This window comes from Polyodon spathula, chromosome 6, assembly GCF_017654505.1.
Source record: "Polyodon spathula isolate WHYD16114869_AA chromosome 6, ASM1765450v1, whole genome shotgun sequence".
NCBI lineage: Eukaryota > Metazoa > Chordata > Actinopteri > Acipenseriformes > Polyodontidae > Polyodon > Polyodon spathula.
Window position 1 is genome coordinate 39,526,478 of NC_054539.1, and position 288,358 is coordinate 39,814,835.

The window sequence follows — 288,358 nt, forward strand, 5'->3', positions numbered from 1 at the left end:
ATTGAGCAGTTCAATTGGAACAAAAAAATAAATAAAACAGCAAACACAGTCGGTCTCCAGGACCAGGGTTGGGAAACACTGTAGATTGATTATATCAATGGTTCCCAACCCTGATTCCGAAGTATCCCTGTCCTTCAGGTTTCTTGTTCCAACTGAAATGCTCAATTACTTAATTAAACACCCTCAACTGAACTAACAATTTGTCTAATCAGAGCTTTTAATTGTTTAATATATTGGAATTTTCAAGTATAAACCTTTTGATAAGCTACACAACTTAAAAAGTTCAATTGAGCCAATCAGAAGTTCAGTTAAGTAACTGAGAGCTTGGTTGAAACCCATAACAACAGCCCTTTGAAATTTGTCAGCAATGCACACACAGTCCAGAGCTGATTAGCAGATCCTGCTAGAGTAAGGGGGATGGTGTTACCAAATATATGATATTCTTTTACTCTCCTTATGGCGCTTTCCACATGAATTCTGAGCCGAGCAATTTCATGAGTTTGTTTCACTTCTTCACTAGTAAATTCTCCACATGGTCCTAGAAAAGGTGGCATTGCCAAAGTAGCATTTATTTTTGTAAAACAATCTTGAATAGTGAACCCTTTATTCCTATACCATAACGTCATCTCCTTCCTCTAAAAGATCTAAAACACCAGACCTTCTGGTAATCTCTTTATCAGAAATGGACCCTGTATACAAAGAACTAACAAAAGTAACATCTCCAAATGGACTGACACCTATTAAGCTCTTAAATGTTGTAATACTTTTGTAATTTGAGGAGGTTTCAGAATTTAACACTTTAGAACTTGGAGTCTGGACATGAATCTCAGTGCAGTCCAAATGAACCAGCTAGAAGCTAGAATCTGTACTCCAAGCCTCGTTTTGAGTCTGGCGTGAATAAGGTGTATGGGAAAGTAAAAGATTTGCCCTGGTTTTGCAGCTGTCCAATCATTAGTGAGCGAAGGAGGGACATGCATGCTAGGGTGTACTGTGTAATAATAGCAATATTGCTAATATTATAGAGACCATTACTGAGAACTTCAAACTGATATTTAGAATGTTTTTTTATATAAATAAAAAAAAAAATAAATCATCATTCAATGGAGACATCGTAGTCGATTTGGTTACAAATCAATTTTCAAGAAAACTTTCTCAGAAATATGGAGATTTTTAAAACGCTAGAGTGATTCTGTTGCTTACCTTGGCAAGCAAGAACTGTCACTCAGAGGCCATGACGAAGGCACCAATTCCTCAAATAGAGGTAATTATGTGGAATTAGTTTCTCTGATTTCTGACTATGGCACATGTTAAGCAATCATGTGTCAGTAGCCACAGTGTTCTCAGGTACCTCTAACAAGATTCAGAAGAACAGGAAGCAAAGTACATAGCTGTAATGGTAGATTAAACAGCCGATGATGGAAACGCAGCTCAGCTGTCTTGTGTTTTCAGGTATATGACCGACAATGGCCCAAAAGAGTGGTTGTGTGAAAATGTGTTACATTTACTTAGATAAAAATAATAATAAAAATGCTTTTAAATAGTCTAAATTCACACTGAGCTTATTTTTTTCAATTATTATTATTATTTTAGATTGTTGTTTTATTTTTTTTAGTATTACTATGCAGGACAGCCACTATAAGATTGTTACTGTTATTAAAAATGTGCACGGATTAATCTACCGATTAATCAACTGCCCATAAATTAACCGATCAAAATTTGTAATCGAGTGACATATATATATATATATATATATATATATATATATATATATATATATATATATATATATATATATATATATATATAAAACACGGCTTGGAAAAATGTGTGTGTGTGTGTGTATATATATATATATATATATATATATATATATATATATATATATATATATATATATATATATATATATATATATATAGCACGGTTTGCATGCTAATGAGCCGCTTCACACTAAATAAATCACGACGCACCTCTATATTCTAAATTACATGATAAACTGCCTTTTTTTTTATTAGTTTCAAAACCACTGCCAAAAATGAGTGGCATAGTTATTCCCTTTAATATATTTGGGGACGAAACTCCACATAAATGGTACAACACCAACTTTGAGTGAAGACAGCTGTCCATCTGAAAAAAATTAATAAATAAAATAAGTGCACGAGTAAGAGTAGACACGTAACAGTAGATGAGGAACAGCTAAATGAAACAGAAGAAAACAAAGATTGAAAAAAACAAACAAATAAATAAATAAATAAATAAACTACAGCATAGGCTGGTTAGTGTATTTAAAGAAAAAAATATGGACATTCATTTTATGGAAATAAATCCAAAAAAACTCAACGACATAAGGGAATTTTATGCCAGTGCAATAAGTTCTTCTGAGAACCAGTATTCAGTCTCCAGTTTTATAATGCTGAGCTGGACCAAATACATATTTTAACAGTAAAAGTTTTAACATCTCTGTTGACAGCGAGTTTAAAACTAGCAATAATGTATTCCTGTCAGTCAGGAAAACTCTTAGAAAAGCAGGTGACGACAAGGCTAGACACCACCCCTCGAATTACCGGCCTGGATTTTAAATGTCTGCGGGAAACTGAGGTACTGTCCCCTGACACCGCGGTCGGATTGGTGTGTAAAGTCTGGTTTGATCGTCAACTTAATCTGGCACGACTTGAACGCGGAGGTGTTCTACGACTAACAAAAACATATTTTGAGATCCAAAAGGATGAAAACTTGTGTGCCTTGCATACAACAAGTTCACAAACTCACTTCAAAATCCGGCTTCATTCTCCATCGCAGCTGCTCTCCTTATTTCCTTAGTGTCATTTGAAACTCTGCACACAGCTTGTATTAAGCTCATCACAGCTTGTATTACGTCCTCCAGTTTCTAGTGAGATGGCACTTTCGATGCAGAAATTCACAATAAACTAACATGTGCAATTTTTTTTTTTAATACGCAAATAATAAATTAAATTTAATTAAATTTGGGACCATGTTACACTGCGGAAGAATACACAATCAAAGTTTCTGGTTTTGTCTTAATTATTTTTATTATTTTTATTCCCACAAATGACATGTAGCTGTGTTATAAGTGGTATAAACCAGGCATGGTATTTATCATGGGAACCGCACAGCCCGTCGTGGTTTATACCTTACATATATACAGTGCTCACCCTTTGTAATGCTATAGTGGGGAGCCATAGTTACAGGACCGTGCTATTTGTGTTCCGCCTTACAACGAGTATAAAAGGGCTACTGTAATGGCATTATGGAGCAATTGGGAGTCACGATTCTACACTATAACGAGGTGTGTTATAACTGGTGGCACGTTTCATATGGCAAGACATCCTGTGCCATACAAGCATATACCCCCGCTAGGATTGCCTCATGTTAGACTTCTTGTGGTCTATTGTTGCCAGCCATAATGGATGTATTATTCTGGACCCCAGTGTGACTGTGTGGTTCACATATATACAATAAGAGACATTTGTTTCACATGTTCTTGCTCCTATAATGTAGATGTGTGAACAGTCAGAGGTGATGCACCAATGTGTCGTTTGTTCAAAGCCTTAAGTGGTTAAGTGGAAACAGCAGTGAGGAGAAAGAGTGCTATAGTCAGCAGGTAAGTATATATACATTACAACATCATTATATTGTGTTCGGCAATCAAGGCTGACAAAGTACAATTTCCTACCCACCCCACATTTTACAAAGTATATTCATGGTTACCTTCTTGTTGTCCCAATTGTTGAATGGCTTTTACCTCCGCAGGTACCCAAGAGGTTCTTGAGGGTATTCAAATTTGATAGGTAATATTAGTAGTAAGATACAGGGTCCAATGTGGGCGGGTGAGGATGGTGTCCCATACATCAGCAGCCCATTTGATACCTAAACCACACCCCTTAACATGTTGGAGGGATTTTCTATGCGACACTGGTAAACTTCCAAAGAGATAATTTATGTTTCGGACAAAATGGTTCACCATGGCCATTCCTATATGGTAACACCTTTCTTCATGTTGTGTTACATTAACATCATCCCTAATAGCCTGTTTGATAGACTTTACCATTAATTGTATTGCATTAGCTGCATGGTGCACCCCGGTGGCAGAATGCATCATGCCTTTTGCATTCCATGTATTTGTTACATTGTTATCATGTTGGAATTCAGCATTTATTCCATTCGTGGTAGATTGGGCTTCCCCAAACCACCCCACTAATTCAGACAGTATGCCACGTCGTTTACTTGTTCTACTTATTGAAGCAGTTGTACTTTGTTGTACGTATTTTTCAAGGTTACATGGGTTTCGTTTTTCTCTCTTGCTCTATTTTTGTATAATTTTCATTTGAGGGGCTATTCCCTTATCATAACAAGCCATTGTGAGATTGGCTCTTCTTCGAGTTCTTCGCAAGGGCCCGTTTTGGTCACTGCGCTGTGAACACAAAATAGGTTAGGGTACATTTTGGAGTTCCTGTAATACAAACAAACTCAATTAGTATGTATTCCTGTGGAGCCATAAACACTGGCTCCATGTGCCATGTCATCAACAGTGTCTCGCTCCTGGCATAATACCATCCTGGTGGTAGTCTAATTGTAAGTCAGTCCGTACCACGACTTTGTCCATTGCCAGTATTACAGGCACTATATAAGTCATACTCTAGTTGGGGTCGTAGCATGTTCAGTTATTTTTACAAGTTCCAATATCAAAGGTAGTCTTTTGTTTTTGTCAGAGGAGCTGCACCAAAACCTCTGCTTTGTTGGTTTTGTATAGTTTGGTTTGGTTTGTGTCTTGTGTACCCATTGTCCTTGGTTGTTTCCTTGAACACACACACTGGTAGGGCCAATGTGTCATGCAACAACTTCTGTGCCTCTGCAAAAGAAGAACTACATAACAACAAGTCATCGACATATTGTAACACAGTTCCATGTTGGTCGTTGTCTAGGTACCTGTCACAAAGACGGCCGGAGTGAGTGACATCAGTCCAGAAACAGGAAGTAAACAACAGAGAGAGGTGGAGTTTGGTGGAGCTGAGCGAATGGTTTCGCTCAGCATTTAATAAATGAACAGACAGCCAGCCAGAAAATAAATGGCTGCAACAAACACAGAAACACAGGACACGGCACATTCGCCAAAACAAAAGAGACAAACAAAATGGACTAACACTACACAAAACATGGTGAGCAGATATTGTAACTTTACATTATTATTTTATTATTTATTACCTCCATCTCCAATCCCGTTCTCCACTCATCGAATACCCAACCCCGAGTGGGTGAAAACATGCAGCTTTTATGCTGCTGTACCGTGACTCGATTGCTAATCAATCATGCAATTGAAGTCGTGGTACAACTGCACGTGAATTAATAAAGTGCAATTCCCCGTGCTGACATATTATTACGTTTTACTTGCATGTGAAGTGCTGTGCAATCCTCGTGCCTAAATACAAATATACATTTTAAACACTCATGTTACACAGGCTGCTACTGGCCATGCTGTCAGCAGACGTGCTGACAGTGGGGCGACTCTCTTCTCCCGCTGTACCACTGGCAGCAGAAATGCTGCCAATGGTGCGGCTGTCAGCAGACGTGCTGACAGCTCCCAGACTGACTCCTTCAGCCGGGACAAATCCAGCAGCAGAAAAGCTGCTGGGGTTGGTGGTCTCCAGACCTCCCCCCAAGATCTCCATCAGCGAAACTGCTGAGGTGGAAGGTGGTCTCTTGACCTCTCCCCCCTTTATAGCCAGCAGCTCCCTCTGGGGGGACTCCAGCCCCCAGAACTCCTGCGGTGAAATTGCTGCGGGGAAAGGTGGCCTCCTGACCTTTCCCCCCTTTTTCATAGTGCCTATGAGTCAAGTGCCTCCTATTTTCTGTTCTGAATGCCCCTTTGTCTAATCTCCATTTGTGACCCCTGGTCCTTGTTTCTTTTTTCAGGTCGAAAAAGTCCCTTGGGTCGAAATTGTCAATACCTTTTAGAATTTTGAATGCTTGAATTAGGTCGCCACGTAGTCTTCTTTGTTCGAGACTGAACAGATTAAATTATTTTAGCCTGTCTGCATATGACATGCCTTTTAAGCCCGGAATAATTCTGGTCGCTCTTCTTTGCACTCTTTCTAGAGCAGCAATATCTTTTTTATAGCGAGGTGACCAGAACTGCACACAATATTCAAGATGAGGTCTTACAAGTGCATTGTACAGTTTTAACATTACTTCCCTTGATTTAAATTCAACACTTTTCACAATGTATCAGAGTATCTTGTTAGCCTTTTTTATAGCTTCCCCACATTGCCTAGATGAAGACATTTCTGAGTCAACAAAAACTCCTAGGTCTTTTTCATAGATTCCTTCTCTAATTTCAATATCTCCCATATGATATTTATAATGTACATTTTTATTTCCTGCGTGCAGTACCTTACACTTTTCTCTATTAAATGTAATTTACCATGTGTCTGCCCAGTTCTGAATCTTGTCTAGATCATTTTGAATGACCTTTGCTGTTTGCCATTTGTATCTCTTAAACATTTAACCTCCTCTTTGCTGTTGTAATATTGGAAAAACATTTTGGAATTGGTTTTAGCTCCCTTAGCAATGTTCATTTCTATTTCTCTCTTGGCCTTTCTAACTTCCTTTTTGACTTGCGTTTGCAGTTCCGTGTACTCTTTCTGCGTACTTTCTTTTTGGTCCCTTTTTAATGCTCTGTAAAGTGCCTTTTTTCCCTGAATATTTTTTTTAATTGATCTATTAAACCATTTTGGCAATTTAGTTTTACATTTAGATTTGTCTACTTTAGGGATGTAATTGTTTTGCGCCTCTAGTACTACATTTTTGAAGAACAACCATCCTTTTTTCTGTGGATGTTTTCTCTATTTTACTCCAATCTACTTCTGTTAGTCTCTGTTTCATACCTTCATAGTTTGCTTTTCTAAAATTGTAAACCTTAGCTTTAGTCATTACTTTTGGGGTTTTAAAAAACACTTCAAATGAGACCATGTTGTGGTCTGAGTTTGCTAGTGGTTCTCTGACCTCTGTTTTAGTTATTCTGTTTTCGTTATTTGAAAAGACTAAATCAAGGCATGCCTCCCCTCTAGTCGGTGCCTTGACAAATTGTGTTAGGAAGCAGTCATTTGTCATTTCCACCATTTCAATTTCATCCGTCGTGCTCCCCACCGGGTTTTCCCATTTTATATGGGGGAAGTTGAAATCCCCCATTAGTATGGCTTCTCCTTTGCTACACGCATTTCTAATGTCATTGTATAACAGATTATTTTGCTCACCATCTGAATCTGGCAGTCTATAGCATGCTCCTATTATTATGCCCTTTGAATTTTTGTCCGTTATTCTGACCCATATTGATTCGGCTTTGTTTTCTTTGTCCAGGTTTAACACCTGGGCTTCAAGACTGTTTCTTATGTATAGCGCTACCCCTCCTCCTCTTCTGTCCTGCCTGTCTTTCCTATACAGTGTATACCCACAAATATTATATTCGTCCCCATCACTCTCAGACAACCAAGTTTCTGTAACACCTATCACATCATAGTTACTTGTTAGTGCAGTAGCTTCAAGTTCTAAAATTTTGTTTCTGATACTTCTAGCATTTAGATAAATACATTTAATGGTTGTCTTACCTGAGTTGTTGTCCTTGTTTTGATGTGGTCTCCCTTCTGTTTTTTTGTTGATTTCTCCCCCCTTCCTTTCTAGTTTAAATGCTTCTGAACCTGCTCGAGGATCTTTTCTCCAAGTAGACTGGTTCCCTTGTTATTTAAGTGCAGTCCATCCCGTCTATACAGATAGTCCTCGTTGTAGAATGTGGTCCAATGATCAAGATAAGTGAAGCCTTCCCGTGTGCACCACGTCTTCAGCCATGCGTTTAGATTAATTATTTCCAGCTGTCCATATGGTCCTTTGCAAGGTGCCGGTAGTATACCAGAAAATACCACAGTTTTGGTTTTGTCTTTTAATTTCCTTCCTAGCTCTCTGAATTTGTTTTGCAGGGATTTTGGTCTGTCTCTTCCAATGTTGTTTGTACCGATGTGGACGACTACTACCGGGTCGTCTCCTGTTCGTTCTAGGAGCCTGTCCACGTTCTCAGTGATGTGCTTGACCGAGGCTCCTGGAAGGCAGCACACTGTTGTAGTAAGGGGGTCCAAACTGCGAATTGAACTTGCTGTGTTTCTCAATATGGAGTCCCCAACAATCATGACCTCCCTTCTTTTTGCTGTCTGGTCACCACTGTCAATAGGGTCCTGGATGTTGTTCCTTTCATTCTCTTGTTGTTGGTTTTGCTCATCAAAATTTTGAAGTGACTCAAATTTGTTGGTTGTTTTGATTTCTGGTGGTTGTGTTTGACGAAGTTTCTTTTTTTCCCTGCTTCTGCTTACCTGAACCCAGCTGTTCTGACCTTCTATCTCCCTGGTGGCTTTCATTCTGTTAGGGGTGATGCAGACTTCCATGAATTGTGGGTGTGCCAGCTCCTCAAGATCCTGTTGCTGTCTCATTTCTTCCAGCTTCATTTCTAGCATACTTACTAGTTTATGCAAGTCCTGGATCGCGCGGCACTTTACGCACACTTGGTTTAGCTCTACTGGGTTTTCTCGGCTTTCCCACATCATGCAGGTGTCACAGATTACTGGCTTGAAGACCATGTTGATGTTTTTTTTTTTTTTAAGTTTAGTTTCTTCTGCAGCTGTCAACCTGCTTTCAATCTGCTTCTAAACTGCTCTGCACTTTTCCATGCTTGTACTTCTCCCACGCTGTCGCTTCCACTCGCTGTCGCTAGGAAGACTGCCTTGTTTAAAGCTGCATTGTTCTGCTGTGCTGTTGGCTCCTCCCATCGCCTGTTTCTCAGAACGGCGCTGAATTTGAATCAGCTGCTCCGAGTTTCAGCTTGTTTGTTATCAGAAAAACACACACGGCTGTTTGACTTTGAGCTGCAGTGTTTCCCCAATGTTCTGTGTTTTCTGATTAAAGCAATTAAAGATGCAATTTCTCCTTACTGCTTCTAAACTGCTCTGCACTTTTGCACGCCTGTACTTCTCCCACGCTGTCGCTTCCACTCGCGTGACCCCAGGTGATGCGGAGCAACAGGCAACCCCAGGCGATGCGGAACGGCTGGCAACCTTGGGCAAAGCGAAGCAGGCATCCTTAGGTGAAGCGAGGCAGGGAGTCAGGACAAGCTGGGGTGCGGGTGTTGGCCCTCTTCTCGGCCACTGCGGTCGGGCAGTTCTTCCCCGTGTTTCCCTCAGCAGCCTATGCAAGGGCTGCTGAGGACCACCAACATCTAGCCCTGGTCCTTCTGGTGCAGGCAGAGGCAGCTCCTGCTCCTCTCCCCCTGATGGTCATGGAGGCAGAGGCAGCTCCAGCTACTCTCCTTGTGATGGTGGGGGAAGTGATACCAGCAAGCATTCATCCTCTGCTGGTGGGGGAAGTGATACCAGCAGGCATTCACCTCGGGTCGTAACAGAACCTAGGTCATCCAGTCCCTCAGCCTGAAGTGTCTTCAGTCTGTACAAAAAAAACAATTTTTGTCTTTTTTTTTTTTTTAAACAAGAAATTGCGGTTCCTGCTCTGGTCTGTGTCTAGGAGGTGCTGGTAATCCCATCATGACACCACGTGTCACAAAGACGGCCAGAGTGGGGGACATCACACCAGAAACAGGAAATAAACGACAGAGAGAGGTGGAGTTTGGTGGAGCTGAGCGAATGGTTTCGCTCCGCATTTAATAAATGAACAGACAGCCAGAAAATAAACGCTTGTAACAAACACAAAAACACGGGACATGGCACATTCGCCAAAACAAGAGACAAACAAAACAGACTAACACTACACAAAACATGATGAGCAGATATTTTAACTATACGTTATTATTTTATTATTTATTACCTCCGTCTCCAATCTCGTTCCCCACTCACCGAAACAGGAAATAAACGACAGAGAGAGGTGGAGTTTGGTGGAGCTGAGCGAATGGTTTCGCTCCGCATTTAATAAATGAACAGACAGCCAGAAAATAAACGCTTGTAACAAACACAAAAACACGGGACATGGCACATTTGTCAAAACAAGAGACAAACAAAACAGACTAACACTACACAAAACATGATGAGCAGATATTTTAACTATACGTTATTATTTTATTATTTATTACCTCCGTCTCCAATCTCGTTCCCCACTCACCGAACACCCAACCCCGAGTGGGTGAAAACATGTAGCTTTTATGCAGCTGTACCATGACTCGATTGCTAATCAATAATGCAATTGGAGTTGCGGTACAACTGCACGTGAATTAATAAAGTGCAATTCCCCGTGCTCACATATTATTACGGTTTACTTGCACGTGAAGTGCTGTGCAATCCTTGTGCCTAAATACATATATACATTTTAAACACTCGTGTTACACAGACCCGTTTATATCCCGTGTACCAATGACTATACACCAACATTAACACACAACACAAAATACACACAGGGTGGGCACTTTGCCACAGGACTGTATTGCCTTTGCCACACATTAATGGAATATCACTGGTAAATTGTGATACCCTTGTGTACACCTTTCACGGTGAATGTGAACTTCCATTGGTCTTCCAGTCTAATAGGTAAACTCCAAAAACCATTACTGACATCAATCACTGAAAACCAGCTTTCATCAGTAGGTACTTCAGTGAGGATCGTGTTTATGCTAAAATTTGTGCCATTTAAGGCAATACTTGATTCAATCTTTGGTAATCAGTAGTCAGCCTCCATTTCCCTTCCCTTTTGGGCAATGGTAAAATGGGACTGTTCATGGGTGAGTTACATTCAACTACTATAACCTGCTGTAACAGGTCTGTAATAATACCCTTTACTGCTTCAGTTGCTTCAGGATTAATTGGGTACTGCTTCTATGGAGGATGGGCATCTCCTTCAATTGTGATAAGCACGCCCACTGCCTTACTGCAGTCATTGCTGTGCTGAGCCTACAGTTCTGGGTACTGCTCAGTCAAGTCTTGGAGTATGAGAGGGAAAGATGAGACATCATTACATCTAACCCTAAAATGTTTGCTCATGCGTTTTTTGCATGATACATTTCTACTGTTACAGTGATATCTCCAATTTTTATTTCTATCGGCTGTGTTTTGAAGGCAATTTGCCTCCATCAACACTATCAGTCATTACATATTGTTTTGTTAAAGGGACATCACATCCAAATCGGTGATTGTCACACACACCCCTGTATGAACTAACATTTTACATGGGTGGCCTCCTACCTCTGTGTCAACATTCTTTCATCCCCATCATTACCTCCCCCCTTTGCTCCGACCGAGGCCACTGCACATCACTCCCCTATCTGTGCCTGCAGCCGTCGAAACATTCTTAAGTATTCATTATAATCTCCTTGCGATTCTTCTGCCGTTTCAGACTTTCCAGCAGCCCACTACCACGTTCCCAACAAGTTAAATTTAAGTATTAATACGGCCACAATCAGAGCATTGTTTAAAATTTCATTCATTCTAAAACTCATTGTGAGTTTGCAGCTGTGAGCTCTGCCTTCAATATCTACTATTAACACTTCTCTGCTGCTGGACAACTACCCAGGCACCTTATCTTCATATTGCCTGTTCTCTGGCAACATGCCCAGAATCTTATCTTTCAAGGCTTCTTTAAGCTAAACTTCTAGCTTCCAGTCTTATTGCATCGCCGTTGCGATCCATATTTTATTTTAATCCACTCCTTTATCAATTCCTGAACTGAAGCTGGCTGGCTGAACTGAAACTGTGACAGATCCTGTCCTTTTTCACGATGAGCTGCACTCTGCTATTTCATGAACACAGTTTAAGCGTTCCCACTCATACTTATGTAAAGGTCACAGCCGTTCCGTTAAACACCTGCCTGTTCTCAAATGTTGCCTTATCTTTTGCTTAAGCAAAACCAATCTAACCAAAGCAATTATTAACAAAATTATCATTCTGAACTGACTTTTTATCAATGTAATTTCCCAATATGACACAGAGAAAATGGAGCATTACTCTACTTTGTGGGTTTTATTAATGTTTTTTTTTCCTTTGCACCTTAAATTTACACGTTGTTTTGGTGCGCTCATGGACTTTAACTAGGGTTTTATGCCAATACCCTTATCCACCCCACTTTTGTGACGTTTTGTGTAACAGGTTTTTCCTATTAACAGGTTATCCTAACTCACAAATAGGTCAACATGTAATAGACAACAGACAAACATATATTATTGTGGCAGGAAATGGAGTTGCGGTGACGTCAGACCAGAAGATGGAAGAACAACAAACGTATTTGCAGTTCAAAAAGACGCGGCGTGCGCGTTTTATTTTAAATACAAAAATAAATACAATATCTAAACAAAAAGACACTGCTCACAGAACAAAACAAAAGATGCAAACAAAAACAAATAACGAACCTAAAATAAACCACAGGTCAGTCTGGGCAATTCCCTTCACTGTTCCTATATGTTTTAGTTTTTAAATTAATCTCGCTCCTCGCTCTCTCGCTCTCCACTTCAGAACAGACAACCCTGAACATGGAGAGTTGCTTTTTACACAGGTGACCATCTCCCGATTAGCAACAAATTAATCCCTTTTCGGGAGATGGCCACCTTGTGCACGAGGTTGAAATTAGCAGCTGGCAGAGGACGGGCTGCCAATCTCGTCTCTGCCAGAACAAAATATAAACAAAACAAACGCACAGCTACGCCATCAAAACAATAACCAAACGCACAGCTATATATATATATATATATATATATATATATATATATATATATATATATATATATATATATATATATATATATATATATATATATATATATATATATATATATATATATATAAAAAAAAACAATACAATAAACAAATACAAAATAACAGGGTCCGAGGGGGAGACCCCGTTTTAAAAATAAATACTGTACAGGGCTACGCGCCCTGTTACAATTACATACATATGTAACACCCAGTTCAGAGACTCCATATTATTCTCAACTGAATAATGACATAGTCTTACAGGTATGGTATAATCTTCACAACCATACAGCTTGCTAGCATGGCCGGCCACAAACACAATACAACATAAACACAATACAACTGTACTTTACAAGACACACAAGTAGCTCAGTCACGAAAATATTTTTAATATTCTCGTCTAGATCCCTTAGTTTGTTTCAGGTTTAGTCCCTGATTTATACAACAATTGCAATACCTGCAGTTCACCACTGCACCATCAATAATCACATGCCATTCATGATTTATTAATGTCTCACTTACCACATGAATCTAGTTATCATCACCTCTCCTGCTAGAAGCTTTAAACATTAACTGTGACCAACATAAACAAAACATATCGTATATGTGCAAATAAAACCAGTTAATACTAGTAACTTCTGAGCTTTATTAAACCAAATGTTTTTCATTCAAAGAAAATGCTATCTCCCTGTTTAATTACACAACTAAACAAGCATTAATATGCAGACTCTTGAAAATAAAACATTGATTTAATTCTGCAGTTTTAGAAACCAAATATTACACCTGCCATCTATTCTGTGTCAATTACTTTACTGCTCAGTCGAATCTTCATACTCAACAGACAATTACTTACAGTTTACCTTTGTAAAATCATATCATGTTTGTAACTCCTCAACAGTCTGTCTCGTCGTACTTATATTCAGTTCCCAGCACACTTAACTGAACTTACACTTACCTTCTTCACATCCCCTTTCCTTCTTTATTCTCCGGTTCCCAACCGTACCTCCCCATGCCAGCACCGCATCGTACGAATTCCCAGGATTAACTCCCAGTTCAATCGACTTTTGCAGGTGTGGTCTGAGGCCACTTATTAACACTTGCCCAAACCCTTGATCCTGTTCATTGGGGTCATCTGTCCCTGAACAATCTCTATACACTTCCCACTTCCTTAATACATAGTCCTGCACTAACTCACCTTCTTGCCTTAGTCATAGAACATTGCATAAACTTCAATTGCCTTTTCAATAGAGCATTTTCTTGTTGACACAGCTTCACTTTCTCCAATGCAGTAGTCAGTGCTCCCTGCACCTGGGGCAACACACTACAGGCAATTACAATTCCATTATCAGTGCGATGTTTATCCTGTTTCAGCCACCATTCTAGGTGCAGCCCTTAGGTCCTAGAACATTTTGAGTAATAGCAAAGCATTCAAAACAGTAGCAAAAGCTAACATCTTGCATTAGAACGTTCTGCCTCAAACATCACACGATCCTCCTTAACCCTGCAAGTGCCGACCTGAGTATTGGCTGCCTCTTCAGAAATAAATAAATCATAATATAAAACACAAAATAAAGTGCAAAGTGGCGGAGGTAGAAACCCTGTTCTAAAAATGAATACTGTACAGGGCTGCTCGTCCTGTTACATATCCCCCTGGCTTTCTGGCTGAAAACTCCTTCTCCCGGGGCTCCAACCGGACTGTAGCAGGGGTAACTGGTCTCCTGACCTTCCCCCTCTCCGTGGCTGGCAGCTTCCTCTGATGGGTGTCCGGCCACACTGCAATAGGAGAGCTGGTCTCCTGACCTCTCCCTCCTTCTTTGTAGCCAGCAGCCCCCTTTATTGAGGCACAGGCCCCAGTGCTTCCAGCTGTCCTGCAGGACTAGCAGCGACCCCGGATGAAGCAGAGCCCTCAGCAACCCCGAGCGAAGCAGAGCCCTCAGCGACCCCAGGTGAAGCAAAGCCCTCAGCAACCCTGGGCGAAGAAAAGCCCTCAGCGACCCCGGGTGAAGCAGAGCCCTTAGCGAACCTAGGAGAAGCAAAGGAGACACATGCAGCCACAGGCGAAGCGGGACCCTCGGCAACCCCAGGCGAAGCAGGAACCTTGGCAACCCTAGGGGATATAAAAGAGACACAGTCAGCTCTGGGCGATGCGGAGCAGCAGGCAACCCCGAGCGATGGCAGCAGCGGATCCTCAGGTGACAACTGCAGGAGGGAAGCCAGGACTAGCGGTGTTGCTGGGGTTGGCCCTCTTTGCAGCCACTGCAGCCAGGCGGTTTTCCCCTGTGTTCTCCTCAGCAACCTATGCTGAGGTCTGGCAGCATCCTGCCCTGGTCCTTTTATGGGTGTAGGGAGAGGCAGCTCCTGCTTCTCTCCCTCTGGCGCTGTTGGAGACAGAGGCAGCTCCTGCTGCTCTGCTCCAGGTGATGAATGCAGCAGGGGCTCCTCCCTTTCTGGCGACCAAGGCAACAAGAGCTCCTCCCTTTCTGGTGGCGAAGGCGGCAGGAGCTCCTCCCTTTCTGGTGGCGAAGGCGGCAGGGACTTCTTGCCTTCTAGCTGCAGTGGGGGAACCAGCAGGCATGCTCCCTCTGCTGGTGGAGGTGGGAGTGGCAACTAGTCCTCCCACGGAGGTGGAGGTGGAACCAGCAGACATTCTCCCTCTGCTGGTGGGTACCTGGGCTGTGGACGCACCGACTCCCCTCTCAGACTCAAGATGGTCGGGCTCCTCCCACTCAGGCGCAGGATGGTCGGGCTCCTCCCACTCAGGCGAGGGACGGTCGGGCTACTCCCACTCCAGGTCTGTATCCAGGAAGACCTCTAGGCAGTGGTGCTCCTCATGCCTGTACCGCATGCAGTTGGTGCACCACTCCTCTTCCTCCAGTGCCTTCCTTCCTCTGCCTCCTCCTCACTTCTGTTTGGGTCTTCTGGGTCATTTCTTCCTCCTGCCATATGGAGAAGGTTCCATGGGATACGTGCCAGGGCTCCCCACAGCTAAAGCACCACTCCTCCCCCCATAGGCAGGTATGGCAGACTTGCTGCGGCTGCTCCAGCGGCTGCTGTCTCATTCCTATCCTCCTTTTTACTCCCATCCTTAAGTAAAAAACAAAGTTGCATTATCCTTTCCGGCCTAAGTGAAGGAGGCGCTGCGATACCACGCAGGACACCAAGTTACAGGACGGCGTTGCAGTGACGTCAGGCCAGATGCAGAAACAGAAAACAAACAAAAGGTACTGCAGTTCAAAGACGTGCTGCGTGACGTTTATTTGAATACAAAAAATAAATGAAAGGTTTTAACAAAAATAAGCACTTGCTCACAGAGCAAAATAAATTATTTAAACAAAACAAAGTCACAAACACAAACAATAACAAAACCTTGTAGTTTTTATCAAATTTATACCTGGTATCTTTTCTTATGAAAGCTTTTTTTATGCATTGGCCTGTGTTAATAATAAACTTTCTTTCAGTTAAAACAAACAATTGGGCTATTTTTGAAGTGACTTTGGACTATAAACTCTGCAGAAATCTGTCAATCCTGCCCACCCAGAGCAGGGAGAGCTGCAGGTTTATATACACCGTGGCCGAGGGGTTTAAATAGCTAGTTATTATTCTATTACCCCTCGGGCACAATCTGCACAAGTTTATTAATTATTAATGCAGATGGGCTTCCCATCCACGCTGCAACAAATGCAAAAACAAAACATACGGCCATGCCGTCAAAACAATAACATGGCTCTTGCGGTCATTTTGACACATAATAAACAATAACTAAATCATAATATAAAACACAAAATAAACTGCACAGGGGCGCTGGTGGAAACCCCATTCTAAAAATAAATACTGTACAGGGCTGCTTACACACACACATACACACACAAAAATACAATCTAACCTGAAGCAATATGTTCAGTAAAAGGTTAATTTTCCATTACAGGAAGTTCGGGATAGGTAATTCTCGCTCTCTCAGTGTAACAAGGGGGAGTATACAGCTCTAGCACAGTATAAAGGCAGTAGCTAGAGCAGTGAAAGGAGACAAGGTATTATAAAACTTGAGTAAATTTAACATGTTGCAGAGAGCATTACCCAAAGAAATGGAAGAGAAGATTCTAAAGGCAAAAGATATGAAACCAGAAGACATGCTGTTTACATACAAGGGAGTCCTGTATCCTTCAATCATGTGTAAACCAGAGAACTTCAAGGCAATGGAGAAATTTGAAGCCAGGGGGGATGACATATTGCTGGTAGCTTATCCAAAATGTGGTGAGTATATTATTTATTATTTCAATTTGTTGGTTATAATAATTTATGTAGTTGAAAATCTGAGCTGCAAGTTTGCATGCAGCCTGATGGGATTATATGTTTATATACCAAGGGTTTGGCTTGTTTTGGTGAAGTTGTGCACACAGTAGCTACTGTCAGTAGTTTTTGTCACAGAAAATCATGGAGCATTCAGGGTAAATGGTCTGTGAAGTCAAGGAGTTCATTTTTCATCCATGTCTTTTTAAATACAATATACCTACATAAAATATTAGTCTGTCTCTAAAAGAAAAAAAAGAAAATGTATCTAAATATTTTTTTGATTTGTTACATTTTTCACAACATCAATGGCAAACCATGCTAAATGTGCAGTATAACCAAAGCATGAGAACTGCAAAATTAGACCTGTGTAATTTTGCATTTTTGTCCTACAGTCCTTTTTGCTACCCTCAAATCCTTCTTTATACTGACAGTTATGTGTAACAACTCTAATTTGCAAACAACATGGCAATATTTCTGATTATGTTCATTGTAAATGCCTCCTACCAGGGTTTAATTGGATGATTCATGTCCTAAAGAAAATTTCTGATGCTGCTGATGTCAAGAGAGGTGATACAGCCCACGTTACTTTACTGGAGTTTGCAGACCCAGAAAAATTGCAGGTTTGTGTACAAAGATTTAAACACTATGAATCAATTTCTGTATTCAAAGTTCTTTATTGGACAGGGATGCTACAAAGAAATAGGAACATCGGCTAATTCAATGTCTCTGTGTGCTTCTGCTGTGGTACAGTTTGCAGTTATTTTACTTTTATGTTTGTATATCATAACTTGCTTTATGACTGTAATCTAGTGATACATTGCACATTGAACAAAACAATATACCTCTGCTTTCATGAAATAGATTTCTGGGTTATTGTACAGATCTAGCGTTTGCGCGTATTTTAGGTGTCATTGACTATAATGCAAAGTAAGGTAGCCAAGCTAGTTCAATGCCATTTGCGCAATTGAAGCGTGGAAACATGTCAAAAAGCCGTTGTTCTACATAAGTGGATCACAATATTGTTCAGTTCCATGTTGAACTAGTTTAAATTGCTCAATTGCGCATTACTGTAAGCTCTTTGATGATTATTATTAGCACCATGCAGAATTTGAGGTCCAAGTTTAACTAAAAAGTGTGTTTTTTCAATAATCTAATTGTTTTGTATGTATTAAACAAGGATTTGATCTGTTTTTTGTTTTGTTTTGTTTTGTAAGACCATTTCAGCTTAAAATGTGTTAGTGTCTCATTTGAACGTGTGTGGCCCAGCCTCATGAAACTACATTTTAAACCATTGTTTCTAAAGTGACTTTATTCTACTTTATGTGTGATACTTGTTACTGCTGCATCATGAGCAGTATACACAAGGGCTTTGGGGGAAGCTTTGTTTAGCTTGAGAGTGAATTATTGATTGGCCAGCAGGCCTTGGCAGCAATGTGGTGGCCTAGAAACCTTTGCTAGTTTGTAGTTTTCTCACTTAGACTTCTTATTTACTAAATAAACTAGTATCCCTAAGAAGATAATATTCTGCTCTTCAGATATATGCAAATATGTTGTATTAAAATTGTCTCGTGATATATCTTGGTATCACTGAATTTATAACACGGCTTGGAAAAATAACCACCTCTGATTGGTTAAACAGCATCACATGACTGTGCTAATATATAGCGTATACCATGGCTTGCATACTAATGAGCCGCTTCACACTAAATAAATCACTATGCACCATTAAATTCTAAATTCCATGACAAACTGCCATTTTATTTGTTATTAGTTACAAAACCACTGCCAAAAATGAGTGGCATTTCAGCTATTTCCTTTAATATATTTGGAGATGAAAATCCACATAACTGGTACAACACCAACTTTCTGAGAGAAGACAGCAGTCCATCTGAAATAAATAAATAAAATAAGTGGACCAGCAAGAACAGACACAACAGTAGATGAGGAAAAGCTAAATGAAATAGAAAAAAACAAAGATTGAAAAAAACACAAATAAAAAAAATACAGCATGAGCTGGTTAACAAAGTTGTGTAAGTTGCCTGCAGTGTCTTGTCTTTTCATGCTGCAGTCTCTTCTTGGCATCACAGACGGCTTGCACAAGCTCCTCCAAAAAGAAAATCTTAATTTGGCCCAAGCAGTAGATTTTAAAGAAGCAGTATACAGCACTCTGAAGAACATGAGAACAAACGAAATGGCAAAAGCACTATATGATAAAGCAAAGGTCTTTTGCACCTACAATAATATTGACATTCAGGAAACTGCCCTCCAAAGGAAGAAACACAAATGTAGGGATGATTTTCTGGTTGAATCAACATGTGGTTATGCATGAGGAAATCAGTGGACTCCATGTTTAGTTTGGATGCTAGCTGAGTCTTTGGCGTCCATGCAGACCTAATGAAGAGCATTCAGGGGTGCAGCCCGTCCTACGAACATCTTCTCTCTCTAGCTGACTTAACTGCACTTGCAAACCACTACAAGACAGAACTCCAACAAGAGGTAGCACGTGCCAAGGGCGCTTGCCACTACCTCTCAAATGAAAAAATAAATAAAAAAAACTTACGGCAAAAGTTTCCTGTATGCCCGCCGGTTATTTCCGCCGGTGTCAGTCAGCACTAGCACATGTGATCTACAACCCATTAGTAAACTTGCTCAGCGTCAACTGGCCCATTCTGTCACAATTCAATTTAATTCTGTCTAATCTCGTCCTGCGAGAAAATGGCCCATTATCATAATGTATTACTGTCGCCATTCTGTTTACTGTGCACCTCCCAGCGCTAAGCCACGAGAAAGAAGTACTGTATCTTTGGTTAATGAAGGGCAAACAGAGAGGGACCCTGTTAGACTGAGCTCAATATGACCACGCTTCAAGTCACTGTGATTATTCCGTCTGTGAGCACCATGTTATCAAACATTTAAAAAGAATGACAGAAGAAGAGCTGTAAAGCGGCAGCGAAGTGTTCTAACGTTTAACTAATGTTCAGGTAAGCAATGTAAGCAATTCGTTCCCTACAATAATAACATTATTAAGATTAATTTTCCTGAAATCACGGTGAAGTAGTCATTTAATAAATAAAAAATGTGAGACTGTGATCAGTTTATTTGAAACCAAGTTAACAGATAAAGGCAATTCCATATTCTTGTCCATTAAAAAAAATGGACATTTGTACTTTTACGGGTTTGTAGAAGGGTGTATTATTATTATTATTATTATTATTATTATTATTATTATTGCATCTAGCTTTCTTGATTTAATTTATGTTTGCAACACTACATAAATTGTATTTGTTGGTCCGAACCTGTGCTCTCGTCCTGTGAAAATTGAGCGCATTTTCACTAAACTCTTAGGTAGACACAAGCCAGAGAAAAGCATTACTTTTTAGTTTTGCTTTTTAAAATAATCTGCTTGTTGTACAAAATGTTTACAATTGACTTTAAAAATATAACTTGCTGTAAAACATTTTAAAATACAGTGCCTCTAACTCATTGTACGTTTAAGTGATGCAGCCAGTCAACAAACTGATTACTTTTCTACGTGTGTACAAGTGCATTTCTTTTAAAAATCAAGTCACCCATTTTGGATTATTGACTTAATTTAGTTAAAACAAATAAGGGATAGGCCTAATCACAGATTACTGGTGTATTTTACTTTATTATCTTATGTAACTATAACATATTACAGTGCAATTTGAGTAGTCAGCTAGTGATGCCCCTGTTTCAAATAGTTCTGCTAATTTCTTTTTTCAACAGGATTTGTCCAAATTGCCCTCTCAAAGAATCATTGGAACTCATGTGCATCCAAAAGATATCCCAGCGTCATTCTTTGAGAAGAAGACTAAGGTTAGTAAATGATTTATACATGAGGTATATCATTATATGGACTTATACTTGAAGGAAGTTAGTTTGGGCTATCATTGTACTAATCCGTTTACTAGTTGCTTAAATGATTAATTGCATAAATAATGGTGATTTGAACTTCTATATCTTCTATTTTCTGAAGGTTAAAAAAAGAAGTGCTGGTGAAAGACCTTTCAGATGCTCACCTTGTAAAAACACTGTTGTTTTGAAATGCAACTTAGTTATCATTATTATTTAGAATTATACCACTCTCTGCTGTATTGTAACAAAAAGCTCTATAATAAAAATATATTATGTCCAATGACAAATTAGCCACAGTGTTTATATCACATTTATTGATTCACTGTGTTAATTGTTCACCTAAAACTCAAATATTGAACTTTATACTTTTACATATAAAGTATGTGTTCTAGCAAACATGTTTTTTCTTCTCACTTTAAAAAAAAAGATATCTGGTACTACACTACAACAGCTCATGAAAGCTTTGTTTGCAGTCTGTTGCATTTACTCTTCCAGTCATGTGACCACAACAGTGTCATTTTCAAAGCATATTGGTCATTAGGGGATGTAGCCGGTTATTTAATGACAAGGTGCATTTGAAGGAGTATGGACAATTTCACTCCCCAGGTTAAATTACCTGAGTGCAAGGCTACATGAAAAAAAAGACAAGCAGACAGTTTTACTTACCCTTATATGTTTTTATTTAAGAAGTTTTTTAATGTAAATATACTTGCACTTGTGAGAGCTGCATAGTAAATTGAAGTTCACAACAGGTAAGATTTATAACCCCTTTAATTGGGTTAAAAACAAATGGCTCCTTCATTAGATGTTTAGAGCTTTGAGTTCAAGCAGATAAACACTTTAACTTGCCTCTTTGTAAGACTGTATGTATCCAGAAATGTATTTTTCCCCCATGTAGGGATCCAGAAGAAATCAAAACCAGCCTCAAAGTGTGTAGATATAACAGCGAACTTTATTCTACAGCATTCTGGAGAGAAGAAATACAGGTGATCTGCAGTTAGTTCTCTGACACTAATCACAAGATAATACCTTTTATACCAGTGCACAGACAAGATAATGACCAGTGCACAGAAAGATGATGATCAAAGAAGCAGACTTGTTTTGTGTACATACAAGATAACGATCAAAGGAGTATAATGATCAAAGAAGCAGACCTGTTATCTTGATCGTGCAGTAAAACATTTACTCGTGTTCCTAGGGAACCATACATCACAAGCTGATTTGTGGGGGAAGGTATGGTATTGTCTCTGTTACATTTAGGGAGACAGATGTTACATTTAACAAAATGCTGACTCATGTATAGTTCCACCCTGTGTTAAACGCACATATTCTTAGAGAAAGATTTAATTATAATTTATTCAATCCCTTCTCCCAGGTTCTTGTGATTTTCCGCAACCCTAAAGACACGGCTGTCTCGTACTTCCATTTTTACAACAAAAACCCTGTTCTGCCGACGTTTGACTCCTGGGACAAGTTCTTCTCACAGTACATGAGTGGAGAAGGTAAAGGGGAGGCTTGATATTTGATTAACTGGAGTAAATACTGCCTTAGAGAAAGTAGTGGGGTTCCAAAAAATATAGCTACACGTCCCTACAAACATCCCCACATGTTGCTACAACTGTTTAAATAATGTACCTGTCATTGTTCTTTTCATTGTTAACATTAGCTTAATAACTTTAAAGTCTGTTTCAAAGCTCTTTTCAAAATGTCCACTCTGCACTGATAGTGCAAGGATTTTTGCCTACATTGTCAAACAGGTAACACAGCAATAACGATCCATGATGAGGTACGGAACAGAAAAGCCGAGCCCTTGTTATGTTTTTTTTTTTTTTTAATTTATCGCTTTTCCTGCAGTGATTTAGAGGACAGATCTCAAACCTCCACGGACATTTTGAAAAGAGCTTTGAAACAGACTTTAAAGGTGTAATTATAAAAAGTTGTCAGGATGTTAACAATGAAAAGATAAATTACAGGTGCGTTATTTAATCAGTTGTATCAACACTTGGGGACGTATAACGCTATATTTTTTGGAACCCTGCTACTTACTCTTTAGGGTAGCTTGTTAGTAATCCAAATAATGCCTGGGTTTGAATCCTGCTCAAAATAGGACATTAATGCACATCAGAAAACCACCACACAAGTTGGCTAAACTGTTGGTGTGTACTTGTATTTTGTTGGCCTGTCATCTCAGTCAGTAGCCTCTTATGCCAAATATTGGTGAAAATATAAAAAGGGCCAAATTAAACAAATCAATACCCTCTATGTTGGTAAATGAATATGTACTACTGTCTCTTGTGATATAGTGTACGACTGACTTTCGAATACTTTGAGTGTGCAAGAGGATTGCTAAGATGTTCTGTCACCCAAAGAGTCTGTGAAGATGGTCTTGTACAAGGCGGGATCTATTCAATTCATCCAAACATAAGTGGCTCTAAATACCACCACTTTTTAGATAGTTAAAATAGGGTTTACAGAAATAAGAAATGTTCCTGGCTAAGAGGAACAAGATTCTCAGAGCTGTTTACTTCAAATCATCCATGCATTTTTTTTTATTATTCAGATAGTTTTTTCAGATAGTTAAACACAGCCAATAAAGAAATAAACAACTAAGACATTAAAATTGTGGGTTTGTTATTAGCGGGGCTGTATTTTATTCATGGCACCTCATGGTCTAAAAATAAATATTTCACAATTAAACATAATATTTATTAAAGCCGGAAAAAAATTGCATTGGCATCATCAAAATTATACTGATTAGAAAGAAATAATGAAATCTGTGATAACCATGACACAAATACAGCCTTAGTTGTTAGTCTAAAGTTGTTTTGAGTTTGTTTTAGAATTGTATTTGGTGTTTTTTTCCTTTGAGATAAAAATTGCACAAATGACAAAGTTAGACAATTTTTATAACAACATTGGGTAGGGCGATTTTTTTATTAAGGGCTCTGAAAAGGTCACTTAAAAAAAAAAAAAAAAACTGTACAATTTACAGGACAATTTAATACACAATTTGTTCTTTGTGGCAGTTATGCTGGGCTCCTATTTTGATCATGCAGTTGCTTGGGAGAAGTACATTGACAGTGATACTGTAAAGATTATAACTTTTGAAGACATGATAGAAGTAAGTCTGACGGTTTAAATTCTTCAGTTCTTTAGTCATTTAAGGTTGTACGGTCACACAATTTTGTTAAATTGTGCACTAAGATATGACCCCATGATTTACTATGTTTCACAAGTTATTTTTTACAATAAATAATTAAAACTAAATACTATGTAATATAGTCTATGTAACTGGATGAAATAAATTGCTTGTGTTTTCTTTCTGTATACTGGAATTATTATCTACTGTGTTGGGATTAATTCAAGTGTTTACATTTTACTGTTTGGCTGTACTAATTTATTCCCAGGAATTATAAGAATATATCTTAATGTAAACTGAACTAACATAACCCAACAACATCTTACATAAACAGAGCTGATCTATTCATAATGGGCTTATACAGTAACACATGTCTTAAACTAGTTTTTAAATAGGGGCACTTTCATTAACCTTGTTGTTAGAAACACTTTTAAAATGACACTATATCTCTGTTTTTTTCCCCAAACAGAACTTGGCTGAAGGAATACAGCAGATTGCCAAATTCTTCAGTCTCACACTGAGTGATGAACAGGTCCAGGCTATTGCTCAAGAAAGTACTTTTGAAGCCATGAAGAACAAATCAAAAGAAACACATGGTCAATTGGGCAATGTTATATTCAGGAAAGGTATGTGGGAGTACTTTGTTGTATGGTTTTGTGTGATATACATAAGTATAATTAACATAATAATAAACATAAATGCCTCCTACAGCAGTTACATGCAAGACTGATTTTGAGTTTAATTTGAATCTGAAGGGCCCCTACCTCTAATCCAAAGGCATACCACCAATTAAACCTGGTTACATTCATGAGAGACTCCAAATTGTACACCCCTACACAACCGTTCAGTCTTCTGTGAGACATTCATGCTTCTGGAGCCTCCCTGTGTGTTTGAAGCTGAATGAAATGAAACAAAAAGTAAACCCTTTTCCTTTAGTTTTGGTGTCTTGTCTTGGACTAGATGACACGTTGATAATATTAATATATAAATAAAGATATATCTGACTGGCTTTTTTGAATTAGCAAATTTAATTAACACTTCCTTAGGTTTCTCTCATTATTCTAAATGAATGAATAAATAATGCAATAAATTGTATTTATCTGCCTCATTTCCATTGGCAACAGGCTAAGGTAATAAAACAGTTTGAATTGGAACTGTTATAGCTGGATTCACAGACCCCAATTAGTTCTAAACTTGGTGTACAACATGCTACCTCGGATAAGGTAGTCCAACATTAGAGGTAGGGTCTGTGAATCCAATAGTCACAGTCAGGGAAATATATCAGGGTGGTGGGTAAGTGAAGGAGTTATGAAAAATGGGAATAAAAAAAAAGGTCCCTTTTTATTTAAATACACTTGTTTTATTAATTGTTAACATGTTTAATAAAATGTAACAAGTGTTTATATATATATATATATATATATATATATATATATATATATATATATATATATATATATATATATAATAGTAAAATACTTTAGAAAATATTTAAACCCATTTGAGTCATATGATCATCTCGGGTTATAGGGGACGAACCCATTAAGACAGTGTTGTTATTTCAGTGTGCTGTTGTTGCTTGTTGTGAGAATACACATTTATAATTGTCTGTCAAGGAGTTTCCAATAAATTTGACATTTCAAATTCAGGTGGAGCTATGTTCCCTTTTTATGCTGCTGTACCATAAATCTAGCAACATATTCTATTATAAGTAGGGAATGAATAATAATAATAATAATAATAATAATAATAATAATAATAATAATAATAATAATAAAATAAAAATAAAACTCTTAGGACAATTTTAAGAATCATCACCTCACTGAGACAGATAGAGTACACTTCCTGATCTTCTATAATAGTGTTGCAAGTTTTTGGTTAAGAAATTCCTATCACACAACATTAAAACAAATCACACTAGGGCCAATAAAACTGAGTATAAAACCAGAGGAAAGGGCTCAGAGCTGTATCAGGGTCAAAAGTAGATTATCAGGCATTTCACAACAGGATTCCCCAAGTAATCTCAAAACATGTTAATCTGTTTACGTTTATTCAGAAATAAAAACTTCAAATACATTGTTATATAGTTGGATGTACTCAAAAAAACCCCAAAACACTAAAATCTCACCTGAAAGCATAACTCTCCATTTAACTCAACCAATAAAAGGCCTCATACACTATCAGTGGTGCCGTGTTTTACGTGCAATAACCCCTTTAGTGTGTACTTTGTACATCTGCTGTATTGACTAAGGATTGGCAGGCGGCCTTCATAATGAATCGCGTGGAAAAGGTACAGCATGAGAGTGATTCAGATACAATGAATAATGTTAATGCTTGGGAATGTATTTAAATTGTTTCCTCTTAGGCCGCGGAGGAGGTGTTTGTTATATTAACCATATTCACTTATGCATGGTACCTTTAGTAAATGTCTCAAGGTGCGCTAACAGTACCACGTTTGGAAACAAGACATGTCCGCAACACGCACGCACGCACGCACGCACGCACGCACGCATTTTATTACCTTGTGTTTACGCTCCAAACCGCTTTGTGTGTCCCTCTTCATTGAGATTATTTTATCCCCAAACTGCTTCGATTCTACATTGTGAACATGTGGTTTGGAATTTATGCAAAGCTCACTTTTGACCACTTCAGCACCTAGGAGATTTGTTTCGTCAGTCCAAAGGTTTAACATTAAACTGAAAACTCGCTCCTCGAATGCCTTACTGCATGGCACAGAAAAATGCTGAACAGTTCTCAAGATATTTGGTCTTCTACTGTCCTGAAAAATGCTGGCGGGTGTCATCTTCCATTATACCAGGGGCAGCAGTCGAGATAGAACTCCCTGTACACGCAGTCAGCTTTATTGCAGTTCTTTAGTTTTGTTGATAGCCTACTGTATAGAAGGCTTTTAGGCTAGCATTGTGATGGCTACTACATGAGTAGGGAGCTCATAGGAGGAGCGCGCAACAGCAAAAAACAGACAGCGCAAGAGAAAGAGAAAAGAGAAAGAACAGTAATGAACTTTTCATTGAGACAGGAACTGTGTTTAAAAACTACACGGTAGCCTATTTATGATTGGTACGTCAGAAATTATTTCAGTTGAAATGTATATATTTTGTGACGAAAAAAATAAGCACATCCGCTAAGAAATAATAATAATAATAATAATAATAATAATAATAATAATAATAATAATAATAATAATAATAGTTCAATTAAATCAGGTTAACATTCCTGGATGGCAGGCATTACTGTAGATTAATTATGGTTTCTGAACCATTTAACTATTGGAAGTAAAAAATATTGTGGGAAAGTATATCGGTCATCAATACCAAATTAATATTATTCATTCATTCATTCATTCATTCATTCATTCATGTGCTGCTTTGAAATAAATGTGTTTTAATCTAATTGATTGATTTGTTTTTACATGGAACGTCTTGCATTTATATTCGTTTAAGTGTATAAATGGAGAACAGGATTCTGTTTTATTTCGAATTGGATATCTCATATAGAGGCACCATAACGTTATGAATTGGCACTCCATTTAGCCCATACTGCGTGGTATATACGGTGTGTTAAAAGGTGTATGCTAATTAGAAGGTTACTTCACCGTATTTTTGCATCTGTTAAGTTTAGTGAATAAGGTGTTTATCAATGGATGAAACCACGCAAAGTGATCTTCCTTTTTCACACAGTATAATGTCCAAAACACTGCCGTTTAGCGATGCCCAGAGCCTTTATATGTGGTCTCTAAGATGAGAGCTTAAAACCCTGCTGTTAAAAAGTATCTTAATACAAAAGCACTGCTCTTCAAAGAAGTATATTAATGGAGTTTGATTGGTTTGGCCTCATCTCAACAAGGGTGGTTCTCTGAGGGGAACAGCTACTTTGTTGTTAAAGTCACAAGCACTTAGTCTCTTTTTTCCCATAATCCCTTTATGAAGGCCTGCCTCGTGAAATTCATGTTATTGTAAAATAGGGCAGGGTCAGGCAGATTACTATTTCATTAACAATAGTACAAGTATCATAGCGTACTACCTCTATTTTTGTTGTAAGCATAGCCGTTGTCAATGCAATTTTGGTTTCTTGTGTGCTGTCAAGTTAAGTTAAACCAGGGATTTTCAACTGGGGGTATGCATACCCCTGGGTGTACTTCTAAGGGTCAGAGGGGGTACGCAGAATGACTCAGAAATGCAAAAATGAAAATGAAAGTAGAAGAAAATAATGATCTTAATTTTTTTATGGTATTATATATTAGCTCTAAACCACCGTGCATAATTATTTCATTTTTGTTTAACAATTCGAAAATTAATATAGTTTCAAAATTATCATACACCTGTACGCATCATTGTGCTGTCAGTTTTAAAAAATAATAGTATTTTTCCTCAGGGGGTGTTGGAGACTGGAAGAACCATTTCAGTGACGAGCAGAGCAAGGAGGTGGATGCAAAATTTGAGCAATGCCTCGCAGGAACTAAGCTTGGGGCAAAGTTGAAGTATGAAGTGCACTGCAAATAATGAAGTATGCTGTAGCAACGTGTGAACTACATCATCATAGCTAGTTACAAGAAATGACAATTGATTCAGTGGATAAATTAAGATTTTACACTGACTAACCTGCAATAAGAGAAATTCTACATGTTTGTAACCATAACATATAAATGATGCAATACTATAATTAAAATAATAAAAATAAGATACTTTCAAATTATTTAATTTGTAATTTTTTTTTCTTTTTGTTTTAAATTGTTCTCTCTTTTCTTATTTTCCATTGCTTTATCTTCTTGTTTTGTTTTCCTTTTACTTTCTCCCTTTATTTACTTTTAGTTTATGTCACCTGTTTCTCTGTTCCTTTGATGTAGCTTATTTTTGCTTTAAGTTTTTTTTTTATTTTCATGTGTGTCATCTCCCCATGTTTTTGTTATTCTTTATTTACCTTTATTATTTTATTAGGGGTGTGAGGAAGAGATAAAAAGCAAAGGAATGTAGAGAAAAGGGAGATAAAAAGGAAATGGAAAATAAAGAAAGAGGGAAATAAACAAAAAAAAATCACAAAGGGATATAAATAGTAGGGGTGTGCTGATACTCATAATTGCTTTAAGAAGTATTTATTGGGAAGTGTTAAATAAATCCATTCATTAATGTGTTAATTTCAAAACAAGAAAAGCTGTTGTTCCCTTACCTTTACAACGGAGTACCAAGCAATTCCTGTGATCGAACAACCTTAAGTCAGCTACTTGTGTTCTAGAAAATAAAATATTGTATTTGTAATGAAAATTGTATACAATTAACAGTAATTGAGTTGTTACTGTTTTGTGTGAGAATGTGTTTCTTGTGTGCATTCTGTTTTTTTATACAGAAATATGAATGCAGCTTAGCAGTTCTGCATTTGACTGAGCGCCCACTTCAGGGTGAATTGCTTGCAGCTTTTCCCACAGTGTCTTGTTGCCACATTAATTTTGCTTGCAGAATTATTGTGAAGGCTGTTAGGCTAACAGTAGGCTTTACTCAGTTTATGGACTGTTGGGTTAGCCAAAAGCGCAATAGGTGGGCATCCCTATGGATCGCTCCCATGGTAACTGTAGGTCCAGACCTGCTCCTGTTCCCGCCAGTACTTTGTACAACAAATGAGGTTACCATCCTGGTTCACTACCAGTTGCTGAACTCAGCTCTGCTTTGGGTCTGGTTGTTCGCAGTCCATCCCACAGTTTTTTGCTGCACTGGTCTCTGCTGCAGTTGCATTGCGAAGACTGTCAGGACTCTGACAGTAGGCTTCCCTCAGTCTAAGGATTGTGTCAGTTTGACAGAAGCACTATAGACGGGCATCCCTATAGACTGCTTATGCGGTAACTGTAGGTCCAGGTCTGCTCCCATTCCTACCGGTACAAGTACTTTCCAACGAACAAGGTTACCTTTCTGATTCACTATGCAGTTGCTGGGCTCAACTCTGCGTTGGGGTTGATTGCTTGCAATCCTTCCCAGTGTCTCGTTACCACTTTGGTCCCTGCTTGCAGTACCACTGTGAAAGCTTAAGGCTGTTGGTTTGCCCGAAGCTATATAGTTGGCTCCCTATACAAGCCTATAGAAAGTCTACACCCCCTTGAACTTGTTTCCCAGTTTGTTGTGTCAGTGCCTCAGAGTTTCATGCATTTAAATGAGGATTGTTTTCCACTTATCTACACGCCATATTCCACACTGATAAAAAATATATATAAAAATACAAAACTGAAAGATCATAATTGGCTAAGTCTCCAATACTTAATACTTGGTGGAAGCACCTTTGGCAGCAATTACAGCTGTGAGTCTGCTAGGATAGGTCTCTACCAACTTTGCACACCTAGATTTGGCAATATTTGACCATTCTTCTTTACAAAGCTGTTCAAGCACTGTCAAGTTCCTTGGGGAGCGCTGATGGACAGCAATTTTTAAGTCATGCCACAAATTTTCGATTGATTTAGGTCAGGGCTCTGACTGGGCCACTCAAGGACATTTACCTTTTTGTTCCTTAGCCACTCCAGTGTAGCTTTTGTCAAGGAAATTCATGGTTAAATTAATTTTAATATAAGCATTTTCCAGATATTTAATTCAGTGGTGATTGGGTTGTTAATATCGATTCCAGAACATTCTTAACCAGATCTACTTCAAAGCTTGTTGTTTAAACCAAAGGCACAGGACACAAACTGTTAACTCTTTGAAGAGCGCCTTCTAAAATGCTATCTGATTGTCTGGACTACTAAGTGTCATAAAACTTACCAAGCAAGTTGTAGTGACTATGTAGTTCTATCATTATTGTGTTAAAAGTTAGTTAAAATGTTTTAAGAATCATTTTTAATTACACAAGTGTTTATTGTGTTTTAAATGAATATTATAAACTAATAACTATTTTTACATATTATCCTTTGATTGTATTATGATCTGTTTTATATGCTTGAAATCGTAATTTTGTATAGGTAATGAAAATGAAATTCATGTGCTTCTCTAATGAATGTAACTAAAGTTAAATGGAATAGGGTCAATCAATTTAAATGATAAATGTAAAATCTTTTAATGAAATAGGTGAATACTCTTACTCTGGATATGTTTGCTGGATTTGCTTGCTGGATTCACTCTTCAAAACATCTCATCGCTCTCAACTCATCAAACTCCGAAGTTCTTCAATGAAGACGCAATGATGTAATCTTCAAAGCTGTCCCGGAGAAGATGGGCTCCCTCCGGAACAACAAAAGCTTTTACCTACAGCCTTCATGGAGATACTGCACTGCTGCTGTTGTGGAAGTTTTCACTTTAACTTCTGTAAGATAGAGACTCAGTAGAACAGACAAGTTTGAGCAAATAAGTTTAATAGTTAAAGTTTGCAAACCTGAGAACAATCTCAACACATGTAGGTGTTAGGAAACCGAGCAAAGTTCTGAGCTCCGCAGAGCTAGTAAGCATAATATATACCTTGTAACCTACAGTTATTGCGAGCCAATCACAAAAGCTTAACTCAATATTAGCAGATAGCAACAGCTCGGAAGATTAAGATGAGACCAATCATAACAACTTATTTAAATTACAAACCCCCCTGAAAATAAAAAAAAGGTTGGTGACATTTCTTTTGAAGTGCCACAGAAAGCACCTGCTACATCTTATTCTATTAAAATTTCTTTGAAATGTCACGGTTGCGGTTTGCGGTTGCCAACGGTTTCAGCTCATAGTATCTTTCCAACTGGCGTATGAGCCACCTGCTTTTCAGCAGACGAAAAGAAGTAATAGGTTAGAAATAAAAGCATAATCAAATACTAATCATATAAGCATAAACAAATACAAACATCATATAAGCATAATCGAATACAACTACTATATTGTTACTTATTATGGTTCTAGCAAGCATTTCTGATACCATGACCATCTCTGTCTTGTCACGTAGGTTTCTTGCGGTTACAGAAAGAGAAGAAAAGCATGACTATATTTGGGCATTCCTGTCCTAACTTAGCAATAAGAGGATGCAGGTGAAAAGTAAAAGAGAGGGAGATGTCTAGACTTATATTGAACAAACTTTAGAAAAATATAAGCTTCAAACGCCTTATTACATTAATATAATCTCTTTAAGTCACACAGGTGACACAACTCTATGACCAGAGAGCACATCAAGGATTCATTATGAGCATTTCACTGTCCAGATACCGACTCGAGCTGTAGTACGGTCTTACTCCTTGTTGTTGTCTGTCCGTTCATGACGTCAAGTTTCCTATGTCACACACGACAAATAAATTTCTGTTTTTGGTAATTAAAGTTATAAATTGTTTTTTTGTGACGAGTGTCTCGTTTTTCTTTTAAAAATCAAAAAGTTTTGTTTAGAACGTGGTGTCTTGCACACAAAATTTTTAAAGTTTCTCTCTCGAACGCTCGATCCTAGCAACGGGAGGGAGACTTGAAACTAACACACACCCACCCAGAGTGCATCGTCGCGACAGCGTGGGTTTATATACAGGTGCACAAGGTTTTTAATTACGTGTGACTGCTGGCTAGTTTAACAACGCACTAGCTGACAGGTTTTAAAAACAAACGCGGCTCAACGCTGACTCAACGAACTCGCCGACTCTCAGAGCTGCTGAGCTGCTCAGCGGAAAGATGGCGACACCCACAACCACGATTAATCTGCTGTATAAAAATTATGAAGTGATTTAAATGTAGATACTGATACCGTTGTCCTTTTCAAAACAGTAATTGTTAATATACACACATGATTTATTTTAAATTATACCGTTTAATTTAGGAATGCAACGAAGCGTTCCTAAATAACCAGAAGTGTTGTGACAACGCTCAACAGTACTGTTAAATTTAGGTACGCACACAATGCATTAATTTTCCTTGAATGTTTTTTTTTCTTTATACATGTTTTTTTTAACTATGAAGCCTAACCTTTATTATTATTCCTTTGAGAATATGAATAAACGTAGTAATAATTTGGATTGTTATTTTTCTTTTTGTCTTATAACAAATACACATATGATTGATCTGAAATACTTAAATATACATAATATTAATTGTTAATCTCTTTTCATCATGAATCAAGGGATAATTATGCCAGAATCACTAGTTCTTATTGAGGTTATTTATTATGGTTAATAATTACATTATAGGCAATAAAGGGTATTTTCTTTAATGGTAATTGGCGAGGACACAGTTGTGACATAAATTCTAGATATACAACATAAATATTCACAACACTTTGGCTGAGTGCTTTGGGTCGTTGTCATGCTGAAAGGTGAATTTCTGTCCCAGTTTCAGCTTTCTTGCGGAGGGGAGCAAGTTTTCCTCAAGGACTCTGTACTTTGCTCCATTCATTTTCCCTTCTATCCTGACATGTGTCCCAGTCCCTGCCGATGAGAAACATCCCCATAACATGATGCTGCCACCACCATGCTTCACAGTAGGGATGGTGTTCTTTGGGTGATGCACTGTGTTGGGTTTGCACCAAACATAACACTTTGCATTTAGGCCAAAAAGTTCCATTTTAGTTTCGTCAGACCATAAAACCTTTTGCCACATGGCTACAGAATCTCCTGAGTGTTGTTTTGCATACTTCAAACAGGATTCAAGGTGGGCTTTCTTGAGTAATGGCTTCCTTCTTGCCACCGTACCATACAGGTCAGATTTGTGGAGTGCTTGCGATATTGTTGGCACATGCACACTTTGACCAGTCTTGGCCATAAAAGCCTGTAGCTCTTGCAAAGTTGCCATTGGCCTCTTGGTAGCCTCTCTGATCAGTCTCCTTCTTGCTCGGTCATCCAGTTTAGAGAGACAGCCTGATCTTGGCAGTGTCTTGGTGGTGCCATACATCTTCCATTTCTTAATAATCGTCTTGACCATGCTCCAAGGGATAATCAAGGCCTTTGATATTTTTTTATACCCATCCCCTGATCTGTACCTTTCAACAACTTTGTCCCAGAGCTCTTCTGAAATGCACTACCCAGCAAAGGAAATTACAGGAACTGTTGAATTTATCCTGAAATCATGCGAATCACTGCAATTTAACAGGTGGAGGCCACTTAACTTGGTGTGTGATTTTGAAAGCGATTGGTTACAACTGAGCTAATTTAGGATTGCTATTACAAGGGTGTGGACACTTATCCAACCAAGCTATTTCAGTTTTTATTTTTAATAAATTTTCTACAAATTTCTAGAATATTTTTGATCAATTGGACGTTGTGGGGTAGGATGTGCAGATATATATATATATATATATATATATATATATATATATATATATATATATATATATATATATATATATATATATATATGTGTGTGTGTATTTTTTTTTTTCTGGAAAATGCCATAAGGTGATGTTCTGAACCATAAGTAGGATGACTTTTATAAAAATATACATTTGTATCATTGGATGCTGCTATAGAATGCAAGAGTGCAATTGGATAATTCCCCCATATTTGTTTGAGTTTGAATTCTTAAATTGACTTGTATGTATATTATTTACACTGGAAGAAACTGAACAGTTATACTTCATAATTCTTACAAATAACTTTTTTTTTTTTTTTTATGAACCAGAGGTTTGCATTAAATACTGTCTATGCAGTAAGGGATACAACGTTACAAATACATACTTCTGTATTTTTTTAATTGCTGCAAAATAATTCAACAGTAACGTTACATGCCATTAATAGCAGACTACACAAACTGGTAGCATGCTTGATAGAACACGTGTATTCAATCATTTTGTATTAAAGCATTTATAGTGCATAGGCTTTATAAAGGAATAGAAACAATTTTCAATACAGAAGAGCAAATGTTACAGCGGTACTATTTCCATGCATACGTCAACCATGAGGTTGCAGCTATTAACCTTCCAAAGCATTTCTGATCTAGCTCATCTTTAAGTAAGATGAGCCAGTGTGTGTACACTTCTCCAAATATTATTTACATTTTAATGCTGCAGGTATTAATTCATGAATAATTGTTCGAAAACTACAGAGTAAATATCAAGTTAGTATACTGTTATTAGGTAATTATGGTGTTTTATGTTCTGTAAGTTAACTTTGTTATTCCTTAATTACATGGTAATGTCAGTTCCTAAGTACAGTAGAACCACAAAGTTATGAACTGTAAAAGACTACCAATCTGACGCTGTGCTTTCTACTAGTTAAACATAGTAAACACACATTACATTCTTGAAAAATATTCAGATTTACAGACATTTAAGTTTTATAAACTTTATCTATTCCCTATGTGTTTGTAAGTGTGGAGTTCTACTGTAGTGATGATGATAAAACAATTGCATAAGTTACATGGATCACATTGTAGTTTCCATATAATTACTTATTACAATGTAATTATTGTCACAAAGATGGGCTCCCCATATTTTGAACAAAGTTCACAATGTTTCTATGGGAACAATGTGTATTACAACAAAAGCTTTTACATCTATACAGTTTTACATAAAGAATGATCAACACACCTTAAAATCCCCTCAACGGAGTAACAGTACAGCTGTATGTACTTTTAAAATTATAACAAAACAAAATAGATATAAAGCTAATATTGTATTTAATTGGACATGTATATCTGCATCTAGGAAGCAAAAAATAAGTGAATGATTTAGGATTGTTACTATGGTACACGTCAACATGATAATTAGAATTATTACTGTCTTTCCATCTTGTTCTTCAGACTGAATATAAACAGCAGAAACATGCCTTTCAATCGAAGCTGGTTCTTCAATAAATGGTTCCTCTGTTTGTATAAATTGATAAGTAATCAAACCCAAGGGACTGGAATTGCTCTCCCATTATCAAAAGGGTCAGTATTAATACACGTCCTACTATTAGGATACACAAGTGTGCAAAACAATTTGTTTGTAGTCATTATGTACATGATAGGATATATTGTATAATGTTAGTAAACCAAAATTTGAGAAAACAAAAGAGTGAATAAGAAGACAATGCATATGTATATCTTTCCCTTTGGAAGTATCTGCAACTATTGTTATCCCCTGGTACCCTGTCATGGATTCTTATGCATGCACAAATCAGTTGGTGTAGATCTTCAAAGATGTGGCCAAACATTCAACATTCAAAGTGCTTTTCATACTGTGCTCATGCAATTCATCCATTAGAAAACATGTCATAATGTGTTCAATTACAAAAAAACAGTGTATTGTACTTGTCTGTATACAGTATATTTAAAAAATAACAATAAAATACCTTTGTGCAGTGTTTGGCTTTGGACACTTCCTAGTTTGTAATGATAAAAACATCTTGTGTCAGATAAGAAAAGTTATACAAAGACTACTCTTTTTGCACCTCAGACAATTGATACAGGATAAACTTTACCGTATTACAAAGTTTATTTGTACATCGCATGTAATGTCTGAGAACACTGTAGTTTTCATATGTGTCCCACTAAAAGGACAGCCAACTCCTTTTACAGCATTAAATTAAAGGCTGTGTTCTGTATGACTCAGCAATGGAGTTTCAAAATGTATGTTGGGGAGGAGGAGTTACCCCGAGAACATAGCACAGTTATTTTTTATGTTAAAAAGTAACCTATTAATAAAAACCAGTGGCCTATCTTTCATTGTGTTGATGTTCAATTGCAGCCCACTGCCTCTCTCCACCCCAAAAAGTAAGTCTCCTGCACCCACTGACACATACTTTTATTTATAAAAAAGTATTTATAGGCAAATGTAAGAAAAAAATAATAATAATAATGAGATCATAATGGTGAAGGCATTTTTTTTTTATACAAGGTCTGCTAAAACTTGGAGGAGTCTATGTGAATTATCAGTACAAACTGGAAAGTTTAATAAATATGTTAAACTTGCACTGAAGCATATCATTTGGTAATACAAAATGATTTTAAGAAACCTGGTACTTTAATATTAAACTCCATAAAATTTGTATTTTTTTATTTTTTAACATTCACAAAAAAAATGTCATTTAAAAATCAAAAGGAGTAAAAAAAAAAAAATACAAAAAATGCAATCATTTATGGGGTCTAAACGTGGTTTTCCGTTAATTGCTGGTGTAACTGCAATTAAGACCACATGACGTTAATTCAGGGACTGCAATATATATTATATATAGATATATTATATATATATATATTATATATATATATATATATATATAATATGAATGCATAAAGCCAAGAATCCAAGAGGCAAGCGAGTTGTTTAACTAGGTTCATTAAACCAAGAGAACTATTAAGAAGGGCTTCGATACATGCCATTTCAAAGCAAGGGTGTGAGAAAGGAGCAACTGGCACTGTTAAGAGGATGTGTAATTTTTTAACAAAGAATACAAAAAGAATTATTCATGATCTAAATAGCACTGTAGTTTACATTCTTAAAATAGGACTTTCTCTGACATGTTTATAGAAATACACTATAATGAGACTTATATGAAACGCTCTTTAATTCAATTAGATCAGTTGATCAGACCACATAACCATCCCATTAGGCATCTTTAATAACAATTGTGCAAAGGATGTAATGAAATATAGATTTGTTTATATAGTTCATAAAAGATCGATAAAACATTGATTAATTTTAAAAAAATCTACTATTAAATTGTTTTTATAACATGTATTATATTTCCATGTGATGAAATAGTTACAAAAGTAATCAATTGGTTTCTTGTCATGAGACATGCAAATCTTGTAATGATGCCTTTTTATATGCTGCATTTGATAACTTTGTTAGTTAAGTAATTGGTTTTGACAAATCAACGTACCCTGTGTTCTTTTTTATGAAAACATCAATAAGTATGCTTTTATCCCCTTCTAATTAAGGTTATGTAGACTGGATTAAGGCAGTCTATATGAAATTACAAGCTATCACTGCACAATGGAATACAATTCCATCTTCCTTTTGGGGAGGGGGTGGGGTCATGACTTTCTGTGGTGGTCACAGATTCAGTAAACTTCAAAATAATATATAGCTTACGTACTGTACTTCATTAAAAAAGAAGCAAGTGCTTAAATTGAAACTTTTTTTCCGTTGCAACACCACAGATAAGATATAAAACAGACTTTGCATAGTAAGAAAACTTTGCAGTGTCAAGGCCAAAATTCCATATCTCTCCAGAATATAAAGAACCGAACTGCACTGCACAATCACACCTATGTTCTCTGCAGAATATGCAGTAGTACCAAAACTGGAAGGATCTATTTCCTACACTCCATTCTGGCAGGCCACGGATATCCTGGGGTCCATTCTATGGTTGATGTTGACAGGAAAACAAAGAAACAGCATGATTGTCTGTCTTCTACAGCACATGTAGAGTTCCGTTCTTATGTGGCAATACCATAAATTAAAACATATTTTAAATAATGGATGCCAAAAGTGAAAATGCAAAACTCACTATGAAAAAAGACACGTTAAAAATAGCTTTCTTTTCTTTTCCTTTTTTTTCTGGTAATAGAAGTGAAATCCAGTCAATGCAAGTTTTAATTTTTGTAAAATGTCTTTCCACTCCCCATTGTTTTAAGGGACCTTAAGACCTGCTGGGTGTTTCATTTTTTGCTTAATGCATTCAGGGATCTTATTTGCTTGTAAACTTTTGGCATGCCGGGAGTACCAGTCCCGTTCAAACACAGCCTTTAGTTGCTCAACAATTGTGGAGTTTGACGGTGCCTCTGCTTGACTGATGACAAGACCTACACCTGTGTTGTAAGTGAAGTCATTTCCAATCCAGTCGTTGTTTCCTAAAATACAAAACAATTAGGTTTTCTTAAGGAAAGAGATGAGATTTGTTGAAAATGCTTTTCTCATTATTTTCTCTCTAGTCTTAGTATCATGAAAAGTCAACATGTTCCTTATAAATTTTGTAGAAAAAAAAAAAAAAAAAAAAACTTATAACCAGCAAAAGGGGCTCTAGCATATTTACTGTTTTTTACATACTTTACAATTTCTGCTGTGGCCTACTAGGGGGCACTGTTTTCAGCTGACCACAGAATCATCACCGTGAGGGAATTCCTGTGCATCATTATTCTTCTTGTTGGCATATCTAAGTTGTTCCAAACTCAGCATGTTGTTCATGCTGCCAGAACTAACATAATAGTACAGACACTAGATGCAACTTCATGGGCTGCACACGACCCTCTGGAGCATGTGGCAATTCTACCCTCAAGCATTCAGTACTCTGTGGTAGTAGTTTTTATCCACTGTGAATATACAGTTGTATGCATACGTTTGGGCACTGTAACATACATTTATTCCAGGGGTGCCCAAACTTTTGCATACAACTGTATACTGTATCCAATGTTATTTGAACAAAGTTAGTTACCAAATACTATATTAAATGAAGAAAATATTTTAACTTTGACCCGTATAACCACAACACAGTCAAACAGACAATTGCCTCTATATATTACTGTTTACAAGTAATATAACAGAACTAGAAAGAAAAACACTAGGGTGGAAAAACCTCTAGCATATTTAAAGTAACCTCCTGAGTTATATATCACTAGCTTTATAATATGCTTTCCACAACTTGGCATACGTTAATACTGTGATAATGTTACTTACCAATATAAACTGCTCGGTCAGTCACCATGAATTTGTTTCGATTAATTTCAGGAAAAGTAGCATTCTTCTGTTCTGTCAGGCAGAAAAATTTCTACATGGAAAATATGGAAAACAATAAAGGTCAGACAGACTGTCAAGTATACATTGTTGGATTCTTTTTTATTATGACAAACCCACAGTACTGAAATCTAAAACCATTTAACTATATAAATAAATACATACATGGTTGCTTTTTAATAAAAGATACTCTTAAGACATTAAAAGATGTAAAATGTGCAGTCTTCTCTGGCTGCATACACTTTCAGAAAATTACAATTGCACTAGGGTACCATTTTAACAGTGCTGTATTAACCACATGATTTCAAATAAAGGAAAAACAATGGATTTAGAATAAATATTGCACGGTGGTTCTCAAAATGGAACTGCAATGGATGATCAATGTGTATTGATATATAGCATTGTAATACCATTGGTTTGTGAAAATATGAAAAGTTACCAATGTGGTACCATTCTACCAATGACCTAGACAAGGACAGCTGCTCTTGGCCTATCATTCCCCCTTAATACAGAACCATTGGATTGCCATTGTAGTGTCACTGTACGATCTAGGAGATGAATGACATTTTCTACTTATTGTTATTTTTTCCTGTTTTCGGAAAGCTTTAATTTATGGATCATGTTTTATATGTCATGTATACATCTGTAGCATAGTTAACCATCATTGCTGTAAACCAATTATAATACAAGTTAAAGACAATGAGCCATATTCATACCAATTTAACTTGTGAGCGATCTGCAGAAGATTTTACATATATTGTACATTATATGACAAATGGAATCTATTTACTGTCTACTTTTTATTGTGTTTCCAAATCTTGTTAACAAGATATGGTATAGTTTGGATAAACCAATGTCACAGGGTAGTGACAGCAGTCTAACACCAAGCCGAATGAAGCCAGACTCAGAGCAGAAGTGGAACTTCTCGTTGTCAAAGACTGAACCTATAAACAACTAAAGGCCTAAGCATTTGTCATATAATAGCTGTAACTAGAGGATCCATCTAGTGTACTAGGAGACAACAGTCCGCCTCACTAATATAATATTAGCCATGCAGAAAACTGTCCATATGCATGGTATACCCCGTCTTAAGTATTAAACAGTTTCATGAATATTAAAATTCATAATAAAAACTTTGAGAATATGGCCCAATATTACTGACACTACTTCTGTCATCATAAAGTGTCCTATCACCCTAAATATGTTTTGCAATATCCACCTTCACATTATTTTACTACACACTGTTGAAGTAATTTTTGTATTATTTTTGCAGAACTTTACTGGGAAAAGTATTAATGACTATAAAATGTATACTTAGTTTAGAAAGCTGCAACATACAGTATGTTTTTTAAAACTTCTCCTTTGACCATTATAAAAAAAAGAGTAACATTTGTATCATGAAAACAAAATGAGGTAAAACATTTTGATTGCTATCGGGTATATATATATATTATATATATATACTATATATATATATATTATATATTACACACACACACACACACACACACACACACATATACACTACCAGTCCAAAGTTTTAGAACACCTCCATTTTTCCAGTTTTTATTGAAATTTATGCAGTTTAATGTCTCAATGTACTCTGAAATTAAAGCATAGAACAAATAAACAATTGGAGATAAAAAATAAATAATGGAGTCGTTTTGTTTAACAAAATTTAGTCTAAATTTTTGACTCATCAAAGTAGCCACCTTTTGCAGATATAACAGCCAAACACACTCGTGGCATTTTTTCTACAATGAAAATCAAATATTGTTCGGAAAGTTCTTCCCAACACTGTTGCAGAAGTTCCCACAAATGTGTTGAACTTGTAGATTGCTTTACTTTCACCCTTCTGTCCAGTTCATCCCAAACCAGCTCGATGGGGTTTAAATCTGGAGACTGTGCTGGCCATTCCATGATTTGAAGCCTACCATCTTGTTCTTTTCTTATAAGGTAGTTCTGACATAGCCTGGAGGTATGTTTTGGGTCATTATCTTGCTGTAGGATGAACCCCTGACCAACTAGACGTATACCAGAGGGTATTGCATGGTGCTGCAAAATGCTGTGGTAGTCATTTTAGTTCAGGGTGCCACTCACTCTGTGCAAGTTGCCAATTCTGGATCCAGCAAAAGAGCCCCAGAACATCATGCTTCCTCCTCCATGTTTGACAGTTGGTATCACACACCGAGGAACCATCCTTTCGCCTACTCGACAGTGTACAAAAACCCTGCTTGATGAACCGAAGATTTCAAATTTTGATTCATCGGTCCATAAGACTTCTTCCAGTCTTCAGTAGTCCACTGGCAGTGCTTCATGGCCCAGGCAAGCCTCTTTTTCTTATTTTGCCATCTTAGCAATGGCTTTCTTACTGCCACTCGACCTGTCAAACCTGCAGCTCGAAGTCTTCTCTTCACAGTTGAAACTGAGACTTGCTTACTTCGACCAGTGTTAAGCTGTGCTTGAAGCTGTTGTCCCGTGAGCCGCCTATCACGCAAGCTGTTGACTCTCAGAAACTTGTCTTCTGATTCTGTTGTGGCTTTGGGTCTGCCAGACCTCTTCCTGTCAGTTTCCTCCAGTTTCCAAGTGCCTTTTGATGGTGTAGGAAACTGTACTCACTGACACCTTGGCTTTCTTTGCAATTTCTCTAAAGGAAAGACCTACACTTTTAAGGGTTGTAATGGTCTGTCTGTCTTCCATTGTTAATTGCCTTTTTCTTGCCATTATGATAGCAATATACTACTTCCTGCAGTACAATACTGTTCAAATAATGCTTAAGAGAGTGTAGTAACACAGTCTGTTCCAACACTGCTTTTATACAGACAGAGGATTTGTAAGTAATCAGCAAAAGTTGGGACACCTGTAGGAATTGTTAGCATCAACTTTCAAGGCTTAATTTACTTCCGTTGCTGCAGAACAGCTGTAAGTTGTTAACCCATTCCCTGAAAAAGGCTTTTATGTATAACTCTGAAATGTACATTATTTTTCAGTTTTTGGTAACCTAAACTTTTTTTTTTAACCTCTGGCAGTTTACCGCTTACCTTTGTACCATTTCAGGTTATTCACTGGACTTGAACTGCTTAAATTTCAATAAAAACTGGAAAAATGGGGGTGTTCTAAAACGTTTGACCGGTAGTGTGTATATGCTCAGTTTGACATATGTCCTGCAGGATAGGTTTTAAATGTTGAATTGGTAATTTGCTACCAGTGCCAGAAAACTTCTCACTAAGGTACTGTATGTGCACTGCCTTGTTCCAGTGAATAATACTGCAAAAGGCATCAATTAGAAGGAGAGGAATCTTCTAAAACTCACATTAAAATTTTAGCTCATTCTGTTACATTATATAATTTGAATATTTCGATAAAGCTATATTCATTATAAATTGGAATAATATATTTGGCTTCCGGCTCAGACAACCCTTTGATTTAATCAAAACTCTCCAATAATGTGCTCTTATATTTGCAATAAATAAAACTGAAATATCTTTTTAATGTTTTCTACTTTTTACTCCCCTCTCCAGATTTTGAGCACCTATCCTAAAGGAGATGTTTTGAACACCACTTTCATTATCAATATACAATTGATATTATGCATATGCAGTTATTATAAAAACCACCATGAACATTTTATTTATTGTAATTCAGACCCAGTTAACTGACAATTAAGGCTCATAGGGAAATTTAGAATAGCTTACACTACTACTGGGAGCTATAAATGATTCCCTAAACGTTTTTTTTTCAGTGTATTTCTAAGTATATTGGACATAATTATGAATTGGGTTTATCTTTATAATTGTAAATAATATTTAAAAAATTGTAGATGTAAACAACATCTACAAAACAAGCACTTTTCATATGTGTGTGTTTGAAAGCTAGATAACAGCAATGCTTCATTTCTTAATCTATACCACTGTCAGGTCAGCAGTGTTCAGGAGAAAGTAGAGCTAGTGAAATCAACTGGCTGGTAAACAGAACTGTAGAGATGCTGTAATATAAAAAAGGAACAGATGTCTGTTTGCCCTGTTTATACAATAAATGACAGCAAGGCATGTTGAGAACTTTCTTAATATATTTTGTGTGCGACTTGGCCAGCCAGTCATAGTATAGGGAGTGTACAGTACTTAAGTTTATAATGCTGCTTTGTTACAGTATTTCACAATTTAATAATTTACAAATTCTCTTTATTCACAATTAGGCCATGTTGCAGTAAACGTTCCAGACAGTACAGCTATTATAATGAGATAATAAGTGAATGGCCATGACATTTAAAATGCCAAAGTTATACTGTTTACCATTCAACCCATGTATTTCGAAGACATTAGTATTGAGCCAGGGTGTGTGTCAAACAGCAACTGGGCTGGCCCTGCTGCTCCCAGCAGGAGGAGCTGTCATGCAGCAGTTAGAGAGGAGTCTTACAGTGACAAGTTGGGGGAAATTCCCATGATCAAGAACAGCCAGCCTGCATTATTAAATTTGTTAACAAATTGCTCTATTGAAATAACTGAAAATGCATAAGTAATAGGAAAACAATTGTAATGATAATGCTATGAGGATACACTTCAAGTATATAATAAGCAATGTTTCAATAACCTACATAAAAGGTTATGTAGTGTATTTGCTTGAATTATTTATTTATTTACCCCAAAAATTGAAATTGGTTTACTTTTAATTGGCAAGTCATCATGAAATATAGGCATTAGGATTTACAGCAAAATAATAACAAAAATGAATGTATTTCACGTACCACTTCTAAACTGCAATCCGGTATCTCGGCACAGAGGGTCTTCAAAGACCAAACAAAGTTAAAAGTTAAGGGATGTGTTTGTTTCCAGCAGCTTATAAGCAGACGTACTTTGATGTTATGCAATAACAGAGCCTCTCTGAGCATTTCATCAATACGGGACCAATATCTGTGAAAAAGAAAATATTGATACATGGTCATGTATTAAGTAACATGGTAATTTATTAGATTCATGCCTTTCACCCTGGCAGGGTATGAATCCAAATCAAGTAGGCCAGGGGTTTCCAAACTTTCTTGGCTCACTGTCACCCATGACATTACATATTCCGACTGAGGACCCCACTTGAAATTTAGATTTTGATACCTTTAGTGAGAGAGGTTGTTCGTTTGTGCTGGTAGAAGTGTAACAGCTTACATTGTGTTTAGTGTCCTTTCTCAGATGTGCCTTGTCTGACTGCAAATGCAACATGTGGTTTATCATATTTATTTAGGGGGAAGAAAATATATCAGGAACTTATACCAAAAAAAAAAAAATGAAATACAAAAAAATGTTGTTATAATTGTAAAGTGCATTACTGTATAATGGTACATACTGCTGACTTCAATGGCCGGGTTTCCACACAGTTTAGAAACTCCAAATTCTCTCTCCACTTATGTGATGTAGCACGTACATACCATGCTCATTACCCCACGCTATAGGAAGGGTGTGTTTGAAAGGGGTGTGGGAAAACACAAGGCCGACACAAAGTTCAATGATGAAATGCCAGCACAGGCGCCCAGATTTATTAGCCTGCGCTCAGTTGGCAGGTGCATCTGTGATAGTTAGGGGCACTCTACCAGCAATGCTATTGTGCCCCATCTTCATATAACACACAGGCAGGTGTGGCAACCAAAAAAAAATAAGGAGAAGGTGAAAGCAAAAAGGAAACCAAAGGACTTTAATGAAAAACTACAAAATAAAGTGTGCAGGATTTTAACCGCGGCTCGTTGCTCCCTCTAGCGGTGGAAGCCCTGAGAACCTCTCTTGTGTATTGTGGGATGGCCGCTACGCTAACTATCCAACACATACCGGACCGTGTTAGTCGAATTATCCTGCTGTTCCTCCCACATTTCTCTGACGATATCAAGCACACCCCTGGGTCTCCGCCCATACAGCCGCTCGAACGGGGAGCACCCTCTGGAAGCCTGCAGTACCTCTCTAATTGCAAAGAGCAGAGGAGGAATCAGCTTATTCCAGTTGCGCACATCACTTTCAATAAAACTCTAAAAAGCATGATGCAGATATTTATTAAAGAGTTCCATCAGATTGAGGGTAATAAACTGATGTTCTGATAGTTTTATTCCCCAAAAGTCTGCATAACTCGCGGACCAGCCGTGACATAAATTCGGTTCCTTGGTCGGTCAGCATTGATCAGGGAATCCTCACGCGGGAGAAAACAAGTTCGTCGGCGACGGATTTAGCCGAAGCAGAGTGAAGTGGCATGGCCTCTGGATAACACGTAGCGTAATCCAAAATAACCACTTCGCCCCAGCTGCCCGACTATGTCCATCTGAAAACGCTCGAACGGAGCTTCCACAAGTGGCAATGGCACAAGGGGGGTTCGCGGCACGGATCTGGGACTGGCACATTGGCACTCTGGGCACTGGTCACAAAATCGCCTCACGTCGTCATCCAGCCCCAGCCAATTGAACCGTGCCTCAAGCCTCACTTTAGTTTTGTCCCTACAAAAGTGACCAGACAGGGGAACAGTGTGAGCAAGATGCAACAAATCATCCCTAAAGGTTTTAAGGACAAATAGCTGGCGATGCGGGTTGCTGGTGCTGAGGTGGTAGACTTGTAGGGTGCAGTGCTGGGAGTGGGCTCAGCCACCTGGTACTTCTTTGCCATGGTGACCGCCTCGTTCAGGGTTCCTGGTCCCTGTCTCCATACCCACAGTCCCAGGACTGGTCCCAAAGCCTCCAAAAACTGCTCCAACACTACCAACTCCATGACCCGGTCCTTGGAGTTGGTTCCGGGATCCAGCCATCCCACGTCGTAATCACGGAGATGGTGAGCCAGGGTGCGGGGATGTTTGTTTTGCCTAACCTCCCCGCCCGGAGTATCCTTCAGGTGTGGCTCCAACCCGGTTGAGGATAGCCATCTTAAGAGTGGTGTAGACCCTCATCTCCTCTGCGGAAGTAGCTTGCGGCAAAAGGTAGGTTGCCTACCAATCCTGGGTCCACTGATTAGCTTCCACCAAAGCCTCAAATAGTTGGAGGTATGCCTCTGGGCAATCCTCAGCCGTCATTTTAGTAGGCTGCTGCCACCTGGAAGCAGCCCCAGTCCCTCCCTGCACCGTCGCTGTCAGTGTCTGGCGCAGAAAGGCCATCGTCTCGGCAAACTGCATCACATCCATTATGTTTTTTTTTGGGGGGTTTTTTTCCAATGGGCACTGCTGTATCTTGGCAATGCCAGTGATCCCACCACTGTCACCATGTGTGAAAGGGGTGTGGGAATACACAAGGCAGACACAATTACAAGGATGGAACGCTGGCACTGGATTTATTAGCCTGCGTTCAGTTGGCAGGTGCTTCTGTGATAGTTCGTGGCGCTCTACCAGCAATGATATTGTGCCCCATCTTTATGTAACACACAGGCAGGTGTGGCAACCAAAACAAATAAGGAGAAGGCGAAAGGAAAAACTACAAAATAAAGTGTGCAGGTTTTTAACTGTGGATCGTTGCTCCCTTTAGCGGTTGAAGACCCGAGAATCAGGCACTACTTTATAACCTTTCTTGTGTACTGTGGGACGGCTCTGTCCTGCTACGCTAACTATCTCAGATAGTCAAAAAGTAAATAACTGGTGCGTGGCTTGCTTGCACAATTGGTCTTTAGGGCTCATGCTGGAACTGCCGTGCTGACTCTTCGACTCGCTGCTCCAGAGTTTCTAATTTCACTTTTAGGGTCAGGATTCTGCTGTGAAGTCACGCTCCACTGTACGTCTTGCATGAGCCAGAAAGGATACAAAATAGTGCCTTTTTATTTAATCATACACCCCGTACAGTCCCACCCCCCAGCCAATGACAGAAAACAGCCAAATTCCTCATAGCTGATTCCTGTCAACTGGATATTTCCTGACAACGTGAGAACATACTGGGTATCCGAACCCCCTACAAACTCACGCATGCGCCCAACGGCCAGTCCAGATCCCTTCCGTCTCACAGTGTGTCTAAAACATTGTACGACTACGGAAATCAGGATTTTTGCATGGAATCATGTCTGAAAGCTGGACCTTATGCTCACGAGATGTCAGCATGTAAAAATTGCGTTTGTGACATAACCTTGCACAGCTTATTGCCATAATTAAAGGCCATACCAAGCAATCTTTTATTATCTGAAATCTGTTGGAAGTAGCCCTGGCAAGCTTCCTTGACCAAATAGGAAAAAATAAGCACATAGTACGAGGGGTTTAGAGACCTCTTCATTCAGTATTTTATTTACATGACACCATTTCAAAAATTCAAAATATTGCCATTTGACTCATAAAATGATAGTGCTTTATAGTTTAGTTGTTTTATAAGCAAGGTTACAAAAATACTGAAGCTACTACAACTTTAAAAAATGCAACCCTTTGCAATAAACAAATAAATAATAACAAAGCCCTTTGCAAAGCACAGACTTTTTTTCATCTGTTACAGTTTTGTTATCTTCGTGTTTGGAGCTTAGACTTTTCTGTCCCTTAGCAAGAAGATGCAATACACTGTACACTAGACTTAAGAAGCATCTATCATGGGTACCTACCAAGGAAAAAAAAGTCAAGTATGTACCCGAAAAATGTATTAAATTAGCATAGTTGGGAATTTGTTGCCAGTGGCTTTATTATTGCTGCAGGCCACAGACAGCACTTGGCTTTAATGAATTCCTTGGCACGAGTTAAAGTAAAATCTCTTAAACCCAATTCAGTGAGCACAATTTGTTTCAGAAGAGTGAAAAAAAAAGCTGTTGGTTCCACAATTTTGTTCAAAAAGACAAATACAGGGCTGAACATCAGCTTGCTGCAAGACTTACATAACAATGACCCAGAAAGTCCTGGGTGGATAAGCATCTACTGACAAATGTGTTGAACTTGCATGGACAACTACTGGATCCCCATTAAGAATATATACTGTATATAGGTCAGCACGGGTACCTGAAAACCCAGGTACCTGTTGGATTACAAATTACACCACCGGACCCGGGTCTCTGTTTGCTACGGTGGGTACCCGGTTCTGGATTTTCTAACCGTGCCGACATCTCTCTCTCTCTCTCTCTCTCTCTCTCTCTCTCTCTCTCTCTCTCTCTCTCTCTCTCTCTCTCTCTCTCTCTATCTATATATATATATATATATATATATATATATATATATATATATATATATAATTAGAACTCAGACAGAAACATTTAAATACACCTTCCTGTATTTTAATATGAATTAGGTTATTTGCATTTGGAATTTCTTTGTCAAAAAGAAAACTACATGGAGACACACACTACCCCAAAGGTAATACCAAAATAGTGTGAGAAAAAGGTGAGACTTATTTTTCTTTTTTCATGGAAAATGGGCCAATGTTACATTTGAAATAAAACAAACACTTAACAGCAGTGTTCATGATTTCCATTACATGAGAGTAGATGTTAAAATTTCATGCTGGTTTGAACTTGGCTCTCGCCAAGATAAGCACCAATTAAGACATAACTTTAAGCTACACTAATGTGATCCATCTGCATCTCTATCCATTTGCGTTGATTTCCATCTGTTGATGTTGATATCCTTCTGTCTGGTGTTGATGGCTGAAGTGTAATGCTGGCTCCAGGGATCAGCTTATTTTGCCTCCCCAGCTCCTCAGCACACACAACGGCTGCGATGCTGGCTCCGAGGATCAGCCACAGTGCAGGCTCCCCAGCACATCAACATGACAATCGTTTGGATTGAGTGAAGTAGGGAACATCTCTGGGGACTTCAAGTGGGGACCTCCCATCCTCTGTGTTTCGTCGACTAGCCCATAACACCTGAAGAGGGCTCGACAGTGATTCTGGCATTCCAGCATCACCCCCCTCCGTCCCGCACTCAATTCAGCCCAGCTTACTTACCTGTGTACCAGCATTGCTTTCTTTCAATTGTGCTTGAGCTCCCCAGCCAGAATCTTTCTGTCTTAACTACAGCCAGTTGCTGCTTCCTTCTGCTGCTTCAGATAAGTTCTTCACTGTGCAACATAAATTAATTGATCACCCAGTCTGGGGAACATTGCTTTGTCTGGGTCATATTGGACAGAGAATTTTTTATGTTCTATGGTCCCCTTAAAACCAGATCCCCCTGTTTGGGAACCTAGGAAGTAGACAAACAATTTGGTTCTGGCTGTATTACTATAATTGATTGAGCGGTTATGGAGTTTGGTCAGCCACTGCTTGAGAAAGGCCCAGTGTGCATTGGCAGGGGGAGTTCAGTAGGACTAAGATGCATTCACTCGCAGAGCTATGAGAGGAAGGTTTCATGTCACCTGCAGACACCATGCTTAACTGTAGCCTGGGACAATGTTCCTCACTTTTCATGCGCAGCTGTTTTCTAAAATAAGGTTTATGAGCCATTTCTAAGAAACTACAGTATAAAATTACATTTTCTTAATAGTAGTATTTTTCTTTTTTTAATGTTTTTAGTTAGACTGACATTCGTGTCCCTATGACAATTCAACGGGTCTACCAAAGGGTAATAATAGCATCTTTATTACCATCTACTTCTGTTGTGTTAATTAATGAGGTTTCAGTAAATTGCAGTCTGACTCAAATTAAAATAACTTAGTGTGGCAGGACGGCGTATGTGGTGATGTCAGGCCAGAATGCAGGAAGCAAAACACAACAAGGTACTGCAGCACAAAGGCACGTGATGCTCCGTTTATTTAAATAATGTAATAATTCTATTACCCCTCTGCCACAATCTGCACGAGTTTATTAATTACTCCTGGCAGAGGACGAGCTGCTAACCTCGCCTCTGCCAGAACACGTTTTAAATAAAAACAATAACAAACAATGCGGCTACACCGTTTTATATATATATATATATATATATATATATACATACACACACACACACACACACACACACACACACACACACACACACACACACACCATAAAAACAAACACATAGAAAACAATAAATTGTACAGGGGCGGAGGGAGACACCCCATTCTAAAAATAAATAACAAATAAATGTACACATAGCAAAAACAAATAACCCCTGGCAGAATTGGCTTATGTCTTAGACCAGATCTATGAATTGTGTCATCAGTATCAACTACTTTCAACTTTGGAAGTCGCTTTTTATTTAGGTTGATTTAGGAATCAACCAGAAACATAAAGGATATAGATACAGTGTACATGCTTTCAGCAAGAATTGATTTTCATTTGAATGTGTTTTCCAGAGGAATGTGAATCTTCATATGAGCACGGTTTTAAATGGCACTCCTGCAGATCTATACCGCGAAAATAAATAACATAAAAGTAACATGGCAGTTAATACGTTTAGCCTCCTGTCTCAAATAGAATCCCTGTCCAATATATAATTCATATTATATAATTCATACTTTACCTGTTTGGTTGTGTGCTTCCTGAACTGTGAGAACTTATGTTGACTAGAGGTAGGTAGTCCATTATGGACACATAGATAAACCTCTTGGCACCAGAAATAACTCTGTTGATGGCATCAATATTTTTGGTTCTGTCATTAGGGCAAAAGATGCTTGGAGAACTCTGAAAAAAGCACAATATTACTGTTAGTTGTACAATAATGTTACATTTTATGCTACATCCTTATAAATATAATTTAACTCTTGAGGCTCAAATATACCATGTTTTGCTCATACTAAACATGCAGTTACAGTCAAACCTGCTTAATATCACTTTAGGGGATGGGCTAAAATGATGACAATAAGTGGAGTTGACATTATCAGGAATACACTAATAGCCTGGAAAAGAAGCATTTCCGGCAACTATTAATAAATAAAAAATGGGTACCAATGATGGAGGTTTTATTTATTTTTCTCATCGTCACACAGCGTAGTTTACACAAAACAAAAGTACAGGTAAGGAGCATATCTTACTGATGCTTCTCTCTCTTGCTTTTCCTATGTATCTCTTTTTTCACATCCGTCTCTATGGCAAACACAATAATCCAAAACGTAACTTGAAGGTGCAGTCCTCCAAATCCTAACCGATAAATATTTCAGTCTTACATATGCCCCCTTCCTAAGAAACATCCCAGTTTCTACATTATATAAACAAACAGTTATGTGAACGATGTGAAATTACATTATGTAACGAATGTGAAATTACATTTTACGTTATGTTACGTTATGTAACGAATGTGAAATTACATTTTTTATCAAGAGAACAGTTGCAATAAAGTATTTGAAAATGACCTCACATTACTTTAGCTCAACAATGTAAATGTTTGCTTCATGTTGTACCATATAGAGGCAATACAAACAAAACAAGAAGACAGGCAAGTGCATGTCCAATTTGGTTTGTGCTTGTGCATTCCACACATCTATAAAGTCCAAACTATGTCAGTTTGTTATCTTTGAGATGGGTAGGTTTAGTAACCCTTAGGCCACTACATGTAGTTCCCAAATACACTGGCAGTGGTGGTAAATCACTGGTTTGTTCAATTAGACCTGGTGCAGGTAGAACTTGGATGGGTCATGAAGAACTGGTAGGTGTTGAGGTGTATGCAGGTGAAACAGGTAATGCAGATCCTTCGACAAAATGATAGGAAGCGAGAGGTGCCAATGCTCCTGACAATGCTGTCAGTGAATGCTAAAGTCCAAGGGGGTCCTGATAGGTTTGCCCAGACAACAAAGCTGATCTCCCACTGGCAGTGTAGGATTTCAGTCTGTTGTGGTGTATAACTTGGGGTTTGGCTTTTTAATTTGTGGTGTCCTGTGGCAAAGTGGTTGATAGTGTGCAGGTGCAGGTGATTAAAGAACAGACAGACAATTGTAATCCAGATGAAAAGGTTTTTTTATGTCCAGTGCCTGACGGCAAAACAAACAGTAAATAATAATGGAGCAGTGTCTATTACTTAATTTATAATCCCTGGGTTGCCCCGCAAATAATAATCCTGCTTTTATTATACACCCACACAAAACACATACACAAGTCTATTAGTGTGTGAATTAGTGCTAGTGGTGCAAATGCAGTTGCTGTGATACAAGTGCAGTGTTGTTCTGGGTTTGTGCTGGCCTCTGGCGACAGCTCCGGAATGTAATAGCTGACTGATGATAACACATCACAAATAGACAGAACAAAACAAACACTCACGATTATCAACAAAAATACAGGTCCTTCCAGGTCACTTGATAACAACCAAAACAAAGGAACAGATTACAATTCTCCGACCCCTTTTTATGCTGTCACACATGACTCCTTGGTAAACCACCTCTCCAATCTACAGCTGACATATCGTTTCACTTCCAGGTCAATGCATTCTTGCAATAGAGTTTTGCCTTCTTCCAGACTTCCAGACCCTGGAAAAGAACTGTCAGACCAGCCTGTCCAAATAACTCTGTTCTCACTGCTTAGTGCCCTCACAGGTCAGGAGGGAGATTTATAACCAAGAATCATTATATTTTATGTCCACAAACTTGTACAGAACTGCAGGAGTTGTGTCAGTGGCTAGGAGTCATTTTAGCACATAAAAGAATCCCTAGCAACATGGTGCAAGCTTGTTTCGAGAGCTGGCAGGGTCGTTAAGCCAAACTAAATCACCTTTGTTGTAAACTTGGTACCAGGTACCAGCTGCCAGCATCATAGTAGAATTTTTGTTGCAGATGTGCATGTTGGCTATGCATAGCAGAAGTGGAGTCTTCTGAACAAGACAGAGGCATATTCAACAGGTGTAACAGAAGTTGCAGTTGAAAGAGTAGAGTCTTTAAGCAAACAATGTATGGGTAGCCATGCTTTGCGGCCATGTGCTAGAAAATAAGGCACAATGCCTGTACTAGCATGAACACTTGTGTTGAATTTGAGAAAGAAGTGTGTTCCATTCGAGTTTTGAATCATAAGCTAGCTTTACTGGCTGGTCTTTCATGGTGCGGTTGAATGTTTCAACCATACCATCACTTTGAGGATGATATGGTGAAGTGTGTGTTTTCGTGACACCCAGAAGTTGGCAGTTGCTTGAGGAGATGTGAATCAAACTGTTATCCTTAATCAAACTGAATCAAAATATCATACTTTCAAACAGGCATTTTGCAACTATAGTAGCTTGTTGATCTGGAACAGGATACAGATTGACATACTTTGTGAAATAATCAATCATAGCAAGTACATAACAGTGACCACAGGCAGTGAGCAGCAGTTCTGTAAGGTGAAAAGCATTGGAAGCTGTTATAATTTGCATTGGAGCTTTGTGATATGGAATGGGTGATGTCAGAGCTTGGCAGGCTTTGCAAGTTTTGGAGAAATCTTCAATCTCTGTAGACATAAGGGGTCAATAACAGAGGCTGTTGGCTCATACAAGAGTCTTGCAAAAACTTAAATGCTCTACAGAATTGTGACCATGCAGGAAATTGAGGACAGGTGGCACTAAAGCTGTGGTCACAACTGGTAAATGGGGTTATCACCATTTACTGCTGGTTTCACTTTGCACAACAGTCCATTCTGAAGGACGAGGATGGAATATTGTTGCCACAGTTTGTTAAGTACTGGAGTGGCATTTTTAAGTTTCCAGTGTGTTGGGTGACATCCATTCTGCATCCATTGTAAAACTATTTGAATTTTGTAGTCCTGCAACAGGACAGATATTTAACCTCTGCTCCCTCTTTCCCTACTACCTGTTTTAGATGCCACCAACCAGGACATCAGGCCAAGTCATGCCCATCTGCAATTGAGTGTGAAGTGGCGGCTTGTAATTGGGCATCAGAAGTGGGTAAGCGAGGGGAAAATGGTCGGCAGGGTCCTTGTATTGTTGATGTGGTTTTAGGGAATGTGAAAACCCACGCATTAGTGGACACAGGGTCCACTAGTACCTCACATTAAAAGTATATTTATTGGTAGGACTGATAAAACACCACCTAGTAGTTGGGATGGCAGAAAGGCTACCACACCCAGTAATTCTGGGCTGAGACTGGCCAAACTATAAATAATTGTTTAAATTAATGGCAGTCTTGATCACACATGTAAATGTTGCAGAAAAGAAAGGGAAATGATTGGTGATGTTTTTCCCTTTCAAACTGGAACATTTTTCCTCCTTTTTTATTCAAGAAAAACAAAGAGAGACAGATCAGAAAATGGGTTGGAGCATTAGTGAGACTGGGGTGTGGTGGGAGAATGCTCGGATGGTAACAAACATCAAAGGGAGTTGGTACGCAGTGTGACCGAAAGGGCAATGTTACTGGGCCATACAGTTCAGCGGCTACTCCAGCCCCTCTCAATATACTGGACAGGTGGGTCTCAAGCATGGACCTAGTGTGGGGCCAAAGCAACGACCCCATACTGCCATGGGCACAGGACAGCCAGTAACACAACTGATGGTTCCAGGTCATGAGGCTGGCACATGATATCCCTTTTGCGGGGCACCTTGGAGCTGACAAAATAAGGGAATGGATATTGGCTCAATTTTATTGGGTAGGGCTATATAAGGATATGTCCAAATATGTAGCCACATGCCCAGACTGCCATAGAGTAGTGCTGGGTCAAGTGTGCCCCTCCCCTTTGGTCCCACTGCCAATTATGTGTGTAAAATAAACAGTGTGTATGAAAATAAACTGCACCTGATGCACCTGACAAGTGCTGAATAAATTGACTGCAAAGGGCTAAATGGGCTATTTACTTTTTATGATACTACCTGCTGGGGAATTCATTTGATCTCGTCACAGACCATGCCTCACTCAAGTGGTTAAGCACAATGAAGGACAGCAATGCCCAGATAACTTATCAGGCATTGCAGCCCTTCAAGTATCATATGATCCACCGTGCAGGGAAAGAACACCACAATGTGGATTATTTTTCCCTGGGAGTAATGGGAAAGGTAAATTTAGCCGAGTGTTCATTCAGCTCTGCTGTAAGTGGTGGGATAGCGTGCCCTGGACTGGGTGGCCAGACAATTAATTCCCAGTGGTAGACGGAAGTCGGCCATTTATAAAGGGAGTGGAGCTATGGTACATTAAATCATTGACCAGGAAGGGAAACGATGTGACAGTCGCGGATAGGAGGAGGGAACATGATTGACGGTATATAAGGGACATAGCAAGGGGATCTGTTCCTTTGTTACGGTTAATGCTAAAGCAGAAGGAGACTCTTATTGTAATCATGAGTGTTTTGTTTGTTTTTTTGTGTCAAAATACTATTTGTTGTATAGCACTCACTGTGGACTTGTGATCATGTTTGTGTTAACTATGGGTGTTTAAATACTGGGACTATTATTTCGGGACCAACTCGTTGATTAAACAGAACAATATGCAAATGCTGTGCATTGCCTATATCATTATTGTTTACTGTTTGTCATCAGACTTTGGATTACAAAATAAACCTCCATTTCACCAGTACTTTGTTGTTTGTCCTTGTCTTGAGCACTGCATCACCCATACCCCTGCGCACTGCAAACCACTTTGCCACTTGATCCACTTGCTTCTCAATCTCTGTTCTAATAGTGGGTGAAGCAGAGTACGCAGGCTGTCTAATGGGATTGGTATTTCCTGTCCTGATGGAATCTTTGATGGCTTTTGTCCTGCCATAGTCATTTGGAGCGCTGCTTGAGTCTGTCATAACGAGAATCCTCACAGTGGGATCCAGGGCTCCCTGTGTGTCTCTGATAAGGTGAAGTTTTGCGTTGAGCACGATGTCTGGACCAGGCTTGTGGAGATGTCTCATGTTGTCTTTCTCTGAAGCGCCTCTCACTGTTATATCCAGCTGTGGTGCTGAACTATCACTCTAGAGTGGGTGAGCACTGCCACCTGTAATCCCTATGTGGTCTATTTGATTCCTCACACTGCCTTTCGGTTATTAATTTGTTCACATCAACACTGTAAATGCTTCACTTGAGTTACAAGACCATCAGAGATTTTATGCAGACCTTTATCTTTTTGACTGTCCAAAGCAGAAACTTGAGTTGTACTGGTGCTGGGCCAGTTTGCATTGGAAATAGCTGGAAATGGCTGAGGGGCTGTTAAATGCAGAGCCTGTTGCACCTTTTCACATTGGCAGGCTATTTATTATTAATGCTGATTCAAGCTCTTGTGCTTCAAATTCATTAATTCTTGATTGTAAATGTGGATCAAGCCCAGCAACAAATCTTCTGAATTTTTCCCTTTTTAATGTAAGGACTCCATAATTGGAAAATGCCGGCTAGACTAACCTTGAAATTTCAGCCGCATACACTTCAAGCTGCGTCTACTGTGCAAAGCTTTCTGGCCCATCACCAAGAAAAAAAAGACAGTAGCTTGCATTTAAATCATAGCTTATTCACCCTTGCTTCTTCTCTTGGACTAGCTTCCTCATCAGACGTGTCTGTATACTTATTGTATATTGAGCAATTTATGAATGCAGCAAAAACAGAGTTTATAAACTCACCAGCTATCATGGTCCCGTGCACAACACTGCAACCTTTGTTGTGGGTCTTTTTTCTCTTCTTTTTTTCGCACCCCTGTGCTGACTCACCATCCAATTAAATGAAAGAGCAGATACACTGTCACTGCTGCCACCAGTGTAATGTTGTACTTGTATTGATTCAGAGTGATGCGTGGGTTCCAATAATGGAGGTTTTATTTTCTCAAATTGGAACACAGCGTAGTTTAGACAAAACAGAAATATAGGCAAAAGCATATCTTACTGCTTCTCTCTCGCTTTTTTTTGTGTATCTCTTTTTTCACATCCATCTCTATGGCAAACACAATAGTCAAAAACTAAACTTAAAGATGCAGGCCTCCAAATCTGAACTGATAAATAAACGTAAACAGTTTAGCCTTACAATAGTTTTGCTAATTAGGGTTCCAAGCAGAATGGCTCGAAGCCTATTGTTCTTAAAAATATTATTATTATTATTATTATTATTATTATTATTATTATTATTATTATTATTATTATTATTATTTCCTTCTGCCGCAATGGTAAATCTTTAACAGCCCATAAAATGAAAACCGTTGCACACAGAGACTCGCCGTTTGGAAAGTTGGTAGATACCTATGGGAAGTTGACCTTGGTACAAAATGGAACACGTATATCACAGGGTTTGGCAGCCATGTTGGATTTTGGCAAAATTTTGCTCATTTTCAAAACTCTTCTCCTCCGAAACCGCTTAAGCTAGAGCTCTGAAACTTGAAGAATATGTTTCTGAATGGTCACTCTTCAAAGTTATTCAAAGAACAAGTTTTTGTTAATGGCGGCCATGTTTATGACATCAGATGTCAAAAGTGAAAGTAGTCGATAACTCCTTATAGAATGCAGATAAGGCCACTGTTACAATGGAACACATATAGGAACCCATATGTGTTCTATAAAAAACAGTCATTGCCCGTGACCTTTGACCTGTCTTATGATACGATTATCACTGCTGTGATTTCTTATTGTCTGCCAAGGACTTTAACAGCCCCTAAAATGAAAACCGTTGCTCAAAATGGCTTGCAGTTTGGTATGGTGGTACATGGCTATTACTAGTTAACCCTGAAAAAAAATGGAGCCAATAGGCAGCCATATTGGATTTTGTATTTTTAGTAACTAATTTTGAAGACACTAAAACAACAAAGACCACTGCTGCTATTGCCCTCACACTTCTGACATATGTTGAGGAGGGGTGTGCAATTACACAGATCACGTGACGTGACACGTAGCCGCTATTTTAGAATTCAACATTTTAGCTTTATAATGCAACTCCTCCAGAACCGCTGGACCGATTGAGCTGAAATTTTCCAGGGACCTTATTAACCATGAGAGCTTCAAAAGTTTTTCAAATGGTCAGTTTTCGTCAATCCAAGATGGCAGACGCCGACCAATGTTGCTTGTAACTCCTTAGAGAGTGCAGATAGGGTCATGGTTACTATGTAAGACATAGAGTAAGCCCTACATGGTCTATCAAAATATGTCCATGCCAGTGACCTCTGACCTCTCCTAAAGTTCAAATGCAAAACTTGATCATAACTCCTTATAGAGTGCAGATAGGGCCATAGTTACTATGGAACACTTATGGCAACCCATGTTTGCTCTATAAAATAATGTTAGCCTGTGACCTCTGGCCTTTCCTAACGGTCAGATGGCTTGTTACTCAATAGATAGCGCAGAAAGGGCCATGTTTACTATGAAACACATATCCCAACGCTTCACTGGTGCCTTGGAAGCCTTATAGTTGCTGGCAACTCTAGTTTCTTTTTATTCACACATCATAAGTAAATAAATTAGATAATTACTTTTTTTCAACTTTTACTCTGGAACTTTTGCCAAGAGGAAGATTTTTTTCTTTAAAACATTGCAGTGTTTTCAGCTCATGCTCCCTCGTTCATATTATTGGAACAGAAAACCAGCATTGTTGCAGGAGGGAGTGTAATCTGGACTGCACTGCGATCCTTAAAAGACTTTTTTTTTTCTCCCAGTGATCGTTCCCCAGTAAATGTTGAGAAATATATTGCCCAGCTGGTTTATGACCTACAATGTGTGATTAAGAATTTGTTTCTAAATAAAACACTGTGATACAGACCACATAGGACACTGCAAAGGTAAAATAATGCTTGTCTGATAAAGTTAAATTTTATTAAGTACCTCTATTTTATTAAATATCCTTTATTTTAATGTACATATACTGTAACTCGTTACATTAACATCAAAATGCTTGTAAAAATTGCATTTATATTCCAGGATGTCAGATTTACAAAACAACCTTAAGCAGCAATTGCCTGTACTTACATATAAACTGCTTTGTCTTGCTGCTTTATTTCCCTATGTGATTTTCTTTCTTTGAATAGAGTTACTTTACAATTCAAAAAAACAAAACACAAAGGCTGTAACAGGAACTACTGACACTTAAAGGTAAACTGTCAAATCTTCATGTTAAAATTGTGTAATAAAAATGTTAAAAATAGGGAATGTTCAAAAATCCTTCATAGCAACATATTTACATGTAGGGCCTATAACCTCCATTTGTTCTCTTCTTTTTCTGATAGAGCCACTACTTTAGTCTTTGTGGATATTCCAACTTTTCCATTTTAATTTGAATGCTTACAAAACTAAATACTGAAGTGGCGGCTGAGTTGACCACCAAATTAATGTCAGTAATATATACTAACTTGTCAGGCCTCCAAGGTTGAAAGATTATTTTGTCTTACTAGAAACTCAACACAATCCATATTCAAGCATTGTGCCAAGGGTATGAATAACATATTTCAGAAAATGTCAAATTCTGTCCCTCTGGAGGGCTCACTGGAATTGATATTCAACCCTAACCAGTCCCTTGCATCCAGTAGAGTATACAAATACTTAATACAAAACTTAGATGCTTGATTGACTGAAGCTTTATCCACATTGATATATCCCACAGAATTAATATTTGCTTGTATCCTTGTTATAAGGGATGTGGGTTATAGGCTGACAAGCAGAGAAACACAGGAAGTTGTGGTTGAAAATGGCACACAGGCATTTAGGATTTATTTACATGGCAACAGAAATAGCCACGGGACAATACCAACAATGATAAGGGCCAGGCCACAATACACTGCAGTGTAAAATAAACAGGAGACACAAATGTGAAATAAAGTACTGTGAAAATAAACTAAAATAAAAAGGTGCCTTTTTATTTTAGTTTAAAAAATACTGTCATACTGTCATACTCCTCATTATACATTTCCGTGAAAAAGTAATTGTCTCCTGTCTGATTTTCTGCAATTTTGCAAATTTTTCACACTGAATTTGGTCAGATCTTTTTGTGGGTTGTAGTAATATATAGAGGGAGTCTAAGAGAAAAAAATGACACCAAAGTTTGGTGCTTATTTCATTTGTTTGGTGTGCAAGGTAATCAAACATGCAATCTTCAGGTGTGAAAAAGTTGTTGATGCCTATCAGTCTGAAAAAAAAGGGTTACAAAGCCATTTCTAAGGCTCTGGGGCTCCACCAAACCACAGTCAGAGCCATATTGTCCAAATGCAGAAAGTCTGGGACAGTAGTGAATCTTCCCACGAGTGGCCATCCCGCCAAAATCTCTCCAAGAGCAAAGCGTAAAATCATCCAGGAAGTCACAAAGAACCCTAGAGCAGCATCCAGGGATCTGCAGGCCTCTCTCACCTCGGCTAAGGTCAGTGTTCATGACTCCATCATCAGAAAGACACTGGGCAAAAAATGGGATTCATGGCAGAGTAGCAAGGCAGAAACCACTGCTCACTAAGAAGAACATGTAGTGCTGGTCTCAAGTTTGTCAAAAAGCACCTGGATGATCCTCAAGAGTTCTGGAACAATGTTATATGGACAAATGAGTCAAAGTGGAACTTTTTGGCCAACATGGGCCCCGTTATGTCTGGCGAAAACCAAACACTCCATTCCACAGTAGGAACCTCATACCAGTGGTCAAGCATGGTGGTGGAAGTGTCATGATTTGGGGATGATTTGCTGCATCAGGATCTGGATGATTTTCTTTCATTGAAGGAACCATGAATTCTGCTCTGTATTAGAGAATTCTACAGGAGAATGTCAGGCCATCCATCTGTGAGCTGAAGCTGAACAGCAGCTGGGTCATGCAGCAAGACAACGATCCAAAAGACATAAGCAAGTCTACATTAGAATGGTTAAAGAACAAGAAATTTAAAGTTTTGGAATGGCCTAGTCAAAGTCCAGACCTAATACCGAATGAGATGTTGTGGCAGGACTGAAATGTGCAGTTTATGCTCAAAAATCCACAAATGTTACTGAGCATTTCTGCTGAAGGAGTGCACCAAAATTCCTCCACTGCGCTGTGAGAGACTGATCAATAACTACAGGAAGCGTTTGGTTGCAGTTATTGCTGCTAAAGGTGGAGTAACCAATTATTGAGTCTAAGGGGATGATTACTTTTTCACACAGGGGCATTGGGTGTTGCATAACTTTCTTTAATAAATAAATGAAATAAGTATCAAAATGTTTTGTTATTTGTTCACTCTGTCCCTTTTATCTAATACTAGATTTTGGTTGAAGATCTGATAACATTCAGTGTCAAAAATATGCAAAAATGCAGAAAATCAGGCAGGGTGCAAATACTTTTTCACGCTACTGCACTTTGGGAATTTCAGAATCCAAACTAATCCCTACTCTGAATTCAGTAGTTCAGGACAAATCACACAACATAGAAATTTGAGTTTAAGGAAATGTTTTATTAATGACTGTCCACCACCTGGCCATCTGGATGAGGCAGGAAACTCCCAAAAGATCCAAGTAGGTCCCAATGCTGCAGAGTAGATTTTAATTACTGAGCAGAGAAAAGGCATTTTTAAGGACATTGAAGTCACTTCTGATGTATGACTGGCATACTCCAGATGACCAGTGACCAAGTCGTTTGACGAGGTGAATGGGAATTCCACGACAAGAGGTTTTGAAAGCTGCTCCTATTCTAAAAAAGTGATCTGAATATTTTTTCTGCTGGAAACCCAGGCATGAACAGGATCTGGTGGAGGTGATAAATAAACCAGTGACAGGTGACAATGGTTCTGTTTTCATTTAGAAACAGGGGATCTGAATTGGGTGCGCCCTGTGATTGCCAAAGTTGTGAAAAGAAAGAAGAGATTTGTATGGACTTAATCTGAAGTAATATATCAAAGAGCCTTTTCTTTCTTGGTCAGCTTTGCTCTTCAAGTGGAAAGTTTCATTTAAGAGAATAGAGAGGTCATAAATTCATGGGTGAAAGACAGTGTTGAAATGGCAAGAAGCAGTAAATTCCAAACATCTCAAAAACCCAAAGTAGTTCAAGAGAAAAAAAGCTTCAAGAATTTAATCTTAAACATTAGCTTGGCAACCAGACCAAAGGGTGGTGTGAATACTAACCAAAAGCAGGGTTAGATGAACCGTAGATCAATCTGTGAAAAAACTGAATGCCTGATATGACCACTTTAAATGGAAGAGGCATTAATGTAAGCATTTTTTAAGGTAGGTTAAGTTACTCTAACAGTAAATGAAGGAAAAGGACTATTGAAGTTGAACAGTAGGTTTTAAAAGATGATCAGTATATTTGAAGGGACAGAGGCAAGATGCTAGAAGGGCTGTTTTCTGTGCTTGTAGAATAAGATTTTTTTTTAAATTGCAAACAAGAAAGAGAGTAAGCAATATGCTTAATATAAATTGATGGCAAACTGATAACCAGGTGATCTTTCTGAAAATGTTCATAATATGTAATGAGGAAGAATGACATTTGTTAATGATTGTTGCTAAATTACCTGAGTTGATGAGAATTTATTTTTTAGCCCAGGAAGATCCCTAAAGGAATACAGCTACAGCAACTGGATACATTTTGTGCAATACAAAGGACTGATCAGAATGGGGTTGTGGAAGGGGTGTGGGTAATTCACTGACTAGGAGTACAGACAGGTGTAATTGAAAATACCACACAGGTGCCCAGTTTTATTTTAGACCAGTTCTTACTTTTTCCGGCAGAGGGCACTGTTGACCGTGGGCTGCCTATCAACGACGATAGACAGGACCACGGAAATACCACAGCTGGTAAGCGAACAGCAAGTGCACTCGCAGGTGCTCAAAGAAATAATAATGAAAACAGAAGGCGAAAAGAACAAGGGAAAATAAAACAGTAATAAAACTACAAATAAAAGGTGCTGCACTCGGCAGCGTTATCCCTTTCTCCCCTACCCGCACGACCCAGATCACTGTCCTACTCTGTCGGCTAACTAGCCTGCTCTTTTACAAAACGCCGGGGTCTGCCCAAGGGTTCCTCGCTCTCTCTGTCTCGCTGTGAAACTCTTTCTTTTCTCCCGGCTGATTCCCAGTCCTGAATCAGAGCTTCCGCACTCTCGGCACATCTAAGTGGGCAGACCTGAGGAAACAGCAGAGCATTTTTTTATAGGGCTAGCAATCTGCCAAGACTCGCCTCTCAGCCATTCAGAGAGGGGGAAAGTCCACACACCTACCTTCCAACCTCCCCGTGTCACTGCCATGACTCAAAGGCGGTTGTTGGAAGACTGCCGCCCTCTTCCTGCAGTACTGTGAACACGCCAGCAGAGTCAGCACAGATCTTTCCCTGTTACAGGGGTATAGATTCAAATTACTTAGGCCAAGCTGCAAAACATTTTCCTTTGAAATGCCTTCAATAATCATGAGAAGAAGCATCTGTAAAACTGTAAATCTTCAGGTAGAAGGATGTCGTCATAAATGAAAGTAATTCCATTCCAATGCCTTCCAGTTTCTATAGGTGTAATTCTTGAGGGCAAGAGATATCAATAGAAATAATATGAGAGGGAGTCAACAGAGGAAACAAGCTGAAGAAGATAGGAAATGAATGCATGACCCTGCAAAGTCAGAAATGGCATACCTCACAAATTATGTTTCTTTAATGACTGAAAACGAGAATGAATTCTGAAATAGTAAGCATTTTGAACAACCGAGGATCTGAGAACTTGAGTTTAATGGAGAGTTCTCCACAATTAACTGTTCTGCTGCTAACACTATCTAGGGAACTCATAAGCAAACCCTACATAAAGTATTTGATGGTGTAAAGAAAGAGAGACAGGCTTTGAAGGTGGATAACGAACAGCAAGAATTCAAGAATGAGAAAAGGCCATTTTGCCTGCAAATGCTCGCTTGCTTTGGTGCCAGTGTGGTCTATTAGCACTCAGGAGAGGAAAACAAACTGCCCTAACCAGGTTAGTAGGGGAAACAAAACCTCTGGGAATCCATGGCTAGATGGACCACCCTTCTCCCAGACGGCTTACTAAAGGTCTTATTGTGGTCATTCAAAGAGTGTAACTGAATACCTGAATTACCCGGAGGTAGGACACCTGGTAGATGAGGGGCTCTGGCTGGGAGTGCAGACCTGGAGATGCGATCTGCAAGGGCCTGCTGGATGCCTGCAGAATTTACAGATATGTGATCTGCAGGTGCCAGCTGGAGGCCCACAGTAGACTGATGAGTCTGCTGGACGTTTGAGAAACACAGCTGGGAGGACAGGACATCTGGCAGAACATGGGCAGATGAGTTTCGCCAACTGGGGTCCACAGGGGCTTGGGGTCTACCAGACCCCAGCAGAATTCCGTCTTGTTGTAAGTCTAGTACTAAAGATGCTAAATTAGACAAGGCAGTTGGAATATTAACAGTACTGGAAGTGGTGTTTGTTCATGAGAATCAGGGAGGGGTACTCACAGTCATAGTAGCCTTACATATATATAATTACACTATACATCAAATGTTTTCTTTACAGTGATACAAAATATATATCGTAAAGACCTCACAAGAAAGGTGATCAAATATTACCTAGGTGTATTGCAATGCAATAAATGTGTTTCTGTGTTACGTTCTCAAAAGGCATTTTGTAATAGTTAGTAGCAGTAGTATTTGCAGTGGCGACGATATTTAAAAGGACTCATGTGTCCTGTAGCGCCGGAGGATTCAAAACGGGAATTGCATGCTTCAAGATTGCTGCATCCATGACGACGATCAGCTGAGGAGGCGATCTGAAGTGACGTCGTTGCGGGAGCGACTGTAACTTGGGTGCTTTTGCCTGGACTGCAGAGAGACAAAGAAAACAATTCTTCCTTGCAAGCCAATGAGCCAAATGAAATGATTCCATCAAGGAGAAAATGGAACAGACGACTCCCAACGTCAAGAGCTGCTGATCTACCCAGAGAGACAAGAGCCACGGTGAACTGGAGTAGGAGATGCCCAATGAGCCAGCTAATAAGTACAGGCCCATGCAGAGCTGAGGTGCTGGGATGAATACCGATCTGAAAACAATGCTGCAGCCACAGAGAGAAATGCCAAGAACAATGGAGTTTGCACCACAACAGAGCGCAGCTGAGTGCAAGGAGAAGCCAGAGAGTGACAGATTGAAAGGGAGAAGGGCACTGCCGCTCAGGTGACAGAGCAAACAAACCACCACTCGAAGAACAGTCAAGGATTCCTTCCATGACAAAAAGTGAATGGACCAAATGCAAGAGAGGGGTGAGTTACATGACTATTTATATGTTTTTGATAGGTTACATTGAGATGACAAAATGTGTACCTGATGGAGGTGTGTCATCTAACCTCTTTTATCATGAAATGCTCTGCCGAGATACGCCTGCCATCCAGTCAAACAACCGCAGCAAATCAATCATTGGGTGAAATTCCCTGTAAACAAACTCGGCTGGCAGAGTGTCTGGCTCTCAAATTATTTACAATAATTTACAAAACATAAAATAAACCTGAAAGAAAAATAAGCAAAATATAAAAACACACTGTGACAGGGGAGATCTGTGCTGGCTGTCTCCTGTGTATTAGTGAATCACCCACACCCTCTCACACATGGTGTCAGAAAGTGGGATTCACTGGACCTGCCAAAACACAGCATTGCTAACCCAGGAGCAGAATGGACACTACCCAGTTTGCCGCGATGATGGACCCCCTGCGCCAAACTCTGATGGTGGCAGTGCAGGGAGGGGCAGGGGCTGCTGGCCCTAACAAGAGAATGCAGCGTCCAACGAAAATAATGGAGGAGGACTGTCAAGATGCCTACCTGGATGTGTTCAAAGCCATAGCTGTCTCGGGCCAATGGTCCCAGGCACAGTAGGCTAGCTGCCTCCTGCCACAGTTAACAAGGGAGGCACCGGCTGCAGCAAAAACTCTGGGACTAAGCAATGGGCTGGCTGAACCCAGAGGCAACATTCAAGGACAGGATGGCGGAATGGTTACTGGAATGTCTGGCTCCAGGACCTCGTCTGTGGACAGGCTCCAATTGGCGGAAAGGTACAGAGCAGCAGAACCAGTGCCCACCAAGCTGCCTGGAAAACCTGGTACTCCAGCATCACTCTCGTGAGTTGCCCAAGGGAGGGCGAAGAGGGGGAATGGGAAACCATGTATTTGCATGGAGTGTGGCGGCGGGAGCTTCCGACTCGAGCAAGGGCATGTCGATGTACTGTGCAGGCTCTTTGACCAAGCAGCTGTAGTGAATTGTTGGGTGGTCAAGCCCAGACATGCCACCACGTACCTGCAATTTGAGATTGATCGAGATCTACTGTATCAAGTTGATAAATTACCCCATACGGGGGAAATGCGTCATCATTTGCTCATTCCAAAGCCTTTTAGGGAAGACACTATAATTCTACACTTTATCCACAGGCCATCCCACTCCGCTCTGTGTCTGCTAAGTCTGTTGCCATCAAGCTTGTGAAGGTTTTCTCCGGGGTGGGTATTCTCAGGGAAATGCTGATCGACCAAGGTACCAACTTTATGTCATGGCTGGTCAGCGAAACATGTAAGCTTTTGGGGATTAAGACCATCAGGACACCAGTTTATCAGACTCAAGGACCGGTGGAGCGTTTTAATAAAACCCTAAAAAGTATGTTGAACCAATTTATTGATAGTGACGTGGGCAATTGGGACCAGCTGATTTCTCCTACTCTATTTCATATCAGAGAAGTCCCCTAGACTTCCACTGAGTTTTCTCCATTTGAGCTGCTGTATTGGTGGAGACCCCGGGATGTTCTAGATCTGGTCAGAGAGATGTGGGAGGAACAGAAGGATAATTCGACCAATACAGAACAGTATGTGTTGGATATGTGCAAACGTCTGGAGTCTATTGGTCGATGAGCACATCACATTTTGCAGCATGCACAACACATGCAGGAGACCCAGTATAACTGAGGGGACAGGGAATATCTGTGCTGGCTGTTGGGTGCATGTGTGAGCTTGCAAGGGGGCATCAGAAAACCCTGTTGGGCTCCACTTGTCAATCATGGTGTTGACACAGAGGCCAGCTGGAGATGCGTTGGCTGGTGCTATGTGATTGGCTGGGAAGTGGAACCGCGGATTGAGAGCCAATAAAAGAGTCACTGTTCTGTATCCTTCATTCTCGTTAGGAACTGTACTAACAGGAGTGTGCCCGAGGACTGCTGAAGTCTGATGGCATGCAGCTGAGCTTTGTACACTGGGCAGAACAAGCCGACGCAAGAGCTAGAAGGAAGAAATAAATAATTTGTTTATCTGGACTCCGGCCAGTACCGTCCAAGCCGGCAACAGGTTGATAATTAAGTGTAAATAGAGGGAACTAAGCAGTCCCACACTGAGTTAGAACAGGACTCTTATTCAGGGCTTCCAGCATTAGGGGAAGCACTGATCCGTGGTTTATTTCCGCACCTTTATTTTGTAGTTTTGTTTAAAGTGTTTAATTTTTTTTTTTTCACCTTGTAGCACCTCTGCATGCTGCATGAACTGAGTAGGTGTTACTACCATTGTTGGTACCCACCCTGGGACTGCCTGTCACCAAGTACAGTTGTCGGTATAGCAGCCATGGCACAAGGGCGCCCTCTCGTGCTTAAAAAAAAAAAGTGTGCTGAAGTGGCATTTTCAAATAAAACGTCTGACTCCTGTGTATTAGTGAATCACCCACACCCTCTCACACACACTTGCATGTGCAGGCCCTGCCACAGTCCTGTATTTTTTCGTGTTTCTCTTTAAAACAAGCATTTTCTAGTGTGTCCCAGAAATTAATAGAAAAAGACAGGGTTAGGTGGCACAGCAAGACAATTCAATGACTTATAATGCTTCTGAAGGCCATGGCTTGAATCTGACAGAAATAAGGATGTTGGACATTGTTGTTTAAAAATAATTAAGAAGGTATCATTTGTATACTATTGTAACTTGGTTATTAAATGTAGCATGTGGTTACAGGAAATCCCAGGATATATATATATATATATATATATATATATATATATATATATATATATATAATATATATATATATAATTAGACTTAGTTGTTGGCCTTATTTGTGTTGGTCACACTATTTCTGCAAAAAATCATCTGAAAACATATTTTGTGAGGTGCCAAAACATTAGTCCTGTGACCTGATGAGTATTCGAAAAATTCACATTCGTCATTTGATGAGATCAGTACCTAAGGACTGACATACTTACTGATAAAAAAACCTCAGCCTTTGAGTCATTGAGGTGCAGTTTGAGGGGCTCCACTTTACTGGATAAAGCAAACACCCTCTTGGACCACTTTGTTGGCACAAAGTCTTTGTATTCCAGTTGCCAATAAAGGGTAAATATTCTATGCAAATCCAGCACCAAGCAGCTGCAGTTGTAGATAATAACACCAAGCTCTTTCATCTGTAAAAAAAACCAAAAAAAATTATCAGACAAAAAGCAGGGGCCTCCCAAAACGGGAGCCCAAAGAGCCAATCAATATTTTCCTCTCAGACTTCCAAGAATATACAGTGGATCTCAAAAGTATTATATATATATATATATATATATATATATATATATATATATATATATATATATATATATATATATATATATATATATATAAGTATTATGGACTTTTTTTGTGTTGATCAGTGGCAAAAACTCCTAATTAAATCTATTTTGATTCCATGCTGTAACACAATAAAATGTGGAAAAGTTCAAGGGGGGTGAGTACTTTTATGAACCACTGTACAAACTAACAATGTAGCCTATATAACAATATTCTGGGACACAAAAGATGGCTATTAATAGATAATCAACATGTTTGATTTCTTTTTTCTTTTTTTTTTCAAGGAAATAAAGAGTCAGCACATAGATAACGTAATCTATGTATCTTTATTAAATTGAAGAAAAACTGATACGATATTTTAAACATCATGTTTTTTCCTGTCAGTTCGATAAATAACTATCATTTCAATGCTTAACAATGTAAATCTTTAAGGTTGGCAACATTGGAACAAACGGATAGAAAAGCATGAATAAATATCAGCGACCCTCACATTTTGCATACACAAATAATCAATGATGCTCGAATGTCAAAAAGAGAAACAATTGTGACTGAAAATTGAAAGTATAATAAGATTGCTTAGAAAAGTGGTTTAAATATTATGTTTCCTGTACGTCGGATGCATTATGTGTACTTTAAGCTTACCTTTCATAACAAATTAACATCAATAGACTGTTCTAGTCTTACAGTAAATATTTTATTTACCATTGACTAAATTAATATACAAATTTTCTTGCTTGTATTACTGATCTTTGTCTTGATTGTATCGGATCCAACTCATGACATACAATGAAAACGATTAAGAAATTTGAAAAGCGAATTTATACCACTGAGACTAACTGGTATGAAATCTTATAGGCAACACTATTATTTGTACGCATCATTGAATGTATTGTCTAAGTTTTAACAAGCTACCGTAAGATGCTGTTACTTTTATGTTGTTAGAATGATTGAGCTTAGCTTTGATAAAGGTTGGAGTCTTCTCCCAAAAATTCTGCCATACCTTTATCTCTAATTAGTCTTTTTATTTTCTGATTCATAGTGTATAATATCAACAATGGAAACTTAATTTGAAAGCTACTGGACTTGTCGTACTGTATTTATTAAAAATGAAGGAAGAATATTTTTTCATATTAGATATACATCCTATGTCATCACAGTCTTCAGTGACTATGAGCCTTAAAGCGAACAATAATAGGCTACATTCAAAACAGAGCTAAGGACAACTTGAAAAAAAATGAGGTTCACACAAATAACAGAAGAATATAACAAATGTTTTTAAAAGAGCAAGAAAATAAAAATCCAATAAGAAAAACACTTAACCTCACAATCACATTTGCGTTCAGTGGGAGAAATGAGAGAATTTCACCACATAACTGAAAAAGACAAGAAGTAAATACACCACCCACTTGAAATATTGCGGGTTTTGGGGTCCAATATAAAGCTGCTGTATATCAAGGACTGCGATATAGCGAGAGACCCATAGAAAAACAAATAGGCTAACAAATACTGTACAACCACTCCCTCCTTTTATCGGGTTCCAGTATAAATCCTACACGTAACCTGCTTTTTCTCATTTTTTGTATAAAAAGCAGCACACCATTTTAATTCGTACAGCGAAGGGTAATTGCTTCTCATCAACTTCAGTCTCCAATTAATTTCATGAGACTTCCACTCCTTTCTCAAATGCAAAACCTTGCTGCATTGAAAGAATCCATTCCCAACATAGGAGGCTTGTTGCTAGGGAGCTGAAGTCACTGCCTTGTGACTTTTGCTAGTGCACTGCTGCCACATGTGAACACCTTGTTGGCTAAAATAAAAAATGCTTCAGTAAGTAGATATTTAATTTGCTTTGTGCTACTGTGCAATAAATGTGTGTATATGATAGCAGTATGATATTAATGTTTGATATTAATGATTGTTGTTTGTGATATGCAGTACGAAATAAAACAAACAGTAATTCTAAGTGCCTATATACACTGAGTGTACAAAACATTAGGAACACCTGCTCTTTCCATGAAATAGACTGACAAGGTGAATCCAAGTGAAAGCTATGATCCCTTATTGATGTATCCTATTAAGTCCACTTCAATCAGTGTAGATGAAGGGGAGGTTAAAGAAGGATTTTTAAGCTTTGACACAACTGAGACATGGATTGTGTATGTGTGCCATTCAGAGGGTAACTGGGCAAGACAAAAGATTTAAATGCCTTTGAACTGGGTATGGTAGTAGGTGCCAGGCTTGCTGGTTTGAGTGTGTTAAGAACTGCAACGCTGTTGGGTTTTTCACGCTCAACAGTTTCCCGTGTGTGTGTCAAGGATGGTCCACCACCCAAAGGACATACAGCCAATGGCAGGCCAGTGGTCGAAAATGGCTCATTGATGAAAGAGGCCAAAGGAGGCTGACACGAATTGTGAAGAGCAACAGAAGGGCTACAGTTAGTCAACTGACAGTCCAGTACAACATTGGTGCCGAAAGACCCATAAAAGAATGCACAACTTGTCGTACCTTGACACAAATTGGGCATGGCAGTCGACGACCTAACAGAGTTCCACTTCTTGGTTACACCTGAGCTAATTCAGGACTGCTATTACAAGGGCGGTGGACACTTATCCAACCAAGCTATTTAAGTTTTTATTTTTAATAAATTTTCTACAAATTTCTAGAATATTTTTTTCACTTGGAAGTTGTGGTGTGTAGATGAAAAAAAACAACTATTTTAATGCATTTTAATTCCAGGCTATAAGGCAACAATAGGCACTGTATATGTATATTGTATATGTATATATTTAACTTTGTCTCTGTTGCTGTGTGACCCTAGCCTGCACGCGGGGACATGTTCTGTGTCTCCCCTATTGATTGGTCCCGCTTGATTGGACAAGCATGTCTGTCTCTCCTGTCTTCGGGCTGCCCTGTGAAATGCTACACTGGTGTCAGAACGGGATCAAGAACAAAACCTCCACGTCAGGCAGGAGCAGTTAGGAGAGATGGACCAGTGGATCGGCTGTAACCCCGACCCATCCCAGACCCAGTGGGATAGCAACCAGGAAGACCCCTTTTGTGGGCGTGAGGAACAAGGCTGGGCGCAGGAGAGCGCAGGCCGTGTGAATGAGAAGGAGAAGTGGAGCAGCTGGAGCCCCTACCATTCCCGGTTCCGGTGGGATGGCGGATGGGAGGACCTAGAGGACTGGGATTGGTGCTTCATCTGCGGGGAATTCGGGCACGAAGTGGGGTGCTGTCAAGAGGGAAAAGAACTGCCTGCCCAAAAGCAAAAGCGGAAGAGGCGCAAGCAGGGAGCAGGAGCAATGACGGCCGACAGTGCAACCCCCAGTCCCCCAGCAAGTGCCAGTCCTTTGAAGGGCTTCTGCAAAGGGCATGAGGCGAAAGCAGGAGTGGGGATGGCCAACAGTGCAACCCCCCGTCCCACAGCAAAGCGCCAGCAGCCCTGCCATGCCCAGAGCCTCCGCCTGACTACCCAGGGCTTTCTGACTGAACAGAGCTGTCTGACTGCCCAGAACCGGCGCCTGACTACCCAGATCCACCGCCTGACTGCCCAGACCACCTCCCGACTTTCCAACACCGCTGCCTGACTACCCAGAACCTCTTCCTGACTGCCCAGAACTGCCGCCTGACTGCCCAGAACCGCCGCCTGACTGTCCAGCGCCGCCGCCTGACTATCCACAGCCATCGGCTGACTTCCCAGACCACCGCCCGACTTTCCAGCACCGCTGCCTGACTTCCCAGAGCTGCTGCCTGACCGCCGTCTGAGGATCCCGCACCACCGCAGCCGAGCTGCTCGCTGCAAGCTCCGTAGGGTCCCGTGCCAGCGCTGCTACTGCCGGCATTGTCCCTGCAGGAGTGCACCGTGCCACCAACAGCATTGCCACAGCTTGTAAAGGAGTACCGACAGGGCAAAAGTCACTCAGATTTTGAGACAGAAGCCCAGGGCTTAGCAGAGGGGTTAAACGGGTGCTCCTGACCGAAGACCTAGTCTGGCAGAAGGAGGAGAGGAGACCTGCTCCAAAACACCGCTGCTCGCTAACCTACTTGCAAAGATCCGGAGGGAAATAAACGGACATGAGGAGAGTGTGTGGGGAAAAAGGGACTGAATAAAGCTTTTAGTACTAAGAACAAGCCTGTCTGTGTCTCCTGTTCTCTGGCTGCCCTGTGAAATGCTACTATATATTAACAGTACTGTGCAAAAGTTTAGGGCAGGTGTGAAAAAATGTTGTAAAGTAAGAGTGCTTTCAAAAATAGACATGTTAATAGTTTATATTTATCAATTAACAAAATGCAAAGTGAGTGAACAGAAGAAAAATCTAAATCAAATCCATATTTGGCGTGACCACCCTTTGCCTTCAAAAGAGCATCAATTCTTCTAGGTATACTTGCACAAAGTCAGGGATTTTGTAGGCATATTAAACAATTATACCAAACAGGTGCTAATGATCAGCAATTCAATATGTAGGTTGAAAGACAATCATTAACTGAAACAGAAACAGCTGTGTAGGAGGAATAAAACTGGGTGAGGAACAGCCAAACTCAGCTAACAAGGTGAGGTTGCTGAAGACAGTTTACTGTCAAAAGTCATACACCATGTCAAGACTGAGCACAGCAACAAGACATGAGGTAGTTATACTGCATCAGCAAGGTCTCTCCCAGGCAGAAATTTCAAGGCAGACAGGGGTTTCCAGATGTGCTGTCCGAGCTCTTTTGAAGAAGCACAAAGAAACAGGCAACGTTGATGACCGTAGACGCAGTGGTTGGCCAAGGAAACTTACTGCAGCAGATGAAAGACACATCATGCTTACTTCCCTTTGCAATCGGAAGATGTCCAGCAATGCCATCAGCTCAGAACCTGCAGAAAACAGTGGGACCCTGGTGCACCCATCTACTGTCCAGAGAAGTCTGGTCAGAAGTGGCCTTCATGGAAGACTTGCGGCCAAAAAGCCATACCTCCGACGTGGAAACAAGGACAAGCGACTCAACTATGCACGAAAACACAGGAACTGAGGTGCAGAAAAATGGCAGCAGGTGCTCTGGACTGATTAGGCACTTTGTTCGCTGAAGGGCTGGAGAGCGGTACATGAATGAATGTCTGCAGGCAACAGTGAAGTACGGTGGAGGTTCCTTGCAAGTTTGGGGTTGCATTTCTGCAATTGGAGTTGGGGATTTGGTCAGAATTAATGGTCTCCTCAATGCTGAGAAGTACAGGCAGATACTTATCCATCATGCAGTACCATCAGGGAGGCACCTGATTGACCCCAAATTTATTTTGCAGCATGACAAATACCTCAAACATGCAGCGAAAGTCATTAAGAACTATCTTCAGCGTAAAGAAGAACAAGGAGTCCTGGAAGTGATGGTATGGCCTCCACAGAGCCCTGATCTCAACATCATCGAGTCTGTCTGGGATTACATGAAGAGAGAAAAGCAACTAAGGCTGCCTAAATCCACAGTAGAACTGTGTTTAGTTCTCTAAGATGTTTGGGCCAGCCTACCTGCCAAGTTCCTTCAAAAGCTGTGTGCAAGTGTTGATGTAGATTTTTCTTCTGTTCACTCACTTTGCATTTTGTTAATTGATAAATATACACTATTAACATGTCTATTTTTGAAAGCATTCTTACTTTACAGCATTTTTTCACACGTGCCTAAAACTTTTGCACAGTACTGTATATTTATCTATCTATCTATCTATCTATCTATCTATCTATATATATATATATATATATATATATATATATATATATATATATATATATATATATATATATATACAGTGCCTTGCAAAAGTATTCAGACCCCTGACCAATTCTCTCATATTACCTTATTACAAATGGTACACTGAAATTTCGTTCTGTTTGATATTTTATTTTTAAACACTGAAACTCAGAATCAGTTATTGTAAGGTGACACTGGTTTTATGTTGGGAAATATTTTTAAGAAAAATAAAAAACTGAAATATCTTGCTTGCATAAGTATTCAACCCCTGTGCTGTGGAAGCCTCCCAGTTTGCACCGATGAAAGAAATTGCAGTAACGAGGACACAATTACCTTATCATTGGCCTCCACCTGTGAACCATTAAAGTTGCTGTCACATTTTCTGGATAAAAATGCCACTGTTGAAGGATCATTGGTTGGATCAGCACAATTGGATCAATAATCAGGAAGTGGAAGCTGCATCACACCACCCAAGCACTGCCAAGAAAAGGCGATCCCTCAAAACTCAGCGCTCAGACAAGAAGGAGACTTGTGATAGAAGCCACAGAGAGGCCAACAATCACTTTGAAGAGCTACAGAGTTTAGTGGCTGGGAGTAGAGTAATGGTACACCAGTCAACCATATCAGGAGCTCTGCATAACACTGCCCTGTATTGGAGGGTGGCAAGAAAGAAGCCGTTACTCAAAAAGTACCATCTGAAAGCACGTCTGGAGTTTGCCAGAAAGAATGAGAGTGACCCAGCTGCGATGTGGGAAAAGGTTTTGTGGTCAGATGAGACCAATACAGAGCTTTTTGGCCAAAACTCAAAGCGCTATGTGTGGTGCAAACCTAACACTGCCCATGCCTCAAGACACACCATCCCTACAGTGAAGTATGGTGGTGGCATACTGTGGGGATGCTTCTCATCACCAGGGACTGGGCATCATGTTACAATTGAAGGAAGAATGGATGGAGCAAAATACAGGAAAATACTGCAAGAGAATCTGCTTCAGTCCACTAACAAACTGAAGCTTGGGAGGAAATTCACCTTTCAGCAGGACAATGATCTCAAGCACAAGGCCAAAGCAACATTGGAGTGGCTCAAGAACAAAAAGGTGAATGTCCTACAGTGGCCCAGTCAAAGTCCTGATCTCAATCCCATTGAGAATCTGTGGCACTATTTGAAAATTGCAGTCCATAAGCGTCGTCCAACCAACCTGAACAACCTGGAGCAAATCTGCCAAGAAGAATGGGCCAAAATCACTCCGACACTGTGTGCAAAGCTGGTACATACTTAAGAACGCCCCTTAATGTGAGTATGAAATACCCTCTCTTCTCATCCTACAAATCACTCGTTCTTGCTGAAGACGATGTATCTTGCTGAAGACAATGTTCTTGTTGCAATCACCATGGCCATGGTTAGGTGATAGTGTTTTTCATACTGCCTTTTAAAGGTTTGCTAATTGCGACTGTTTAAAACATGCTTTCAAAAGTTTTTAACACATTGAAAGTGTCGCAATTGCGGGCAGCTTTAGTACATCTCATTATAATATTTGAGAACACTGATCTCAGGCCATTTTTTTTTTTACAAATTTAAGAAGGAACGCCCATAATTACATATTCATCTAAGCCTGTACCGCAAAAAAAAACTGCTGCTCCATAGCATTCCCTAAAAGTCTCAAATACCATTGTGCTTGTCTAGTACATTTCACCCTAGACTTCAGACTTGTTTGCGACAGGCACAACACTTTAGTACATCTACCCCAGAGTGCAGAGAAATGGAGCACTGGTAATGGTCTTGGTGTCAAACCGGACCAAACCAGGTCACTGGTACCAGTTCTGGTATGAACCAGATCACTGGTACCAACCATGGGGCCAATAAAGGTGACTGGAAAAAAAAAACAGACAGTTATGCAATATACTGTCTGTGTACAGAGACGGTCTCTTGTACAGGGATACAGCCTAAGAGCACACTGGGTTTTAATAATGACTTCCGAAGAGCTGAGCAGCAAGGTAAAGTGCATGAACTTAGCCACAATGTACTGAATCCCATGGAAAGGGCGTGGTGGGGACTCAATCAGAATCGTTTGAAAATATGAAATGAGAAAAAGTGAATTAAATCAATTTATCTCCGTAGTTATGACTTGAAGTCAGAGCTCACTGCTTCCTCAGGCAAAGGCTGAAAGACAACATGGCGCTGAGCCTTATGTGTGACTTGTGTTTATCTCCTGGGGGCAGAAGCGACGTCTGACGGGGCTCTTAAGGAGCAGCTTTGGTATAAGTGCTCAGGTCATTCGGGCTATATGAGATTATATTATATACATTTTGTACTTGAAAGGTTACTAAAGATCTGCCAAAAATATTACTGTTTTTCTGTTTATTTTTTATTTAAAATAATGGTACCAGTAATTAACTTTTATCTATTAGTGGCGTGCTGTTTTTATTCCGATGAAGAGACTCCCTCAGCCTATTTCTTGCAAACAGATGTAGTAGCGTAGTTCCCAGCAATTCTCCAAATAAAGTCCACACAGGTTTTTTTTGTTTTGTGTTTGGAGTTTTTTTTATAATAATAGGGATGCAGTACAGTATATACATTTTAATATTCTGTACCTTTTTCATTTTTCAGTAATATCATCACTATAATTATTACAATAATTCTCACAACTGATACTGTCTTTGTCTTTATGGTGTATATTATGAATGTGTGTAATGGAAATATTGTATAGGTGTTTTCATAGTGTTTTGGTATTTTGGACTGTAGTGAAGTTCAACAGGTGGTCAACACGTTGATTAGGCTTCATAAAATGAAGGATCCTGAAAAGGTCAAGAAGGAGGGTAATTTTTTGGTGTCAAATTTCGATGACTCGCTTCACATTTATGACATAATCTCATGAAAGGGGAGTCAGGAAATATACCCACTAGACTTCCCTGATGAAAAACAAATGGCTCTTTGTCGCACTAAATGACACTCTTATACCATTAGAGCCAGGATCAACTGTACCTATTAACATTGCTTACTGGTAACAATCCTATATATGAAGAGGTAAAGAGGTGAAGAGGTAAACTACAAACACTATTGTATCTCCAAACTGTGTGTTTTGATATTTCCTTTTATTATAACAATAAGAACAACAAGTGGCTCACTGCTCATAACATTGACTAACATGCTATGAGCAGTGAGCCACAATATTATTAATATTAGTTTATTTAGCAGATGCCATTATCAAAGGTGACTTATAGAGACTAGGGTGTGTGTGAACTTATGCATCAGCTGCAGAATCACTTGCAATGTCTTGCCCGAAAGACAGAGCACAAGGCGGTTAAGTGACTTGCTCAAGGTCACACAATGAGTCAGTGAATGAGCCAGGATTTGAACTGGGGTCCTCCTGGTTACAAGCCCTTTTCTTTAACCACTGTACCACACAGTTCCCTATATACATAACCTATATTTCATAGTGTACATGTTATATTTATATTATTAGCAAACATATAGTCAAATGTGCACATGTATAATATTACATCAGATTTTTTAAAAATTATTACTCACTGTGGGTTAGAACATTTTAATGCGAGTTGTGCAACTAATGCTTGGACTTGAGTATATCTGTAATATCTAGCAGGAGATTTGTGGCTGCAAGTTATGGTATGTCTCGGGGATGGGCATCGGTTAGTCTAGATCTCTGGCTATTCTTGTTTATCTTCACTGTAGAAAATGATTGTTCACAAATATATATGTTGAACCAAACAAACTCATCATTTTTCCCTGTGTCTTCTCAATTGAAGAAAACTGGTCTTTTGAGGCTCTTGTAAAATTTCTGCCCAAGGCAGCTCTTCAAGGCGGCTGCGACGTGTGTCATCACATTGCAGTTAATTGAGTTTTCGGAAGTCTGAGCGATAGTGACTGTGAAAGGGTACGAGAAACTGTGAATGTCCTAGTCAATCAATGAAAATTCTTCAAGCCGCTTATCAAACTGCAATTAAGGCTGATATAATTGAAACATAATTTTCCACTGATTCAGGTATACTTTTACTGTTGCTAGCAGCTTTTAATGATGGAAAGTAAGCTCTTCAGTGATAATGAAATTGTCATCAACCCCTCTGTAAAAATATAAGCAGCTGTGTCTGTGCTCTCATCGCAAGCAACTGAATAAAAGTCAAAGCTATGCCCCTTTTCACACAACTGCTTCTGTATGCTACTTGCCAAATCTTCGACCCTCCTAGCTACTTCATTCCCTGCTAGACTGACATTCAGAAACTCTTTTCCGGACATACAATATTCACTATTTTGCAAACACATTCCTTTATGAAATAATCTTCAATGAAAGGTTTTCCTCGCTGGGCAATCCGTCGTGCCACTTCCTAGTAGCTTGTTCTTTAGTTTAAGAAATTTGAAAAAATGTTGCTGGGTCAACAAATTTGCCTCTAGTAACCTCTTTGTTCCAGTATACAGTAATCCGTCACGAATCCGACTGCGGTGAGGCCAGAGTAAGGGCGGATATGTAAAAAGGGGGATAAATGAATACTGTTTTAAATAACTTTACGCACAGCTGTAACAATTACTATATTAACACAATTATTGATTTGTGATTCAGCTTTTATTAGGGAGCTCCCCTAAATCCCTTGTTTAGAAAGATATTTAGGGTATTCATGCTTGTTACAGAGTAGCCGTGTTGAGTGCGTGCATTCACTGCTGAGTGACAGGCAGGATACTGAGACGAAGTTTGAAGTTGATACATCCCGCAGATGAACAGGATTTAGTTACATATCAACACACTGAACAGCTCACATGACACTATCAGCAATGGCAGCACACGGAGCACACAGAACACAACGAAAACTTTGGTGGGATCTACAATCTCTGAACTAATCTTCTCTGTTCAGTAATAAACGAACGTTGCTGGAGAGGTTGATTATGGCGGATAAATGGTTAAGGCGGATATGTGACGGGCAGGTATGCAACAGATCACTGCACTTCTTTATACGGCTTCATGCTTGTTTCGTAGTTTCTTTTCACATTAAACTCCTTCATAACACCGACTGTTTCTTGGCAAATTGACCACACACATTTTTTGTGAAAAAACATATTCACCTAGGCAACGGTCTCAAAACTGATGACATTCACTTTTCTCTTCTTTTTGCGCCCGAGATTGTGAAATTAACAAATGGCCTTCTTGTTTTGTAAAGCTCAAACACGTGAACCGGACAGTGCCACTCGGAGCAGTAGTTGCTGCAGATTCTTTTCCTTATTGGTTGTTTTAACGACAAACCAATAGTAATGCATATATTTACTGTGATACACGCACCACGACAAATCATTGAACTCAAACAATTCCCATTGTGATTGGCTTATTGTATCCAATATTATAAGTTGTCGCTCTTGATAGTTTTGTAATGTTTACGGGGTGGCGGAGGATATTGTAAATAGTGTTTCTGTTGCTTGATTTGCTGTTTTTTTAGGGGAGGAAGTGGGAACTTGGTTTCATCTTGCAGCAGAGTGCCATTTTTAGTTGCAGATTTATATCATGTCACAGGTTGGATTAAGAGAGCTTTTGGGCTGTGTTTGGACAGCCCTGATCTAAATAGTGTTCAATTTACTAACCTTCAGGGCCACTCCTCAGCTTCTGCTAATAATAATAATAATAATAATAATAATAATAATAATAATAATAATAATAATAATAAAAAATGAATAAAAAGTAAAGCAAAAATAATTTAGTTTCATTTAAAATAATCTTTTATTTGCATTGTACACCAATGTGTAAAATGCAGCAGCATGATTTATTTTGTGTTATTGGTAGGCTAAAGTAAAAAAAAAAAAGTGTGCTAGGTATTCATTTGATTTTACTATGTATGGGCCTACTGTAGATTTATATTTTTACATAATATAACGTGTCTCCTACCCAAAATACATTAGTGTTCTATCAGCGTAATAATTTACATTTAAAATGCATTGAGCACTATAAATGTATGTGTGATTGCACTGTACAGATGATGTTTACATTAAAAAAAAACAATGTTATTTTGATTATTTCTTATCCTTTGAACACTCTCTGCTGCAGCAAAGCACAACTCAACTCCAGCTATTTATTTAAACAGTGTTGCACGACTCTCGCAACGTACAATACTAGAGATCTCGCCAACAAGATGCAACAAAAATTTTGTTGATTAAGGTCAAATCAAAAGGTTGATTAAGAGAGGAGTACTGCTGTGGCCGCATTTGAGAAACACTGACCTAGAGGACTACGAACTCCAAAAGGACCGGACTAGAGAAGAGAGTATGAGTTTACAGCAAGAAATTTGCATGAAGCTTCATTCAAAACTAGCTCAGAGAAATGGAAGAAAAATGCAATGCCCTGCTCACTACTTACTAATCTGAGAAACAGCAAGTAAAATTAAATATAAAATGGAACTCAATGGATTATAGATAGGATCAAGTTGATCCCTGGCTACAATTCCTCTTCATGCCTCTTTTGGGACAAGGCAGTCCTATGTTATGGAAAGGACCTGTGTGGTGACAAAGGAGGTGGAAAAGCATATTAGCATTGTGTTGTCTACTGAAGCCCAAGCATTGTACCTGAAGACTGATATACTGCCCCACCTCAATTACCCACAACCAGTCTTGATTGAAGCAATATTGTGGCTGGAATAGTTAGTAAGCTTGACACAGCAGAAACTACAAAAGATAACACTATGTAACACAATTTTGTTCCTGGGTAGTAAGTGTTAATTCCTAATTGCTTATGCCTCAAAAGTATAGAAAGTGGCTATTATTCCCCACAAACTTTGCTTTTGTGACCAGGACAGTGATATTTTGAAATTTACCTATTTCCAATGAGAAAACGGGCGAATTTGTGTCTTTTCGTTCACATAAAGTCAGAAAAAAACAACATATGAATCCAAATTAACATGTATTTATACTAAAGTAATACAAAAATGACTACAAAAGATTTAGAAGTGAGTAGTTTCTCGAGATTTACGATTATACTGTAAATCACTTTCATGAATCAGCCCCCATATGTAGTGTCCCATCATATTCTCGTTATACTGTCCTTGGTAGCGATGTTCAAAGTCCAGTATATCCTGGTGGAAACGCTCGCCTTGCTCCTCCGAGTACGCTCCCATGTTCTCCTTGAATTTATCAAGATGAGCATCAAGGATATGGATTCTGATGGACATCCTACAGCCCATTGTGCCGTAGTTCTTCACCAGAGTCTCAACCAGCTCCACATAGTTTTCGGCCTTGTGATTGCCCAGGAAGCCCCGAACCACTGCGACAAAGCTGTTCCAAGCTGCTTTCTCCTTACTAGTGAGCTTCTTGGGGAATTCATTGCACTCCAGGATCTTCTTTATCTGTGGTCCAACGAAGACACCGGCTTTGACCTTTGCCTCAGACAGCTTAGTCTTGAAGGTACTTGAAAGCTGCCAACTCCTTATCTAGAGCTCTGACAAATTGTTTCATAAGGCCCAATTTGATGTGCAGTGGTGGCATCAGCACCTTCCGGGGGTATACCAGTGGCTCCCACTTGACGCTGTTCCTCCACACAGAGAACTCGGTCCGCTGTGGCCAGTCCCGCCTGTGGTAGTGCGCCTTGGTGTCCCTGCTGTCCCAAAGGCAAAGATAGCAGTGAAACTTGGTAAAACCACCTTGGAGACCCATCAGGAATGCCACCATTTTGAAGTCCCCTATGACCTCCCAGAAAAATGCAGATATGTATCCACTTAGGCAGCTGCAACTAAACTGAACTGGTGGGCTTAAGGCCCCTGTATTTATACTACTATTTACATTACTGGAAAGTTCTAGAAGTTACTCCAAGTTTACTCAGCACTGAATCTATCTGGAATGTTCTGGAAAATAGTTAAATTTCAAAATACCACTGTCCTGGTCACAAAAGCAAGGTTTGTGGGGAATAACAGCCATTTTCTATACTTTTGAGGCATAAGCAATTAGGAAATAACACTTACTACCCAGGAACCAAAAAAAAATAAAAACAATTGTTACACGGTGTAATCATACGTAACACACAATATCATTTTAAACAGGTAAGGAACACAATTTTAGGAAAATGAAACAAAAAAGTCTGAACAATTACCTCAAAACAGAAGGTAAACTAAAATAAGATCTCATTAACATATTACAAATTATTAAAAGTTGGAACAAGAAAGACGTTGCACAGCTCAGTGATGGTGTGTAATATTTTTCATTTTTATGATGAGTGTTTGCCCAGCAGCCATAGATCGTGGTTGAGGGCTGCAAAAAAAATCTGGAAAACAAAGATCTCTGTAAATGACAAAGGCACTGTTGGCATGCTAATGAGAGATAAGAAAACAGAATTTGAAATCTTGGTTCTCTTTCCTTTGAGTTTCAACTTTTCATTTTATGGCAGTGATGACAGTTGTGGTGGATTTGGTTACATTGTTCTTAGAAATCCTGATTTATTTGGCAAACAAGATGGCATACTAGACTTATATGTTCAGATATGTACTTGATGGCTTACTATGTAGACTGAAAATGTTTTTACCGGACTGCACGTCAGACTTTATAAAGTTTCCTTCAGTGTGCTTATTTGTTTTGTTGTTTTTCTTTTCTTGAAAGTTGAATGTTGTTATTTTGTTGTTTTTGGTCTTTGCTAATTTGTTAATTAGGTCCTTTCGCTACCTGTCTCTTTTTATAGATAACTTTTATGCTAAGATTAAATAAACTACTATATTTGGTATGCATCTTGTTCAGCTGTGCTTCAGGTTCAATGCAAAGTCTAGCAATCAACAACAGGGTCTAACAGTCTTAAATAATCTACGCAGCAATTAGTCCTGGTCAGTGGTCCTGCGGGCAAGTTGTATGTTATTTAAGTTATAATTCGGTAGGTTAAGATACCTGCCTGCCCCGAAATGGCCGTCGCAAACTTTTTGTCAATGTACATTTACTTTTTTTTTTTTTTCAAATTTGTAAGATTGACTGTTCTATAGCTATGGTTGAAATCCTCACTGAAAAAATAAATAAAACAAAGCAAAACTTGCAGATTTGGGAATCCATGAAACCAACATTTCATCAAATGATACTGTAGCTGCACAGCTGGCAGCTAATGGGCTGTGCAGTATAGTGCAGTCAACACTTGGATGCACGTCTGTCATGTTTTACAGTCCATGTATTAAGAAACAAATCAATCCCATTATGTATATGTAACAAATTAACGCACTTACCCGTCACAGGCGATTTGCGACTCTGTCACCAGTTTTCTGATACAAAGTCCATCTCTTCAATGTTATAATTTATTTGATTATCTGTCACTGCCCATGTTTTTTGTTTTGTTTGTTTTTTCTCGCATGCACAAATCAGTCTGACTTTATTGTGCAGTTACACAGCGCTTCCTCCAGTTTCATCTGACGAAAATGCAGCCAAAACAGAGCGAATGAGACAAGCTAGGGTAATTTAACAGTTAATCATTAAACAGTTTTAGATACTGTAGTGTATATATATATATATATATATATATATATATATATATATATATATATATATATATATATAAAAACTGATCTTTAGTTTTTGTGCATTTTCATTTTGCAAATGAACAGTGACATTATGGCCTTATCGAGCACTATATACTTCAATGTATAATACTGACTTTGGATACTGTTAATTCTGGAAAAGTTAATTTATTTTATTTTTTTATCTTTTGCCAAATTGCATTACCTTTTATGTTTTATGCAGTTTTGTGCAGGTGTAAAATTTTGCTGTGGTTCGTTAATGGGGAGTTTTACATGCTGCTACAATACGTACTGTATTTAAGTATGTACTGTATTACAATCCATGTGTCGTCTCTTTTGGCAAGTGATATTTTTAGAATTATAAAACGATTGAGTGCGAACAGCCAATCAGCTTCCAGATCTAGCGAACTTCTATTTTGCATTGACGTCTGCTGGAACGTTGAAGTGCTTACAAATACCATCTTTTTCCCTTAACATTTTGATCAACTAATCTGATAACATAAAAAAGCTACTTTGACAGTGCTCTAGAGACAAGGAAAATCATGTCTGTGACAGCACATCTTAAAGAATGCTCAATTCGCAGTTACTGGACAGCAAATCACCAGGAAAGACACGATTGGTCCACAATTCTGTCATCAGCTGTATCCAAACAGCCCCCTGCCTCAAAACCAGCCAGTCAAACTGCCAACCCTGTTATAGTTCTTTCCACATCAGCCAGTCCACTGCTTGCCAGCTTGAATGATGCCCCACCTCCAACAGTTTCAAGTCTGACGCAATACTACACGGACTATTCAACAATTGTACAGTTAATTTATTTGGCAATGTCCAGATAAATTATAATAAGAAAGAGTAAGACCCCAATAAATAAATAAGTTAGCAAAGTAATAACAATAAAAACCATTTTTATCTATGTGTATGTCATTTTTCTATTCTAATTATGTCAGGGACTATTTTCCTCAGTGGAAGGTTACCTGGCAAAATATCAGAAGTTCCAGGTAAATATAGGTTTTAAAGTTTTTAGTTTTTTTTTTTTTTTTTAAGAGAAAATAAATAAATTGTTTTCTAATAGCATTAGAGCCCTCTCAATGCAGGCTCTACCATGCGGTAGATGACCTTGACTTTCGTTAGCGCCCTCGCCTACAGCTCAAGATGCATAAATCCAGCCACGGTCATGTACCACACAGTAGAGCCTGCATCGACAGGCTCTATCGCTTAATCATATCATTCTAAATTAAAATACTTCTGTTGAAAATATAGCACTTGTAACAGGGCAAGGTCTGTGCTGGCTATCTGTCGCATAAATGATCCTGCAGGAGGAGGTCGTGAGCCATGGAGAGGTTGGGTGAGGGTGTGTGTGTGTGTCTCTCTCTCTCTCTCTCTCTCTCTCTCTCTCTCTCCCTCTCTCTCTCTCTCTGAGTGGTTGGGAGGCGGGCCTTGGGGGAGGGGGGGGGGGGGGGGGGGGGGGTGGGGGTTGATCGACCTATAAAAATAACGTTTTGCTATAGGGTAGTGAGAACGCCTCCCTCTATGAAATACAAAATGCAGGAATGTTTTTTACAAAAAGATGGAGTACACAACCTAAACACAGATAGACAGTGTCTGCTACGGGAAAAGGGAGACAAGCCTTGCTGAGGAAGGCAGCCGCTGCTGAGCAAACCCGTAATTAAAACTGAGGGGATAGCAAAGCATAGCTGAAGACCCGAGCAGCTTCAGATAGCGACGGTTGTGTGAAGCTGCAGGAACAGCAACTTTTATTTGTAGTTTGTTTTATTTTCCTGTTTTTCTTGCTCCTTCTGTTTTGGTTACTATTTTGGGCACATACGTGTGAGCCAAGAGTGGACGGAAACCCTTCACCATTACTGGTATTGGGTTTGCCCGTGCAACACTGCCACCTTGTGGCAAAAATAAATCAGTGCATCCAAGTGGTGTTTCAAACTCCAACCTTCTTTCTTCTGTGTCAGTGAACTTCCCACACCCTTCCACAGTACTGTACCAACAAAACCAATACAGTACATCTAAATGGAAGCCTACTTAATTTAAAACACAGTCCTTTCAGCTATGTATTTTTGATATTGTATTTTTTTGTGTTCCCAGTAAAACTGACAAGGGTTGGAACAGGCCAAAATTAAACATTCGGGTATGCGTCACACGCGTTTAACCATCACTGAAGTCAAAATTGTATAGTGTTGGATATGTAAGTGTTGACTATATTACACTTTCCTCAAAGCAGCAGTTTCTCCTACTGAAATACACATGCTTACACAAAGTGAAACAAGCATTAGGCCACTTTGTGGTTGAATTTAAGTCCATGACAATGTGAACTTCAATTCACTTCCTGTTGCCAGGTCTCATCATGTTCAAGCTGTATTAGGTCACTCTGTTTGCCACTGTTTAAAGTCATTTAAGCAGACCCATTGATTTGACCTTTCTATGTTATATATACCCAGCCATTTTTTCTGCATCCTTCTCAAAATCAATGTATTATTCTTTTTTTTTGCTGAGCTAGTCACTTTGAGTTTTCATCTTGCACTGTTACTTGTATTCATAACTAAGTTTAGAGCACAGTAGACATATGTTAACATTATTTTACAGTAGACTTTTGCAATTACAAAGCTGGGTAGTAGATTTGTAATCCGAACCATGCTATCATAAAGAAATGTATAAAAAAATGTATGCAAAAGCAGCTGCAGAAACCAAACATGAATATCACAATTCTACAGAAAGTATGTAAAATGTAAAACAGAGTGTCTGTGTATTTTTAATTCAATTACTGATCTTTTATTCAATTTTGGTATCAAAAACATGAAAAAGTATAGTCTACGTATTTTAGTATGGTACAGATTGTGATTAGTACTGCAAAGAAATCACTTGAGTCCACTTCCATCTGAGCCTACTGTACTTGAAATTCTCCTTTCTAGCAACATATATGTAATCTTTAAAACAATGTTTTACTGGCTTAAAATCAACCTACACACTGTCAAACATTTAGTTAAGTACTATTTGTGAAATAAATATTAACTGACATTAGTAAACTTTTTACTTTGCAGTCATTACCCTTTAGATGTGGCTGGGTAGCACAATAGATCCACCTGGTAAGAAATGAAATGCTTTTGATCCCAGCAATCCAGAATTTGAAAAAGCTGTTAATGAGACTGGCACTTGTATACACTGTCAGGCCCAAATTTATAAAGGGGAAAAACCCGACTGCAAAAAGCCAGTATGGCCACACTCATCGTCAAAATAACAACCCATTTTATTAAACTAAATAGGTAAAGCAGGAGATTCTGCAACCAACCAATTTAATTACCCCTCGCCACAATCAGCGATGGAGAATTACACACCTCTCACAATAACTAACGGGTTTGGGTCAACCCTGCATGTGTAGGCTACACATTCAAAAAGAAAATGAAATACATCACAATGAGAAATGAATAAAATAAGGAATGTGTGGTGGCTTCTTAATAAACAAATGTACCACTTCAGAGTTTGTAGTAGGTTGCTTATACATTGCGACACATCATCCAGTTACTGTGCTTCGCATATTAGTTCAACTTCTTATTTCGTAAAGAATAATTCCAGGCATATAGACTTTTCAAACTTCAGAAACAATACGTTTTATTTACTTTCATCCATGGCAGTCAAACGGGTGGAAAATCCTTCCATTGCTGCCTCATATGTCACTCTGTCCTTTTTTTCACCATTTTCTTTCCAACTCGAATTTAACAATACTGCCTGAACCAGTATTGTTAAATACCAGAATGCCATATTACAAAAAATACATTCTGTAGGCATTACTAAAATAACGGTGGAGGATGAGCCCTCATTGCATATGAGACTTTTTCTTTCGTGTGCTTCGGAATATCGTTCCATCTTTTCTTTATCTCCTCCACTGTTCTTTTAATAATGCCTACACTCTAACGAGTAAAGGCTCTCGTTTGAACCTTGCTTTGCTACTGTGGGGAGACCTTTTTAGATGCTTCTAAGAACCTTTTATACATGGATTCTATATTCTCTATTTACAGAATTTCTGTTTCGAAGCTATGAAACATGTATTTACAAAACAATACGGTACCAGTATTACAAACCATAATTTACAAACTGACTTGATCAGAAGGGTTAAAAAATTAACTCTTTGCAAAATATTACTAAATGTTTCTTTGTCCTTAAAAACAATGTCTCCTTCTTTCTGCAGACAAGTCTCCCACATCACCTTGCCTTTTATATAGCCTACTGTCTGACTGCGTCAAATTAACAGCTGCTTTTCAGAGTTCTTAAAATAATCACGCAAATACGAGGCCTGCAATTACCAGCAGCTTTAATAAATTAGACGGAATATTTAATAGACCTTATTTGCAAAATCCCCTCCCAACTTTAACAGTTTTGTTCAGAAACACGCCAGAATTACATATGCATACAGAATTACATATGCATGTACAGAATTACATATGCATCAAGGGCTAATGCGCACAGAGACATTGCCCCCGCAAATCATGTCTTAATCACGTGTTTATTCCATTGCGTGTGTTTTATAAATCCCATCCAGGAATTCAGAACTCTCAGCGCCCGTTTTACGGTCACAAAACAACATGCGCAATCCTTTTAGAAATCTGGGCCTCTGTGTTTTCGAAATTCAACCTAAACTGCTGTTGAAATGTGCTTAGTTTTCAAGAAAAAAAATAATCGCAGAGAAGTACCTTAAAATATTCTGCCACATCAATTTTCACCACCAATATGTCTATTAGAAATGTATTGCATTTGTTTCAGCTGCATTACTGTCCTTTTTATATTAGAAAAATAAAGCCAAATGGACTAAGGGATCGACAGCTTTGAATTCCATCTTAAAAGGACAGGCTGGGATGTCAATGTATAAAATACTCAGGTCTTGGCCAAAACTAGGGAGCTGCTTGATTTTATGAGCACCAGAATGAGTCATGAATCAGCCCACTCTTTAATATTTTAATTGAATATTGTTATACATGTATATCAAATACATTAGAAACGATTAGAACAGTAATGCCCCATTTGACAACAGTTCTCATTCAGCTATATACCACTTTTCTAACATGAATACTTTAGGCTGACATCTCTTTGAGTGCATAAGAAATTAAACTTGAGCTTTTCAAATTGATAAATTGATTTAGTCCGACAGCTCATTACTTATCAAGCCTCATTTCAGCATTTCATGTGTGCAGGGAATATAACTGAAATAAACCCAACCACCTATATGAATTATCTTAGTACTACAAGTTGCAAAACATGAATGCTTCATGTAGGACAGTGGGCAATTCTTTATTAATAAGTCTTAAGATTTGGATATTGTATATTATATTAATAATGTCATCCAGTCCTCTGTGTAAAATAGAAGAAAATGTAGGATACTGTACCTGTAAAGTCAATCGCTAATCTTTTCTCCTCTTGATTTTTAAACAGATTATTATGAAAAGGACTTATGGTTTGGAGTAGCTTTTGAAACATTTTATAAAGTGCCAAACAGATTATATTACATTTCTCAGAATCTTGATCCAAAGCTGTTTCCAGTTCAGATAATATTTGAAAAATAGCAATCCAATTCCTTGAAAAACAGTCCTTACTGGGTGGAATAACTTTCAATTTACTTAAACTGTATTGTAGCTTTCTGAAATCACTTATTCAGCACGGAGAATCCGCTATGAATGAATGGCAATGAATGAATGATGATGATTGCAATTGTAGATGATTTATGATTGTGAAGGGCGCTCAGGGCCCGATGACTGTGATGAGCACTCAGGCCTGAGTGAAAGATAAACTGGGCCATAGGCCTCGTCTGTGGGTACTCGACGGCTACCATGAACAGTTACATGCAACCCCAGTGCCACAGATAGGAAGTGGCTATGGGCTACCTCTCCAAGAAAAGACAAGGCCGCTAAACCATGAATAAATAATAATAAATAATTAACGCTCTCCACAGTGGCACCCTGCCACCTATCCCCCAAATATTGAATTGACTGCACTGGGAGAGAGAGCCCAGCCTCTCCAACCTGACCACGCACCCTGCAGAACTTAATACGAACCGCTCAGCACTCAGGTAAGGAAAAACACCCTACTCACATTTAAAAAATTTTAGCGGGAAACCTCAGGGAATCCATGGCTGAGGGTGGCCCTTCTTCCAGGTTCTAAGCGGTTGACTCCCGTTTCGGCTTCCCAGCGCTTGACCGAGCAGCCAAAATAAAAAGAAGTGACATGAAAGAATAACACACAGATCTTTTATGCGCTTGCTGATAATGTACAGGTTAGGGGAGGATTCTCCTTTGCAGAAAAGCAACCAAGCTTACAAATCCAGTTCACCAGTGATCAGAGCTGGATTGGAACCAAGAGAAAACTCAAGAGGTGAAAGATCAATGCATTAAAGCCTCCTGTGGATCCCTTAAGGTTATAATGAACAAGGCCACAGCAACGACAGCACATAGACCTGCACATCGGAAGAAGATAAATGACCAGAGCCTGTGTATCTGCAATCCTGTCTGCATTTTGAAAGAGGATACTGCGGATTTCCTTTCTCCACTTTTGGCAATAACTCAAAACAATTGCTGGGAGCTGCAGACAGTTCCAATTACAGGCCTCTCTGAAGCATCCTGCCTCAGATTTAATCACAATTAAGATGGTCAGTCTCAACCTATGCCAAGGCTCTTTTTTCCCCCAGGAGGTGCGTGGTGAGTTTTATGATGTGTAATCTGAGATATGTGTTCTCATATGTATAAAACATTTTAAAACGACACAACCTCCATGTTAAGTGATTCCTATTTGTTTTATGCAAGTGTTCCAAATGTACAGTATAATGTTGCATTGTTGTAAACATACAGGCATATCTTCCCTATAACATGTTTTCTGCTGGAGGAAGTGTATTGCTATTTCCTTTATCTGCCAACTGTTATAACCAACTGTTTTTTGGTTTCAGTGCTGGGAATTTAAAACGCCAACAAGTTATCTGTCAGCTGAAAAAAGCAGAATAAGCACAAGTCAAGTAGAGAAATATTTGGTAAATGCCTTCAACTTTTTCCTTCACATGTCCCATCTGGGCCTTATTATTTTCCTGGTGTACTGCTTAAACAAATGATTCTTCAACACAATATGCACACCCTGCCAAGACTAACTGACATATGTTATCATTTATAATCAAAGGCTACGATTTTATCACATTGATTTTTGGTACATTTCAAGGACGAGTTGTGGAAAAAATCCAAGAAGTCACGGAAAGGTCACCAAATAATGTAGTTTCAGCTACATCAACACACGTGAGAGCTTTTAAATTGTACACCAAAACAAATAATAAAAAGACTATTGCTTTTGACAAGTTTAAATGTTACTTTAGAAAACAAAACTTAGTTAAAGGTCCTTTCACTGCAACTTAACATTTTTTATTTATTTTTTACAATACTGTACGATGCACATTCACACCGGCCGCGCACCGAAACAGATTGTGTCTGAAATAAACTGTTCATATTTCTCTGTGCACGTCCGGCGTAAATGTACATATATATATATATATATATATATATATATATATATATATATATATATATATAAATAAAAACAAAAACAAAAAAACATACAGTTGAAAAATACACAGGGAGGCACCATGTCCAAGAAACGGGGCATCACAAAAAAAAAATCAGAAACAGATAAACCTCTCGTTTTATCTGCAGATTGCATTAAATAAAAAAAGGCGTTCAACAGCAGTACAAAGTATTTTATTTAGCAATGTTTAGTTTTAGAGAAAATGAGTATTTATTTTCAATAAAGATTTGTAGCATGTATCGAGTATTTGTATAATTTGAATAGTTTTGGGTACACTACATTGTATGAAAAAAGTTTCAAGAAATAAAATGTAAGTATTAATTACTATTTTTTGAAGACTCAAGCCCACTTTTTTGTTTAAAAAAATAAAATGAACAAGCTCTGTATGTATGAGACGATCACAGCTGAGGGTTTACAGTAACATACGATCTGTGTTCATTTACATGCTCGCTCAGCTACAAAGTATAAATCTCATTCGCTGAAGCTAAAGGGGCTCCATGGTGCAGAGCTTGTGGGGAGTTTAGGCACGTCAGATAAGAGAATCTTTAAAAAGACCTCTGCTTCATGGAGGCGTTCAGGAAGGACGAATTGGAATCTCTGGACGAATGGCTTCGTCTGATGGCACAACAGCGGCTGCCTACCCAAATGTCAGAGATGGGCCCCTCTGTATCCAAAGCTCTGTGAGACAGTGGATTAGAAACCCTCTTCAGCTGCTTGGCTGGAAGTTCGGACACATGGTGGTATGCTGCCCCCTCCAAGAGGAAGGGGAGGAGCGGCTGTTCCCGTTGTCGAGCAAATAAATCATTGTCAGTACCAGAGAAGAAGGGGCTGTCTGCCCAAGTGCCAGAGAGGGAGGAGCCATTGCCATCTCCAGGGCCAAATCGGGAGGAGCCACTGGTGTCTCCAGTGCCAAAGCCTTTACTGTCTCCGGTGCCAGGGTGATGAGTTGCAGCCATCTCTGGAGCCAAAGGGGGAGCCGCTGGCATCTCCAGAGACATAGGGGGAGGAGCTGTCTCCAGAGCCAGAGGGAGAGAAGCTTCCACCAGCTCCAGACTCAGAAGGGCAACCACAGGGCCAACCTCAGCAGCACCTGCTTCTGAGGGGAGCACAGTGAAAGCCAACAGCACGTCTTATTATTATTACTATTATTATAGCTGATAGTGTAAGGATTAGTGCCCACATTGCCAAACAGGTAACATAGCAATAACGACCCATGATTTCGTGCAGAACACAAAAGGCAGAGCACTTGCAGTTTTTTACCTCCTCTAATCGCTCTTCCCGTAGTGATCAGAGGACACACCCCTGATATCAAACTCGAGTTCACTGGAACTGACATGTTGAAAAGACCTTTGAAACACACTTTAAAGTTTTTTTAACATTTGTGGACGTACAACGCTATATTGGAACCCTGCTACTCTAAGGAACCCAACAACAGCCTAGAACATACTGTATGTCATAATTGATTTCATGAATTTAAAATAGTTTGGTGAATTGGCGCTATCCTGGCAAGTCAACTGATACAAATACCAAATTACAGTCTGTAATAAAATTAAAATGATTTCACTTTATAACATTTTACCTGTGCCATGGAGTGCCAATCCATGCTTGCACTGCCAATGTACATGTGCTTCTTATCCACAACCCAGAAAGAGGAGCGCAGATTGCCTCTGGTTAACGCTGTCATGTTCAGAAAGTGTATGTCAGCACCTGAATTGGGAACAAAGAAGAAAAACATCTTTTGAGCTTTCTCTTAATGTAGGAGGTCCCTTTCAAATAATGTGTGGCATATGTATATATATATATATATATATACACACACACACACACATATATATATATATATATATATATATATATATATATATATATATATATATATATATATATATATATATATAAAAAAAGAAAATAATATTGTGCAAAGGACTGGCCTCCACATTTCCATCTCTGACCAGGACTGATTTAACGGTGCTTTTAAATCAGTCCTGTTTTTTCTACTGGTAGCAGACTGGTCCAGTTTGAATTGGCACTCTTTCAGCTCTAGTTAGATTAGGGAACTGTTAGAACTCAATTTTGCTTTGATGGATAAAGTGTAGACAAAACTATTTAAACTATATAAATACTTAATACATACTAATAATCTTTACTCACTGGATTGTTGTTTTGAAATTATACTGTATTGATATAAAACTGAGTTTTCCAGACTGCATTATAGGGTCAATTTTGATGGCTTACTGTTATTATGGAAACTATCCAGAAAATGATTGTCATTATCGACAGAAATGGCAAAGGTTTTCATTGTAAATAAAAAAGGCTATTATGGAATAAATTGATCCAATACCATTTTATTCGGTTATCTTTCATTCCCTTACACCTTTTTTTTTTAAATGAATAGAAGTGGTTAGAGAAGTTTTATTCATTTTTCTCAGTTTGGAGCTGGAATTCATTATTGTAAAAGTCATATGATTACTTTTCATCCTTATTTATTGTAAATGCTGTACCTTTATCATACACACATTGAAACAATGAATATTATTCTCAAAGCTTTTATTCATGTTATGATTAATTACATAATGATAAACAGCTTTATGATTATATTAAAGCAAAGTCTTCAATAACTCAAGTAAAAGTTTTGTAAACAGGACCCTGTATGATACAGTGGGAATCGCACTGAAACAATCTTCCAGCGGAATTTGCATCACAATTGATGATGCGCTAGTATTTCATGTAATTGCTTTTATTGTATGCTTGTTTTTACCTAAATACATTTTGTAAATACATTTTGTACTAATATATATATATATATATATATATATATATATATATATATATATATATATATATATATATATATATATATATATATATATATATCAGTTCCCTTTCAATTTGAAAATAACCATTAACATATGGGTCATTGCCGTCAGGTAGTAGGGATTGGCTGAGCTTTACAGCAAAGCTGCCGATAGGCCTCTACGCGAGCTGCCGTGTAAGCCCGTCCCCCTGGGAGCTTACTATACGCAGCGCGCAGAGACTCTCTTCCTCTTTTGTCTTTAGCATTGGTAGCGGTAGGTACTAGAGCCCGTGACTGTTTGTTCTCACAAAGCTTTTATAATTGTGTTATATATTTTTTATATATTACACTTATATCCTTCACGCTTTGCTTCGGCATCGCGTTTTTGTGTAACTTCGTGGTCTCCGGCTTCTTCTGTTATTATAATTATTTATAATTATTAAATATTATTTTATACTGTGTGTTTTTGGGTTGTATATATTATATTTCATATATATATATATATACATTGTTTAGGACGCGCGTCGTTGGCCTTGGCCACGCGCATATTGCAGCCTTGGTCTTGCGTGGCTAGACCGTGTGTGTGTGTGTGGAGTCTGCTTTGCAGCCTGCTATTATCTTCCACTGCTGTGTGTTCCCCACCGTGTGGTAGCTGTACGGTTTGCCCTACAGCCCATCTACAGTACACCAAGCACTTGCTGCAGCGTTCCAGAATAATAATAAAAAAAAAAAATCCCTTTCACCAGAAGAAGACGACCACCAAGCACATTTTCCCCAGCACCAAGGTAGGTATATAAACACCATATAAACACCGTACCAGGACTGGCGTCTCTGCTCTGTGGGTCAGCTGATGCTTGGGCATCTTGTGCTAGCGTCTCCACGCTCGGTACTCTGTCTGCGGGGCGTCAGCGCTTCAGCGCTTGGTGTAGCGCTTCCCCGCTTGGGGCTCGGTGCTCGACGTCAACGCTCAATGCACGCACCTCGACATTTGGTGTTCCGACGCATGGTGCTCTGCGCTTCGATGCCACCGGCACGACGCTCGGCGCTTCGACACCATGTACTCGACGCTCGGTGCCTCAACCCTATACGCTCGGCTCTTCGACGCTTTGCGCCTCGACGCTCAGCACTTTGACGCCACGTACTCGACGCTCGGTGCATCGATGCTATATGCTCGGCGCATCGACGCTATGCGCTCGACGCTCGGCGTATCTACGCTCGACGCTCAGTGCATCGACGCTCGACGGTAAAACGCTCGACGCATCGGCGTTCCCTGCTCGTTGATAGACGTTTTCGATTGGAACTTGGTCGATGTTCACTTTTCCGTGTTCGCCCAAAATGTCGGGCTTTCACCGCTGCACGTCCTGTCAGGCAAAGCTGCCTGCCAGTGACTCACATGACGAGTGTGTGGCATGCCTTGGGCCGGAGCACGGGCTTTTTGCTAGTCTTGCGCTGGTTTCCAGACTCGTGCCCTTAGGCAAAGGGCCAAGAAATCAGTGGGTGGGCACTCCCCTTCATCGGGCTCTTCCCACACCATCTCAGCCCTGCCATCATCCACGGCGACGCCGCAGGGCGATTGCAGCTCTCCACGAGCCCAGCCTCCCAGATTACAGCTGGTCAGAGGTCCCCCACCGGACGCGCTCAGGCTAGCAACCCCTCCCCTTCTAGGGCACGCCCTCGTCAGGAGTCTAGATCGCGCTCTAGATCACCTCGGCGTAGGGGATGTTCTCGTTCCCCTCGGCGAGACAGGCAACACAGGGAGAGATCCGAGGTGGCGGAGCTAACCTCCAAAATGTCCCAATTTATGGAGGTCATGATGGGACAGCAGTCCCTGCTTATGTCCCTGGCTACAGCAGGACCTAGAGCAGCCCGCCGGGCCCGTCTCCAGCCAACCAACGGTCCCCCCTGAACCTCCATTGGCTAGTTCCCTCCCAATGCAGTCGCAGAAGCACTGGGATATTGACGTCGTCTCCAGAGATGCTTCTGACATTCTGGAAGGGGATTCTGGGTAGAGGCTGAGGTAGCCTCCCACCACTCAGACCAGGATGTTGAGTCTGAGCTGATGAACACTGATGACCCTATGTGGTCTGTGGTTGACAGAGCAACCCGTCACTTGGGCATCGATTGGCCCCAGACAGAGCTTCCCTGGCGATCTCTGTTCGAGTCGCCTTCAGCCCAGTCCCATCAGTCCAGGATGCTCCCGGCATTCCCGGACTTCATCAAGGAAGTGCAGTCTACCTGGGGGGCTCCAGCCTCTGCTCCTGCGACGTCTCGCAAGGCTTCAGCCTTTACTATGCAGGGGGCCAGTAAGGCCGGCCTAGCATCCTTTCCACCTGTGGACGCTGCGTTCGCCGCGTTGGTGAAGATGCAGACACTGTCTGGGCTTACCAAAGACCCAGCGTGTCCTAACAAGCAGTGCAGGACCACAGAAACACACCTTAAAAAAGGGTACTCTGCGGCCACAGAGGCAGTCAGGCTGTCTAATATAGCCAGTCTACTGACGGTGTACCAGGCGGCACTGATAAGGGAATTACCTGAGTGCCCTTCTGCGGCCCTCAGAGGCGATCTAAGTACAGTCAGCCATCTGCTGGTAAGGCTGGCCCAGTTAAACGCACGGGCGAAAGGCAGGAGCATTGCTTCCATGGTAGTGGCCAGAAGACAGCTCTGATAAGGCCCCCTTGTTGGACGCTCCAATCACTCCTGGACACACGTTTGGTCCGGCAGTGGAAGAGATGCTGCAACGCTCCATCAAGGCACGGGAGGGGTCACAGCAAATGGCCAAAATGTGGCCAAGTAAGCAGTTCCAGCCAAAGTGGCCTCAGGAACAGGTTTGGCGTAGGACACCGCCACAACAACAGGCGCAACCTCGGGATAGCAGGACTTCCCCCGTAGGTCCATCAGCACGCAGCCAGCCTGGTTTTCCAAGACCGTGGCGCGTGGAATGGCGCCCTAGAGGTGGTGGCAAGTCACGTCCTCGTGGCGTTAGCCAGGCACCTCATGAGCGAGCCCAACTAAAGCAGCCCTGAGACATTCAGGCAGCTATTAACTCACCCCTACACCGTTCCACGGATCCAGTTCTGGCAACAGTGCATCAACAACATCTGGGTGCACAAGACCATCTCCACCAGGTACACCCTTCAGTTCCGCTTAAAGCCTCCCCCCTTCAGGGGGGTGGTTGGAACTGCAGTGAAGGACTCGGTTCAGTCCTCAGCTCTGAATGCGGAGATACAGACACTGCTCAGGAAGCGTGCCATTCAACAAGTAGACCGTGCTCTGATCGACCAGGGGTTCTATTCCAAGTACTTCCTAGTGCCCAAAAAGGACGATGGGTTCCGCCCTATTTTGGATCTGCGAGCACTGAACAGATACCTACTGCGGTTATCATTCAGGATGCTTTCGCACAGGCACATTATCCAGTCAGTTCGGGGGGGGGGGCGACTAGTTTACCACCGTGGACCTGACAGATGCATACTTTCACGTTCCCATCTGCCCGGGTCACAGGAAGTATCTTCGTTTTGCATTCCAGAGCAGGGTGTACGAGTTTTGTGTTCTCCCATTTGGTCTGTCTCTAGCTCCTCAATCCTTTTCCAAATGTATGGATGCCATTTTAGTGCCTTTGCGGGCTCAAGGTGTCCGACTGCTGAACTATCTGGACGACTGGCTCGTCTGCGCGCAGTCCAAGGAGCAGCTGGCACAGCACACAGTGATGGTTACGAACCATCTTCAGCGGCTGGGTCTGAAGGTCAATTCAGAGAAGAGCCCCCTCGTGCCAAGCTAACAAGTCGAGTTTGTGGGGTTGCATCTGGACTCAGTGTCCATGGAAGCGACCCTGTCGACAGAAAGAGTTGCCTCGCTGGAACGGTGTCTCTCCCTGTTTAGGTTGAGAGAAACAATCAGCATGGAGATGTGTCAGCGCATGCTGGGGCTGATGGCTGCCGCCTCACAAGCCCTTCCCTTGGGCTTATTACACCAGAGACCTCTACAGGCCTGGTTCAATGCCTTCGCATTACATCCGCGGAGAGACAAACATCGCAGGCTGACGGTATCCCAGACCTGCTGGGAAGCACTACGCTGGTGGAAAGTTCCGGCAAACATCCTCCAGGGTGTTCGCCTGGGTCCCATCTTCCGGAGGGAAGTGGTTACAACCGAGGCTTCCAACCAAGGTTGGGGAGCAGTCTGGAATGGCTCTGGGACCCGCGGAATGTGGTCAGGACCCTGGAGGTCAGCCCACATCAATGCTCTAGAACTCAGAGCAGTGGACCTCACCCTCTTGCACTTCTTGCCAGTGCTTCTGGGCAAGGACATGTTGGTGCGGTCAGACAACACCACGGTTGTGGCGTATATCAACCGCCAGGGAGGCCTACGGTCCCCCCGCCTTCACCGAATGGTAGCATGGCTGTTGCTATTGGCACAGCCGTGCTTGACCTCTCTGCGCGCGGTTCACCCAGAGTCAATTACGCAGCAGACCTCCTATCCAGAGGAGGCCCTCTTGCAGGAGAATGGCATCTCCACCCTCAGGTGGTAGAGCGCATCTGGGAATGGTTTGGCAGAGCGCAGGTAGATCTCTTTGCTTCTTGAGAGACCACGCACTGCCCCCTATGGTTCTCGGTGAGGGATCCCGACAGCCCCCTAGGAGTCGACGCACTGGCTCACGATTGGTCGCCAGTCCTCGTATATGCATTTCCAGAGAAGGTCAGGGTAGAGCGAACGACAGTGATTCTGATCGTTTTTCGGTGGCCTCGGAGAGTATTGTTCCCGAGCGTGGTGCAGTTACTGCATGGTCAACCATGGGAGCTTCCCCTGCGAGCAGACCTATTGTCCCAGGCCGAAGGTCGGCTTTGGCACCCGAACCCCAAGCTCATGCAGCTATGGGCTTGGCCCCTGAGCGGGAGCGCCTGTCAGCCTTAGGGCTTTCGACAGCAGTGATCTCGACCATTCAGAGTGCCAGAGCGCCCTCTACCAGGTCGCAGTACATGTACAAATGGCAATTGCTCCAAGATTGGTGTCTGGCGGGGGGCCATGACCCAATATCTTGTCCTATGGCAGTAATATTACAGTTTCTGCAGAAACTGTTAGATGAAGGGAAATCTCCCTCTACACCTAAAGTGTATTTAGCCGCCATATCAGCCTGCCATGTACGCACTGACGGATTATTACCGGGTTGCCACTTTTTGGTATCTCAGTTCCTTAAAGGTGCAAGACACTTGCGACCTCCAAGAGTGACCAACTTACCGTCATGGAGCCTTGACGTGGTGCTAAAAGCCCTTACCAAGGCACCGTTCGAGCCTTTCCACTCAGTGGATATGAAGCTCATGTGTATGAAAAACGCATTTTTGCTGTCAGTAGTGTCAGCAAAACGTGTCAGTGAATTACATGCACTGTCAGTGCACCCTTCATGTATCCGCTTCGCATGAGACGGTTCTAAGGTCTCCATGCGTACAAATCCAGGCTTTCTGCCAAAGGTTATATCCCCGTTCCATATGAACCAGCTAGTCGAGTTGATGGCATTCCATCCTCCTCCCTTTTCCTCTCCAGAGGAACAATGGTTACACATGCTCTGCCCTGTGTGGGCATTGAGGTGTTATATTGACCGTTCAAAGACCGTGAGGCAAATAGAACAACTGTTCATATGCCATGGTTCTAAGACGTTGGGTCAGCCGTTGTCAAAACAACGCCTTTCCCACTGGATAGTAGATGCTATTAAATTAGCCTATGAGTCTGCAGGCCTTCCACCGCCAGGGCAGTTGAAGGCACATTCTACCAGGGGTATGGCAACATCCTGGGCCCTCTTTAGAGGGGTGCCAGTGTCTGATATTTGCACGGCAGCCAGTTGAGTTACACCGCATACCTTTATGAGGTTTTACAGATTAAACATGCTGGATTCCTCTGCTCCATTATTTGGAGCATCTGTACTACACTCTGTGGCACCTCAGGATGCCAATGTAGTGTCGGATACCCCACCTTAGGAAAGGTGTCATTGCGAGCATAGACACTGAAGCACAGCTCCGCATATGCCTAGATGTATTGCCTACGCAATTGCGTTATGACGTAAGTCTGTCCTACTGCCAAGAATCCTCCCTCGCGACAGCTTGGGTACACTGTTCCCATACGTTAATGGTTATTTTTGAATTGAAAGGGAACGATAGGTTGCGGATGCAACCCCAGTTCCCTGAAAGAGAAAATAACCATTAACCCGCGAGGTCACTCCGGAAGCCTTCTCGGCCCGAAGAGCAAAAGATGAAGAGAGTCTCTGCGCGCTGCGTATAGTAAGCTCCCAGGGGGGTGGGCTTACACAGCAGCTTTGCTATAAAGCTCAGCCAATCCCTACTACCTGACGGCAATGTCCCATACGTTAATGGTTATTTTCTCTTTCAGGGAACCGGGGTTGCATCTGCAACCTATCATTTGTTTTTGTTTACTTTCTCTGGGAAATGCTTCTTGGCTCCCTTACCAAAAAGTACTATAGTAACCTATAGTACATCATATTTGTACTGTAGTACATCATAGTATTACTGTAGTATATTCTAGTAGTTTATAGTAATACTTTAGTAATTTATAGTATGTTATAGTAATACTATAGGACATAATAGTAGTATGGTAGTATATTTTAGTACATTATATTAATACTGTACGTCATAGTATTTTGAAGTAGTATTTGAAGTACTACCTGTAATTCAATGCACTTCTTATTAAGTGTTTCTGAGTTACCTGCAAACACCTCTGCACCTTATTCTAGCTCATGTAAAAATCCATCTGTGACAATGTGCCCAGCCCCTGTGTGTATTTTGTTATATGTTACGTGTGGTGTGATAATGTTGGTGTATAGGTACTGGTGCACGGGATATGAATGGGTCTGTGTAACACGAGTGATTTAAAATGTATATTTGTATTTAGGCAAGAGGATTGCACAGCGCTTCACGTGCAGGTAAAACATAATAATATGTAAGCACTGGAAATTGCACTAGATTAATTCACGTGCAGTTGTACCGATACTCCAACTGAATGACTGATTTGCAATTGAGTCTCGGTACAGCTGCATAAAAGCAGCATGTTTTCACTCACTCGGGGTTGTGTGTTCGGTGAGTGGAGAAGGAGGGTAAAATAAAGAAAAACGTAAGTGTTGTGTTTGTCTGTCGAAGTAAAACCTGTTTGTTATTTCTGGACTACTAACACAATCCAGAGCTGTCACTATTCAGCTAGCATCAAACCCGGACACCAGCACTTTCCCTTTGTTCACAGAAAATTGTCTGCACAACGAGCACTAATATCACTCACTGTAAACTGTGTCTATGTTTTGTGTTGCATGTCAGTGTGCAGGACTTGACCTTTGGTTACGGGTCAAACCCGGGGATTATAAATACAGAGTGATACACACCGCTGTATCACTCCAATATTATTATTTACAGTTGTTTGCGGTCAGGCTCTGGACATTATTCATTCAATAAACACTGTTGCAGCTGTAAATCGTTGTCTGTCTTTATTCTACCCTGCAGCATTGCTTTCTCCTCAACTCACTCACCACTCTGTGTTTCATTTCCTGGTTCTGATGTCACCACCACTACCGCCAGCCTGTAACACCATCACACAAACACTTCTGCACCTTCTTCTACCTCATATAAATCTTCACACAACACCTCTGCACCTTCTTCTACCTCATATAAAAATCCTTCACACCCTATGGCAAGTTCACAATCATCAACTGCAGCACACTTACTGGTCAGAATTTTTGAAGAAACACAAGCACAATTTTACCTTGACAAGGACATTATGTCAACAAATCTCTCATTCTCTAACTGACCTGCATGGCTTATTCTCCTGGTGGCTCTACTGTAGTTTACAGAATGATACAAAGTGTGATTAACAACAAAGAGAGCAACATATTCATGCATTGTATTTATTAAGATTGTTTTGGAAGCATGTTCTACAGCTAGTCGATGAATGACAGACATACCATTGTTAAACCACTTCCCAGGGGCATGATTTTAATACCTGTGATAGCTGGATCAGTTCACTTGTCAATCTCTTCCTTTGTTATTTATACACTCAGCACTGCTTCAACCCTCCGTCCGTGTTTGTTTTTTTTTTTGTTTTGTAGCAAGCGCGCAGACCTGGTCATTCCTGCTTCAACTTAAAATCTTTGCTTAATATTTAAAACCTTGGTCGTTTCTCTGTTGGTCATTTCACTGCACAGAGCTGCCAAGATATTATCAACTATTTTCCTACCTGCTCAGGTGATTCTTCCCATCATTCAGCTTCTCTGTTCAGCTGCAGGAACTCCAACGTTAATCTTTCCTGCTCCATCCAGTCTCCAGCCAGGCTACAGCGCCGTTCACAGCATAGCTTCATTACTCAAATTGGTCTGCGTTTTCTTCAGAAAGACTGACTCCAACGACACTGCTGTACTACAAGTTCCACCGGGCCTCACACATCATGGTTACCTATGCTTCATCGAGTTCTACTGCGAGTGGTAAGTTGCCATTGGCGACCAGGCAGATTCGACAGGCACTCTGAGCCTGTGCCTCAGTACTGCAGTCTTCTTTCTCCTTACGCTGTGCTTTTGCAACGTGAGAGCAAGTTCAACTCGCTGAATTGTGACATCTAAATACTGCAGGCTCCTCTTGTAGACCTATGTTAACTTATTTATAATAATCACTAACCGTTCTAAAGCAAATGTTTTATACACAAACAAGTATTTTAATTGCAATAACAAAATATACTCTGTTTCACTGAAGCCAATAGTTTCAATTTCAATTTAACCTCTAGATGGCACCTCACCTCACCTCACCTCACCTCACCTGTGGCTCTGGACGCGTAACTCCAGTCGGTGTCATCTACCACACGGTACAGCCCGCATCGACATGCTCTACACTTAAATATTCATATCCCCATGTGACCTTTTTTGACCAATCAAGATAGAGTATTTGAAAGACTTGGCAGAGAGGATTTCCGGGGATAGAGTAAATGAAACCTCTGAGTTTTTCTTTATTTTGAATCATTATAATTCTTGTAATTCTTGGTTTGTTCATTCAATTTTACTGTGAAATATTCCTGCCCGTTTTCATCATGGCAAAGCACAAACGTGTCTGCTTTTAAATCATGCACACCTTCTCTGCCACGTCTAGCCATGTTTATTTGCACACCAAACCAAACCTTTCTCTCAAGACCTGAGGCAGTGTCAGGTGACAGTGCTGGGGAGATTTTAATTTTTTTTTAAATCGCCTTTTGTGATCCGGGAGTAGTGACAGGAGGTATCCATGCCAGATTTGCGGTACCACTTCACAGTGGCAACAAAGATGTTTGCATTTTGAAATAATCGGTCACTTATCAAATTCACTTTACCGTTTATAGCTGGACTGTTTAAAAAATGGTTAATACCGTCTTGTAGAGTCACATAGCATGAGACTGAATACTCGCGTCCCTCTGAGCTACGGGCAGTGGCATAAAATTCCCGTAGCAAATTATTTAGATCAGGCAGAGGAATCACTTTGAAATCAATATTTAATTATTTTTGTTTTAGCCAGTCAAATAGCACATGTGATGCCCAGGCAGTGGTCCTTCGTGTATTTTTTTCTTCCTTTTCTTTTTCTACAGTATGTCTAGAAGCTGCTTTTCAAATTCAATATGTCTAGTACTAGAAGTCGTACTATTTAATAACTGCTTGTTAAAGTTAATGACACCTTGTGACAGGGTCACTGGCAAACTGTTTCTACCAAGAAGTGAGACTCAGACAAAGAAGTTACAAGTTTCAAGCACTAATGCACATGTTTAATAAACATACATAACAAATGACATGGATATAAACTTTAAACAAAGTGCACCTTGGCAAGTCTGAGCCCAAGGCAGTTCCACGCAGGCTCACAGCTCTACGTGGACCCAAACTGGTTTCATGAGGTACAGTACCGTATGTTGCACCCACTGAGTACCAAACTAGCTTAGGCAGAAGAACCCTAACGTTCCCTTACGTACCCAGACGCAACATCACTGCATTTTGGAATTTTAAATACAACAATGGTAGACGCAATCGATGCGAGAGGTGATACTTTTTTTTTTTTTTTTTTTTTTTAACAAAAAGAACATGTGTGTTTACCTTGGGAAGACGATGAAATGAGAGCACTTATTAAAGGACACATAAGGAACTTTTTATTTTACTGTGTTACATGTTCCCATGTGTTGCTACAACTGTTTACGTAAGGTGTGTGTATTGTTTTCTTTTTATTTATTTATTTATTTATTTACATTTTGACCACTTTTTTAAACTTTTAAATTACATTCCCTGTCTTAAGATGGATTCCCATGTACCCACATGGACCTCTCAGAACTACATTTCCCATCATCCTCCTGCTGACTGGTAAACACACTTTGAACGGTTGAGCGAGATAAAATGCATGACAACTGTTCAACCGACAAAATAACAAACAGCCACGTCTGCGTGAAGGTTTCACTTCCGCAAGGAACATTTCTGCTTATTCTGTTTAGCCATATTTTTGTTGATAGAGACACACCATGAGCCAGATTAGAGCAGGGACGAAGAAATATTTCAACATTTGGGCTGGTGGTTCAATGCAGAAAAGCTTGGATGGAATCGTCCACTTTAGAATTTGTTCACAGCACAGTTTTTTTTTTTTTTTTTTTTTTTGTATACAATTTTATAACATCACATCTTTATTAGGATATTTTAAAACAAAACTCATTCTCTACAGCAGTTACTGCATAGTGTAATATTTATTCATACTTATTTAAGGTTTAAAGTAAGTGTTATATTACAATACCTGACTGAGTGATACATGCAGAGGGTACACATATTTCAGTAGTTTCAGCTTCCTTGTTTATGGTGAATTGGTTATAATTTAGGCTTATTTTGTATTGAAATATGCATTGTGTACTGATAGCTATACATTTTAGAAGTGTTTATTCAATGGCATTGAAATTGTCTACATTTTTTTAAATGTTTGTGTAGCAAAATAAATAAATAAACCACAGGTCTACTCCACCCAGCTGCGTATATGAGTACCTTCATTTGTTTGTTGAGAATTTCACCCTTGGTTCTACTGTATAGCCTAATTAAACCAGTAAAGACCTACAATTTCTAAAATTGCATTTCACATAAAGAAGCATTTTGTTAATGAATAATCATCACATTTCAGTACCCTACAATATCATGAAACAAATAGATATTATTTGAAATTGTTCATAGCAAACAAGATATTTTGACTGAAATGACTTTCAGAGTTCACTGTAAAATGTATCTAAGCCTACATTTAACAATAATAATAATAATAATAATAATAATAATAATAATAATAATAATAATAATAATAATAATAATATTTAACATTAATTATTTTTTAACAATAGGAACGATAAAGCATTAGGTTATAGTATATTAAACGTATCTCGTTAGCCACGAACAGGTTATTTGTATGTTTTTGATTAAGATCAGGATTTGGAAAATGTAACATTTAACTTTTTGTGCATTGGTCCACATTCACTGTACTGTATTTTATTGGATTAGTTTAATTTCCTGTATGATCAAATTATAACGTATAGTATTTCGTTGTAGAAGATGTCCTTCTAGTGACCTGATCTTCAGCGTGTGACACCTGCTGGTGAAATATTGAATTTCAGTAGTAATCTGTGACAAACCAGTTTCTGAGGTATGACACAGGCCCGGTTTTTGGGATGGAACCGCATAACAGTCTCACGTTTTGATTGATCCATGTCTATCACATGAATATGTCGTCACACGAGTGGAAAAGCTTGCAGGCATCTTTAACATTGTGATCAGAGAGAGAAAGAGAGCGAGAGATCTGCTTTCCACAACCTTTCAATTAAAATATAACGTTGTATTTTGCTGTACTAATATAACAAATTCTGGGTTATTACTTTATTGAATTATCATGTTATGTATGAATGCAAGAACAGTTTTTTTTTTTTTTCTGTAGTGGTGTACTTTTTTCTTTCTGTCTATAATCCCAATAATCATTTGCACGATGTATTTTAATATCAAATATATACACTATTGCAGTTTTGTTACAGGATACATACATTTATCTCTAATGTAATCACAGTTTTAAATATAGACTGCCCCTGTTTTCATTTACGTCCCAAATTCTGGCCTGTTTTGCTTTTGATAATGTCCCAAATTCTGGGCCTATTTGTTTTTTTTATAATGGGAATTGCCATAGGGAGGGGGTGGTCTCATTGTACCTCATATCTCCACGACCCCTGGGGCAAGGAACTAGGGAGCATGGGTTCATACGCCAAAACGCCGCCAGATGGCAGGCGTTGCCCCAAAGGTGTTTTATAATGGGATTTCCCATAGACATTTTTCAGGGTGCTATATCTCGGGTTTCGGGCGTCCCCGAGACTTGAAAATCGGTACAGAAGTCCACCTCGTGGTCCCTGTCGATCCAAGCGATGTGTTCCTAGCTGAAAAGGACCCCAATTTAGACTTTTTTTGACAACCTGGTGCTCAAAAGCTATTGAAAATCCAACTGTGACACACCATCATGCTGAAAATGTGAACATTTGTTGAAAATGTAACATTTGAAAATGGATGACTCCCTGTGAAAGAGGGCCTCAGTCATGACCCTAGGAAGTTCACCCTGGGTTTTAAGCCCTGGGGTCATTGAAATATTTTTCACGGTTCTAGGTGCCAGGACGGCTCTGCAAAATATTTTTTTTCGTCACGACTTGAGTTTTTGAATGCAGGAAAATGTGAAAATGTGTTTTTCAACCCTGCCATAGACATGAATGGGGCTGAACACCCTACATTTTTAATTTTAAAGAATTGCTACAAAACTGGACATGTTACATTCAGGTTTGTCCTCTGAGTCTAGAACCATTTGAATAGTGATTCTAGGTGCTTCTGTTCCAGAAATATGCAATAAAAGTGATGGCTAGGTGTGTGCGTGCAGGGGTTGCTTAGTGGTGTGTAGCGTGCAAGGGTTGCATTGTTGCATGGTGGTGTGTGCATGCAGGGATATTATTAGAAACAAAGCGGCCCAGAATTTGGGATGTAAATGAAAACAGGATCAGTCTATATTTAAAACTGTGATTACATTAGAGATAAGTTAATGTATCCTGTAACAAAACTGCAATAGTGTATATATTTGATATTAAAATTTATTGCGCAGATGATTATCGATATATGCTATTTCAAAGAAAAAATTACACCACTGCAGAAAAAAAAAAAACTATTCTTACATTTGTGCATAACATGATAATTCATATAAAGTAATAAGCCATAGTTTTTTAATTTAGTACAGCAAAATACTACATTATATTTTAATTGAAAGGCTGTGGAAATAACGTTATCTAAAAACCAGAGCAGCCCAGAATTTGTGACGTTATCAAGTTTAGGTAGGTGCCTTCCTGTTGTGTAGGAGCAGTCAATAAAAACATTCTTCCATGTCAGTCAGCTCTTAATTTAATACCCACGGTTCCTAAATAAGAACAGTAGCTTCATTTTGATGTATTGTCTGTTACATAAATCTGATTTAGTTTGTATCTAATGTTTATGTTCCTGTTGCGGCCTCATGCAGAGAGGGAGTACAAAATACGGTTGTTCGTTTCTCCTATCACTGACACAGTGAGAATATCACAGTTGTCAGAGTCCCTAGACAAGACTAATCAAGAATGTAACCTGACAAAAAAAGGGCATTTCTTTTTGAGTGTAACAGATTTAGAATACGTCACTGCTCACAGATCACATTAATAAGCTCCTGTTTTTACTTCAGGATGTAAGAAACACATCAGAATGAATGACCACATAGAAAGAATGTAGTACTTCTTACACCAGACCCTTATGAGAGTTTATCACAGTAGATGTGCATGGTAATTCTGCAGTTTTCCCTTGTCTTTCCCGTGCTTCTACTGTACTATCCATTTACTTTGGTTTGCTATGGTAAACTGGGGGTGCACTTGAGCGTGTTTCTTAAAGCTCTATTGGGTCACTTAACTTTTGCAAGGATGTGATGACTGAAACAGAAAATGATAGTGAATGTAGACAGGGAGAATAAATGTGTTAACTCTGATATTGCACACCCATATTAAGTTGCTCTTGAAGTTAGAATATTAATTACATTTAAAAGGTCTTGTGTGCCACTTTCTGTCTGATGGCTGGTCACCTCACTATCTCCACTTCCCTAGTCTCTCTGTTCCCCTCTTTTCGATACCCTTCAGCATACAGGGGATGTCGGGGAAACAGTCTTTATGAGGAGAGTCTTTATGGTCAATGCAGCCACTCTTTAGGACACTCATTATTGTGCCCTTTATAAAAGCACTCAGATCACTCTGCTTTCCAAAAAAAAATTGCTTAATAGTTGCACACTGCTGCTACACAGCTTATAAAGGTCTAGCCAATCACTTGATATATGATTAGACCCATCACATAACATTTTCATACAGATTTTGAAATGTAATATTATTAATTTTGAATAATGACTTTATTAACAATGCAAGGCAGATATTAAAACAGAACAAGGGTCTATAAATAAGGTGTTGAAAGCCTCCATTTAAAATATGTATCAAATGTTTCTGAAGGCAGGGGGTGAGACAGCTGGAAGCCTTGAATTTGAATAAAGCAGTTCCTTGACATTTATTTTATGTTTAACATAAGGTGGCAAGCTTTTATTGTTTATAGGGTATTCTGAAATGTGGGATTGGCCAAAGGAACATTTAAAATATGTTGATATTTAATCCGTTCAGAGTTGTATCACAAATCTTATATATGGTACTGGATAAATATTAACTGAAGAGTGTGGCACAATACAAGCTGATATCCATGATGCTTGACATTCAAGATCAAAGTGACCGGGGGTGAGCAGGGTGAAAGTTCAGTTTGTATCTTACAGTCCCAGGACTATATTTTGTATTATATATTAGTAAATAGGAATATTTAAACAACCCAACACTTCTATATCATATTTACATTATAACTATTCATTTACATTGAGAAAAGGAAAACATCCATAGCACCACTAAAATATGTTGCTTGGACTGGGAATTGGCATCAGTAAGACATTAAGGTAAAAAGCAGTACTGAAAGATGACTAATAGTATACTGCCTGGATTCAAACAATCAGGGGGCTCCCGAGTGGTGCATCCAGTAAAGGCGTTCTGCATTAGTACAGGGTGCCCGCCCTATAGCCTGGATGTTGCCGGTTCAAGTCTGGGCTATTCCACAGCCAACCGTCGCCGGGGGGGGGGGTTAGGTTGGCTAGGGTGTCATCAACTCACCACGCACCAGCAACCCCTGTATTCTGGCCAGGCATCTGCAGGCTTGCCTGTTAGCTACCCAGGAGCTGCATTGTCCTCCATCGCTGTAGCTCCTGAGTGGTATATTGTACCCTGGGATGGTGAGTTGAGAGTGGTCATAGAGTGACTAATAATAATGTCAGCAACTCAGTCCATATTATCAGCCCTGTATCAGTCTGTCAGATCTTCTGCCTTGCAACAGAGAGATGCAGTTTTTATACAATACAGAATATAGGTCAGGGATTCCATATGCATACAAATGAATCATCCCATTTTCTAAATATTCCTGCCGTTCCTGTCTGTTGTCCAAAACCTTTACAGCTGTGCACTACATAAATGGGTCAGAAAGACACTGCAGTAGAAATGTAGATACAGTACTACTGCTGGAGGAAACCCATCTGATACTCGCAGCCAGTGAATTCCTGGCACGATGTGCTTGGTACACAACGGGGGGAATACATAATATAATATGACATTGAAACCTACTAGGCTGCCTGACAAGTGGGTATCTCAGTGTTGCTCTTTCAGAACAAAATTGACAGAAGTACAAAAAGCTATAGCTCAGATCCATAGATCCTGTTACAAAGAACATTAAAACTCAGAAAAGTTTAATATGCAACGAGTTTTAATAACCATGCAGCCAAGATGCTTTGGAATAGATAGAATAACCAACTGAGCATTTATTGTTGTGGATCCCAGTTGCTGACTAGCACATCTAAAATACTGTAGGCTGTCTTAAATAGAGATAGGCAGCGTTTGCAAAGTTTACTGCTGATAAAAATAAACAGATTTTGTGAACAAAAACAAAGCGTCCCTAGCGGAATAATCAAAGGGGGTGTCACACATGATCAAATGGTTTATTAGCAAGAAATAAAAATGGATATATGGAAAGATATGTCCACAGACTAAAAAGCAGTAAAATTGACAATTTGACAGGACATCAGCACCCTTTTCCTACCTATTAGCTTTATTAACATAGTCACTGGTTCCCCTTTTGTTGTGATTACAAATAAAACTGAGACCCTTTGTCTTTACAAGAAACACAAAAAGAGGTGCAGTTATATTGCTCATGCTAATATGAGGTAGGTTGATTAAAAAGCATTGATTACCGCTCCTTTAATTAAGGTTACTTAATTATTCTGTTTTTTGCTTATCAGGCCAATTCAAATATGTGCTGGCTATAGATTTTGTGGATGCCTATGCTTGTTGTCCAGTGTCACAATGCATTATACCAGTATACTCACCACTGGCTTCTAGATCTTTCAATTCCTTGGAATCCTTCTGCTTTAGATCACTGGCTATTTTCAGATTTTTTTCACGAGACTGTAAACCACGTAGTCTTTTAAACAGCTGCTTGCTCTAAAGAAAGAAAACATTTTAAATGTAAGGAGAAGAACACAGATACTATCCAGTTCACTGTGTACACAATTTGAAGTTTCTTTGGTAGTTTGCAAACTTAATAAGATCAGAGGGAGGAGGTTGCCTATGTATGGGTTTCCAGACTATCATAGGTAAACAAAACAAATTTAAAAACACAACAAAAAAATTTTAAAAAATTTTAAACAAAAAAAAGTTTGTAAAATTAACATTTAGTCTTATTTGTAAAATTTGATTTTGAATTATTATTATTCCTATAATTACTGTATTAAGAGAATGCTCACCGCACCCCTCTAGAAAGTGTGAGAGCTGCTTTCCTCTCTTTTGTGATCTGTTTGTTTGCGTTTTTCTTTCACTGGTTGATAGCAATATACTGAGTACTGAATGACCGGTAAAAGCAAGCCGCTGTACTTTTCAGTTATGTTTCTTTTTGTTTTAGTTTTTTGTTTGTTTTTAGACATCTTCTGCTTCTGCCATGCCTCTACCTCACAAAACCTCCACCGTGTTTGTGACCCATCATCATTAGTTGCATTGGAGTTCCTGTGTGCTTATGGACTTTGTGGGGACTGTTAGCCTGGATGGAACTGTTTTTGTATTTTGCACAATACAAAAACGGTAGCTGGGTGATTGTGTTTTAATATTGTGTTTATGTGTATTATTGTATAGTACTGACCAATATTTTATTTTAATGTTTATATTGAATGGATTCCTAGCTTAATTTTCTCTATATTTTGTCATTTTAATAAAAATTGTTCAGTAGTTCAGGACAAAACACCAATCACAAAATAATTATGGTTAAACTATTTATTGAGAAAAACAGGGTATGCAATAGCTGTAGAAAGGCATGATTTTATACATTAATTTGGCATCAAATGTAACTTGTTTTGAGGACTCACACCTGGCCATGAGGACAAGGCAGAGACCCTCCCCCCCATAGGAGATCACTTTAAGAGGTGGAGATGGGGAAGGTGGTGGGTTACGAATGAATCAAAAAGCATACAAGGGGTAAGTGAACGGGGTATTTATAGAGCTACAGGGTATTAATGCTGACGTGGAAAGATTCAATAGGTGACATGAAGATTGGTGCATGCCCCTCCTCCCGAACTTTAGTTAAAAACTTCATTTCAGTAGTTCAGGACAAAACATCAATCACAAAATAATTGTGGTTAAACTATTTATTGAGAAAAGTAGGGTATGAAATAGATGTAGAAAAGGCATGATTTATACATGAATTTGGCATCAAACCTAACTTGTTTGCAGGACTCATGCCTGGCCGTGAGGACGAGGCAGAGACCCCAAAAAAACAAGCAGGACACAATGCCACGAGTAGGAATTATAAGCTCATTGAGGGATTAGCCCTGATGAATTATCAATACTGATGTTTGTCCTGATATAGCCTTGATATGCCCCAGAAGACCAACGACCTAGCTGTTTAATCTGGAACTCCATGATGAGAAGCTGAAGAAGCTACTCTGATCCTAAAGGAATGGCCAGAAAACTGCTTAGAAGGGAATCCGGCTCCAGTGAGAATCTATTGAAGGTGGAAAATAAACCAATGCCGGGTAACAACGGCTCCATTTTTATTAATGAACAGTGGATCAGTAGCTAATGCACCCTGAGGTAGATGGAGTTGAAGAAACAATAAAAGAGATTCGCAGGGGCTTACGTGGGATTTTAATTTAAATAGCTATATTATGGATCCATTTCCTTCCTGGTCAGTTTTACTTCTTTTGAGCAAGAAGGTTAGTGTGTCAAAGGAGAGGATGGATATGTCAGAAATGCAGTGGTGAATCTGAGGGTTAAATTTATGGGAGTGTTCTGTAAATTCTCAGCATTTCAGGAACCCAAAAAATGCTAGGAGGAATAGAGCCTCAAGAGTTTTGTCTAGAAATTGAGATGAATACCCGGAACGAATGAAAGTGATGAATTGAGAAAGAATGTCAAAAGTGATAGGTAGGCGGGTTTGGGGGGCAGGTGATTCTGACTATTGAAGTCCTTTCAGAATTAGTGAAATCTGAGAGTTGCCAAGAGAAAGACTAGGGGAACCAAATATGAGTTTATGAAAAAACTGGATACCGGCAATTAATACTTTGATAGAAGAGACTCGAATAGCTCTATTTTTCTTTTTTGGAAAATGATGAAAGACACAACTACGTGTATTGAAAAGGAATATGAACTACAGAATGACATTTTTTAAAACAATTCCAAGCTGAGCAGTATGTCTATAAGGTGCGTGGCGCTTTACCAAGAAGGGCTGACTCTTGAGCTTGCAGAACCAGAGGATGCAGAAGATGGTTGACAGGAATATTAGGTCTGAATAGGGAGGAACCGAAGTTGGGAGCAATTATCCTTATGGCATAATTTAGATGGCCTAGTAGAGACAGGAGATCAAGTTCGGTAGGAGGAGGACCTGTCTGGAAAGTAGAAATTATATATATGCAATGCAATGCAATCTAATTTTTCCTGAGGTAATGATGCTGAAAAAGATTCAGAGTCCAGGGTGATGCCTACAAACTCAATGGAAGTAAGTGGACCCAAGGTTTTCTCTGATTCTAGGGGGACGCCTAAATCTGAAAATACAGATTTGAGAATGGTGATGTTCTGGGCAGTAGGAGCATGAGGAAAATCAATGAGGAGGAAGTCACCCAGGAGATTCAGCAAGAAGGGAATGTTGTAGTTATTTAAAAGAATCCGGCTTCTGAGAGAGTGTTAAAAATCTTGGGGCTGCTCTTACAATCAAAGGTCAGACGAACCGAAAAAAAGAATTTGGAACGCCACAGAACTCCGAAGAGGTGCCACTGCGCAGGGTCTATGGGCATGACTTTAAAAGCATTGTATATGTCAGCCTTGGACAACCGTGCATTTCTCCCAGCGATTTTGATCAATGAAATTGCATGGTCTATTGTTGCATTCTGTAAAGAGAAATCTTCATGGGGAATTAAACTGTTGAGTCTGGGGGTAGAAGAGTTATGGGGTGCAGAAAGGTCAATTATGGAGTGGTGTTCTACATAAGATTTGGCAAGCAGCTATTGGCAGGTCGGCGTGTAGGAGGGCAAGTATCTGAATCTTTATTAATTTACATGGAAGATGTGATTGTCTGTTCACCGGATTTCTCTTCTCATTTGGATCATTTAGACTGTATTTGAGAAGTTGATCCAGTATGGATTAAAACACCCGTCAGATAAATGCAATTTCTTTAAAACTGAAATCTTCTATCTAGGCCATATAGTGAGCAAAGAAGGTGTGGTTCCAGTGGCATAACACAAAATGCCAGTGCCCCCTGCCAAATAGTGTGGGGGGACCCTAAGCGCATCAGCACAGCTGAGGATCCTCCTCTCATGCAGCACACACACACACAAACAGGGCCGTGAAAAAGTATCTGCCCCCTGTCTTATTTTCTGCATTTTTGCACATTTTTCTCATTGAATTTGGTAATCAAACATGCAATCTTCAGGTATGAAAAAGTTATCCCCCCCCACCCCAGTTAACTCAACCCAATAAAAGGGATAATTAGGGTCAGCTGTTTGAAACTTTGGTTAACAATCAGGCCTGATTTGGGCCAGCCCTGCCCAATATAAATCTGATTAACTTTGGCCCTTACCATCCGAGTGAAGATTTCAGTACACAGGTTCTAGAGGCACATTGTCCCACGATCAAAAGAAATTCATGAAGACCTCTGGAAAAAAAGTTGTTGATGCCTATCAGTCTGGAAAGTGTTACAAAGCCATTTCTAAGGCTCTGGCGCTCCACCAAACCACAGTCAGAACCATATTGTCAAAATGGAGAAAGTTTGGGACAATAGTGAATCTTCCCAGGTGTGGCCGTCCTTCCAAAATCACTCAGCAAGGCGTAAAATCATCCAGGAAGTCACAAAGAACCCTAGAACAGCATCCATGGATCTGCAGGCCTCTCTTGGCTCAGCTAAGGTCAGTGTTCATGACTCCACCATCAGAAAGATACTGGGCAAAAATGAGTTTCATGGCAGAGTAGCAAGGCGGAAACCACTGTTTGCCAAGTTTGCCAAAAAGCACCTGGATGATCCTCAAGAGTTCTGGAACAATTCTCTATGGACAGATGAGTCAAAAGTGGAACTTATTGGCCAACATGGGCCCTGTTATGTCTGGCGAAAACGAAACACTGCATTCCACAGTAAGAACCTCATACCAACGGTCAAGCATGGTGGAGGTAGTGTCATGATTTGAGGATGTTTTGCTGCACCAGGACCCGGACGACTTGCCGTCGTTGAAGGAACCATGAATTCTGCTCTGTATCAAAGAATTCTACAGGAGAATGTCAGGCCACCCGCCCATGAGCTGAAGCACAGCTGGGTCATGCAGCAAGACAATGATCCGAAACACACAAGCAAGTCTACATCAGAATGGCTGAAGATCATGAAATTTAAAGTTTTGGAATGGTGTAGTCAATGCCCAGACCTAAACCCCATTGAGATGCTGTGACAGGACCTGAAACTAGCAGTTTATGCTCGAAAACCCACAAATGTCATTGAGTTGAAGCAGTTCTGCATGAAGAAGTGGGCCAGAATTCCTCCACTGCGCTGTGAGAGACTGATCAATAACTATAGGATGTGTTTGGTTGCAGTAATTGCTGCTAAACGTGGTGTAACCAGTTATTGAGTCTAAGGGGGCAATTACTTTTTCACAGGGGGCATTGGGTGTTGTATAACTTTAATTAATACATGAAATAAGTATCAAAATGTTGTGTTGTTTATTCATTCAGGGTCCCTTTGATCTAATATTAGATTTTGGTTGAAGATCTGATAACATTCGGTGTCAAAAATATGCAAAAATGCAGAAAATCAGTCAGGGGGCAAATACTTTTTCACGGTACTGTATATAAACGCTTTTAACATTTAACCAACATGAACAATAGTTACTGTACTTAAACAAAATAATTTAGTTCCTTCAAAACTTCCCCTCCCTATGAAATCAGACCCTTTCCACTCAAAATATATAAAACCATTGTCTGACCTTTTGCTTGGAACTGTTCTCAGTGAAGTAGCCCTCATCTGTCCTGTCTGACCTCTGCAGAGCTGGAGAATCAATGCCTGCTTGCTGCTCTAAGACGGAGGAACGTGCTTCTTTTTCTTTCTTTCTTTTTTTTTTGCATGTTCACAAGGTTGACAGTTCTGACAGTCTCTCCTGGACCTTTCTGCACTCGCCACAGTAACTGGTATAGTCAAAAAGAGTTTCAGTGCAGTTGCAACATCCAAAACACTAGGCAATATAGTGTTATGTTTAAAAAATAAAAGCTCAGTTAGATCTTTAATCGTACCACCAGCAATTGGTTCTGAATGACAGTAGCTGTGTAGAAAAGTCTGGAGATAAATCCCCTTCGTACTGAGCTGCCAGAGACTCGGTTGATTTAAATAGCGCATCGTCATTAGCGCTAAGAAGTTCAGAAATACACATAAAATGAAACCGCTCCACTATAGTGTTCATTCCACAGAAACAGGTTTTCAACTGAGTAACAATAATGTCAATGTTGGTGTAGAATACAGCTACCTAAAAATGTTCCTCAGTGTTAGAGCATTGGTCTTCAGAATTCATCAAAAAGTTTTTTTGTACATCGTAATTGTTTTTAGGTAAACTTTTATTCAATTCCCCAATACTTGCAAGTGAAGATACAATGTTTACAGTCTGTAGTACTTTGGACTGGATCACAGCCATGAGCACGAACGTTAGTTTACCTACCGTAAACCTGGTTCCCTGAAAGAGAAGGTGGCCACCAAAACATCATTATGGGATACACTCCTGCCTATTGGTAGGTGTAACTGAGCTCTTTCTATCAAATCTGCTGATAGGCCTACCGAGGGTACTTAACCATCACGCAGGGGAGACTCACTCTCTTTTCGTGACGAAAACGTGATGACGACTGACGCAACCTCTCAGTTGGTGGCCATCTTCTCTTTCAGGGAACTAGGTTTATGGTAGGTAAACTAATGTTCCCTTTCAATTCGAAGACGGCCACCAAATTATCGTTAAGGGGAAACGAGCACCAGAGCTGTCGTGAGGGAGAGAAGAACGGCAGCATACGAGGGACGCATTAGCCCTGCCTGACCAAGGTCAGCGGTGTGAGCGTGCAACCTCAAGGACCGTAGTGCCTATTGAAGGCAATGAAGAATCTATCACATTCAGGTGATAGAGTCTGGAAAAAGTATGTGGGTTAGCTCAGCTAGCCGCATCACAGATTTCAGCCATGGAGGCATGAGGGCCCATGACGTAGCCACACGAAAGGAAAGTGCCCTAGCATTCTGTAGACTACCCACAACCGTGACCAACAGCCCTAAGGCTGACCAGCAGTCCTTTTCAGGGGCCAGACCCATAGCTGGAGCCTGCCCTGCTCCTGGTGCCAAAGCATGCCTCTCGCCTGGCTGAGGAGATCTCGGCAAAGCGGGATCTCCCAGGGCGGGCCGTTCAATAGCTTTCTCAGGGTTGAGAACCAGATTCTCCTGGGCCACCTGGGGGCCACTAGGAAAACTGACGTCTTCTCTGACAGGACCTTTTCGAGAAAGGCCGGGAGTAATGGCAGAGGCGGGAACTTGTAAAGGAGCGCTCTGGGCCATACATGGGATAAGGCATTGACAACGAGTGGACCACCGCAGAGGTGGAGGGAATACCACAGGGGACAATGAGTCGTTTCCGGTGAGACGAAGAGATCGACCTGCGCCTTCCCAAACCGTTACCAAACGCGATCCACCACCTGGGGTGGAGCAGCCACTCCGACGGATGGGGGCTCTCCCTCGAGAGGAGGTCCGCTGCCCAATTCTCCACACCCGGAACATGTGTCGCCCAAAGGGACAGCAGGTTTTGTTGTGCCCAAATCAGAAGCCGGAAGGCTAGACGATGCAGCCCCTGGGACCGAAGGCCACCCTGGTGGTTGATGTACGCCACCACTGATGTATTGTCCATGTGGATCAGCACATGTCTGTTCAACACCATGGGTAGAAAGTGCTGGAGGACAAGGAACACTGCCTGCAGCTCCAGAATCTTGATATGCAGGGACATCCAACAGCCCAACCAGGGCCCGCTGACTCCTCTGCCTTCACGGACTGCGCCCCAACCTGAGTTGAAGGCATCCACCATCATCACCCTGCGGTTGTAGACCACTCCCATTCGCACTGCTTGGCGCAGGTGAGAGGGAATCCTCCACCAACGCTGTGCACGCAAGACACACTGTCAGCCGACAGTGCCTGTCACGCTGGGGATGTAAGTGAAACGCATTGAGCCACGTCTGTAGTGGGCGCATGCACAATAAACCCAGCTCGATGGCTGATGTCGTTGCTACCATCAGACCCAATAACTTCTGGCACAAAACAAGGGGCGTCCTCGATCTTTGTCAAAACAGGGAGAAGTGGTGCTGGAGAGCTGCTACCGTGTCATCTGACAGGTATGCATGCATTGCAGTGGAATCCAGCCCGAGCCCCACATACGCTGTGCACTGCACCGGCATCAGCCGACTCTTGGCATCGTTGATGATGAGGCTCAGCCTCACTAGATGCTTCGTTACCAGTGCCATGTGGGCCACCGCTCCCTCCCGTGAATGGGAACAGATCAACCAGTCGTTGAGGTAGTTCATCCCTCTGATCACTTACAGCCGCAAGGGAGCAAGGATAGCGTCTACGCACTTTGAAAATGTACGGGGAACTAGGGAGAGGCCGAACGGCAGCACGGAAAACTCGTAAACACTGCCTTGAAAGGCGAAGTGGAGATACTTCCTGTGCTGTGGACATATGGGGATGTGAAAATATGCATTTCCCAAGTCCACCATGGTAAACCAGTCGCCTGGTTGGACAGACTGGAGTATGTGATGATGAGTCAGCATTTGGAACCTCCTCTGTTTCAGGAACCAGTTGAGAAACAGCAGGTCCAGGATGGGGCAAAAGCCATTGTCCTTCTCTGGCACCAGAAAGTATCTTGAGTAGAACCCCTCCCTGGGAGAGGTGGGGTCATCGAGACGAATGGCACGCTTGTCCAGCAAGGCTGAGGTCTGGAGCACCGAGGCCTGAAGCAAATCTGCCAATTTTTTTTCTTATGTAGTTGTGATGCCACAAAAAGGTGGGGGCCCCAAGCAAAACTGAAGCACGTAACTGTATTGTACCGTGGCGGGCATCCACGCAATGGAGGTACAGCGCACCAGTAGTGCAGCTGATGTGCCATAAACTGGGTTTGAGGCCTCAAGTCTTCAGGGGCCCTGTCGAGGTGGCTGAGGCGGTTGCCTGGGGCGAGTGCCCTGGAATCGCCTTCTAGGGTGCTGCTGCACGGGCTGGCCACGGCCGTGCCCTCCACGTTGCAGGAGAGTCCTGTCCCTTGACTGAGATAAGACCTGTAGGCGATGCCTAAGGTCACCTAGAGAGGCTGCGGGAACTGGCACCGTCCTGGTGACTGTCCACGTCGGGGGCAAGTGCCAGAGGCTTAACCTACCCTGCACCGGAGCAATGCAGTGACTTGCCGAGATGCCTCGCATTCTCAAAGAGAATGCTATAGGATCTCCTCCACTGCTGGACCAAAGGTATGGCCTGGCAATATAGGTGCGCCCAAAAGCACAGCCTTATTGGCATCAGGCACCCGTCCCTGCGACAGCCACAGCTGTCTGCGTGTGACCACTAAGCCCGCCAAGCTCTGGCCCAGGGCCTGCCCCTGCAGGCCGGAGATCTGGAGCAACGTGTGCAACAGCAATTGCAAATCTGTTGGCACCAGCTCTGGGTGTGGGGCGTCATGCAAGATACTATCCATATATGCAATCAGCATACTGGATGTATTGGCCAAGCAGGTGCTCTGGAGCCCCACCACATAAGCCCTCCGGATGTGTGTCTCTGTAACCCTGCATTGTGGGTTCAGGCACATAGGGTCCTTGGGTATACCTCCCACCAGTGGAGCCTTCACCAAGGCTGCAACGGTGGAGTCTACAGGGGGAAACCCCGCCAGGCCCTGTTTCTCCGCCCCCTCCAGCGTGGCCAGTTGAGAACCCCGTCTCAACTGGGTAGGTGCTGTGGCTGGGTGATCCCAAGAGGAGCGTACCTCCTCTGTAAATTGTGGTGGAAACCTGAAAATCAATAAACTACTCCCCGAAGCGTCTTTTAAGAGTTTTATTTACCCAAAGCACTTTCTCGAGAAAGGATCAGACACACAGAGTGCAAAAGCTGTCTGCAAAGAATCTGATAGCGAGTTTTTGTCAGTACACCATTTCTGTAAGCCTCAATAGCGGAACTCGGTCTCAGCTGCCTCAAGGGGTTTTTCGGCTTGCGGTCAGGCTGGAACATTCGGGACTTTCCAGCCCTAGCACCTGCGGTCAAATAAGTTTCATAGCTGCTAAGTTCCTCTTTACTATAAATCAAAGGTTACATGAAAGTCGTGCACGTACAAAAACACGCTCAGTATTGTTCCATTAAACATTTCTTTAAACATTTTTAAAGATTTCTAACACAAAAATCAGTGTGGGCATAGACCCTGACAGGAGACCTCAGAACCAGGGACCGTGTCCTTTGGGAACTCAGGTTCTGCCTTGACCTCCATCTCTGCTGGAAAAGTGGACTCCCCCCACGAGGCAGCGATAGAAAGCACGTCCTCATCAGAACAAAGCACCCGGTTGACCCGCTCATCCTGTTCTGCCACTGGGAGGTCAGGGGGCAGAACAGTGACTCTGGTCGGTGTTGGGGGTGGGGGAGACGCCCTACAGCAGGCCCCGGCCGGAGTATCACGCTTGCTGGGACTTCTTCACCTGTCTAGCTGTAAGCAATGGGGAGCAACTGCGGGTGGACACAGATGCCTGTGCACAGGGGATCTCCCCAGAGGGGCTCTGTGACATGGCTGGGAGGGGTCCGCAGTAGGGGACGAAGAACACCCCTGTGCGACTCTCTCCAGACGACAGGTGAGCACTCTGGTCTGAAAAGCCATGCAGATGCCGCAAGAGCCTTGTAGGGCTGTAGAAGCGTACTCGGGGCCACATGGTGTGTCTGTCCTGCTGTGGGATATTAGTCCCTCAAGCCTCACAGGCATGAAAACCAGCCCTGCTCGACATTGTAAGCCTGCGTGCAACTTGTACCGTGCACCAAGTGTCCCGAGTACCGTGCAACTATGTGCAACGCGTGCCCTGAAGCACCATGCCATGCACACTGACCACCGAGCGTACCGTGTGCACTGAGCACTGTTTGTACCATGTACACTGAGCACTGCGTGCACCAAGCACCGCCTGCACCAGGTGCCGTGCCTCACCAAGTATGATGCGCACTGGGTGCACTGAGTACCGTGTATCGTGGAGCACCGAGTCCCATGCGCACTGTGCACTAAGCACGGGGCATCAGATAATGCACACACCGCGTGCACAGAGTACCGTGTACACTGAGTACCATGTGTATCAACTGCCGTGCATGTATCAACTGTGCAACTGTATTGTTATATTAAAAAATATAACAATAATTAATATAGGGGGTAAATAATGGGGGGGTATATATCTTTATGTAAAAATACTAAAAATATTGGTATTAAATTTAAAATTATAAATGTATAATTATATAATAAAAAAAGGGGGTATAGTATAATTTAATGGTGTATAATAACTTAAAATATTATTTAAATTTATGGGTATGTAAAAATATATAGGGTTGGTATGGGTGTTAAAAAAAATTACTTTTGTGCTTTTTTTGTGTCTTTGGGTTTTTATATAAAAGTATTGGGGTATATAATTAATATCTATATAATAATTATATGTATAAATTCTTATTATGGTAAAAGTAAGTAATTATAAATATAATATTAATATTATAAAAATAAATAAGATTAATACAATAAATTAATAATAAAAAATAAATAAATCAATAAAAATGTGGGGTAATGGGGTCTTAATAAACATGTAATTAATACTAGTAAATATAGTATAAGTTGGTTCTAGGTATATTAGGGTGAGCCGGCTAGTACCTTGCATACTGCTTGCACCGAGCTACCGCTTGCCGGGCACTGTGTGCACCGCATAGCACTAGCGCATTTGCCTGTAGTAGTACTGCTAGTCAATAAGCATGGTGCACACCGTGGTACCTAAGTAGCACGGGCTGAGTCTTACGCACTGCGGCATTAAAAAACACTGGGGCAGCTATGCAAGGGTGCCTACCCTGACTGCGTTGTCACATACTGAGCAGTGCATAGTACACAACAGGGGGACAGGGCTGAAGCCACAGCAGGTTTCGAGTCAATAACCACTGTGCGCCCCGTGTTACCTAAGTAGCACGGGCTGAGTCTTACGCACCGCGGTGTTTAAAAAACACCGGGGCAGCTATGAAATTGTGCCTACCCTGAGCAGCGCGTAGCGTACAATAGGGGGATAGGGCCAAAGCCGCGGTGGGCGATTGACTTTGTACAACACAGTAAATCAATATACAACAATAATAGATATACGCAGTACAGATGGGGGGGAGAGCACATTGTCTGTCTGATTGTAAGGCCTACACACATGGTGAAGGCCAACACAGCCTATGTATCTTGCAACTCAACAGCGAGGCAAGCCTCGGTGAGGAGTATGCGGCTGGTCTGGCTGTAAACAGCCGCACTGCAGCTAATCCTCTGCACAAGCACGGGGACGCGACGCTACATTCAAAACAAGGCCCAACCAGAGCCCCACAGGCAGCTGGTGAACTAACTCGATAACGGGGACAAGGCAGGCCCAGCCCCATGGAGCAACAGTGCTCTCCCAAGTAAGAAAGAAGGGTGAAACACACACAGTTCTAAATATACTTACCGCAGTCGACTAAAAGACGACAGACAAAGAAAAGCAGCCTGACACGCGGAGCGAGCAGGTGCTGGATAGAAGGAAACAGAGAAAAAAGGCTACGGCTTAGAGCTATTGATTCCGGGAAAGCAGCGGAGCCAGCTTTCAGCACGAAGTGCAGGGGAACTAGCAGTAAACCAGCGCAGAACTTTTTAAAACAATATAAAGGTTCAATGCAACACAGAGAGGTCTTACCGTACCAATCTTAAGAAGCGAAACGAGAGTCTCCCCTGTGTGACGGTTAAGTACTCTCGGTAGGCGGGACCTTCGAATTGAAAGGGAACTTGAAGGTCTCCATGCATTTTCAGTCCAATTGCTTCTGAGCACTCATCTATCTTTTTAGATTGTAGAATGATTGTACTTAGTGCTTTCATAATATCAACAAAGTGGAAGCGTAGAGCAAGGAGAGTATCGTGCCTGGATGCCCAGCGTGTGAGACACAGCTTTTTCAGTGTCGGTTTTGCAGAAGACATTACTTCAGTAATGAGCTTCCATCGTTTGATGTTTTGACAAAAAAATAAGTATAGTCGCTACACTAAAATTCCTTAACAATAGAATACAATTGAGCCTCTTTTATCTCAGTAACTATTTCATTTTGTATTTTATATATTTTTTTTTACAGTAAATCAATCAGCTCGTTTTGTATTCATGGGCTAAGATATTTTACTTTGGTGTCTTTTTCAATTAACTGTTTTAAAACTGGGTCATATTTACTTAAGAGTTCTATAACTGACTAAAAGTTTCTACTGTTTTTCTCTCCTAACTTTTCTCTGTGTCCTCAGAAAGCTAGATTACAAGTATGTCAGTGACTCTATAAAACTTGTGTCCAACAGCTCACCTGGCCTCTGTATTCAGCTTCTAATTTCAGGTCGATAGTCTCATAATTTACGATGTGTCTTAAATAATACAGGCTGCTAAGTGTGAACATGCCAAGGAAAATATAATTTTGAAAAATAAAAACTTGTCTAGCATTGAAATTTTAATGTTTAACGTTTTAATGCTGCTAACAGCAAATACTAAATCAGACACAGTTTTTCAAATAAACATGTTTTTCTTTTTTAATAAAATGAAAATCAACTTACTTGTGATATCTTCATTCTGCAATATTGTGCAATATTGGGTATACCTTACTGTAAGTACTCGCTGCCATTTTTCAAGATTTCTTTTTCGTGCACCATTTTTTGATACCGCACTCAGGTAGGCAAGATTTAAACGATCAATTTTTTTTTTTAATCTATCAAAGCTAACAGGTTTGATTAAAAAAAAAAAAAAACTAATTCATATATATATATATACACATATATATATATATATATATATATATATATACATACACAGCAGCTTGCAAAAGTATTCAGACCCCTGACCAATTCTCTCATATTACTGAATTACAAATGGTACATTGAAATTTCGTTCTGTTCTATATTTTATTTTAAAACACTTAAAGTCAGAATCAATTATTGTAAGGTGACATTGGTTTTATAAGAAAAATAAAAAACTGAAATATCTTGCTTGCATAAGTATTCAACCCCCACACATTAATATTTGGTAGAGCCACCTTTCACTGCAATAACAGCTTTAAGTCTTTTGGGTTAAGTATGTACCAGCTTTGCACACAGTGTCTGAGCGATTTTGGCCCATTCTTCTTGGCAGATTTGCTCCAAGTTGTTCAGGTTGGTTGGACGATGCTTGTGGACCGCAATTTTCAAATAGTTCCACAGATTCTCAATGGGATTGAGATCAGGACTTTGACTGGGCCACTGTAGGACATTCACCTTTTTGTTCTTGAGCCACTCCAATGTTGCTTTGGCCTTGTGCTTGGGGTCATTGTCCTGCTGAAAAGTGAATTTCCTCCCAAGCTTCAGTTTTTTAGCGGACTGAAGCAGAATCTCTTGCAGTATTTTCCTGTATTTTGCTCCATCCATTCTTCCTTCAATTTAACAAGATGCCCAGTCCTTGCTGATGAGAAGCATCCCCACAGCATGATGCTGCCACCACCATACTTCACTGTAGGGATGGTGTGTCTTGAGGCATGGTCAGTGTTAGGTTTGCGCCACACATAGCGCTTTGAGTTTTGGCCAAAAAGCTCTATCTTGGTCTCATCTCACCACAAAACCTTTTCCCACATCGCAGCTGGGTCGCTCTCATGCTTTCTGGCAAACTCCAGATGTGCTTTCAGATGGTACTTTTTGAGTAATGTCTTCTTTCTTGCCACCCTCCCATACAGGCCAGTGTTATGCAGAGCTCTTGATATGGTTGACTGGTGCACCATTACTCCACTCCCAGCCACTGAACTCTGTAGCTCCTTCAAAGTGATTGTTGGCCTCTCTGTGGCTTCTCTCACAAGTCTCCTTCTTGTTTGAGTGCTGAGTTTTGAGGGACGGCCTTTTCTTGGCAGTACCTGGGTGGTGTGATGCAGCTTCCACTTCCTGATTATTGATCCAACTGTGCTCACTGTGATATCCAAACACTTGGATATTATTTTGCACCCTTTCCCTAATCTATGGATTTGTATTACTTTATCTCTAACTTCTGTAGAATGTCTTTGGTCTTCATTTTCCTTCAGATTCACAGCCTTACCAATGATCCTTCAACAGTGGGGTTTTTATCCAGAAAATGTGACAGCAACTTTAATGGTTCACAGGTGGAGGCCAATGGTAAGGTAATTGTGTCCTTGTTAGGGCAATTTCTTTCATCGGTGCAAACTGGGAGCTTCCACAGCACAGGGGTTGAATACTTATGCAAGCAAGATATTTCAGTTTTTTATTTTTCTTAAAAAATATTTCCCAACATAAAACCAATGTCACCTTACAATAATTGATTCTGACTTTCAGTGTTTAAAAATAAAATATCAAACAGGACGAATTTTGTAATTCGATAATATGAGAGAATTGGTCAGGGGTGTGAATACTTTTGCAAGCCACTGTATATATATATATATATATATATATATATATATATAATATATATATATATAATTAATATACAGTGCCTATAGAAAGTCTACACCCCCTTTCAAAATTTTCACCTTTTGTTGCCTTATAGCCTGGAATTAAAATGCATTAAAATAGTTTTTTTTTTTTCCTTTATCTACACATCGTACCCCACAACTTCCAAGTGAAAAAAATATTCTAGAAATATTTTGAAAATTATTTAAAAATAAAAACTGAAATAGCTCGGTTGAATAAGTGTCCACCCTCCTTATAATAGGAATCCTAAATTAGCTCAGGTGTGTAGAAAAAATCCTAATTTAAATGCATGAAACTCTGAGGCACTGACACAACAAAATGTGAAAAAAGTTCAAGGGGGTAGACTAGACTTTCTATAGGCACTGTGTGTGTATATATATATATATATATATATATATATATATATATATATACACACACACACACACACACACAGTTGTAGTCAAAAGTTTACATACACCAATGGAAATTTATAATTTCTAGAAATTTCTCAAAAAGAAAGAATTTTAGGAAAAATCTTTTGTAGCAATAGTTTTGCTTTTGTATACGAGGAAAAAATATTTCAAGAAATATTTATTTTTTCTTTTCTACCATTATTTATTTAATCAATTTTTTGCAAAACTCCAAAATGCTAATTCAAAAGTGTTCATACCGTGACAAGTAACATTAAATTAATAGCTAATTGACACACCTTTAGCAATAATAACCTCTATTAAATGATTAGGATATTTGGCAATGAGCTTTTGGCAAGATTTTTTAGTGATTTTTGACTATTCTTTAACACAGAATTGTTCGTTCAAATTCCAAGGACTTCTCTTGTGTATAGCCTTCGTCAACTCATACCAAAGATTATCAATAGTATTTAATCAGGACTTTGACTATGCCATTCCAGAACCTTGATTTTATTCTTCTTTAACCATTCTGAAGTACATTTTGATGTGTGCTTTGGATCGTGTTGTGTTGGAATGTCCAGTTGCACTTTAAATCTTTTAGTATGCTGTGGAATCTATTTTACCATGTAAATTTCCTGTGCCATCAAAAAAAGACTTCCAAAACAAACAAAAAAAGCCTATCTCCTTAATGGAGCACTGACTGAACAGGTAAGTTTCCCTAACTAACAGTCCAGGCAGCCAAGCTGCTTAACGGCTCCAAAACACCAGGACTCTTGAGTCCTATCTTGCACAAAAACTCAATTCTTGCCACCTTCATTTAGCTCACAGCTCACTTTCCAACTCTCCTTAACCAACAGGTTGACCCTGCCCTTTTTAAAAGGCTCCCAATTATTTAACCGAAGGCAGCTGTTGAACCAATTACACAATCACCTACTTTACAATTGGCCTGGGAATTGATGTCCTGCTGCGCCCGGCAGGACTATAGTTCCTTAAAACGGGTATAGACTGCACATAATGCTTGGCCCAAAATACCTGCCCTTGACCACAATGCCCCACACTTCATCACATATATATATACACACACACACACACACACACATAAAGGTGCACTCCACTTATAACAGAGAACTGAGTTCCATTTACAACGTATCGAGGAGGCATGTCTTTTAATAGGGAATTACTAGTTAAAATGGACTAGTTTATAACTAGTTAGTATTGTGACAGAAAGACAATGATTCTTGGTGGTAAATCTCCCTCCCAACCTGTGAGGGCACTAAGTAACAGGACCAGAGTTCCCTGGATTGCTTGCCCTGACAGTTCGTTCCTAGGGTTAAAAGGAAGTCAGTCATTTAGAAAAGGTCTGGAGCTTCGGTATACTAACTCATCGACCGTGGATTGGAGGAGCGGCTCAGACGTTTACCAAGGGGTCAAGAGTGACGATATAAGTAGGGGTTGAAGCGACGTAATCTGTTCCATCATTTTGGTTGTTGAAAAAGAACCCGGAAGGACCTGTGTTTGGAATGTATGTAACATGAGTGTTTGTTTGTCTTGACTACTTGTTGCTTGTTATTATTAAGATAGCTAACACGTTCCGGACCTGTCCCCAGAGGCCAGCACAAACCCGGAACAGCACTGCACTCATATCACCATAAACTGTATTTGCACCACAATCACTAATTCACACACTAACGGACTTGTGTATGTGTTTTGTGTTTCATGTGGGGGAACAATAAGCAGGACTATTATTTCAGGACCAACCCAGGAATTGCAAAGTAAGTAATACATGCTGCTGTATTACTTATCATCTTTATTAAGAAAGTTTATAAACCAGAGGAGGCCACTCTGCCCATCTTGCTCGTTTGGTTGTTAGTAGCTTATTGATCCCAGAATCTTATCAAGCAGCTTCTTGAAGGATCCCAGGGTGTCAGCTTCAATAACATTACTGGGGAGTTGGTTCCAGAGTCCCACAATTCTTTATGTAAAAAAGTGCCTCCTATTTTCTGTTTGAATGCCCCTTTATCTAATCTCCACTTGTGACCCCTGGTCCTTGTTTCTTTTTTCACATCAAAAAAGTCCCTTGGGTCGACATTGTCAATAGCTTTTCGAATTTTGAATGCTTGAGTCAGATGGCCGCATACTCTTCTTTGATCAAGACTAAATAGATTCAATTCTTTTAGCCTGTCTGCATATGATATGCCTTTTAAACCCGGAATAATTCTAGTCGCTCTTCTTTGCCCTCTTTCTAGAGCAGCAATATATTTTTTGCAGTAAGGTGACCAGAGCTGAACAGAGTATTCTAGATGAGGTCTTACTAATGCATTGTAAAGCTTTAACATTACTTCCCTTGATTTAAATTCAAAACTTTTCACTCTATATCCGAGCATCCTGTTGGCCTTTTCCACAGTTTCCCCACATTGTCTAGATAAAGACATTTCTGAGACTGAGACCTGTTTAAACATTAAAGAAACCCAAGTAGACAGTATTTATTATTTCAGAACACTATGAAGCCTAAAAAATAGTGGTACTTGCTTCCTTACTAAAACAGAATCCTGTCATTTGTTAAAGGCAAGCATGCTGCAGCCTCCTGCAGATTGCTTGCCCATACATTGAGACTGCACGTTCTGTATCCACTGAATTCATGTTAAGGCAAAGCTTTGCCAAGTTATACAGATGTGGAAATCGATTGGAAACAGCCCCAAAATTCGGTTACCCAAGGGCATCTGGCATGCTTTAATAAAGGCAATATATGCAGCATGTGTGCTGTCCTGTTATTTGTCCCATCCAATAATTATTTTACTAGTACCGTACTGAGTCAAAACAAAGAAAACGTGGCTATTTATTCGGGTCTAAAATTCCAACTGCAAAAAAGAAAGCAGCAGGTTGAAGCAAGGTGGCTGTGCTAGATTGTTTTAGTAGTGATTTAACTTGCAGATAGGAATACTTTTTGTCTGGGCTGACTTTCCTGTTTGTTTTCTGAAATCTGTTTATTTTACGTTCTGTTCAGCAGCCTCTGTAGTAGCTTTTGTTTAATGTGTGACTCTGAAGCTAAACAGCGATCGATCGTATTTTCTCCAAAGACACATTAAGATATGTAAAACAATTACCTCAATCTGCATGTGGGTCATTCTACAAATGCGGTGGCAAATGCTGTCACTCACGTTTATAGTAATTAAATTCAGAGAAAAATGGCACATAATCACATAATACCAAAATACTTAGTTTAATTAAGGTTTTTATGAATATTCACATTATTTTCTACTTTTTTAGCTGCAAAAGTTTATTCATTTTACATTTTAAAGTCAGTGAGAGCATGAAAATTGGTCCATCACTCATATTATGAGCAGAGGTATTATGACATTTTATGACATATATTTTGATAGTTTTTAAAGCTTGCTGGTAAACAAGTGTATTTAAATATTTGTTTAGATATGTGGAGAAGTACTAGTCTTAAATAGTTATTTAAATATGTTTAATTAAAATTTGTCACTCAATTTAACATCAGTGGTGTTACCACAATGAAAATTCTCCATTACAATGAAATAAAAACGCCTCAGGAAGTCCTTACTGTTGCAAAAGGTCATTGGAGGCGGGGCTTGCACGATGAGCTCATGGTGAGTGAGCACACCCTTGCACTTTGCCATAAATTTGATGAACTATATGAAGATCACTGACTATTTGTGTCTTTTTTAGACATTATCCAGCTCCTAAACAAATGTTCAATGTAAAAAGTATTTAATTATTTCATTTATTTATTTAACATTTATTATAGTGCCTTTAACCAAGGTGCTTTACAAGTTTTTAGAATTTGTATAATCTGAAAAAATGGGTGAAGAAAGAGGGTAAGATTATTGGGGTAAGATGAGGAGATTAATAGCTATACGAAAGCAAGGGCCAGAGGCTAGGTCAGGATCGGGGAGGCAAGGTCATAACAAGAGGTCGGGGGCCAGGAGTAAGGGTAGGATGGGCTAGAGAAAAAAGATGAGTTTTAAGGGAGGCGTGAAAACTGCATAGACTGGGTGACTGTTTTATGATAAGTCGGAGTTTATTCCAATGAAGGGGAGTAAGAAGAGAGAAGGGACAGAAACAGGATTGGGCACAGGGCGAGGGTGGGACAGAGAGGGACAGTAGTGATTGGGAGCATAAGGGATGAGGAGGAATATAATAGGAAATAAGTGCAGCCAGATAAGGTGGGGCAAGGCCATGGAGAGATTTGTATACTAGTGCAAGGAATTTGAACAGGCAATGGTGGTAAACAGGGAGCCAGTGTAGTTGGAGGAAGAGAGGGAAAGTGTTGAAGGAGTGGGGGAGGTTAAATATAATACTGTGTGACAGAAATACAATGAGTTCTGGTGATAAATCTCCCTCCTGACCTGTGAGGGCGCTAAAGAACAGGAGGAGAAGTATCTGGAAGGGCTGGTCAGTTCGTTTCCGGGACCGGGAAGTCGGTCAGCTTGGAAAGAAGCGAGACTCTGTTGTAAGACTGTATTGACCTGAAATGTAAACAAGGGGCAGCTGCAAGTAATAAGGCAGCTGCAACCGTTTACCTAGATGTCATGCGGGAGTTCATATAGGGACCGGGGTAACGCTGATCTTTTCCTTCATTTGGGTTGAACAGTGGGAGAGAGAAGGACTGAGAGAGGAGCTCTCAGAGTGAAAAAGAAAGTGTTATACATGTTGTGTGTTATTTCTGTCTGTCCGTAATTGTCTGTTCTTTGTCGCACCAATAGACAGTTAACACACACCTCCGGAGCTGTCGCCATGAAAGCACTATCCGGAGCATCACTGCACAGAGCACCTGCACGTTTGAATATCACCCAGGACTGGTGACCGTGCCTTTGTTTTTGTTTAGGACTGTGCCTTGTTTGTCATCATCCCTGTGCTTTACACATTGTTGTGTATTGCCAGGGATTTATTACTTGACGGTCACCAGACCTGGAAAAAGACAAAATAAACACCTATTCACCGAATCACCATTGTCTGATTATCACTCCTGCACCACATCACCGCTACACCTGTTCCCCTTACCAGCTACTTTGCCACATATGGGCAGCAGCATTTTGATTTTGTTGAAGTGGTGTAAAGATGTAGGAGGGGAGACCAAGGAGGAAGGAGTTACAATAATCAAGCTGGGTGAAAATGAAAGAGTGAACCAGGAGTTTGGTAGCGGAGAAGGAAATTATTGATTATTGGGTTATTGAAGGCAACGGCAGAGGTGCATGAAGATAGATATGACTGTAGCTAGGCAAGGGGTATGCCAGAGATGCCAAGGCTAGAGAGTGGAGTGGAGGATGGGGTGGTTGACAGTGTCAAAAGCAGAAGAAAGATCAAGAAGAATGAGGATAGAGGAAAGTCCAGCATGGGAGGAATTGGCCAGATGGTTCTATTATATATTATACATCATCACTGCTGTATTGCAATATCATAACCATATCTTATCACATGACTTGTCAGGTATGGCGAAATTAAGTGCAGCAGAGAAACAAAAAATATACAGGTACAGTTGTTCCTTTAGAAAATGTATTCAAAATATTTTAAACGATTAAATTGTTAGAATAAAACATCTTAATTGATCATTTTCAATGTATTTTAAACTAATGTCAGCTTTCAAAATTTGATATATTTCTTAACAGTTCATAAATTAATAAGGTTTGTTGATATAACAATGTGTCAATGTCATTGATGTTACATTGTGTCAGTGGAGTTACTGCACGGAGGATTGATGTTCTGGTAACAAGAATGCCACAACCTAAATATTCATCATTTCAACATGCCTACTTGTAACATTATTTGAAAGACAACATATTAAGGACATAGTTATGCAAGTTTGATGAAACATATTAAATTATTGTTTAAGTTAGAGGAAAAATGGGCCAGCGCAAATCGATAAAAAGCATACAATGCAATTTTACACTTACTTTTTTTAAAAAAACGAAAGAACTATAAAAATCTTATTTTAGAATTGTTAGAAGACATTCCTTGCCTAAACAAGTTGAGCAAAAAAAAAAAAAAAATTAACAAATAAGATTGTGGTTAACCATTATTTGCATTTTAGGCATGAGTAACACCACTGACAAAAGAGCAGCTTAACCACTATTTGATTAAAAATATTAAAATAACTGAAATACATTAAGTACTACAATTAGTTGTATAAGAAAGATAAGATGTTCACAAATGTATTACACGACTTTTTCTTAAGGAAAGGTGAGTTTCATTTCTAAGAAATTTTCAGATCCAAAAGCCACCGCATTAGTAGAATGACCCATGTACAGTTTATTTGGGAAATATCTTGAAACGATCATCAGCCGAAATATACTTCGCTTTTTTGTTATCCATTTCTACTATTTTACCTCCAATGCTGAAAACTAGATTTTAGCACCGAAATGAAAACAATGCAGCACCTAACTCTGTCCCACCCCCTACTACACATTACATGTCACAGAAAAGCAGTACAGATGCGCTGATAGGCTGATTAAAACTCAGTTCTCATTTGAATAGTAAACAACAATGTTAACTGCTTTTGGACATTTTTAATTTTTAATTTTTTTTTGTAAATGTTGTTTGTGGATGTTTTTTGTTTGTTTGTTTTATGCTTACGTGCAACGCACACAGGACATCGAAGGAATAAAAAAGGGCTTCTACAGAAAGAAGTTGCATCTTTTGCATTGTGCAGTTGTCAATTTAATTCCATAAAATTCGCAAAATCGCGATTTAGGTAGACCCTTAATTATAAGGGAACTGCACCTGTATACATATTACTATATATTTTTTACTATGTACCTTACTTATAATTTTGACTTTTCTTAAGAAAATGTCAAATATAATAATCCCCAAATATAGTCAATTATTATCTGTTTTTGTATAGGTTTCTATTTTATGATACTTTTGAAAATTGTATTTTTAACTGCAACTCCGTGCGCTTATTCCTCTGAAGTGTCCCAGAGTAAATTATGTTTTTAGGGCTTTTCATTTTTCTGCATGGTTCTTTGAGGAGCGTCATAAAATAGCTGTATTAAACCACAGGCAAAGCGGTTCTGTTGAAATATTCCACTCAAAACACTGCAGCTCAAATTCAAACAGAGTCATCCAATACAAAGTGCTATAAACTTACTATGAATGGCTGAGGCTAAAAGATAAAGCTAAAACATTTTTTATATTTCAACATATGAATTCTATGATGTGAACTAATTCATTGTAATTTTCTACAAGCTGTTTACCCCAAAGTGTCATTAGTACCAATTACAATTCTAAAACAAATATATTGTTTATTTCCATTTGACTATATTGCGTGTGTTTTCCTTAAAACATCGTGGCAACGATGATTTGGAATAAATAACTGTACATTGTCAGCTGTTGTTGACAGTGATATGGTCTTCTTATAGGTCTGGTATGGTTTTTTCAGGGTAATACACTAGTGTAGCAATGGTATCCCAATGATATTTTTCTGTAAGTTCATACCTGCCAGGTTGAAGGATGACTCTGTTCCGGGTCTGTATTGTTTAGGGCCCAGTGAGAAGATACAATTTCCACTGTCTTCTCAGCTGAATCCAAAAGGCTGAGCAGGCCCTGATAGAGAGATAGATGGACAGTGCCATTGTCCAAATAGGACAGGTCTTCAGGGATGTTCTCTACAAGAACAATCCTGAGGGGAAAAAAAACAAAAAAACAATTGGCTAAAAGCTTGCACTTCAGTGATTTTCTAGTAAAAAAAAGTTTTAAAAAAAAGTTATTTAAAAACATTTGTTTTAGCTTAAACAATTTTGTCATTACACACAAACATCAGAACTGTTAACTAGACCATAAACATCACCAAAATAAATATCAGGATCAAGATTTCAAAATGTTCAAGTTCTCATATTAATAAAAAAAACCTAACCAAAAAAACCCAACACATTGGCATTAACTTTGTATGAAATACTTCAGAGAAGTTGGTGAAACTAGAGAAATTGAAAAAGTTATCTGTAAAACAAAATGTGTCTTGTGACTTGCCATGCATTACAACAAATAAAATATATCAAAACCATTCCACTGCTTGTCTTTAATAAATTAGCTCCTTAAGAAGTAAATTGTAGCATTGATCTACCACACAGCCTTCACTACTAGTGTCTAAATTCACTATTTTGTTTTTCTGTTTTAGTTATCTAGGTAAAGATTTCATTATCGGAGTCATGTCTGTGATCTCTTGGATGTAAGAGAAATCGCAAAGCACTTTACATAAAAATTAAAACAAACCTAAAAACAATACACATTGTAAAAACGTCAGTTGATAAAAATAAGACAAAAATAAGCCTTTAGTGCAAATTGAAAAGCCTCAATAGTCCTTCAAATGTCAGGGCAGGTTATTCCAGAGGCGAGGGGTTCACAGAACAAAAGCCCCGATCACCCACAGTGCGCAGCCTTGTCCTCGGCACAAGCATCTGGGCACTACTAGCAGACCGCAAACTCCGCTGCAGCACATACTGACAGAGCATGTCCTTAAAATAGACTGGACCAAGGTCAAAAATCAACAGCAAGATCTTGTAATCAATTTTAAATTTTACTGGCAACCAATGAAGAGATGCTAGATTGGAGATAAGTGATCATGCTTTCTTGTTCTCGTCACTGCACAGCACTATTTTGCACATACTGGAGCCTATGAATTAGTTTTGAAGAGACACCAGAAAACAAAGCATTACAATAGTCCAACCTCGATGAAATAAAGACATGTGTTAGTTTCTTGATGTCAGGCACAGATAAAGATGATCTAAGGCGAGCAATGTTTCGTAAATGAAAGGAGGACACTTTGCAGATGTTCTTAATGTGAGCCTCAAATGAAGGGACATAATCAAGCTATATGCCTAGGTTAGTAACTTCAGAGGTTGGACTAATCTCACCCCCATTAATTATCAATTTAAAATTACCAGCTTTGGTAACCTGATGGGGAGAACCCAATAACATAACCTTTGTTTTATTAGAATCTAATTGCAAAAATGTTTGCTACATCCACATTTTTATATCAGCTAAACGTTTATTGAGTAGAGAAACATCCAAAGAAACATCATGTTTAGTCTGTAAGTACATTTGTGTGTTATCAGCATAGCAATGATAATGAATGTCATGGTGTCTGATTATTGGAGCAAGTGGAAGCATGTAAAGATTTAATAATACCGGTCCCAGAACGGAACCCTGCAGAACACCAAACGTAACAGAATTGGCAGCAGACTAAAACCCACCTAAGGTAACAAACTGCTTTCTATGAGACAAGTAGGAAGTAAACCGCTGAAGGACAGTACTGGAAAGACCAAGGGCCCGATCTTCGAAAGGTTTGCGTACCGCGCAGAGGGGTATGCACGTCGCAATTGGTCGTTGTGCCGAAATTGTGCCAAGTTGCCATATTAGAAATGTCTATTTGCACGTCACAATCCATTCTGTGCTGTGCAGAAATAAAATGTATGCATCGCGCAGTATGGGGGGAGTGGCCGACAATATGCGTGATCCTGGTATATTTGAAGTTATGCGCCAAGCACAAAACCAGAATAAGGATTGTAAAAGGACTGCATTAACTCTGCTCACACTACCATTCCAGCACTGACTACAAACAGGCAACAATGGGAAACGTGGGTAGCATGCAGAGTGTCTGTCGAAATTTGGATGTGAATGACGCAAGGTACACTCAGCAACAGCAACCCCGACACAGGCGAAGATATGCTGAAAGGGTGCACCAGCCTCGGCACACATATGAGGAGCTCAGCAATGAGCAAGTTGTGTTCAGGTATCATCTCGACCGAGACATGCTGACTCATCTATGTCACATGCTGCATGATGACCTGGCCAGAACAAACCTGCGCAGTCATGCCTTGTCTCAGCAATTGGCAGTGTCTGTCTGTATGTGTATCCTGGCTAATGGGACCTCAGGTGATACAGTGGGCATCACCCAGTCAGCTATGTCCCGCCACCTCGACAGGTTCATAACCGCGTTGCCTCAACGTACTGAGGAACACATTAAATTCCCCAGTACCAGAGTAAACAGTGAGGAGATAATGCAGGGTTTTTATGAGGTCGTGCACCTGCTGCGTGTGGTAGGTGCAATTGACTGCACCCATATTTTTATCCGGGCACCTGTTCCAGTTGTCCTGTTCTATCAGGATTCCAGTTGTATTTGCAATAGTGGGAAATTTGAATAGCTATTCCATGCCATGTAAACAGGGTATTCCAAATGAATCCGTCCGTATTCTGTACCAGTATTCTGTACCAGTATTCCGAAAATGTCATACCAAATACCCACTAGGATACTATCGGAATACTAGCCCTTCTAGACACCTTATTCAGAAAACCAGTTGTCTTCTAGACACGAGTCAACGTTTTATAATGTATAATATATAAGACGACGGCTTGTGTGCCCAACAAAGCCTTTGCAAAAACTGTGCACAAATATATTAGTACTTGTATGGCCTTTAAAGAAACCTATATAGTATTTCCTTGTGATACAATACTGTCCGTATTCAATATAACAGTGGCGTTATCAGTTCATTAATTTGAAAACTTGGCGCCTAGCTATGGAGCCTATTGTGTATTTCAATGGTCCGTATGTATGTGTGCACGATATATTGTGTGGTCTTATCTGCTGTCATATCGGTACATACTGTGGCGACATCAATGATTACAGCTTGTTGGGGTAATGCCATTAGTAATGGTGACTGCCCATCATTCTGCATTCTCTCTTGGCTGTTGTGTGCAGTTGCTATATTGGTAGTGAATGCACAGACGCTTTTGTGAGACACAAACAGATTTATGAATTGCTCAAAAAACTGCTATATTCCAATATCTCGCAACTGTTTTGTGCCGTTTTGGAATATCTCTCATTTTGTGCCAAAGCACTATTTTTTTGCAAGGCACAAATTTAGTGAGGGGATTGCGAAAAGTCGGGCCACAATTCCTTTAAACAATGTAAAAGAATAGCATGGTTAACAGTATCAAAGGCCGCATTCAGGTCCAACAAAGCAAGAATAGATGTGAATTTTAGTCTGCGGCCATCAATAAGTCATTTACTACCTTAATTAAAGCAGTTTGTGTGCTATCTGCTGATCTAAAACCAGATTGGAAAGGTTTATGAAGCTGATTAAGCACTAGATGAGACTGAAGCTGAGACGCTACCACCCATTCTAAAATGTTTGCCAAGAAAGATAAATTTGAAATTGGCCTATAATTACACAAAGCTTTTGTATCTAGATTTGTTTTCTTTCAGTACAGGAATAACAGCAGCCAATTTGAGAAGTGAGGGCACAACACAAGATCTCAGTCATTCATTACTTAAGCTAGTAATAGAAGGGCATAAAACTGAGAAACAAGTCTTAAACAAAGGAGTTGGAACAGGATCTAGAGGACTAGTTGTGGGATTCATTTTAACAACTAGCTCAGATAAACATAAAGGAGTAACCAATACCAAACCAATTAAAACAGTCCCAGGAAAGACAGTGAGATCAGCAGTTAGAGCAGCATCAGGAAAGAAAAGGAAAATATACTAATGAATTGAAGCCCCGACGCCGAACTAGGACTGGATTGGATTGGAGAACCCGAACAGCACTTGAACAGCACTTCTGGACAAAAACTACCCCCTAACGAACCGTGGCCTGAAATGACAAAGAGACTGAAAGACCTCCAACTGCTGCCTGATTGGTTGTTTTTGTTTGTTTCACTACATTTCGAAGGAACAATGCCGAAGCCTGTAAAAATAAACAGGTTTTAAACCTTAATTGCTCTGGTGTTGTGTGGTTTTGTGTGAAATCCCCGCCTTGTGAAGAACCTGCCCCAGGAAATGAACACTTCTTGGACGGGGTCCTTGCCCAGGATAGTATGATATATCTATATATATTATAGATATATATATATATATATACTATATATATATAATATATATATATATATATATATATATATATATAAAGTATACACCCCCTTTCAAAATTGTCACCTTTTGTTGCCTTATAGCCTGGAATTAAAATGCTTTTTAAAAATTAATTAAAAATAAAAACTGAAATAGCTTGGTTGGATAAGTGTCCACCCCCCTTGTAATAGCAATCCTAAATTAGCTCAGGTATAACCAATTGCCATCAAAATCACACAAGTTAAGTGGCCTCCATCTGTGTTAAATTGAAGTGATTCACATGATTTCAGGTTAAATTCAGCAGTTCCTGTAGGTTCCCTCTGCTGGGTAGTGCATTTTAAAGCAAAGACTCAACCATGAGCACCAAGGCACTTTCAAAAGAACTCTGAGACAAAGTTGTTGAAAGGCACAGATCAGGGGATGGGTATAAAAACAGTATCAAAGGCCTTGAATATCCCTTGGAGCATGGTCAAGACATTTATTAAGAAGTTGAAGGTATATAGCACCACCAAGACCCTGCCTAGAGCAAGAAGGAGACTGATCAGATAGGCTACCAAGAAGCCAATGGTAACTTTGCAAGAGCTACAGGCTTTTTTGGCCAATACTGTTCAAAGTGTGCATGTGACAGCAATATCCCAAGCACTCCACAAATCTGGCCTGTATGGCAGGGTGGCAAGAAGGAAGCCATTACCATGTGGCGGCTCGTGTATACGGGCGCTAAGGGCGCCGCCCCACCAGCTTAAGTTATTAAGTAATAATAATGATCTAAATTAAACTGTAGCTATTATTATTAACATTACAATAATTTTTACCTGCATTACAGAGCACAATGGCTCTCAAAAGTATTCACACCCCTTGGACTTTTCCACATTTTATTGTGTTACAACATGGAATCAAAAGGGATTTAATTAGGAGTTTTTGACACTGATCAACACAAAAAATTTCATAATGTCAAAGTGAAAAATAAAATCTACAAATTGTTCTAAATTAATTACAAATACAAAACAGAAAATAATTGATTGCATAAGTATTCACCACCTTGAGTCAATATTTCGTAGAGGCACCTTTGGCTACAATTACAGCCATAAGTCTATTTGGATAAGTCTCTACCAGCTTTGCACATCTGGACACTGCAATTTTTGCCCATTCTTTTTTGCAAAATTGCTCAAGCTCCGTCAGGTTGGATGGAGACCTTTGGTGAACAGCAATTTTCAACTCTTTCCACATATTCTCAATTGAATTGAGGTCTGGGCTTTGACTGGGCCACTCCAGGACATTGATCTTTTTGTTTTTAAGCCACTCCAGTGTGGCTTTGGCTGTATGTTTGGGGTCATTGTCCTGCTGGAAGATGAATCTTCTCTCAAGTCCCAGGTCTCTTGCAGACTTCAGCAGGTTTTCCTCCAGGATATCTCTGTACATTGTTGCATCCATTTTGCCCTCTATCTTCACAAGCTTTCCAGGCCCTGACGCAGAGAAGCATCCCCATAGCATGATGCTGCCGCCACCATGCTTCACGGTAGGGATGGTGTTCTCAGGATGATGTGCTTTGTTAGGCTTGTGCCAAAAATAGCGCTTAGCATTGAGGCCAAAAAGCTTTATTTTGTCTCCCAGCTCAGCCGTGGAAGACTCTTGGTGGCCTCCCTGACTAGTGCCCTTCTCGCTTGGATACTCAGTTTTTGAGGACGACCTGTTCTAGACAGATTCACAGTTGTGCCATTGTCTCTCCATTTCTTAATAATGGACTCTACTGTGCTCTGGGGGATATTCAATGCCTTGGAAATGTTCTTATATCCTACCCCTGATTGGTGCTTTTGAAGAACCTTATTCCGGATTTGCTTTGAAAGTTCCTTCATCTTCATGATGTAGTTTTTGTTAGGAAAAGTCCAAGGGGGGTGACTACTTTTGAGAGCCATTGTATTTCTGTCACCCCTGCCGCACGCAGTAATGAGGTGGGAGGAACAGATCAGAAGCCTGTGTTTCCAATTGGTTCTCCGGCGCTGAAGCCTTTCGCCCCTGGAGCACATGCGCAGTAGTGATTTCTGAGCTCTTAGCGGGTAGTAGCAATGTACATTTTCAGTGAGCTCTGGGGCGCTAAACCCAGTGCCAGTGACAGTTATGAAAGTGTATAACTGTCATGACTACAGTATGATATTCCAAACAATCAAGCCAATTTTAAAATAGGCGAAACATGTTTTAATGTCATAACTACAGTATGATCCTGCAGAAAAAAAAAAAATAGCAGAGATTCGTCATTTATTGTCTGGTTAAACCTGGTACCCTACATTTGTTTTCCCTCTGCACTAAAAGTAATACTTAAGCATAGGGCAATATGATTATTCATACTGTATTTATATCAAGTCCTAGTTATGTACATAGCCTACTACTTCTGTAGGCCTATTTATTTGAATATACAGAAATCCATAGCCTAGGATCTGTGATCATTTATATCACAAGCTTTCGTTTCAGTAATGTAATGCACAGTCAGTAGCAATTACGAGGAGGATAACTGACAAACAGTTAAATACAGTACATCGTGTCTAAGTAGTATGCAATGTTTTATGTTATACATGTATGTGGAAGAGATGAAATACAGGGGTTATAGTTGGTGGATAAAATAAGAGTTGGTCCTCTGATGCCCCACCGGTATCAAAGTTCACCAGCCACTACTGGCCATTACTCAAGAAAGCCCACCTTGAATCCCATTTGAAGTATGCAAAAAAAACACTCAGGAGATTCTGTAGCCATGTGGCAAAAAGTTTTGTGATCTGACGAAACTAAAACTGAACTTTTTGGCCTAAATGCAAAGCGTTATGTTTGGCGCAAACCCAACACAGCGCATTGCTCAAAGAACACCATCCCTACTGTGATGGTGGTGGTAGCATCATGTTATAGGGATGTTTCTCATCGGCAAGGACTGGGGCACTTGTCAGGATAGAAGGGAAAATGAATGGAGCAAAGTACAGAGAAGTCCTTGAGGAAAACCTGCTGCCCTCTGCAGGAAAGCTGAAACTGGGACAGAAGTTCACCTTTCAGTATGACAACGACCCAAAGCACACAGCCAAAGCTACACTGGAGTGGCTAAGGAACAAAAAGATAAATGTCCTTGAGTGGCCCAGTCAGTTCTTCGACCTAAATAAGATCAGTAAAGAAGAAATCTTAAATTCAAAGTGACATCATTTGCCACTGTGCTAGTTACAACCTGTCACTTTGACCCTATCTTTTGACAGTTCCTTTACCTTAGTGTTCCAGTGGTTAAAGAAAGGGGCTTGTTATCAGGGGTTCCAGGTTCAATCCCAGCCACTGTCTCACTGTGTGTTACCCTGAGCAAGTCACTTAACCTCCTTGTGCTCTGTCCTTTGGATGAGACATAAAACCCAGTTCCTATTGTAAGTCACTCTGCAGCAGCAGTTGTGATGCATAGTTCACACCCATGTCTCTGTAAGTCGCTTTGGATAAAAGCATCTGCTAAATGAATAAATAATAATAAAAAAATGAACAACATTTTTAACTGGATGCTATCAGTTCAGTGTGATTACTATTGTTAGTGATATTGTTGTGTAAATATGCTTAACCAGAGTAGCTGTTAGAAGCCTAGCTTGATGTTTATACAAAACCACACTAGATAGGAATTGGCCTACTGCATAGCAGTCAATATGTACAACATGATAAGTGATGTCTCTTAATGCTGATGGCACATGGTACAGTTTGTATTTCAAAGCTTCACTTTACACATACAGATGTAGTCAAAAGTTTACATACCCCAATGGAAATTTATAATTTCTAGAAATTTCTCAAAAACAAAGAATATTAGGAAACATCTTTTGTAGCTAAAGTTTTGCTTTTGTGGATGAGTAAAAACAGTTAGAGGAAATAGATGTCTACAATTATTTATTTCAGCAATTTTTGGAATCCATTTTACCATGTATTAGAACAAAATGTCCTGTTCCATTAGAGGAAAAACAGCCCAATAAAAGGATATTACCACCTCCATGCTTGACAGTAGGTATGGTGTTCTTTTCTTTGTACGCCTCACCAGACTTTCTCCAAATGTAACGACTATCAGCATGACCAGATAGCTCAATTTTTGTTTCATCACTCCACAAAGCCTTGGACCAGAACTCATATTCATCATTCAAATACCATTTTGCAGACTTTAAGCTATTGTCCTTGTGATGTTTTCCTAAGAGTGGCTTTTTCTTTGGTCTGTGACCACTGAGACCTTCATCATGCAATACTCGACCCTGTGGTTGAAATGGAAACCCCAGTCATACTTGCAACCAATTCACTCTGAATATCTTTGGCAGTCAATCTCAGATTTTTATTTACCTTCCTCACAATTCTTCTCCTTGTTCTTGGTGAAAGAGCCTTCTTTCTTCCAGACCGAGGGAGCATTGTGACAGTACCATGAGTCTTGTACTTTTTGATAGTAGAAGCAATAGTTACTCAAATGCTTGGAAATCTTCTTGAATCCTTCTCCAGCTTTATGACAATAAAAAATGTTCTGCCTAAGGACTTCAGATAGCTCTTTACTTTTTCCCATATTGCCTTATTGTTAAGGCCTAACCATTAGATACTCTCAAAGATACTGAAATTTCATATTGAAATTTCTAGCACCTTGTAGACAATACTATCATAGCATCACAAGGTATGAATACTTTTGAATTAGCATTTTTTGTTTTGCAAAAAAAAATTGTTCAAATAATTGTAAACATCTATTTCTTGTAACTTGTTTTCCTCATCCACAAAAGCAAAACTAGCTACAAAAGATTTTTCCTAAAATTCTTTGTTTTCGAGGAATTTCTAAAAATTATAAAATTACATTGGGGTATGTAAACGTTTGACTACAACTGTATATGATGTCTATATACTACATCCCTCCATAGTTTAGCATTCTGTTCATTCATACTTGAAGTTACAATTAAGTTTATTTAATGCAGTTGTAGCAAAGCACAGTGATATATGCAGTAGCAATGCCCTCAGCATACTATAAAAACTGAAAGACACTCATGTTACAGTATGCCAGCTAAAACTAATTTTGTGGAATATAAAAAACAAACCAGTAAATAAAGATTTATTTCTGATACACAAAAAAGCTAAACTATGGAAGAATTGGGCATTCTGTGTAAAGCTGTTGCCTCTAAGAGCCCGATTTTGATACCGGGGTAACCTCTACACACACACACACACACACACACACACACACACACACACACACACACACACACACACACACACACACACACACACAAGGGCAAAAAAAAAACATGGCACAAATGGGAGTGTTTTCCCTGTAATGTGATTTTGGTGACACACTTTGCCCCATCCTTTTCCATCTGCATTTCTACCAGTGGAAATAACTTTCAGGATGTGGCTCAATTTGCATGTTAGCTTTCAGCAATTTTGATAACACTGCAAACAGGGCCGACTGCGTCTCAAACTCACTAATCCAGGGGAGGTTTATTTGAAAAACAGACGTTGTTGATCTTATTACTAAAAGAGAACAGCAAGTGGTGAAGAAGGGAGAGCGCGAGTGAGAGAAAACACTTATATTTTAAAATAATAAATAATTTAGCTGTGCAAACTGTGATGTGGAAAAAGGGCATTTATAAACCCACTGTAGGCAATTAATCACCCTGAAAAGAACATGGTAAAGCTGAGCAGTTATGCCAAATGGATTACTGATCTTGAGGTCAAGACATGCAGAAAACCCCCAACCCTCCACCCCATATTAAAATGGTAAATACATTGTTAATGTATTTTCTTCAATTTGTAATACAAACATTCTCTATTCCAGACTGTCTCCTGGCATACACAAGTTGTTTGTTGATTAAAACAATCTGGGAAATATGCATTGAATACTGGTCAGTGTTAAGTACAAAATGAAAAGTGTGTAGAAACGTGTATGTTTTCTTTAACTGTTATACAGTTACACATTAACACAGTACATACATACATACATACATACATCCAGGTAGTGGTCAAAAAAATGGAAAAACCAATGTAAAGTCACTTAATAAGGCGTTGGGCCACCATGTGCGGCCAGTACGGCCTGTATGCGCCGTGGCATAGAGTCAACCAGCCTCTGGAATTCTGCAGGAGGGATGCGGCACCATTCTTTCATGAGAAAGTCAATCAACTCACGCCTGGTTGATGGTGGTTGATGGTGGTTGATGGAGGTGGAAAACACTGTCTTAGGTGTTGTTCCAGATTATCCCATAAATGCTCGATTGGGTTCAGATCTGATGACTGAGAAGGCCATGACATATGGATAACATCAGTGTCATGCTTATCAAACTATTGGGTGACTTGCTCTGTGGATGGGGGCATTGTCATCTTGGAAGACACCCCCCCCCCCCCCCACCAGGAAAGAAATGCTACAACATGGGTGAAGATGATCATTCAGTACCATTAAGTAGCGATTAGCATTGACCTTGCCTTCTAAGGGAATGAATGCAGCCAAACCATGCTAGGAAAATGCGTCCCACAACATTACGGAACCACCAGAACCCTTCACTGTTGGAACCAAGCACATTTCTCCACTGCTTTGGTAGTCTATTGCCTGTGGGCTTTGCACCACTGGACTCGCAAACTTGCATTGCCAGGTGTGATGAGCGGTTTGTGCACTGTAACCCGACTATGGTATCCTGCTCTGTGGAGTTCTTGGCGGACTCTGCTCGCGCCCCAGGTTAAAGTTTGCAGTCAATTGATCTGCAGTTGCTTGCCTGTTTTGCCTTGCACTTTGAATTAATATACGGATATCACAATCCTGGTTCCACCCACTGTTGCCCTTTGCTGATGATGTCTTTCCCTCAGAGTTCCATGTGACAACATCATTGCTCGTGAAACATCAGCAAGTTGAGCTGTCTTGGTCACTGAAGATCCTGCCAAACAGGCCCCAACAATCATCCTTCTTTCAAAGTCACTGCGGTCTCCTCTTGCAGCCAAGCTAGCTATAATTATAGGCAACCAGCCCTGTCCAGCATTTTTATACATGACCCTAAGCATGCTGGGATGTTATTTGCTTTATTAACACATGAGCCACACCTGTGTGGAAGCCCTTGCTTTCAATATACTTGGTGTCCCTCATTTACCCAGGTGTTTCCATTTTTTTGGTCCACTACCTGTACATACATACATATATACATACATACATGCATACATACACTAACACTTACAACAACTTCCGTAAATATGCTGTCTGAAACTTTATGGGCAACTAAAATAAAGTGTTATTGGTATGTTTTGACTCACCTCCAACCACCTGACAGTAGCTCTGTTCTGGCAACATTGCATTTGTATCTCTCTAAAAACAGCTATGTTTACTGTTTTCAGAATGCCCCTTATTTAGAAATGTCCCCAGTATTTTTTCTCTACTCACTGCTCATCAACCATCACACCACCCATCTACTCAAGAAATAGACTATCTAGCAAGCTATCTGTGCTGCTAAATTACATCCCCAGTGGTTTTGGAAACATCTAGCAAAAGCTCATAAAATGGCAACTGTTAAAGGTCAAGCAAGTCAAGAACTGAAATATTATATCTATTAAGGGGGTGCAAAGAAGCCATTTACCTAATTTGTCTTTTTTTTTTTTTTACCACAGTGAAGGGTTTACAACCAGAAGTGACTTGAAAACAAAATCCTGGCAGTGATTAAGCAGAGCTGTAATATGATTTCACTGTGATTTAGATGTGTTTTGAAGTCCTAACGTATTTTTACCACCTGAAACGCACAGGACTAAAACCGGAAGTGTCCTAAAAATAAGTATTAAGCAATGCATTTCGACATCAGTAGTACTTGTAAATTTTGCCATGCTTGTTATGGATACTTACTTGTACTTGTTTGTAGCACATCCTTAATATCCAGTTAACAAACTACAAGAGGGTTGTGCTTTCAGCAAAAGCAACAATGTGAGAAGCTAGAAACGTCACTGTTTTGCATTAGCTTTTCAATAATGAATGCTAATGGCAGGCCAAATAAAATCCCAGGTTACTGTATAATGCTCCCTCGTTACTTCGCTATCAGACTGTTAACAAAATATGTTAAACAGTCAACATGGCCTTGAATAAACCAAATTCCTACATTTTAAAACCATGATGTAACAAGTGAGCTATATTATTCCTGATTATTTTAAATACTTAACCCAGCGAGTAATTTTGATGCTTTACTGTCAGTATTGATCCATTATGAGGTCTGGTTTTACAGCCAGGTTTTGAAGCCTCTATCCTTGTCCAGTGCTTTTGTAATTGGCACCGTCTAGACTGCAAGGCAAGAAATAATGACAAATTCTAAATGGTGATTTAATTTACAAGCATGGTTCCCAAATCTCCAACGATTTGAGAAGCCTACTTAACTGGATAATAGTCTATGCTTTAAAAGCATTTTCTTGACTCTGATTTACATTATTTTCATGTTGAAGCCCAGTTTCCTACCAAGGAAAACCTACATTTTTAGAAGTAAAAACATGCTAATAAGGCTTAAATATCTTATGCACTTACTCAGAATTATTTTGATCATTTTTTTCTCTTATTTTCTCACAGATTCTCTACCTAATTTAGAATGCCCAATTATGTTCCCTCACCACAGCAATTCTGTACAACAGCTCGGAAAAACTGAAGATAAGTGGCTGTCCTCTGAATCCACAGCCAAGCCAACTGCCTCTATACCAAGAGCAAAGGCTGGAGAGTCACTGGCCTCTGGAGCCCTGCAGGTGTATGCTTGAGCTCACCAGGCCCTAGGCCAGTAGGGTCCACTGTAGCACAATCATGAAAAATAGTCCCTGCCTTTATTGGCTCCCTAAGCAGCAGAGACAATTTGACACTCCCTCTGAAATGCCAAGTGAAGACCCTCCGAATGTATCTAACCATGCCCACCTCCCGGACATACTGTACTTTTACTAGATGAGCCACTTGAGGACCCCCGTAAAGAGGACACATTGTACTAAATTAGTACAAGGACACCTAACAAGTTTAATTATATTTGGATAAGCAATTTTCTAGATAAAATAAATTGTAAATGTGACTAACAGGATAGCGGCAAGAAAGACTGCAGTTTAAGCATTAATGCGCACTTTAATAAACAAAACTAACACCAAACAAAAGGTAACAAGGGCCAAAATAAAGGTTTAACAAAACACAAAAATGAGTTCAGGCTGGGCATTTGCCTTCACTGAACAAAAATAAAATTCAAAACACAGATTCACAACAGTCCCAAAAGCCTATGTGGTTCCCTGGGACCAGAGGCAGAGGCAACTATGGTCTCCTGACTTCTCCCCTTCTCTGTAGCCAGCAGCTCCCTCTTCCTGGGCTCCAGCCACGAAATTTCCAGCAGTGAAACTGCTGCTAGTGAACATCACAAATCCCTGGTGGTGTGCAGGCGTCCCCGGGCGATGGCGAGCTGGCCTCCCCGGGCGGCACAGGCTCAGCAGCCCTACGCGGTGCAGAACAGGTCAGGAACAGTTCCTCAGGAGGTAGCAGCAACTCTGGAGATGGAGGCGGGAGCAGCAGATAGTCTCCCTCTATTGGGAGAGGTGGGAGTAGCAGGTAATCTCCCTCTGTCTCTAGAGACTGGTGCGACTCCCTTGGTCACTGGAGACAACAGGGCTTCCCCCTCTCACGCTGGAGACAGCGGGGCTTCCCCCTCTCGTGCTGCTTCTTCTGGCTCTGGATAAGGCAGCGGTTCGTCACCTTTCTGCGGCGCTGGGGACGGCAAAGACTTCTCCCTCTTTTGCAATGGGGAGGGCAACAGCTCCCTGTCCAGCACTGCCTTCATCTTGCCACCACCGTTGCTCGTCATGCCAGTCCTTGTTAGAGTCCATGACCAAAAACAAAACCAGCAGTCCTATTCAGAGTCTCTAAAGTGCTTCACCACTTCTGACAACACATTTAACAGGAAAGAGACTCAGAGGCAAAGAAGCTGCAGTTTAAATGCTAACGCAGACTTTAATAAACAAAAGTAACACCAAACAAATGGGCACAAGGGCCAAAATAAAGGTTTAACAAAACAAAAACACTTTCAGACTGGGCATTTGCCTTCACTGAACAAAAATAAAATACAAACACAGATTCACAACACTCACCGACAGTCCCCAAATTGATCCCTGGGTTCCCCTTTTATATGATGTGGCAATTAACACCAATTATTCTATTAAAGAGCAGCCACATTCTCACATGTTTTTGGCAGGGACAGGAATTAACACCATCCTTGCCAACCACCACCAAAACACAAACAAAACACCACAATACTTACAGGCAGAGCTCTTGCTCTTCCACAGTGACATACAGAAAAACCCTAGCTAGCCTTTTTATTTGCTACAATATTTTTTCATAAAAAGACCCTACTAAACTAACAAAAAAGTAATAAACACACAATGAAGTCTTGATGTGCTATTTATAATTTATAATATAAATCAACTATATTGCACTTCTCAGCAATTCTGTGTTTGCTTGAGGTCAGAATCACTTCCTATGAAGCAGGACTCTATTTCTTTGCAATGCTAACGTACACCAGAACAAAACACATAAAACAAAACTTAATTAAAGAGTCTCACAAGAGAAACAGAAAACAACAACATCCCCGTAGTACGTTATTTAATCCCTACAATTAATTAAATAACACCTTTTCAATGCTAAGCTATTCCATCTGGTGTGCTATGGTAAATATTTTAGCATTTTACAACAAATTAACATTGCAATATAGATAGATAAATCAGATTTGTTTTAATATGGTAGAGCAGGGGTCTCCTGTAGGGGAATAATTGCATAGAACCATTCCTGTACCTGTTTGTTGCTACTCTGTACTACAATTATTCACTGAGTTATATGCTTTAAAGCATTTTGAGTTTATGATCTATTGAGTTTACAGAAATAAAGTAAATGTATTAAACTGCAGGTACGTGTAGCTGAAAACCAAACTGTGGGTGGTGTGACAAAAGGAACACGGCTCCAGCTTATCGGTTGATCAGGACAAACCCACCTTTCCACCTAACCTTTAATGTACTACCTTGTAAATACCTGTTCCTCTTTCTTTGTTACACCAACTGAGCTGGCTCTAGCTTATTGGTTGAAAGGGAAACCACCCTGTCTCTCTGTAAAGGTATAATAACTGTATACTAACTCTGTATGGCAGAACACTGCTCGGGTTTCCTAACACTGATGTGTTGAGATGTTCTCGTTTGCTCAAAACAATAAAGCTTTATATCTCTGAATACCTGGTGCAGTTGGCTCTTTCAGTTGCGGACCTGAAAAGTTCCACGACACTCATCCCTGGTCCTGGTCCAGGTTTTATAGGAGTCTTTACATCATCAGTGGCTAAAGGCCTGGAACGCCTGTTAATCTTGACTAATTAAGCTAATAATTGTGTTAATTAAGTAACTGAGAGATTGGTTGAAATGAAAACCAGCAGCCACAGTAGCTCTCCAGGACCAGGGCTGGAGACCCCTGTGATAGAATAATCTCTGAGGCTACTGAGGCCTTGGGCACCAGTTTGCCGCTGGTTTGTGCACCTGGGGTGGCCACTTGGGAAGCAGACACACCTGTTCCTTTGTGGACTCCCGTGCATGGTGAGAGTGCTGCAGCATCTCATACACCACAGGACCAAAGGTATGCCCCGGTGTAATGGGGGTGTCTAACAGCGGTGCTTTGTCCCCATCAGACACTCGTGCCTGGGAAAGCCAAAGCTGGCTTCTTGCAGCTACCAAAGCAGTAAGGTTCCTGCCCACAGCCTGTCCATTCAGTTTGGAGATACAGAGCAGGTTTTTATTCACCAAGCACAGCTCCTCTAGCTGCTGTGGTGAAGGTCTATGACTCTCAGAGAGAGCCCTCGATTAACAGGTCTGGTAGGCTACCAATATACTGTTATAGTTACCCAGCTGTGTGGCGAACCCCAGATTTTCTGCATCATGCAGGCTATATAATCAGCAGGAGCTGTAACAGGGTGATCCCATGACGACTGGACTTCAAAAAGAAAATCCGGGTACACTGGACATGGTAGAAGTAACAGGCTCATCGTCAAAGATGGATTGTTTCCTTGTCCCATCCGCAGGCCAGGGCACTTGCCATTTTGCAGTGGCCCTCTTAATTATTGACAACAGCTCTGCCGACAGGGATACATGGACTGGCTGTCAGTGTCTACTGGAACTCTGGGCCGCCAGCCTCATCAGAAGCGGTGATGGACAGCATATTGTCATGGTGCTAGTCTGTGCTTAAAGCCCCACGTTGTTCCAAGAGAACTGGGGGGGGGGGGGGGGGGGGGAGCAGCAGCTCAGCAAGCACTCTGCCCTGATAGGAAACAGCTGCCCAGAGTTTCTCCATTTGTTCAGAGTCAGAGATCTCTTAAAATGGTGACTTTTCCTCTTCCTCTTTTTAGGAGAAGGAGGAGAAGGTGGAGAAGGGGAGGCAGAGGAAGATGAAGAAGACTGTAAGGACAGCTTCTTACCTGGTCTCTTGCCTCGGGCAATTTTCCTACTCTGCCTTGGCACATAGCCATCTGCAGAGGACGCAGATCTATCTTTAGCAGGTGATGGGGAAGGGCCCTTCCCAAGAGGAACGACATCTTCTCAGAGCTGAGAGAGACACACTTTTCTAGCGTGCGCTTAGAAAAAGTCGCACAAAACCTGCAGAAGCTGTGTTCAGCGAGTGCCTGTCTTGCATGCTGTGGTCCTAGGCAGGAAGAGCACCGCTGCACAGTAATGTACTAGTACAGTACAGGGAGTCGTCGACAAGTCGTCGTGGTTACATGTCTTACATCGTCCTGTCATATGTCCTAACTTTGACGGGTATTTTAACTTGTCATGTGACTTGTCGAAGTACGATGCCATTTTTCCCTTATAAAACTACAAAATAAAGGTGCTGCACTCGGCAGCGTTACCCCAACCATCGCTATCCGCATGGCCCGGGTCTCCGTCCTACACTGCTGTGTTCCCTCCACCTATACACACTCAGGGTCTGCCCAAGGATTCCCCGATCTCTATAATCTTTCTCTTTTCTTTTGGTTGTTTGTTTTTTTTTCTCTTTTTAATTAATGATTTGTTTTGTTTTATTTCTTTCATCCAGCCGTGCTCGGTCCGGTGGCAGAGCTTCCGCCAGCTGGCTGGCTCATTTCGTCTGAGAGGGGGCAGACCCGAGGGAACCCCAGAGCGTCATTTTATCAGTGTCATGCAACCCCCCAAAGCCCCCTCTCAGCCACTCAATCTGGGAGAAAACGAGCTGAAGTTTCTACTACCTCTTCCGAGTGTGGCGGAGACAAGGTGGAGAGGCACAGTTCCGGAACCGTCCGCGTCAATGCCCTCTTATAACATCGCGGACGATTGGAGAAGGACGTCCGTGCACCTAACCTTACGGGAGGTCTTCATCAGTCCCCACTGTTGGTCTGGAGGGGGCCAACAATGTTCGTTGTCACAGTATTACATTTTTTCCACGTAACAGGGAGAGTTTATGCATCTCTTTATTGGTCATTTAAAGTTGTTATGTTTTCGAATTGACGGTTTCTTACCCTATTTTACAAATTTAGATTTTTGCTACATGTTCTTTAAATTGCGTACTTTGATGTACAACAGCTTTATCGACAACTTTGTGTGGGGTGACCCGACATGTTACTTTTATTCTTATAATGTTAAAAATGTTTAAAATAACAACGATTTACATTACTTTAACACATGCAAAGACAAATGTTACTGACACGGTTATTTTGTATCTCTTATAGGTCATCTATTTTCAAAAAGGACGGACATACAGTGTTTTTTTTGGCATCCATGGACAGTAATGACAGACGTCTTGATATGGAATAAACGCGTTTTTATAGATTGAAATGACTTGTCCAAATTGAAACATGTATCATGTATATATGTAATTATTCTCTCAGGAAGTTATTTTTTTGGCCGTACAACAACCTGACTGACGGTGTAGTTATGGACATCTTCTTGAAAAAGATTCCAATAGTAATATTTAATCCAGGTTCCAATAACAATAGGTAAGTCCCAAGAAACTTTGGTAAATCAGTTGAAGGAAGTTATTTTCCTGACTAAAGTTTGGGTGTCTTGCTTGGACTCTTATAAACCATTACAATTAGTATCATTTAACAGGTTCCATTCAAAGTAGTCCCAGTTTCTACACTTGACAACTGACGTTATGTAAAGTTTAACCTTTATTCAAATACGTGTCACAACAAAATTTTTAGTGTTATTGTTTTATCCAACGTAAAAGTTGTTAAACTATTATCATATTATGTCGTAAACTATTATCGTATTTTGGTCATTTTTTGATTGTTCCTTAAGAACATATGGTAAATAAAATATTTATTGATGGTCAGAAGTTCAGAAAAACTCCTCCAGGTCTACGTAAACTTTATCTTTCCTTCCCCCCTTTAATTGTTTTTTTGGGTTTTGTATTCCCAGTTCAAAACAAGAACAAAAACTCAGGTAAGACAGCCATTAAATGTATTTATCTAAATGCTAGAAGTATCAGAAACAAAATGTTAGAATTTGAAGCTACTGCACTATCAAGTAACTATGATGTGATAGGTGTTACAAAAACTTGGTTGTCTGAGAAAGATGGAAACGAATATAATATTAGTGGGTATACACTATATAGGAAAGACAGGCATGACCCATTCACCGATATTTTTTGTTATCCTATCCCCATACGATATGCATTGAAGCCCACTGGTTAAATCTGGACGAAGAAAACAACACTGAATCAATACGGGTCAGAAAAATTGAGAAAAATGTAGAAAAATTAAAAGGGCATAATAATAGGGTCATGCTATAGACATTGTAGGCCCCTAGCAAAATAATCTGTTATACAATGACATTAAAAATGAGTGTAGCAAAGGAGAAGCCGTACTAATGGGGGATTTCAACTTCCCCCATATAAAATGAGAAAAGCCGATCGGGAGCACAACAGACGAAATTGAAATGGTGGAAATGACAAATGACTGCTTCTTAACGCAATTTGTCAAGGCACCCTGGGCTAGACGGATCTTCCCAAATAACAAGACAGAATAACTAAAACAGAGGTCAGAGAACCATTGGCAAACTCAGACCACAACATGGTCTCATTTGAAGTGATTTTTAAAACCCAAAAAGTAATGACTAAAGCTAAGGTTTACAATTTTAGAAAGGCAAACTATGAAGGTATGAAACAGAGTCTAAGTAGATTGGAGTAAAATAGAGAAAACATCCACAGAAAAAGGATGGCTGTTTTTTAAAAATGTAGCACTAGAGGCGCAAAACAATTACACCCCAAAAGTAGACAAATCTAAATCTAAAACTAAATTGCCAAAATGGTTTAATAGATCAATTAAAAAAAATATTCAGCAAAAAAGGCACTTTACAGAGCATTTAAAAGGGACCAAAAACGAAGTACACAAAAAGAATACTTGGAACTGCAAACGCAAGTCAAAAAGGAAGTTAGAAAGGCAAAGAGAGAGCATGAACATTGCTAAGGGGTCTAAAACCAAATCCAAAATGTTTTTCCAATATTATAACAGCAAGAGAACATTCAAAGAGGAGGTTAAATGTCTAAGAGATACAAATGGCAAAATCATAGAAGAAGAAAAAAATATAGCAAATATATTAAATTATTACTTTTCACAAGTTTTTACAAAGGAAGGATACGGACAACATGCCCCACATGTCAACCTGTTCCTATCCAATTTTAAATAACTTTTAGCATAACCAAGGCAAAAGTGTTAAAAGGACTATGAGCTCTTAAAATAAACAAATACCTGGGCCAGATGAGATCCTCCCAATAGTACTCAAATAAATGAAAGTTATTTACAAACCACTAACCAAGATCTCTTGACACAGGGGTTGTACCGACAGAATGGAGAATTGCAAACATAATACCGATTCACAAAAAGGGAAACAGTATCTTCCTTTCTATGATCCAAAAAGGAAAATTACCTTTATGGTAACAGTATCCTGGGAGACAGTCATCATGGTTTTAGAAAAGGGAGATCATGTCTAACTAACCTGCTTGATTTTTTTGAGGATGCAACATTGACAATGGATAATTGCAAAGCATATGATATGGTTTATCTAGATTTCCAGAAAGCTTTTGACAAAGTCCCACGTAAAAGATTAATTCTCAAACTGAATCCAGTAGGGATTCAAGGAAATGCATGTACATGGATTAGGGAGTGGTTAACATGTAGAAAACAGAAAGTACTGATTAGAGGAGAAACCTCAAAATGGAACGAGTTTAAAACAGGAGGATTAGGTCCTCTCGCTATTCCTAATCTACATTAATGATTTAGATTCTGGTATATTAAGCAAACTTGTTAAATTTGCAGATGACACAAAAATAGGAGTGGCAAACACAATGGCAGCAAAGGTAATTCAAAATGATCTAGACAAGATTCAGAACTGGGCAGACACATGGCAAATTACATTTAATAGAGAAATGTGTAAGTTTCTGCACGCAGGCAATAAAAATATACTTTATAAATATCATATGGGAGATAGTGAAATTGAAGGAGGAATCTATCAAATAGACTTAGGAGTTTTTGTTGACTCAGAAATGTCTTTAACTGGACAATGTGGGGAAGCTATAAAAAAAGGCCAACAAGATGCTCGGATATATTGTGAAAAGTGTTGAATTTAAATAGGTAAGTAACGTTAAAACTTTACAATGCATTAGTAAGACCTCATCTAGAATATTGTGTTCAGTTCTGGTCATCTCGCTACAAAAAAAGATATACCTGTTCTAGAAAGAGTGCAAAGAAGAGCGACCAAAATTATTCTGGGTTTAAAAGGTATATCATATGCAGACAGGCTAAAAGAATTGAATATATTCAGTCTTGAACAAAGACGACTACGCGGCAGTCAGAACCTGAATGGAACGCCCAAATGAAAAATTCTCTCTTGTTACCTCTTGCCAGAGTTATAATGACTTGAGTCAATGACTCGACTTGGAATCAAGCTGCCATTTTTTGTGACTCGACTCGAGTCATTGCCATCAAGTGATTGAACTTGAGTCCCTGCAAGCAAAGACTTGACTCGACTCAACTGACTCCCTTCTCAAAAGACATGACTCGACTCTAGTCATGCAAAAAAGACTTGAGCAGGTTCCTGCCTGGTTGTTAAGACAGTTGCTAAGGAAACAGAAAACACCTTTCCAGCCTATACACCATTCTCTGATCATAACGTCATAAGCAGCAGGGAGCACCACAATCAATGTGTAGGTGGGAAACAAAGACAAATTTCTGATCACTGATCACAGAAAATCCTGAGGAAGATAATGATTTTTGAGTTTTGTCACAGACACAAAAAAAACTAAACAACAACATGGAGAGTACACTAAAAGTACATGCGATGGTGGAGTTCACTTTTATTAATTATGCAGTCGACCGGGAGAGAAACAAGCAGGCTGCATCCTGCCAGCACTGTAAAGCGACAATATGACTAAACTGCATTCAAAACACAGCACCGGTAACTGCCACTAATTTATACCAGTAGGTTTTTAAATTCTTTTTCAATGGTTAAAATGAGAATCTGAATTAATTAAAAGCTCAGGCACAATGGAAGCGGTACTATTTCAAAATGAGTAGGTAGTCAATATTCAATATTTAAAAAATAATGCCAGATCAAATCAAGCAACACAGCAGAAAAAGCACAGATTCGGAGTTATTTTTCAGGTTTTGTTAGCACACAAATAAAGGTAATGAATGCATCTAAAACATTTCTAATAAGTAAAATGTTGCCTAGTGAATGCTTGAAAAGTAAAAAATTTGGGACTTATTTGGTGCTCACTATTCTCTTTATTTAATGTATGTATGGTTGTATGTACTGTATCTATTTATTTATGGACACCATGTGCCTGTTTCTATATCCTGAATGATATAGTATAAATATGACATTATATAGTGTAAATATGAAATTATATAGTGTAAATATGAAAGGTGTAGGCACCTCCAATTACAAACACTTACCATGCGTTTCTATATTCCAGATGAATCGAATTTGCTTTCGAATTGAAATACGGAAGGTAGCCTTGAATACCTCGCCCATTCTATACATGAAACTGAATGCACACAATGGTGAGAATATACTGTAAAAGGCATTGTATAGGAAGTTGCTTAATTATCTTTTCATTATTATAATTGCACTTAACAGTAACAAAACCATTTGAACAATTTGATTTGCATTTTGCATACAGATCATTTATAATTCACAAAGTAGAATTTTGCCAAAGGTATAATAGAGCTTGATTAGTTGATTAGAGTGTTTCTTATTATAGACTTATTAGTGTTATTGTTTTACAGCATGGCTGAGAAGCCCCATCCACATTATAAAACTCATGCAGAAGGTGGCCATCTCCCAAATTAATTAAGTGATTAATTTGTTGCTAATCGGGAGATGGTCACCTGCATAAATACCTGCAGCTCTCTGCACTCTGGGTGGGGTGTTCGAAAAGGACAGCTTGTCACTCCCACCTCCACCAGCAAAGGGAGAATATCTACTGGTTCCGCCTCCACCACCGTGGGAGGACTACGTGCCGCTACCACCTCCACCAGCAGAGGGAGTATGCCTGCTGGTTTCCCCACTGCAGCCAGAAGGGGAGGAGCCCCTGCCGCCTTCACCAGGAGAAGAGCAGCAGGAGCTGCCTCTGTCTCCACCATCATTATCACCAGGAGCAGAGCAGCAGGAGCTGCCTCTGTCTCCACCATCATTATCACCAGGAGCAGAGCAGCAGGAGCTGCCTCTGTCTCCACCACCATCACCATCATCAAGAGCTGCCTCTCCCTTCAACATTGGAGGGACCATGGCAGGATGCGTCTGGACCTCAGCAGCCCCTGCATAGGCTGCAAAGAGGACCTAACCCCACACCACAGCTAGACCTGGCTTGCCTCCCAACATTGCCTCCCAAGGGTCCGCTGCCGCCCTGCCTCGCGCTGCCCAAGGATGCCTGCCTCACACCGCCCAAGGATGCTACATCTCCATCGCCTGGGGCTGCCTGTGGCTCTGCATCGCCGGGGGCTGCCTGTTGCTCTGCATCGCCTGGGGCATGGATGTAGAGGTAGCGGACCCCGACGGACACCGAGACGTAGCTGACCCCTACGGACACCGAGGTGTAGCGGCCCCGACGGACAACGAGACGTAGCGGACCCCCGACGAACACATAGAGAAAATATGGGATCCCAACGGCCCCAGGACGAAGCGGACCCCAACAACGGCTTGGGGGCTTGCCGAGGGTGAAGCGGACCCCTGGCTCCAGGGCGAAGTGGCGATGCTTCGCCCTGGGTTGCCCAAGGGTCCCGCATCGCCTGGGGTTGCCTGTCTCTCCTCTGCTTCGCCTGGGTTCACTGAGGGCTCTGCTTCATCTGGGTTTGCTAAGGGCTCTGCTTCGCCTGGGGCCGCTGCCTGGCTTGTGCCGCTTGTGGTCGCTGCTAGTACTGCAGGACCGCAGGAAGCACTGGGGCCAGCACCTCAGAAAAGGGGATTGCTGGCTATAAAGAGAGAGGGAAAGTGAGGAGACCAGCTCCCAAAGCCACACTTTTGCGGCAGGAGGAACAATGGCTGAAGCTCTGGAAAAGGGAGCTGCCAGCAATGAAGGAATGGGGGGAGAAGGACCTCCCACCATGGCCACCCCCAGGGATTACTCCAGACCCCTCTTCCAGACATTGCGACTAAGGGGGGAGGTGGCCATTGCGACCATGTGTGCTTTGTACAAGGGGGGTATATGTAGTAGGGTGGTAGGAAAGCCCTGCTATTTTAAAGTGTTTATATGTGGAGTTGTCCACCACTTCATTGTTTCGTTTTTATTTTGTATTTGTTTATTTTTAGAACAGAGATTCCCCCTCCGTCCCTGTATTGTATTTTGTGTTTGTATTATGATTTATTTATTTATGAGTGTATATATAGATGACGGCGAACCACCATGTGTTTTGTTTATTATTTATTGTATGACGGCATAGCTGTGTTAGTGTTTTATTTATTTTTGTTCTTAAATAAATGGGGCATGCACCGTGCCGGTCTGTGTTCAGTTCCTTCTTTGTCACACAGTGAAGAACTTATCTGAAACAGCAGAAAGGAGCAGCAACTGGCTGTGGTTGAGACGGAAAGATTCTGGATGAGGATCTCAAGCACAATAGAAAGAAAGCAACGCTGATGTACAGATAAGTAAGCTGGGCTGAGCTGAGTGGGGAATGGAGGGGGGTGATGCTGGGACACCAGAATCACTGTTGAGCCCTCTTGAGGCGTCGTGGGCTAGTCAACAAAACACCCAGGATGGAAGGTGGCCACTTGAAGACCCCAGAGATGTACCCTACTTAGCTCAATCCAGACGGTTGTCATGCTGATGCACTGGGGAGACTGCACTAGGTTGATCCCTGGAGCCAGCATCGCAGCCATTGTGTGTACTGATGCGCTGGGTAGGCAAAATTAGTTGATCCCTGGAGTCAGCATTACACTTCAGCAATCAACACCAGACAGAAGGATATCTTCATCATCAGATGGAAAACAAAGCAAATGGATGTAGATGCAGATGGATCACATTAGTTTACTGCAAAGCTACGTCTTAGTTGGTGCTTATCTTGGCGAGAGCCTAGTTCAAATCAGCATGAAGTTCAACATCTACTCTCATGTAATAAAAATCAATTCTGGTCTGACGTCACCACAACATTGCCTCCCAAGGGTCCGCTGCTACCACTCTCCCATAAAGGCCAGTTTTGTGAAGCACCCAGGCTATTGTTTCCATATGCACATTGTCTCCCAGCTCAGCTGTGGAAGACTGTAACTCCTTTAGAGTTGTCATAGGCATCTTGGTGGCCTCCCTGACTAGTGCCCTTCTCGCCCGGATACTCAGTTTTTGAGGATGGCCTGTTCTAGACAGATTCACAGTTGTGCCATATTCTCTCCATTTCTTAATAATGGACTTTACTGTGCTCCGGGGGATATTCAATGCCTTTGAAATGTTCTTATATCTTACCCTTGATTGGTTCTTTTGAAGAAACTTATTCCAGATTTGCTTTGAATGTTCCTTCGTCTATGATGCAGTTTTTGTTAGGAAATGTATTAACCAACTCTTGGACCTCCTAGAGACCGATGTATTTAACCTGAAATCATGTGAAACACCTTAATTGCACACAGGTGGACTCCATTCAACTAATTATGTGACTTCTAAAGACAATTGGTTGCACCAGAGCTTATTTAGGTGTGTCATAGAAAAGGGGGTGAATACTTATTCAATCAATTATTTTCTGTTTTATATTTGTAATTAATTTAGAACAATTTGCAGATTTTATTTTTTACTTTGACATTATGGACTTTTTTTGTGTGCCGTCCACAGCTTCAATCACACTGGGGAAACCACAGATGGAATGAAAACCTTCCTTGATTGACTGTAATTCCCGTAAAGTGAGCCAAGTAATGTAGTCCGAAGCGTGATTAGTAGTAACATAATGGAAGAGCAGTAGTAACATAATGGAATGACATATTGATGCCTTGCTCAGTGCCAACATATCACCCAATACATTCTAGAAGGAACTGCTGGCAAGAAAACATAATATATCCCACACTTGCACTTCTGTTGTCAGGACATAATGTTTGTCTTCCTGCATGCAGCTCAAGCGAGGTAAAAAGTTCCTGGATGTTCTCCCTCTGTGTCGTAGATATACAGCATGCATATGCAAGAAACGCGAGAAAACTGGGTGAGACTTACCTTTCGTATTTATACAATGATATATTTGGTGGTGATAAATTACAAATGGTTTTACAAATGAGTGGTGTGAGTGTTGGTATATTGAAATGCATTATTTTTGTAGATGCAGCTTACGCTATCATATCTGCCAGATAGGCATTTGTATATGTATATAGAAAAAGGCTTTGAGTTTGAGTTTGAGTTGGTCCTTTGTAGCTATTTTTAAATTTCCCTTCTGAATAAAATTCTGAATTGCAATTCTGAATAAAATATTGTTTTATAGTAGAGAATAAAGGATTAACTTTTAACCTATGTCAATCTTTCTCAATAAACAAACCATAAAACTGCCTCTGCGTTTCTTTTTACTATAGTAAGACCACATGTTCCGTATGCCACTTTCAATTTAATTAAACCAAAGAAGAAAACTTAAACAATTTTTAGTGCTTATCTGTAATGTACTTTTTTTATTGGCCATACAAAAGCGTGCAATAATTTGCACTATTTGGAATTTGTATTAGTTTTTTTTAGATTTTTTTGTGACAGTCATTAAGGAAGGGTTGATGTTTTATTCCCAACAGGCACCTGTTTCATTCTCTTACTGCTTTTAAAAGTAATGTGTTTGAAATAAAATGTAAGCTTTTGGGATATTGTTTCTATAGCTGTTTCAAACATTTAGGTGCTTCTCGTTTTTGAATAGGCTACATTGTAGACAGATAAGCACTAAAATTTGTTTTTAAGTTTTCTTCTTTGGTTTAATTAAATTAAAAGTGGCATATGGAACGTTTGGTCTTACTATAGTAAAAAGAAACGCACAGGCAAACAATACACTGCAATGGTATTCAATTGTTCAGTTTGTGAATTGAATTAACATGTCGAACAGAATTAAAGTGTTATGGTGTCGAAGATGAGTGTATTGTATTTGTATATCAGTATTTTAATAAGACATCCAAGGGGGTTGTTGCAAAATATATATATTGTAATTTTGTGCCACTGTGTTATTCCTTATAAAACTCACTTGGTTTGGTCTGTGCATATGATTATGAAATGCACAAAAAACTACTATTTTCTATACATTTAAAAATCATTACAAAGTACCCCCCCCTTTTCGAAAGTTCCCACGCCTCTGTACTAAGATAACAACTACCTAACCTAAGTGTAATTAATCGTTTTTTTTTTTAATCTACCAGAAGCTTCTGTTGCATACATATCGCTGACAATAGTGCAGAACGTAGGATAAACCAATGTTCATGTTGGGGTGCATATTGTTTTTATAATAAATGTTGTCCTTCTGGAGTCCTGAATGCCTTTTAATTTGTTTGTTTTTTAAACCATTTAAATGCAAAACCATAAAAACATGTGTACAGCCTTCTTTAAAATGTATTTGTCCTGTGGTTCCCTTTACTTAATATTTCTGCACGTACTACTACTTTGTATGTGATGTACCATACGTGAATGTAAACATCTAACACTGGTATGTACAAAACTCTTTCAAGTAAATGTGTTATGATTTTGAATGTGTGGTTCTTAAGGATGGTATTATTGTCATTGCTTGCACCTCTTTCTTTACAAATTAAGCACTGGTCAAAACTAATGACTCAAAATGACTCTACTCGAGTCCCAATTTTGTTGACTCATTACAACTCTACCTCTTACCGACAGTTTTTGCTACAGTTGTCTTCAGTGATTCCGTCCTCATCCTCTCCCCAAATGTCCACAGCGGAAAATATCAAGGCAACCAGTATTGCAAAGCAGCACACCAGGGCAAAGACCACAATGCATTTCTGTTGAGACTGAAAGAGAAAAAAAGGCAACAAAACCTCCATCAGAACTGAGAATCTTCAATTCCCTTACAGAAAATGTAAACTGCATTAATAGAGGTGTGCTGAGAACACAAGATTCAGGATGGGGACTTGGGACTTGGGACTTGAGATTGGGATTGGGAAAACCAGTCATTGATAGGACCAAAAGTGTATCTACTCAAGTAAAGATTGTATCAATCTTTTATGTACTTATTTTAAATGGCAAGTGTTGCTAAGAGCCATGTGGGGTAGGGCTGAGGCCTGCACATGAAACATTTTAGTTTTTAGCAATTTTGAGTTTGGGATTGTTGTAAATAATAAAATTGTGTAAATCGTTCTATAAATAATTATTATAGCCGGACACTGTCTGGGACACCCTACCTGCTGTGTTTGCTTTTGGGAACTGGACAGTTGCGGATCCCTAAGTGGGTCAGGGTTTTAATTGTTATAGGCGAAGGAATAAGGATTAGTTTAGGGATTTTAGATCCTACATAAAAGTATAGGAGCGAGTTGTGTAAGCGAGACCTCCGTTGATTAATGGAGTAGCGCTCACCATCCGATCGCCAACTATTGTTTGTAGCTTTGTGGTCACAGTGTTTTATTTATCTTTTCATACATTTGTTGTATGTCATCTATGAGCCACCGGTGCTAGTAGCGTCATGTTTTTTTTTGTTTGATTATCTTAGATAACCCCATTTTACACCATGTATTCTTACAAAAAGAGAAAGTTAATGTTACTGGTTACACCCCATTCATACAGTGAAGATATCTAAAGGCACTAAAGCTAAATTTTTGACTGTGTGAATTACTTATGCCAGATCTGTTCAGGCATATTTTAAGTGTAGGAGGTGGTTTAAGTGGAGGCATCACTGCAGCGTGAAAAAGTAAGGCAGCATTGTTATGGTCCGCTTCCGCCTACAGCCCGCAGCTATATATGCCGGAGCATGAGACAGAGTCTGCAGGGTCACAAAAAGGATCCACAGGCTAACACTGGTGCAGCCTTGGCAGGGGATTCAAGGGATTCAAGGGATGCATATCAACTGAAACAAGGGATGGGGGGCCTGGGGCAGGAAATGTTTATACAATGTTTTTTTTTTTTTTTTTTTTTTTGGCAGGCTTTAAGCTATTTAAGTGGAGCCTGCAAACTCCCCGGGGCAGAGTGTGGGGAAGCTTGCCATGTTATTGTCTGCTGTAACCCTGAATAAAATAATTGCTGTTCAGGACTGAAACCACAGTCTCTGGTCTGATCTTTTCCTGAATTTTCACTGTTCCTGAATAGCTGTACACTACATTATTGTAAAACATGTTTTTATTAAAAATATTTAAGTATTGCACATTTTTTATTTAATTTTAGGACCATACTCAAAAGTCCGATGAACTAGAATCTGTCAGTAGACTGTCTGTATAATGTGGTTAAACAGCAAACCTGCAACAAGATTGAATGTTCTTGCTCCCTTTGTGTTAACAGGGCTGCAGGTTGAGAGGCTTAGAGACAAGGTCTTAATCCATTGCTTCATACCACACAGCACAGTTTGCATAGATAGAACAAGGTTGAGATTTTTTACATTTGTTTAGGTATTGTACCCAAATTAGCCAAACAAAACAAAATTCAATTTGGAAACAGCTGGACTGAGTTTTAATTATTCTTGGGGTAGCCCCAAATGTCTCAAACTAGGCTACTTTGGAAATAATAAATACAAAACCATTAACTAAACCATTAATGCGCTAATAAATAGGTATATTGCATGCCTATGCTTTTAAATAAAATGGTCAAACCATCCGATTTATTTATTTATGCATTAATATTGTATGAAACTGAAGATGATCCTGTATGATGAGAATGGCTATTTGTCTTACTTTAAGAAAGGGATGGGCACTGTATATTATTTCATACGTTCATCCACAACTTTAAACACTAAATTAGAAATCTTACGTAAAACTTAAAAAAAACAGACACAAAAAAAAAACTGTACAATTCTACCCACAGACCATGTTAATTTAGTTGTCATCCCTTCATATAAAAACAAGACTAGTTGGAATTATTCTCCAGAGAAACCCCAATTGTGGCAAACTATTTAAAAAAAAAAAAGTTAAAGCAGTAGCCTAATAGATGCATTGCAGACCTACACTTTAGCCACTTTTATTTATTTATTTCAAAAGTACAAAAGCGGATCTTCTTCAGATCGGCTTCAGGTTAAGTGAACCGATTGGCATGTATGTAATGTGCGTCCTATATTGTCTTGAGAAAGAATATTGTAAAAATATGCTGTTTTTCCATTATTTCTGTGTATACTGTATACATTATGCACTTTAAATAAATTATTTGATGCAGCCTCGCTTACTCTCAGTTTGTTCCAGTCACAGCAGTCTCTCGGTTGGAACTATACTCTCCTCCCTTCCCCCACCTTCTTTGGGGTGTGTCTTTTCGGGAATACAGGTAGGAAAACTACACCTCCCGGCAGTGATCAGAGAGAGGACACACCTCTGATCTCAAAGCACTAAGCAGATATCTTGAAATACATTTGAGACAGACTTTAAATTTATAATTGTAAAAAGTTCTCAGGATGGTAACATGAAAAGAAAAATGACAGGTATGTTATTTAAATAGTTTTAGCAACACATGGGGATGTATATAATGTTATATTTTTTGGAATCCGGCTACTTGCTCTTTAACAAGCAACTAATCTTTATTAAAGCTCTTATGAAAAATAAAGAATTTTATGCTGGACACACTTTACTACAATCGGTATTCGTAGCTGTATTTACATTAATAAAGATGAGTTGCTTCTGCTTTGAAATGAAAAAATAAGACTTACAATTTAAAACACCATTTATTGCTTTACAGGAAAAAAAAACAGAAAATGAAATTAATTTTACTATCAATGCATTTCTCAGTTGTAACTGAGATACAGGAATAGCTTAACAGGTATCAATTTAATTTTTAAAGGAGAGGAGAAAAGTCTGGGTAAAACATTGAAAATCGGGGGGCGCCAGAGAGAGCATACATTTAACAGGAGCTCCACTCATTTTCACATTCAAATGCTCAGTATTTCTTTTTTGAAATATTTTTCTGAAAGTCCCAAAAACATCTTAATGTTGAGTAACTGAAAAGTACAGGTGATTGTATTGAAAAGGACAGGCAAGATTATAGGCTATATTTGATAAATAAATATGTATTGAAATAATCAGTTTAAATTACCGGTTTTGGTGCTTCTTGGTAAACATGCTTATAATTATCAATTTCTTGCGAATATGCGGCTCAAACGTCATCAGTATATCTAATACACATATTTAGGAAAAGACATGAACGGGCATGTGCATTACATTCCAGAATGCAGAGTAATTTAAATTTTACAACCCAAATGGTCAAATTGCCTGGCTTGGCGCTTCTGGTGTTAAACATACAGATCAGTTTCAATTGTGCCCAAACTGGATCGGACAAATGTATCAATCAAATTTTGGGGCCAAAGCAAGGGGTGTTGCTATTCTGTTTCATAAAACAATACCAATCGTAAAAACCTGACCCTGATGGATATATAATATAATTTTTTAATATATCAATGAAATACCCCCCTTACTGTTAGGTATGATAAGTCAATCTAAATCAATCTCAGAACTCCCCCAATCACTGTATAAAACCAATATTTCATTAATCTTAAAAAAAGACTGCGATGAAACAGAAGTTTCCTCGTACCGTCCGATTTCATTACTTAATGTAGAAATTTAAATTATAACTAAACTCCTTGCCAACAGTCTGAACTCTTTTATTTCAAACATAATACATGCTGATCAGACAAGATTAATTCCTAACAGACATATATATTTTAATTTGCACCACTTTTTTAATACTTTATACTCTAAAAATACAGATGGCACAAGTGCTGCTGTTATAACACTAGATGCAGAGAAAGCATTAGATCAAATTGAATGGGAATATATGCTGGCAGTATTGGAAGACCTTGGATTTGGCCCTTCTTTTATCAATTGGATTAAGATCATTTATGCAAAATCTGTTACAATTATTTAGATGAACTAGACAGGGATGTCCCCTTTCACCATCCCTGTTTGCCTTGGCCATCGAACCGCTGGCAACAAGTATTAGACAACATCCTGACATAGCACTTATAACCATCAACAGAAACACACATTAAATTTCACTTTATGCAGACGATATTTTACTGTACATCTCCTGTCCAGAAACATCACTTGCTCCACTGTTTAATTTAATTAAAACATTTGGGGCTTTTTCTGGATATAAGATTAATTGGGATAAAAGTAACTTAATGCCTATTGCAGACAATTTCCTTCAAAAACACACAAGAAAACATATTTATTTGGGAATTACAGTATCTAGAAAACCAGAAATGCTGCACAAGCTAAATTGTCAAAAAAAACTTGTAATTTTGGAGGACTTTCCCAATCTAGGGTATAAATGCTTTTTTATAGCTCTTTTAGAACCTTCCTATATTTTTACAGCAAAGCTTTTTTTAAATGCTGGACTCATTAATCATGCCATTCATATGGGGTATAAGGCTTCCAGAATTTCTAAAAAAACATCTCTGTAAACCCAAGGCTTTTGGTGGTTTTGGACTCCCATATTTGAAGTTTTACTACTGGGCAGCCAATTTGAAAATCTTTGCATATTGGAAGAACTGCTATCCAGATAACCTTAATGAGACTCATTCTTGGTTAGAAATTGAATCGACCTCCTGCACCTAACCCTCACTCCCTGCACTGCTTAATGCCACAACGAAGATACATAAATTAGTCTATGGAAAATCATTTAATAATCAACAATTCTCTTAGAATCTGGAAACACATTAAAACACACGTAAAAGGTTCCAACATGCTTCAGTCATGCCTTTCTTCCTTCAGGAAGCGATCCTATTTTTTCCAAGTGAAGAGAATTGGGAATAGCATTTTGCATCCTTTGAACAGTTACAGAGAAAGCATATATTGCCAGCTTCACTTTTTTTTTTCTTCGCTATCTGCAGGTCATACATTTTACAAGGACAAATTTGACTCAATTTGAAAATAAACCATGTCACCCAGAGCTTGATGAGTTTATGACAAGTTCCCCAAATGCTAAGCGATACACAAATCAATACCTCATTAGATTCATTAAACACACTAGGGAATTGGAGCTTGGCTCGCAGGTTTTGGGCAATACGTGGGAAGGCAGTCTCAGAAGCATTCATCAGTGCTCAGTCAATGCTAAACATAACTTCATTCAGTTAAAGATTTTGCATAACTCCACTATTCTAAAGCCATACTTCATAAGAACTTTCCAGAAGTTTCACTGACCTACAATAGGTGTAAAGTAGGTGAGGATACTCTAACCCACCACTTTTGGACATGTCCTAAACTAAATTTTGGATAAATATATTTGATTGTTATCGAGATGTTTAACAAAAAAAATAGACCCTGACCCTCTACTAGCAATTTTAGGAGTGATAGACTGATTTTGCCAGAACTCAATCTGAACAATGTGCACTCTCATTTGGAAAACTAAAACATGAATTCTGCAATCTTGGCAATCAGAGGAAGTCCCATTAAACCATATGTGGATAAGAGATCTGGTCGGTGTACCACATATGGAAAGGTTGCGGTATACTATGCTTAATAAAACACAGACATTTAATAAAATATGGCAGCCCATACTGAATTATATAACCGAAGAGAACACACACTAACACACTTGGCTATAGTGTACTTTACTAGAATGGTTGGAAATGTGTCCCTGAAGTAGATCTCATTATCTAATGGATTTGCACGATAAATGCCTGCTGCTCTGATATTGTTTCAACACCTATCTAAACGTTTTTTTTTTTATGTTGAAGGTATTACTGAAATGTAAACTTTTTGTTGTTGTTATTATTAGCATGACTGCTTCTGTTATATTTTAACCATTCTATTGAATGGATCTTATTGGCTCTTGCAGAAATACCTCTCACCTTTGAGTATTATTAGGCTTCCAGGTCATAGGCTGGGAAGCCTATTGTTATTGCTGGGATTATTATTATTTATTATTATTATTATTATTATTATTATTATTATTTTATTTATTAATTTTTTTCTTCCTTCCCAAAGTTGCTCAAAAACTCGTGAAAATTGGTAGGTTGGTAGATGCCTATGGGACTGTCTACCAGAAGCAAAAACAAATGTTGTAGGTTACATGGTTCAGTGGCCATATTGGATTTTGCGTAGATTGTCAAAACGTCTATGTATTGACTGCTGGTGGAAGTACGGCCTCTGCAGCTGAACCTGCAGCCCACACTCCATCTCCAAACCTTCAGCTCTTTTTTCTCTGCTCTGTTGCTATCTTTGATATACAGATGCAGGCAATTTCCCTTTTGTCTTCACTCATCTCAACGGTCACAAGATCCCATTACGGATACCATTTGGAAGCGACCAACACAGGGGTTGTTGTGTCCCAAGGAGAAGGCAATGATACAGGTGTATTGCAAACCTAATGGTTGGTGTTTATTTAAAAACAAAACAAAAACAGAAACAGGCAGGAACAATGGAGTAAGTATTTATAGTGATTGGCCAATTAAAACAGAAAGCAAAACAACAAATAAAATAATATAGCAAAAAAGTTAAATAGAGTAGCTGGAGACTGCTACAGGTAGGTACAACCTTTTAAACACATGTCTAGACACCCAAATCTAACACAAGCTCTCATTTTACACACAACCATCTTTCTCTGTCTCTATAGGAACTCAGGGCTCAAGCGCTCAGGACAGGGTTTTTATAATCTAGAACTCCTAGTCGTTGTCCCCTGGAATACCCCAGTATAAATAAAACTATTTACAATCATAATTAAAACTAGAATGCAAATAAATATAGGCCTAGTCATATTAGTAAACTATACATTTGAGTCACTATGGATGAGGTACTTTCAGAATTCTCCATTCATTCTTCCCCTCTCCATAGACTAAAATTATGCACATTTCCAAATAAAAATAAACTAATGCATTCTCATTTTAAAATGTATACAGATGCTACGAGGTCTCGTTCCTCTCTGCACCTCAACTTCCCGTACTGGTATTTTTATACTTATTCAGCTTTAAGTTACATAGAGGTGGATGTATTATAGCAAGAAAAATAAGTTTAAAAACTCAATGCTTAAAAGTAGCATTTGCAGTTATTAAGTGAAATCCTCTGCAATATATAATAAAATTGAACATGCAAATTACTCTTTGTTTGCTGCAATATTCAGTAACTGAATCAATTTTTTTTTTTTAGAATGAAAGGCCTCAAATTGTGAATTATTTAGTTTTTCTGTACACACAATAAAGGGCTTGACCAAGTTAAGTTAATTAATCACTTTCATACTGTTGTTCTCAAGGAGCGAATTTAATGAGATTGAATGTTGCCTTCCTGTAACACAGCCAAATGATAAAATGAAAGAACATTATTAAGAAAAATAGTCCCCGTTAACAGTATGCACATAGTCATTTATTTTCATTGAACTGCATTTAGAAAACGTAATATAGTCAGCGGATTAATGTGCTTTATAAATTTACAGCAAAACAGCAATGTCCTCAAGCACTACCCTTATATACCATAGTCAGAGCATTGCAAAGTGTAGTAAAACAGTCAATACTTTCCAATAAACACATAAATCACAATAAAATCAATGGTAAGGTAGTAAATACATTGTGTAAAAGAATAGAAGAAACATGAGAGACTAAAATTGTCTTTTTAAGGATACTGATTGTTGTGTATGTTTAAAATAAACTCATACCTGTCTCCTGTGCTGTACCTTTGACCACAATACCTTGTTCAGCCTAATCAGAGTTGCATGATATTCATTATATACACAAAATGTACGTCATTAATCAATTGTGGACTTTTAAGTTTCTACAAATGTATGCATTGGGTATTTGTTTCTATACATGTATGATCTTTCTGTAACTATATTTTACACACCATTTTCAAACAGTGACTTGGCAGCTGATATAAGACTTTAATGTTGAAGACAGCTGGTGTGAGTGATTTCAATAAAAGCACTAGAGGATGGAAAAAAAAAAACATTTGAACATTTTTGTTTTGGATATTTAGATGAGTCTTGTGACCGCAAGCAGAATCCTTATACTATTGTAATCACGTGAAGTCAGGCAAGTGTTCCAAAGAAGAAATATTTTAAATGCCAGAAATCCATTAGTCTCGCCAACACTATGATTCTGAATCCACATGTAAAATTTAGAAGATTGATGTAGCCAATAAATTAGGCAATGGATCTGAAGTTTGAAATAAAAGCAACTTGCAGCAGGTAAGTTGGAAGTTTCAACTTGATAGACAAGGTAGAAATTATTGGTGTGTAGATTTTTTAAACAACTGTATGTCATTGTATCATGGAACAGTAATTGGTATTTGCAACTCCTGTCTATTTATAGCCATGGAAGGATAAACATTGCAAAATCAAATTTGTTAAATCACAATCTGCTTAAGCTATCCCTCATCCATGACAAGAGTCATCTAGTTAATGAATCTTGATTGGCTTTGTTTACACTGGAGGATTTTTGAGTTCTGCTTAAGAAATTATGGGAAGTAAGAATGTATGCAAATTATAACATATAATAATATTCCATATACATTTTTAAACAGTTTTTTTTTATTATTATTATTTATTTATTTTTTGCTGAAACTGAAAACTGTATATGCATCACGAACAAAAAAAGAAACACTTCAGGACTCAACTGTATATGATATCCTGTCAATATTTTGTTACTGCACTGAGGTATTTTATTTTAGTTTAAATGCTTTTTATGTTATTTGTATAGAAGTAATTTTCAAAATATTTCAATACAACAATGTAAATTAGCTTTTTTTGTCACTATGCGTGCCATGTAGCATGCTGTTCTGTTTACCGTTGGTAGTGAAAAAAGTGTATTCATGTCCTTCTCCAAAATAGTATTATAAAAAGTATAGATTAGGGTGTAAGGGATTGTGACATTAACAATGATTTATTTGTCATATGTATATGTGTGTGTGTGTGTGTGTGTATATATATATAATGTAAACAAGCTGGCTGTAGTTTGGGTTAGTGCCCCTTTAAAAACGTGACCCAGAGATAAAAAGCTTACGCGCACTTTTATTCAAAATATAAATAAATTACTTTATTGCAGTAAAAAAACGCCATTCACTAAATTTAGCTCTCAGATGGTGCTAAAGAATATATCTAAAATATGTGCCTGCTGTGGTGTATTTAATATCGTACAGTAAATATAGCAGAACGAACTCACTGCAATTTTAATTTATTTTTACTGAAAAAATAATTGTAACGTAATCATAAGAGCTGTCTATGTTACATGTTGTCAGATCAGGACTAACACTGAGCATGGGAGCTGCAGCATGCGACTGTACTGTACTGTACACAGTAAAAGATGCGGTCACCAATTCCAGACACAACACTTGCAAAATATTTAAAATATAAACATGCTGACTTCACTGCAGTCATCAGCTGTGTGGTGTTAAGTTAAACAGTGTTGTGTACTGGTGTGTGTGGAACCGGATGTTTATTAAGCAAGGATCAGTGGTCTGGCAGGAGAGTAGGAAGGGACCAGAGAGTGACCTGGTAGCAGGCTGAACCAGCGGTTGTAATAAAAGCATTCTTTGTACATTATTATGATTGCATATTGCAGCTATTGAAATCCACAAATAAGGGACCACAACAAGCTGCACAGATTAACAGTTCAACAGAAGGAGGCAACAAACAAATGAGTACAGACACAACAAACCTGGTTGTAATGGGGTAGGTCTCAATTTTACAACAGCCATTTAAGATTGCACATAGTTATTGGTACACCTGGTGGTCCCTGCTGGAAACATTGGTACTTGAGAGAGAAAAGGTTGAAAACCACTGCCCTAAACCCTATATGCAGGGGTTATTCAGCATATCATGCATAACTTTATACAAAACGTATTCAAGAGTAAGTCAAATGATATTCACACTATAAAGATTTTAAAAAGTTTACTTTGTATTTTTTGAAAGACGTTAATGGTGTTATATTGGGTACAATTAGTCTGTGGATAATTAAGTGTTGTATTGCTTAGCCTCTTGACATTTTTATATAAAACAAAATTTCAATATTTTTTCATTAAACATTGCAATGTTTCACAGGTCCTAATTAGCATAAATCCTGTTGTAAGTAAATTAGCTATGTTTTATTACTACTGTGAGATTTATTTTTCATTGAATTTGGTTAGTGTTATTTGCTTGAGTGTGGGGAATCTGCTGTGCAGAATGAAAAGTCAGATTTTGATCTGTGACGAGAGAGAGAGAGAGAGAGAGAGAGAGAGAGAGAGAGAGAGAGAGAGAGAGAGAGAGAGAGAGTCTGGTTAAGAGTTAGCTGCATATGGGTCTGTTCTATTTTTTTGTCTGAATAAACTTGCCATGTGAAGTGGCCTGCTTGCATTTCACCCCCACCTGGTTGGTTTTTCTTTCGAACCCTCTTACATTACTATATTGCAGGAATTACACATTTAACAATAACCAGTAAAAACACTACATTAAAAGGCAAATATATGCAGTATTATCTGTAATCCTTGAACACAATTGAATGCTAGTTTTTATGTACTGTATGGTGTTGTAATCAGATACTACTGAATATTAGTTTGTTATAATTATGTACAATAAGATTGAATGTAAGAAATGCAAAAGCATTAGTCACACATGCTGCAGTACATTTACTGACAGTTAACGAGAGCCTATTAGGTGGGAGTTGGGAGGTCAGAGGAGTACTGTACCAGCGATCAAAACAGCATCAATTCTTCTAGGTACACTTGCACAAAGTCAGGGATTTTGCAGGCATATAGTCAGGTGTATGATTAAACAATTATACCAAACAGGTGCTAATGATCATCAATTCAATATGTAGGTTGAAACACAATTATTAACTGAAACAGAAACAGCTGTGTAGCAGGAATAAAACCGGGTGAGGAACAGCCAAACTCAGCTAACAAGGTAACTAATACACCACGGCAAGACTGAGCACAACAACAAGACATGAGGTAGTTATACTGCATCAGCAAGGTCTCTCCCAGGCAGAAATTTCAAGGCAGACAGGGGTTTCCAGATGTGCTGTCCAAGCACAAAGAAACGGGCAACGTTGAGGACCGTAGACGCAGTGGTCGTCCAAGGAAACTTACTGCAGCAGATGAAAGACACATCATGCTTACTTCCCTTTGAAATTGGAAGATGTCCAGCAATGCCATCAGCTCAGAATTGGCAGAAAACAGTGGGACCCTGGTACACCCATCTACTGTCCGGAGAAATCTGGTCAGAAGTGGCCTTGATGGTAGACTTGCGGCCAAAAAGCCATACCTCCGATGTGGAAATAAGGTCAAGCGACTCAACTATGCACAAAAACACAGGAACTGGGGTGCAGAAAAATGGCAGCAGGTGCTCTGGACTGAAGATTCAAAATTTGAAATATTTGGCTGTAGCAGAAGGCAGTTTGTTCCCCGAAGGGCTGGAGAGCGGTACATGAATGCGTGTCTGCACGCAACAGTTGTGGTTCCTTGCAAGTTTGGGGCTGCATTTCTGCAAATGGAGTTGGGGATTCGGTCAGAATTAATGGTCTCCTCAATGCTGAGAAGTACAAGCAGATACTTATCCATCATGCAATACCATCAGGGAGGCATCTGATTGGCCCCAAATTTATTCTGCAGCATGACAACGACCCCAAACATACAGCGAAAGTCATTAAGAACTATCTTCAGCGTAAAGAAGAACAAGGAGTCCTGGAAGTGATGGTATGGCCCCCACAGAGCCCTGATCTCAACATCATTGAGTCTGTCTGGGATTACATGAAGAGAGAGAAGCAACTGAGGCTGCCTAAATCCACAGAAGAACTGTGGTTAGTTCTCCAAGATGTTTGGGCCAACCTACCTGCCGAGTTCCTTCAAAAACTGTGACCAAGTGTACCTAGAAGAATTGATGCTGTTTTGAAGGCAAAGGGTGGTCACACCAAATATTGATTTGATGAAGATTTTTCTTTTGTTCACTCACTTTGCATTTTGTTAATTGATAAATATAAACTATTAACATGTCTATTTTTGAAAGCATTCTTACTTTACTGCATTTTTTCACACCTGCCTAATATATATATATATATATATATATATATATATATATATATATATATATATATATATATATATAAAATTGTACAGGACTGAGTAAAATTCCAAATGAATAAAAAACAAAACAACTAAACCCTGTGCAAGAAAATATCTTCTGCCAGCTTTTGGATAGGGCTTAGAGTGACCTGAAAAGCCTCCCTGGAGTTTAAGTTCTTACCATCCAAGCTGAGGAAGAGGTAAACAGGTAGCCCTTGTTTTATCCCCTGCTGTGTTGCACTGAACTCTACTGGGAAAAAAAAGGGATGTGAAGGATTGCTGTGCTGTAAGTAGTTCATCTTGGGTTGTCTGTCTGGACTCTACCATAAAATAACATTTGCATGCTAAGGTGTGTGTACATTAGTTTGTATTAATTGTTTTAAAAAAAAAAATACTAAGGTCCATATGCATAAAAGATGCCGGTAATTTCTGGCTATTAAAATAAATTACTGCACAGTATTTAACACACAATTTATAGAACAAGAGATCAACAAAGAAGGTATCACAGCCAGCCCAGGGAGGGTTGAAGATGTTACAAGCCTACACCCACCACAAAACATGGCAGAAATAAGGAGACTGCTGGGAATGAAAAACTACATAGGCCGATACCTGCAAAACATTTTAATGCTGTGCACCGCTTAAATGATCTGCTCAAGTCTGATGCAGCATAGCTATAGGGTCCACAACAAGACGAGACCTTCAACAGAGTCAAAGTCATGTTATCCACTGCACCTGTTTTGGAATTCTTTGATCCAAACAAGCCTACAGTTGTCAGTCCAGATACCAGTAACTATGGCTAGGGGGTACCCTTCTTCAGGAGCACAGTAAAATACTGGAACCAGTAGCCTTTTGTCCCTGTACCCTCATTGATGCTGAAAAGCGATCCACACAAATAGAGAAGGAGTGCCTCGCTGGTGAATGGGCTTCAGAGAGGTTTTACCAGTAGCTATGTGGAGAACTCATACCGACTTGTAATTGATCACATCCCCTAATAAACAGCAAGGACCTCAACAAAGCACCAATTCAATGCCAACGCCTAAAGATCATAAAGTGCAGTCCAACTGCTGAATACGTGCCAGGGAAGAACTTGCTCACAGCTGACATGCTATCGAAGCACCCAAGGAAAAGCTCAGAACAATCAGAATTAGAGAAAGAAGAACAAGCATATGTCAGTGCTATAGAAGAACATGACCTGTGAGGAAATCTGTACAAGAACAGATTAAACATGAAACATTCAGTGACAGCCAGCTGCAGTGTGTGTTGAAGTATATAAGAAATAGGTGGCCTGACTATTTTAGAGATGTAGCTGCACTGGCAAAGAAATACTTTGCAGAAAGGGGACACCTAAGTAAATTGAACAGACTTGTAAAACCCGGAAGCAAAATTGTTATTCCATGCAGTATAAAAACGGATATGATATAAAAGATACACCAAGGCCTAATCAAATGTAGTGAATGAGATAGCAGTCAGCTTGGTGACCAGGGATTGCAATGGAAGTGAAAGAAATAGTCCTGTCAGGTCAATTCTGCAATGAAAACAAATTAAGCAAACGCAAAGCCCTCATCACTACTCAGCTGCCTGAGCTACTATGACAGAAACAAGCTGCAAATATGGAGGGAGATTTTACCTTATTGTTGCTGACTACTTTTTACGATGGCTGGAGATATTGGACTTACAAAAGACCAACAGTGAAATAGTGATCTCAAAGCTGAAGAGCATATTTGCTAGATTTGGAATACCAGAGACAATGATAACTGATAATGGACTGCAGTTCACTGCCTGGCAGTTTAAAGTGTTTGCGACTATGACTTTGATCATGTGACCTCTAGTCCGTACTATCCACAAGCCAATGGAGTGGCTGAATGTACACGCAAAACTGCAAAAGGGATTCTAAAGCAGGCTGATCCCTACCTTGTATTACTTTACTAAGTTGTCAATGCTCACAGAGTCAACAAAAGAAAGCCCAGAGGAACTAATGACGGGACAAAGAATCCACACCACAGTTCAAACATTAAGGGAAAATTTTATCCCAGGGTGGCCGAACTTAACATTTGTGAGACAGAAGGATGTGAAAGCAAAACAGTCCTACGAAAAGTACTAAATAAGAAACCTTATGCAAGATAGCTTCCTCAGCTAATGATCAGAGACAGGGTCTGAGTTAAGACAGATGGTGAAAAAGAATGGCGTACAACTGGAATCGTTCAAGAGACATGCACAACACCACAGTCATATGTTATCCAGATGGAACAAGGAGGCACAAGAGACACATTCAGCTTGTGAATAAAAAGGACACTCGTCAACAGCTGAGGGGCAGCATACATGTCCAGAAGAGATACAAGGTCTTAGTGCAAGTTCCAGTCAACATCAACAACAGACTACTGAAACAACAGAGGAAAGCCACTGCCAAAGCAAGGCAATAAGCTCTCCAAGGCCAAACGTTTAGATGTTTAGATATTTTTATATTTAGATTGGGAAAGGGCTTCATGGGGCAGAATAATCCCTGTACTTCCCAAAAGCTTGACTTCCTTCTTGCCTACACTACCCCATCTTAAAAAACTCTCTCTTGATCCCTCATCCTGTCTCCCTTCTCCCATTCCTCTTTAAAACCCTTGCCAAAACCCTCTGCTTTCCTATTAACACATTCTCCGCTCAACCCTCTCCAATATGGTTTTTGCCTGACATGCTCCAGTGAAACTGCTTTCGACAGGTGTCCCCCATGGCTCAGTCCTGGGACTCCTCCTGTTTTCTCTCTACAGCCGCTCCCTGGGTCCCCTCATCTCCTCCCATGGCTTCTCGTATCATTTCTACGCTGATTATGCCCAGATCTTCCTCTCCTTTCCCCCCTCTGCCTCTGACATTACCACCCATAGCTCTACCTGCCACTCGGCCATCTCCTCCTGAATGCAAAGCATCATCTCTAACTCAACCTCTCCAAATTAGATCTTCTTTTCTTTCTCATCTTCCTCCCCCACCACTAATCTCTTTATCTCTATTGCTTTTCACTCTGTCCTTCCTTAATCTCACTGGACTCACCAAGAACCTTGGTGTCACCCAACTTGCTCTTCAATTAATTATTTAGCACCCTTCCCCTGTATCATGACTCTGATCCCTTCCGGCAAGGACGATTCAGAGCCCAAGCTGCTCTTGCACTAAGACTGGACTGTATGGCTCTCTACTATACTGGACTAATTCTAAGTAAAGTAACCAGTACTGCTCCGTAGTTAGTGACTCGAATAACACAAAAGATCATTATGACTATATGGAACTGACATCTGGAACTCTTAGGACTGTTATGATCACGTTCTGGTTGTACCAGTACTTGCATCAGCTTGTACTTGCACTGAACTACTCCATACCTTGCTGTATTCTACTCCTGCTCTTAATATTACTACTCTTCCTATATCTTGTATTTGATTTTACTCTTATAGGTATCCATATTCACTTTTTTTGTAAATGCTGTTATTTGAAATCATTCCCATCCATTTATTATACTTACTATGAGCTTTTACTGGACTTTACGTATCAGAAATATTTTTACTATAAGTTAACTGCTCTCAGTCGAACTTGCTCTTCAATTAATTATTTAGTGTATTCTTTTTTTTTTGCTCTCATTTGAATTTGAGCTTATTTGCTCTTAACTGCTCTTATCTGTAATATGATATTCTGTAATGTGATATTTTATAATGTGATACTTTGTACTGTGATATTTTGTAACAATTGTATAATATAATACTAATAATAAAAAGGCTTAAGACAGTCTACCCATAGTCCTTAGTTAGTTACTTTACTAACTGTTCTAAAAATAAACAAACAACAGCCATGTTTTACTTAAAAGGGGGAGAAGTAATAGAATGTTATTCTTTGTATTATTGATGTTAATAAAGTTGTATAGTTTCAAACATATCCGTGATATGCTCTGTGATATAATAAAAATATAATAAGTGTGCAAGAGTTAAAATTAAACACACAGCTGTCTCATTCTGCTTCTTTCCTATTGACCACAATGACACATCTATAACACAGTTATTTTAATGTGTTTTTTGATCAAGGTGAAGCATAGCCCATTCTTAAGTATTCATATTGGGGAAAAAAAATATTTACGTGTTTAAATAGTTAAACACGCAAATAAATTAAAACGTGTATAGTTTAATTGTGTTTCCAAAATTATTTCGTGTTTAATTCTTAAACATTTGGTAATACAGCGATACAGTAAATTTACCATACAAAAGCTTATTTTAAACTAAAATAAATAAATACAGCTACACTGAAAAATCCTGCCTGTCACACAATACTAGTCAGTTTAAAAGCGACATTGGATTAGAAAACGCTACATATTTCTTGCAATTTATTTTTAGTTACTAATCCTGTTTGACACGAATATGTGTTTTTCAGCAGCTATGGTCAAACGTTTTACATCACCTGGAATTCTTGGATCTTGGAAAAAAAAAAAAAAAAAAAAAAAAAAAACAAAACTATGTGAACATAATTTAGATACCAACATCATTTAGTCAAATAATCTACAAATGATATAGCAAAAGTCTACAGGAAGCTAGTGCAGTATTTCATGATAGATTTCGAAATATGACATTTTTCAACTTATCAGTTTTTCGTTGAGTATCATTAGAAATTGCAGTATGTGTTTACATGTTAACATAACATCATTCAGAAGGTTTCAGAACTTAGTTCATTGTATAGAGTGATGCAACACATTGCTAAAAATAGGCCATTGCTATAAATAGTAAAATGATTTGAGCTCTTTCGGTAGTTGTTTCTAGCAGGTCCACTCTTCAGTTGATGTTATCGTTCTCTCCAAAGGTGAGTAACTGTGCTCCTGCTAAACTGATACCTGCTCACATCATCAGAGTAATCCAGAAAGATTGAGAGTTTAAAAAAATATATAACGGGGTGGCCACAAGTCACTGTACTGAATAAACTAGGGGCCAGTGTCATATCATAAGTCGCTGTACTGAATAAACTAGGGGCCAGTATCATATCTCATGGACCAATTTAACAATCAGACAGAAGCAGTCAACTTAATTGAGTAATTGGTGCTGGAATAAATATAGAATAAAAAATAACAAATGCAAAGGGTATTAAAATTAGGTGCCGTGGATTCTAATTAAGGGATAGATAATTAAACAACAGAGTGCTAAAGAATTAATTGCGATTTCATAATATCCTATTTATTAGAATTTACTGAGTTTGAGTATTTATATTCTCCTTACTCATGTACATTCAAACAGTGATCCTACATATACTATATTCATGTGATTTGCTTATTGATATGAACATTGCTATTATTATAGAAAGACAAATACAGATAATTTATAAATGCTTGCCTTTACTTATAATTGACATGTTACATTGAAGCTGAAAGATTAATTCAGTATTATCCATTGCTAAACTGAATGTACTGATTTTTTTTTACAAAAGTAAAAAACTGTTAAATTTAACTTAAACTCTTTAAATAAATTTGTATAAAGGGGTGTTGTACAATTAAGAAAAAAAAAAACTTTTTAGTTTTTTACATTCTGCATAACAACAATAGGTTGCGGGTGCAACCCCGGTTCCCTGAAAGAGAAAATAACCATTAACGTATGGGACATTGCCGTCAGGCAGTAGGGATTGGCTGAGCTTTATAGCAAAGCTGCCGATAGGCCTCTACGCGAGCTGCCGTGTAAGCCCGCCCCCCTGGGAGCTTACTATGCACAGCACGCAGAGACTCTCTTCCTCTTTTGCTCTTCGGGCCAAGAAGGCTTCCGGAGCGACCTCGCGGGTTGATGGTTATTTTCTCTTTCAGGGAACCGGGGTTGCATCCGCAACCTATCGTTCCCTTTCAATTCGAAAATAACCATTAACGTATGGGAACAGTGTACCCAAGCTGTCGCGAGGGAGGATTCTCGGCAGTAGGACAGACTTACGTCATAATGCAACTGCGTAGGCAATACATCCAGGCATATGCGGAGCTGCACCTCAGCGTCTATGCTCGCAATGACACCTTTCCTAAGGTGGGGTATCTGACACTACATTGGCATCCTGAGGTGCCATAGAGTGTAGTACAGATGCTCCAAGTAATGGAGCGGAGGAATCCAACACGTTTAATCTGTAAAACCTCATAAAGGTATGTGGTGTACCGCGCAAATATCAGACACTGGCACCCCTCTAAAGAGGGACCAGGACGTTGCCATACCCCTAGTAGAATGCGCCTTCAACTGCCCTGGCGGTGGAAGGCCTGCAGACTCATAGGCTAATTTAATAGCATCTACTATCCAGTGGGAAAGGCGTTGTTTTGACAACAGCTGACCCAACGTCTTAGAACCATGGCATATGAACAGTTGTTTTGTTTGCCTCACGGTCTTTGTACAGTCAATATAACACCTCAATGCCCACACAGGGCAGAGCATGTGTAACTGTTGTTCCTCTGGAGAGGAAAAGGGAGGAGGATGGAACACAATCAACTCGACCGGCTGGTTCATATGGAATAGGGATATAACCTTTGGCAGAAAGGCTGGATTTGTACGCATGCATGTAATTCACTGACGCGTTTTGCTGACACTACCGACAGCAAAAATGCTTGTTCATAGACATGAGCTTCATATCCACTGAGTGGAGAGGCTCGAATGGTGCCTTGGTAAGGGCTTCTAGCACCACGTCAAGGCTTCATGACGGTAAGTTGGTCACTCTTGGAGGTCGCAAGTGTCTTGTGCCTTTAAGGAACTGAGATGCCAAAAAGTGGCAACCCGGTGATAATCTGTCAAAGCGTACATGGCAGGCTGATATGGCGGCTAAATACACTTTAAGTGTAGAGGGAGATTTCCCTTCATCTAACAGTTTCTGCAGAAACTGTAATATTACTGCCATTGGACAAGATATTGGGTCATGGCCCCCCGCCAGACACCAATCTTGGAACAACTGCCATTTGTACGTGTACTGCGACCTGGTAGAGGGCGCTCTGGCGCTCTGAATGGTCGAGATCACTGCTGTCGAAAGCCCTAAGGCTGACAGGCATTCCTGCCCAGGGGCCAAGCCCATAGCTGCATAGGCTTGGGGTTCAGGTGCCAAAGCCAATCTTCGGCCTGGGACAATAGGTCTGCTCGCAGGGGAAGCTCCCGCGGTTGACCATGCAGTAACTGCACCAAGCTCGGGAACCATACTCTCCGAGGCCACAGAGGAGCGATCAGAATCATTGTCGCTCGCTCTACCCTGACCTTCTCTAAGAGGGCGGGGAGCATCGGAGTCGGTGGAAATGCATATAGGAGGACTGGCGGCCAATTGTGAGCCAGTGCGTCGACTCCTAGGGGGCTGTTGGGATCCCGCACCGAGAATCATAGGGGGCAGTGCGTGGTCTCTCGCGAAGCAAAGAGATCTACCTGCGCTCTGCCAAACCATTCCCAGATGCGCTCTACCACCTGAGGGTGGAGACGCCATTCTCCTGTAAGAGGGCCTCCTCTGGATAGGAGGTCCGCTGCGTAATTGACTCTGCCCGGTAGGTGAACCGCGCGCAGAGAGGTCAAGCGCGGCTGTACCCATAGCAACAGCCGTGCTACCATTCGGTGAAGGCGGGGGGACCGTAGGCCTCCCTGGCGGTTGATATACGCCACAACCATGGTGTTGTCCGACCGCACCAACACGTGCTTGCCCAGAAGCACTAGCAAGAAGTGCCGGAGGGCGAGGTCCACTGCTCTGAGTTCTAGAGTGTTGATGTGGGCTGACCTCCAGGGTCCTGACCACACTCCGCAGGTCCCAGAGCCGTTCCAGACTGCTCCCCAACCTTGGTTGGAAGCGTCGGTTGTAACCACTTCCCTCCGGAAGATGGGACCCAGGTGAACGCCCTGGCGGATGTTTGCCGGAACTTTCCACCAGCGTAGTGCTTCCCAGCATGTCTGGGATACCGTCAGCCTGCGATGTTTGTCTCTCCACGTATGTAACGCGAAGGCATTGAACCAGGTCTGTAGAGGTCTCTGGTGTAATAAGCCCAAGGGAAGGGCTTGTGAGGCAGCAGCCATCAGCCCCAGCATGCGCTGACACAGCTCCATGCTGATTGTTTCTCTCAACCTGAACAGGGAGAGACACCATTCCAGAGAGGAAACTCTTTCTGTTGACAGGGTCGCTTCCATGGACATTGAGTCCAGATGCAACCCCACGAACTCGGTCTGTTGGCTTGGCACGAGGGGGCTCTTCTCTGAATTGACCTTCAGACCCAGCCGCTGAAGATGGTTCGTAACCATCACTGTGTGCTGTGCCAGCTGCTCCTTGGACTGTGCGCAGACGAGCCAGTCATCCAGATAGTTCAGCAGTCGGACACCTTGAGCCTGCAAAGGAGCTAAAATGGCATCCTGGTCTGAGTGGTGGGAGGCTACCTCAGCCTCTACACTGTCCCCTTCCAGAATGTCAGAAGCATCTCTGGAGACGGCGTCAATATCCCAGTCCTTCTGTGACTGCATTGGGAGGGAACTAGCCAATGGAGGTTCAGGGGGGGCCGTTGGTTGGCTGGAGACGGGCCCGGCGGGCTGCTCTGGGGCTCAAGGTCCTGCTGTAGTCAGGGACATAAGCAGGGACTGCTGTCCCATCATGACCTCCATAAATTGGGACATTTTGGAGGTTAGCTCCACCACCTCAGATCTATTCGTGTCGCCTGTCTAGAGCGCGATCTAGACTCCCGAGGAAAGCGTGCTCTAGAAGGGGAGGGGCTGCTAGCCAGAGCACGTCCGGTGGGGGACCTCTGACCAGCTGTAATCTGGGAGGCTGGGCTCGTGGAGAGCTGCAGTCGCCCTGGCGGCGTCGCCGTGGATGATGGCGGGGCTGAGATGGTGTGGGAAGAGCCCGATGAAGGGGAGTGCCCACCCACTGATTTCTTGGCCCTTTTCCTAAGGGCGTGAGTCTGGAAACCAGCGCAAGACTGGCAAAAAGCCCTATCCGCCAGCGCAGATGCGGCGTGCTCTGGCCTGAGACATGCCATGCACTCGTCATGTGGGTCACTGGCAGGCAGCTTTGCCTAACAGGACGTGCAGCGGTGAAAGCCCAACATTTTGGGCAAACACGGCACAGTAAACATCGACCAAGCTCTGAACGAAAACGCCGAGCAACAAACGCTGATGCGTCGAGCGTTTTACCGTCGAGCGTATAGCGTCACGCGCCGATACGTCGATCGTCGATGCGCCGAGCGTCAAGTGTAGATACGCCGAGCATCGAGCGCGTAGCGTCAATGCGCCGAGCGTTGATGTGCCGAGCGTTGAAGCGCCAAGCGTATAGCGTCGATGCGCCGAGCGTCGAGTACGTGGCGTCGAAGCGCCGAGCGTCGAGTGTCGAAGCGCCGAGCGTATAGCGTTCCGAGCGTCGAGTGTCGAAGCGCCGAGCGTATAGCTACACCCAAGCGCCGAAGCTCTGACACCCCGCAGAGCGAGTACCGAGTGTGGAGACGCTGGCACAAGACGCCTAAGCGTCAGCTGACCCGCAGAGCGGAGACGCTAGTGCTGGTACGGTGTTTATATGGTGTTTATATACCTACCTTGGTGCTGGGGAAAATGTGCTTCGTGGTCGTCGTCTTCTTCTGGAACGCTGCAGCAAGTGCTTGGTGTACTGTAGATGGGCTGTAGGGCAAACCGTACAGCAGTGGAAGATAATAGCGGGTTGCAAAGCAGACTCCACACACACACACGGTCTAGCCACGCAAGACCGAGGCTGCAATATGCGCGTGGCCAAGGCCAGCGACGCGCGTCCTAAACAATGTGTGTGTGTGTGTGTGTGTGTGTGTGTGTGTTTATATATATATATATATATATATATATATATATATATATATATATATATATATATATATATGAAAAATAATATATACAACCCAAAAACACACAGTATAAATAATATTTAATAATTATAAATAATTATAATAATAGAAGAATACGGAGACCACGAGGTTACACAAAAACGCGATGCCGAAGCAAAGTGTGAAGGATATAAATGTAATATACAAAAAATATATAACACAATTATAAAATCCAGTAACCAATAATAAACGTAACTGAAATAAACTCGGAGAAGGGTCCAAAACCAGCTTTGCTATAAAGCTCAGCCAATCCCGACTACCTGATGGCAATGCCCCATACGTTAATGATTATTTTCGAATTGAAAGGGAACCACAACACAAAAAAATGTTGATCACTATACATAACATTTACCTTGCAAGTTGGGTGTGTTTAGAAAACATGAGGTATTTTTGAGTGATGTACCTGCTTCCCTGATTTTCACTCAAATCTGACGCAGCACTTTGACTTTAGCAGGTGGAGATCACTATTTGGCACCTTGAATCCCAATAAGGACTGCTAATTAGGGGTTCAAGAGCAGCTTTGCATGTTGAGTCTGCTTTTGTGTGTGTGTGTGTGTGTGTGTGTGTGTGTAATGAGCGATAGTATCTCGCGCCAAGTTACAGCAAGGCGTGAGAACTGCCAATGACTATTTCTATACAGCACGGATAGTTTACATGTTTTCAGGTACTGGCGTAGCAAAAGTAAATCAGCCAAAAGCACCATTTCACACTGAATTTGTAGTTTTATGTGAAATATAGAAAATAAGTAAATACCTGTCATACACTAAGAGAAATAAGTCGCCAAAGGAAGGTAAAAATGTATCTCCTTTTTCTCCCGACGTATTTTTTTGCAGACCCCAGGCACATTTATCCACAAATATGTATGTTACAGGACATCCGAGATTACTGACAATGAACTTCTTTTGTCAACATAGAAATAAACTAGGGAACGCACTTATTGCGACGTCTATATCATTTATATTAAATTCTTTATTTATGTTTTAAAAAGGAACATCTGCCTGTAAAAATGCGTAGAGAACTGGTACACGAGTGAATCTAAGCTGCTGTAATAAAGCAAAATACCCCATGCCTGGTTGATTAATAATATATTTTACTGCTCTTGCCTAAATTGTTTTTCAAATGTCATTAGTGGGGTGTCATGTTGTTAGTAGTAAATACTGTTTCAAATCATTTATCTTACTATTCGTTAATTAAAAATAAACTGAGGTATAAAATGAAACTGATCAACAGGTATTGCAGATCACCATGGCTGAAAACTGACAGAGACGTTATATATATATATATATATATATATATATATATATATATATATATATATATATATATATATATATATATATATATATGTGTGTGTGTGTGTGTGTGTGTGTGTGTGTGTGTGTTTAAAGCACTGCCTTTCACAACAATCTCAAAACAGTCTCAACCCATATTAGAGTGGGTGTTTATCTGGGTGGGTTACTCTCAAAAAACAAGCTTATTCTAAATTGCAATGGTACGCTAGACACTTGTATTTTTCGTAAGACAACTGATAGAAATACGATTTTACATGTGAAAAGTGATCATCCAAAACACTTAATTTCTAATATACCCTATGGGCAATTGTTACGTTTAAAACGCATTTGTAGCAACTCATTGGATTATGAAACTAAAGCTTTGGATATGCAGAATCGATTTCGATCTAGAGGCTATAACAATACAACGTTCATATTGGCATACAATAAAGCGTAAAAATTTAAACGAATAGATTTAATAGAGCCCGTTGATAATGACCAACCAAACAAAGAAAGATTTGTAATGGATCATAATCATGTCTCCAATGAAATAAAAAAAAAAATATTATTTTGAAACATTGGAACAGTCTAAAATGTGACCCTAATCTGGGTATACTATCGACTATTCCACTGAGATTCTGTTTTAAAAGAGGTAGAAACTTAAAAGATTCAATTGTTTCTTCTATGTACTGTGTAAATCATCTTCCAGTGGCAATTGGCTAACAGCAGTTAGACATGTTAATTTCGTTGTAGTAAATGCGTGCATTACTCTAACACTTTTAATACTAAATATTTTAACCATCCACATATAGGTAAAAAATGTAAAATACAAGGTTTTATCAATTGCAATACAACGCATGTCATTTACATGCTTAAATGTCCTTGTGGCTTAATATACATCGGTCAAACGAAACGAAATTTAAAAACAAGGATAGCGGAACATAAGGCAGCTATTCGCAACAATAATTTGTATTATGCAATTGCTAGACATTATCAAACAATGAAACATGGTTCAGTTTCAAGCCTTCAATTTGTCGGGTTAGAAAATGTGTCAATAGCAGAGAGAGGGGGAAATATAGTAAAGTTATTATTTAAAAGGGAAGCCTGTTGGATATTTACTCTAAAAAACAATGGAACCGCATGGCCTCAATGAGAATTTACATTTAAATGCATTCTTGTAAATGTTGTAATTGGCATTTTAATTATGAATATAATTGGAATGTTTTGATATGTGAGGGGTTAGCTTCTATCTAATTGTTGTCGGATTTTAATTGAAAAAATATGGGCTATTCATCACTTAAATGGAGATAACAGTATTAATAAAGTGTTATATAAAAATTAAATTTGCCATTAACTTGTTAATTGATATTGTGATTGGAAATAATTAACGATGACCTGTATAAATTTGAGTAATATATTCACCACCTGACGAAGACACGTTTGAGTCGAAACTATTGTGGAGGTGGACTTTTAATCTATTGTTTGTTTAAATAAAAGGAAAATAATTTTTAAATTTCTGAGTTAGTGTGTATCATTAAAGAACATTATGGAGTGTGCAACCTTACTTGTCTCATTCATCTTGAGCCATGGGAAATTGAAATCTGAAGGACTATCCCCTACTTACTGACGTAAGTCAAGAGACAATCACTTATACTATATATATATATGAAATCATGATCGAATTTTAGTTATGTCAATTTCATCATGCTGAGTCAATTATATTTATTTAAAAAAAAAAAAAAAAATCACTTTAATTTATTTGGCCAATTGCTGCTGAACATATGTAGCACCCGGGAGGGGCACTCGTTATTTTTGGGTTGGATCAGCCAGGCAGAATACCAGAAGAAAAATATAAACTAGACAACACTATTATATTGGGCAATGAGCATCATTTTATTAAATACAGGTGTAAACTATACTTAACAAATAGGGCAGATCTAGAATACACAGCCATGGCAAGCAGATTGCACTGCCCGTTAATTAAAACAATAACTAAACACAGAATTACAATTTAAAACTAAAGGGCAGTGCAGCTCAATACCTGCTCAGAGACGGGGCTCACAAAAAAACAACCAATACAGCCCGTCTCCTGCACTCATCTAAAACACCAATGCCTTTTAAAAACACATACATATCAGAACAGAGACCAAAAGCGCAGGTAGGGAGATACCTGTTTAAATTCGGTGGCTTTTTCTTTCCTATTTGTCTTTCTACAGCCCCAGAAAGAGAGCCCAGCATCACCATAGCCCCAGATAGAGAGCCTTGTGCCGCCAGAGCCCCAGAGAGAGGGTCTCGCACTGCCATAGCCCCAGAGAGAGAGCCTTGCATTGCCATAGCCCCAGAGAGAGAGCCCAGCATCGCCATAGCCCCAGAGAGAGAGCCTTGTGCCGCCACAGCCCCAGAGAGAGGGCCCCACACCACGAGAGCCCCATGCCGCTAGAGCCCTAGAGAGAGAGCCCTGCACCGCCATGCAGGAGTGTTAGTGTATTGCTGTGAGTAGAAGCACATTTTGTGTCTAGGCAGTGCTGGCTGGGTTGTCACTTGTACAGTGCTGCTGTATATAGATGGGGTCTGTGTTGGCAGCACTATGATTTGTGGTCGGTTCTGCCAACTAGATGTTTGCGTGGGACTGAGAGTCTGAGCAATTGGACCGTGTGTATGTAAATGTACCCCTCTGCGTGTGAGGCAATAGGGCTTGGGGGATCACTATTTAGGAGCTGCCTGCATGCAGCTCAGGGTTGTGTTTTGGTTTACATGTACCTGTAACTGTGTGTCTAGGATCTGTCTATCTGAGCTAAACCATTTAATAAGAAAGTCCATTTGCCTGCTGTTCCAACAATATAATGATGTTAAGTGACATTTGATAGTTAAGTGCATTTAATAGATCTAATGAGTCGTGCTTTCAATACGCTCTGATGAAGACAACATGTCGAAACACGTCAACGTGCCTGTTTTTACCTTGATGAATTAAGTATTTTATTTAGCTATATTTTTCTTATATATATATATATATATATATATATATATATATATATATATATATATATATATATATATATATATATAGTAAACTAGCAGGGAGGGGGTTAAAATCCTTCTCTGCAGAAAACATGTGAGAATGCACATTTGGGTGAATGGGCTAATTGTTTTATTGTTTAGTAATCCCCTGCACCTGGTGTTAATTGTAAATTAGAGCCAGGTGCAGGGTATTTAAAGAATGCAGCCAGTCTGTTCGGGGTTGCTGAGGGAAGGAACAGAAAGTGTGCTCTGTTTCCGAGCAGTCAGAGTGAGGTGCTGTGATAAACTGTGATTTTGTGGTTTTGGGTTACCGGTAAACAGCTTAGCTGTCCGGGGTGTTAGTTAGGGGAATCCTGACTGTATAGTTAGTGCTCCAAGAAGGAGATAGGTGTTTGTTTGTTTTGTTTAATTTTTTATTTGGGTTTATTAAAAGTGCGCATCAGCGCTGATAAAAATTAATTTGTGTCCTGGGTCTGTCTTAAAGGGGCAACGAACCGTGAGAGTTGAGAGGATCTTTACAAATATATATATATATATATATATATATATATATATATATATATATATATATATATAATATAATACACGCACACACAGTGCCTATACAATGTCTACACCCCCTTGAACTTTTTTCACATTTTGTTGTGTCAGTACTTTAGAGTTTCATGCATTTAAATGAGGATTTGTTCCACTTATCTACACACTGTACTCCATACTGTTAAGGGGAAAAAAGTTTTTATTGTGAAAAAAAATATATATATTAAATACAAAACTGAAAGATCATAATTGGATAATGTGAGTCTGCTGGGATAGGTCTCTACCAACTTTGCACACCTAGCTTTGGCAATATTTGACCATTCTTCTTTACAAAACTGTTCAAGCTCTGTCAAGTTCCTTGGGGAGCGTTGATGGACAGCAATCTTCAAGTCATGCCACAAATTTTTGAATGGATTTAGGTCGGGGCTCTGACTGGACACTCAAGGACATTTACCTTTTTGTTCCTTAGCCACTTCAGTGTAGCTTTGGCTGTGTGCTTTGGGTTGTTATCATGCTGAAAGGTGAACTTCCGTCCCAGTTTCATCTTTCTTGTAGAGGGCAGCAGGTTTCCAGAAAGGACTTCTCTGTACTTTGCTCCATTCATTTTCCCTTCTATCCTGACAAGTGCCCCAGTCCCTGCCGATGAGAAACATCCCCATAACATGATGCTGCCATCACCATGCTTCACAGTAGGGATGGTGTTCTTTGTGTGATGTGCTGTGTTGAGTTTGCGCCCAAAATAATGCTTTGCATTTAGGCTAAAAAGTTCCATTTTAGTTTCATCAGACCACAAAACTTTTTGCCACATGGCTACAGAACCTCCTGAGTGATTTTTTTCATAATTCAAATGGGATTCAAGGCGGGCTTTCTTGAGTAATAGCTTCCTTCTTGCCACCCCACCATACAGGCCAGATTTGTGGAGTGTTTGGGATATTGTTGTCACATGCACACTTTGACCAGTCTTGGCCATAAAAGCCTGTAGCTCTTGCAAAGTTGCCATTGGCCTCTTGGTAGCCTCTCTGATCAGTCTCCTTCTTGCTCGGTCATCCAGTTTGGAGGGATGGTCTGATCTAGGCAAGGTCTTGGTGGTGCTATATATCTTCCACTTCTTAATAATGGTCTTGACCGTGCTCCAAGGGATATTCAAGGACTTTGATATTATTTTATATCCATCCCCTGATCTGTGCATTTCAGCAACTTTGTCCCGGTGTTCCTTTGAAAGCGCTTTGATGCTCATGGTTGAGTCTTTGCTTTGAAATCCACTCCCCGGCAGAGGGAACCTACAGGAACTGCTGAATTTATCCTGAAATCATGTGAATCACTACAATTTAACAAAGGTGGAGGCCACTTGGTATGTGATTTTGAAGGCGATTGGTTACACCTGAGCTACTTTAGGATTGCTATTACAAGGACGGTGGACACTTATCCAACCAAGCTATTTCAGTTTCTATTTTTAATTAACAACAATTAACACGGATCAAACAAATGAAAAACACAAGCCAAGCTTTATATATATATATATATATATATATATATATATATGAAACAAAAACACATTGAACAAACACCAAGGCGATTGGTTACACCTGAGCTACTTTAGGATTGCTATTACAAGGATGGTGGACACTTATCCAACCAAGCTATTTCAGTTTCTATTTTTAATTAATTTTCTACAAATGTCTAGAATATTTTTTACCCTTGGAAGTTGTGGGGTAGGATTTGTAGATAAAGTTAAAAAAGTTTGAAATGGGGTGTAGACTTTCTATAGGCACTGTGTATATATATATATATATATATATATATATATATATATAGATATATAGATATACACAAAAGAAATGCAACAGATAGATATACACAAAAGAAATGCAACACTCAGGTCTAATAGATTTAATCAAAAATCCAGATCAAAGAATCATGATATGTTTTCAGTATAAAACATGACACTGTCAAAATGAAAACATTACAAAGTTAGTAGAGTGCATGACCTCCCTGAGCATTAACACAATCCTGGCAGTGTTGATTCATTGGCCTGATCAGCCTCTGGATAGATTACTGTGGGATGTTCCGCCGCTCTTCCTGGGCAGCTGCAGCCAGCAGGTGAAGGTTGGCTGGTCACGGTTGGCTTGAACAACGCAACAGTCAGAATAATGGTCTGGGCTGGTGTGGTGACCATCTGCCTTCCAAGACGTGGCCTGACCCTTGCAGAGCTGGTTTCCTGGTTTCTCTGGACTGGTCTGCTGATTGTTGAAACAAAACATTTAATTCTCCGGGCAACTTCTCTCACAGACGGACCGTCTTCAATCAGAGTGATAGCAACCAGATGATCTTCATTACTCAAGTGGGGCACGGTCGTATCTTTCACTGTTCTTGCGTTAATTAAAATCATATCTTTTCTAATGGCTATTTATACTGTTTCTTAATCAGCTCATTTTGGCAATTTTAACTCAACGCAAATAACAAACACTGAGCAACTGGCATTTTTAAGAAATTACTTGATCTATATATCTATATATGGCAGGATTTGAGCCCTATCTTGTCATACTTTCACTCAAAGTGCATAACCGCTCTGCTACACAGATTCACATCTTAACCCTTTCAAAAAACTAGGCTTCTATGTACATTAACCCTATCCAAACTTCAATACATTGCCTCAATATAGGTTGAATAATTTTGCTACTCCATAATGTGTGTGTGTTATACTTGTGTATTTGATGCAATTTTGTTTTTCAGGCACAATTAACACGGATCAAACAAATGAAAAACACAAGCCAAGCTTTATATATATATATATATATATATATATATATATATATATATATATATATATATATATATATATATATATACAAAAACAAAAACACATTGAACAAACACCAAATTATCAAAAGTGCCCAGCTGTTTAAAGTACAGATATTAAAAACACAATCCAAGTTTCAAGAAACCATTGGGGCAACCTCCCTGTAATAGGGGTGTGGGTATCTGCTGAAAGATATAGGAGAGACACAGAGGTTGTGGCCACTCAGACAAGCAGGATTTATTTGAAATTATTTACAATAATGCTAAACAAAACAGAAATTACAAAACAAAAGGTGGCCTGCAGCAGTTCGGCCGTGCGCTACTCCTTCTACAGAGGGAGTTCCCACACCAGGAACCCAGCCTCTCTAACTGAAATATACTGGGGTGGGATAAAATCCCCTAAAAGAATCTCTGTATTTAGAGTTGTGGTTATTCCAGTCTACACATAGTGATAACTCGTTGTTTGCCTTGTTTGCTGGTTAAACACACAGCTGTGAGTGTTCTCCATCAATTCATCTCCAGGCTTGAAAAAGAACAAAGGAACTGGTTTCTCAGCTCCTCTTTTATTATAAGTGGACAGGGCTTATTGACAACCAAAGAATCAGTTAACATCTGGCCGCCTTCCACACCTGTCTCATTACAAAGGGATTCTAACTCCTAGATTAGCCATATCTAGCACAAACATGTATTTCTACCAACTTTATTTACAATCCAAATTCAAACAAGAAAAATCAAACACACTATTTACATGTACAGGGCTTCTGCCCTGTTACACTCCCACTTGCCATTTCCTAAACTATTGCGCAAAGGTCGTAAATCGGTGTAAGGCAAAGCACGTTCTGTTACAAATTTCTAATTGATATCAGCTATATAATTTATGGCAGACACAGACATGGATTTTTGCCTTCAAACCTGTGCGGAGCAATGTTTGTTAGAATATTCTGACATTTTACTAAAGAAAATATTATTCCATACCGCTATTGTACAGCAAACTGAACTAGTACAGCTTATGTTCTTTGATCAACCAATGAGCACTGACACAAAGTGAAACAGGCAGAGATTTGTGACACATGCCAAAATGAAATCAGATGACAATGAAAGCTTGGCCGATCGATATGCAGTGATTATGCTGACAGTAATGCTGGTCTATAGCAGTTAACAGAAACAGAAGCTTTATGAGGAATTAGAATGCAAGCAGCATACATTGTGCTAAATGGAAGCTGGATAGAGGAGCTAATTAAGATAAAATTTGATTAAGAGGTTGGTGGTTGCATGTGAGAAATAGTATTCTAGACCTTTCACTTTTACAGTTAATATGTTATTTTAAAAAAAAATCTGAACGGCTAGAGCTCAGCAACCAACAAACTTGAATACCTTGGGGGAATAACGCAGCATATTGTTGTGATACACAAAAGGTTTGCATTACAAGGCCTGTCTCTTTTTCATGCAATTGTTTTCAACATAACACATGGACACAGTGTTACACAGACTGAAAAGAAGGCAACAATTTGATTAGACTATTCTGAGTATTGCTTGTTTAATAAAACTGAGGTATATAGCAGAATTTGTATCTAACACAAATTATAAATGTTACACACCGTGGCATGGCAGAAGCCCTGCTGGTGTGGGGGACTGTAGGGGTTTAAATCTGTCCCTGCATTGAATCAATAACTGTGTTTTGCTCCACTCTTTATAGTGATGTGAAATGTACCTGAATATTATACTGTTACATGGTGTTCTTCTCTAGCCCTGATGTTAAAGAAAGCCGTTTGTCAGTTACATTCATCTTCTCCTGTTCAATCAATCTAAAATTCTTTATCTTTACATTGTCCCACAGCTTTCTGTAAACAACTAAGATTCCTGTAATCAAAGCAATCAAAACAGATACCCTCCAATATAGTAAATGCACCGCACAGTGCCAGCTTCTGACTGAAATGGACTGTTCCACTGTTTAATAATACTGTTTGTGTGACCTTCCCCAAATACTTTGCCCACACGAAAAAAGGCAGTGTTTTCACTGTTGCTCATCACTCTTGACAATTCCAAATGTCAGTGACAGTGACTGATTCAGTGTTAGAGTTACCTGATTTAAATAGAAGTCATGGGGATTTTGAGACTGTTTAACTAAGTGATCCTGCATTTAGCTCATCGAAAAAGAATGTACAAATGATAAATGGTGTACCTGTGAACCTGGAGGTACCCTTAATGTTTCCATATTTTGGAGTAAATAATGACTATTGCACAGAGTTAATAAAACAGGTGTAGATGAAGAAAGACAGTTATTGGTCCCTGTGGCAAGGTACCTGCCCCTTTTATTATTTATGCATGATTATTATTTGTGTTGTGTTATTATCAGAATTTTATATATATATACACACACACACACACACACACATGTATTTTTGTGCGGACGAAAGAAAGCCATCTGACATTGTTTGTTGTTCGAGACCCATGAAAAATCCGGTCTCGAACCAGGAAGGAGAAAACCCGAGCAAATATATCACATGCATTTATTCAAAGCTTGGAAGGACAGGGAAGTGTTGGTGGCCACTAAATTAAAAACAGGACTTAAGGTTGCTCATTCATTACCTTCGGTACAAATAGCAGAAAATTTAACTGTCTCAAAAAGGGGAGGTAAGTCAGTTCTTATGGAAAAATAAAGATGTTTTCCCGTCTTCCAGGAAGAACTAACATCATTGAACATGAGATTTTAATGGTCCCAGAAATTCTTTTAATATAAAACCCTATAAAATACCTGAAGCTAAAAAAGAAGCCATTAGTGAGGAGGTGAGATGAATGCTTCAGTTCAGGGTGATTAACAAGTCCTCATTCAAATGTTCCAGTACAATTGTGTTGGTATCAAAACCTGATGGTATATTAAGGTTTTGTAACGATTTTCGTAAACTGAACAATATATTGAAATGTAATGCATATCCCATGCCTAGGGTGGATGAACTAATTGCTTGACTTGGCACAGCAAGATACCTGATCACACTTAACTAAGGGATATTGGCAAGTACCCTAGAGTGAGGAAGCTGATGTTGTTGTACATAGCTCAGATTGGGACTCCCACTTAAAGAAAGTACAAGCTGTAATTGATGCTATCAGAGCTGCAGGATTGACAGCCAATCCAAATAAGTGTGCTATAATCTTAAAGGAAGTCAAATACCCGGGCTATACAATTGGACAAGGACTGGTAAAATCTCAGGTTAGCAAGCTTGAAGCCATTCAAAAGTGGTCATGTCCTGACAATAAAAAAAACAAAAAAACAAGTAAGGGCTTTCTTGGTGCTCACAGGCTACTACAGAAGGTTGATTGCTGGTTTTGCCTCGATAGCCACCCCCTTAAAGGGTACATAACGACCTTTTTATTTTACTGTGTTACATGTTCCCATGTGTTGCTACAACTGTTTACGTAAGGTGTGCGTATTGTTTTATTTTATTTTATTTTCTTAAACATTTTAACCACTTTTTTAAACTTCTAAATTGCATTCCCTGCCTCAAGATGGCTTCACATGTATCCACGTGGGCCTCTCATAACTACATATCCCATCATCCTCCTGCTCATATATGTAACTGAGATGTATTTACCATTGAGCAGGAGTAAAAAGAATGTCTGGCCATTAAGTGGACATTAGTCATTTAAATATTATTTACTAGGAAGACGATTTAAACTGATAGACAGACCATGCCCTGCTAACTGGGATGCATCAAAACAAAGAGAAAAATGCAGGAGTCACCAAATGTTTTTTAAGCTTACAACCATTCAATTTCTCTATTGAGCATGGGGCAGGATCAAAGCAGGGGCTATTCCTGAGTTCACTCCTTCTTCTCACAGTCTGATCTGAGGGGGAGGATGTGTAACAAAATGTGATGCAAAGTGTTGGATTTGGTATAGATTAGACCTCAGTATGTGCACAATAGCTGTGTTTTTTAAAGGAAAGTGTAGCTCAGCTATCAAAGAACTCAGAACTCCAGTTCCCATGATACCATATGTGTCCAAACTAGGGTTAATTGGAAACACCTGTGATCGGTTAAGGCAGGTGTTTAAGCCTGGCTGAAACCTCATTGCAGGGACTTTGACAAGGCTCAGACCTACACACAGACACAGCGTGTTGCAGCAACTGAAACAAAGGTATCGTTTATATCAGCTACAAAGAATTATACAAAGTGTTTGATTGGTAATTGGCTTAGTCGTTTGATATCATAGTTTACTTTCATGGAGAAAAGTTTAATTCAGTTCTCCATTGTGGAGATAGGCTTTTGTTTTGTTTTGTTTTTTGTTTGATAAAGTGTTTGTCATTTGTTATTGACAACATGCTTCAAAACAAAGAAGACAATAAGCATACGTGCACCTTTTCATTTTATACCATACCTGCGGTTGTGAGTCTCCTTTTTTACATTAGAAGACTGTGGTAAAAAAACCTAAACTGTGATTAAAAGCACCCCACTTTGTCACAGAATGTATTGCTAGAATTTTTTTTTGCACGTTTTATCATCGTCTGATATTCATGATGTGCAGTAATTGAGAGGATTTAAAAATGGTAATAAATATTAATACATAGCTGTAAATTAAATAAGGGTGTTTCAAATATTGAAGGTGACCCGATGAAAACCTTTGTAGTCGTTTTAAATGATACACAGTATGCAATATAAAGCTTTTGCGTTGCAAGGCGTCAAAAGAAAAAAAATGTTAAAGTGAATTTTCTGCAGCTATGAGAACGATCTGTTGACTGTCATAATTGCGCCATATCATGCTGTGGGTATTTTAAATAATTTTTTAACATTTTTGAGACAGCTCAATAGCGGCATTTGTGTGTGAAAGGGGTATTGGACACGGTGTCAGGATTTCAAGAAATAGCCACACAATTCTCCCTTCAGCCCAATCCAGAGCCAACACTATTCTGATGCACGGTGCATTCACTTCATTTAAGTACTCTGGCCCACATTTAGATGCACAGATGCAGTTTTCAACACTCTGCAGTTAATACATAGCCCCTGACTTTTGAGATGCGTACTTGCACAGCTCAAATTAAATATGCATCTACTTGCACTTGCTGGATCTTAGTACATAGGCCCCATGGTGTACTTGAGCATGCATAGAATATAAGGCTGTACATGAGTGTCTGAGGTCAAATACTGTTTCCTGAATGAATAGCAAGTGCTCTGTTCATTGATTTTCCTATTGCTGTTTCAAAGTAACCACATGCCACTAAACATTTTACATCTCTCTATGCTGGCTCTGATAAAAATGGAAACAGTCACTGAGCATCCATTCTCTAAAGGTTCACAAGCAACAGTTCCAAAATTAAATAGAAATCTGTGTTATTTTTATCAAACAGTCACAGTTTTATCAAGCACTTTTGAGTATTGATTGATTTCACCATATGGATAAAACACAAACCTACATGTATTCTGTCCCAATTGTTGGTATTGTATATTGTGTGTGTGTGTGTGTGTGTATATATATATATATATATATATATATATATATATATGACACACACACACACACACACACACACACACACACACTACCGGTCAAAGGTTTTAGAACACCCCCATTTTTCCAGTTTTTATTGAAATTTAAGCAGTTCAAGTCCAGTGAATAACCTGAAATAATACAAAGGTAAGCGGTAAACTGCCAGAGGTTAAAAAAAAGTGTAGGTTACCAAAAACTGAAAAATAATGTACACTTCAGAGTTATACAAAAAGGCCTTTTTCAGGGATCAAGTAATGGGTTAACAACTTACAGCTGTTCTGCAGCAATGGAAGTAAATTAAGCCTTGAAAGTTGATGCTAACAATTCCTACAGGTGTCCCAACTTTTGTTGATTACTTACAAATCCTCTGTCTGTATAAAAGAAGTGTTGGAACAGACTGTGTTACTACACCCTCTTAAGCATTATTTGGACAGTATTGTACTGCAGGAAGTAGTGAATTGCTATCATAATGGCAAGAAAAAGGTAATTAACAAAGGAAGACCATTATAACCCTTAAAAGTGTAGGTCTTTCCTTAGAGAAATTGTAAAGAAAGCCAAGGTGTCAGTGAGTACAGTTTCCTACACCATCAAAAGGCACTTGGAAACTGGAGGTAACTCTGACAGGAAGAGGTCTGGCAGACCCAAAGCCACAACAGAATCAGAAGACACGTTTCTGAGAGTCAACAGCTTGCATGATAGGCGGCTCACAGGACAACAGCTCAAGCACAGCTTAACACTGGTTGAAGTATGCAAGTCTCAGTTTCAACTGTGAAGAGAAAACTTCGAGCTGCAGGTTTGACAGGTCGAGTGGCAGTAAGAAAGCCATTGCTAAGATGGCAAAATAAGAAAAAGAGGCTTGCCTGGGCCATGAAGCACCGCCAGTGGACTACTGAAGACTGGAAGAAGGTTTTGTGGACCGATGAATCAAAATTTGAACTCTTCGGTTCATCACACAGGGTTTTTGTACACCGTCGAGTAGGTGAAAGGATGGTTCCTCGGTGTGTGACACCAACTGTCATACATGGAGGAGGAAGCGTGATGGTCTGGGGCTCTTTTGCTGGATCCAGAGTCGGCGACTTGTACAGAGTGAGTGACACCCTGAACCAAAACGGCTACCACAGCATTTTGCAGCACCATGCAATACCCTCTGGTATACATCTAGTTGGTCAGGGGTTCATCCTACAGCAAGATAATGACCCAAAACATACCTCCAGGCTATGTCAGAACTACCTTATAAGAAAAGAACAAGACGGTAGGCTTCAAATCATGAAATGGCCAGCACAGTCTCCAGATTTAAACCCCATCCAGCTGGTTTGGGATGAACTGGACATAAAGGTAAAAGCAAAGCAACCTACAAGTGCAACACATTTGTGGGAACTTCTGCAACAGTGTTGGGAAGAACTTTCCGAGCAATATTTGATTTCCATTGTAGAAAGAATGCCACGAGTGTGTTCGGCTGTTATATCTGCAAAAGGTGGCTACTTTGAGTCAAATATTTTGGTTACATTTTGTTAAACAAAACTATTCCATGATTTCATCTCCAATTGTTTATTTGTTCTATGCTTTAGTTTCAGAGTATATTGAGAATTTAACTGCGTAAATTTCAATAAAAATTGGGAAAATGGAAGTGTTCTGCAACTTTTGACCGATAGTGTGTGTGTATGCATGTATGTATGTATGTATGTATGTATGTATGTATGTATGTGTATATATATATATATATATATATATATATATATATATATATAAACGGTATACAGTATTTGAAAAATGAACACTAAATAGAAATATACATTGCAATATATATTTCATACACATCACCTTTTAAATAACACAGAAAGGGCAAATATACATACATTTGTTCCCAAATGGGTCCAATGTTCTAAAGCAGACTTTAAAAAAATAATGAAACTAAATTAGCCTTTTTCTTAGTTTTGACTACATTACACATACACTACATTATTAAAAAATATATATATTTATTGCAGTTTTATTAAGTTTACAGATAAAAAAGAAATATAACTCAGCCTGAGGATACAGAATATCTTATCTAATCCATAAAACTCTGAACCGGGCTGTTCGTCCATCACCGGCTTTGAAGAAAAATAGCAGAAATGAAATAGAGCAACTCACCGACATATTCCCACCAGGCTCTTTACAAGGCGAGCTGCACTCTCACTGTATGTGAGCTTCAGCTCCAAGCACTTAGATTTAATATCTCTCTCAAACTAGGGATGTTCATCTGGGAAGGTCTCCCCTCCAATAATGCTACAGCTGTTATTTGACACTGCTTGTACAGTTTTGCAACAGGAAGCCACTAAGTACTGACACAATGTCATCAATCTCTGCACGCACTTACTCTCTGTTCTGCAGTGGCAGGAGAGTCATCCCGCAAAGCTACAGAGATTAGAATTTAACTGTGTTTTAATACCGGCATGAACAAACATACCTGGCTGCACACAAAGAGACTGTTCACACAGAAATAGCTTAGTGTAAATTTAAACAAGAGATAGGCTGGTTGCATTACCTCGAGGTAATGCTCAGAGAAAGAGAGAGATCACTAGATCAGAAAAATAATGATTTGACCAGCTCCTGATATATTAATGCACTGCCATGAAGTGGCACACAGAACCACTACTATTGCTCAGTTTTTGTTACTTAACACACATACACACACCCACACCTATACATATTCTTATACTTAATCGCAGTGAGATTATATATTTATATATTACATATTTCTATTTCATATTTGTATCAATATGAGAACCAATATGGATTAACTACAACTATATGTTGGTGTGGGTTGTAGGAGAAACATAGTATATAGTAATGAAAAGTCACTTAAGTATGAGTGGTTTCAGAGACCACCATGTTATGAGAATTAGTTTGTAACTAGCTTTACAAAGAGTCTACAGCTCATCCTGTCTCTTTCATGCTATGTACTTTGAAACAGCTGTTAACTTTGTTAGTGAGCCTCATTTTGCTGTAGGGATCGATCAGATAAAAAGTTGAGCTTGAGGACACTTTAGGCATTTTATGCTATCCTGTTGTCAATAAATTGAACTTCCTGTTGCTGTTGTCTGTGCCTGTTTGATGCTGACAATGGCGGCGTTGCCCACAAGCGTACTTGGCTAATGACAGCCATCTCAGGGACCGCTGTGTCCACAATACAGAAAAAACAGACCAAAACCATTGCAGAGCCCCTTCTGAAGCAGGCCACTTTTAGGATGACTAGACCTGTGTTGGACCTTGGACGGCTGCATTAACAGTACAAAAAAAGCTGTAAGCCTTCTCAGAGTTGGCTTAAAAGTGGCAGTGTAAACATGGTATTGGAGACTCCAAATGCCAAAGGGAGTTTTAGACGCTTTATACTAACAGCTGAACAGATTCTAATCCTCCAGTTGTATAGCAATATCAACAAAATGACAAGAAAGGAGCACTATTTCCGCAATTGAATACATCGCCATGAGAAATCTCTTACAAAAATTGCCTATCTATATTATCCTATGAGGTCTATTTTAATGGTCCAAAAGTGGCAGACCCTAATACTGCTCTAGTAAAATGCATAAACCTGATTTTTAGCATAGCGCATTTTAAAGTAAAACATTGCAAAGTTTCATTTTACATTCATTCCTATGACACTTTATTCAGGCTGCTCAGCACACAAGAGCTGTCTAGAAATTGCTCAATACATAGGCAATTCAGGGGCATTCCCCTATCACATTAGAACCGCTAACAGATTGTAGTTATAAAACACAAAATATCAAAATCCCCCACTCCAGTTGGTAGACCTTTAATGCCTGGCTAATTATGTCCTACCCAAACTACTTGAGCCCCACTTGTGATATAAAAAGTACAATTTATATTTGCTTAAATGAGAATATGCCCGTTGAATGTATTCCTATGATGATTCTATCAAGAGATAGACAAACTCATTGATTACCAGAGATATTTGTTTAGAGAAAATACCCTGCTGTGTTGGTCAGCCAGACTTAAGTGGATTACACTATGTAACACAATTTTTGTTCCTGGGTAGTAAGTGTTATTTCCTAATTGCTTATGCCTCAAAAGTATAGAAAATGGCTATTATTCCCCACAAACTTTGCTTTTGTGACCAGGACAGTGATATTTCAAAATATCACTATTTCCAATGGGAAAACAGGCAAATGTGTGTCTTTTCTGTATTTACAGTGTAATCGTAAATCTCGAAAAACTACTCACTTCTAAATCTTTTGTAGTCATTTTTGTATTACTTTAGTATAAATACATGTTAATTTGGATTCATATGTTGTTTTTTTCTGACTTTATGTGAATGAAAAGACACACATTTGCCCGTTTTCCCATTGGAAATAGTGATATTTTGAAATATCACTGTCCTGGTCACAAAAGCAAAGTTTGTGGGGAATAATATCCATTTTCTATACTTTTGAGGCATAAGCAATTAGGAAATAACACTTACTACCCAGGAACCAAAAAAAATAAATTGTTACACGGTGTAATATATTGAGAGAACTGTTTAAACACGATAAAAAAGTACTTCATTTTTTAGACTTACAGGGCCACCGTACTTTGCAGTACAGGTTTGAAACACACATCAATGGATAAAGGAGGGACTGACATTCATTTCCTGATAGTTTTTTTTTTTTTTTTTTTTTTGTCGTGTGATGTCACTAAGAGGGGCATTTGGTGTTCATTTAAAGATATCTTTAAATCATTTGAAGATATCTTCAAATAACATCCTATTCATTTAGAGATATCTCTAAATTATTTACAGATATCTCAAAATAACTTCCTGTTCATTCAGAGATATCTCGAAATGTCTTCCTGTTCATTTGAAGATATCTTTAGAGATATCTCATGAAATGAGATATCTTCTTCCTGTTCATTTGAAGATATCTTCAAATGATTTAGAGATATCTCTAAATGAACAAGAAGTTATTTAAAAATATCTTCAAATGATTTAGAGATATCTTTAAAACCCTCATTTTAAGATATCTCTAAATGACAGTTTGACACACCATGCTAACTAAATCCACATATTATTTAAAGATATCATTAAATCATTTGAAGATATCTCTAAATAACTTCAAATAACATCCTGTTCGTTTAGAGATATCTCTAAATCATTTACAGATATCTCAAAATAACTTCTTCCTGTTCATTTAAAGAGATTTGTAAATCATTAAGATATCTTCAAATAGCATCCTATTCATTCTTATCCCCTTTATGTTTTATTAGTGTTTTGTGTTATATGTAGTGTGTTAATGTTGGTGTTTATGTATAAAATACATGGTATATAAATATGGGTTATGAGCATGAATGTTTAAAATGTATGTTTGTATTTAGGCACGAGGATTGCACAGCACTTGCAGGTAAAATGTAATAATATGTGAGCATGGGGAATTGCACTTTTATTACTTAATGTGCAGTTGTACTGAGACTCCAATTGAATGATTGATTAGCAATCGAGTCTCGGTACAGCTGCATAAAAGTAACATGTTTTCACTCACTCGGGGTTGTGTGTTTGGTGAGTGGAGAACAGGTAGGGAGAAGGAGAAAACACAAAAAGAAGTAAATAATTTCACTCACCGAATTTGTTTGTCTATTCATTCACTTTTTGTTTAGTGTTAGTCCATTGTGTTTGTTTGTTTTGGCCAAGGCGCAGTTTTCTTTTAAAGTGTTTTTGTCTGTTTAATTTTTTTTATTTTACAATAAAACATTCCTACCATCTATTCCTACCTCTAAACCTAACCCCTAGCCCTAAACCTAACCTCTAACCCTAGCCCTAAACCTAACCTCTACCCCTAAACCTAACCTTTACCCCTAAACCAAAGGATGATGTTGTGATTTAAAATATCACAAAACACATATTTCAGGGGTCTATCGTTTTGTCTAGCAACGGCAAATGTATATATTTTGTGCATAACTCCATTGGTCAAAATCTGTACATCTAATTTATCACTTACATTTTTAATAGAATTAATAACTAACTCTATTCCTAATTCCATACACTAACTATTGATCGGCTGTTCCCCCTTACTATTCTCTGTCAGAATGCTGGCGTCTGACTCGAGTCTTTCTCTACCGCTCATCATCACTGTATCACAGCTAACTGTTCAAAAAAGACAAGCTTGTCACCAAGCGCATTTGACGTTAACGCCCTAATATCTAAAATGTCAACCATAGGCTGGCTCTTGGTTTAAATGACGTTGTGGCAGAGCAAAGCTCTGCCCTTTAAATTGGCAGGGATGGGGTTAACTTCCCCTACCTGCCTGGGTTTATTATGTTCAGGTGGCTGGGGTTGATTAGTTGATTAGGTTGATTAACGATCAATCAGCGCCCAGCCACCTGATATAAAAGGAGGCCTCTGCTTCTCATTTGAGAGGGGGAGCTGAGGAAGCAGGTTGGTGTTTGTTTTGTGGTTTTTGAATTTTCTAAATCCAGTGAAGGCATTGCCCAGCCTGGAAACTTTATTTTTGTGAGTTTTGTTTTTGCTTTATTTGTGTTTGAGTATCTGTTATTTTGCCCTTGTGCACTTTATTTTTGTTTATTTATAATAAAATTGTTATTTTTTTGAACTGCAGACTGTCTCTGGGCCTCTATCCACTCGCCAGCCTGCCACAGACGTTTTATTATAGACACCTTCAACAACCAATAGTGTAAATCTTAGCTCAGCCCTGATTGATTTAGGTTTTGAAATCTTCGAGTAATAGAAATTAAAAAAAAAAAAAAAAAAACACCTTTCTGTATGTGTGACGGAAATATGAGTTCTGGTGACGAATCTTCCTCCTGACCTGTGAGGGCGCTAAAGAACGAGAGGAGAAGTATCTGGAAGGGCTGGCTTGACAGTTCGTTTCCGGGTCAGGGAAGTGGGTCAGCCTGGAAAGAAGCGAGACTCTGTTGTAAGACTGTATTGATCTGAAAGGTAAACGAGAGGCAGCTGCAAGTAATAAGGCAGTTGCAACCGTTTACCTAGATATCATGCGGGATTACATACAGGGGCCAGGGTAACCCTGATCTTTTCCTTCGTTTGGGTAAAACGATCGGAGAGAGAGAAGGATTGAGAGAGAAGCTCTCAGTGTGTAGGAAATAATTTGTGTTGTGTCTTATTGTGTTTGTCCTGTTAATTGTCTGTTCTTCACTTGTAGACAGTTAAAGCACACCTCCGGAGCTGTCGAGTAGGGTCAGCACTGTCCGGAGCACCACTGCACTATCGTCACAAAGTATCGTCACAAAGTAGTAGTTTTCACTCAGCACCAGCACGACTGCACTCACCCAGGACTGGTGACCGTGTGTTTGTTTTTTGTTCGGGACTGTGCCCAGTTGTTGTTATCCCCGCGCTTTACACATTGTTGTGTATAGCCGGGGATTTATTATTTAACGGTCACCAGACCTGGACCTAGATTAAATTGAGGAAATATAACAATTGCTAAACGTGCTGGCTTAAACACCAGCACGATATTTGTTTGTTATTTGTTTGGCCAACGTGCCTTTTTGTTTTGTGTAGTTTTGTGTTTGTTTAAATCTTTTATTTTCTATTATCTAATAAAACACTGAGCGCCACAGAGCCTCAGTTTCACCCGCCATTCGTTGTTTTGGTTTTGTGCTGCTGTTCTAATGTCACCCCTGCAAAGCCACCCTTTCACAGAAGGACAAGACAGGAGTGAGATTAACATGCGTCCAGAAATGTATGTTTTTGTCACAGAAGTTAATTGCGATTTTATTGACAGCCCTAATTATTACCCATCTACATAAATCTCCATCCCACTGAAACAAAATCCTGGTTAAAACATACTGGCGATACTGTATTTACAGTATAATTGTAAATCTCGAAAAACTACTCACTTCTAAATCTTTTGTAGTCATCTTTGTATTACGTTAGTATAAATACATGTTAATTTGGATTCATATGTTGTTTTTCTCTGACTTTATGTGAATGAAAAGACACACATTTTCCCATTGGAAATAGTAATATTTTGAAATATCACTGTCCTGATCACAAAAGCAAAGTTTGTGGGGAATAATAGCCATTTTCTATACTTTTGATGCATAAGCAATTAGGAAATAACACTTACTACCCAGGAACAAAAAAAAAAAAAAATGTTTGTTACACAGTGTAATTAAAGAATGGAAAAATGAACGTTTTACAAGGAGATAACATTGTGGATGAGGCAGCAAAAATCTTAATTTTACTGGCATTAAAACATAAAATAAAACGAGGCAAAATATTAAAAACACTGACAACTTCAAATGCAGTGGTTTTGATAAGCATACACAAAGACAAAACTAACACAGGGAGCACAGAGAAGCTGACTTTGGGTTGGGTGTGAAAGCGAGTGTTTCTACATTCGTCATCTTGTAACACTATAGAAGACTGTTGAAACATGTTGAATTTTTTTTTGTTTGTTTTACCATTTCATGTAGTTTATGTCCGAAGCAGTAAATAACTGTAGAACTTAAAAAACAGCTAGCCTTTAGGTAGGCAATTAAAGCTAAACAAATATTTTGTAGACAGCTCTTCTTTATCAATAAATTATTTATCAATGTACATTTAGGGGATAATGTAAGTATAGGCGCAGTGCAAATAATTGCGGATGCAATTAAGCCAATTATTTTACACCTCACCCTATGTGAGCTTAAGAGCAACACAAATTACTCAACACGCACAAATAATGATACACAATTATGATAATGATGGTCTCAATGAGCACATCGGTCTATTTAGTGGCTGCACTTACAGAGTTAGGAGTACAGAGTCCTTAAGGATTAGCTCATTCATCATGAAATTGAGTTGTTTTGCGTGTATCCTTAGGAAATTATATGTATTGAAAAAATATGTGCACGCTAAAAGAGCAATGTTCTTTTAATGACAGTGTGATATAGGTGTCAAGTAAATGTACAGAATGTCATAAAAAGCCAAGCACTCACCAGGTATCTGCAGTTAAGAATATATATATTTATTATTGTAACATCATTATGAAAAAAAATGAATGAATGAATGAATGCAGACTCGTTGCAGCCAATGGTCTTCGTCAGTGCAGTAACATAATTGTGTGTGTATATTTATATTTATGCTTTGTTTTGTATATTGTTGTTTGATGTGCGGTACGAAATAAAACGAACAGTAATTCTAAGTGCCTACGTATATTGCAGTTAAGGCGTACACAGACGGTAAAAATGGGGAGTTTTGAGTTTGTTTTGTTTAATAAATGCACGCTATGGCACTTCCGTTACATCCTGGTTTCCTGGTTTGGGTTTTGAAGAGAAGACAAGGTACTGCACCCACTGACTTCATTACATACGGTACCAGAAAAAACCTAAACACTGAAAATGGAAGACATTTTAAAGGCGATGTTGCAGCACACAGCGCAGCAGCAGCAGCAAACTATGGCTGCCTTGTTACAGCAACCTGCTCAGGATCATCAAGCTACTGCTACCATGATACAGCAAGCTACTGCTGCACATCAACAGCAAGCAGACCAGGACAGTCAAGAGTGGAGGACTATGTTTGGCCAGCTGTTGACAAAAACACCAACTAAAGATCCAACACCAGAGGCAACATGACCGGTTAGAGCAAGGTACTTCCAACAAAGAATGATCCTGGGTGATGACCCAGAAGCCTATCTCTTGGCATTCGAGAGGACAACAGAATGAGAGGCTTTGACAAAGGAGCAATGGGCCGGCATTGTCGCACCATTTTTGAGCGGAGAAGATCAAAAGGCTTACTTTGATTTGGAATCAGGAGAAGCAGCTTACTATTCACTATTGAAAGCAAAGATATTAACTAGAGGTGGGGTCACTGCTGCTGTTCGGGCCCAGCGATTTCATACGTGGAAGTATGATGAAGTGAAAGCTTCGCGTTCACAACTATTTGATCTGATCCATTTGGCCCGAAGGTGACTTCAGCTTGATGTAAACACTGCTGGTGGACCTGTTAGTCATAGACTATTTTTTAAGAGGACTGCCATTAGACTTGTGGGTGGCTCAGGGCGATCCTAAATCAGTTGACAAACTTATCTCTTTAGTCAACATTGCAAAGGAAGTCAAAATCATATTAGAACTCAAAGTTGTTGAAGAATCTAGCAGTGATTAGTATAGCCCTATTGTTATGATCCCGGAAGCTTTTTAACCTTTTTAACCTTTGTTTTCTCTACACAAATGTATTTTACTTTTTACTTCATTTTATTTGTCTTGTACAATGCTTTGAGATATGTTTTGTATGGAAGGTGCTATATAAATAAAATTGGATTTGATTTTAATTTGATTTGACAAAATAGTAAAAGTTCCCTGAATAACAAATAATTGGTGATAAAATTGAATTTGATTCTCTGTCATAAACACCACAAATAAGAAACACACAACTCTGCGTAATATTTCAATAATAATTTGCTGTATTTTATACTTTTTAAATTTCAACCGGTAAAATACATGCGTTCTGACAAATAGAAAAAATGAACACTAGAACACTAGTTCTTAAAAACAGACAGGGAATGGAGAGAACAAAGGAAAACCTTTGGTAATAAAAATTATTCTTAGGTGGGAATCAAAAATTGAGTAAACTGTCTTTACTGGTGTCAGTTCTGCTAGTAGGACTCAGAACTTTTTATGCTTCTGGATTGCTGCACAGATCTTATTTTGAAGCTGAGAGAACCCTGCCATGAATTAGATTTCTGCTATTTTCACCATGTTTAATAATCCTGAAGTCTTTCATGCATGTCTGTATTTCTGACAAAACTAAATGTTACACTCTGAAGGTATTGAATTGTATGCCTTTGTTTTAATTTTCCAGTTCTGTAGATATTGTACAATATCACGGAGAACTGTAAATACACCACAAGCACTTTATCACTCACTGTGGACTTGTGTTTGTGTTTTGTGTTATGTGTGGGACCAAACCCTGAGGATTACAATAAAGCAATACACGCTGCTCTATTGCTTCACATTATCATTATTTATTCTTTACCGCTGTATTTGTGTCATCAGACCAATTGGATTGTAAAAATAAACATCATTCACCTGGATTATCATTTCATTGCACCTGTACTATCAATTCTGTCTGTTCATTAATCACTGCTGTATTACCTGCACCTGCACACAGTTAAACACTTTGCCACAAAGAGAGTGAACAAGTTTGTCTGCGCTGGGAAAAATAAACAAATACTCCTGAGGAAGGGCTAAAATAAACTTCCAACAAACAATAAAAGAGAAAAAAAGACAAAAGCAACAACTAGATTTGTTCCCAGAGAAAGGAAGTGGTACAATAATATGAATCTTTGAAAATATATCTCACTTTACTGACGTTACCGGTGTCACAATGCAATGGGCATACAGGTGACCAGAGTGTCTTATGTTTATCTGTTCAGCTTGTCTCCTAATGAAAAAAAAAAAAACCTCTGGACCCCAATTAAAACCCATGCTCAGATCAAGTGATCTGTAACTGCCAGTACTGTAGTTAATAGCAGATAGGAGTTTATAACAGAGACTTGCCTCCTCTGAGGAGCCAGAACTGTTGTTAACATAGGAATGTTAAATCCAGGGTTTGGGTTAAAAGTTGTCATTTTTTTGCATTTTAGACAATACTTTTGTTTTTGTTTTATTGAATATTATTATATTTAATGCTACACAACTATATCTATCTCTCTCTCTCTCTCTCTCTCTCTCTCTCTCTCTCTCTCTCTCTCTCTCTCTCTCTCTCTCTCTCTCTCTCTCTCTATATATATATATATATATATATATATATATATATATATATATATATATATATATACACACACACTCGCTGAGCAAACACAGAAGTGCATTATACAGTAACCTTCGTCAAATTCCTATTACCCCTGCTCAATCACATGGTCTTGATTGGACCAATTTACACCTAGATTTATTTAATGTCAGGTCTCTGACTAATAAGGCTCTGTTAATTAATGATTTTATTCAGGATTACAAAGTTGATATTCTCTCACTCACTGAAACTTGGCTTGGACCGAATGACAATATTTCCCTGATTGAGGCTTCTCCACTGAACTCTTCTTTCTTTTTCCAGAAAGCTCGCTCTTGTGGGCAGGAAGGTGGACTTGCTATTGTTTTCCATAGTGAACTTAGAATCGAACAGGAAATTTTTGAAAGTTATTCATCTTTTTTAAGTTTTAACCTTGTGTGACGGGGTGCCCACCCCTTGTGTATATTTATTTATGTATGATTATTATTTTCATTTTTATCATCATTATTATTATAGATGTTTGTATGCGAGCGGATGGGAACCTTACACCTACACCACCACCTTGACTGGTATCTTAGATACTGTAGCGCCAATCAAAACTCAGAGAGTGTCTTTAAAAAAACACTTTGCCGTGGTTTAATGATACAACTCATGAGATGAAATATGAAGGTGGTAAATTAGAACGGACATGGCAGGAATCTAAACTACAAGTTCATTACATGGCATGGAAGGACCACCTGTATAAATAAAGGACGGCTCTAGCATTGGCTACATCATCATATTACTCTAATTTCAACAAATAAAAATAATCCTAGATTTATTTTTGCTACCCCTAGATACATTAATTATTCCTTCCCCTAATAATCCTACCCTTGACATGGGCTGCTCTCACAGCTGCAATGACTTCTTACATTTCTTTAAAAATAAAATACTAGTAATCAGAAATCAGATTCCACACACACCTTATATTATGGAGCACCATTTTACCAACTGCACCTATTAAGGCTGCTATGGGGGCTTTTTCTTTGATTACCTTACAGGACCTGACAGAGCTAGTTCAACATATGAGAGCTACTACATGTTCTCTTGATCTTATTCCTACAAAACTATTAAAATATGTTCTTGGTGTTATTAATACCCATATTTTAAAAATTATAAATGGTTCACTTTTCTCTAGTATAGTTCCCTCAGCACTTGGCTAGCTGTGGTAAAGCCTATGGTTAAGAAATGCAATTTGGACCCTAAAGTCTTCACTAAATATAGGCCAATCTCCAACCTACCATTCTTGCAATTCAATTACAAACATTTCTAACTCTGAATGGTATATTCAAGAAGTTTGTCTGGTTTTAGTGCTGCACATACCATCGAGATGGCCCTTGTCAGAGTCTGACTCTGGCTTTCCATCAGTTTTAATTCTTCTAGATCTACAGTAAGTGCTGCCTTTGAACTTTGCAGTCTATCCTCAAAACTTAAACTAGAAATTAAGTTTGGGGGTCATCTTTGATTCTGATCTCTCATTTGAGACTCATATTCAGGAATTTACTAAAGTATCTTTTTACCATTTGAAAAATATAGCCAAACTTAGACCAATTATTGGCGTATCTGATGCTGAGAGATTAATGCATGCCTTTGTTCCATCTAGAATTCATTATTGTAATGCACTTTTTTTCTGATGTCCCAAAATATGTGGTATCCCACTTGTAGCTTGTTCAGAATACCACAGCTAGAATTCTGATTAAAACCAGGAAAAGTGAACATATTACCCCTGTTTTGGCCTCTTTACGCTGGCTCCCTGTGTAGTATAGAATTGATTTTAAGGTTTTGCTGTTAACTTACAAGGCCCTGAATGGATTAGCGCCTAGTTATTTGCAGGAGTTCCACAGGGTTGGGGAGAAAAGCGGGCTAGTTTGCCTCATCGTTCTTCAGCAACTCCTGCTGGTGAGGCACCCAACAAGTACAGGCTTCAATATATAAGGTTGTTTTTGATCTCCATGTCAAAAAGATGTAATATCCCATTATCCCATTATACATAGAGAGGACGCTGGCGCACTGTGGCTGCCGCTTCTCTAGCATTTACTTTTATGTTATTTTACTAGCAGCTTTTATTTGATTTTTAGTTTGTTTTTTGTTTTTTATTCGTTTTAAAATACTGTCGTCTCTTGGATGTGTACTGTACTACTCTAAATGCATTTTATGCTAATCTGTAAACATACTACCTGCCATTGCAAGGCGTAACAGCTGTCTGCTGTGTCCCTTACGGACCTACTGTAGGTGGACTCACCTGCCTGTGAGCTGAGGGGTTTCTGCTGGTCCATACGGCCCTGTGGATGCATTACCTACCAGTATATGGCGATATAGTTATTGCTGTTCCCGAGCTGACTTATTTTGCTGCTGGGCTTTCTTGCCCATGCGTGGATTTACCTGCCTTTTCAACTGTGCTGGCTTCTGACCTGTCTGCTTTCTGAAGCTCATTGTGGCCTATGCCTGATGTCTGCAACTGTGGAAGTGCTTTTTGGAGGTCTATGCTTCCTGGTGTTCCTGCCTGTCCTATTGGTGCCGCTGTGGTCTGCCCACCAGGTTTTGTGTGAGGTGTCCCAGTGGGTTTGCTGTCTTGCAGAGTGCTCTTCAACCTGGCTTGTTTTCCGTGCATTCTTTCCGTTGTTTATGCGGGTCTTCCCAAATCGCTGTGAGGATCATCTGTTGGACTCTTCTTTGACCTGTTGGAGGTGGTGGAGAACTATCTTTTGGATTATTCTTGACTATCGGTAATGCCTCTAAGTTATTCTATTTCTCAATTATTGCACCTTCAAAGTAACAGTCATTTTCCTTTGTCAAATGGGCTAAGTAAAGTGTGCCGGGAATATGGTATATTAAGTAGGCGAAAATATGTACATGGGAGCTCCGGCTGTGGTGTTACTGTTAATGATTGCATAGATAACAACATATGCTCTATCTGGTCCCAAAAACGACGTACTCCTGTTAGTTGCTTTGGTGTCGATCATGACAATCTATGTAGTATCCCAAAAACAACTTGTGATTTTTTACATAACCGGCCATTAAGTGTTACCGGGCCTGCCAAAGTAGCATTATTTAATACTCGCTCCCTGGCAAATAAGGCCTTGTTATTGAGTGAACTTTTATTGAAATTGTGGCTAATTTTTCAGCCGTTAGTTCAGTTGTGGCTAAGATCGTCAAAGTGTCTCTAAGCACTGGCACAGATCCGTCTTCATTTAAATGTGCATCAGTCACACCATTGCTAAAAAAAAGCCTACCTTAGACACAGAAATATTATGTAATCATAGGCCTATATCTAATCTGCCGTTTTTGGCAAAAATTCTGGAACGTACAGTGGCCAACCAATTATCAAATCACCTATTGCAACATAATCTGTATGACCCCCTTCAATCTGGATTTAGATCACTGCACAGTACAGAAACCGCTCTTGTAAAGGTGGTAAATGATCTGTTCATTGCTGCAGATTCTGGAGCCTTATCTGTCTTGGTACTCCTTGACTCCTTGACCTTAGTGCTGCATCTATCTATATGCTGCCACTTGGCCAGATAATCCAGCGCCATGGAGTTAGTTTTCATTCTTACTCGGATTTATCTTCAAACTAAACATAATATCTCAATAGCTTTTTCTGTACTCACACATTGTTTAATGGAAATCAAATTATGGATACAAGAACATTTTCTGCAGTTAAATTGCAGTAAGACAGAGGTTATGGGGCTGGGTTGTCCACATCAGTTGAGTAATGTGGGGAACTTCAGCTTGGCTATTGATGAGCTTGAAATTAGAGCAAATTCCGAAACCAGAAATCTCTGTATTTTTGATCCTCGCCTAACTTTCGAAGCTCATGCTCGAAATGTTACAAAGGTGTCTTTTTTCCATCTGCATAACATAGCCTGCTTAAGACCTGTTCTCTCTCTACCTGATGCAGAGAGCTTGTGCATGCCTTCCTCTCCTCCCGACTCGAGTATTGTAATGCATTGTTTGCTGGAGACTCTAAACATGTTATTAATAGGCTAAAATATGTTCAGAACTCGACTGCTGGAGTCCTAAAAAGGTCTAAATCTTTTGTATATATTACACCTGTCCTGGCATCTCTGCATTGGCTTCCCATTAAATTCAGGATTGAGATTAAATTACTACTGTTAACATAAGACCTTGAATGGTTTGGCTCCTAGCTATATCTCTGATTTGTTAACTGTATATTCTCCTGTGCAAAACCTGAGATCTGCAGATGCTGGGCTCTTAACAGTGCCAAAATCTAGGCCTCGGTTTATGGAAGAGAGGGCCTTCAGTTGCTATGCACCCAAGCTCTGGAATGCTCTCCCACAGAAAATTAAAAAAAAAACACTTTTTTTTTTATTTTTTAATGGCATTTGAGTCTGTGTAGGGCTGGCTGTTTATGTGTTGTACAGTACTGGTGCTGTGTGTCCTCTGTTTCTGGGCTAAACTTGTTGTGTGTCCTTGTTTTAATGTGTAACCTGGTTTGTGTCCATTTTTAACAGAACTCTATATTGCTTTAAACTGTAAAGTGCTCTGAGATGTGCTGTATGAATTGTGCTATAAAAAATACAGATTATTATTATTATTATTATTATTATTATTATTATTATTATAGGAGTTACTGACCCTGTATCTTTCAAACAGCACTCTGAGATCACAGGATGTGGGGCTGCTGGTTATTCCTAGGGTCAACAAAAGCAACGCTGGAGGTAGGGCTTTTTCTTGTAGAGCTCTGAAATTATGTAATCCTCTGCCATCATTTGTCAGGGAAGCTGGGACCGTTACAGTTTTTTTTTTTTTTTTTTTTTTTTTTAGCAAATAGCTAATTTTGTTAACCCTTCTGATCAAGTCAGTTTTTAAATTACGGTTTATAATACTGGTACTGTATCGTTTTGCAAACTCACATTTTCAATACATGTTTCATAGCTTACATGACAAAACAGAAAGTCTGCAAATAGATCATATAGAATCCATGTAAGGTTCTTAGAAGCACCTAAAAGGTCTCCCTACAGTGGCAAAGCAAGGTTCTAATGAGAGCCTTTACTTCTTAGAGTGTAGGTATTATTAAAAGAACAGTGGAGGAGATTAAGAAAAGATGAAATGATATTCTGAGGCGCACGAAAGAAAGTCTCATATACAATGAGGGCTCATCCTCTATCGTTATTTTAGTCGTGCCTATAGAATTTAATTTTTGTAATATGGCATTCTGATATTTAACAATACTGGCTCAGGCAGTATTGTTAAATTCGATTTGGAAAGAAAACGATAAAAAAAAAAGAGGACAGAGGGACACGTGACGCAGTTAGTTTGTAGCTAGAGCAAGTACAGTTTTTCTACCATATATACCATAAAAATATGATTTAAAATCATACATGGAGTAAGAAATACAGACAAGCATAAGAAATAGGAGATTTGTAACTGCATAAGACCTTAAGAAGATATAAGTTGTAGTTAAAGTGAAGACTGTTCATATGCAGCTGTATGGAGTTATTGTTGTTGAACATATTGCTGTACAACAATGGAAGGATTATCCGCCTGTTTAACTGCCATGGATGTAAGTAAATAAAATGTATTGTTTCTGAAGTTTGAAAAGTCTATATGCCTGGAATGATTCTATACAAAATAAGAAGTCTTTGTGTGCCATTCATTTTCTTTTGGAATGTGTAGCCTACACACGCAGGATTGACCCAAACCTGTTATTTATTGTGAGAGGTGTGTAATTCTCCACCGCTAATTGCGGTGAGGGGTATTTAAATTGGTTGATTGCGGAATTGCCTGCTTTACCTAATTAGACTTATAAAATAGGTTGTTATTTTGACAATGATTGCGGCTGTACTGAACACACACAGTACGTGGCTTTTTGCGGTCCGTCTTTCCCCTTTATAAATTTTGAGTCTGTAAATAGACACCTTAATATTTTTAACAGAGCAAAACTGAAAAGAACATTAGAAAAACAACATCATGGGCAATTAATGTTTTTAATCACTGATTGAAACAAAAAAACATCAGCTTGGACTGTATAACTGTGTCAAGTGTTAAATTGAACAATGTCCTAAGGCAATTTTATGCAACAGTTAGAGACACTGAAGGAAATTAATACAGCATTTCAAGTTTACTGGGTGTAAGAGCTTGCATAAATCACTATCTAAACAGTGTTTCTGTAGGTAAAAATTACAACATAATAACTGAAACAGAGTTCAAATCGTTTTCATCTTTGTTGCTAAGAATCAGAAAATCTGGCAAGGATACATCCCACCACCACCCTCCGATTTCAGAAACAAATTTAAACAAAATTCAAATCTCTCCTCCTTTCTCTTCTGAGACAGCCACTGGGCTTCTTAATTTATTTTATTTTTTTTAAATTTAGTCGTCTCCAATTTTTTACCCCGGTTTTCTCCCCAGTTCAGGGTGCCCAATTATTATTTGTATCCTCGGTTCACCGCTCGCAACCCCCCAGCCGACTTGGGGAACGGAGGCTGGAGCAAAACGTGCTCCTGCCAATCCATCATTTTTCGCACTGTGGATCCACAGCGAGGCCACCAGACCTATAGCACCGGAAGACAACACAGATCTGGTGGCTCCACTGCTGAACCGCAGGCGCCCTATCGTCCAAAGGGGTCACTGATGCGCGGTGAGTCGTGGATTCCCCTGCTGACCTAAGCCCTCCTTACCTGGGCAGAGCTCATCCAATTGTGCACCACCCCTAGGAACTCCCGGTCACGGTCAGCTATGACATAGCCTGGACTCGAACCTGCGATCCTCAGACTATAGGGCACATCCAGCACTCCACATGGAGCGCCTTTACAGGAGCCACTCAGGAGCCCGTCATTAGGCTTTTAAACAAGGTTTGGTTCGATATACAACTCTATTTTGGTCGCCGTGGACGGGAGGGACTGCACAACCTGACACAGTAGTCGTTTAACATCAATACAGATGAAAATGGTCTGGAGTCTGTGACCCTGTTTAAAGCGCAAACAAAAAACCATAAAGATGTCAATGAGATCAACCATGAAAGTACTTGTGGTTATATGTTTGACCAGCCTGGTGATTCTATGTGCCCTGTCAACAGTTTTAAAAAATATTTACAAAAGTGTCTTTCAGATGCCAAATCATACTAACTTCATCACCTTAAAAAAAATCCAGAATACAAATCAGTTTGGTATTCCCATGAACCTATTGGTGTTAATTACCTCAGAAACATGATGCCTTACATTCTTACAACGCACCCAGGACGTGCGGTAATAAATCTTACCGCACACCCTGTTGTGGGTTATTTCTTAACTAAATAATGTAATATCAAGTTTACAACAAATAAAGGCCTTCTACACGAAAGCATGAACATTTCTAAAATTAAACGGTGAAAATAAATAATCAACCAAAAATAGAGGACCTTGGTATAACTAATGCATTATGAATATTTGTTGTAACATGTGTGGCATGACAGGAGCCCTGTGCATGAAGAGGAGATTTTTGTGTATGCAAATATTGTAAATAGTGTTGTGTGTAATTATTGTAAATAGTTAATAGAGAACCAATTCTGCACCTCAGGGCTGCTACAAGGCCATAAGCCAACGGACTGAAGATCGTTCACGCTGCCTGGATAAAGTCAAAATCTGTAAGCTGCCCTCTGATCACTGTGTGTGTGTGTGTTAATGGATCGGAGCCTTTCTTAAAATAAATCTAAATTGCCGATAGCTGTGGTTAGGTTATTGAATAATACATTTTAGTTCAGGGATTGTAGCTCCCCCTAAAGTATAGTGAGGAGAGGTGTATAAGCAAGACCTCCATTTATTAGCAGAGTAACGCCAGCTGTGTTCAATGCAACTTTTGTTTCTAGTTTTTGTACAGCGTTTTATTTTTGCTTTTCTACACTTTGTTGTATGTCCTTCATGTGCTACCATTGTTGGTAGTGTCATGTGAGCGGTTTGTTTTGTAAATTAAAACCGCGTGCCACGTCAACCTCAACCTCAATCAAGCAGCGAATACGCACACACTTCTCTCCACTATCATACCTGATGCACAGATATTTCAAGTACTGGTGTATAAAACCAACATTATTGCAGTAAATGTATTTTTAAAAAAGAAAGATCACTAAAATATACATTTTTAAATATTGTTTCATTCCACAGATTTTTTTTTTTTTTATCTGCATCCTAAACCAAACCTATTAGTATTTTATGCATACAGTGTATGGGGTTAGGTTTTGTTTTCAACTTTCACCAACATGCATTGCTTATTTTAAACTGAAAATGAAATTGAAAAGGGGAATTTTTTTGTTTATGATCATGTCAACAATAAGTGGTTAAAGTTGAAAATTGAAACCACTACAGCTTGTTTGGTCCAATAAAATGGTGTTGACAAAGAAACCTTGAATACAATACTGAAAAGTGCACTGAAAATATAGAACCTAAAATATAAATCAAAGATTTAGCTGAAACATTGCCACTGTATGAATTTAAATGTAAAGCATTGTACCTTTTAATTTTATCAAACATTTTATTAAACATTATATGTATACTCCTTTTGCTAAAATAATGATTTATTAAATGGACAATGGAGTATCCTAACGGTGGTATAAAAGTCATTGTCATCTGCTGGCTCTTGAACACCTAGACAACTCAAGTTGTAAAAAATTTAAACAATAGTGCAAACTGTGTGTGCATCAATTATTTAGAACCACCATACTAAAAGGAGGCAAAAAGGCAGACACTTATAAACATTTATAAACTCTCAATATTATAGACTAATTAACTGCAGTGCTCATTGTTTATTCATACACATCTCTCTGCTCCAACCTCTTCCCATGAGGCAGAGCTGAAGTCAGTCCCCAAAAGGCATAAACAAAGAAGCTAACCTTAATTTGCAATCTACAGTCATTCTATCCTGTGATGGTAAAATCTGAATCTGAATATTGATTTACAGGACATCACAAGCAGCAAAGTAGAGTACGTTTGTCATTTTTTTTAGAGAAAGGCTGCAGTGCTGTATTGATAGTAAATAACCTTGCCTACTCAGACTGTTTGCAGACTATATTGGTTTTTAATCCTTTGCTATACAATCCCATTGGGACTACTGAAAAAGATGCTGGTTTCCCATTAGTTAGAAACCAAGTCATTTTTTAACAAACACTTTACCTCCTGTTGGAGGGCCACATCATTTTTAGTTTTTAGACCATTATATCTCAGAAAAGTAATATTCATGCATTTACAACAGCCGGCCATCAGGGTTATCCAATACTGGTAAAACAAAAACCCACATGAGAGTAAACTTCATGTTACCCTGAAAAATCCCCAAAGCTCGTTTGTAGCATCTTACATCATTTCAGTCCAATTATCTCCTTCACTGCACTGCAGAATACATGACACTTCAGCAAACAAGCTAAACGCAATGTATTCATCTATTCCAATGATCATGGAATATTTGTAGAAATACCAGATAAAAACTAGCTTGAGTATATGAAACAAACCCAGTTCCAAGTTGTTAGAGCTAGTGGAGATTTGTGATATATAAATATGAAGCTCCTATGAGTTGTACCATTGTATAATGTGGATACAGATTTAAATGCAGTCCAGCTGAAACCCATTGTATTGCTTGTTTTTTTTAAGAAGGGGATCAGAGATAAATGATGCAATGCTGTATCTGTGTAGCATAGTTTAATAAACCCATCCCTTACAATCATGGTGAGCATGTCTAGACAGTAAATAAATTAAAATAATACATTGTAAATATAAAACCTGCAGAAGCATGTTTATAGGTATTATTTGAATATGCCATCACTTAAACTTAATGGACACTGCCAGAGCCAATCAAAATGCAGCACTCAGGTCATTATTCACCAGTTGATACCTGCCACTATAAATAAAAAGCCTTATTACTTTCTTTAAATTCTCCACTAGTTACACACACATGGAAACTGAAAGCTACTTAAAACAGTTTATTGAAATACAAAGTGTAAAGCTACTGGTAGGGTGGCCCACAGGCATTTGCATGACATGCCAAAAGTATTGAGAATCAATAACAACAGCTGCAGCTACCGAAAGTGTGTATCTAGTTTCTGGCTAGCTTAAAAGCAATTACCCTCTACAATTCAAGGAACACAGATGTTAAAACACTTCTTTGCTCTTCACTCCATGAAATATTCAGCAACCTATTTTTATATTTCAAAAAAGGCACCTTACAGAAAGAGCTACGTGAGGGCAGAGATGCATAAGAAAAAAAGAAGTAGTTTAAAAGAAGAAAAACTGTTAAACAATTAGCTAAAATGACTAACTTTCCATTGTAAAATTCAGCAGTGCTGTTCTGACATGTACTGTTGATGAAAATACCTGAGTTAACCATTTAGAGACTGAACTTTGTGGGAGCTTAAGATGGATGGGCTAAGTATACTGCTTTTCTCATTCACTTATATTTAAAGGGAAACCTGTTCTGAGCTTCACTGGTTTGTTCAAGTGATACTTAATACAGATTGTACTGTATTTGAGTTATCCACATTTGCAAAAAGCTGCATATAAATCATGCTGTCAATAATACCATAGCACTATAATTAACATGAAAAAAAATGCAACACTTTATTATGGGCAAAAGGAAGCTATTTATTGTAATAATAAAACTGTGAAAAAAGATTAAACCAGGATATGAATTATCAATGAAAACCTCTTTAAACTAGGACAGAAAAAACAATTGGTGCTGATGAAGAAGGCAATGGATTGATTGCATGAACCTTTATGAAACCCATTTGCAGCAAGAAAAGATGCAAAACTGATTGAACACACAATAAGGAATTACAGCACTAAAGAAAATCAAATAAAACCAACTAGTCCTATTTAGCATACCCCCGCAACCCACCCAAATGAACAAATCCATTAAAAAAAAATGCTTACATGTTCAAGTTTGTCCTTTTTTCTTAGCCACACACTTGCAGAATAGTCATGTTGCTGAACAGTACTGTACACGTTAGAACCAACTCGGGTGAGAGATGTGGAGGTGAGCTCGGGTCGGCTCTTCAGCCTCAGCTGCTCGAACCCTTCCATTGGTAGCCGGCCTGCCTGCACTTCCATTTTGTCATGACAGGTGCCCGTCCATAGGCAGGGATCTCACAGCACTTTGCCCAGTTGTGTGTGTGCTGCAGCTCCCTACTCGAGTTAGACTGCCTGTAGCTGCAGCAGCAGCAGCAGCAGCAAGCTGGGCAGTGCGGATCAGGACTCTCCCGTGGAGCTAAGTGGGAGGGGCAGACATGCAATGTACTGTAGTTGTGGTGCAGTGAGCTGCAGCTAGGAGAAATAATGAGAAAAACAGTCTAAAATGTTCAGATGCTAGGATTGCACATCAGGGGAGCTCTACATCAAATTAGTGTTTTCAAGCTAAAGGTGCAGATAGCACTCTTACATCCATTTGTCTACCTTTTCACACAGTTCTCTTTAGAATTAGACCAGCTGAATTGCCTTCATGAAGTATTTATTTGCTAGGCCTTAAGTGCAATAGTTTCCAGTTCCCTCAGTTTGTATTTTAAGGAGTCACTACATACCTTACCATGGACTGGTATGACTTGAAACTGAAATAAAGACACCTGAAGTCTTGCTTTTCTTATAACTCTACCCTTTAATAATTAATACTAATATTTGAAATAACTTACTGTAACTAGTCTTCTGAGCATCCTTCGCCAACATTTTAATACACAGCCCACTCCCCACCCATACTTTCTTTGCTCAATAGATAGTCCAACTATATCTTTAAACAATAATGGCAGATTCCACAGACCCGGCTTAGCACTAATTTTGGCCTACCTAATGTTACCCTAGGTAAAGTGCTCCATGATCTGTCCAGACAGTCGTATGTCATAAACAATGATGTAAAAAACACATTTTTGAATGTCCTAGAAGCATGTTATTTATATCAAAATTTAAAGCACAAACTTTTTATTTCATGTTATGTTGTAATCTGGAATAAAAACTGCTTCCTAGACTCTCGCAAATTATAAAATGTAAAAAAAAATTAAAATTACAAAAATGATCAGTTTTTTGTAAAATAAACCATGAAAACATGTATATCAAAATTGAGAAGTTGTATGATAGTCCTATATGTTGAGAAGTTCTCATTCTAAAAGGACCAGAATACGAACATTGCTTGCAATTTCAGAATTTTTATTGGAAAGTTTTTTTTACCAAACATTATTGTAAAACAGAAAACATAACTTTAAAACAGAAAGTACTTTAGAACACAATATAACTTTTGTAACATGACTGCACCTCACCACAGTTCATTGCCCCTTTAAAAGCAGGACCCAGAAATGGAAGTTTTAAAGTGCTGACGTCCTATTTTTAATAAACAGAAAAACAAAATAAACACCTAGCTCTTTTTTGAGCACTAACTATACAAACAGGAACCTAACTCAAAACAGGACAGCTAAGCAGTTTACCTGTTAAAACAAAAATTAACCAAAACACACATAAAGGCTTTACACAGTACTTTTTTTCTTTCATAACGGTTGAAAACACCAGCCAGGCCCTCCACACAGCAGCAGCCTTGAGCACACTGGCTGCTTTATTTAAATAACCTGTACCTGGCTCTAATTTACAATAATCACCAGGTGTAGGGAATAATTAATCAAACAATTATCAAATTAAGCAAATGTGTATTTGCACATTTTTTTTTTTCTCAGCAGGGAGGAATTAAGCCTTTTTCATCCTCTTCGACAGGCGGGCTTGAGGGTGGGCTGGTCCCTCCGGCGCTTCCAGGGAAGGACCGCGAATCAGCAACACGGGACCCCATCAGGATGACTGGGGCGACTGCCGGAGAACAGGCAGAGGTCTTCACATAGGGACCGGCGCAGCGATGTCCGATCACCTGGGGGGAGCAAAGCAGCGAACAGGGGGAGCACAAGCAACGTCTGGCAGCAGCCTAGCGAAGTCTGGGTGCTTTGGGAGAGCGGAGTAGGGAACCGGGGGCAGAGCTGTGGCTGATGGTGCAGACTCCTGGCCTCCAGGTCTAGGCAGACCGGCAGGGTGTCCAGGAGCAAGGGACAAGGTACCACCCACAGTAACACGGGACTGTATCACAGGGGTGGTGGTGGGCTCTTCACCTCCTCCCCCTTGTTTGTTGCTTCTCCCACAGGCGCTGGAGACAGCCGGACTTCTCCCTCAGGTGCTAGAGACAGCCGGGCTTCTCCCTCAGGCGCTGGAGACAGCAGGGTTTTTCGTGCCTGCTCCCATTTCTGGAGCAGCAGCTCCAGCTTGGTCGGCTCTGGCTCTGCCAGTCCCTGTTACTTCCTCCACTTCTTGTTCTGCTCCACTTGAGCAGCGGTGTTCATATTGATCTTGGGCGCCCACACACGCTGCCACAATATGTAACACGACTGCACCTCAGCACGGTTCATTGCCCCTTTAAAAGCAGGACCCAGGACCCAGAAATGGAAGTTTTCAAGCGCTGATGCACTATTTTTAATAAACATAAAAACAAAATAAACACCTAGCCCTTTTTCGAGCACTAACTACACAAACAGGAACCTAACTCAAACAGGACAGCTAAGCGTTTTACCCGTTAAAACAAAAATCAACCAAAACACACACACAAAGGCTTTACACAGTACGTTTTTTTCTTTCAAAACGGTTGAAAGCACCATCAACCAGGCCCTCCACACAGCAGCAGCCCTGAGCACATTGGCTGCTTTCTTTAAATACTCTGCACCTAGCTCTAATTTACAATAATCACCAGGTGCAGGGAATAAATAATAATCAAACAATTAACAATCAAATTAAGCAAATGTGCATTTGCACATGTTTTTTTTTATTTTTTTATTTTTTTTCTCAGCACAGAGGAATTACCCTCTCCCTGCTCACACTTTATAACTCAAAATATAACTTCAGAATATAAATAAGCTATATACATTTTCAGATGCCACTTTGAAGTCCCTTACTTGCTGTGCCAATTGTAAAAACATGGTCTGTCCACAATTATGCACAGAGGCACCCTGCAGGATTGGCATTTCCAAGCAGTTTTTACATTTGGTCCAATTTTTTTGCACAGCGCCCTCTTCCCTGTGAAGCCTGTGTGGATTCCTCATCCAGTTCAGTCATTGGCACCAGCAAATGGTGCATTTGAAATTGTGACATGGCTGATGTGGTTGCCAGATACATACATTAGGGATACATTTGCCCTGCTAGTTCGTACATCAAAGCATAGCGAACGTCTTTTTGGTTGTCAGACTCCTTTCCCAGATTCGTTGTCTTCTCTAGAATCAAACTGTCTCTCTAACTTTCATGCTCACTCTGTGTTCCCCCTTTGGTCACGGCATGTATGCTCACGGCACTTCAGCTCTGCGCACGGGGTTACGCATATTTGTAACCTCCTCATTTTGTTGATGATACATCAAAATCTAGGCTTGTTGTGAAGACTGAAAAGTCGACTCTCAACTAAGACTGAATTGATTGAATTCAGATGTATCGCCTTATAACTCCATGCAGGTACATCACAATGTCTGCAGTTGTCACAGCTGTGTATTTTCGGTCACTCTCCTTTTTGAAGTCTGATGTGCACACGGCTGTAAAATACTTATTTGGCCGAGTATCTCATCGCATTCAGTCTTGAATTGAAGCCTAACTCTTCTTCTTTGTAAAAAACAACGAATCATCACTGACAGATTTTCCTGGTCTGACCTACAAAGCAAAAGGTAAGTGGCCGGTCGGCGGGCAAAACCCCATATACCAGAGTTTAAAGGGATATACACTTTCTGAGCATTTTCAAAGAAAACATATTCGAAATGGAAAGCTGGGTGAAGAAGTGAAAAGAGTGCTGCAGGTCATTAAAACTTTTGTATAGGCATTCATGGTTATTGTTCTACAACATCAAAACAATCAAGGAACCAGCAATCAGAAACAGAATCCTTTAAAATAAGATCGTGCATGCATCCCCCACTAGATATTGACAGCACCTCATTAAAAATCCAATGATGTTGGATTGTTTCATTAAATATTCAGGCTGGGGATTGGTAATACATTATGTATTCAAGCTAATTAGAATAAATTATATAGATTTAAAGTTTTAACATATATTGTAATGTGTTAATAAGAAGTAACTTAAAGTCTTCTTTATTACTCCTTTAATGAAATTGCACAGGGTAATGAAGTAATGTACACAAAAGAAAATATACAAGGCCTGTAACTGTGGTTACGACCAGATGCTGAATCTGTAGAACAAGATCATTTGGGATTATAATTTGGCTGTAACAGGCCATTTATTGTAGAAAAAATATACCTAGGATTACCACAGCCACCCTTAATAAGGTGTGACGGGGTGCCCCGCCCCTTTATATGATTTGCGCCATATTATTAGGATTCCAAGCAAGGCTAGGAAGCCTATTATTATTATTATTATTATTATTATCATTATTATTAGAGTTCCAAGCAAGGCTGGGGAGCCTGTTGTTATTGTTAAAGTTTTATTATTATATTATTATTAGAGTCCAGACACACCTGAATGTGCCACAGCATGGAGGCCACCAAATTACTGATTACCAGGATCCTTCCCCTAAAGGGCAACTGGGCCAGCAGTCCCCTCCATCTCTGCGGCCACCCCCTTACCCTGTCCACTAGGCCCTCCCAGTTTTTCTGCATATAGGTCTCCACTCCGAAAAACTCACCTAGTACTTTTATACCTGTCCTGTCCCATTTCAGTACCTCAGGCAGGACAGGGGGTCTGCAATCATGCCAGCTGCCTGATAGGAAGGTGTCACACTTTGTCCAGTTAATTCTTGCTGTAGACGCTCTCTGGAATGTGTGCAGGCTCTGCTGTAGTGCCTTGATGTCTCCGTCACTGCACACAAACACATTCACATCATCTGCATACGCAGACATCTTCACTGTGACAGGGGAGGGTGAGGAGTGCAATGCCCAGCCAACCAGCTGGCTTCTCAGTAGGTGCAGCAGGGGCTCTGGCCAGCGAATAAAGCATTCCAGACAGCGGGCATCCCAGCCTAATACCCCTGCACACTGGGAAGGGTTGACTCAGTCCATTGTTGATCTTTAAAATGCTAAAAAACATTTAAGTATAAAAGTTGAAGAAATAAAAACAGGGCCAAACCCAGAGGCTTCCAGGGTTTTAAGTAGGTGTGGTTGACCCTGTCAAACTCTTTCTCCTGATGTACAGAAACCAGCCCAACATTTAAATGACAATTATTAGCCATTGATAAAAAGTCTCGAATTAAAAACAAATTATCAAAAATGGAACATCCTGGTATACAACAAGTTTAGTCCAAATAAACATTTTTAATCTATTGGCTAGACATTTTGAAATTATTTTAAAATCAGAACATAAAAGCAAAACAGGTCTCCAGTTTTTTTGTAAACACAGGTCTCCTTTCTTGGGCAGTAGTGTTATTAGTGCCCTCCTGCAACTGAGGGGCAGTTCTTTATCTCAAAGGCTCTCTCCCAGGCCCCGCAAAAAGTCCTCTCCAATCACAGTCCAGATTTTTTTTTTTAAATTCAGCGGGCAGTGCGTCAATGCTGTAACTTTTATTTTACAGTAGTATATTTTGTATAGGCCTAAAAACAATCATTTATTACAGTGTGATTCCAAAAATTATATGAAGTTTTTAGTTTAATTATGAATTTCAGTCGTGGCCAAATTTTTGAAAATAATCAACATAATGTATGTATATAAGCCTATGTTATATTTCGGCATATTTTATTTTAAACTTTTATATTTTTGTTTGCTATATTGTTGTCAGGTAATTTCACATATTTCATAAAATGGAAACCATATACAGTAAATAGGTTTCACATCACCTGTGGTTTATATTTAGTATAAAATCGAATGGTTTATGATTTATTTGTTTGCACAGTTTGTGTGCAGTTGTTTGAACACAATGAATGACCTAACATGTTTACAGTATTTTTGTGCTGACAGTTAATGATTCTTCAGCACCATTATTTTTTTTTTTTTAATGAATCTTCTAATGAGAGAAGTGCAGCTCAATATCATTTATTTATTTATTTATTTATTTACAGAATAGTTATCTCAGGTTCTTGGAGACACCAGCAATAACATCTCAACAGTTAAGCTACTTTGTGTAATGATTCTTTACTACAGTGAGTTGTAACATAAACTTGTAACTACATTTTACAAACTTATTGAGGTTGAAGTGGCAAATGCAGACTCTTTAACAAACCTTATCATTAAAGCATTGCATACTGATGGATTAAAAATCAACCATTTAATTGGCTTATGTGTGGATGGTGCAGATGTGATGGTAGGACAATGTTCAGTGTCATCGATGCTTATAGAGATGGGCAGTCATTTAGTTGTAGTGAGGTGCGTTGTCATTCTCTCCATCTAGCAGCAGAAAAAGCTTTCAGTGTCCTTCCAAGAAACCTGGAGTTTCTATTTTGGGAATCTTACAACTGGTTTTCTCATAGCAGCAAGAGGCAACATGAATACAAGCAACTTTTCGATGTTCTAGGAAATGACTAACAATAGGTGGCTTTCAAGACATGAGTCAATATCTGTAATTTTAGATCAATGGGATACCCTTAGGCTTCACTTCATGCTGGCCAAAGACAAGGAAAGATGCTACACAGCTGATCAGCTTTACCAAATGTACAATGACTGAACTTGTAAGATGTACATGGTGTTTTGAAGGGAATACTAAAAGATGTAACCAGGGTAAATACATTCTTCCAAAGTGATAATGTTGAGCAAATTTAATTACTTGAAGACATTACTGACCTTTACATGTCTTTACTGACCTCAGCTTCAGACCGTGAAAAGGAATGAACTGTTAAACTACAATTTCAAAGATTATATTATGCAAATAGCAGTCATTTTGGATATGAATTTACCTTGGAATGTGGGAATGCTGAAAATAATGTCCTTCTAACTGAAGTAAAGGATCATTGCAAGGAATTCCTTGTAATTCTCTGAACTGAGATTCAAAAATGACTGCAAGACAATATTTCGACACTTGAAAAAATAGAAGTTTACCATTGTACATTTCTGTGGTTCTTTTACTGTTCTTTTCCCATGCCAACTTCTAGTTGTAGCTTTAAACCTGACAGTGCCAAATTTCTATCCAAACAACATGATTATGGAACACTGCGCCTAAACTACTATGCTAAGCTCAGCCGAGACCAGACCAGTCAGCATTGTAGATACTTAAGTATCCATAAACATGCTCAGTAGATGTAAAGAAAATGAATATAAATTGTAAAACAGATCTATTTCACAATGCAAAGTGCTACATTGGATGGGCAGCATGCTGCTAATAACTGCAACTTTCAATGCTTTTGAAAGGGATAAAACCATTTACATTGAGGACAAACTTTATTGTGTCATATATGTTTCTCATTTATTAGTGGTTCTTATTTTTAGATAGCATTAATTAATTCATTCATTCATTCATTAATGTATTTGTTTGAAAGTATACAGTGTTAAAGTATACATCTTGGACTCATTAGCATTCTTGTGAAGGGGGAGATGATATGTTCCTATAAATATGGTGCTATTTCTACTGCAGGTATGTCATGGGTTTCTGCATGACAAAGCCCAAATACTTTGAGATATTGGCTTCATAATCAGTGCACAACTGTTTCTATGGTTTTCAAAGTCAAGTTCAGTAATGAATATCGTACAAGAAAAATGTATCCTTTTAAGGCAGTAATTTCATTGTTTAAAAAAGTTTTTAAAAGCTTTCACATTTGTATCCTTGTGTGTGGTTCGAGAGGCAATAACATCCACCAAACCCCTATTTAAACCCCAAGTCGTGCCTTGCTCTCTGTCTTGTTTTTTGTTTGCCTGTCACAACACAGCTGACAAATGCCGTTGACCATTCTACCCTCAACACTGCTGGACAAAGTTTTCTTGCTCTGAATTTTCGAATGCTGAATCTGAAATCCAGAATGGTCTGTCTGTTTTTGACGGCATAGCACAGCCCTGCACACTTCAATTTAATTTAAATCTGATTATCAATTGAGATTTGAAATGGGTAACTTTTCTTTCTCTGCGGAATTGAATTCTCAAATGGTTACTGTATTTCTCTTCCTGCTGATCCTGTGCTGTCACCTGCAGTATGCTCCCACCGGCCAGACACATGGACTTCTGAAACTATCATTATCCTCTCTGCATGTACTGCGCAACGCCCTCCCATGCTGCGGATTTCTCTATTTACTATCTGCTGTCACAGCTGCCGTTTCTTCCGCCACTGACCACCTGAACGCCTTTCGAAACCAGGATTTCTCGCTTAGAACCTGTCCCGTTATACCTATCTGCCATGACAGCAGAGTCTGCCACTCCCACTGCACAGCACCCAGCCCTGCCGTCCAGCTGCTTTCCGAGCGTAAACAGAAACGGCTCCTTCTGAAGCTGCTTGCTGAAGGTAAACAGAAAAAATATTCTTGATAATCTGTTTACACTGTTTCAGGACAAACCTTAGGGAATCCATGGCTGAGGGTAGCCCATCCTCGAGGCTTTAAAGACAGCAGTCTCCTGGTTTGGCCCTTACCCGTGTCTCACCTGGCAATAAGTTTCTTCTTATTTCAAAAGATAAATCTTCTTATGTAATGGCAAGTATTAATAAAATATAGAACTTGTAATAGATAATATAGACATTATCTTTAATATATTGCATTTTCAAATCCTTTTTTTTAGTAAACTACGGTACATGTCAACAGCTTCAATATACTGTAAATTTTAAAGTAAACTGTCATGTCTCTAAAATCCATATATGTAAGAAGATCCATATATGTAATTTCACACTTGGATGTTTTTAATGTTTTGTACTAATGTAGAAAGTCAAAAGACAAACATTTCAACACTTCAGCTGGTCTGGTATTTCACTTATATAGTCTGACTAAAGTTTTTGCATGGGCTACTGAAAATAGCAGTGTTTGTTTTTATCCTTGTGTTTATATTGCAATGACTTAAGCTGAGAGGTTTTGAAAACTGAAGTTGTTTTTCATTTCTCCACATGCAGCTGATCCCTAATAGTACCACAGCTAGTCAAGCAGGGACAGTACTGCAATCATTTACTAAAAACAGGGCAAAATGGAAACTTTTTGTTTTGCTATTATGAAATGCCTACACTTGCATTCTGTATTGTAAATAATAGGAGTTGTGAATCCAACAGACACTTTGGTGCAGGCTTATGATGATCAGTTTGCATGAAAAAGGGTTGGAAATAGTCTGTAATATGTAATAACTGTGGTACTTAAAATATATGTTTTTTTGACAGATGTATTGTGTTAAATGTCTAATTCAAGATATATTACAAATTCCAAAGCAATTTCTGCAATTTTATCTTAGATTTAGTGCCCATGAGACTTTCAAGACTAGTAAAGGTGTTTTGAGTAAATTCACATATTTTTACAATTTTCCCAGGTAAGTATAGTTATACTTTATGTTCATTTATTCGAGTAAATGTACTTTACTAACTGTCTGCTAACACCAAATAAATGTTATGTTTTTGATTAAGTTTACATTTTACTAAACTTACAAAGTGATTTTTCAAGCTTATTAAGGACAATTTTCATTTAATTTCAACGTGTTGATTTAAACCATTGAAGTTAATGGTGTAAATGTACGTGTATTATATATACCCCTACTGAAACTGGGATTTTTGATCAGAGAAAGGCAAGGTGGCTTTGTTGCTTTTGTTGCAGAGGAGGAGAGAACAACAGAGGACTAGACCGTACTCTGCTGAACGAATTTTTCGTTCCAGTGTCACCCTTATGGATGCCACCAATTAACACATTTCGAGACATTAATGGTTTGATAAGCAAACCCTTTATGATCTTTGTGAATTACTTTGGAAGCTTCCACTAACAGAACACACCCAAATCCAGTTTTGACCAAAGTCACTTTGGCCCTACATTTTTATGGCTATGGTCTAACACAGATGTCTAATGCTACAAGGCAGGAAATTTACCATTCTTCATTATGCAAGATCATCAATGATGTAGCTGAAGCCTTAAAAAACAGAGCTCCTGCTTTTATTAGATTCCCACTATCAGTGGCTGAGCAAAAGTCAATTAAATTAGATGTTTATCAAGATGCAGGAATACATCAGATAATTGGACTAATTGATTGGACACATGTAGCAATAAAACCTCCTGCAGGTCTGAAGCTGTTTTTCAAAACTGGGAAGGATTCCTCTCCTCAAGTGTTCAGCTAATCTGCGAACCTCGCTGCCGTATCACAAATGTATTTGTTAATTTCCTCGGATTGTGTCATGATTCTTTCATTTTTTTCAACAGAGTGAAACTTGGAGAATGTTTGAGAGTGGAGTAATCATGACTTGCTTTCTACTTGGCAAGTGACATTATTAGCATGGTGTTATATTTAATTACTTATAATTATGTATCGGTACCTTAACAATTCTACAACGTGTTGTATGTTATCTATTGCAGGTGACAGTGGATATCCTTTAAAGAAGTGGCTTCTGACTCCAGAGACTGGTCCTACAAGAGCTTAGGAAAACTATAACGAGGCATATAGAAAAACACAAAGCAAAATAGAATGTACCTTTGATATGCTTAAGAACCGCTTTGGTTGCCTAAAAAAAAAAAAAAAAAAAAAAAAAAAAAAAGCCTACAATATGTGCCAGAAAATATTTGCAAGATAATTCTGGTGTGTGCTATGTTGCAATAATTAGAAATGTCCCACACATTTTTCAGAGGAATAGAAGACAAATACCAGCTTTGGAGGACCCAGATGTTCAGTCTAACAGACATCAGCCACCCATGCAAGCCATACAAATCAAACAGAGAATAATAGAAAATGTGTTTTCATAAAAAGCACTCAACTTTGCCACTGACCATTCCTCTATTCATCAATCTGATAAAGTCAACTAAAGTCTTCCCTTCACATCTCCTCGCTTCAGCACAAAGTTATATGTCCACCATCCTTGCTCCATCCACCCGCTCCTCCTTCGCAACTGGCTGGTCCACCTTCATGATCCCCATCACTACTGATATTCTATTTCACCAAATCTCAATCCTCTGTCACGGCTGTATTTTTATCCTTTCAACAATATAGCCATGGAATCTCTTTGCCTTTTATGCCTTCTTTGTTTTCTCCGCTGTTCTGAATTTGCTGGCACCTCTCCTTCCAGTTTTCCATCCCTGGGACTTCATTCCTGTGACCTCTCTCTAGTCCACACGATCCTCTTTCTTCGTATGTTCAAAACAGACCAGTTCCGCCAGGGTCAATCCATGCACCTCTGTAAACTCAGCTTTCCTCTTTGTCCTAATTCCTCCCTATCCTGCTATCTTTTCTTTTGCAACCCCAGAGTGGACATTTTGAAAGAGCTTTGAAACAGACTTTAAAGTTCTAAGTTTAAAAAGTTGTCAGGATGTTAGCAATGAAAAGAAAAATTACAGGTACGTTATTTAAACAGTTATGGCAACACGTGAGGATGTGTAACATTATATTTTTCGGGAATTCGGCTACTTACTCTTTAATATCTATATTAAATATAAAGAGAGAGAGAGAGAGAGAGAGAGAGAGAGAGAGAGAGAGAGAAAGAGAGAGAGAGAATATAAGCATGCCTCATGTCATATGACCTAACGCGGTGAACTATATATCCCAACAATAGCCTGGTGAATCAAGTTCTGGCATTTTGTCATAGAAACCACTGAGCAGCCTTGTATTATCAGTAAATTATGTGTAGCTGCAGGTCATAATCTGCTAATTAGGGACCTCCATGTCAGTTGTTAACACATAAATCAAGAGAAATTGAGACTGCAGCCTTAGCTACGGGTTATATATTGAGATATATATAGAGATTGAGAGAGAGAGAGAAAGAAAGTGAGGCCAGCAGAGTTGAAAGGTCCCATTGTCACTTGATTTTAATAAAATGTTCAGTTTGGATTACCCAGGCAAGCTCAAAATCTGGTAAAGACAGATACAGAGCAACAGAACACAAAAGCACTCAGAATGATTGCAAATACCATAAAATAATTACATTTAAAAAATCTATTAAAATTACATTTGAAGCTACACTTTACATATTAATTTACATGATGCAGCAGGAACACAGCAGGGGGACTGGAACAGTTTTTTACAGTGCGATCTCCAGGGAAAGATTCTTTGAGGGACCTCTAGAGTCAATATCCTTCTGTCACATGACTAGCACTACACCCTGAAACTCCAGCGACATCTCATCCCATTCCACAGCTGTTAAGCAACGGTGCCAGAGCCTTTCTAAAAGTGGGGTGCCAAGGTGTGGGGGAGGGGGGGTTGGTATGAACCGGAACACTCCCCAATCCCATTTAAATACAATTATTGCTTTGCAGGACAAAAGAAAGTACAACAAGATCTTTGGGTTTAAAACGTAAAAACACGTATAAAATAACATTACTATCATGAAAAACTACCAATTTTATTTACTTGTTTTTGTTATTGCAGTATTTCTACAGATTATTGAATGCAATATAACAACTACGTCAAATATTTAAGCAGGTTTTATATTTATAGTCTACTGGTTATTTAAAATGTGCAACAACAACAACAATACTACTACAACTAATAATAATAATAATAATGAGCTAGTTGTAATGAATTACCTCGCTGGCCGAATAGACACATTGTATGTGTATATAAAAGACATGACTACAAACCCTGCCCCCCTTTAGCGAAACTGTAGCATGTTTGCCTGTAGAGCCGAGGATTAGAGATACAAATCCGGTCCACAGTGAATGTAAAATTAATTAATAAATAAATAAAAAGCGTTACATTGTTATCTGAATGTTGGGTAGTGAGTTGGTTAAAATGCCCTTTTCACGCAGCCATTTTGAAACCTGACCGTCTCAACTTGCAGGACAAAACAACTTCTGGTATTAGGTAGCTTGTGTGCTGGGATGGTTTCACCGTTGCCTGTTGTTTTTTTAAACATCCATGTATCAGTGATTTTTTATGCAGTCTCTTATCCCTCTTCCAAAGTTAGACACTTCTGATGTGGTTCAGCTCGTAAGAAAACATTTCAAGATGAAACTTTCAAAGCTGGACAAGGAATAGAAATTCTTCTTTGAGGAGTATATACAGTGCCTAGAAAAAGTATGTGAACCCCTTAGGATTTTCACATATTTCACATATTAAAAACCTAAAATGTTATTAGATATTAATCTAAGTCCTAGTAATAGATAAAGATAACCTGATTAAACAAATGACACAAAAACAAAATACTTTTTCAACATTTATTTATCCACAAATGATTCAGCATTCAATATCCATATGTGAAAAAGTATATGAATCTTTATGTTCAGTAACTAGTGGCACCCCCTTGAACAGCAATGACTTCAACTAACTTTCCTGTAACTGTTGGTCAGTCTCACATCGGTTTTGAGGAATTTTGGCCCATTCCTCCTTACAGAACTGCTTCGGTGACATTTGAGGGCTTCCTTGCATGGACAGCTCACTTCAGGTCCTGCCACAACATTTCGATGGGGTTTAGGTCCGGACTTTGACTAGGCCACCCTAAAACTCTGAACTTCTTCTTCTGCAGCCATTCTTTTGTAGATCTGCTTGTATGTTGAGGACCATTGTCTTGCTGCATGATCCACTTTCGGTTCGGCATCAGCTCTCAGATGGATGGCCTGACATTCTCCTCTAGAATCTTCTGACACAATGCAAAATTCATGGTTGAGTAAATTATGGCAAGCTGTGCAGGTCCTGAGACAACAATGTAGCCCCAAACCATCATACTCCCACCACCATGCTTGACGGTTGGGATGATGTTCTTCTGTTCGAAAGCAGTGTTTGGTTTTCGACAAACATAACGTTTCTCATTGAGGCCAAAAAGTTCTGCCTTTGACTTGTCTGTCCAGAGAACATTGTCCCAGAAGTCTTGTGGATCATCTATGTGCTCTTTGGCGAACTTCAGATGGGCAGCAATGTTCTTTTTAGAGAGCAGTGGTTTCCTCCTGGCTATCCTTCCATGAACACCATTCTTGTTCAGTCTTTTTCTGATGGTTGAGCTCAATGGTTAGAGTGGCCTGCAGATCCTTAGATATTACTCTGGGGTTCTTTGTGACTTCCTTGATGATTTTCCAGTTTGTCCTTGGAGTGATTTTGGTATGATGACCACTCCTGGGTAGAGTGACTGTGCTCTTTAACTTTCTCCATTTGTAGACTATCTGTCTGACAGAGGTGGAGCCCCTTAAATCCTTAGAAATGGTTTTGTAACCCTTTCTAGACTGATGAGCATCAATAACTGTTTTTCTGAGGTCCTCAGAGATTTCTTTTGATCGTGGCATGACGTGGTTTTACAAACCTGTATGGTGAAGACCAAACTTACAAAGTTTCTGAAGTTTATATAGGGTGAGGCCTCCCAAACTCACCCCTGAAGATCTACCTAATTATTTAAACACCTAATTATCTAATTACCCCCTTAATTGAGCTAATAATAGAGGTTCACTTTTTCACAAATCCTGAATCTTAATTACTCATTGTTTGTCTAATTCATACATCATTTTGTTTCAAAAGACGGAATTGGTTAATATAAACCCTATTGGATATTTGAGATATAAGGTTTTGATTCAAGATTTTGATTGGTTTTGATTTGGGGTTCAAAAACTTTTTCTCGTCACTGTGTGTATGTATGTATGTGTGTGTATGTATGTATATATATATATATATATATATATATATATATATATATATATATATATATATATATATATATATATATATATTGTGCCTATAGAAAGTCTACACCCCCTTTCAAAATATTCACTTTTTGTCACAAAAGCTGAAATAACTTAGTTGGATAACTGTATACCCCTCTTGTAATAGCAATCCTAAATTAGCTCAGGTGTAACCAATCACCTTCAAAATCACACATCAATTTAAGTGGCCTCCACCTGTGTTAAACTGTAGTGATTCACCTGATTTCAGGATAAATTCAGCAATTCCTGTGTTATGTGCATTTCAAAGCAAAGACTCAACCATGAAATCCGGGACAAAGTTATTGAAAGACACATCAGGGGTTGGGTATAAAAAAATATCAAAAGGCCTTGAATATCCCTTGGAGCACAGTCAAGATGATTATTAAGAAGTGGAAGGTGTATGGCACCACCATGACCCTCCCTAGGTCAGGTCATCCCTCCAAACTGGAGACCGAGCAAGAAGGAGACTGATGGCAACTTTCCAAGAGCTACAGGCGTTTATGGCCAAGACTGTACATGTGACAATAATATCCCAAGCACTCCACAAATCTGGCCTGTATGGTAGGGTGGCAAGAAGGAAGCCATTACTCAAGAAAGCCCGCCTTGAATCCCGTTTGAAATATATAAAAAAAAACACTCAAGAGATTCTGTAGCCATATGGCAAAGAGTTTTGTGGTCTGACGAAACAAAAATTGAAATTTTTGGCCTAAATGCAAAGTGTTATGTTTGGCACAAACCCAACAGAGCGCATCACCCAAAGAACACCATCCCTTATGTGAAGCATGGTGGTGGCAGCATCATGTTATGGGGATGTTTCTCATTGGCAGAGAAGTTCTTGAGGAAAACCTGCTGTCCTCTGCAAGAAAGCTGAAACTGAAACGGAAGTTTACCTTTCAGCATGACAATGACCCAAAGCACACATCCAAAGTTACACTGGACTGGCTAAGGAACAAAATGGTAAATGTCCTTGAGTGGCTCAGTGAGAGTCCCAAACTAAATCTAATCGAAAATTTATGACATGACTTGAAGATTGCTGTCCATCAACACTGCCTAAGGAACATGACAGAGCTTGAACAGTTTTGTAAAGACGAATGGTCAAATATTGCCAAATCTAGGTGTGCAAAGTTGGTAGAGACCTATCCCAACAGACTCACAGCTGTAATTGCTGCCACTGGTTCTTTCACAACGTATTAACTCAGGGGGATGGAGACTCATCCAATTATGATCTTTCAGTTTTGTATTTTTAATATATAATTTTTTTCTCAATAAAAACTTTTTTTCCCCTTAACAGTGTGGAGTATGGTGTGTAGATAAGTGGAAAAAATCGTCATTTAAATGTATGAAACTCTGAGGCACTGACACAACAAAATGTAAAAAAAGTTCAAGGGGGTGTAGACTTTCTATAGGCACTGTGTGTGCACTGCACTGACTCAGGAGGGGGAAGACAAACACTTGGCCACTTGGGAGCCCCGAGGAGTATATTTTTAAATACAAAGGTGAGTGTCAATTAAGTTTGTATATTTTAAAAGTACAATTTTACAAAACTATTAACTGCCATTTTACATAAATAAAAATATAGAATGTCACTGCAATGTATGGCTATGTGCCTATCACAGTTATTAATTTAGTATGTTTCTCGTGTTAGTAGTCTAGCTGTCCTAAGCTTCACTAAATAGTACAAGTCTAATAGCTCATAAATTATACCATGCTTCGTCTTTGAAAACATTATTTTTCTTTAAAGACGTTGTTGCCATTTTAAGTGAGTCATGTCATTTATGTTTTTTCCCGTATTTTCTCCTGTGTGTTTATGTGTAGCATCAAATAGCTAGGTGCTGCAGGTCCATGAGGAAGAATGAGCAGCCCCACATACTTGAGGTTACTGCTTTAAAGTAGAAACTAAAGAGTTCAGTTCATGTTACTGTCCAAGTTCATCTACTGCGATTGCAGATTTTCTAACTAACCTGATTTAATAATCTACATTTTCTTTTCATTTTATCAGCTTGTGTTAACTTTTTTTTTTAATATTCTTGTTAAAGTAGTTTTCTGTTCACTGGCCTGGGATATGTCTGCTTGTGAATCACTTATAAAATTGCTGTATCTCTAGATCACCTTGCTTACAGATAAGAAGCCCTCCATTCTAAAAAACTTTATCTTTTCCTGTGCTGCTGGCAATGCTTTATGTAGCCATTTGATTGCTCTGCTTTTTCAATCTGCACACTACAGCACAATGAAGATGAACAGTGTACCACCTGTTGTGGGTTGTACGCGTTCTCTTGAAATGTGGCGCAGACCCAGAACACAAGTAAATTACTGCAAATAACATTCTATGAGTCTGTAACTATAATCCATAAACCTAAACAGACAAGCTTTGAAATTTACATACTGCACATGCATGAATGCCTAATGAAACATTATTAAATAAATAAAACACACTTTTCTTTTCTAGAGAATCCATCCAGAATCTGTTGACAAACTGGTTGTGAGAAAGCCGAAGACATCTGGCACAAGTGGCATAAAATCAACACTGTACAGAGCATATCCAGATTAGCCAATATTTCTATTAGTATAAAACATATTGTTCAAGGCTTCTCAAGTTGTAAAATGAAGTAGAATTCTAATTAGCTAGTGCTTATTTCATTCACCTGAGTCACCTATACGTGTTTTTGCTACTCTAAAACAAGTATCTTCATCTTCTATGTTTCAGGACCCCTTCCAGATCATCATGTGCTATCTGCAGGATTTCTCCTCAGCAGTGTCAGACCACAACCACAGATTTTAGAAATTCTTCATGGACTGACTGGAATTACAATGGTTCTGTACTTTCATATCAGTGCCACCTATTGTTAGTGCTGAGCTTTCCAGGCGTCTAGATGCACTATTCTTTCCACACCTCCCATTAATTGGATATAGTTTTTAAATGTATTTTAATTGTGTCCCAAATTGCCAGCAGTTCTATCATTTTGAATGTATAAAGTTAACTCACAAATTATCATTAATAATTGAGAAGGCTACTCGAGAACATTCTGACTCCCCATTCTGGGACAGTGTGCTTCAGCCAAGAGTTACATCGAGCAGATTTTACATCTTGTCATATTTGGGGAGAATCCCCTCGCCAATCTCTTGCAGCTAGGATTATTAAGGGAACTCAGCAGACAACTGCAATGACAAGGGGGCTTAAAGAGCCAGAAGTGTTAATGCAGTTTGCAGACATGTGCAATGTGAATGCCCTACCTTGTGGTTTGATAGTGCACCCAGATGCTCCACATCTTGGGGCCAGCCCTGATGATAAATTGTGTGATCCTACTGCATACCCACCCTTCAGTCTTGTGAAAGTAAAATGCCCAAATATAGGGAGTGTTTTGGATGCAACATTGTGGCAAAGTGCTTGTTAGTGTGTAGGTCCAGGTGATTAAAGAACAGACAGACAATTGTAATCCAGGAGAAAAGGTTTGTTTTATTTATTTTTATGTCCAGAGCCAGACTGCAAAACAAACAGTAAATAATAACGCTGGTCCCAAAATAATAGTCCTGCTATTGTATCCCCATATTAAACACAAAACACATACACAAGTCAGTTTAGTGGGGGAATTAGTGATTGTGGTACAATACAGTTTAGTGATACAAATGAAGTGCTGTCCCAGGTTTGTGCTGGCCTCTGACAATAGCTCCAGAACGTGTTAGCCATCTTGTGATTTACAAACACAGACAATTACTAACAGACACAAACAAACAAAACACTCAGGAATATTCTGTAACAACATAGTTTCACTGTCCTTCTGGTTCTTACTCACTACAAACCAATGCGAAGGAAGAGATTACGATTCTCCATCCCCTTTATATGCTATCATGCATGACCCCTTGGTAAATCAATGCAGCTGCCTTTACAATCTGCAGCTGTTACATTGTTTCCCTTCCAGGTCAATAAGTTCTTGCAACAGTCTCACCTTTTTTCAGACTGACCAACTTCCCGACTCGGGGAAAGAATTGTCAAGCCAGCCCGTCAAAAAAAAACTCAGTTCTCGCTTAGTACCCTCATAGGTCGGGAGGTTCATTGCATTTCTGTCACAAACCTACATCAAAATGTTCTGTGCCCTTGACCAGTAGACCAGTCTTGTACAAGATGGTTCAATTGAGTCCCAAAAAACTTTAAAAACCTGTTCAGATGAGAAGCGTGTGTAGTAGCGGAAGTCTTCAACTGATGCACAGAAATTAATCTGTGACTTAATTAAAGATCATTGTAAACTTGGGCTTCTAACTCCTTTATCCTTCCACTGCAGTGTCCAGTGCAATTTAAAGTCAAATAAGAGACATACACCTCACTTTAAAGATAATAATATACTATAATATACTATAATATACTATATTTATCACATTCTATGCTGAACACTAGGTGAAATTAGTTACATATCTGAGAAGTGAAAATAAATAAAGCCGTAGCTAGATAAAACAAATTCTGTAACGTGCATATACACAGTAATTGTATATGTAGAATTACAAAGTGTTAGTGTATTAAATAGTACAACACAGAATTTGTACTTACCAGGAGGTGGCCTGCTCATGCAGTCATGCTCCATCGTGCTTGCAGTGGGTTCTGTGTTGTCGGTTTCTTGTGGATCTGTTGTTTCAGCAACTGGGGTGTAGCGAGTATGGCTGACACCACGTCGAACACTTGCCCTGTCAAGGGTGATTCCCTACTTGGCAATCGTTCTTCCCAATTCCACTCGATTTAAACCAACAAGGCATGGTCCCTTTCTTGAGACGTGTTTGCCCAGTTTGGCAAAGTAAACACATCAGAGGGGTTGAAGTGCTGAGGGCAGACATATGCACTGCCTCGTCTTATTTAAAAATCCGCGCCCTCATCTCTGATAATGGCTGCACCCACTTGTTCCGCAGCGCAAAGGTCATGTGGGAAGTCATGGAATCCAAAATATGGCTGCTTCTGTCGAGTGTTTGAACACTGTGGTATGCCACAAGAGCTTTTACACTTTTTGTTACTCCCATATCGAGTCACATAAACACAGACGGCGGAAGTAAAGATACCCTGCATCTCAAAAATTCCGGTTTAATGAACCCGGAACCGTGAAAAGGGTCCATTTACTTCAGAATAAATTAAACGTTTGTTTTGTAAAACAAACAAAAAAGAAAATGACGATGTACAGCATTTACATTGATAAAGCATATAATGATAAAGAATATTAAATAGCTGTCTGCAAAGTATTTGTTTAGCTTCATAGCCTACCTAAAGTTATACAGGTATTTACTGCTTCGATCACAAATTACAAGAAATGGTAACAAATGTTTCAACATGTTTCAATAGTCTTCTACAGTGCTACGAGATGACAAATGTAGAAACATGTGCTCTCACATCCAAAGTCGGCTTGTCTACACTCATTCTTTGCTAAAAACATGTTCATTTTTTTCCAGTTTTCACAGTGTTAGTTCGGTCTTTATGTATGCTTATCAAAGCTACTGGATTTAACATTGTCAGTGTTTTTGTTTTGCTGTGGAGAGTGGCTCCTGCAGAACTGTTTTATATGCTGCCGTGTTTTATTTTATTCTTTTTGGTGGTGGTGAAATTAAGATTTTTGCTGCCTCATCCACAATATTATCGCCTTCTAAAATTTCATTTTTCCATTCTTTAATTATCCAAATTCTCTGTCTATTTCTCACGCTGAAAAAAACTTTATCTCACAGCAAAAGTAAAGGCTCTGAACACTGAAAGCCTGCCTGTCTGTCTGCCACTGAACTGGGTTATGTATCGCTCTCCCAAAAATGAAATGATCACAGTTGCTGTTAAGTTGCTGTACACAACTCTGCTTTGCACTTCCCCACAGTGGCCTCAAATAATCAAGAAAACTAAACTGACTGTTAAATATCGATTATAACGAAATAATGTGATTTTCTAACATTTACAAATCGGCAAAACATCAACTGTCATTACATTACTGCTTGGGCAACAAACATTGAAATGGAAACTTTTCTTTTTCTCGATCTTTTTTAAATAAGAACTTATATAACAATAAACAAACAACATTTGTAAAGCATTTAAATATTTAGGCACATTTATTGTATAATCATTTTTAATGTGACACTGCCATTTTTCCAGCTTTAATAAACATTATTTTTAATCATAAAATATCTTGAAATACCTATTTTCAAATCCTGTGAGATAAGCCATTTTTTACACACACACACAAAACTTTGACAGTGGTGCAGAAGGGAAACATTATGTGGAGCCATTTGAGGGACGGAGTCCTGTGTAGTCATATAGGCTGCATATGCCTATATGACTACCAGTATGACAACCAGTTTGTCAAATGCCTAATCCCTATATACAACTGCCTATTCTCCTCCTGTACACATGTTTCTTTTGCGTACCCATGTCTTCTGACTTCCCGTTTTGCTCCTGTTTAGTTCAGACAAACAAAGACAATATTATTTATTCTTTCCTCTATTTAACAAGTCTACATGTCACATGACCATCCCAACAAATCAATAAACCATACATTAAAAGTAAGATCACGGATACAGGTAGTAACAAAAACCAGCCATTATGCATAATTTATTTAAAAAAAAAAAGAAAATATGAACGAAGGTTAATTACAATATGCTTGTGGTACCATTTCTGTAGTCATCTCTTTCAATCATTGACTACCACCCTACTCACATCAATCTTGTTTTGAAACTCATTGTGAACGAATGAATAGCATCACTTGGCTTCGATGCATGTTGTTCACACATTATTTAGGTTGTGTGGATAGGGTATATAGTCCCCCAGGTTCACAAGTACAGGTTTTTTTAAACTCCCATCTTGGTGCATTTTGGTACTTGTAAACTTACAGCACATAAGAAAAAAAAAAATTGAATGCATTAAATGAATCCATTGGTAGGCAATTTAAAAACTTGAACTGTTTCAAACATTCTCATTGATCCATACAGGCAGAAACTGAATTAAAAATATAGCAAAACATGCAGTACTGTGTAGACGGGTCCCTACAGTTTAGTCTCAAGTTACAAATCCTTTATTAAGAGTGACTGATAAAATAAATCTGCCTATTTACAATATGTTCTTGGGTAATACACATTGCTGTAATGGAGTCACTGGCTTATAATTCATTGATTTTTTTTTTATAGATTTCCAAAGCCACAGTCCGGCATTAAATTACTGTATTCACATTGAACAGGAAAATCATAAAAGCTATTAGTGCAATATGCAGGGGGCTTTTAACAAGATCTGGTAGGGGTTGTTATTGCCATAATTTAAAAAATAATGTGTCTATTTTGCTGAAAATAGAAATGATAGTTAATAATGCAAAAGTAGAGTGTAAACAGATTTGCTTGGAAAAGCAGACCTGGATTTGTTCAGGGTGTCTTTTAATTAGGATAATTGATTGCATAAGTATTCACCCCCTTTGCTATGACACACCTAAATAAGCTCTGGTGCAACAAATTGTCTTTAGAAGTCACATAATTAGTTGAATGGAGTCCACCTGTGTGCAATTAAGGTGTTTCACATGATTTCAGGTTATACATCTATCTCTGGGAGGTCCCACACTTGGTTAGTACATTTCCTAACAAAAACTACATCATGAAGACGAAGGAACATTCAAAGCAAATCCGGAATAAGGTTCTTCAAAAGCACCAATCAGGGGTAGGATATAAAAACATTTCCAAGGCATTGAATATCCCCCGGAGCACGGTAAAGTCCATTATTAAGAAATGGAGAGAATGTGGCACAACTGTGAATCTGTTTAGAACAGGCCGTCCTCAAAAACTGAGTATCTGGGCAAGAAGGGCACTAGCCAGGGAGGCCACTAAGAGGCCTATGGCAACTCTAAGGAGTTACAGTCTTCCACGCCTGAACTGGGAGACACTGTGCATACGGCAACAATAGCCTGGGTGCTTCAGAAAACTGGCCTTTATGGGAGAATGGCAAAAAGAAAGCCATTGTTGAAAAAAACTCGCATCAAATCTCGGCTAGAGTTTGCCAGAAGGCATGTGGGAGATTCTGAGACCAAGTTGAAGAAGATTCTATGGTCTGATGAGAACAAAATAGAGCTTTTTGGCCTCAACACTAAGCTCTATGTTTGGCGCAATCCTAACACTGCCCATCATCCAGAGAACACCATCCCTACCATGAAGCATGGTGGTGGTGGTGGCAGCATCATGCTTTGGGGATGCTTCTCTGCATCAGGGCCTGAAAAGCTTATGAAGATAGAGGACAAAATGGATGCAGCAAAGTACGGAGAAATCCTGGAGGAAAACCTGCTGAAGTCTGCAAGAGACCTAGGACTTGGGAGAAGAGTCATCTTCCAGCAAGACAATGACCCCAAACATACAGCCAAAGCCACACTGGAGTGGCTTAAAAACAAAAAGGTCAATGTCCTGGAGTGGCCCAGTCAAAGCCCGCACCTCAATCAATTTGAGAATATGTGAAAAGAGTTGAGAATTGCTGTTCAACAAAGGTCCCCATCCAACTTGACGGAGCTTGAGCAATTTTGCAAAGAATGGGCAAAAATTGCAGTGTCCAGATGTGCAAAGCTGGTAGAGACTTATCCAAATAAACTCATGGCTGTAATTGCTGCCAAAGGTGCCTCTACCAAATCTTGACTCAAGGGGGGTGAATACTTATGCAATCAATAATTTTCTGTTTTGTATTTGTAATTAATTTAGAACAATTTGTAGATTTCATTTTTCACTTTGTGTTGATCAGAGGCAAAAATTCCAATTAAATCCATTTTGATATCATGTCGTAACACAATAAAATGTGAAAAAGTCCAAGGGGGGTGAATACTTTTGAGAGCCATGTATTAAAGCCTGTTTGTCTTTATTCATTAAGCAGGCAGGGTATCCCTTTGATAACTGATAGTGAACTGCATTGGCTTGTTTTTCTAATGATATCATATCCATATATCTTCACAACATAGTAATTCTAATATTATAAGATATTTGGGTATAGCCACACGCTGTAGTTTATTTAATGGATGCAGAACGCTGAACACAGTGTCCCATACAAGGTGTTGTTGAAGCTATGTCCATAGCACATGGTTAATTAAAAATGAACATATATAATATATAGGCTTCTTCTCATTAAATGTAGTTAACCATGTAATATAGATTTATTTTAATGTTCAAGTTCATGGTGTTACAATCATTGGATTGTTATTGTAATTACACAAATATTGTTTTATGTTTTGATATTTTCTATGTTACAGTGTTTTGACCTGAATTATTCTACTGTTCTAGTTGCCTGCTAAAGACATGCATAATCCAGTCATACATGCACAGGTGTAATATTGCCATCAATAGAAAAACAGACCAGAATAGCAGCTCCTGAAATTAGGTCAAAGCATTTTAACACAAATTAAAGTATAAAAAAGAATACTTGAGTAAATGCAAAAACTACCATAAAATGGGAAAATGGACGGTAAAAACTTGTACTCTTTTACTCTTTCAGGCTACAGTGCCCTATATGTTCATGTTCAACACAGAAAGAGAAAAAAAAAAAACAACATTTGTGTGTTTAAGACACATCTGTAACCACTTAAAAAGCAACTCCTGAACATTTACACCGCTAGCTAACTGCTTATCTAGCATTGGATCCCCAGGGGTTTCCTCCATAGGAAAGAAATGGGATATAGAAAGGTCTTTCCTCTTCTCTGTACCATTTTGTAACAAGCTAGATGAAATCTGTAGCCCTGCAATATCTAGTCACAGTTTCAGTTGACCGTTTACTCCCCTTATCATCAAAATTAAAATAATCAATACAAGATTGTGTTAGACCAGGCAACCTCTGCAGCTGAATTGTCTGTAATGCTTAAGACAGCTGCAAGATTCAGACTTGTTAAGTAGCCAGTAAGGGGTTATTGCTTTTTGATACATACAATAACTCAAGCACTACATCACTTGTTATTTTTTCATTAAGAATGTGTGCAAATTTGTTATGCCTAATTGTATCATTTGATAAAATAGACAGCCTTGATATATACAATAGGAGTTTAAATTATGTTTCAGTAGTTTTTAATTGTAACAGTTTAAGCTACAGCATTGAATTTTCCAGCTGTTGTTGAGTAATGTGCTCAGCCATAGATATCTAAAAAAACCTCTAGCTTTGACATTTTGGTAGCTTCATTTATTGTCTGTAATTCAAAGTAATTCAATATGTACTAATACACCATTTCCTGCTTTAATTTATTGAAATTAAAATCAATTCAACAGTTTTATTGGTGACACTGATGATGTTTATTTTATTTCTTTGTAAAAATTGATTCCTTTTTCTAATGAGACACCACAATTTTATGAGACAATGTTATCAATGGTACTGTATTTTACCATTCTTCAGCTTGACAAACTTCAGATTTACAAAATCTGTGATAGCTTTTGTGTGCATCTGTAACAGTGTGAAGAGAGATGGTGGAAAAACTGGCCTCCTGCTAGACTGACCGAAAAAAGTGACATCAACAAGATGGCGCATACAGTAGATATAGAGTCCGGTTGCGGTGGCCATCTTGGGGAGGTTGGCTACACAGGTGTACTGAGTTTTTATTAGTTAAGACCGAGGTTTCAACAGCAGTTATATCGAATAGCGATTGACTGCAGTGGATTAATGGGGCTGGACTTGGTACTATAAGGGAACTATGTAGCTGTGTAGGTTGGATTTAGTTGGGGAGTTGGCTGAGAGAGCAAGCTGGAGCTGGAGCTGGAGCTGAAGCGACGGTCCAAATATAAACAAACCATAGAGGAGCGAAACCTGTACTGGGAAGCGGGAGTTGGCAGGCAAGAGAGACCGTATTCTATTGTAAATATTTTGTACAGTTGTTCACTGAACATATGTGTGTTGGCACCAGTAAAGACTTTTTGTTATACTGAAACCCAGGACTCTGCTTTCACCCCTTTGAATATACGACATCCCACCACAGCGTCAATAAGGCAAACATTTGTTCTATTTATATTTATGATTTTAAAAATGAATATTTACACTCAGTGCTTAATTTGTGCCGGGCGCAAGATGTGCCAGGGCACAAGCAGTGACAATAATACTGTTCTTAAGAACCTCACATTCAAAATCATAACAAGTTTATCTCAGTACTGTAGTGATACAAGTTTACAGTCATATGCAGTATTGCAGTAGTATGTGCAGAAAAAGAAATTAAAAGCAACCGCAGGGAAAAAAGAGAGAAAAGTATGACAGTAATTACAGTGACTTCAAGTTTTTTTTTTAGCCTGGATATATTCTCCTGCTACAGGCTCATTCACCTCAGCCCGAGCTGGCTCACTCACCTATGTCGAGACGTATCTCCTGTTATTACAGCCTGCAGCACAAGCAGCAACCGCAGCATGTGCACGTCCCTGGCATCGGACTGTCTCTCTCTTTAGCACACATAAGAACTTGCAGAATGGATAAAACTGTGCTGAGAAATTAAAAGAAAACCTCGGTGCATTATATTATGTCTGACTGAAAATGCTAAATTCCACACAGCATTCATTTACGGGCAAAACATAGCATGAGATTTTTAACTTTCATAAGAATAGTTTACACTATTCTTTCAGAAATTGACATTTTCACAGGGAACTAAATATTATACAGCAATGGGTAAATTTCACTGAAATCATAAAATCAGTGATAAGTATTAAAAAAAAAATAGCATAAGCCAGGGGTCTCCAACCTTAGTTCTGGAGAGTCCCAATTCTGCAGGTTTTATACGTGTCTTTACATCATCAGTAGCTAAAGATCTGATTAATCTTGACTAATTAAGCTAATAATAGGATCAATTAAGCAACTGAGCTTGATTGAAATGAAAACCAGATGACCATGTAGCTCTGCAATACCAGGGTTGGAGACCCCTGGCCTAAACCATAACTTGTCACTCTGAGCTATTCATTTATTCTGTCCCTTACGAGTTTGTAGTGTTGTGGTTTCACTGTGAGCCATCTATGCAAGTATCCCCATAGGAAAGAATGCCCTTCTGATTTCTAGTCAGCCCTTTCTTGCCTTTGAATATATTGTACTTGACATTGCTGGTCCACTCCTGATACCACTCACTTGTAATGAGTGCCCTGAACATCAAATTCCCAATCATGCAACATGAAGATGACAGGGAAATAAGCGCTAACAATTTTGAAATAATTGATCTTCTTTATTTTATATTTGCAGATGTTTAGAGAAAATATTTGTGGAACTTTTTCCATCTGTTTAGCACAGAAAATAAATACTATTACTGTCACTGATTTATTTTTAAAAATAATACAATTAAAAAAAGGGACAGCACTATATATTTTATTTAACTGTGAAAACAATACCAACTCACAAGTCTGTCATGAAAAGTACTTTTGTAATAAATAAAAACAAATCCAAAATACATGTGTCTGTTTTCCTCATTTCGTGAAACAATTTAGCTGAGAAAACCCACAGTTTTTATGTCATCTAATACATTTAGTACTTTTTCAGTGGGGGGGGGGGGGGTCAATGCTAGTTCTGTGTCTCCAAAACAAATTTCATACAATAGTTAACTTTTGTCACCCTTGGGAAATGCATTGTTCACAAGAAACCCATTCATTACTTCTCGGCCTTAAATTCTTGATATACTGTAGGCCTCAGGATATTCGATCTGTAACCACAATCGTACAGTATATATTTTGTTTAACATGTTGTAGAGGGTGGTGACTTTATTATTTATTATAATGAATCAGACAATTCTACTTTTATAATTATTCGAATTACACGGTTTATTGATTAATGAAAGATTATTCTTAACAGATGATATAGTCAATACATGATTTCATTTGTTTACATTCATTGGTTATTCAAGTTACAAATACATCACATTTATTGCAACCCATACTTCTAGTCGAATAATGGTAGTCACCTAACTTGCAGTCAAAATAGTAATTAGCCATCACCTTCAACTGGCAACACCCTAGATGTGATCAGTCCATTTTGACCAAAGCGATTTAAATTTTGCCCCTTTTACACTGGCACACCTGAGCCGAGCTGGTGCCGAGTACCTTGAGTTGTTTTTACACTGAAGAGCCGAGCTGACCGAATGACGTCACGCTTAATGAACGTGCAAAAAAGGTCATTTGTTTTTTTCCTCGTAATTTGTCATTCAAACATTTGCATGCAGAATGAACCTTCTATCCTAAAATTAGCAATAATTATAATAAAAAATAACTATGAAATAATGCTTGAATGTGTTGATTATTATAGCTCTATACAAAGATGGTCCTTAGTTTTTGGTGTTATTTTATTTACGATTAACTTATTTATTGAGCAACATTAAAGTCTTTTGTCTTATCTAACGTAAGTTAAAGGAGTTTCATTATTTCTATTTTATACTTAACAGAAGGTCCCAAGTTAAATCAAAACATTGACTACCTCGTCAAATAATTACAAACTTTTAATGTATGGAGATTCACATTAAGTAAAATCGACAAAAAAAATTAAAAAATACAGTACAAATCCATAATACTTTAGTTTTACTATTGTTAATCTGTGAAAAGACAACTTCAACGACAGTATACACTGAAAAAAAAAACGTAAACATATAAAATCAAGGCAAAAGCAATAAGGTTACTGATGTAACAGTCAAGATGCACCAGCGTCATGATGAAAGTGAATAACCCCACCCATGGCTTGCTTCGGCCCCCAGCCAGATTCAGATATGTTATCGGGCCGGAGTTTCATGGTACGGGTCGCTTCGGGTCGGGTATATTGACAGTGTAGAATGGGTATAAGTATAGTCCCTTCTAAGCTTTTAAAGTTGTATTTCATTTGGCTCTGAGCATTTAAGCCTATAGAATTCAATAGTCTAACATCTGGTTTTGGTTTAAATCTGTTTCACATTAGCTGACTCAGCCCTCTCACATATAATGTACTTATACAATTGAGACCCCTTTCCCACTCAGCTTTGGTGCGCCCTAGCAACAGGAAATTCATTTTCCAGTCTACCATTGCCTACCTTGCAAAAGGAAACTTACATACGCCCTAATACCAGGCTAACATTGAACTCTTTCCAAATGCATGTCTATACACAGAACACAATATTACATGTTTATTTTAAACCTTACAGTGTGTGTATGTACAGATAATATTCATTAACAGGGATATTGAAAAATAAGGTACTGTGTGTTACAGTGTGCATATCCCCACTGAAGAGATCATACATAACTGCAAAACACTCAATAAGAATTCAAAGGCAAAACTAAGAAACAACAGTTTAGAAACGCGTGTCTACTTAACTTAGACCACCATTAGGCACATTTGAAAATTTCTAGAAATGTATACATACAACAGAGATTCAATAAGTACTTACCTTCATTTCCCTTTTCTCATTATTCTTACTGCAGGCAACGAAGCGAGAACATCGTAATACTACACAGATGTACTTCCATTTGAGACAATTAATCATGTTATATCACCTATTTCCTCACCCTAAATAAACAAAGGTTAACTGTCAGACACCTTTTACTCTTACCTTTCCGGTTCCCTCAGTGTTCACTAACCGAGATTGTCTCATTTTAGCATAGTTTGTCTGATAGCTTTTGCTTCTCCTGGTAGATAAAGCTGTGGATTTTCAGAATTCCATCGACTTTATGAATTGGAAATCTTAGATAATTACACTATAAAGTGAAACACTGTAACCTTCACCCTCTTTGTCCACAGTGTCAGTGGCTCATACCTTTCTCTCGTACTCAATGATAATGAATGTCAGTTTAGCACCTGTTTAGTCATGTATGACAGCTAGGATCCACAACAGCAGATCTCAATTTAGAGGTGAATATTTTCATACAAGAGGTTATGTATTGAAAATGAATTGTGTATATACAGGCAGCAACTGTCATGTGGTAACCCTGATTATTGATATGCCCCAGTCTAGCAATTTCACCTTTAACCTGTTATACGTTTTTAACTGTGACACATAGAAAATGTCCCTTGTTTTACTGTACTTTCAATTGTTTTTAGACATCTTCCTGTATACAGACAGAGTGGCCACACAGCTAACGAGACAGTGTCATTCTGAGTTAGTTATTTTTCCATATCAAGTAGGATGTGCTATTCTTTTTATACAAGAAGAAACTAAAGTTGAAACAAGAATTACCATAAGAGCATTTCTTTAACAAATAATACCAATACCAATAACTATTTAAAGACTACCCAGTACAGTGTATTGTCACTCCAGTGAGACAACTGCATTTTTGCAATTGCAAGTCTTCCCAGTTGGGGTCCCTAAAACCATAAGCAAATAATGTTATTTTCCTGATTGGGTTAGACTCTTCTTAGTTTTATTGTTCTTCATCAAATTGCAGGTATTCAAATACAAAATGTGATTCATCTTCTGAGAAATGTTCCCGAGAGCATAATGTAATTCAGATGTTAATGGAAAATCCCTATTACCGGTACTCTTTTAAATCTATATTTTACTATGCAGTGCAGTTTAATGGCCTTGAGATTCATTTTGAATGGTTCCAGGAGTTCTTAAATTAGACAGCTGTAAGTGGTAGTGACAGCAGTCCTGGTTTTAAAATAGCTATCTCGAAATATCTAAAAGTGTATTCTATACCTTAGTTGTATAATGGAAATTTTCTCATGAGGGCTATAACCTTCTGAGAGGCTACAGTAATTCTCAGTGTATATGTTTAGCATTTAACCATTTATTGCCACAAGTTCTTCCATTATGCAGAGCTCTCCAGAGCAAGCAGGTGCTGGCACCCAGATATGGTGCATTGTTGTTGGGATAATTTAGTGACAAGATTGATTGATGAAAAGTAACTTTTATATCCATGAATTCAATAAAAGATAATTCAAAATACCAAAAAAATAATGTAAAATGTTATGACAAGTTGTCCTTATTGCATAACACCTGAATACAGCTTTGTATTGCCATAGCCTACAATACATAAACAACAGCAATGTTTCATTCCAGTGACGAGTCTGGAGTTCAGGGCCGGCGTCAGCACACAGGCAAGGGCCCGCAGCCCTGACACACTCACGGAAATAAAATTGGAGCAAATATGAGTAAATGTATTATTTCTGTTCCAGCTTTCCTACTCAAGCAGCCTTTCGGGTTAAAAATGTTTAGTTTTCTCTAAACAAAACTAAACTGCATGTGTGCAGTGAAACTTTTCAGATCTTCCCTTTTTTCTTTTTTCTTGCTTGAGTCCTGTTTCCTTAGACCCGCCTCTTCTCACATCTTATTGGCTTCCATCCTCCCCACTTCTTCGTAAAGCTGAAAGCTATTGGCTGATCACGACATGCAATTATACAAATGTGCCAATTAAAGACATTCTATAACTGGCACATTACTGACATAGTTTCCAACAGTGAAGACTTTCATTTCAGAAGTGTTTTGTTGCACCTCATTATCATCACGTTTATTATCATAACACTAAACATCTCATTTTAATCACTTAAAAAATTATGATTTCCTGCAAAAGTTTAGTTCCAACTATGGATTCCTGTTTGACATTAAAAACTTTACTACTGACATTGCAGAACTGGAGAAAGTGTGCAGGATTTCTTAGTACGTGTAGTTAAAGATCTGTCTCGTTCTGTAAAAAGTGTGTGTTCTGTTTTCTTTTAATTGTGTACTAAGTAGGGTCCATTTAAAAAAAAAAAAAAGCGCTAAATTGAGTTTTAATAAAAGTAATCGTTTACTGTTTTCACACTCTATAGCAGGGCTACTCAATCCTGGACCTGGAGGGCTGGTGTAACCTCTTGGTTTTTGTTCCAACTGTACACTAAATTACTTAATTGGACCAATGAAGTGCTTATTAGAAGCTTAATTGGTCCAATTTCAATTTAGTGTATAGTTAGAACAAAAAATAGGAGGGACAGCGGCCCTCCAGGACCAGGGTTGAGTAGCAATGCTCTACAGTAATGTGTAATGCAGCAGCATGATTTATTTTGTGTTACATGTAGGGTTAAAGTAAAAAGAAAGTGCTCTTCAGTTATTCATTTGATTTTACTACTGTACAGGCCTACTGTACAGATTTATTACAAAATGGGTAATATATATAAGTTTCTGAAGCTTGGAGAAAACAATGGGAAAGTGTGCTGGAATCATGGGAGAATCTATGGTCTGAAGATTGGCTAAAAAACATGTTCTGAGAAGGCTGAAAGCAGCTTTGCAGAGAGGCCTGCTCTTTGCTCTATGAGAGACTGAACCAGTAAACAGGACACTGCCATGATCTGAAAGCGGGTCTTTGTTTCCATGTCGCTGAACAAAACAAACTGAAGCAGAGCCAGCAGCTGGGCCTATGGTCATGTACTAGCCGTACAGAAGAATTGCAATGAGAACAGTTCTACAAACTATATCAATTGCTACACATTCTCTGAACTGAGTTACACCTGATCAACGCTACTGTTTGCAGTTGGAAAACTCCCAATAAATCAAAGACAATGCTGCAAGACTGTTTGAGATCAACAAGCTGACCTCCATTTGAAAATAACTATTTGTTTATTGTGAGCCGATGCAATACAATGCGTACTTCAAACAAAGTACCATCTTCTTTCACTGGAGCATCAGGGAGATGGGAGAAGCTGCAGTGTTCATCACCAAAAAAGATTCACAATTAATGTTTGAGACTAGACATTTTTTCTCAAGGCATGATTTATTTTGTGTTATGTCTAGGCTAAAGTAAAAAGAAAGTGCTCTTCAGTTATTCATTTGATTTTACTACTGCATTGTACAGATTTATTACAAAATGTATATATATATATATATATATATATATATATATATATATATATATATATATATATATATTCCAGTTTAACTAACACTGATTATGAAAACCTTTTTCATAGAAAAAATATTTTTGATTTGGGGGTGAAGGACAGGGAGCCCACTGGAGGTCCATTGCCTGGAGCCCACAAAAAACTAGTACCTTGCAGACAGGTTACTGCTGGATATAATATACACTGCTTAAACTTGTTGGAACGTTTCAAGTTAATGTTTAGATGTAGCTTTGAAGTTGTACAAATTCAGTTGCATTCTCACAAATTGAAATCTCTGCATAGGCCATTCAGGCAGACTTTGATGAAACACAGACACAAGGGTGAGTTTCTCCACCCCGCCCCGCAAGAAAGCGTGGGGGGGGGGGGGGGCTGACCAGAGCTGACCACCCATGAATTCAAAAGAAAAAAACTGTTTCTTTATTGCGAGCCGACGCAATACAATGCGTGCTTCAAACAAAGTACAGTCTTCTTTCATTGGAACATCAAACAGAGATATGGGAGAAGCTACAGTGTTTATCAAAAAAGAAGATTCACTTCTTTGTTAAAAATGTATTGAAAATTGAAAAGTATTCAACATATCAATTATTAAATAATTTATGACTCGAGAAATTAACTGTAGCTAATACTATGAAGTTAGTGGATAAATTGTTCTAGGAATAGAGTATAGCTTCCTTCTTCATTCTTGTGCATTTGATATGAAACATGATCAATTACAATGAGAAATGTGTATTGAAAATACTAATGCAAAGTAGGTATCAATAGTATATTTGCGGTTGCATAGTAATCATTTGACCAATATTGGAAATCATCAATGAACTGTATTATATTCTTGCATATCTCTAAGTATCATCTTCCTTTTTAGTAATATTAGATTTAGTTGTGAACCTTTCTATTCTTATTTTTTTTTACTTTGAATAGAGTTGAAACTGAGGGGATCACTAGAGATAATTCATCATTTAACATAAATTGTGATAGAGACAATTCACCTTTACAAAAGTATTATGGCCAAAAGTTGTACACATCAACTGAATTTAGGTTGGATCATGTACTTTATGGGATGATTAAATACATGAAAATATTAACCATAGTATAGATCTTTATTTATAAATCAGTAATTAAAGAAAACTACTTTGATGTTTAATATAGCAAAAGTCAGATACCGGATTATCATCGTAGCATCATAATTAAATTTTGAAGTGTACATTAAAAAACAGTCTCAGAGTAATTCATGGTCAGTACCAGTATTGCTATAAAGTGGTATGAATGTAAATTTAGTTCTTCATGTAACAATTACCTTGTATATTTCCCATTCAACTTTATGAAGCTAAATTAGTTAACTATATAGGTTGATGAAAATGTTTTGGCCATAGCTGTAAATTCATCAGGTGATGCACAGGTACCTGTACATTTGTACCTTCACACTTGTAGCTTGTGTCTGAATGGAAAGAGAGCTTGATGGAGTGATAGTAACTCACTTTTGTTACATACAGTCCTACCTTTTTTTTAATTGTGAAACCTTTATTTCCACGTCATATGGGGGACGCATGTCCCCATTTTCGGTGCCACCCGTCATTCTTATTAAACCCTTACCTTTTAAAGCTCTGTCACATAGTATGTTATTGTTTTGACCTCTAAGTTTATCTACATGTTTACATTTAGTCAACCCTATAATACTGGGGCCTGTGGATGGCTTATCTTACAGGAGCTGCCACTTAAATTATTGTACAAACCAAGGCCTGCACTTAGCATCTATGGAGAATAAATATACATGAATATTTCAGTGAATGGCACTGACCACAGTCAAACACAGTGCTCCATGAGAGAGTCCTTTCATAGATCACCTTAGCCCTGACCTGAATAACCTTTATTTAGTCCAGTTTTTAGAAAACTGCAAAGCGGTATGTAATTCAGTATCTAACATAAGATTATTCAGAAGCTTTCACTCGACTTTATGAAGCAAAACTAGTTAATTCTATAGGGTGATGCAAAACCTTTGGCCATAGCTGTACATTTGTAATGTCTGGCACCTGTTTTGTAATAAATAATGAATCTGTTATTGCAATCAATTAAGATAATTGATAAGCTTGTGTGGCAAAGTGGTTTGCAGTGCGCAGGTGCAGTGGTGATGCAGTGCTCATGAATGATAGACACTAATACAGTGCACGGCCAAAACAGCGCTTTAATCCTTAAATAATAGTACCTGGCTCTACACAACACTGTGTACTGTGCAGGTAAAAACACAGGGCACAGACCTGAAATAATAATGCTGTTCACACACACTTTACACACACACGCTCACAAGTCCAATAATGGGTGCTCCTAGTGTAAGTGGTGATTCAATACAGTTAAAGTTGACAACAATGATGTAGAGGGGTCTGGGGTGGGTACTGGCTTTTAGCTACAGTTCCCTGATTAGCCATCTATAAATGACACACATAACAGTAATTAGACAATACAAAACAACACAAAACACTCATGGTTTTATTATTGCTGTACTCCTTTACAGGTCCTTTCGTAACCATAACAAAAAACAGATTGCTTAGCTACATCCCTTGATATACTCTCAGTCACGCCCCCTTTGGTGGCGAGTACAATCACGTATCCGCCAATCCATGACTGACACATAACCTACCGCACTAAGGCGATGACTTCTGGTATTGTGACTCCACCCCCTTTCTGGATGGCCAATTTCCGACTGACCCTGTAATGAACTGTCAAACCATCCAGTCTGGGGCACACTGTTCCTCTTATACAGCGCCCTCACAGGTCATTAGGGAGATTGTTGACTAGGATTCATTCGCTCTCTGGCCGAGCTTGTTTAAGAGAATAAAAGGAGGGACTAGAGAAAGGATAAGGAGAACGGGAAGAGAACACAGGATGCGTGCGTGTCAGCCTGAGTGCACGTTTCGGCTAGTCAGACAGTAAGACTGTGGGATAGTTAGAGATAGCCAGACTCAGGGCCGGATTAACCTATCCGCAAATTACTGAAGGCTGAAGAAAATTCAAATGTGGATATCTGCAGCTGGAAAGAATGGTTTAAATCCATAGTTTGTTTCTCTCGCTACAAAAAAAAAGTAAAGGGCAGATAAGTTATTCCCTTTTTTGTTAAACTACATTGTTTTGGTCTATTGGCTGCAATGCTACTACTGGTACATACAAATAATCTACGAACAGGTTTGTTTGTTTGTTATATATGTAAGGTATAAACCACTTTGGGCCGTGCGGTTCCCATGATATATACCACGCCTCAGGTGGTGATAACCTCCCCAGAAGTGGTATATATCATCGAAACCACACAGCCCAAAGTGGTTTATACCGCTTATAACATGGCTACCTGTCATTTGTGGGAAAAAAATAATAATAATTAAAACACAATTAAAATAAGACAAAACCAGAAACTTTTATTGTGTATACATCTGCAGTGTAATATAGTCCATACTTTAATTGAATAATTGTTTGCTTATTAAAAATAAACTGCACGTTTGTTTATTGTGAGTTTCTGCATCGCAAATGTGCCATATCACTAGAAACTAGAGGACTGAACACAAGCTGAGATGATGGGCGGAGTTTTAAATGACGCTAAGGAAGTAAGGTGAACAGCTGCGATGGAGACAGAAACCAGATCTTGAAGTGAGTTTGTGAACTCGTTATATGCGAGGTACACATATTCTAATACATTTTCATCCTTTTGGATCTCAAAATGTGTTTTTGTTACTTCCAAGTTGACTATCGAATCAGACTTTACTCACCAATCCGACCGCAGTGTCACAGGAAAGTACCTTACTTTCCGCAGACACTTAAATTTCAGGCAGGTAATTCCGGAGGGGGGGGTGGGGGGCATCTAGCCTTTTCATTACTTGCTTTTCTAAGAGTTTTCCTGACTAACAAGAATATTGTATGTAAGTGCTGCTAACGTGTTATTGTGTATCAATAAGGCTGACACCGTTCTAAAACAAACAAATACAAAATAAAAGCAAAACAATAACGTGGCGGACGGCACCGCACTTGTCCTCCACATACAAAAACAAACATTTTATTTGGCGTGCCCCCTTTCCATGTACAGGGCTCCTTGCCCTGTTACATACCCCCACTCCCCCCCGTTATGCAAAGCTAACGACCACCTTCCCCTCAGTCTCAAAGTTCCGGAAGACGGGGAGCAAGGTGTCCATGGTGGCGGTCATGGTGGGAGGTCCTTTGCCCCCCACTTTTTCGTGGCTGGTAACTCCCTCTTCCAGGACTCCCACCACAAACTATCTGGCAGCGAAACTGCTGCAGGGGCTCCAGCCACAGTATTTCATGCTACCTAGAAGGACTGGCAGCAACCCCAGGCGAATAGGAGCTGGGGACGACCCCAGGCGAAGCAGAGCAGGCAGTGACCCCATGCGAAGCAGAGCAGGCAGTGACCCCATGCGAAGCAGAGCAGGCAGTGACCCCAGGCGAAGCAGAGCAGGCAGTGACCCCAGCCGAAGCAGAGCAGGCAGTGACCCCAGGCGAAGCAGAGCAGGCAGTGACCCCAGGCGAAGCAGAGCAGGCAGTGACCCCAAGCGAAGGTTTCCACTACCCGAACCTGGACGACCTCATCTGTAATCAGGGGGTGATCATTACACATTTAAAGTCCCTTTTATAGTTAGTCTTACCACTGTCTTTATATTTTCTTGTAAAATCTGAGCTGGGTTGTATTATATATGTTCCAGATAAATTCACAATCCAGTCTATTGCTGGTAAGTAGCCAAACAGAAGCTGCTGGAATGCAATGTTTTTTGCTCAGTCACCTTGTACTTTTAATGACCACTGCTTTTTGTGCAGGCAACCATGAAATGAATTTTGTCATGCAAAACCTATGATACTGGACTGTGGAAATGCCACAAAACAAGCACCAGTTATTTCAGTAAAATGTACCTTTTCCCCATATATATATACAGGAAATGGTATAATGCGTGTACTTCAATAATTATCCCTCAATTATCTCTGCTGAGAAATTATTCTGACAGTCCAGCTGTGAAGGCATCAGGGTTCAATTAGTCAGTGTCAACTAAGTAGTCAATTAACCATTTTTTATGTCCGGTGGAAGCACACAGAGTAGAAAATCCGCAAGGGCAGACATGATGGACAAGGCACAAAGATATTCTCAAAACACATGTTTGGTTACATTTGAGTCATTTTTAAATATAATTCCATATATTATAAATGGCTACATACTACTATACTATTATAAATGGGTAGAAACAATTAGCGAAAATATTAGATTTTGATTGGCTGAGAACTTCTCCCTAGCCATTAGATATCTGGTGATAACACAACTGTGTGGAACTTCTTTCTCTGAAGCAGCTTCATCACAGTAAACAAAATCAATACGCCAACTGTAACTGTACGCCTGGGTAAACAAAACCACTCTAGACCCTGAGATTAACTACAAAAGTTCTGCAGCTGAAAGCAATGAAAAAGAAAAGAAAATGTCAACTTCGCCATACTAAGGTAAATGAAGCAGATTTAGACAACCTAGAAATTAACTGAGGAAAACATCAAGTGTCAGACAAAATGGGCTATGAAAGTTTTCCGTGACTGGTGAACTGAAAAGAACATTGACATTGACTAAAAAACAAAACATCACAACAGCAGCAGCAGCAGCAGCTCCGTCTGCTGGACAAAGCCCATACATACATGTAAAACAATGAATGACAACATCCAATTCAATATCTACAAAGCCTACACAAGAAACCATTATCGAAGTAGTTCCTGTGGAATTACTTTTTCTCTCAGTGGAAGGTTACACAAATAGAAAAGTAAAAATTGTTGTTTATTTACCAATAACAACACACTCGTAGACCCATTTAATAATAGCAGTAATACACTCCAGGGTATGTGTGATATAAAGATTTATTACCAAGGCGTGGTAATATCTCATGATAACACACACCCTGTCATGTATTATTACTAGGCTTGCTACTTTTTGATATTAATCAGTAAAGGTTGTTAAACGTCGAATTCCCAAAAAACATGAGTCCGACTGAAATAAATTTATATAGGATAAACGTCGGTAAAAACATTCGTTATTTTTCCTTTCTTACCAAAAAAAAATCATTTATAAACATCTCTAGTTTCTGTAGTTTTTATACTTACTGTCTGTCCCGCCTCTGTTCCGCTCTGAATGGCTGGGGGTCGCTGTCAGTCATCTCAGTGGTCCGTTAGTACTGTAGTTTCACCCTGTTCTTACAGGTCTTGTTGACTGAAGTAGTGCTAGAATACTCTCATTCATTTAAATTACTGTCAATCATCAAACCTGCACTGACTATGCACTTTCATTTACCAGCTACAGCGTCTGTCATTCAAAGCACCTACTTTAAAATTCGGGGGTAAGGTGTAGGAAAGCTTTTGCTATATGTATATGGTGACAGCTAGTTTGTTAGTTCTGTTCAACTATCTAATGTTTTGTTCTGTGCATTTTACTCGTAAATTTATGCTATAAAAGTCTGTGTATGCTGTGTCTTCTATGGTTTATTTGAGAACATGATTTAATTTGTGTAGGATCTTTATGTTTACAAGGTATAGCTCAGCTGTAACCAAAAGTTATTTAAATTAGAATGTTGGTAACCATGGTTTTGTTGCATGTGGAATATGATAAAGAGGTTTTGCTTAATGAGATGTTTCTCAATGGCATAAAAAGTCTGGGGTTTTTTTTGTTGGTTTTTTTTAAAGCATAAAGGTTGATTTCACCCATTCTGTGCTTGAATTGAAAAATAAAGATTGAAAACAATGGTAAATTCTTTCTAAAATAAACGCTGATATTAATTTGGCAAAAAAATTTAAACTGAATTGTAGGAAGCCTAATTATTGCACTATTGGTGATGGTGGTGGTATGAGCTCTCACTGAACGCTTACTGTGTTGAATAATGTATAAGATGCGTCTGTCTCCTCAGCAAATAGTGATCAACTCTTTTACCGTAGTAGATAGTGGGTTTGTCTCTGAAATGAACCAGATGACCAGGATTCAATAATCAGTCCCTACCTCTACATGTCAGGATGTTAAGGATGCCAAAGTGCCTTCCCAGCAGCTTGTCACACACTCAGACTGTCCTATAGCATATATGATTTTCTGGGGGGAAAAAAACACATTCGCTGTTAAGAAATGAACATGCCTGCCAACAGTAGGCCTGTGTCATAGATGGAGTGCGCTAGAGGGCCTTTTGTGGTTTTAGTATAGACTATAGATATTACTTGACAGAACTAATGACACAAGGTAGCAACATTGACACCCTCTGTCCCTACTGTTGCTACCTGAAGCTATGTTAATCTACACTGCATACAGTACATTTTCAGTATACAGTGAAATAATCATGTAATGTAAAAATACTTTTTTTTTCAAATGCATAATTTGTGTTCTTTTTTTCCTTGTATCCATGTATCTATTGCACATGACTACTCTCTTAACAGAAACAAAACAACAATATTAAACACAAATTTAATTTGACTCTTATTATACTGAACCATGACAGTGCTAACCACTGCCTTTAACCCGCTAGAACATGAGTAAGTACTGTCACTCTGGGTACTCTGTAGCAGCAACCCACTTTCGCTCTTTCACAGGCTTATACTGCATTGAGACCCTGTCTGTCGCTTATAAAACAGAGCCATTCAGTTAACAGGCTTACATTTACTCTCAGCCAATGCACAGATATGTCACATATTACCTACAATTTGATATACCAGAAATACAAAAATGGACAGCTACATTTTTTCCCACAATTTAAGAGACATTTAACACAGTAATCATTGTCATAATAAAAGGGCTTCTGTCTAGCACTGGACACTCTCCATGTTACTGAAACAGGTAGAAACACCCAGAACCACAGAGACAACTGGTACAAAGGAGCTGCTCATTGATTACCAACTGACAGCCTCAGTTATTGGAAAAGACACTAGTTAATTGCATTTCTCACTCTATGTCCTTAAGGGGCAAGTAGAAAGCTCCCAGATTGCTCCCTTCTACATCAATCTGTCAAAGATCCATAAAGAGTAATGGTACTTCCATCCCCCATCCCCATTAACCTTTCTACCAAGATAGCACATCTGGACTTTAAATGTGAAATATATTTATGATATTTGGAGTAAATAAGCAACAATGAAAACAGTTTATCACAGTGATTTATTTTAAGCTCGTTTTTAAAGCTGTTTCTACAGCAGTGTCAAGGGTTGAGCCCACTTTAATTTTTCCTTGTGTGACTTCACTAAATCTTCCATGTAGCACTTATTGAAGCCTGAGGGCAAAGAAGGCAATACCAGTTTGAGTTAACCTCTAGCACTGGTATTAATACAGCGTGATATAATAAGTTTAAATAACTCTGCAGGGGCAATTATGTCTGCTTTACAGGGAACCTTCAATTGTAACCTTGTCCTTCAAAGACCTCAAGGGAAGGAGTTACAATGCAACATTACAAATTGTGGCTAATCATGTTTTCCTCTTACTGTATGATAACTTGTGCAATTTATCCTTTAAAAGGATCACACTGAGAATTATATATAATTATTCCATTGCAGCTTAATTAAACTAAGCATGATTCAAAATATGGCAGTGACAGATTGTGACACGGACCACTATTATATTAATATATATATATATATATATATATATATAATATATTATATATATATATATATATATATATATATATACTGATGAACTAATAAAATTTCTAATATTATTAACTTTATTTAGCAAAATATGTGCTTATTAAATTTTCAAATCTTATGACAACGGTACCTTCACTGGTAAATTGAACTTGACTTTGATACCACATGCAGTCCTCTTTGAGATAACAAGTGTTGGTTTTGTAAGTAATAGTGCTACATCAAAGCCACAGGTTACAAATCCTATCTTCCATTAAATTAGATTTTTGTCAGTGACATTGTGTTCACAGACTTCTACATATTTCAATCCCCTTGAAAATGTTGTTACATTTATAAATAAATGATCGGTGAATATAGTGCGGGCCATAGAAATAAATGTCATAGAAAAAGCTCATAGAAACACCTTGGGATCAAGAACAGCTCTTAGGGTAAAGGATTAGCACTGAACACTAAATCTGTGTGTGGTGGTGGTCACTAGTAATTTAAGTTATCATTGATAAACTGTACTGCTTAGTCAATGTATCAATGTATTATTCACAAACTAAATATATACAGTATATACAATTAATTAAAACAAAGAAAAGAACCATCTCCTCTCTAAGATTACATGATGTTCTAAGACACATTCAATGCAATGCACTACAGATTCACAGGTAAAACACGAAGCATTAGGAGACCAGGACTACACAATGGTCCATATAAGATAGAGAGAGAGAAATTATGTGCTCCAAGTGATCAGTCAACAACTGATCTTAAAAAAAACTATTTAAAGTCTTAGTTTACAGGGTGTAGATGTAACAAGTGTTACTTTAATGTATTTTTATTTGCACGTTTACAATATTGTTTAGTATCGCTTAGATTATTATTATGATGTATAATGTATTATGAGTGTTGGTTTTGTTTATTCACTATTGAATTATTGTTTGAATATTTAATTTGTTTTGTGCTCCTACCCCTACACATGCCTTGAGTGAATGATCCTGCTGAATTTCACAGCTTGGAGTCAATTTCTAGTGATTGACAGCTGTCCTCAGAGTGGGAGCAAGGTGGCATCAGAAGTGTTGATTGAATCAATTTCTGCTTGCAGCTTACATAAAACCAACAAACCAGTTTGGAAGTGGAGAGAATGTAGAGGGCAGAAAATAAAGCACTCCTATGTCTGTTTGTTGTTGTGGTTTGTGTGAGATGTTGAGCTACCTTCAATCTTTTGTCATTTTAATTCTGGTTTTGTTTTTGTAAATCTAACAAGTTGCAGAAAATGTGTCGCTGATGGCGAGAACGAGAAAACACATTCAGTATTGTACTACTGGACCTTGTTACATGAGCTACAAGAGATAAGAGATACTGGGCTCTAACTACTAATATTGCTTATGTATTCGTAAATACTGCAAATTTGTAGCTTTCGTCCTTCATAGAATTTTTGAGTGCGATTTACTAAACAGCTATTTTTTGTGAACAACTACCGTAATATCACCGCAAATTTACAAACAGCATAAATTACAGCTCATTATAAGAGAGAGATCAGAATTTGCATCTCATTATGAATAGATTTGCAACACCGAAAGTCAAGATTTATAACTTCCTTCTGGCAAAGATAAATGAGTGATATAGTGAACAGAAAGAAGTACTGTAGTAGATAAACATAATAGGATCAAGATATGTCTTCGGCAGACCCCGGGCACAGCGAAAACAAACCACAACATAGACCTAAAAGAAAGGGTCCCCAAAAACAGAAATAAGCATAAATAAAACTAAACTTGTTTCTCTATATGGACATTTGCCATGGTAAATTTGCACAGTAATCGCAGAAATCTTTAGTTTGAGTCTATGTACAATGTTGTGCAAAAGTCTTAGATAGGCTGCATTTTTGTACTTTGATTTATTATGAGCATCAACAATTTACTCAAAGCCTCCACTAGTGTTTTCTACAATTATAACAACCTTGACTTGCATGAAGAAGGAAAAACATTGAGTGAAAGAGCTTGCATCACTCGATTTTCAAAGTGTTGTATCCGAAGCATAATCAACAAGTACAGAGAAACATCATCTGTAATTGACAAACACTGGAAGACCCAAAAAGCTGTCTAACAAAGATGAGCAATACTTGAAGACAATATCCTTAAGGAATAGAAAGAAAATAAGTGTTGAACGGACAACAGAACTGGTAGAAAGCACAGGTATCGTTGTCCATCCATCAACAGTCCAAAGCACCTTTGACCATTGTTCCATAGTCCAATTTCTGTGTTCTTGCATAGTTTAACCTTTTAGGGCCCTGTTCATAAAAGTACTTGGAGACTGTCATAATAAAATGAATTTAGTTTAAAACTAATGAAAGTCATCCATATTGCTATTGATAAAATGTTCTGAGCAAACGGGCAACTGTCGGAAAGCACTTTATGAATGGGTATACAGTCGTTCAAGAACGAAAATCTGCCTCTTTTTGATGACATCATCAGTATTATTAATATTACCTGGTTAGTGTCGCTAGCTGTTGCAAAAATTGAAACGGAATTCACCAACAGTACTACCGAAACTGGAGTCTGCAGCTGCCAGTCACGGGCAACTTGCAAAACCTGATTCTGGAGCCCCTATCACGTCTGCCAAAAATTAAGGACATGTCATAATTTCGAAAAAAAAAAAAGTTTTTAAATAATTAAAATAATTTTTAAATGTATTGTAGTTTTGTTTGGCAACGCTAGTAAACACATTTCCATTCGCAAACATAAGATTTCCATTCTTAACTGCAGGACCAAAAATAAATAAATAAATAAAAAAGCACTGTAGGAGGAGCATTTTGCTGTCGTTCGCTCATATGAATAGCAGGTTGACGATCAGGACCTATGAAAACTTTATGCTAATAAAGCCGAAAGTAACCGTGAGTTTTTGTCGTATATCTGTCTGTCTCTTAATTGTCACCCTTATCGTTCATAGAAGATTACATTTAGGAGCTGTTGCTATGCAGCCAGCATCAACCCCAGACTGCACTGCACTACTGTTTCACTGTTACTGTATAAATCACCACTTACACAAGGAGCACTCACTGTTGGGATTTGTGACCGTGTCTGTGTACAGCATTTGATATTATTATTTCAGGACTGAACCCTGTGGTATTGACTGGCTTTACACATCACATCTTATTATTTAAAGCAACAAATAAAGTTTCGTTTTCACTATTGGAACTCTTGTTGGACCGTTGTTATTAAAGGGTATTAAAGATATTTTTATTTTATTGTGTACATTTTCCCATCTGTTGCTACAACTGTTTACGTAAGGTGTGCATATTGTTTTCATTTTTTTTAAACTCAAGATGGCTTCCCGTGTACCCGAATGGACCTCTCAGAACTACATTTCCCATCATCCTCCTGCGCACTGGCAAATCCATCTCAGTTACATATGTGAGCAGGAGGATAATGGGAAATGTAGTTCTGAATGGTCCATGCAGGTACATGGGAAGCCATCTTGAGGCAGGGAATGCAATTTAAAAGTTGAAGAAAGTAGTCAAAATGTAATAATAATAATAATAATAATAATAATAATAATAATAATAATTAAACCGTACACACGCCTTACATAAACAGTTATAGAAACACATGGGAACATGTAACACAATAAAATAAAAAGGTCCTTATTTACCCTTTAAGCACTGCATCACCTCTACACCTGTGCACTACAAACCACATTACAAGAAGACTGAATTTAGATTTAAAAGTTGAGTAAACAGTGAGACATTTTATGGAGAAAAGAAGTGTCTCTGAAACCTGTGTTTGTCTTCAGGCATCATCTCCCATAGAGTACATGTACCAACTCATATGTCCTGTACAGCAGAACAAGATGTAAACCTATAATGGTTTGTAATCCTGTTACTTAAAATGTAAATAATATCTATGTTTGTATCACAACCTATTATAGTACACAAAACATATAGAAATTGGCTTTTAAACAAAAACTATTCTAATGTGTTCAAGTTCAAAACCTCTAGACTAATTATTAAGAAGCTAATACACTAACACATCCAGACTAAATAAAAAGCAGCCAGATTAAGCAATTTTATCATTCACGGTTGTGCTTGTATGCCTTATTTCCACAAGAAAATCCATGCTCATACATACTAAACTTGTTTGTGCCTGTGCAAGGAACTGAATGAAAGGTAAGTCTGTTTTCCTCTTGCTTGTATTTCAATACATACATGAGGCTTTTGCCATTTGTATACACTGTCCCTGTTTTGAAATTAATGTCTCTACTTTCCGTATCTGAAGTTTGAGGTTCTATACAAGAAGTCATTTGTCCAAGAAGTTTATTTTAGTATTATTAAATATCTTGCTGTGTTTATCACCATGGATGAATTACAGCTCTACAGAGCTGCTTTTTTTGTAGAATTTCTGTACTGTGCAGTCACAACACTCCATCCCTTCAGAAAGTGTAATTCTTAAGTCATTTATTATCACTTTATAGATGTATAGAAACCAAGTATTTTACTGTAGCAATGACATTTACATCATATACTGTATAATGTCATTTTTTATGGGGTCACATCCAGTTTCACATCCAACATTTCACAGTGGGACTTTAGACCCCACATTAAAATGGTCTCATGTTTGTAATTTAGAGAAATTTTTCTAGATTTTCTTATTTTTGGTTGCAGTTATTTTGTATTCTTTTTATTGCTCGCGAGTCAGTTTCAACATCTGAACACAAGGCATTCACACCTCTGAAATTTTAATTAGATAAACTATTTGAGAAGAATTGTGACAACTTGCACTATACGTTACCTTAGCCAGATCAGTGACAGTTTGGTTTAGAGTTACAGGATGTTTAACTTATCAACGTATCTTTAACCTTGTGCATTCCTGCTTGGTCTATTTTTACACTAGCCTTCTCGGCAAGCATCTCTGTGTATTCTCAATCATGACCACCTGAATGCATAGCCAAGTGCAGTACTTATGGGCCGAGCAATCCACCAAGGCCCACCTCGTCAGCACAGATCTCCCCTGTTACAGTGCCCCTTTGAAATAATATAGTTGTTTTTAGTTATAATGTATAAAGTACCCACTGTCAATCTGGCGTTGCATTTCTTTTTTGTGTTGATCCCTCCTGGCTGGCCTCCCTGCTACTTTTATCTGTCCACTCCAGCTTATCTAAAACTGTAGTCAGCCTTGTCTGTTCCCTTCCTCATTTCTCCCACACGACACCGCTGCACTGCTAATTCCACTGGCTTCCTAATGGTCGTATCCAATTGAAAACTCTTTTGCCCACCATTCTCCACAAGATAAACATATACTCTAAGTTATTACATTCAAGGGCAGATTTACGACCGGGCACATGGGGCCCCCAAGCTTTGAGGTGCCCCCAAGAACTCTGTGGTGACAACAGTTCTTCGTAGATATAATGTGAACGTTAGCTGGTTCAAATAAAAACACTTCTAATCTAAGTTTTGTTGGTGTGTGTGTTTTATATACAACCACTTTGCACTAGAAATCCCCGTCATGGTCACTGGACCATACTGTCAATTTTTAGGTTTTAAACACATGCAAACTACAGTTATATTCCCAGCGGTAACTAGCTCATCTGCCCAAAACACATTTTAGGCTTGCAATCCTTCGAATATTGACTGTAAATATTAAAAGTGGATCGATGCTACATGAGTGACTCCACAAAATGGAAGCGAAAATTGGAGAAGGCCAAAGCAACTTCGCTTCCCGTCAATAGTTTTTTTAAAAAGGAGAGTGTGACATTGACACCGAGTGAATGCAACAATATTAATGTTGATGCTGCTGCGGTGGGTAGCGCGAAGGATGAAATAGAAATGGTGGAAATGACAAATGACTGCTTCCTAACACAATTTGTCAAGGCACCGACTAGAGGGGAGGCATGCCTTGATTTAGTCTTTTCAAATAACGAAGATAGAATAACTAAAACAGAGGTCAGAGAACTACTGGCAAACTCAGACCACAACATGGTCTCATTTGAAGTGTTTTTTAAATCCCCAAAAGTAATGACTAAAGCTAAGGTTTACAATTTTAGAAAAGCAAACTATGAAGATATGAAACAGAGACTTACAGAAGTAGATTGGAGTAAAATAGAGAAAACACCCACAGAAGAAGGATGGTTGTTCTTCAAAAATGTAGTACTAGAGGTGCAAAACAATTATATCCCTAAAGTAGACAAATCTAAATGTAAAACTAAATTGCCAAAATGGTTTAATAGATCAATTAAAAAAAATATTCGGCGAAAAAAGGCACTTTACAGAGCATTAAAAAAGGACCAAAAAGAAAATACACAGAAAGAGTACACAGAACTGCAAACGCAAGTCAAAAAGGAAGTTAGAAAGGCCAAGAGAGAAATAGAAATGAACATTGCTAAGGGAGCTAAAACTAATTCCAAAATGTTTTTCCAATATTACAACAGCAAGCGAACATTCAAAGAGGAGATTAAATGTTTAAGAGATACAAATGGCAAAATCGTAGATGAAGAAAAAAAATAGCAAATATATTAAATGATTACTTTTCACAAGTTTTTACAAAGGAAGATACTGACAACATGCCCCACATGTCATCCAGTTCCTATCCAGTTTTAAATAACTTTAGCATAACTGAGGCAGAAGTGTTAAAGGGACTAGGAGCTCTTAAAATAAACAAATCCCCTGGGCCGGATGAGATCCTCCCAGTAGTACTCAAAGAAATGAAAGAAGTAATTTACAAGCCGCTAACCAAGATCATGCAGCAGTCTCTTGACACAGGGGTGGTACCGACAGACTGGAAAATTGCAAACGTAATACCGATCCACAAAAAGGGAAACAAAACTGAACCAGGTAACTACAGACCAGTAAGCCTGACTTCTATTATATGCAAACTTATGGAAACTATAATAAGATCCAAAATGGAAAATTACCTATATGGTAACAGGGTCCTGGGAGACAGTCAACATGGTTTTAGGAAAGGGAGATCGTGTCTAACTAACTTGCTTGATTTTTTTGAGGATGCAACATCGATAATGGATAATTGCAAAGCATATGACATGGCTTATTTAGATTTCCAGAAAGCTTTTGACAAAGTCCCGCACAAAAGATTAATTCTCAAACTGAACGCAGTTGGGATTCAAGGAAACGCATGTACATGGACAAATTTAGACAAAGGGGCATTCAGAACAGAAAATAGGAGGCACTTTTTTACACAGAGAATTGTGAGGGTCTGGAATCAACTCCCCAGTAATGTTGTTGAAGCTGACACCCTGGGATCCTTCAAGAAGCTGCTTGATGAGATTTTGGGATCAATAAGCTACTAACAACCAAACGAGCAAGATGGGCCGAATGGCCTCCTCTCGTTTGTAAACTTTCTTAATAAAGATGATAAGTAATAAAGCCTCAAATACCCCGTCTCTGCCAAAGAATTCAGTGGAAAGATAAGAACACTCACCAAAGATTTGTTCTCTTGTCGTCTGCCCAGCGGAGAATCTGTGTCAAAGGATTGGCTTATCTATTCTCCTTCTACGGGACATGTTTACTGTTTTGCTTGCAAACTTTTTTCAACCAAAGCACATGCTTGGGATTTTGTGATTGGAGGCATTCCGAGCGTATCGCTGAACACGAGAAAAGCCAGTAACACAGAAACTGTATGATGGTTTAATTACAGTGCTCAAAGGCAACAGGCACAATTGATGGAGCAATTGTTCAACAGTATGAGGCTGAATGTCATTACTGGGAGGAGGTTTTGAAGTGCGTTGTAGATGTCATCAAGTTTGTGGGCGAGCGTGGACTCCCATTCCGAGGCAAAGATGAGTTGCTGGGCTCAGCACACAATGGGAACTATCTGAGCATTTTGAGGGTTATTTCACAGTTTGATTCGTTTTTGGCTGGTCCTATGGACAAATAAAGACAAAAAGGTAGTGGTTACACTTCTTATCTGTCTTCAACTACATGCAAAGAATTTATTGATTTGATGGGGGATAAAATTAAAAGGACCATATCCGCAGAACTTCAACATGCTAAATCTTACTCTGTAATTGTAGACTCAACACATGATGTGACGCATGTGGATCAGCTGACATTCATCTTAAGATTTGTAAATGCAGATGGAAAGGTTGCTGAGCACTTTATCGGATTTGAGCCTATCGAGAGCCACACAGGTGCCAGCCTCACAGACTGTGTATTGGCAATGATAAACGATTTGGGACTGGATTTATCAAATTATCTGGGCCAATCATATGATAATGCCAGCAGCATGTCTGGTTGGTACAATGGTCTCACCTACATTGACGCAACTCACTAATTCACTATGTTCCTTGCGCTGCCCATTCATTAAACTTAGTCGGAGTCAATAGTGTCGAGAACAGTTGTCAAAATGCAACCAACTTTTTCGGATTTTTGCAGTCCTTCTACAATTTTTGCTCAGCGTCTACTTATCACTGGCAGAAAGTTCTTCACAGTGATTCTAATAGCCATTCACTCACTCTCAAATTGTTGTCAGACATACGATGAAGCTATCATGCGGACTCAACACAAGCCCTTTGCCAGAGGTATTCCTCCATTACAGAGGCCTTGGGACAACTGTCTAGCGACCCGAATCAATCACTAGACACAAAACGAGAGGTTGCTTCACTACACAGTAAAATAGGACATCTTGAGACTGCTTTTATGGCTCAATTTTGGGTCACTGTCCTTCAGAGACTTAAATTGACAAGTGTACAGAAAAGTGATATAGATTTGCTGACAGCAGTTCGTTTATTAGAATCGCTGGAATCTTTCATGTCTTCACTTCCGGATCAGTTTGAAGACTTTGAGATGTCTGCCTCAGCAGGATTCAGCACTGACATGTGTCCAAAACACTAGCATGAAATGCAGCGAATAAAAAAAGTCAACGGAATCTACTGTGTCACTTGATGGAAGCCAAAAATTTAGAGTAGAGACTTTTAATGTGATAATTGACAGGTTACTGTCTTGTCTCAATCACCAACTGGGTGCCTATAAGGAGCTGAACAGTCGCTTTGGGGTTCTCTTTGAAAATGGCGTGTCTGACCTCAGTGACACACACAAATGGGCAGCAGAGCTTTCTGCTGTTTACTCAAATGACCTTGACCACAACTTCACTGATGAACTTATCCAGTTCAAATTCTTCATTCATGAAGAGCTAAACAAATATCCTACTGCTTCAAATTCTGTGGCAAATGGACTCCATTCAACATTTCCCAATGTGTTCATTGCATTAAGACTTTTTCTGGCCAGGCCCGTTATGAATTGTGAGGGGAAATGCACATTTTCAGATGGCAAGAGTGAAAAATGAGCTGAGATCAACAATGTGCCAAAGATGGCTTAATGCATTATCGCTAATGGCGATCAAGTCGGAACTGTTAAAAATAATGGACTTTGAGGACATCATAAAGGAGTTCGCCAAGAGAAAATCGAAGAGGAAGGTGCTGTCCTAAAAGGTAAGGCAGTGGTTTTCCCCATTTGCTGTTGATGCGCAACTATGAAAACAATATCCGAAACAGCTGAATGCAATGCATAATGGACTACTATTTTGGTGTGATTCATGTCTTAGAGTTTGGGTTGTCTAGGTTATATGCATGAACTTGAGCGAACCCTATGAACATGCCTTGTTACCAAAATTTCTGTTATGAAATTAAATTTTAGTATTGAAAACGTGCTCTAGAGTGGCATCGTGTCATTTTATAGTTAACAGAGCACCGTTATCACTTTGGGTGACTGTGACAGAGCACGAGAGGATTTGAGCTGTAAATCTCCCTCCCAACCCAAGAGGGCGCTAAGCAGAGGTACTGAGACAGGCCAGCTTGGAGAGAGGGGCGGAAGATTACTCTGATCAGCTGTGCTGCATTAGACAATTGGCAGGTGTACCGAGTTGCACTAATCATGGGGTGGAGTCTCCTGATATATAAGGGCTGTCATTTTGCAAGTGCAGGGCTTTTTGGAGGTAATACTGAACCTGGGTCGCTGAGCCATTTGTTTGTTTGCTACGTGTTTTTGGTTTGTTTATTGTCAGGACCGGTGTCGGAGTGAGTCGTCACGACAAGGAGCTGCCGCGCTACTGCCAGCACTTTCACCTTGGACACCACACACCCCGCACAACTGAACTGGACACGTCAGCACCTGAGCACCTGCACTTTCCACCAAACCAAAAGTGCACAATAGAGTTGAGAGGGACTCGCTCTATTGGGACATATGATTTGTATTTTTTTGTTGCTTTGGACTGCGTTCCTATAAATAAAACACACCATCTACAATTGCTGGTATTAGGGTTATTTGCACCTGGACCAGTGCCTCTGTGACGTCCGTTTCATCACCATACGCACCGCACCATCACAGTGACATCGCTGCTTGTTGCAGACTCTGGGTTGTTGTATAGACAGACAGTATGCTGTGTTTTCATGTAGTTACGTACCAGGTGTGAGTGAGTGTTTGTGACTGGTGCATTGAGGGCATATAGTGTTGCGTTTCATGCTGAGGTGTGTGTGTGTGTGTGTGTGTGTGTGTGTGTGTGTGTGTGTTGTTATTGTTTAACAGATGTAGGGCCCTATGAAATCTATGTTATTATTTTGCATTTTTCATGATTTCCGTTTTAAAAATAACCCTATTTCGGATTTCCCTATAAAATTAAACACACACTAAAAACCTGATACATAATCAAAACAAAATGCCTAACATGACGAGGATAAAGAAGATTAAAACTTTGTACATTGCTCTGGTTGCTGTGAGTAACGAACAGTTTAAAAAACTTACCGAACATACCGCTGTTTGGAGGGATTGATCCGTATGATGCCGATGCAGAGGATTGGAGTCAGTACATAGAGAGATTCGAATTAAATTTCATTGCAAATTCAATTACTGCTAAGTAAATCATAGGTGGAGCTTGTGAAGACACATTTTCAGCCAAAGCTGTCTGTATTTATACAGTTTTTCAAATTTACCACGTGAGTTTGTACACAAGGCAAATCATTTCCAACTTTTGTAGCAAATTTAATTAGCTGAGGGAATACTGTGAGTCTGGGGAAGCCCTGAATGATATGCTGCAGGACAGACTCGTATGTGGAGTTAACACAATGCAGTGCCTTTTGCTAGCAGAAAGCAATATTGATTTCAAACGTGCTTTGGAAATTTCTCTTGCAATAGAGAGCGCTGCAAAAGATTCTAAAGATTTGCAGAATGTAAACAATTGCGGTGTGCATCACTTTAGACAAAAGCCTGTAGTTGAAGACAGAGCAAAAAGTAGATCGGCTGATTTCAGTTTACAAAACGGCACGTTAAGAAGCCTCAGCACCATGTGTCCTCTGACAGAGTGTGTGCTTGCTATAGATGTGGAAGAAACCACAGAGCAGACATGGAAGATTTAAAGAGACAGAGTGCAATTACTGCCACAAGAGAGGGCCCCTGGCTAAGCAGTGCAGAACAAAAAATAACACAAAATTATAAAATCTGCAAAAGTTTCCTGGTATTGCAAGCATTACTGAAATACATCCATGTGAGGTACAAAGACGTTTGTTATTCTTGGTTCATGCAGTGCTACTCCTTACTTTACAAAGTAAAACAGTCAGAGCTACTGACGCAGATGCAGATGCAGTGAAGCAATGGAAATGTTCAGGTCTCCATGGAGACCTGTCTCATTTTTCATTTTTTAGCTGTTCACCCCCCTGTAATTTTTCCTTCTCCCCTTGCAAAGAAAGATGAGTTACAGTAGATATAAGAAAGCCAGGAAACATAATGACTATACCCTGTTCAGCATGCTATAGCACAGAAGTGTATACATTCACAGCCTGCAGTACAGTGGTTAATGACATGCATTAGTGAGCTGAAATAATATTTCTAGTGTAATATTAAAAAGCCCACTTGACCCCACAGAGAGCCCTTGATTATATCATGGTTAATAGACTTTCTAGTTTCCTATCTTCAGAAGCTTTCCAGTAGAAAATAGATACAAGTAGAGATCATGCATTATTGAACTTTTTCAATACTACAGTAAATACAATGTTATGTCCTCTTGCGTGCCAAGGTAAAAATAGCAACTTATCATTGTTCTATTGTCAGCATCTTAGTTTTTGGCAGGTGTCTGATTTTCTTATATCAGCAGATGTGTACATACAGGACAAAACCATACGCTATTACATGCTCTGGCAGGGCAGAGCCCTGCTAAAAATGAATTGTATTGGTTTTTAAATGGGTAAATTTATGGGTATATTGTATAGTTTAAAAGTATTGTTTGGAGTTAAAAACACAGGTGAATGTATTGTACAGTTAAATGTGGTCTGGCAGAGGCGATTGTTAGCAGCTCGTCTCTGCCAGACATCTCGTGATTATGGATAAATTGGCTGTCGGTCATGCAGAGTAAAAACTCATGTAGAATGTGACCCTCTCCAGATTGATTAATGTATTGCTAATCCAGAGAGGATCACATGTATAAAAAAGTTGTGTTTTGTTAAACCCTATTATTATTTTTAATAAAAAAGGAACACCTTTGCTTTTCACCCGCAAGTACCTGTCTGTGTCTGTGTTACTTTCCTGACCTGGGGACATCATCATGACTCAGCTATCCTGTCACATATGGAGTCCAACGTGTACTTCCACAGATCCAGGCCAGAGCAGGTTCTGCAGGTACACATTTTATTCTTGATTATAGATAGATAGATAGATAGATAGATAGATAGATAGATAGATAGATAGATAGATAGATAGATAGATAGATAGATAATTTATTTTAAAGAAAAATGGGAAAGAAAAAAAGGCATGCCAAGAAGGAGAAAGAAAGGCAGCGAGAAAAGAGAGCTCCCACTAAGGAGAGATTGTGTCTGGCTGGACCCTGCCTCGTCCCAAACTTTCTGGGACAGTTGTATGGAGGACTTCCTCAGGGCCATGGAGAATCAAGAAAGGTGTCTTGCTTGTGAGTAAAGAAGACATAGCATTGTCTGCTGCCCACTCCGGGAGGAGCCACTTCCTGTTCTTCACTGTTCTGACCCTACTGGGGCCCCTGGACTGGGAGACAGAACTGGAACAGTGGAGGACTGAAGGAGCCCCCCCTTTGCAATGCGTGTGGAGAGTTTGGGCATGACCGGGAGGACTGGCCTTACAGAGACCCTTGCTACGAGAAGGTTGGGAACAAAGCCCTGATCGGGGACACTGCAGAGTGGTTCTGGGATGTAAACCAGACCCAGTCATCCCAAGAGCCTGAGAAGGAGCTGACGTCTCCAGCACCCGAGAAGAGGGGGGGGGGGGGTGAGTGTCCAGAACCCAAGAGGGAGCAGCCCGTACCATCTCCAGCGCCAACAAGTAATAGCTGCTGGGACACCAACTTCAGCACACTTGAGGCCACCTGTTTGTGCCCCATCTGCAGGAAAAGGCCACTGCCACTGCTGGAGTGTCCAATGCTAAGCACCATCACCAAGTCCAGAGAGGGGGAGGGGAAGAGGGAGGAGCCCGAGCATCCAACACCCATAAGAGAGGAGGTCAAGTGCCCACAGCACAAGAGGAAGGAGGCCAAGAGTCCACAGCCCAAGAGGCGGGAGTCCAAGCACCCACAGCACAAGAAGGAGGAGGCCGAGCACCCACAGCCCAAGAGAGAGGAGGTCGAGTGCCCAAAGCACAAAAGGAAGGAGGCCAAGTGTCCACAGCCCAAGAGGCGGGGGTCCGAGCACCCACAGCACAAGAAGGAAGCTGAGCACCCACAGCCCAAAAGGGAGGCCAAGCGCCCACAGCCCAAGAGGGAGGACGCCGAGAGCCCGCAGCACAAGAGGGAGGAGGCCAGGCACCCAAGAGCCCAAGAGTGGGGAGACTGAGCATCCACAGCCCAAGAAAGGGAAGCCCAAGTCTCCAATGACCAAAGGAGATCCACATCAGTCTCCAGAGACCGAGGGAGGGTCGCACCAGTCTCAGTGAACGAGGGAGAGCTGCACCAGTCTCCAGTGACAGAGAGAGAGCCGTACCAGTCTCAAGTGACCAAGGGAGAGCCGCACCAGCCTCTAGCGATCAAGGGAGATCCGCACCAGTATCCAGACAGGAGGAGACTCTCTGCTGCTCCCACCTCCACCGTCAGAGGGAGACTACCTGCTGCTCCTGTCTCCACCGCTAGAGGGAGACTACCTGCTGCTCCTGCCTCTGTTTAGAAAATGTGCGGGCAGTGGCACGCTGGTCTACCCATCTCTGGCGCCAATGATTTATTTAAATATAGTACATACCAATATACAGGAACCCAACATGACGCTACCAGCAATGGCAGCTCAACTGGGACATACGGCCCGGGGTCCAAAAGGCAACTAAACACTGTACAAAAACTATCAAACAAAAGGTGCCGTGAAGAGGGCTTGTGCTACTCTGCTAACAAATGGAGCTCTCTCTTCCACACCTGTCTGCTATACTGTGTGGGATCTACTATCTCCAAAACTAACTCCCTGTCCCTCGAGCAGTTCACCCAACTCCAACCTGATCGTTGATGCGTTTCAGCTTCCTTCTACCGAGACAAACCCCTGACCACGGAATATACACATTATCATCGTTAGAGGTGATCGCTTTATTTCCTGAACCCAGTCGGTTAGAAGCACAGACGGACTGATGCTTTGGCAGAAATGGCTATAGAACACTATAGAAATAGGAACAACACCTATTCTAGTGGAATTCATATGAACTTGATTTTCAAAACAAATGGTGGGAAAGTTCATGTTTAATAAGTACTGTAGTTTGAAACTTCATTTTCTTAGTTTTTGTCTGTCGACTTAAAGTACCTTTTGATGATGTGTGCAATCATTCGGAGTGGTTCTTTTTTTACAAATACCGTATTACTTTAATTTGGCGCCGCCCTCGAATTAAAGATGCCCTCGTACTGACGCCACAGTAATATATCAGTTTATAATAGAGGTATCCCTCGAATAAACGCTGCTATCAATAATGAAATATTAAGGTAATTTGTTCTCCCCCAAGTAATAAAAACACATACAGTAAGCAAATAAACGCGCAACAATGACTATGTACATGTAACGACCAAAAGAGACGGGAGCCTCAATCTAGCACGTAAATTACAAACTAATGTATACACACATAGTAAGCATATTTTATTTTAATGTACAGTTCTTAAAGAAAATCCAAGTTAAACTATGTACAGAACAGCGGTCCTTCTGAAAGTTATAGGTGGTTTTGTTGTTTTGTTTTCAGTTAAATTGTAATTCCCGTACTCAAACACCTACAAATAAAAACAATGTGCTTACTATCTATGATAAGATTAAGTTTCAATTTCTCTTGCTGAGAAATTACAAACTCGCAAGTTACAGTGAGAAAAAAAAATAACCGAGTAGGATATATTGTAGTTTTTACAGAAGTCAGGTTGATATTCTGAGGTAATTTTTGGTGCAGAAAAACATCTACGTTACATTCTTGGACTAATCTGCCACACAAGCATTGTCCCGCCCCTTAACAACCAATACACACTCCGGATTCTCTTACAGTACTCCCTGACCTCCCAACTCCCAGCTAATAGGCTCTCGGTAACTGTCAGTAAATGTATTACATTCAAACCCCCAAAACACACAAGAGTATAGTGCTGCAGATCGGAGCCTCTCACGCGCTGCTTCTAAAATGCCTTAAATCATGTAATAAAATATTGTAGCGTTTGTAAGGCATAGTATTAATAATAACGGCTGCCCTCATATAATCGCCGCCCTCGTTTAAGGGCCGCAGTTATTTTGATCAATTTAAAATAAACATCACTGCGGCAAATCGAAGTCATACGGTACTCGACTATTGAGTAATTTTGTGTTAAGTGCTTTTACCTAAATTCAACAGTTGCTTTTCCATTCTAGTTGCTTGCCATAGGAGACAGACTGTACGTAACAGACTGCATATAATGACTTGGCTGATCTAGCCTCCGCAAAACAGTATGTTTATAAAGACATTTATACAATTGAGCAATGTTTTAGACTTGGCCTTGAAGCAATAACCAACATTTTGTATCTTCCCAATCCTAAACTCACACTGACTAAGGCGTTTGTTTTTTTCATTTGTCGACTTGAAGCTCACGATTTATGATGGAATGTTTGAGGTTATGAACAATCCTAAACTCCAGTGGATCTGTTCTGTGAGCCTCTGTTCAGTTTAATTGAGCTAATTGATAAGCATTGCTGCTTTTCTTAAATGGGATCAAGCTGACTTCCTTTTCTATGTGATTTCCTTTCACCTTCTGGAACTTAGCCATGGTCTCTTAAAATAAAAACTTTCATTTTCATTATTAGAAAGAATAAATGATAACAAATGTTTGATATACACTGCATGCACAGTTTAATAAGGTCTGTAACCAATATTTGGTTGGGCTACAGTTTGCCTTGATCACAGTCTTGATGCATTATGGTATAGATGCCACAAGTTGTAAAGGGCTGTTAAGTCATTCAGCCATTACAGGTTTCTACTATTGGTAATTTGTATTTCTTTATTTGTATATTTATTTTTTAAATGTATGCATTAAAAGACTACTGGTTATTCCCCCCAATGAATATATCTTTTGTTTTAATGTTATGTTATTTATGTCTGTTTAAATAGGAAGACTTCCATAAATATATTTAAAACTGCACAACCAAGCAATAATGTCAGCAGAAGAAGTACGATTTCAATTGAAACAGTATACTAGGACCATTGATCCAGCTACTTTATTAGATTTTCACAATAAAACCATAAAAGTTTAATCTTGAGCAATTGATTTTATGTAATTCAGTGTGAATTAACAAACTGAATTTCACATGTAATTCTAATTGAGCAATGCTTTAGACGCAGACTAGGCTTGGCCTTGACCAGCCTACACTTGGAACTAGACTATGCATTTAAATATCTGATTGATATGCCATGAGTATGAGATTGAACCAAATATTAACAATAGACAGCCACTTTCTATTAGGCAGCAGAACTTTCCTCCACTCTTAGCTGCTTGCAGCTGTAATCACTCGTCTTCCTAATTACGCTGGACAGTAACTGCACAAGTGCTCCCATCATTTTCATCTCCTCACAATATTTCTGTGCAATCTCACACATCATGCCTCCCTGATTACTCAAGCAATGTGTAAATTGCTGAAGGTGGTTTTCCTGATGACATGTTTCTGCAGCTTAATTGCTTATTACTGGACAGACCAGTTCTTGGCAAATCAGCTGCAGGATTCGGCATCACAGAAAAACAATTTTTCAGCTTGAGCTACTGTAGTGTAGTTTTGAATTTTTACTTTCAACAGACAGAGCTCTGCATGGAGTGCAATTTATAATGTGTTTGAAATATCTCATTAGTTGCAATCAGGCTATTTTGATAGATGGTGCCAGGTTTAGTGTCAATGGGGGGGGGGGGGCATCATATTATTCTGTGCATGAAAATAACAGAATTGGAATATACCCTGACAAGGAATGCTTTTAAAAGGAGTCTTTTACCAGCTGCCCTGTATATGAATCTAAAGTAGATAATAACTTCCCTTTATCTTAGATCTGATTCACCCTTGTTAAACGCATATAGAAACGTTAGAAAGCATCCTTTCAACAATTTTGTTTATATGAACAAAAATCCCCCTACACAATTTGCATGTCAATAGCATAGCATTTAGTCATATGTATCCAGAGGTGTGTAAACAGGTTTAGTATCAATAAGGGGGCTTTTCCCCCACGCATCATATTATTCTGTGCATGAAAATAACAGAATTGGAATATACTCGGGGGAGTCTTAAACCATTCTTTGTGTCTTCTTGGTTTCTAGTCTCCAACTCCCCCACTGACAAGGAATGCTTTTAAAAGGAGTCGTAAACTAAATACTGGACACATGGTTTATCTTCACAATCGCCGAATGACTCTTTTGACGCCACAAGCAAACAATTCACACTTAAGTCAAGAACCAGGCTATGTCATTGTGGCAGAGCAGAGCTCTGCCCTTTATAAATTGGCAGGGATGGGGTTAAATTCCCCTACCTGCCTTGGTTTATTGTGTTCAGGTGGCTGGGGTTGATTAGAGTAATTAACGATCAATCAGCACCCTGCCACCTGACATAAAAGTAGGCCTCAGCTTCCCATAAGGGAGAGGAGGGAGCTGATAAAGCAAGCTGGTGTTTGTGCGTGCTGTTTTTTTGGTTTGCTGTTTTGTGGGTTTTTTTGTATTTTCTAATCCAGTGAAGGCATCGTCCAGCCTGGAAACCTTTATTTTTTTAAGTCTTGTTCTCTGTCTTTCTATTTGTGCTTAAATACCTTTGTTTTGGCCCTTGTACCCTTTTATTTTTTGTTTCTGGAACTCTATCCACTCGCCAGCTAGTCACATTCATAAATCCAGCCGACAGGGGGCAGAATAGCGGACCAATGGATATCAAGGGGTCGCGTCGGTACGAGAACAACCAATGAAAAACTGTCCACGTGGACTCAGGTTGCCCAAATTAACCCAACTATCCAATCACAGGGGTAGAGAGAGACCTACAAAAATATAAGCGCGACATTGAAACGACGCTCCTGACACGAAATCCAAGGCTCCAATACACAATCCAGTCTTTTAACTGTGATAACCTGGAGATCCAGCCTGCGACCAGCTGGGACAAAGAGACAGTTTTCGGACACTCTAATACGAGATAACTATTTTAGTGTTTGCCTTGGTGTGGGAGTCCGCTGCGTGAGACGTATAAAATCCTAAAGTACTTGTCTAACTTAGCCCCGATTGATAAATGGAAAAAGAGTTGGATAAACATTTGAAGTTGACATAAATTGAAGTATATTCAATTTATTAAGCTAGCAGTGCCGTAGTTTGCGGTGGAATATCCAGACATAACCGGACGAAGAGTGCACATATTGGTGGAGGAATTGCTGTTTTAGTGGAATAACTAAACAGTTAATGACTCTTAGTTCTTTGCAAAGACATTTATTTCGTACCCTGAAGTGGAGACAAAACGCGAGGAAGGCAGACCCCAGAATCTAGCTGACCTTGACGGCGGGCAAGCTTCGAGATACGGAACAGCTGGAGGAAGCAGCACAAGTCCGTTAAGTATTCAATGAGTAGTGTTGTAATCCTCTTATGAACTCGAGAATAAGCAGACCTTAAAGTAAAATTTAATGTTTTGTTTTAAGTGGAATGTAAAAAAAGTATCACTGCTTTCAATTCATGCTTTGAGTTAATGAACACTATAGCATTTGTTTGTATGTGATTTATACAAATTGATGTGAGTTTCATAAGGCATTTATCATTCTACGTTTCGAAGCTAGAATTAGCTGTCTTGATAACAGATAATTCTTGATAGGCTGTCTGGACGCAAAGAGTGTTTTTACCTCGCAAGAGTGAGAATTGACTTCTAAACCAAAACTATATATATGAGACTGATTTAACGATGCTTTGATTACCAACTATTCACGAAAGTGTATATTTGTGTTACTAACGATACCCCTGTTAAGACTAATCATCGTCTTAAATAGCTGTCAGGAATGCAGTTGTAACCTTAAGGGAATCTCCCATAGATTGCTTTGAATCGCTAATCAACCAGCGGGAGTGGGGTGTTGTTGTTTGAATCTTATTTTCTGTACTGTTTAGTTAATTCTTCCTTTCTGTATTGAATTAGTTTAGTTGTTGCACCTTTCATTTTTCGTTTATTTAGTTTCATTTCTAATAACTGTTACTTTGTATTCATTAGAAACGTGGTCTAGTCTGATTACACCGTGTAACAATTTATTTATTTATTTATTTTTGGTTCCTGGGTAGTAAGTGTTATTTCCTAATTGCTTATGCCTCAAAAGTATAGAAAACAAACTTTGCATTTGTGACCAGGACAGTGATATTTTGGAATTTACCTATTTTCCAGAACATTCTAGATAGATTCAGTGATGAGTAAACTTGAAGTAACTTCTAGAACTTTCCAGTAACGTAAATAGTAGTATAAATACAGGGGCCTTAAGCCCGCCAGTTCAGTTTAGTACCAGCTGCCTAAGTGGATACATATCTGCATTTTTCTGAGATGGCATCAAGAGGCTGCAATGGTGGCATTCCTGATGGGTCTCCAAGGCGGTTTTACCAAGTTGCCCTGCTATCTTTGCTTTTGGGACAGCAGGGACACCAAGCCGCACTACCACAGGCAGGACTGGTCACAGCGGACCGAATCCTCTGTGGGGAGGAACAACGTCAAGTGGAAGCCACTGGTGGACCCCCGGAAGGTGCTGATGCCACCACTGCACATCAAATTGGGCCTTATGAAACAATTTGTCAGAGCTCTAGATAAGGAGTCGGCAGCCTTCAAGTACCTTCAAGACTTCTTCCCTAAGCTGTCTGAGGCAAAGGTCAAAGCCGGTGTCGTCTTCGGACCACAGATAAAGAAGATCCTGGAGTGCAATGAATTCCCCAAGAAGCTCACTAGTAAGGAGAAAGCGACTTGGAACAGCTTTGTCGCAGTGGTTCGGGGCTTCCTGGGCAATCACAAGGCCGAAAACTATGTGGAGCTGGTTGAGACTCTGGTGAAGAACTACTGCACAATGGGCTGTAGGATGTCCCTCAAAGTCCATATCCTTGATGCTCATCTTGATAAATTCAAGGAGAACAGGGGAGCGTACTCGGAAGAGCAAGGCGAGCGCTTCCACCAGGATATACTGGACTTTGAACGCCGCTACCAAGGAAAGTATAATGAGAACATGATGGGAGACTACATTTGGGGAGCTGATGCGTGAAAGTGATTTACAGTATAATTGTAAATCCTGAAAAACTACTCACTTCTAAAACTTTTGTAGTCATTTTTGTATTACTTTAGTATAAATACATGTTAATTTGGATCCATATGTTTTTTTTCTGACTGTGAACAAAAAGAATTTCAAAATATCACTGTCCTGGTCACAAAAGCAAAGTTTGTGGGGAATAATAGCCATTTTCTATACTTTTGAGGCATAAGCAATTAGGAAATAACACCTACTACCCAGGAACAAAAATTGTGTTACATAGTGTTATTTCAATAAGGGTCGGGTTCTACATGAATTGAGTTCAAAACAAGGTGTTAAATTATTACAATTTAAACTAGTCAAAATACAAACATGCCTTGCACACTACACAGGGTTACATAACACTGCTGTACAGTCTTTGTTTTTTAAATATTGATAAGCGAGTTGAACAACTATACAGTTCAACGTGAGCAGAAATGCACAGCCTTGACAGGGAGCTGGACATTAAGAGCTTCAGACACTTTTTGCGTGCAACAGAGGGTAATACTGCTAGGTCTGATTAGAATCAGACAATTTGCTCTAGGTCCTTGTCTTTCAAGTGGCAAATTAAAGGGACTTTTTGCAAACCTCAGAAATGTTGGTGGGCTGGATATGAAACTTGGCATTTCAATGCTGAATGTCAAAATGAACTGTCCATTAGGTTCTGGCTTTCAGCGGGCTGGAGTTCTGAAGTGTTTAGTGCGTACAGTTGATCCCTGATTAAAGAAAAAACATAAAAAAACATGATTGATACTGATTCACAGGAAAGTAGCGGAGGTTATTTGAGCTGTCTGTGTTGAATGTCATCCCTAACGACTGTGCTCCTGCTGTGGTGCTCATCGTCCTTGGCCAATGAGGTTTGTAACAGAGGTTTGTTAACAATAGCAACACACTCTTAAGAAGGGAGCCAGCAAGCTGACTGAACTAGAGTTACAAGGGGTGCATTTTTCAAGTACTGAACCTCCTTCAAACAAAGTAGTATGGTGTACCATGTGTTGCTTTTGTCAATTTGACCCATTTTTAAATCCAATAGGCAACCCAGCCAATTTTCATTTCTAGCCCCTTGAGCACAAAGCCCAGTGCTGCACTCCTTGTGTGCACTCCAGTCAAGAGTGTTCAATGCAAAATACTCAGAAAAACATATGAAAGTACAAAATGTAAACTACTTTGCAAACACTGTATTTTCAATGCAAAATACAATTGTATTTGGAAAATACAATTTGAAACTACAAAATACTTTTAATGAAACAAACTAAGATTTTCATAGGTCATACAGAAAAATCTGTTTTTTCTGTCAATAAAGGAACTGGAACAGTTAACAATTGACAAGCTTCAAGCTACATTAAGCAAACATGCAATGGGTCCCAGTATCTAATACAGTGTAGTCCCTGTTCCTAACACTGGCCACTACAATATTATAGAGATCTGGTGGAATATTATGCCAATTCTCCTTCAGAGCATTTTACATGTCAGCAAGGGTGGTCCGATGCCTAAGGTGACATTTCAAAACATCCCATAGTGGTTTGACTGAGTTTTAGTTGTCACACTGTGCCAGCCACTGCAAATTTTCAACATTATTGTCAGTGAACCACTAATTAACACCTGGAGTCTTCAGGTGGAAAAAGAACATCTGGGATCACGGGGCCCAGAGCTCCTCAGGCTGACGGGAGGAAGCTAAACTGAGAAACTGATGTACATAGAATTAGGCACCAATAAAAAAAAAATTGGCTGGGAAACAGAAAAAATGATTGGGCACACTAAATAAAAATAAAATAAATAAATAAAAGGAGACTGCAGTGGTTGTTCTCCATCAGTTCTCCTTTAACAAAACAATTTTGTGGAAGAAGTCATTCGACAGTCGTCGTCTTTGGGGGCTGAAAATCATCTCGGCAAAAGAGAACAGATGCTCAAAAGGAGCAGATGAAGGAAGAATGATATTTAAACAAAGAGTTTTTTTATGAAAGGGTGTTGCTCTAAAGATGCCACATCAAGAATGTCTTCAAAAAACATGAAGGATCCCCAACTAAGCTTTGTTGTTGAGGGAGTCATTATCTTTGCTATCACTGAAAACAAAGACGCCCTCTTCCTTTTCATTGGGTCTCCCACAAGCAGAATCAGATACAAGACCCAGTTCTTCAGCAGCATGACTGATTAGCTGAGGACATATAATAGAGATTTATTTTATTGTTAACAAGGGTGGTAAAACATTACTGATGTGGATGTGGGTAACAGATATCCGAGTGCTGACTGTAACTGGTTTTCTGAAAGCTACCTAGAGCAGTTGTCAATGGGCTTCAGCAAGCGGCAGTGAGTACTCATCAAGGGAGTCTAACTCCACTTCCTTAAAACTGGGAAACTGGAGTTTTCTCATCAACTGGGGAACTTTCTCACAGATATCAATTAGGAGGCTCAAACTGTCATGCAATGAATTCCATGGAGCATGGCATTGACTAATCAATTAACAATGACAGATTTGCAGAATTATTTTTGAAGTTTTTGGTTGACTAGATGCATTCCACTCGAGCTGTGCAGCATTTTCATGTATTTATCTTTTCTACTATTATCCATGTATTTATCTTTTCTACTATTATCCGTGTATTCATCTTTTTGTATTTCCACCTACCTACTTCGATGGGAATGCAATCAGATTTATTTTTTGTAATAAAGAACACAATTCATTTTAGCTCACATTGGCATTTGTTATTCTTAGAATGAAATGAAAAGTACAAATTTGTCAAATGGCCCATCCTTATTTAAAACTAGTTTCATTCCCTTCGGTGTTCTGTTTCTTTTTACACTTTTTTTTAAACGCTATACACAATTATAGATAAAACATTCTACTACTACGACTTCTACGGCAGTCGGCAAGAATAAGAGGCTGACCAAATGAGGCAAGAAGGGTGCCAAAAAGAAGATTGTTGACCACTTTTCCAAGAAAGACTGGTATGATGTCAAGGCGCCAGCCATGTTCAACATCAGAAAGCTGGGCAAGACTCTTGTGACAAGGACACAGGGAACCAAAATTGCCTCAGGTGGCCTAAAGGGACGTGTGTTTGAGGTGAGTCTTGCCGATCTGCAGAAGGACGAAGTTGCCTTCCGTAAATTCAAGCTGATGACAGAAGATGTCCAGGGCAAGAACTGTCTGACCAACTTCCATGGAATGGACCTTACTCGTGACAAGATGTGCTCAATGGTCAAGAAATAGCAGACCATGATTGAAGCTCATGTTGATGTCAAGACAACTGATGGATATCTGCTCCGTCTGTTATGCGTGGGGTTCTCCAAGAAGCGTGCCAACCGAATCTGTAAAACCTCCTATGCCCAGCAACAGCAGGTCCGTCAGATCCGCAAGAAGATGGTGGAGATCATGACCCGAGAGATGCAGATCAATGACCTCAAGGAAGTCGTCAACAAACTGATCCCAGACAGCGTTGGCAAGGACATTGAGAAGGCTTGCCAGTCCATTAATTTAAATTGCTTTAATTTAAATTGAATTGAACTCTACTGATAAGTGCAGTAAACAGAAGACGTAAACATACCTTAACAGCCTTGGAGAAGATAAGACTGATAATAATGTAAAGAAATATGAGAGGATACAGGCCACTATTATTATTATTATTATTATTATTATTATTATAGTATATATACCCTGGTGGATTTACCTTCATTACACATTATGAAGATGACAATAATCAAAATACCTATTTTTGTTTTTCTTCACAATGGAAATTACAATTAATACCATTGTATACTATGTATATCCTCTTGCTGTGTTTAACAATGTTGATATGAAAATAGGAGTTTCTAAATAATAATTATGGGTATTCTAGTTAAATGTATCTAGTAATATTTCACCACAGTTTCTTACTAACTTACTAATTGAGTCTATGTTTTACCTCAGAAGTTATTATTTAATGTTTGAATGTATGGGTGAAGTACATAGGGCATAACAAAATCCACTTAACACAAGAACTAGATACACAGTTTTAGTTTTCTCACCCAATTCAAAGTAATTCAACAGTATTCTAAAATACTTCGAAGGGTGAAAATGCCTTATTGTGATAAAGTTTAGAAGATGTGTTTCCCCGAAGCTTAATTCAATGTCTGGATCACAGTTGCTTCTTTGAGGTACGGGTGATTTTAATGCTTATGGATTTGGCCGCTAGTCCCACCACCACCCTCTCTACGATGAACTGATCTGATGAAGCCATGCACTCCACCCACACCAAGGGACTGCCTGCAAATTAAGTGGAGGGTTAGGGAGATGGAGGATGAAGTTGTAGCTCAGATTGTGTCAGCAACAGCTGGCTGAGTTTCTTAGGTGAGGCAAGACCACATGATCCCTCTCCCAAAATCTTATAAAGAAATTCTCATTAGATTCAGCATTCATTCAAGTATATGCTAAGGAACCTTAATATAATTGGACTGATCATCATTACAAAATCTGACAGACAGCAATAATCCAAGTGCAAGGGTATGTTATTTATAATCCAAAGTCTGATGACAAACGGTAAATAATAATGAATGTACTACTCAGTTTAACCCTGGGATTCAGTCCCGAAACAATAAACACAGTCTTTAATACACCCACAATATACAAACACGGTCACTAGTCCAAAACGAGTGCTGTAGTGCTCGTGGTGCTAATAAAATTTATCGTGAAACAAAGTGCAGTGTTGTCCAGGTTTTCTGTTGACCTGTAGCCACAGCCCCGGCTCGTGTTAGCCCTCTAAATGACAAACAAATACACTACAAGAGACTACAAAAACAAACAAAACACTCACGATTCACAGTAAGGTTCTCCTTCCGGTTAACGTTAACCAGAACAAAAGGAACAGATCACTTCACTACGTCCCCTTTTATATCGTCAATCATGACCCCTTGGTTAACGATTGCAACCGCTCCTCCAATCTACAGCTGCCACATCATTTCCCTTCCGGGTCAATGATTTAGTGTACTGCCCCCTTTCTAGATGGCCAATTTCCTGTGTTTTGTTTTTTATTATTGTTTTTTGCTGTGTGTGCTCTGTCATGTTGTATATCTCTTGTGGGTTTACAGTTCTGTATAAAACCACTCACCATGAACTGTGTTATGCCCTTGTTATAGTATTAAAGCAGCTGTTTGAGAATACTCTTGCTATAAAAACTATGCTAAAGTTAAACATGAAGAGCAAGTGAGCTGTTTAAATGTAACTGAATTAATTCTTGTCCTTTTTTTGATCTCAGCTATGTCCGGAGACAATGCGTGTCTGCCCTCCACGGTAGTAAATGTAGTTTGTGAACTGGACGTCATGAGCCAGCTCGATGGCCCACAACAGCACAACATCATCCAACAAGTTGTTGATGCTCTCTCAGAAGTGACCAATTTGATGTCACTACTAATCTTCAAAAACTGTACGAGTATTTACGCATAGATAATTTACATATCAACCTCCACCTTTCCCATTCATTTGCATGACGTCCGGTGAAAAGCACGGTTTACTCGAGTAAAATAAACTGAGTGAATGGAAACCCAAAAAAGCATTTTACATGAGACATTTTTCTCGAGCAAATGTCTAAAGCTTAAAAAAAAAAAACACTCATGCAAACTCCACCATAGACACCACAAAAGTAAATATTTTTTACCCTAAACATTTCTAGGTGCCTGAGAACCCATTTTCATGCTCTTAATGAGTTTGTTAATTTGAACACAATTGTACATGAGTTATTTTACAACTGGTTTCTTTAATAGACTGAGAAAGCAGATTTGCACGTTCCAGTTAAGTATCTGAGTACCTTTTAATGATCACTTCAAAGTCTGACTATTTTTCAATTCCAGATCATGTAGAGTTTTTATACAAAATCCATGTCTCAAGATAAGGTGGACATTCATATCTACCACTACAGTGCATGATTGACTGGCTTCTTACACTTCCATGTTCTTAGAAGGTTCTAGAGTACAGGGATTTTTTTTTTCAGTACTGAGAATGTACAATGAATGATTTATTGATTGCAATTGCAGATGATTTAATTAATTGTGATGGGCGCTCAGGTCCCGAGTAAGAGGCCTTGTCTGTGGGTATTTGACAGCAGCCTGCGTGAGGCCTGCTGGAAAAACATGAACAGTTGCATGCATCCCAGTGCCGCAGACAGGACGTGGCTATGGGCCACATCACCCAAAAAGAGGCAGCCAAACCATGAATGGAAAATAAAAATAAATGATTAGCACACCCCACAGTGGCACACTGCCACCTACCCCCAAAAATATGGAAAAATAATGACAAAGCAGCAGCTGAGACTGCATAACTGCAATGAGGGAAAGAGTCCAGCCTGACCACACACCATGCAGAACTAAATATGAACCACTCAACACTCAGGTAAGGAAATATCCCTATTCAAATATTTTAAATTTTTGATGTAGGGGGAAACCTCAGGGAATCCTTACTAGCCCTTCCTCCAGGCTCTAAGCATTCAACTCCCATTTTGGCATCCCAGCCTGTGACTGAGAGGCCGAAACAAAAGAAGCGACGTGGGAGAATAACACACGGAACCTTTATGCGCTTGCTGATGACGTGTTGGTTATAGCAGATTCTCCTTATAGAAAAGCAACCAAGTTTACAATTTTGTTAGCATGGGTTAGGATAAATCAGACCTTAGATTACTAATGAAGCTAGTTTTAAATCCACAGAGAATGGAAAGAAACAACTTTGTTAGAACGGTTAGCTGAGAATTCGGTAATGGTTGTCATTCCACTTGAAAGGAAATGTTAGGTTATTAGCATAACCCTGGTTCCCTGAAAAGAATGACAACCATTACCGAATGGCAAGAGCCTTTCTGACCCTTCAATCACTGAGCATATATAAAAAAGCGGCCCTACGAGACACAGAGACACGACCTCGAAGGGTAATGGTTGTCATTCTTTTCATGGAACCAGGGTTATGTTAATAACCTAACATTTCCTTTCAAGTGGAATGACAACCATTACCGAATGGGAAGCTGTACCAAAGCTGTTGTGGCTTCAGATTACTGACAGTACAGCCTCACGGCGATAGCTATAGCCTCAGAGTCCTCATGATGCCTAAGGGCATGCCGCCTGCAACACCCTAGAGCCCAGGGCCTCGCTTGGTTTGCAAGTCGGTAAAAACGTGCAAATGTCAGACTAGCCATGTAGCGGCGTTGCAAAGCTCATCCAAGGCGGCACAATGAAAGAGAGCCCACAAAGTAGTTTGGCCCCTGGTAGAATGGGTCGTAATGTCCCCCGGCATGGAGGAGTCTGTCTGTTCATACGCTAAGCGTATGGCATCTGCCACCCAGTGAGCTAGACGTTGCTTCGACAGGGCTTGACCTCTAGAGTGGGACCCATAGCAGACAAACAGCTGGTTGGACTGTCTGCGGGATGCTGTCCTATCCAGGTAACGGCGCAAAGCCTGGACCGAGCAAAGTGTGTGCTGTCTACGGTTCTCCTCTGACTTGTGTGGGAGAGGTCTGAAAACTTCCAAAACCACTGGTTGGTTAATAT

General features: G+C 39.3%; 2 protein-coding genes and 1 pseudogene across 2 annotated transcripts; 2 read left to right on the forward strand and 1 right to left on the reverse strand.

Annotated features, from left to right (window-relative positions):
* The first annotated feature begins 16,569 nt into the window (after positions 1 to 16,569).
* Positions 16,570 to 28,745, forward strand: LOC121317176 (sulfotransferase 6B1-like). The gene is made up of 7 exons (XM_041252829.1): positions 16,570 to 16,991; positions 17,538 to 17,650; positions 20,778 to 20,867; positions 22,282 to 22,408; positions 23,933 to 24,027; positions 24,515 to 24,671; positions 28,438 to 28,745. Exons 1-7 carry the CDS (start codon positions 16,796 to 16,798, stop codon positions 28,563 to 28,565), a joined length of 906 nt encoding a protein of 301 aa, XP_041108763.1. The 5' UTR covers positions 16,570 to 16,795; the 3' UTR covers positions 28,566 to 28,745.
* An 8,951-nt stretch (positions 28,746 to 37,696) lies between these two features.
* Positions 37,697 to 219,318, reverse strand: LOC121316553 (inactive phospholipase D5-like). The gene is made up of 10 exons (XM_041251598.1): positions 219,072 to 219,318; positions 161,254 to 161,390; positions 133,559 to 133,742; positions 110,832 to 110,946; positions 93,118 to 93,245; positions 68,453 to 68,650; positions 50,980 to 51,140; positions 44,378 to 44,543; positions 39,577 to 39,667; positions 37,697 to 38,753 (listed from the first exon to the last, which is right to left on the reverse strand). Exons 1-10 carry the CDS (start codon positions 219,246 to 219,248, stop codon positions 38,533 to 38,535), a joined length of 1,578 nt encoding a protein of 525 aa, XP_041107532.1. The 5' UTR covers positions 219,249 to 219,318; the 3' UTR covers positions 37,697 to 38,532.
* A 61,980-nt stretch (positions 219,319 to 281,298) lies between these two features.
* LOC121317673 lies at positions 281,299 to 284,354 on the forward strand (annotated as a pseudogene).
* Positions 284,355 to 288,358: the final 4,004 nt, after the last annotated feature.

Bases quoted from the DNA above. Each gene is read 5' to 3' on its own strand.
- LOC121317176 (XM_041252829.1), top strand. From the start codon at position 16,796: ATGTTGCAGAGAGCATTACCCAAAGAAATGGAAGAGAAGATTCTAAAG. The intron at 20,868-22,281 runs GTTAGTAAATGA...CCCTTCTCCCAG, and splicing joins TCTTTGAGAAGAAGACTAAG to GTTCTTGTGATTTTCCGCAA. The intron at 22,409-23,932 runs GTAAAGGGGAGG...TCTTTGTGGCAG, and splicing joins ACAGTACATGAGTGGAGAAG to TTATGCTGGGCTCCTATTTT.
- LOC121316553 (XM_041251598.1), bottom strand. From the start codon at position 219,248: ATGGAAGTGCAGGCAGGCCGGCTACCAATGGAAGGGTTCGAGCAGCTG. The intron at 133,743-161,253 runs GTAAGAGGTAGA...TTTTCCCCTCAG, and splicing joins AACTGTAGCAAAAACTGTCG to GATTGTTCTTGTAGAGAACA. The intron at 38,754-39,576 runs GTAAGTAACATT...TTTGTATTTTAG, and splicing joins TGACCGAGCAGTTTATATTG to GAAACAACGACTGGATTGGA.